Source organism: Oryzias latipes, chromosome 12 (genome assembly GCF_053564925.1).
Source record: "Oryzias latipes strain Hd-rR chromosome 12, Olatipes_Hd-rR_3.1".
NCBI classification, from domain to species: Eukaryota; Metazoa; Chordata; class Actinopteri; order Beloniformes; family Adrianichthyidae; genus Oryzias; species Oryzias latipes.
The window spans coordinates 17571064-17838660 of NC_136248.1; the positions used below are offsets into that span (position 1 = coordinate 17571064).

The 267597-nt window shown below is 37.9% G+C and overlaps 15 protein-coding genes and 1 long non-coding RNA gene across 37 annotated transcripts; 9 read left to right on the plus strand and 7 right to left on the minus strand.

The window, feature by feature from the left end:
* The first annotated feature begins 432 nt into the window (after nt 1-432).
* On the plus strand, nt 433-7458 carry LOC101170285 (programmed cell death 1 ligand 2). 2 transcript variants are annotated; one of them, XM_020707732.3, is made up of 9 exons: nt 433-584; nt 1323-1383; nt 1482-1738; nt 2245-2341; nt 2611-2874; nt 3721-3831; nt 4774-4839; nt 5004-5054; nt 6616-7458. In XM_020707732.3, the coding sequence occupies exons 2-9, from the start codon at nt 1329-1331 to the stop codon at nt 6630-6632; spliced, it is 918 nt and encodes a 305-aa protein (XP_020563391.1). In that variant the 5' UTR covers nt 433-584; nt 1323-1328; the 3' UTR covers nt 6633-7458. The 2 variants fall into 2 exon arrangements, with proteins under 2 accessions (XP_020563391.1, XP_020563390.1); XM_020707731.3 differs by lacking the exon at nt 433-584 and adding an exon at nt 719-855.
* Nucleotides 7459-16183: 8725 nt separating this feature from the next.
* mrrf (mitochondrial ribosome recycling factor) lies at nt 16184-43261 on the minus strand. Of its 2 annotated transcripts, XM_004074828.4 has the most exons (7): nt 43122-43261; nt 36414-36578; nt 36165-36317; nt 28088-28206; nt 22969-23060; nt 20043-20202; nt 16184-19864 (listed from the first exon to the last, which is right to left on the minus strand). In XM_004074828.4, exons 2-7 carry the CDS (start codon nt 36574-36576, stop codon nt 19787-19789), a joined length of 765 nt encoding a protein of 254 aa, XP_004074876.1. In that variant the 5' UTR covers nt 36577-36578; nt 43122-43261; the 3' UTR covers nt 16184-19786. The 2 variants fall into 2 exon arrangements, with proteins under 2 accessions (XP_004074876.1, XP_078811941.1); XM_078955815.1 differs by lacking the exons at nt 16184-19864; nt 20043-20202; nt 22969-23060 and adding an exon at nt 25371-25859.
* On the plus strand, nt 43152-74036 carry rbm18 (RNA binding motif protein 18). Of its 8 annotated transcripts, none has more exons than XM_078955818.1 (7): nt 43152-43376; nt 43481-43550; nt 44924-45037; nt 67159-67285; nt 68091-68171; nt 70853-70953; nt 73392-74036. In XM_078955818.1, the coding sequence occupies exons 3-7, from the start codon at nt 44931-44933 to the stop codon at nt 73576-73578; spliced, it is 603 nt and encodes a 200-aa protein (XP_078811944.1). In that variant the 5' UTR covers nt 43152-43376; nt 43481-43550; nt 44924-44930; the 3' UTR covers nt 73579-74036. The 8 variants fall into 8 exon arrangements, 6 of the variants coding, with proteins under 6 accessions (XP_078811944.1, XP_078811942.1, XP_078811943.1 ...); XM_078955816.1 differs by having other exon boundaries at nt 43160-43376; nt 68091-68177; XR_013659348.1 differs by having other exon boundaries at nt 43202-43376; nt 43481-43565; nt 68091-68177; nt 70484-70953.
* A 1447-nt stretch (nt 74037-75483) lies between these two features.
* On the plus strand, nt 75484-89412 carry lhx6a (LIM homeobox 6a). Of its 4 annotated transcripts, none has more exons than XM_023960644.2 (8): nt 75484-75997; nt 76930-77109; nt 78549-78670; nt 86339-86556; nt 87191-87291; nt 87382-87477; nt 87748-87922; nt 88033-89412. In XM_023960644.2, the coding sequence occupies exons 1-8, from the start codon at nt 75920-75922 to the stop codon at nt 88110-88112; spliced, it is 1050 nt and encodes a 349-aa protein (XP_023816412.1). In that variant the 5' UTR covers nt 75484-75919; the 3' UTR covers nt 88113-89412. The 4 variants fall into 4 exon arrangements, with proteins under 4 accessions (XP_023816412.1, XP_023816411.1, XP_078811940.1 ...); XM_023960643.2 differs by having other exon boundaries at nt 75486-75997; nt 86336-86556; XM_078955813.1 differs by lacking the exon at nt 75484-75997 and adding an exon at nt 76552-76690 and having other exon boundaries at nt 86336-86556.
* Nucleotides 89413-89878: 466 nt separating this feature from the next.
* Nucleotides 89879-121216, minus strand: morn5 (MORN repeat containing 5). Of its 4 annotated transcripts, XM_078955820.1 has the most exons (6): nt 121060-121203; nt 120823-120970; nt 120321-120417; nt 118629-118740; nt 118261-118392; nt 89879-90532 (listed from the first exon to the last, which is right to left on the minus strand). In XM_078955820.1, exons 2-6 carry the CDS (start codon nt 120906-120908, stop codon nt 90420-90422), a joined length of 540 nt encoding a protein of 179 aa, XP_078811946.1. In that variant the 5' UTR covers nt 120909-120970; nt 121060-121203; the 3' UTR covers nt 89879-90419. The 4 variants fall into 4 exon arrangements, with proteins under 4 accessions (XP_078811946.1, XP_023816414.1, XP_023816415.1 ...); XM_023960646.2 differs by lacking the exon at nt 120321-120417 and having other exon boundaries at nt 121060-121216; XM_023960647.2 differs by lacking the exon at nt 120321-120417 and having other exon boundaries at nt 120957-120970; nt 121060-121181.
* LOC105357912 (uncharacterized) lies at nt 97977-102290 on the minus strand. 3 transcript variants are annotated; one of them, XM_078955808.1, is made up of 12 exons: nt 101978-102290; nt 101319-101868; nt 101153-101232; nt 101000-101050; nt 100834-100917; nt 100664-100702; nt 100209-100519; nt 99609-99787; nt 99122-99294; nt 98808-99022; nt 98442-98695; nt 97977-98109 (listed from the first exon to the last, which is right to left on the minus strand). In XM_078955808.1, the coding sequence occupies exons 1-11, from the start codon at nt 102157-102159 to the stop codon at nt 98448-98450; spliced, it is 2112 nt and encodes a 703-aa protein (XP_078811934.1). In that variant the 5' UTR covers nt 102160-102290; the 3' UTR covers nt 97977-98109; nt 98442-98447. The 3 variants fall into 3 exon arrangements, with proteins under 3 accessions (XP_078811934.1, XP_078811935.1, XP_078811933.1); XM_078955809.1 differs by having other exon boundaries at nt 97986-98109; nt 98446-98695; XM_078955807.1 differs by lacking the exon at nt 97977-98109 and having other exon boundaries at nt 98324-98695.
* LOC105357913 (uncharacterized) lies at nt 108104-112597 on the plus strand. 2 transcript variants are annotated; one of them, XM_078955810.1, is made up of 6 exons: nt 108104-108243; nt 110068-110613; nt 110704-110859; nt 110945-111156; nt 111704-112017; nt 112148-112597. In XM_078955810.1, the coding sequence occupies exons 1-6, from the start codon at nt 108236-108238 to the stop codon at nt 112364-112366; spliced, it is 1455 nt and encodes a 484-aa protein (XP_078811936.1). In that variant the 5' UTR covers nt 108104-108235; the 3' UTR covers nt 112367-112597. The 2 variants fall into 2 exon arrangements, with proteins under 2 accessions (XP_078811936.1, XP_023816410.1); XM_023960642.2 differs by lacking the exon at nt 108104-108243 and having other exon boundaries at nt 109906-110613.
* Nucleotides 121217-121219: 3 nt separating the features above from the next.
* ndufa8 (NADH:ubiquinone oxidoreductase subunit A8) lies at nt 121220-131549 on the plus strand. Its single transcript, XM_004074826.4, has 4 exons — nt 121220-121604; nt 122891-123054; nt 129816-129981; nt 131138-131549. Exons 1-4 carry the CDS (start codon nt 121554-121556, stop codon nt 131273-131275), a joined length of 519 nt encoding a protein of 172 aa, XP_004074874.1. The 5' UTR covers nt 121220-121553; the 3' UTR covers nt 131276-131549.
* Nucleotides 131550-139118: 7569 nt separating this feature from the next.
* Nucleotides 139119-145059, plus strand: LOC144996376 (uncharacterized). The gene is made up of 7 exons (XM_078955821.1): nt 139119-139223; nt 140253-140346; nt 140508-140657; nt 140873-140899; nt 141058-141191; nt 144005-144130; nt 144428-145059. Exons 2-7 carry the CDS (start codon nt 140277-140279, stop codon nt 144521-144523), a joined length of 603 nt encoding a protein of 200 aa, XP_078811947.1. The 5' UTR covers nt 139119-139223; nt 140253-140276; the 3' UTR covers nt 144524-145059.
* A 22324-nt stretch (nt 145060-167383) lies between these two features.
* On the plus strand, nt 167384-178136 carry si:ch211-243g18.2 (keratin, type I cytoskeletal 18). The gene is made up of 10 exons (XM_011481869.4): nt 167384-168614; nt 169724-169996; nt 170095-170220; nt 170505-170587; nt 171225-171381; nt 172667-172831; nt 172952-173077; nt 173788-174005; nt 176243-176271; nt 177119-178136. The coding sequence occupies exons 2-10, from the start codon at nt 169733-169735 to the stop codon at nt 177232-177234; spliced, it is 1284 nt and encodes a 427-aa protein (XP_011480171.1). The 5' UTR covers nt 167384-168614; nt 169724-169732; the 3' UTR covers nt 177235-178136.
* A 10383-nt stretch (nt 178137-188519) lies between these two features.
* Nucleotides 188520-190463, minus strand: rbp4l (retinol binding protein 4, like). The gene is made up of 5 exons (XM_004074824.4): nt 190344-190463; nt 189912-190041; nt 189688-189824; nt 189084-189196; nt 188520-189014 (listed from the first exon to the last, which is right to left on the minus strand). The coding sequence occupies exons 2-5, from the start codon at nt 190026-190028 to the stop codon at nt 188791-188793; spliced, it is 591 nt and encodes a 196-aa protein (XP_004074872.1). The 5' UTR covers nt 190029-190041; nt 190344-190463; the 3' UTR covers nt 188520-188790.
* Nucleotides 190464-196072: 5609 nt separating this feature from the next.
* Nucleotides 196073-208131, plus strand: pde6b (phosphodiesterase 6B, cGMP-specific, rod, beta). Its single transcript, XM_004074955.4, has 24 exons — nt 196073-196241; nt 196340-196597; nt 196713-197024; nt 198203-198355; nt 198815-198904; nt 198995-199135; nt 199224-199298; nt 199400-199464; nt 200445-200511; nt 200596-200643; nt 200729-200878; nt 200973-201116; nt 201329-201394; nt 201526-201675; nt 201760-201867; nt 201996-202105; nt 202702-202789; nt 202880-202980; nt 203074-203181; nt 203263-203326; nt 203400-203474; nt 203715-203798; nt 203989-204142; nt 206432-208131. Exons 2-24 carry the CDS (start codon nt 196439-196441, stop codon nt 206482-206484), a joined length of 2565 nt encoding a protein of 854 aa, XP_004075003.2. The 5' UTR covers nt 196073-196241; nt 196340-196438; the 3' UTR covers nt 206485-208131.
* A 376-nt stretch (nt 208132-208507) lies between these two features.
* On the minus strand, nt 208508-210828 carry LOC101155702 (uncharacterized). The gene is made up of 4 exons (XR_909706.4): nt 210696-210828; nt 210001-210055; nt 208734-208832; nt 208508-208601 (listed from the first exon to the last, which is right to left on the minus strand). It is a non-coding gene; the product is annotated as an uncharacterized LOC101155702 (long non-coding RNA).
* Nucleotides 210829-211934: 1106 nt separating this feature from the next.
* On the minus strand, nt 211935-224368 carry fyb1b (FYN binding protein 1 b). Of its 4 annotated transcripts, none has more exons than XM_011481867.4 (19): nt 224184-224368; nt 219567-220545; nt 216972-217095; nt 216803-216870; nt 216527-216549; nt 216184-216233; nt 215578-215698; nt 215331-215490; nt 214993-215113; nt 214892-214911; nt 214727-214802; nt 214494-214580; nt 214021-214061; nt 213600-213678; nt 213399-213498; nt 213154-213316; nt 213023-213053; nt 212895-212929; nt 211935-212822 (listed from the first exon to the last, which is right to left on the minus strand). In XM_011481867.4, exons 1-19 carry the CDS (start codon nt 224184-224186, stop codon nt 212800-212802), a joined length of 2304 nt encoding a protein of 767 aa, XP_011480169.1. In that variant the 5' UTR covers nt 224187-224368; the 3' UTR covers nt 211935-212799. The 4 variants fall into 4 exon arrangements, with proteins under 4 accessions (XP_011480169.1, XP_004075002.2, XP_011480170.1 ...); XM_004074954.5 differs by having other exon boundaries at nt 216803-216867; nt 224184-224349; XM_011481868.4 differs by lacking the exon at nt 214494-214580.
* Nucleotides 224369-226830: 2462 nt separating this feature from the next.
* Nucleotides 226831-233431, minus strand: ccdc80l2 (coiled-coil domain containing 80 like 2). The gene is made up of 12 exons (XM_004074953.5): nt 232791-233431; nt 232614-232702; nt 232263-232436; nt 232002-232153; nt 230219-230527; nt 229886-230117; nt 229634-229790; nt 229139-229275; nt 228345-228496; nt 227745-227848; nt 227430-227510; nt 226831-227242 (listed from the first exon to the last, which is right to left on the minus strand). The coding sequence occupies exons 1-12, from the start codon at nt 233065-233067 to the stop codon at nt 226923-226925; spliced, it is 2184 nt and encodes a 727-aa protein (XP_004075001.2). The 5' UTR covers nt 233068-233431; the 3' UTR covers nt 226831-226922.
* Nucleotides 233432-235802: 2371 nt separating this feature from the next.
* On the plus strand, nt 235803-263159 carry nnt (nicotinamide nucleotide transhydrogenase). The gene is made up of 22 exons (XM_023960424.2): nt 235803-235937; nt 237391-237608; nt 241096-241325; nt 241586-241803; nt 242272-242359; nt 242477-242565; nt 242661-242848; nt 243177-243310; nt 243405-243596; nt 244551-244704; nt 245687-245848; nt 248745-248855; nt 251038-251183; nt 251744-251939; nt 252500-252733; nt 254694-254854; nt 255640-255819; nt 256073-256232; nt 258745-258826; nt 259713-259831; nt 260518-260633; nt 261146-263159. The coding sequence occupies exons 2-22, from the start codon at nt 237455-237457 to the stop codon at nt 261293-261295; spliced, it is 3264 nt and encodes a 1087-aa protein (XP_023816192.1). The 5' UTR covers nt 235803-235937; nt 237391-237454; the 3' UTR covers nt 261296-263159.
* Nucleotides 263160-267597: the final 4438 nt, after the last annotated feature.

A 267597-nucleotide genomic window follows, 5' to 3' on the forward strand; every position in this document is an offset into this window, starting at 1 on the left:
GTATTTTTTATTTTTTGGGGGTAGTCATTTATCCAGAAGCATCACAGTTGCTGCTTTTTGGAGTAGTTTCATTCTAATTCTGGTCCAAAATTGTTCATTTTGGACTTCAGATTTTCAAAGTAAATAAATCCGCACCACAAAGCACAATGAGGTTCTCATGACTTTATTTTCCCCAGCATCCAAACATAGTTACTGTTTAATACAGACAAAGCAAAAAATTAATCCTTATCAATTCAATATAATCAACTCTTTTAAAAATGCGTTGGCTACGGAAGTTTTATCATTGAAAAAAGTTTCAAAAGCTATTTTACAATTTGTCTTTAGGGAAACCATCGCATATAAATGACGTTGGTGATGAAACACAGTGGGAAAAAACAAAGCACAACAATACAAACAAACAGGAAATAAAAGGGCGCATCCGAGGAGTTTCCTGACAGCACGAGAGGGAAGCCCACGCAGAAAGAAAAAACCCGTCAGACCGTGGAAGTAATATAAACACCAGACCATGAATCAGATTCACATAACATCCTCTGAAAACGGTGGAGACTAAGGAGCGCGCAGTCAGAGCCAGTTTCTTTCATACTGTGAGTAAATTGTGATTCTGAAATCGCAACTTTTTATAGTGGGAATTTTTTATTTAAATCCATATCTCTGTGAAAAGAAAAGAGCGTATGTACTGGAATAGTGTATGATATATATAAAAAAAAAGTCCTAGGAGAGGATTTTTTCGAAAGAGGGGTTGGCCCAAATACTTTATAAAGGGAACTCACACCAGCGTGTGATCATAAAGGCTCGAGGAAGGAAGGGAACAACACATACTATACGATTTTAGACCGACTGTTGCACACCTTGCAGGTAGGAAATGTATGGTTTTATGGGCAGCTTATGAATACAGCTAAAACTAAAAAAAAAAAAAAATGAGAACATTTATAGTCACCCACTCTTGATCTGGTTTGGGATCATTTTGTTAAGCAAATTTCTATCTTTTAATATACTGTTGAGAACATACCATGCATTTCTGTACAAGGATGTAGTTTAGATTGTAAATTCTTCCACATCAGTTATTGGAAAACGGATGACTAACATTTGCTTGCCAGCTTGCCCACATTTGAACACCCCTGCAGTATTAAGAATGGAATCTTGCAGGCGTCTTCTAACCAAAATGTTGGTTATGAAAACTCAATCACAGGCTGTGTGTTTTGTTTTCTTTGAAACCAAGTCAGATAACTTGATGTCAGTGTGGGATGAACAGAAAAAGTGGGTGTATTAATTCACTTTCATATTAGGTTGGAGAGGTTTTAAATCTGTTTCTCCTTTTATAGATCTCAATGGATTGGGTCTTTGCTATAATTTTGCAAGTTATGATTCAGCCATCTCTCTCAGGTGGGTGGTAAAACACATGTAAATAAATAACATACATTCTAACTTAAAACTGCAAAAACTCGTTATAAATGGATGCCTGTGGTCTTATCTCTTCACAGTCTTGTTTACTGTGGAGGCTGAGCAAACCATGTACTCATCGGAGTTTGGAGGAGAAGTTGTGATGGGGTGCAGATTCTCTAAAAAGGCAACACAACCTAATTCTGACCTGAAGGTGACCTGGCACTGGACAAGTTCTGGGCTGCACCAGGAGCTGATCCGGTTAGATAACACTGCGGACTATTCAGTTCCTCCAAAGTATCAAGGTCGGGTGAAACTTCTCACCGAAGAGCTGAAGAACGGCTGGGCAAAGTTACAGGTCATTATCTACTCTGATGTGATTTTCCTTTTTTTGCAGGGTCCTGCTAATAAGACAGTTAAAGTTTCACTGCAATAGGCTGTCAATGCTTTCTGTCTGAATTATTGGGTTCCAACTTACTGTTTGATACTGTAACCCAAACCATTTTGCAGGTTTAGGATTGGCTTAAAAAAATCAGCATTTCTGTTTTAAATGTATTCACAAGATTTGGTTTTTAATGTTTCTTTTATTTTTCTGGGATCTATGAGGAAAAATGCATTGCTTTTTCTTTATGTCTTTAAAAAAGATGGAGTGGAAGTTTTAAAAATAGAAATTTTATGAAAAACCTGTGAGTTTGTGAATTCAAATTTAACATTTTATAAAAAAAAAAATTGGCAGAAATAGCAAGTTCTTGTGAAGACGATTGTGAAAAAAAGACCATTAGCGAAGGAAGATGCAGCACAATTTTGATGTTTCCTTTGTCTAAACCTTCATTTGTAAGGATCCGTTTCTCTGTCTGTTTACAGTTGTCAAATCTCAGGATTAATGACTCTGGAACGTATCAGTGTTTGGTTCAAACCACAGATGGAACAGATTACAAAACCATGACTTTATCAGTTAAAGGTAAGAAGCAAATCTGTGACATTACAGAAAGGAACATTTTTTCTTTTTCTTTCAGTTGAATAGCACTTGCGTTCAATTTCTTAGAATGGTGTTGTACAACGGCTCTTGCTCATGATCATTTCTGGGCAGCTCAATTATAAAGTTGGAAGTAAAACTAAGACGAGTATTACTCAATGCAGTAAAAAAAAAAACCCACAAATCCCTTTTTTTATATCATTTACCGTAAGTCTGTAAATGTGGCTAACCTGACCTCCGTCTCTCTCTCTTAGCTCCTTATAAAACAGTGACCAAACGCATTGAGAGGGCTGAACAAAATAAGGTTTTGCTAACCTGCGAGTCTGAAGGTTACCCTAAATCTGAGGTTGTGTGGACGGATGGAAACCTGCAGAACCAACATCCCAACACCAGCTTCGTGTCAACACCAGAGCAGCTTTTTAAAATTACCTCTCAAATATTAGTGAGCTCATCAGAGGAAAACAATTATACCTGCAGCTTCAAGAGTGATAAAAAGTCTACAACGTTTTACATTCCAGGTGAGTGTTTATGTCTTTTAGGAGAACTCTTATTCTGAAGGACGTTTTATTTTGGAAAGCTACTGGATTCTCCCCACCACATCCAACTCATTCTTAAGTGATGACAAGTCTCTTGTCACATGTCAAAAATCCATCCACTAAAGCAGCTGCACCTAAATTGAAATCCCCAAGTTCGCAAAGGTAGCAAAAACAAACGTGTTTGGAAAGTTTTTCACAGAAAAGAGTCAGCCTTCAACTTCAAAATAAAAGAAAACTGCATTTAAGAGACAAAAACCAGGAGTCTTGACTCTAAATATGGATTTGTTGTGACAAACGATTGATTCATCTTTATTAGCATTATTATATTTAGAAAATACAATTTTTTACTTTAATCCGTCACACCTAAAAGTCAGAGGAGGCTGAAATTGGCGTCCAGTTTTTGTGTGTGTATCCTAAATGGAAAAAGTGTATTTTGGATTTATCACTCGAGCCTGGGTCTTGGTATCAATGCTGAAAAACTGAGTCGATTAAATTTCCATGTCTACAATTCCATTAAACATCCATTTAGATTTGACCTTTTCACATAAGGCAAACTTTATTTAGTTACAAAAACTAAACAAAGGTGGAATTTTCACTCTGTCTTTGTGGCAGAACTGGTATTTTAAAGAACATCTGTCTATCCAGCTGTTGTGTGAAACATGAGAAGTTTTTTTACAGACACTTTTTTTCTTCTTCTGACCAAATAAGGGACTTTCCACAGATCTATGTTTTTGGTAATTTTGGTTCTTTCCAAAACCCAAACATGCTAGTTACTCATTATATACCTACCATGTTAACATTAATCTCTCTGTCTTTTCCTGTCTGCAGACGACCTACCAACTCCTCCTGAAAAGAGTGATGCTGTCATCATCGTCGTGTTGACAGTACTCATAATTGTGATCATGGCAGCTGGAGGGATACTCTATTATAAACGAAAAGGTAATCAGTCAGACATTTTGGACAATCCAATAAAGCTCATAACACTGCCAGACAACCACAAACAAGCAAGAGATACTAATTATAGCAAGAAGAAGGAAAACTTTTAACAAGTAAACCTTCAGATTAGATTTAATGCTGCACTGATCTGTGCCAGAAAGTTGTTTTGTTGTCTCAAAGATTTAAACTTTGCTCTCAGAAAAAGTCATTAGTCAGCATTCCTAACCATGTTTTTTGTTTGTCCTATAAGTAAAAAAACACACATTTCCAAATGACGAGTCTAAAAAAACAGTCATGTATCAAGCCACTTTTCAACCAAAAGAGGAAGTGTTTTTCTTTATCCTTTGAACGGGTCTGAATTTACCGGCATGTGACTGGCTGAGTATGTTCCCATGTGAGCGTGACTTGACTTGTTTGGCATTAGATTGTGTCATGATCACTAGATGAATCAGGCTGGAAACACCCAAGTTATGTCTTTTCAGGGGAATTTCCGGTTTCTTTCAAATGAGGAGGGGATGGCCTTTTTTTCCTCTTTCTTTTTTTTAAGAACATACTCAATGCTGTTATCAAAACAAAGATGACTATCATTTCACATTTGAATGTATGAAACTGATCTTTGATCAGTTTTCGGGCTTGGAAACATCTGGAGGGTTTTTTAAACCTGTGCCAGGAAACTGACTCGTCAGTACCCAGAAGTCATCACTTTTAGTAAACAGAAAATATTCGCTATGAGCTGCAATAAAAAGAAAAAGTGTTGAAAATCAATTTGAAAGTTAAATAGAAAAGAAGAAACTACTGTAAAAGTGCAACCTTTTGGGTTTTAATTTAGATCTTACAACATTTTAATGCTAAAAGGTTATCTTTTCATGAATTTTTGTGTTGAAGCAGTTTGCTTTCAGAGTCATGAATCCATCAACTTAAACTGATGTAACTCCTCTATCACAGCATTCCGGACCATCGGTACCACCAAGTGTCTGCCTGTGGATCCGGACTCTTCTGTGTCTGGAGCTTGTGAGTCTACGTTTGTTTTACTTTTAAAATAAATGAATTATGACTGGTGTGCAGCTTTCAGTCCAAACTGTCAAGCATTTCTTCAGATTATACTGAAACATGAAACACTGATCCTGTCCACACTGAATGAAAATCTCTGATAGAGCGCTTTATTTTCCCATCAGGCCTACAAAAAGAGAAAGAAATCAAGAATGTTGAAATAGATATGCCTGAAGGTAAGACACTCTACTGTCATTTAGTTTGTAATTTGGTATTTTTTTGGTGGTTTCTGCATGAAGTCTTTGTAAATTAATTATCACACATTTGTGGATAATAGCCTGGACCAAAGCAGCCTGTAGGCTAATCTGAGGTTGCAGCATCCGAAAGTTTTAGAGTGGTTAAATGTGAGGAAACTTCGTTGTGACAATTCTTAAGAAGAAGCGGCTTTACAGCCTGCAAAGCGATTGGAGGAAGATCACATCTTCCCACTTCTATGATGTCATATCCTAGTTCTGTTGCAGTTTTGGCCCAATTATCATGAAAGGATATAAAAAAGTTCTACTTAGAAACAGGATTCAACTAATGACACTTAACAAATTCGCCCTTTTCTACTAATTCTCACCAGCACAGTCATCATTTTTGTTCTGTGAGCATCCTGCTGCTATGGTAACGAGTTAGAGGTCAGTCTAGATATGTTAGGCCACCACTGACAACCTGAATATAAAAATTAAAAGAAAAGTAAGATGAAGCCTTAAAAATGATCATGCTAGACCCTTTTTTTTTAAAAATGTGTGAATAGTATGTATGTTTACAAAACTATTATGGCTGCAGACACTGAGCATTAAGAACAGAAGTCTGCAGCCTGAGCAGTCCTTTATGTATATATTAGCGTTTACATAGAGCCTATAGAGTATTTGTTTCAAAATTGGATTCTACACAAATGTTGTAATTTTTATATTCCGATAGTAAAAGTAGAAAAAGTATGAAGCCTAAAGTCCATATGGTAAAAATCTCACATGTGATTTAGTTTTCTAGCATTTCTTAATTCAAGTAAATCTACTGCAGCAGGAGAATCTTATTTGACACAGGGTGTATTTTATTTTGAAAAGAACTTCAAAATAAAGGTAAAAGATGATACACTTGTAATATAGAGAAAAATATAGCACTGTTACAAGTCAAGGTATTGTAAATATTTAAAGTACATTTCTAAAATGGTCACAATAATAGAAATAAAGCCTATTTTTGTAACGGATGAAGTGGGCCTTAGTGGATTTTGGAAACTGAACCAAATGGCTCTTTTAGAGTTAAGGGTTGTAGATCCCTGATTTAGACGTCCGGCATAATGGCGGGGGGTAAAGGGGATAGTTTTAAGCCTTCAATAACAGAATCGTTCATACGTGCAGTGGGGACACATGCACTGTTTCTGTCTTCAGTTGTAAAAAGACACCACAAAAAAACAACTGACTCTTGCAAAAAAGACATTCGGTGTTTGTTGTTTGGAAAAAAAAAGTGAGTTGTCAAAAGGGTTTAGAAAAAAAAAACTGTCACATTATTTTCATTCATTCATCTTCTGTACCCTCTAAAAATGAAAAAAAAGAGATTTGATGAGATTTTTCACAGCTGGTTTGCGTTTTACATCGATTGAAATAGACCCATTTCATTTTTCACTAACTTGACTAGAACTGTAAATAATTCTAATAACTGGATCAAACCTTATGAAATCTGTATTGACAGATTGAGCTTCTGCTCTGTGTATTTTCAGCTCACACTCACATATAAACTATTTCTGCTTCACAGATACAGGCCTCTACTAGACCTACTCCCAGAAGCAGCAGAGATGCATTTACTTGAGGGACACCCCCATTCCATCCAGGGAACGGATGGAAATCCTCACCCCACACAGCCCTCATCTCGGACTGATGGACCCAGCTGTGCTTCAGCTCGACATGCTTTCTCGCCGTGTGCTTCAAGAAAGCCGTGGTGGAGAAAGACTTCCTGCAGAAACGAAAAGTGGAAAAAAGCAAGAGGAACCGACGACTTTGCTGTCCAGACCAAGTAAGCTTCTGCTCAGACTGTTATGATTAAGCGACAAGAGTGTTTTGACAGCCTGCCTGGAGCACTTTATCATGTTGAAACGGAGACTGAAGCTTACCGCACTGAAAAAAAAAAAAGGTCACGCAAAGAACTGCAAAACACAAGTGCAAGTAATTCTTGTTACAGTTATTTTTATTTGTTAGAAGGTTTTTTAGCCCAACTATGCTGCAAAATGCATTGAAATCAATGCTTCATGTGAAATACGTGCAATAAAGATGGATTTTTATGTGGGATCGTGAAGATTTTTTCATGTAAATAATATTTGTTCATTTTATAAAGAAATTGTACGATAAGAAAATTCTGTACTTTATGCAGAAAGTGATTTCAACACTTGTGTGCAATTGTTAAAAGTTTCTGTTCACGAGAAAAGGAAATGTCAGGGTCAAGTTCACTTGCTAAACTGCAAGCCCAAGCTTCTTTTTTTATGACTGGGGAAGTTTACTGGCTTTACTGGCAGGAGAAGTACTGTACTCATTCCAGTAACAGAAAAAAGTCATTGTTTTATTTTTGTATCATGTGATCAATAAATATTTATTTTTTTACCTACTTCATTCTCTGATAAGAGTGTGTGTTGAGTCCAGTATTTTCCCACATTTTGTCTATTTTTTTATGATATTTATACAGTGGGGTAAAAAATATTTGTCAGTCCCTGATTATGCAAGTTTTTCTACTTTAAAAGGTGATAGAGGTCTGTAATGTTCATCATTAACAGTCAGAGACAGAATGTTAAAATAAGTTATCATTAAAGAATGTAATTATATAATGATGCAGAAAATAAGTATTTAGCCAATAACAAAAAGTTTCCCTTAACTCTTTGTAGTGTAACTAAAGGTCAAACATTTTCCTGTAGGTCTTCACTAGGTTTGAATATACTGTAGCAGCTATTTTGGTCCATTCTTCCATGCAGATCTCAAAAGCTGTGATGGCTTGTTCTGTCTTTAGAATAAAAAACAAATAAACAGTTAGACTTATTCAGATCTATTTTCTGCAAAGTTTTCACAGATATTTCCAAAAAATGTTCAGCATGGACTGCATGGTGGCGCAGTGGTTAGCGCTCTTGCCTCGCAGTGAGAAGGAGAAGGCCAAGGCTCAAATCCCAGTTGGGACCTCCTCTGCAAAGAGCTTGCATGTTCACCCCATGCATCTGTGGGTTTTCTCCAGGCAAATACAGCTTTCTCCCACCTTCCAAAAAACATGCTTCATAGGTTAAATGGTTACTTGCCAACGTTTTTCCTCATGGGCTACCGCCCCGCTTGTTTTTCAGCAAACTCTGGTTCAGTAGATGCTGATAAACTGGATTGAATCATCCCAGTTTCTATTTGACTGAACACACCTGATCCAGGTGAACAGGCAACCCATGAGGAACAGGGTTGATGACCCACGATAAGTGTCCCTTGGTATGGGTGTGATTGTGTTCCCTGCAACAGACTGGCGACCTGTTCGAGGTGTACTCCACTTTTGCGTAAAAGTAGCTAAGACAAGCTCTGGTGACCTCGTGACCCCCAAAGAGATGCAGCAGGTTGAGAAAATGGATGGATGGATGTTAAGCACTGTTTCACCACATTTTTGCTCCAGACAAGATAAAGACAAAGCAAAAACATTGAACGCAAGCTAAAAGTTAGGTTATGGCATCTGGACTTGAAGTGCTTCATGTTAAAACCACTCAAACCACTCCAAATAACCCTTGTGCTATCTTAGGTGACCCCACCCTTACATTGACGTGTTCTCCCTACCATGACAAAGGTGGATAAAGGTGGACAGATTTCATGTAATCCATGGACACCAGTGAAGATCACAAATCATTGAAGAAAAAAGGTTCAGCGCACTGTCTAGTGGGTCTAGATGACCCAACTCCCAACGGTAAAGTGCCTAGGATAGCACAAGGGTTACAGCAGGGGTGTCAAACTCACTTTCACCGAGGGCCACATCAGCATAGTGGTTGTCCTCAAAGGGCCAGATATAACTTATACATGTAACTAAATGTAATGAAAAATAAACCTAACTACTTCTTAATGTTAAATAACTCATTTTCTATTTACTATAACTTTTTAAAGTGACAATTACAGCTGTATAGAAAACTTTTGTTTACTTGTTACTCTAACATAAATCCTTTTAAATTTGTTTCTGACAGGTTAGGTTATATGGACAGTGTTTAAGTCCTAATGTATAGTTGCCCAATCCAATATTTCAAGTCTGATTCCCCCTAGATATGAATTAAAAACACACCAATTTTTATTTTTTATTTTAAGAAATTAAAAACTTGAATGCTCTTGGGCCTTGAGTTTGACACATGCAAATTAAAGTATAAAGCCAGCTTTTTACCCTTTATCAATAAAAACAAAGATCTCCTGTTTAGATACTGAGTGGTAAAAATCCCCATTGAGGAAAATCTGTTTATGTAAAAAATCCAAATGTTAAAAATTCCGTTATTCCTAAAAGTATGAAGAAAAACCTTGTTTCTTTTCTGTGGCAGTTAATATAAAAAAAAGTCTGCTATATTGATGAAAAAACAGCTTTGTGGTATATTTTTACCAAAAGTAACAGAAGTTGTGGACAAATGAGAAAAATCTTTTGTTGTTTTTTTAAAGAAAAGATGCTTCAAGATTGGGAATCCCAGGACAAAACTTTCTTTGGTCCACATCTGCCAACTACTAAAAGTGTGCTTATAAACTGTATATTTCCAGCTAAGACACCGATTTCGACAGACAAATACATGGCTGCACCTGTGGGCAACCAATAGATGGAGGAAGTGGAGAGCGGAGCGCCAGATTTGTTCCCTTTTCATCATCATCATCATCAACTTTATTGTGTTCCTCTCAGCCACGGAAAATCTCAACTTCCCGACTTTAAGCTGGGGGCATTGAGTAGTTCCCCCACTTGCAAAGAGTTACTCCTTTAGAAGTTACTTCTGTCTGAGGTTGGCAAGCCCCAAGAGAAGTCTGACTCATTCTTAAGTTCTCTGGAGTTGTCCAGGATGAGAGGTGACAGGCAGAAGGGGAAAACATTATGTATTGATATATATATGACTAATTTTTATTATTTATGTTCTGTCATCAAATTCTTATGTGTTTCAGATTCTACAGTTTCTAATGTTTCTTTTTACATCAGTGTTTCTGTTTTATACTAGGATAATGGATGGTATCCCATCATCCACAGTGCTTCACCCCTATATTTTAAGTCCCTATAAACTCTATTAAATAAAATATTTCAACAAATATATCAGAGCTGCTCTGAAGTTTCTAATCAAAGAATAGGCTCTTGTTTTTTATTGTAAAAAAATGCTTACATTTAAACTCCATTGGTAAAAACAGCCCAAGTTGGGTTGTTTTTATCCCAACTGTGAGGTTAAAACACTTTATTCTGGGTTATTTAAACTAAAACGGGTAAAAACCACTATAACCTGTAGAATTACTACTACTCCAAAAAGCAACCCAAAAATACAGTATATCATGATCATATATCAACATAAATAGTCCAAGAATTGGGTTGAAAAAATAACTCAATTGTAAATGAGAAAATAAAAGGTAACTCCTTTTTTTCCATTTGGCACTGCAACGATGTATTTTTTATTCTTAGAAATTTTACATTTACTAGTATGAGTAGCAGTAGGATGATAATCTGAAATATTATAAGCAGCACGCAATGAAAATGCAGATATGAAAGTGCAAAAAATGCCAAATGTAACAAATACTGTAAGCATGTAGAGGATTTTTTTGTATTTTAAACACCACATAAAACACTCACACAAACCTTTCACCTAAAACAGAACGTTCAGTGTGAACGTTCATCTTCACACTTCAGGTTCTGACTAGACGCTTTTAAAAAAATCCTGAGTCAGCAGTCCTCATGGTATTTCCTCTACAGGTCACAGGTTCCTCTATAAATAGCATTGGGAGATTCCAGGTGAAGTCAAAATCTCGGGTTTACAATTGTTTAAAGACTCAAAAGGGAACCACGTTTTATGGATTTTTTTGAAGTTTTATAGTCTTTTTAAATTGTATATCAAAAGATCATAAATATAAATGTTAAAGGTGAAATTTAACCCCTTCGTGCCTGACTTCATTTCCAACTAAAAAATTTTCTTTAATGTTTTTGTCTTTCAAAGTGATGCTAAATCAAGTGAAGTCCTGGCTGCATTTATTGGTATGTTATTAATTCAGGGGGTTAAGAGATCATTGTTCATATGGAATAAAGTTCTGGATTTTACTTATGCATGTATTAACAATTGTCATGTGGCCAAAGCAAACATTGTGTCTAAGTTTTTATGAATTATATATAATCTAAAGGCACAGCTGGAGATGTGCAGGAATAACCCACAGGGGTTTACTAGGTCAAAGTTAGCTTTCTGTGTAGAGTTTGCAAATGGGAGGACTCCAGCGTCCTTCCACAGTCCAGAGATATGCCTCATAGGTTAAATGATGACCCTAAATTGTCCGTGGGTGTAAATGTTACTTGTGTAGTCCTGCAATGGTTTGGCAACCTGTCCAGGGTGTGCCCCGCCTTTGCCAAACTGTAGCTGGGACTCAGCAGCAACCCCATCCAGCTGATTTAGAAGATGGACAGATAAAACTGCAAGCTATCTCAGCATTTTATTTTTTTTTTACTTCTAAATCCATAACAACAAACTCAACTGCTCTTTAGCATAGTCTGTTTGTTTTAATAATATGCCAAATGTGTATAGATCTGGCTTTAGATTGATCTATTGATCCAACAACATCCTTAACAGTTCCACTGTGTTTAAACAATCATGCCTGTCTCTGACAAACTGTTTTGGAGTTGGTTCGAGCTGTAGTGTGAAGTTTGCACAAGTACTTTAATAGCCTAAAAAATCTTTGACGAGGTTCTCACAACAAAGCACAGTGGTGGAAGCATCATGGTGTGGACATGCTTGTCAGAGACAGAAATAAGTTCAGTTCAAAACCTAAAACTTCAAAAAAGAGAGCTGCTTACGAGAGAGCAAAACCTGACAACTGAGCGACTCCTCAACATGTGAGCAGAAGCATCTGTGGTCTCATTCATTCATCAGTGTTTCTTGAAAACGTCATCCTTGTCATCCTAAAACTGACCATCATAGGTCTTAGTGTAAAGTCTTCATTAGGCATGTTTTAGGTAGATTCCAAAGGGATAAAAATGTTCAGAGTAAACAGGATTTGGTGTATCGACAAAAACATTGTCAGGTGAGGGGCCATGAGGCAAGTGACAGGCAGGGGTTCAGGGATCATCACACTGACAAAAAAAATAGTACATTTTACACAAACATGTTAAAAAAATGCAAATAAATAATCAAAGACAGGCACAAAAAACCATAACAATTAGCTCTGACTGCAAATCTTGCTGGGAATTTTCCATACATTTTCTGTGCAAAAACTCAATCTTTTGATAGCAGAAGAACAGAAAATTCTAGGTGGTAAAAGGATAATCAATAAAACGCCAAGTTATAAGTGGACACACAAATCTCAGTCAGCCAAAATCAGCTGGGTCGTTGTCTACTTTGAGGGATTTTAAAGACTTAAACATCCTTGTTGAAAAATTGTTGTGAAAAAATAGATTTTGTGCATGAAATGCATGAAAAACAATTAAAATTAAAAAACTGATTTACATAAGTTCCTTTACTTTATTTTGATGTAAAATCAACAAGGAATCTTATTATAGTTTACCTCCATGGTTCCACTAGATGGCATCATCCTCCTTTACAAACCTTCCCCAACTTGAAAATGATTGTAAAAAAACACATTAAAAAAAATATAATTTTACACTCAACACACACACACATATATATATATATATATATATATATATATATATATATATATATATATATATATATAAATCATAACTTCTCAGTATTATATTTATTAGATGATAGCTGCAGGGAATCTAACTTCATTGCAAACCTGCACAAAATGTAAAATGTTTTTTTACATTTCTGTTTAGCTTAACTTCTCTTTTAAGATCTGATAAGTATAAAAACAATCTTATCATGAAGCCAACCCAGAAAAATGGGTGCTCCTTGAAACTAAACCCTCCCTCCCCTCTAAAAAAAAAAAAAAAAATTAAAAAAACAAGTTTTACCCCCTTTTCCACACTGCCCTCCCTGCTCCCTAAACAAGCCCCAAACCACACACACATCCCAAATGAGAGTTTACCCCCATCACAACTATGATCTCCTACTCATGCGACCCCGATTTCCTCCGTCTATGTCAACCTTTCAGACCAACAAAGTTTCATCAATTGGTAATTAATATTCCAGGGAAGAGAGCAGCATCAGGAAGCAATTATTCAATAATGTATGGATGTAAACGTATGCTGAGCATGCACCCAAAAAAACAAAAAAAACGCAATGCATGCACAGGCACATATACATCACCCTGATCGACTCTTCCTCCCTTCCAAGATCAGGTTACCCTCTTGCATTTGATTCAACACACTTAATGTAACGAGTGTGGCTGACTTAAAAACCTTTACATTTTTGTGTATGAAGGAATGACTTCCTGTGCTTCAGCCAGATTCTGTTTTTGCAACAGCTTTTTACAAACAACAAGGCCGCTCTATTTTTACGACTCCTTGCAGTAAATAAGATATATTCAATTTTAAATGCTGGGTAAGGTGGGTGCTCTGGGAGGCCACACTTACAGCAAGCAGTCTATTCTGCTTCATGCTGGAGTCCATCAACTCCACTCTACATCCATATAACTCTCAGCTGGCATCAGCCCAGTTCGTCTGGTAATTGAGATCAGATGAATGGCAGCAAAAGCGAGGCGACCTGGGTTCTCCAGGACCCACGGTAACCTGGAAGCATTTATTTTATAGAAAAGATGTTTAGTTAAAGGGCAGCGGTGAAGCCTGCAGCCCAGCCCCTCTAATGACCCTCCAAAGTCTTCTGCACAAGCCTGGAGATGGAGCCCTGTGATGGATATGACTGGTGAAACGGACACACACACATTTGCACACACAGGCTTCCATCCCCGCACCCTGTGATGGATACGACTGGTGAAAGCTCTGAACACTACTTCCTGAGCCCTTCACTTCCTTCCTCGCAGGTCTCAGTCAGTCAAGCCGAGCCAGCCAGGTTTCACCAAACTAGAGCTGGATTGGATTGCATATTAACAGGCTTCCTGTCCGCTCGGTTGGCTGCAGTCATCTGCTTTCTTTAAGGTCACTATTATTGATGACCAAGCCTGAACCTTCTGCAGGACAACAAAAGTTTCACCACGGAAGAAACTTGCACTATAGAAAAACAAACAAACAAGAAAAAAACTCATTATAATTATCTATATGCACACATGAACAGGGTACTTTTACATGGTGCAAAAATTGACTGTGAAGGTGTTATTTTAATTGGTAATTTACATAAAAAATTGACAAATATATGCAGTCTTTTAGTAACAAAAAAAGATAAATAATTTAATCTGAAATCTATTAAGTTATCCAACTGCATGCAACTTGTGTTAGTAAAAGGTAGAAACAGCTACATTTTAAAATATTTGTAAAATAACAAACAGCTGAGGCAATGGAGGCACAAAAAAGTAGAAAACAGTCCGAATTATTTAAGAAAAACTGGAATAAAATATTTTTCTATTTTGTTTAGGTGTCTAGCTAATTAAAAAACAAAAACAGGATTTTAACAAATGAAATAAGGTCACAATACTAGAATTTATTATGTTATTAAAAATTAAATGTATATTTGTTTAAACTGAGGGTTGAGCTGAGATACTAAGATGCTTTCCGTCACAGGATTTAGACACGCTTTCTTGTTTTTTCGTACATGGAGAGCTCCACCATCTCATCGCCACTGTCCACCCCAACAGCTCCAGTCCTCCCTCCCTTGCCCTCCCTCCCGCTGGCAGCCCTTGATTACTCTCGTCTCCTGAGGGAAGGTTTTAACTCCTCAAAGATAGCAATATCGAGGGCACTCCCGGGCTAGTCACTCCAGATCAGAGCGGGGGGAGGAAATGGCAATAGACATAAATCTAAATATGTAATTCCTCCCATGCTGGTAATCACGATGTCCAGACGATTTGAAATGACAGTTTAACCACTTTGGACTGAGGGACGCTTTGTTCAGATCGTGTTGGAACGTCTGTGGCATGGTTGGGGTGTGTCACCGTGGGTGTAGAGGCCTTCTAGGAGGCCAGTCTTCCATACATACAATGAGAAGGGGGGGCACAGCACTTGCTCCATTCAGTTGAAATGAGTCACAGACCAGACAGGAGCAATCCTGTGAATGACTGACATGCCGGAAGGAAACGCTCTCTCTGCCCGCTATTAGTTTACCTGATTATTAGGAAATCCAGCTTCCTCTTTTAATGGTTGACCATTTCCCCGTTAAAGGCCCACCTGGATTGGAGGCAGAATCGGGCCCTGTGCTGCACTGTGCCACAATTGCATCTATCAATATTAATAAGCCAATCTGCACAAATTATGCTCCTTCCAGCTGGATGCCCCATCCCAGGAAGGGTCAGAAGTACCAGCATGAACGTCAAATTCACCTAAATTGTACACTCAATTTGCATATGCAGAGATTTCTCCAAACGTTCTCTCAATATACCCCCCCCCCCTCCAACATCATCAATGCAAGGCAAAGTGGGGAGGGCATTTTGAATTTACATGCTGATTGCATCCTTGATGAGATCTTGAGGGCTCAGATGCACTCCGCTCTACAGAGGTGATAAAAGGCAAAGGAAAGGAGGAAGATGAGAGGTGTGTAGGTGGGATCAAACCAGATCCGTCCAACCTGAAGTGTTCGGCTTCATCGTCCACCCAAATGCAACCCTCCCCCCTCAGCTGCAGCAGGGACGCGCAGCTCAGGGTGTAATCAAAGGCATCTTAAAGGTAGGAGAGCTCACCAACACGTACAGTGGCTATACAGTATAAAGTAGCAGCAACCGACCAAACGCGGCGCCATTCTCTTCAAAAGGCATGAATAATGTAGTTCTGAAGTGGAGACATGGGATTAAAATAAAGACACAGAATAGGGACACTTGGATGAAGAGGAACTTGAAGATATTGATTTCAGCATGAATAGAAATGAGTTTGTTAGCTGAGCATCACAACTCAAAGCTTACTTGGATTTAAATATTCTATACCTTTAGTTAAAGTTGAAATATTAAGCTATAAAACCCTGCACACATCATCTCCCCTGTGTAAAACAAACAAAAAAAAAGAATACAATATAAACTAGCAAAAATACAGTTGCTTTAGGTTGTTTTCCCGCCCTTTTAAATGAAGAGATTACACACTAAAAGATATCAAATAGTCCTCAACAAACCAGTTTCAAAAGCAAAAGGAGATTTATTGATGCTGTATTCATTATACATAGAATGCATGAAATGGGTTTACAAAAACGCGGGAAAGCAAAAGAAGCTTTTAAACCTTAAAAAGACAAACGAGAATAAAGAGCAGACCATAAAACAGAAAAATAAAGGCACGAAAAAAGAAAAACAGCAGAGTCTTCAGTTTGGATCTTTTTATTGTTTAAAAGTAGACTAAACTAGCTTGGTTCTTACCCTATTGCTTAATGGTTTTCTATTGATCTCAGAAACCTGACTAGTTTGTATAAAACCAGGCAATGAGAAGTGTACTTCTGCAACTGACAGAGCGATTTAAAAACTAGTGATAGTATTTTAAAATTGATGCTGCGGGTAACTGTTAGGCAGTGCTAAGGTATGAGAACAGGAGTGATGCGGTCGGTTTTCTGGATTCTTGGTAAAACTCTTGTCAGGAACAACTTAACACCTTTAGCACTTCTTCCTATGACAGAGGATGAAAGGATCTTGGTGTGTACACTCCCAGAGAGATAAAGAGAAAAGCAGTGGTCCAATAATCAATCTCTGATTCTTGAAAGAAAGTCTTTCAATCCTACAAACTAATAATTTGTTAACAATATCATGACCCACAGAGTCAAAGGCGGCATTTTGATCAGTGCTGACATGACAGTCATGTCAGTGCAGCCAGTGCTGTATTGCCTTTGTGTTTAGGGTGTTTGGCTTAAAGTAGCTTTTGGAACATATTTTACAAACAAAAAGGGAAATTAATAATCTGGTTGATTTTATTTTAAAGAAAAAAGTGTCAAATCAGCAGGTTATGTCTTTAGGATGCTGACATTTTTAGCACTGCAAAGTTCAAACTTGCATTAGGTTGTACCCATGAGGCTGCAGTTGTGGTCTGGTCGAAATGACTTACATTGAGGAACATACTTGCACTTAGATGTTTTGGATTATCTATCTGAAAATAACTAAATTAAACCAAAGAAGATCTAAAGTGATGGAAATGAAGGTGTTGTGTAAGAAATAGTTAAATACGATGCGTTAATCTGAAACAATATTTAGTGGATGGTCTGCAGATTTTCCCAGATAAAACGAGATGACAAAGAAATGTTAACTTCAGGTATGGAAAGCAGAGCCCCAGTGTTAATCCACTGGGCTGGTCACATGATCAACAAGAAGACGGAAAGAAAAGGAACTTCTGCTAGTATCAGTGTAATCCAATGGAAAAAACCGGCATGTAGATGATTTGGTCAAGGAGGTTTCAAACCTGGAGTGCAGTCTTGTTTGAATGCACCATGCAGATGGTTTGGTTTGGTTAAAGACTATTTGAAAAGATACTGCTTTCAGTCATCCTTTATGACTTTGCGATGATTGGTCAGACGTCTGCCAGTGTCATGCTGCTTCCAATTCCTTACAAAGTAATTTAAACCAGCAACACAGGACTTATCAGAGAGAGAACATTAGGAGGTTTCCTCAATAGATCATCAAAGCTTTACTGGATCTACTCAATTTGAGTTTTTATTGTCTGCATGGTTTGATTGTGGTTACCGTCTAGATGGTAAACTTCATTTTTCTAGTGAAGTTTTGTCTTTTGCCCCTTTTTTTTATACTAAATTGTTCTTGTATGTTTTATGTTGATTTTAAATCTATAAAATAGCTTGTGAAATAAAGGAAGAATGATACAATATTTTTTGAGGTTTAAGAGAGTTTCTAGTTTTAGAAGCTTATGAGAGTCTTACATTCAAAAATATTTGATATGGAATTTTTTTTAAATCATTTTCTTTTCAGCAAAATGAGAGATAAACTGTTGGAGCAACTGTGTTTATATTAAAGTCAGATCACTGATTCAACATAGATAATGTTTTTTCTTTCAAGAAAAATCGACTTTTTTTCTTCTTTTCCTTAATGCACATAAAGGTCTCTCCTTTCAAATCCAACGTTTACTGAACTAATTTCTTCCTGTATATTATTTTGAGGAATCGCCAAAGGACACAACAAAACATCAACTAAGAATAAACCTCTGCTGCGTTCTCACTTGCAGACAAATGCAGTCTGCAACACACGGACACACGCAAACACAAGTACCTAAAAAAAAAGGGCGGTGCTCGTAGTGGTAGTAAACATTTGAAAGGAACAGGGGTAATTCACTTGATAAATGTCAACTGAAATGAAGGTATCAGCTGAAAGCAATTTCCTCCTGCTTGCCTGCGCTCTGCGCCAGAGACTTGGGGAGATTTTCACCCCTCCATCGATCATGAAGCCTCTGTTTTAGGCCAAGATACACAATGCCCTCAAATTGCTGACATATGGACCTAGAATCACCGCGAAAACCTGCCATTTCCACCCCACCCTCCTCTGCCCCAGCCCAGCCACTCCTCCGCTAAACTCTTGTTTATCCAATGACTCCGGCCTCTTTAGGCCATTTAAGCAAAGCCTTTAGAGGAAGTGCTTGTTTGAATGCAACATGCAAGAAGCACGGAAGATCAAATTTGAAAAAAAGAAAGGCTTCCTAAATGGAGTAAAAAAAAATAAAAATAAAAAAAAAACAGACGATTTGGTTTAAACATTCCAAATCAGAGTTTGGGCAAATCGTAACAATGGTACGAACAATGTAACTATAAAAATAATTTTTCAAAAGTACTGCAACTACAGGAGTGTTTGGTGCTCGGCAAGTCTCCAACATTTCTTGGAAGTGACTTGGTTCTGAAACGCTCCTCATGCTGGGATTTTCTTAACTGCGCCTTTAGAAGTGCGTCTATTTAAAGTCAAAGGAGACTAAGTGCACAACATTAAAAGCCCCTTTCCCTAATGGACAACTGTGGCTCCTACAGCCAGGGCAATGAGGTCCGTGCACAGGAAAAGTCCATTATCACTCCAGCTAATGAAGGAGAGGGGGGGACTTCAAAACAGAACTGAATAAAATGAAAGGAAAACATGGCAGTCAAGATGACGCATTAGGCTTCAAAGCAGAGTATCTTTAATGGAGACCATCAATAATGTCACTTTCTTGATTTGATTGTTTCCTAAATAGAGATTTAATCCTAAATCAAGACTAGAAGAGATGTTTTTTCTGCCTCGTGCATCCTTTACAGAATCAATGCGAAACAAATGTTTGCAAACATGCTAACAATATCTGCTCGTGAACTTCCACATCTCTGGGACGAAGACAAACCTGCAGCCAGTTTACATTCAGACGGGTGCGCTTGGGTTCTGTAAACAGACAACCCCTGTGGCAAGGAGTTTGATTAGGAGGAGGCCCGCAAATCCTATTAAAAGTCCATTCGTCCCTTCCTCTGTGTTTGTTTGAAGACGGGAAGAGCAACAAGGGTGGAGGGAAGTGACGGGCGGTCTGTCGTTATTTCCGTGCAAACGTCTGTGGGTGCACTTAACGTGGCTAAATGCAGCGGCATCGAGCACCAACAATGCAGTCGTGAAGAGATGCCATATTCTGAGGAAGTCGCTTCGAGAACCTAGTTTAGGTTTCAGAGTCATTCAGGGCTTGTTTCAAACCGGCACATATAAAAGTTGTCGCTATTGTGTTGTGTCTACTGAGCAATATGGAAATACCAAACTGAAAACCTGCTATTTTTGCTTCTAACATCTGGCTTTTAGCCCAACAGCTCCTTTGTCTTTACTGCGAGCTGCTTGTCGATTTCCGCTGTAACATCATCCGTCATCTGCTGGATCTACAAAGGAAATAGAAGAATTGGTAATCAGAACAATGTCAGGGTGCATCTAGTTGGTTCAGCAAACATATACAAAAAATGTCAACTCTTTAGAGAGTCATCCTGGAGGTGAATCTCTTTTGAAATAATATATATTTAATATAAGTATATATATCATTTTGCGTCCTTGACCTCATACCTGCTTCTCTATGAGTCGCAGAATATCCTCTGAGTGCCCTTCTTTAGATTTTTTCACCTGGGAGACGGCGTTGGAGCGCACCGACCTCAGCGATTCTTTAGCTTTGTTGCTAAGCTGCTTGGCGAGCTTGGCGAGGTTCTCCCTGTGTTCTCGTGACACTCTGCCGGGAAGGAAGAAAAGGAAACATTTAAAGGAAGACAATGTGAGTGGATTAAACAATCCAGCGTTTCCCATGCACAGATTTTCTGTGTTTTTGTCAGACGAATGGAAGACCACTTTGGCGTGTTTTGAATCATGGCGTGCAGTCCTCCTCAAAAGACTTCAGTCCTGTCATGACATGTCACAATCCATTGTTCATGATGGGCATGGCCCATTGGACAGACCCGTCACGTGAGGACTGTGCAGTTTTGTTTTTGCTTTGATCATGTTTTAGGTTGTCCTCTGTCAGTCACTTGAGGTTCATGTAGCTGATCTTCTCCATCTTCCATCTTCATTTCTGTAAATTAGCCTCGGTGTATTTAAGTGTCTAGTTTTCAGATTTTCGTTGTCAGGTCATCTGCTTTTTTCACTGTTTTGGGCTTTGTCATGTTTGAGTTTAATTATTAAATATTTAAGTTTCTGCCACTTGGCCTGGTCTCCTGGATTTTGAGTCCTACACCACTAATTCTTAACATGTCAGGTCTTTCTGAGTGGCCACGCCCCCCTCTGGCTGATTGAGGACCTCTAAAAAAGAAAACATTGTAATTGGGTGGCATTGTTTACGCCCCATCATCTCGGTTTACGGTGTTGCTTCGGCGTTTCTACATTTTCCAAGAATTCTTAAATCTAAAATTCAAACCTCATTCAATGATGCTTCTTGTAGCATCAGTTGAGATGGAAGTAAGAGATGTTATGAAGGTATTCTTGAACTCCTGACGCCAACACAATGCCACATGATTTATCCACCTAAGCTTTCCACCACAAAACTGGCTTTGTTCTATTCAAGTCAAAAGGCAAGAAAGGTCTAAACAAGCCACCAACTTAACCCAGAGAAAACAAGTGTGTTCCCAGTAACATCCATCAATTCAAAAGTGCATTTTACTGGTTTAAAAAGCTGTTTTTCAGACTATATTCCAGCATCCACCCACAGAGGTGCGGTCATGCCAAATTGCCAGTAGTTGCTGTTGCTTTACTCCAGTTTTCTTGCACAATCCCTGTTTGGAAGCCATCACTGACTTTATATGAGAACTGGACCGAGAGAGAGAGAGAGAGAGATTGAGACGTCACCCACAGAATATGACTTCCTTACGGTTCCAACAAAATGAGGTCAATTCAGTTGCCATTTTATTTTAGCAATATGAACGCTGTCGTGTTGGATCCAAATGCCGTCAGTAAGCAGTGACTGGTCCAATTCGGTCTGAGTCAACATTTCTATGGCAACCACTTTCATCAATCAGGGTAAGCTTGTTGGAAGTCCAGACCCCTATAATCACTTGAAAGCAGGGTCGGGAGAAACTGTCAGTCAAACACCTGGAACGATTGATGTAAAACCACATACGTTTATCGAGACACCTGATTGGTCACCACGGAAAAAATATCAATAAAAAAAGTGATTAACAAGAACATGTCTAAAATCAAGCATCAGAGAAAGAAGGGTTATTCTGACAAATAGAATGACTGAGTAATAGCTGTTTATTTCTCTGTAGAAGTCGATGGGATTGTGGCTTCTTTGAACAAGTGGGCACTTCCTGTTTGCAACGTGAGGTGGGAGGAGTCAGTCATTCAGTCCAGTTCTCATATACACTCAATGGATCACTCTTAAAAATAAAAATTGTGCTTGAAAAAGCTTTATTTACTCAAAGAAATTCTACAAACTTAGGGTAGCCGGTAGTGATGGCAATGATACTTTTAATGGTAACCCATTAAAAAAACAATGGGGGAATATGAAATTCTGTCCTCGCTGGAGCGAACATGCTGCTCTTGTTGGAGTGGATTCTAATCCTTTTAGCTCTTCAATCACAGTAACAAACAGCAATCTGGTCACAAGGACTCCAGGCAAACATAAAGCCTGCATCATACCATCAACTTTTACATCCACTTTGCATTTGTTAATATCTCAGAGAAGGACTCTTTCCTGTTTTGTGCTCCTTTTTTTTGTGCCATCAATTAGCTTTTTTCAACTTGTTTTCGCAGTGAAAACTATTTGCAAACAATCCAAGTACAGCCTGTATTTACTGCAAACAATACTGCCTAATTACTGATTCCAGGGCCAATCAAGGAGTGGCTTCTCTTTGCAAATGCAAAAGGAGGCTTGGAGTGTGTCGAGTCTGATTGCAGAAGGGAGGCGGACCGACTCTCGTGTCCGTCCTTTACCAGACAAACACCTGCTGCTTCAAACACACACACACACACACTTGCACATTATAGAGGATGGCATACACACAGACGCAGGCTCATGTGCAAACTGTATATTTAAAAACATATTCACACAGAGCGGCGCGTCGACAGAGTGACGGATTGTTTTATGTCGGGATGTTTGATTTGGCTAAGGGAAAAAAACGGTGCGGCGCAGGAGAGGGCTCGCCAGAAGAGAGACTGACCCAACCTTCACATCAACAAACCCAGGGTCTCTATACATCTACAAGAAAAAGTCAATAAACCTGTCAGTTACAGCAAAGCGCAAAAAGATCAGTGGATTTATTAATGGAGTAAAACGTAAAAATCACTGTCTGGGACATTTAACCATTGTAATTCACATAATAGGCGAATTATTTTAATGAAATAAATTGTTTTTGCTGCATAAAAAACACTAAATATAAAGAAAAAAAGCATTTGAATATGATTTACTTATAAAAACTGATTAAGGAAAACGGCTATCATTACAGAGAAAAGCAAACAATAAAAAGGATTTTAGTCAAAGGTGTGTTTGTGTTTTCGACAAACTCACTTGGGAATGGCCACTTTGATAATCGTCCCGTCCACTTCTGGGTTCAGGTTCATGCTGCACTCTCTCAGGGCACGGGTGGCCGCCGTTACAGCCTAGGGGGGTGCGTAGAAAATAAAAAAAAAAAAAATGTCTTCACTCTCAGCGCCACAACTACAGGTAGTGGCTAAGCTTCAGCTGGTAGTCATTAAGGTGTTGAGTATGCATGTGTGTGTGTTGGACGGTGTGTCTGCGCGCGCGTCGGGGGAATCCCGTGTAGTGTGGAAGTGCCTCGGGCCACTGTCAGCGCTCGGCCTCATGGGAAATGGCTGAAAGGTTCCAGGGCAGAGAGCTGACCCCTGACAGCTCCACGGGAGAGTCTGCTTTAGCTTACGGTGGGTACATGAACACACCGACGAGTTTCACTTAGTGCTCATTTATTCTAATAAAGAGGAAGATTTATATTTGTTGAAATTATCACTTCAACTTTAAAAACTGTTCAATTAAATAATTTTACTCCCATTACTCCCAGGAGATTTTTTCCTTCTACATTATTGGATTATTTGATCTATTTAACAAATGCAAACGAACACACTCTACAGATAAGGAGTCACGTTTCATGGAAGATAACCTTGAAACAGCAAAGACATTTAGATTTTCCTTAAAGTTGTCTTGTTTTCAGACAGTTTGGGGTCAAAGGAAGAAAAATAAAAACTACATTTACCGGTATGCAGTATTAGTAAGATTTAATTCATAGAGAATACGGACAGAAGATTTTTTTTTTATGATGGCTGATTATATATATTGCAACTGTGGTTCAGTCTGTTTTGTATTTCATTTCCACTCTTTTGTACTGTTGTTTTGAATTTAATTCATTTTATATATCTACCTCATCCTTGTAAAAGAACAAAGGACCACTTAGACCCATTAGTTTTTCTAATTTCCTAAAAAAAATAAACGCACAGAAGGAAGATTTACAAAAAAATGTTTGGCTTTCAGAAGTTCTGATATTATCAAGTCCAAATCAAAAAATCCCTTTCTCCATCTTTTGTGTATTTGAGGGAGTCGAAGATGCCGATGTCACTCATCTATTTTTTATACTTTCCAGTAAACTCACATCCACAGATCCACATTTAGAGACATTTATTCACATTAGAGGATTTGTTTTGCCCACTTTCATGCAGATCTTATTAATCTGTGAAAATTTGACTGACTACATTTTGAAAATCACTTATATAAATTCATTACTTTGCTAAATAATAATTTTAAAAAATTGATTAAAAAAGACACAAAAGGGAAAAGAAAAACAGACATAAAAACAAATGGGCTAAAAATCCCTGGTATGTTTAATAACATACAAAACTGCCTCTATGTACAACATAATCCCTCAGGTTCCAAACACTACATTAGCAACAGACAGCAACAGTTTAGAAATATACAATGACGACTTTATACACAGCAAGGGAAAAGCTAAACCCTTCAAATCAATCAAAACAAAGTCACACTTCTGAAACTCTAGGACAATTCTCTGAGAAACTTTAGACAATGAAAATGTGTAATGGAAAAAGTCATACAATTTCCTTTTTTCTTCTTGTTTTTTTAACTTATTCTTCTCTCTTTTCTCGACAGCTCCTTCTGGCTTTATCCACCCGGGAAAAGAAATGGCAGCGAGATTAAAGGAATTTATTTGTGCACATTAAATGAATTCATGGGGGCTCCTTTCCTTTTGTTAAAGTCCTCCAAAAAAAAAACAAAAAAAAAACGGGCCTCCTCTTTCTCTCTTTGGAGAGCAGAGTGATCGATTCATCCCATACCTATGTTTGATTGTTCTCAGCATCAAATTCATCACCATTTCCTCTTTCTGACGACCGCTGTGGTGGTTACCAAAAAAAAAACCCCGACCGGATTTTTTTGAAGAGACTGGCCAGGTTCTGCTTAATATGTTGGAGAGGAAGAGAAATTACACTAAAGTATCACATCAAACACTCGTGCTTCAGTTCAAAGCACGAGGCGAGCAGACAGGAATGTGTGTGGGAGTGTGTGCGCATTCAAAAGAAAAAAAAAACATGAACACAATGTTTGGAAGCCTAAACAAGGAGATACACACAGTGTGTTTCTGAAACATGTTGACACGCAAAATCAAATTGCCCCCGGAATAAAACAACTTTTTCCTTTTTGTGTGTGTGTGAAGTATAAACTGAAACTGACAGCTGAGACGATGAGGTTTCTCCATCTTTATAGAAAAGAAAAAATAAGTTGTAGGGATTGTGTTGCAGTGGCTTCCTACACACACTGTAGTCCTTCATTGAGCCCCTATTGCAACATCTTGTTATGGATCCCAATAAATTAGGGAGGACTGTAAAATAAAAGGAGTGTAAACATTTAGAGGAAGAGCCATATTTCCTTTCCTCGCAAAAACGACACTCTAACCCTTAATCCATCAAGTAGGTAGAAAATTAGCAGCAGGATGCGATGCGCTGTCTTTCCAGAAACAAGTACAAGCATAATTTATAACATTGTTGTATATTTTATTTTTTCACAAATTTCTAAGCTTAATGCTGCTAAAACTGCTCATTCATCGTGAAGCACTTTCAACATTAAACTCCAAAATAAGAGCCTTACTTCCTGTTTCTACCACAGGTGAGAAACTAAGTCCCAATCAATACTTCACACCAAACCCACATAGAAAACAACCAGAAAGATCCCTTTAAGCCAGGTCTTGTTAGCTCCACTTTCCAGGCTATACTCTTAATGAATGAAAAACATTGGTAAAGGCTCTTCAGCGCCTGGTAATGGATAGGCATCATTATAAGCCTATTAGCTGTAAGCGCCGAGGACTCACCTCTATGTGGGACATGGTTAAAGCGGGACCTGACGCAGTAGCGTGTGTGAGTGACTTTCAGAGCGTGTGTGGTCTTTGGTTACATAAAGAAAGAAAGAAAAATGAAAAAAAAATAAAAATAACACTCATGGGAGAAACATGTAGCCTGAACCAGATTCAATCTGGATTTCCAGATCTAGAGGGTTGATAAATACTTTTACTTGTTTTGTTTTTTTTGTTTCTTAATTTTTGAATTGCCTGGTTCTTAGGTGGAGAACAAACAGGCCAAACCACAACCCTCCGGTGAGTCGTTAAGACAATGAAAGGTACCGGAAAATACTTCAGAGAAAAACTGATGTTTAGCATGAACGAAAAAGAAAGGCTTTAGTAAACATCTGCTCCTTATCGCACACGGGTATTGCACATAAATTCCTCTGAAAATGCATCTGTAGGGACATGCAGGTTAACCCAACTCATCTTAAGTGACACTTTTCACACACAAGTGCGAGGCAAAAGAACATCCACAAAAGCAGAGATACGCGTTTACATGGTAAACAGAAAAACGGTTCCGGCTATTCTAATAAAGAAAAGGAAACGGCAGAAAATGACAAAAGTTTCCAGTCTAAAGCATGAGGTGGGAATCCTTTGAGGCGTTTTATTTACAAAGGCTTTAAGGGAGGCCCTGAACCGTGACAAAAAAACAAAAATATCCATCATAAAAGATAAGACAGATTTAATCTATTACTGTTACATGAAAAAGGTGCAATCTTTTACTTAAAAGCTAAGAAAAAACTTAAATAACTTTAGGATCAGTTAACAATAGTACCAGCTTAGTGGCCTAGTGGTAGAGTGTCTACCCTGAGCCTGGGCCGTTGTGGGTTAAAATCTACAGTTGGGGCATACCAAAACACTCAAAAAAAAAAAAAAGAAACCGCTGCTTAACACTTAGGTTGGATTGGGGGTTTTAAACCACCACATGGTTCCCAAGCACGACTTTGACCCCTCCCTCCAGGGGAGAACAAATATCACACACCCAGGTGTGTGACAACTGATGGGACCTCAACTTTTTAAAGCAGGATCACAGAGTGATTAGAGCAATAGCTTTAATCAAAGTTAATCTATAGAAGGATTTTTAACTGCGGGATGACGTGAACGCTAATTGCTCAGAGACCTTGATCCTTTACAGAAATACGAGGAGAAAGAACAAGTGGGAGACTCATCAGGACCTTTTCAAGTTATCTAAAGAGAGCTGGTCTTTGGAAATGTGCACGCGTGTAGTTCAATGCGTCATATCCCCAAAGGCACAAAGAGATGAGGCCTACAAATGCCAAAATACGTTTCTTTGAGGGGGAAAAGAAATGTTGTCCACTCTAATCATCTAGAAGGGATAGATACTGATCTGTTAATGTTGTCTGAAGAAAAATTGTACACTAAATATTATTGAAATGGTACAATATTATTTATTCTAATTAAATTTCTTTTTCAGATATGTTTATACCTTTTGCTAACAGAGCAAATTTTGAATACATTTATAAAAAGGTAAGATGTATTGTTTTTAACCTTAGCAACGAAAATTAAACAAATAAATTCAACATTTCTTATTTGAACTGCTGAACATGTACTTTAATAAAAGTTAGTGTTTAGTACTGTTAAGACGATGAAGAATAAAACTTCCAAACTTTTAGTTTTTTCAAAAATAAATGAGAAAAAGAATGGTCCCAACATCAAACAGAGAAGAAACAAAAATAAAGTCAACATTCTGAAATTCTCTCCACGTACGATTAGGGATAAAGGAAAAATGAAGGAAGAGGGTGGGGGCACTTCAATTTTCTGGACCACCAGTATGGCACCCGCTGCAAAGTTAAAGACAATCTTTGAAGAAAACGAGGGGAAGAAAATGTAAAAAAAAAAAAAAAAAAAAGGAAGAAAAAATAATCCATTTCTTCTTAACCCTGGGGTAAAATGAGGTCACTTCCTATCTGTGACAACTCACATGCAGACACAGCACTGCAGCGCACACAAAACTTCTTTGCTATCTTTCACTCTCAGAACAAAGCACACCGTGAGCGATCAATCAATTAGCATCTGAGACGCAGGGCACAGAGGAAAGCAGTTCAGGTTTCATTTACACAGTGATGTTGGATCTCACTGCTGGTCTGGTTCACTTTTTCATCTGAGAACACCATTTATCTGTCTGTGCTTTGGATTGTTTTACCAAGGCTATTCTGTGTGTGTCCGCACGGAGACAAAAAAAAAACATTTGTGAAGCCTAATTTAGTGGATGTGTGCGTGTGTGTGTGTGCGTGTGTGATTGTGTCTTACTTCAGGAAAGTTGCTCATGTTGACGATGAGGAGGTGAGATGACTTCATGGAGATCTGACCCAACTCGTTGAGGGGAAACTTCCCATCGCAGGTCACCACTATAATGTGATCCAGAGCCCCTGAATGAACACAGGTCAGCATGATCACCTTCCTTATTCCTTCACAGACTATCTCACACATAATAGGCTGCATAACATACGCAGATCTACTCCAGGAAAGCATCACAGGCAACTTTTTTTTGTTAGAACATTCTACTTGATGGTAAAAACACCCAGGGAACAGTATCTATTTACACAAAAAAATTTGGGAAAACTGAATTCTTGCTTTCATGAAAAGAAAAAAAAGTTTTTTAAAAACACACATTTTCTCTTTTTTTTTTTTTTTTTTTTTTTTTTTTTTTTTTTTTTTTTTTTTTTTTTTTTTTTTTTTTTACAATTTTTCATCATATTTTTATTCCAACAATTTTTGAAAAGCTGTTAAATTTGGTGCTATTCTTGTGTGCTTCAATGTTCCAGCGCTGAAATGAAAAACTGCATCAAATCAATTATTTACACATGAAGAAAAACAGATTAAGGTGCAACTGATGCCACAACAGAATTGTGCTCCAGAAACTGAAGAAGTGTCCATGACTTGCTTTCTCTTCATAGTCAATATTGAGAGAAACAGGTAAGTTGGCCAACAAACTTAGACTTCTGTCCTCTCCCTCTCTCCAGCCATCCATCCCTCTCTTCCATCTGGCTAACCTCAGACGCAGTAGTTTCCTTCTTCCCCATTTCTGCCTTACATCACCCCCTCCCCTCTCTTTTACCCCATGGGGGTTGTGCTGGTGTTGTGTGTGGAAAAGTGAGGTGAAGGGGAGGTGAGCCAGTGGTGTAATTTTCTCTATAAGATCAATCTATCATCTGACTTCAAGGGAGGAGGAAAGCAGAAATCGGAGATTAAACGCAGATGCAAAGTATCAAAAATAAAACGGTTGATGTAATAACACGGGTACCAACTGCTTCCCAACATCCCCTACTTTGATTTCAATCGCTGCTTTTGCAAACCATCTATAGCTTTGTTTATGCCCCTTATGCTCCAACAGTGAGAAGGTCTTTTCTTTAACTATCAAGAATCATCAGAAATGCTGCCGTTCATGTGAGGTGTTGAGTTTCTCCTGACATCAGTCTTTTATCAAATCATTTTTGATTTATACATGTCGGAATGATCAAACATTGGGATTTTTGACGTCTCTGTGTGAATGTTTTGTCTTTGGTCTTTTTTCATTCTTGGGTTTGCTTCCGCTCTCTCAAGGATCTTTTATAAAAAATAAGCTTTAGCAATCTTTGAATCATAAATTTAAAACAAATCTTTGTTTTGAAATGCCAAGTATGTTTTTTTTTAAATCTATTATGCAAAGATAGCTAAGATGTTTAGGAAGGGTTTTTGAAAGGAAATGCATCCCGATAGGAAGAAATATGAGAAATAATGCTAAATATCTTTAGCATTTTAGAGCAAACGTAATAATGTTACGAGTTTTAGTTTCACAAATGCCTTTAAATTAAAGCCAAAATAAACCTCCATAAATGTCTGTAGCCCTTGTGTTTCTCGTTTCCTACTTGGCTCAATAATAAAGTGCATTTATGATATTCATTTTTTTTAGGACAACTGTAGAAAGATTGATCATTAAAAGAGTTAATGTTCCTTTTTAGACAATTATTTCCACTTTGCCCATGATGGGGGTTCAATTATTTCTAGAATAGTTTAGAACTTTTTTTTTTTTTTAAACCCCGCCCAGCTTGCCCATTACCTGGATCAGGTGTGTTTTGCCAATAAGAAGCTACAAAGGCAGGTTAGTTGGAAAACATGTGTGATACTGGCCCTCAAGGATTGAAGTTTAACACTGATTTAGAAGAATAAAGTCCTCTGGAAAATGGAAAATCAAATGTTGAATGAAGTTCAGACACTATGAATTAGGGCTGTCAACAATTAGTCGACGACGTCGACTTATCGACTATAAAAGATCGTTAATGCTAATTGGGTACTGTCAACACATTTTATTTGTTTATTATTTTTTGTTGTCATTTTAAATGATTATAATAACCACAAGCCACAAAGTCATTGGGATCCCAAAGTACAACAGGAACTTTTGGAGGCGGTAGAGTCCTTCCCCAACCATAGAAGAAGAAGACAGACACTTAAGTTTCAGGCGGCATTCACATGGAACTTTTATGAACGCACTTTTATGAACGCACATCCAGCCAGTGTTGGACACACCAGGGGGGTATTCCAGGAAGAAGGTTATGCTAGCTCCCACAGTAAGTTTGAGGCTAAGGAAGTTGATAACCTCAGCTTTCGGTTCCAGAAATGGAGGTATGTTTCAGGGTAGGTCAAGTTGCCATGGCAACTCATGCTCTGAACATAACCTGGTCCGGAGCAGGTTTATTTGAAGGTTACTTTGTTTACAGAGAGGAGAAGCAGTATGCCGTGTCCATTTGAAGATGATTTAGTGGATGAAGAAGCTCAGATAATACTTTTTCCACCGTGAGGGGGTGAAAAGACCACATATGGATGTTGGAAAAATAAACTTTTTTACTTTGATCTAACTTAATTATTTGCTTCAGTTAAGATAATTAAAAATCTTTTTTTTGTTAAGTCAGTTTAAAAATAACACGTAGTTTTCAGACAGTTATTTTGCTTTCATTCAAATAAATTCAATTAAGTAGGTGTAACTGTGGTGCTGCTGTTAGATCGCCACCGCAAGGAATTTTGGGATATCATTCCCTTTGCCTGTCTGGACGGATGGATTTGGGTTTAAGTGTGGGTTTTTGACCAAATGTGTTTAGTTGTTTAACTGTTTTACTGTGTTTTGACGAGTTATTTTGTCCTATTTTGCTCAAGTCTCTGCACCATGAGAGTAAAGGAGAGGATGATGAGTTTATATAGCACCCCTACAGTCAAACAATATATTGACAATGTTGGAAAATTCCTAAATGAATGAACGCAATAAGCACATACTGTTTTGTTCTTTTTATTGTCATAAAAATGAGTATCTGCCGGCTCAAACTTAGACATATGAGAGTTCAAGAATTATAATTAATCAAGATGGAAAAAAGATTACTTGAATTGGAGTAATATGACATTTAGTTAAATAAATATGTAAATTTGAGTTGTATTAACAATTGTTGAGTTTTATAGACGTAAGAAATTAGGTTGAATAAATTTAACTCAATTACTTACCAATAGAAGTAATTAATTTAAGTTGGCCAAATTGGATAAGTTATATATATATATTTGCGTCACATGAAAATGGAAATAAGATCAGAAACTCGTGCGTTTACTTTGTCTGTTCTTCTACTACATGCAGAAACTCTTTCTTTTGCGGATGCAGCCGTATTACTTTTTTGATGGACATATAATCTTCATTCGGTGTCATTAATCTCAGACTTCGTCTCACTGAAGTATAAGCACTTTATTTTTTTCTCCACGCGTTTCCATGGTGACTCCGGAAATCGGCGATCTATTGTGAATGTCTTTATGTACTTGACATGCACGTGCATTAACCCAGGGTTACCAAGTCGAGCGTAATTACGGCAACTCATATCCGGTCTTTTGGAACCGACATACCCAGAGTAAGCATGTTCAGGCGGATTTCAGCCAGAGTTCAGGGTTAAAGTCAGGGTAGTTTAAACATGCTTCCTGGAATACCCCCCAGACCAGCGCCACACATCCAGGTAGCAACAGGGAAAAGATTCTTCTTGTTGTTTTGTATTTACTGTTTATTAGCGCTCGTCTGCCATCTACAATAGGAAGATGTGCGCAAAGTCAAAGCAGTGCAAATCCCTCAAATCTTTCTCCACAGTTTACACAGCTCTGTTCCTATAAATGTCAGTTTTGGAGTCATATTAATCCGTCTGGACACAAACAGCAATTATTATTGTCTTGATCATGTTTACAACGGCTTGTACTTCTGTGTTTTGAAGCGGACGTTACTTCCAAATCCGAGTCCCCGATTGGTCACAGTGCTGCGTTGCTGCGATTTAATGTGAAAAAGTTCAACCTGTTGAACTGTCAGTGTATGATCAATGAACGTCCGGTTTGTATGTAGAGCTCGTGACCGGTCTTAAAAATTTGCGTAGCGACGTGCGATCATGGGCGTTACAGTCGCAGAAGCCCAGAATTCTGGTCTACACCCTTGACTGTAGACTGGGGAGGGGCCAGAGACGGCTGAAAACGCTTCCACAGAGCATCCTCAACGTGTTTCTAAAAGGAATGAGATCTCTGTCAATGATTGAAGAGGATGGATTTAAAGAAATGATTGGGCTGCTGCACCCTGGATACCACCTAAGTCACTTTTGCAAACTAACGGAGGAAAATTAATTATAGAATTTTTCACTGTTTACTAATTGCAATACAGTAAAACACATGTTCATAAAAATATTTTTTGCTCACTATTTCTATGGGAAGTTTAGACAATGATTTAGTGCAAGGATCAGGAACCCTATAGCTTGTGAGCCAATTATGTCTTTTTAGTGCTAGCATAAAGCTTATATAGGACCTTAAACTTTTTATATTTAATAAGTTGAAATCTAAATTCGTGAACTATACATGTAAAATTTCCATTTCTGTGAATGCATCATATGCTGAGCATTAGCAGTATACCATACATGACGCGAGGCTCCATGGACTGAGTACCAGCACTGTCACATTTTGTAAAAAAAAAAGAAATTGCACATTATTTTATGTGAACAGTAATCGCTGACCAATCGGCCACTGAAATAATCGTTAGTGACAGCCGTACTATGAATGAAGCCTAAAGTTAATACACAGTCTAAATATATATACAAATCCTGTGTAGAAAAAACTGCTACTTTAATAAATGTACTTTATTTTACTTTATCCAAGTAAAATAGTTGTTTGGAAATTTAGGGGCTCATATTTTATTTTGTTCTCAGGTTGAATGAATTATTTTCTCTTGAATTCAATTAAAAAATAAAAACTTAAACAGTCATATCTAAAAGGCCAGAATTCGACAATCAAATAAAGCCTTTTTAACCATTCGTTTCCATGGTTACCTTGCTGCTTGTTCTCACAGCAGGAGCCCCTCTGACCAAAGGCAATATTTCTTTAGACCCCTTTTCCAAACCTCTTACCAACATATGAGATTAGCACATTTTAGTGGGTACATGCAGATAAGAGCACATTTCTCATAGCACACAACAGTATACTTTTAAATGTGGTCCTATCCACGCAGACAATCTCTCATAGGTTTAATGAGAGCCAGATGAGAGGCTCATGGAACAAACCCGTTCAGATAACTGACCTCATTTCATTCAAACATCTCATCTCTGCTTTGGGCCTTAAGTCCGGCTGCTTTTGCTGGATTACCGTGCAGCTGGACGGAGAAGAGAAAGACGAGCAGGCCATGGGAGCGCCGCGAGGAAGAACGAAAGAATGGAGGGATGAATGCACAAAAATTAGTGGAGAGGAATGGAAGCGAAAAGAAATCCAAAGAAGTGACTTTTGAGATCAATACTGTGAAGAAATGCAACCCAAAGGTTGAGAAAGAAATTCAAAGATAAAATTATGGATGGGGAATGGAGAGTTATTTGTTTCAGAACAAAAGAAAAGGGCATTGGTGGTCTTATCTTTTAAGTGGGACAATAACAGATCAATGACAAAGCACAGGAATGAATTGAAACCCGTACTATCCTCTGCATGTTTAACACCCAGTACAGCAAGGCCAAAGTAAATCAGAAATCACACATGTTAAGAGAAAAAGAACAGACAAAACTCAAGAAAAGTTCAGTCTGAAGTCTGCTTTTGGCTGCAGTCTCCTCCTTTGGGAACTTTATTACACCCTCTTTTGAATCCATCTCCTAGTTGTTAGAATCCAGAGACAAAGGGTCGTGGCCTGGATGTAGTTGGGGAAACAGAGGCCAGAGTGGGGTCGAGGCAGTGTCACAAGGGGATCTCCTCAGATTAAGCCTTTGAGCACTTTACAAGGTAGATGAAAGCACCAAGAAAGTCTTTTATTTTGAAAAAAAAAAAAACCTGATGAATGCGTTTAGAACATCAGAAAAACAGGAGTGATGGCTTAGAGCTGCACTTCACTGTGTGATTTATTTAATACTCTCATTTGTTTAATAAGTCAGTAACATGTTTCACACTGTCACCCTTTTCCTCTCTTTTTTGCTTGTTACGTTTCTTTGTAGAAGTTTTATCTACTCTTAATTGCGTTTCATTTGACAATGGACAAAAATAAGTATTTTACTGCTTTTTAAACCTTGACTTAAGGCAAAGACTTAAACAAGGAATCTTTATAAAGTGTTGTATATCTAAAGATCCCCTCAAAGAATCCTTTGAATCCTCCACTCCAATCCAACCAAAAATAAATCCTCCCACTTGACTTTTGTTTGTCTTCAAACAACTTTTGAATAAACCCATGACTTGTGCTCAGCAAAACATTACCCACATTCAAAGACTTACTTAAAAGCCAAAAACAAACTAAAGTCACTACCGCTTAAACACCATTAAGGGGGTTGACAGGTACGAGTGCTGCATGTTTTGGGTTGTCCAGACCCATGCAGGCATGTGGACAGGAGCGGCTTTGTCTTCAGGGGTGCGCAGATGTGTCTCGGTGTTCCCTTGAAGCTCGTGTGCCCACCTCATAAGACATTGCGTAACCCTTGTGCTATCCTAGACACTTTAACATTGGGAGTTGGGTCATCTAGACCCACTAGACAGTGCGCTATACCTTTTTTCTTCAATGATTTGTGATCTTCACTGGTTTCCATGGATTACATGAAATCTTTCCACCTTTGTCATGGTAGGGAGAACACATCAATGTAAGGTGGGGTCATCTAAGATAGCACAAGGGTTAAATGGAACGTGTGATTGTCGTGTGTGTGGTGAGTGTATTGTGACATGTTTGTAAGGATGGTGTAAGTCACCTGCACTTATGACGTACGGGGGAAGCTGTTGTACGGTGTCCTTAAGCCACACTCGACTGGACAGTTAGGACCGCACACTGGCTCCTTGCTGACCACATGCAAGTGCTGGACGCATGAGGTGTGATCTGCACGTGATGTGACAGTAAGATGCCCACACAAAACTACGCTCCGATTGTCTGATTTCTTCATTTCTAACAGCCAGGTTGCACACATGGAACGTGCACTTATCACTAAAATGGGCCTAATGAGCTCCCTGCACAGCGTGTAGGATTCAGGTGTGTGTGTGTGTGTGTGTGGTCAAATAAAGAAAAATCCATACAATGTGCCATACTGTACAGCTGTTGTTTCAATGTTTGGAACAACGTGTGCTTGTACATTTTTGCTCTGTGGATTCACTGAGCGGTCCAAGACCTTGCAGTTTTCTACAGCCCACCTGTGTGCCCTTTACAGATTTGCCCATTTTTTACCTGCAGACACCCCATATCCACCTGTAAGGGCAGTTGTGACAATGGCACTATAGGGATGCATATGTTCTGGGATTCTGTCCATCAATCAACAGAATTGATTGACATAAAGTTCTGCAATGGTGACTTTCGCAAAATGTAATTGTTGATGGAAGATTTACATATTTTCTTACATTTATATATTCTCCAGCTGTAATTTCTTTTGATGGGATAATTTTGACACACACAAAAAAAACAGACATTTTTTTGCACAAATAGGGGTAGGCCTTTGTTTAGCATTAAAACATAAACTTGAGCTAAATTTTTGCTTTTCTATGGGTAGATTTACATCAAACTGGAATATACATATATGTGTGTGAGAAAAATTCATATTTTAGTCAAACAGTAGAAGTAGGGATATGAATGTACAATCACAAAAGTAAAGAAGGGGGCTTATTAAATTTTAAAATGCTAAGCTGTTAGTTAAACAAGTATTATTATCCATTCATTTTATTTTTTATTTTTTCGCTTTCCCCCTGTAATACCCTCTCTTTTATTACATGCACCTGATATTTGTGTTCAACATCTTATTTAGACACAAATGTATTTATGCACTCTTTAGAGGCTACTGCTGTTAAGAAACTTAAGAGGACAAACAAAAAACAAAAATAAAAGACAGACACTCAGACAGAGGTGGACTACCTGGTGAGGTTCGAATGCTGAGGCTGCGCGTGAAGTCATCTTTGAGCGCATAGACAACAGCCGCCATCTCCTCTTTCAATTCTTCAAGGTCGATGATATCTTCCACCAAAGCAGATTTAATGTTCACTTTAGCCGAGGGACCCTTTGCCTTATCTTTGAAAATAAAGGAAAGGTAAAAGAAAATGAACATCAATCAGAGTTTCTTGCTAACTGAAGTATGCAAGTGCAACCTGTTTCTAGATGACGGACCTTTTTTGGTGCCGTAGAACCTGCATGCAGCAGCAGGGAGATGGACGGTGCCAGTGCAGGCTGAAGGTCTGACATTGACCACGGCGGTGACCACGAGACGAGATCGGGAGATCAGGGAGCGGCACAGGAGAGGCTGCAGCAGCCTCAGATGATTCAACGCCATGTCTGTAAAAACAACATCACAGATATGATTGTCTGAGCTGGCATCTGACTCAAAACTGTACGGCTGTAAAGCTCCGAGATTGCTCGTCCTTTTTACTGCAACGGTAATGTTAGGGTTGGGATGTGAGGGGCTCTAAGCTAGTGGGAGAGCTTGCAAACAGATGGATGATGGGAAGTAGGGGTATGCTTATTTTATGCCAACAGTCCCACCACAACTTTGAGACGAATTTCTAATGAACTCCTGCTGCTCTGCAGAAACTGTCCTCGAAAATGACAAATATCTTTACATAAAAACAGCCTAAACACCATTAAAAGGCCAATGGGAGCACATCTGGGGGATGATCGGAGAAGGAATTTAAATACTAAAAACACTCCCTTTATTGCCTTGGCTCTATACCTGGGAACAGTAACACAACACATGCGGTCTGCAGCAGACCAATATTTAATGAGAATATTGCTGGTGGGAGGAAAGAAGGCCTTGACAAGAAAGTGGTTACAACCTGATGCTCCAACAGTAGATGATTGGTATAAAACAATACATGACATTTATGTTATGGAAAGACTGACTTTTGCAATAAAGATGCAAACAGATAAAGGTTTGAGATGGTGGGCAAAATGGGTCAAATATATTGGACCTCTTAGACCAGACCTTCTTTAATTCTAACAAAAAAAAATACTTCTCTATTACAAGATAACAGATAATGTGGGTTTATTTTATTGACTCATCTTTTTTGGATAAGAGTGTGATTGACAGCTGCTCTGTTTGTTTTTTTTGTTGTTTTTTTGTTTTTTTTCTGTTCATATAAAAAAGAGGGGAAGAGTACAAAATGATCAAAAACGCGCATTCTGATTTACTGACTGAAAATATATTTGATGTAAAATGATGTGCAACTTGGAAACAATGTAACAATGATGTAAAAGTTGATATTCCCTGTCAAAAATATAAATAAAACAGGAATAAGCCCATTTGAAGGGAAAAATAAATAAATAAATAAATAAATACTAAAAACACAAGGACTAATGCAACTTTACTTGATTTTCTAGTTGTCCTAGAGCAACATGTTTCTTTTTCTGTTTCTCCTTATTTAAAAATTAAACCTTAAACTGAATGGAGCAGGAGATCTGAGGGACCAGGATGAGGCAGCCCTGGCCTTATGCTGCTAAGGAGACACCTGCAGAAAGCCTTTTCACCAGTGGTATATAACAGGGTGGTTCAGAAGGGCCACACCGACAAGGATGGCTCATCAAAACCACAGAACAGATTATTCACTCCCCTCTTTAGACAGACATTTACATTCATGACTGCAGGAGGAAGTAACATCAGAGAGACAAACACGTTCCAGTTTGTTCCAACCCAGAAGCTGTTGGAAGCACAGGGCCAAATATCACAACTTTCAAAATAAAGTGGGTTTTTTTCCAGCGGAAAGCGGTGGCTTAGGGCAGTAAAAGTCATTTAAAAAATCTACTTCCCTACACTTTTTCTCTGGGGATAAAGACACAAGCAAACTCTCAAACGTGCAGCCACACTGTTACCATGGTGTTCTTATTCAAAGAGGTTTATTCTCAATATCCTTACGTTTAGGAAGATAATGCCATTTTGATTGATGTTGTTTGACTATTTATCTACATTTAGATTTTTTCGAATTTAAGTCAGTCACACTTTTAGTCTCTTACAAAGTTGATTTGGGAAATTTTGCACTAAGAATTCTAATGTTTCTGTGGATTAAGGTTGCTGGGCAATTGGCCTATTACTTTATTCTACTCCAAACAGTCCTAAAAAGCATTTAAAACAGTTCAGAGCTGCACTCCCATCATTTTTTAAAGGAGGCAATACCTCGTTTGAGCCAGCAAGAGGTACACCTTCTTTTAACTTTTAAAAATATAAGGTCTTCTTTCCACCTTAAGAAAACGGGGAACGTTTGCAGGCTGTTCAATATCATTTTCAAAAGGAAAAAAATATTGGTAGAATCTACAAAGACAACAAGCAGTAGCAGTGCTTGCAGCAAATGAACAACTCCATCTCTAAATATCTTAATGTTGAACTTCATTTTCGTCTCCTTTCAAAACATTCTTTTTTTATTTCTTTAAGGTAAACTTAGATGTACCAGCTCAGCTTTCTGTTCCAAATACTTCTGAAAAAAAGAAAGAAAAAAAATGCAATTTTTATGTACTGTACTTTCAAAAATGCTAACAAAAAGTGAAATCAATAAATATTTGTCTAAAGTTACAAATCTTTCTACAGTCCAGACCAAACGTTTGGACACACCTTCCCATTCATTTGAATGAGAAGGCATGTCCAAACTTTTGGTCTGTACTGTATGTCCACTTGGTTGGTACAAACCAAAACACAGATTGGGTTTTGTGCCCACTTTATCGACTTACATTTTTTGTTTAGCATTTGTTAAACATTTGAAAAACGTGAATTTAGTTTTATAATCATATAAGGCAAAGTAAGAAGAGAAATTCAAATAAAGTGGAGTCAAAAATAATACTAAGAAACAGCATTTCTTTCCAGCTACAAGCTAAAAATACAATATACCGTATTTTCCGGACTATAAGTCACTGCGGAGTATAAGTCGCACCAGCCCAAAAATGCATTATAAAGTAGAAAAAAACCCGGATAAGTCGCACTGGACTATAAGTCGCATTTTGAAGGGAAATTTATTTGACAAAATCAGAGACCAAGAACTAATAACTTGCACAACCTCATATGACACAATCATAGCAGACTGTTTATCTCATAATTTCACAGTAATTCTTTCTCATACTTATTTATTTATTCCTTTCATGAAGTACCATTGGCCAACTAATTCTTGGTTGTCATCCTGTATTTATAGAAACAGTTGTCATTTTTATTGCATTTCTGAATCTATGAAATCATTGGAAAATAGAATATTATGTTTTTAGCCTTCAAGATCTTACTGTAAAAAAAGGTTTGCTGATTCTCTGAGTCACTTAACATCCTCTTAACACTTAACATACCTCATACATCAAATTGACCCAGGAACATCATCTCTGTTCCTCACAAATGAACATAACAGGAGGGTTAACAATGTATTTATTTCAATTTATTTCTAATATAAGTCGCTGCAGAGTATAAATCGCACCCCATGCCAAACTATGAAAAAAAGGGCGACTTATAGTCTGGAAAATACGGCAATTCCTTTTAAAAACACAAACCTATAAACATAAACTTTCGCAGCTGCATTTATTTAATATTTATTTATTTATGTAATACGAATGTCATTTTTGATAATAATTTTCATAATAATTTTTAATAATTTAATACAAATGTCATTTTGTATGTCCTTTTTTTATGTTGAATTATATAGATTATTTCGGAATGTCGTTTTTTGCTGCCACAGATAAATAAAATTTCCCCATAGTGGGATTAATAAAGTCATCTATCTATCTATCTATACATCCATCCATCCATCAAACTGTAAAACAATTTGTGCAATACTCTAACAAAAAGAAACACAAGCACAGTAGCTGATCATGTTTTCCTAGACACTTGATCATATTAACCCTTGTGCTATCTTAGATGACCCCACCCTTACATTGACGTGTTCTCCCTACCATGACAAAGGTGGATAAAGGTGGAAAGATTTCATGTAATCCATGGACACCAGGAGAGAGATCACAAATCATTGAAGAAAAAAGGTTCAGAGCACTGTCTAGTGGATCTAGATGACCCACCTCCCAATGCTAAAGTGCCTAGGACAGCACAAGGGTAAAAGACAGGTAAGATAAATTTCATTTTGAGAAGATCTTATAAATTCCAAATATGAATCTCTTCAAAAAAATCCCTAAAGAATATTTCCCTGGACGTTCTTGCAATACGTGCTTGTGGAGATTTTTTAAAGTTCATTTTAACGAAGATCCTCTAAATAAAAATAATAAAAAATTAAAGAACAACACAACAATGCAAGTTAAGCTACTGTCTTTAGAAAGACCTTCACCATACAAAGTGCTTTTTTTAAATCTCTGTCTTAAAGTTCAAATACTGGAAAAAATAAACAATGATGCCCAACAGTTTGACATGTATAGATAGTCAACCTTTGAAGGAATAAAAATGCACAGTTCTTCACCAATTTCCAAAGTATAGTACTGGAATAATTTCACATTTTCACAATACCTTTGAAAAATATCCAGGAAGTAACTTTCACCGCCCCGCAACAGGCTGGAGACCTGTTCAGGGTGTAAACCACCTTTGCCAAACAATAACTAGGTAGGCTCCGGCAATCCCATGACCCACCCAAAAAAGGGATTTAGCAGGTGTTGAAGATGGATGGATGGTAACTTTCGCTTTTTATTTCAGCTTCTAACATTGCATCATTTCCTTCAAATTCATCAAAAAAGTGCAGAAATGTTCCCCTCAAACATCCACGACACAAAACCTCACCAGCTCTCTACAACTAGCAGGTTTCCTGACAAGACGATCTGATTTGTTGCACTGTTGCAGAGCAGATAGGCAGAGATGGAGTACGGTGACAGATCTCCTTTGAGAGGTATTCATGCAGGAAAGTGTGGCACAGGTGTTCAGTGGGATACTGTTCACTGTTACCCTGTAGACTTTGCAGCAGCTGCAGGCACACTTCTGCTTTATCCAGCACCAGGAGACAGCTGCCGAGCCCACATGATCATTCTGCTTGCTTTAGAAAATAACACAGCATATCTGATGCTGAAGATCTGGCGCTGCTCTAAGGCTCTGCCTTTTTAGAAATACTTCCTTGTTGCAGGGTTTGATGGGAGTCTATAGATTTTTTTTCTCGTGAAGAAAGAAAAGTTAGGAAATTCAACCAAGTAGAGCAACAAGCTAACATGCAATTCCGTTTATTTCTAACTAAGGACAAAAAAAAAATCCCAATATTTGAAACTAGAATTACATGCTAAAATAATATCAGTTATTCGGTTCTATTCTACAAAACTCAACAGACAAGGTCATGCGCATTTTAATCAGAAAAAGAAATATGAGTTTCATTATTTTTTTTCATTTGTAAACGACTGTTCTTAAATTAAAAAGTGCTTTTAAACTAATACATAAAATATTAGACCATAAGGAACATGTCTAATCAATATTTTTTTTCAACTTTAATACTGATTTAAACCTCAAATCTTTTTATTTTTATTCTTTCTAACCCTAATTTTTCTTCAAGCATTTAAACGGATATAAAAATGGATGTAAACAATAATAATTAGCATTATATGTCGGAAATATATATATATTCTTTATGTTCAGTAGGGGTGGGTGGATCGATCTGAGTATCGATAGTATCAATACCAAGGTGAAGTATTGATACTACCATGATGAGATTGATACTTTCAATACTTTCTTGATAGTTTTTCTTTGACAGTAAAGAGCTTGAATACAGTTTTTTCTTTTTGTTACATTGTAGTAGCGGTTTTAAAATGTTTGCACTAGTTACCGTTTCCCTCTTATTATTATTGCATCATGCCATTACTAATATACATGTTCTATATTTGCTGTATGTTCAGTTCAGATTGCTGTGATTAGTTAACAAACATTTGTATTTGCCAAAGTCTCTGTCCTCTGTCCTGTGTTTTATTATACACTTAAAGAACAAAAAATGTGTATTTCCCAAAAAAATGTATCAAACATTTAAAAAAAAAAGTATCGGTATTGGTATCAATATTGGCGATTACTTGGTATTGGGTTGATACCCAAATTCCCAGTATCACCCAGCCACAATATTCACAAACGATTGAGGAGAAACATTCACCTTAAATTCCTGAAAGAAATGATTATCCTAAAGTATATTTATAAATAAACTTTATCCAAGAAAACTCAATAGTTTTTAGATGGGAACATTCCAACAGGAGTCTTAGGTTTAACGTTGCAGCGACATGTTTCAACTCGTGGTGATTTTGCTCATGCGCTGATTTTGCAGAACACGTTTAAATTAGCATTTTGGCAACGTAAAACTTAAACGTTTCGCTGTTTTCCGCTTTCTGCAAACACTTGAGTGATTATTTTACGACTAATTTTGCAACCTGTAGCCTTTTGTTTTCAAAACTATATTTCACTTTCAACAGCTAATAATGTAGCATAAGCATTTTTAAAAACATCCTTCAGAGTTTAAACATATTTGGCACATGCTATTAGGTTTCTATCAACTTAGTAAGTCTTTCCTTTTTACTGATTATTAATGCCAATAGGATACATTCAGCTGTTTTGTACAGCTAAACTACTAACTGTAGCTAGCAGTTAGTAACTGTTGAGCATTTATTGATTTTTATTTTTAGCATCAATCAACTTTATAAAGCTTCCTATGCGTTAGTAACAACGTTCATGTGGCAGTAAAGAGCCATAAGCAGTGTTTGGCGACGCTTCCACAATCAAAACACGCTTTTTTTTTTGCAGGTCTGCTATGCTAAATGGACTCTGCGGCTCGTCTTCCTTACAAAAAACACACACAAAAAAAATAACTCCAACTATTTATTTATTAGGCATTATACAATTTTTAATTACGTAACTACTGCAGAAAACAGAAGACAAAACTTTGTACATCGCATTGTACTTACTTGAATCTCAAAGTCGAAGTAGGGAAGAAGGGTAAATTGACACATATGTCGTCATCAACGCGCGCCTGTGTGGCTTTATCAGTATACGATGCATTTAAGTCACGAGTTACACCGTATGAGCGGAGTTGTGTGTGTAAAACGGACCAGAGCGGAATGGTGGACGCCTAACTTCAAAACATTTGCCTCCAGTGACGTATGCAAGCGCCCATATACCCTAGAACATCATTCTGCGCCTTTGTTGTTTTTATGTAGCAGGTAACATTTTTCTTTAACCTATCTTACTCTACAACAGTTAGCTACGCCAACGTGTACTCGTGAAATGAGTACGATTACTTATTAACGATTGTTTTTCATCCCAGAAGTGGGATTTTTTTTTTATATTGTTGCGCTTTCGGAGTCGCCGCTGAAGAAGAGGAGGTTTACAAAAAGGTAAACGGACGAAAGGCAAGCTAACGCACTTTGGTTTATAAAACGGTTTGTTTTGGACTGATAATTCTCATGAAAAAAGTAAAATAAAAGCACAGCCTGAACCTAAACGTATTTACTATTTATGGATTATCTCCCACCCAGCTGTGATGACATTTTAGTTGACCCATTGTAGTGTACGATATCGTTAGCTTGCAGCAGGAAGTTTATAAAACTGAACGTTGTGGTTTTAATTTCTGAGTCCAAAACGGGGAAGGAGGGTTGATTATGTTGAAAAATTTTCAAACACTGTGTAGTTTTGCTAAGCAGCAGCATTTAAATAAAGTAAAACCAAACTATTCAACAAATGAGGCGCTGAACAGTTATGTACTAGTTTGACCAAATAGTATTGTACGGGAGTGCTAAGAAATGACAGAAAAATGCAGTTAATGCCTGCTATAAGATGAAAAGAAAATGGTTTGCATACATGTTTGAGGAAAGTAAAATTTAGCTTGTAAAACTTCTAGTCATAGAACCTAAAAAAAAAAAAAAAACTTGATTGGAAAATTAAAAGTAAAAGAGCTGCATAACCATACATTCATACACATGTAAATGATAGCCTTATAATTAATCTTAATCATAAATAGACATATTTTTGCTTATACATATAAAACAAAACATTCAATTCATTAATTTTGAAGTTGGTCAAATAAGAATTTATTTAATTGCTGGAAAAGAAGTGGGAGAAAGTGAACATACATACTCCCACGTCCCACCCCCCTTTTGTGCTAAACTCGGGATTAGTCAGGAGATGAGAATTTCTTTTTCGGTCATGTTTTATGTAGAAAAAATACTACAATGTAAAAAGACAGAAAAGGCAGAATTCTATCTTTAAGCCAGTCACGATATAATCTTTTTAAGTAGTATAAGATAAGAAAACTGTTTATTTGTGGCTCAGTGGAGAATCCTCTACGTTGCTGGGTTACCATGTACCACACGTGTAAAGACCAAAAACAATGCACCAGTATTTGATATTTACAAGAAATATAATGCATTATATTTACAAGAAATATAATGCATTATATTTGTCCAAAACATACAGGGAAAAGGTATGGGGTCATTGCACCACAAAAGAAAGATTGCACCATCATAACTCATTTTATAGATGTGTTTACTTCGTTTGCCTTTTATTTAGATCTGAGTGCAGTATCAAAAGTTATATAGGCATCACGTTTTTTTTCTTTCTAATATTTACATCATTATATTGAACACTTTACAGGAACTTCTTTGTGCTTGTTTTACCCAATTCTTACTTGCTGTTTGGTCTCGAGAACCAATAATTTCTTGCTGACATGAAGCGAAAGCTTTTTGTTCTAATTTTGTCTTTTTTCCTACAGAGCACACATGTCATCTGCGGCAGAAACGGTGGAAAATGCCTCTATTATCTCTGAGAACACAGCACATGATGGAAATCGCTTGTGGATAGGGAACATTGATCCCAAAATCACAGAGTGAGTATCTTAGCCAATGGCAGAAAAAAGTTTTTAAAAGGATCATCTCAATTGTGAGTCAATGGTTTCAGCCAGGCTTTTTTTTTTTGTTAGAATTATTGAATAACTCTGTATTTTTTTGTCATCTATTTTACCACACAGCACTAAACATGGGTAGCCTCATTTGGTTTATTCAGTATGTATTGAACTTGGTAGGTGTTCTCTTTCCAGGATTACATTTTAGGAACTGCTAAATCCAGTTATAATTCAGTCTAAAAAATTAATCTTGAACCCTTGATTTTCCATTTTCCAGGCTCTGCCCCTCAGCTACATATTTTTTGTGTATATAAATGATGAATTAAGCCTGTGAGTGTGTGTCTGTGTCATAGGCTGAGACAGAGCAGAGAGGGCTGGGTGTGTGAAAAAGAGGCAGTGAGGCGTGGAGACCTGCTCTGCTAAGGAGCAGACATCATTCCTCACTCACCTGCCCTGTTTACTCTCTGCCTGTGTCAGCCTGGAGCGAGGTGTGTGTTCCTGTGTGTATTTGTGTGTGTGTGTGTGCCGCATGGCTGAAATTTGGGTGGCAAAGGTGCAGGCTTCCACACTGCTGGAGTGTGTAAACGTCATTAGTGCGTCTCACCTGACACAACATTATAATTGCAGGCAAGTGACTTGTGCGATTGTTTTTAAGGGGCGGGGGCACCATTGATAAATGATAAGAACTTCCCTAGATGTGTTGTGATAGGAAAAGTTTTTCCCCTTTTTTTGTTCTGGGTTAGGGGTTTATTTGGGAGCCTGTGGGGGCTGCTGGAGAATGTACGGGCCACAATTCTGGTGGCGTCTAGACAGGCATTTCCTTCCCCAGCTCTGCTCTACTTCTTTTTAAATAGTCCACTGCTGTGCAGTATGGATGGAAAACAAGATAAATACCTGTGGCCCCTGCTGCTGATTAGAAAGATTAATTAGCTCCAGGACAGTGGATGCAGGGCTCTGTTTAAGTGAGGAGGAAAGCAGATCAGGGATGCAAAGCACAGATTTAAAAAAAGCCATATTGCTGCAGGCCACACATTGCTATTCAAACACTTGGACATTTTCTTTATAGGATTTAGATCAATAAATCCATACCAGACCCAAAGGCTGGGTTTAAAATATCAATTTGTCGAGTGAAACTGTATTTCATTTAGAAGATGTCATATCAGTTCATGTATGAAGGCCATCATCGGTTTTCCAATTAATTTTGAGGCAAGCAAACTGCTTTTCTGTTTCATTGTAATGTGAGAATTTATAGTTTTGTGAGAAAAAGTTGCATCTTTTGCTTAATTAAAATCAACTTGTGAAAAGTTTTCTTCACCAAACAAATCTGGTTTGCGCGAAGAAGCTGGAAAATTAATGAATCTTGAATAATTTCTTTTACCTAAACTGATTTAGGAATTTGGCGGTGATATATAGGGCACATAATGGAACCTGATTGTGCTGTATTTAATTCACTTTTATTTTTAAATTTGGTTGTAGAAAGATAACTTCTTTTTTTTTTTAAATCCTTGGTCTAGATTTTGTTGCTGATGCTACAAAGACGTGTTCCTCTTACCTACAAAAGAAAAGGCTCATCTCTTGTTTCCCAGTATTGGAGTGCATCAGGTTATTCCTGATACACTGTACTACATGCATCACTTGTTTAGTCAGTATGAGGAGAATCATGCCGACAGTGTAGCGACCTATTCCCTTAAGCACAGCGTACGGTACCTGCAAGGGCTTTATTTGTGATTGGTTTTGGAACACAGAAAGCCACGTGGCATCAGTAGCATTTTTTTTCTATTATACCTTTGTTTGAAATCTGTGTGCCGTAAGGCTGTCCTTGGCGTCAAAACCTGCGTCACTATGATGCATACGCTTCACACGCTCCATAAATACAGGGGGTTCATATAACCACGCCCACTGAGGCAAGAGGCGGGATCAAACAAGAACAATGGTTTTAGGATCGCCATCTTGGCTAAAGAATGAGATCAACAGATCAAAAATGGGCAAATTGAAAAGGCAAACATACCTGCCGGTTGTTGAAACACATCCAGACAGAGCTGAAGAATTCTAAAGTTAAAAGGCCAGACCTCTGCATTGTGACGTCAGTTATAAAATCAAATGAAATTCTATAAAATGGGAAAAAAAATCCTCATTACTGCTTTCTTAGACATTAAATAAATACATATACCTAAGGAACTTGACTTCAATTTTTGTTATTTTCTGTTGTAAACTTGAGCAGTTTTGCTTTTAGAGTTAAAAGATAATCTAACAAGCCACCTAGTGGTTCCCGGTTGAACTGACTGAACTGGCTCCGGCTCCTTTTGTTTTCAAACCTCTGTCAAACAGGAAGTCAAAATGTCAGCCCATGATTTAAACCTGGTGGGACCGGTCACCATAGGGTTACAATAAACCCCTCTCATGACAAAACCACATTACCTTCTGTCAAACCATCAAAGAAAGTGGAACATTTCAGCTGTTTACTTTTAGTCCAAAAAGGCCTCCGTATTTATGCTTACATTTCTTTTCCCATTTCATTATAGAAGCTTGTAGCTCTATTGTGTCCAATCTAGGTAGGCGATTAGATCGATTAAGCTGTAATGACGTAAGAGGACAGCACTTCCAATTTGTGTAATGCCTCATCCTCCAGACAGATTGCTCTTGGCCTGCGTGAGATGACTGATGACAAGCCTGCTCCCAAGGAAGAAGACGAAATGTTCCTCTCGGGTTCATTTTGTCAATGAAGAGTCTGTATCTGGAAGAAAAAAAAAACTCCATCTTTAGTGTAAAATGTTTCTTTAGGGATTTTCTTTTTTTTTTTTGCTTCGGAGTTTTTGGTACAAATAAGGGATTTTTTTTTCTGCTATAAGTCTTTTTTCCTCTTAAAGACCCACTCTAATCATCTTCTGTTCTATTGTCCCAGTGGTCTTTTATTATAAATCAAAAAGTCTGTCGTTTTCTAGGCCATAGTTTCTGCAGAGCGCCTTTAATTCATTAGAAATTTGCTTCGGAGTTATGGACTGTTGGCACAAACTTTAAGGCCGTCACTATTTCCCATCATCCATTTGTTTACACTCTCTCCTGCTAACTTACAGCCCCTTACAGCCCCAACCTAACAGCACTGGTGCAACAAAATTGGTGCAGTAATCAATCAACCAATCATATAATCTCTTTCAATCAATCACCTTCTTCTTCTTCTTCTTCTGTTTCCATCTATTAGTAAAGTGCTGCACCATGAATTGGTCATGTAAATGATGAATAAACGCAGCATAGTAACACAATAAAAATGCTTTATTTCCCCACTGAATGCACTTTTCCAAACCATAACTCCGGCTTATCTCGGTCATGGTCTGACTCTCCCTTCCGCCCATTTTCCTTCCTTCCGTTTTTTTTATCCATCCAAGCTTTCGTATCTGGCTCACCTGGCGCCCCCCCCCCCCCCCCCCCATCCTTGTCCTCCTGCACCTTTCATCCTCTTGTCAACATCCCTTCACTGAACTTTACTTTGCCTTTGCCCACCTCTTCCTCACTTTCCTCCCCATTCTCTCTGCCTGTTCCTGCTGTGGTTTTTATGGTCCCCTGGAGAAGCCATCCATTGTGGTCCAGCTCGTTCCATTCCAAAAGTGTTCTTGGAGTGTCTGCTCAGTAATCCGTCTTAGAAACACACAAAGTAAAGTGAACTAAAATCTTAGATAAAATCGAGCTGTTTGCAGAGGAACGAACTTTAAAATGTATTCATTTAGGCTGAAATAATATTCTCATTTTATTTAGCCTTTTTTTGTTTTTTAATCATTTGAAGTTGAGCAAATTTTTTCACTTTAGCAGTGCAGAACCATGTGAGTAAATACCTGCATGATAAACCAACTTTTAAAGCTCAATAGATTCATTTTAAAGACCACTTTGCTCTTTGCAGATGATGCTAGATGAGCCACACACACTCAGGACGCCTGCAGGGTGTTGTCTGGGAAAGCAGAAAGTCTCGCTTGCATACAGCTCTCCAGGGAGATGTAGACAGTGGAAGACATTAATGCAACCTGTTGCCTAACTCCCCAGCGCAGCCCCACAATCCAGCATGGAGTTCCGTTTATACACATAAACACAAACCTGTACAGAGTCACGTCGGTATTTATTGTGACGCATTCCAGTGCTCATCCAAGATGCTCGAAGCAGTAAAAAAAACTGGCATTTTAACAATAAAAGACCAGCGGTAATTCATTTAAAACTCTTTTGCAAAAACACGTGCTCCAAATAAAGGACTCTGTAAACTAAGGAATGCAAAGATGTTTATAAGACGTCTTTATCTGCTGTTCCGCAATTCCATATTTACTGGAAGGTGTCTTTATTCCAACAACTGAGAGTTTATGCCAGTTTTTACGTTACAATAATAAATGTGTTCTCATCTGTTCGACACAATTTGACAAATGCAGAAAAACACAACAATTGTGATCACTGCTCTCAGGATCAAGGCCAGATATAGGAAAAGGGGAGCAGTGTCCTCCATAAGGATGTGACTTCCCCCCTTAAAAGTGATGGCCTGCAGAAATCTACAATTAATTGAAGAAATAAAAGTAAGATGTAGCTAAAAGCAAGAAAAAACCCTGGGAAATGCAGAGGATGGTGTCAATGAGAGCATTCAACAAAATATTTATTAGACATATCAAAGAAGAAGATGGATATATGAATAGATGAGCTAATGCGATGATGTTTTCTTAGCATTTTAGGGCTTTGGCGGGATATGGCATCCCAAGCTATGGAGACTGGCTATATCCAGGCCTACTGAGGTGTGCATAGAATGTAGTATTATCTAAAGAAGAATAACTTTCAAGACACAATATTAAGTATTGTCTTCAATCACAACCATCATTATGGGGACTACCGGATCAAAGTCCCTTCTAAAACAAATGTAATTGGCTGCAGTTCATCAAGTAACCATTGGGGGAAAAGTTACAGGTTTGGCAATTCCTATTGATTTTGATGTAAAAAAAAAAAGTCAAAGTTAAAATTCAGCAGGCTATTTGATTGGTTGAAAACTCTTAGATAAACTCTTGATTTCATTATGGCACAAATAAAGGTGTTGCAGTTTGATTGACACACAATTTTCTGCGGCTGAAGTGCAAATCACATCAACAACTCACTTAATGGAAAAACATGTTTAAGATCACAACAAAAAATGAAAAAGCAAAACAATTAATAAAAAACAACAACAGTACATTTTAGAAATCAAAAAACTAATTCCAGAAACCAAAAAAAAGAGAAATCAAATAAAAATTAAAGCCGCAAGCGGCGTTGTATGGCCCGCAGACGCAACCCGCCTTCCACGCCCAATTCTACGCAACACCGCGGCCCTCTCCGCCCTCACCGCCCACAAATTAAAAGCTAGTCAAGGCTGGATTTGCTAATAATGCTAACTATGCTAACTATGCTAATGTGACTAAAAGACCTAGCATAGCGATTAGCATAATCAACTCTCTCAGAAAAAAACATTACCTAAAATGCTAATTATGCTAACTATGCTAGCTATGCTAATATGGCTAAAAGTGCTAGCATTGCGATCAGCATCTTCAACTTACTCAGAAAAAAACATTACCTAAAATGCTAATTATGCTAACTATGCTAGTAATGCTAACATAGCTAAAAGTGCTAGCATAGCGATCAGCATCATTAACTGACTCAGAAAAACACATTACCTAAAATGCTAATTATGCTAACTATGCTAACTATGCTAACATAGCTAAAATTGCTAGCATAGCGATCAGCATCATCAACTGACTCAGAAAAATACATTACCTAAAATGCTAATTATGCTAACTATGCTAGCTATGCTAATGTGGCTAAAAGTGCTAGGATAGCGATCAGCATCATCAACTGACTCAGAAAAACAAATTACCTAAAATGCTAATTATGCTAACTATGCTAGTTATGCTAACATAGCTAAAAGTGCTAGCATAGCGATCAGCGTCATCAACTGACTCAGAAAAACACATTCCTCCATTGGTGAGAGCTATATGTCATAAGTTGATAAAAAAAAACCACTTTTTCCAAAATGGCGGCTTTTTTGTTTATTTTATCTCCATAGCAACCATTTTATGTTTCGTTCCCCTTGAGAAGACGAACAGATTGACGTCAGTTTCGGACAAATCGGTAAAAGTAAACTTTTTGTCGTCCTTAGCAACAGTGGTTTTATGCTAACCACGCCCACATTCCTTATATGTCCAGAACCAGTGTTTTTCAATGTATTCAGTTTCAGGCATGAATGCATGCATTCAATTTTCACTGTATTGTATTGAAAGGCATGGGAGTTATAACAGTGCGCCACTTTGCTAGCTTGCCACGCGCACGCCGTTCAAAATCTACAACTTCTAATTCCAACATTTTTTCCACAGTAGCTTGCCATTGATGCCCAAAAAGTTTCGAGACAATCGATGAAAATTCCAACGACAAGTTTACGTTTGAATCCGGTGGTAAATGTGTTTTTTATAAAAAATTCAAGATGGCCGCCTTTTCCCGAAGTCAAAGGTCGACGAAACTCCAGAGGTGATTGTAGACTTACGCTAGGGACATGCGACTCAAATTTCGTCAAAATCGCTCGAAAAAAAGTTCCTTTTTCCATATTGTGTAAAAACGCGAAAAACTCAAAATGGCAGATTTGGGCACAAAATGGCCGCCAAACCATAGGTCGTGTCGCCATCACGTAATAATTTCAAAACTTTGTTTGGATATACTCTACAAAGTTATCTGGGTTTCGTTAGCCAATTCTTAAAAATAAAATCGAAAAAATTTTTTTTTTGCTGAGTCAGCACTTTTTTTTGCGATCGTTTTTTGTTTACCACGGCCACATTCTTTTCTCGATTTTGTCGTATGTGACATCGTTTTGTTCAGTGTGGGCCAGGGTATCGCATATTTCAGTTTCAGGCTATTCCGATAAAATATGTGCGAGCTAGCTAAAATGGCGACGGTTGCGAATTCGCCACGCGCACGCCTTTCAAATTCTACAACTTCTAATTCCAACATTTTGTCCACAGTAGCTTGCCATTGATGCCCGAGAAGTTTCAAAAAGATCGCTAAAAATCCCTAGGACGAGTTTTCGTTTATATACGTTACTAAAGGTGCTTTTTTAAGAAAATTCAAGATGGCCGCCCCTTCCCAAGGTCAAAGGTCAACGAAACTTCTTTGGTTATAGTAGAATCAGGGTCTTGGCATATGTGTGCAATTTCGTGAAAATCGCTTAAATAAAAGTGTCGTTTTCCCATATTGTCAAAAAACACGAAAATCGCCATTTCTCTGAGTTCGCCACAAAATGGCCGCCAAGCCGTAGGTCGTGTGGCCATCCCATAATGATTTAAAAACTTCTTTGGGATATTTCCAACACGCGTGTTTTGGTTTCATAGCTCTATTTCGAAATATTTTTTTTTGGCCCCATAAAGAGATTTCGGCCCATTCATTTTTTTTACGGGAACGCTCGCTGTGATGTCATCGATTTCGGGGGGGTGACGTTCTCTTTGCCGAAAATTCATTTTCAATTTATCCCAGGTGTGTGCCAATTTTGGTGAGTTTTCGGGTATGTGGCGGGGGTCAAATTTGAGCTCAACGGATCCGTTAGAAATGGGAATAATAATAATAATTAAAGCCGCAAGCGGCGATGTATGGCCCGCAGACGCAACCCGCCTTCCACGCAAAACTCTACTCACCAACGCCTACCTCACCGCCCTAACAGCCCATAAATTAAAAGCTAGTCAAGGCTGCATTTGGTAATTATGCTAACTATGCTAACTCTGCTAATGTGGCTAAAAGTGCTAGCATTGCGATCAGCATCATCAACTGACTCAGAAAAACACATTACCTAAAATGCTAATTATGCTAACTATGCAAGTTATGCTAACATAGCTAAAAGTGCTAACATAGCTAAAAGTGCTAGCATAGCGATCAGCATCATCAACTGACTCAGAAAAACACATTCCTCCATTGCTGACAGCTATATGTCATAAGTTGATAAAAAAAACCCACTTTTTCCAAAATGGCGGCTTTTCTGTTGATTTTATCTCCATAGCAACCATTTTGTGTTTTGGTCCCCTTGAGAGGACGAACAGATTGACGTCAGTTTCGGACAAATCGGTAAAAGTAAAATTTTTGTTGTCCTTAGCAACAGGGGTTTTATGCTAACCACGCCCACATTCCTTATATGTCCATATCCAGTGTTTTTCAATGTATTCAGTTTCAGGCATTAATGCATGCATTCAATTTTCACTGTATTGTATTGAAATGCATGGGAGTTATAACAGTGCGCCACTTTGCTAGCTCGCCACGCGCACGCCGTTCAAAATCTACAACTTCTAATTCCAACATTTTTTCCACAGTAGCTTGCCATTGATGCCCAAAAAGTTTCGAGACAATCGATGAAAATTCCAACGACAAGTTTACGTTTGAATCTGGTGGTAAAGGTGTTTTTTATAGAAAATTCAAGATGGCCACCTTTTCCCGAGGTCAAAGGTCAATGAAACTCCAGAGGTGATTGTAGACTTACGCTACGGACATGCGCGTCAAATTTCGTGAAAATCGCTCGAAAAAAAGTTCATTTTTCCATATTGTGTAAAAACGCGAAAAACTCAAAACGGCAGATTTTGGCACAAAATGGCCGCCAAACCGTAGGTCGGGTCGCCATCACGTAATGATTTCAAAACTTTATTTGGATGTACCCGACAGAGTTATCTGGGTTTCGTTAGCCGATTCTTAAAAATAAAATCCGAAAAAAAATTTTTTTGCCGAGTCAGCACTTTTTTTTGCGACCGTTTTTTGTTTACCACGGCCACATTCCTTTCTTGATTTTGTCGTATGTGACATCGTTTTGTTCAGGGTGGGCCAGGGTATCGCATATTTCAGTTTCAGGCTATTCCGATAAAATATGTGCGAGCTAGCTAAAATGGCGACGGTTGCGAATTCGCCACGCGCACGCCTTTCAAATTCTACAACTTCTAATTCCAACATTTTGTCCACAGTAGCTTGCCATTGATGCCCGAGAAGTTTCAAAAAGATCGATAAAAATCCCTAGGACGAGTTTTCGTTTGTATACGTTACTAAAGGTGCTTTTTTAAAAAAATTCAAGATGGCCGCCCCTTCCCAAGGTCAAAGGTCAACGAAACTTCTTTGGTTATTGTAGAATCAGGGTCTTGGCATATGTGCGCAATTTCGTGAAAATCGCTTAAACAAAAGTGTCGTTTTCCCATATTGTGAAAAAACACGAAAATCGCCATTTCTCTGAGTTCGCCACAAAATGGCCGCCAAGCCGTAGGTCGTGTGGCCATCCCATAATGATTTCAAAACTTCTTTGGGATATCTCCAACACGCGTGTTTTGGTTTCATAGCTCTATTTCGAAATATTTTTTTTTGGCCCCATAAAGAGATTTCGGCCCATTCATTTTTTTTACGGGAACGCTCGCTGTGATGTCATCGATTTCGGGGGGGTGACGTTCTCTTTGCCGAAAATTCATTTTCAATTTATCCCAGGTGTGTGCCAATTTTGGTGAGTTTTCGGGTATGTGGCGGGGGTCAAAATTAAGCTCAAAGACGCCGTTAGAGGACAAGAAGAATAATAATAATTAAAGCCGCAAGCGGCGTTGTATGGCCCGCAGACGCAACCCGCCTTCCACGCCCAACTCTACGCACTACCGCGGCCCTCTCCGCCCTCACCGCCCACAAATTAAAAGCTAATCAAGGCTGGATTTGCTCATAATGCTAACTATGCTAACTATGCTAATGTGACTAAAAGTCCTAGCATAGCGATCAGCATAATCAACTCTCTCAGAAAAACACATTTCCTAAAATGCTAATTATGCTAACCATGCTAGCTATGCTAATGTGCCTAAATGAGCTAGCATTGCGATTAGCATCATCAACTGACTCAAAAAAACACATTTCCTAAAATGCTAATTATGCTAACTATGCTAGCTATGCTAATGTGGCTAAAAGTGCTAGCATAGCGATCAGCATCATCAACTGACTCAGAAAAACATATTACCTAAAATGCTAATTATGCTAACTATGCTAACTATGCTAATGTGGCTAAAAGTGCTAGCATAGCAATCAGCATCTTCAACTGACTCAGAAAAACACATTACCTAAAATGCTAATTATGCTAACTATGCTAGCTATGCTAACATAGCTAAAAGTGCTAGCATAGCGATCAGCATCATCAACTGACTCAAAAAAACACATTTCCTAAAATGCTAATTATGCTAACTATGCTAGCTATGCTAATGTGGCTAAAATTGCTAGCATAGCGATCAGCATCATCAACTGACTCAGAAAAACACATTCCTCCATTGGTGAGAGTTATATGTCATAAGTTGCTAAAAAGCCCACTTTTTCCAAAATGGCGGCTTTTCTGTTGATTTTATCTCCATAGCAACCATTTTATGTTTTGGTCCCCTCGGGAGGACGAACAGATTGACGTCAGTTTCGGACAAATCGGTAAAAGTAAACTTTTTGTCGTCCTTAGCAACAGTGGTTTTATGCTAACCACGCCCACATTCCTTATATGTCCATATCCAGTGTTTTTCAATGTATTCAGTTTCAGGCATGAATGCATGCATTCAATTTTCCCTGTTTAGTATTGAAATGCATGGGAGTTATAACAGTGCGCCACTTTGCTAGCTTGCCACGCGCACGCCGTTCAAAATCTACAACTTCTAATTCCAACATTTTTTACACAGTAGCTTGCCATTGATGCCCAAAAAGTTTTGAGACGATCGAAGAAAATTCCAACGACAAGTTTACGTTTGAATCTGGTGGTTAAGGTGTTTTTTATAGAAAATTCAAGATGGCCGCCTTTTCCCGAGGTCAAAGGTCGACGAAACTCCAAAGGTGATTGTAGACTTACGCTAGGGACATGCGAGTCAAATTTCGTGAAAATCGCTCAAAAAAAAGTTCATTTTTCCATATCGTGTAAAAACGCGAAAAACTCAAAATGGCAGATTTTGGCACAAAATGGCCGCCAAACCGTAGGTCGTGTGGCCATCACGTAATGATTTCAAAACTTTCTTTGGATATACCCGACAAAGTTATCTGGGTTTTGTTAGCCGATTCTTAAAAATAAAATCCGAAAAAATTTTTTTTTGCCGAGTCAGCACTTTTTTTTGCGACGGTTTGTTGCTTACCACGGCCACATTCCTTTATCGATTTTGTCGTATGTGACATCGTTTTGTTCAGTGTGGGCCAGGGTATCGCATATTTCAGTTTCAGGCTATTCCGATAAAATATGTGCGAGCTAGCTAAAATGGCGACGGTTGCGAATTCGCCACGCGCACGCGTTTCAAATTCTACAACTTCTAATTCCAACATTTTGTCCACAGTAGCTTGCCATTGATGCCTGAGAAGTTTCAAAAAGATCGATAAAAATCCCTAGGACGAGTTTTCGTTTGTATACGTTACTAAAGGTGCTTTTTTATGAAAATTCAAGATGGCCGCCCCTTCCCAAGGTCAAAGGTCAACAAAACTTCTTTGGTAGTTGTAGAATCGTGTTTTTGGCATGTGTATGAAATTTCGTGAAAATCGCTTTAACAAAAGTGTAGTTTTCCCATATTGTCAAAAAACACGAAAATCGCCATTTCTCTGAGTTCGCCACAAAATGGCCGCCAAGCCGTAGGTCGTGTGGGCATCCCATAATGATTTCATAACTTCTTTGGGATATCTCCAACACGCGTGTTTTGGTTTCGTAACTGTATTTCAAAATATTTTTTTTTGGCCCCATAAGCGATTTTCGGCCCATTCATTTTTTTTACGGGATCGCTCGCCGTGATGTCATCGACTTCGGGGGGGTGGCGTTCTCTTTGCCAAAAATTCATTTTCAATTTATCCCAGGTGTGTGCCAATTTTGGTGAGTTTTCGGGTATGTGGCGGGGGTCAAAATTAAGCTCAAAGACGCCGTTATAGGACAAGAAGAATAATAATAATAATAATTAAAGCCGCAAGCGGCGTTGTATGGCCCGCAGACGCAACCCGCCTTCCACGCCCAACTCTACGCACCACCGCTGACCTCACCGCCCTCACAGCCCGCAAATTAAAAGCTAGTCAAGGCTGGATTTGCTAATTATGCTAGCAATGCTAACTATGCTAATGTGGCTAAAAGTGCTAGCATTGCGATCAGCATCATCAACTGACTCAGAAAAACACATTATCTAAAATGCTAATTATGCTAACTATGCTAGCTACGCTAATGTGGCTAAAAGTGCTAGCATTGCGATCAGCATCATCAACTGACTCAGAAAAACACATGACCTAAAAAGCTAATTATGCTAACTATGCTAGCTATGCTAATGTGGCTAAAAGTGGTAGCATAGCGATCAGCATCATCAATTGACTCAGAAAAGCACATTACCTAAAATGCTAATTATGCTAACTATGCTAGCTATGCTAACGTCGCTAAAATTGCTAGCATAGCGATCAGCATCATCAACTGACTCAAACACATTACCTGATATGCTAATTATGCTAACTATGCTAGTAATGCTAACATAGCTAAAATTGCTAGCAAAGCGATCTGCATCATCAACTGACTCAGAAAAACACATTCCTCCATTGGTGAGAGCTACATGTCATAAGTTGATAAAAAAAACACTTTTTCCAAAATGGCCGCTTTTCTGTTGATTTTATCTCCATAGCAACCATTTTATGTTTTGGTCCCCTCGGGAGGACGAACAGATTGACGTCAGTTTCGGACAAATCGGTAAAAGTAAACTTTTTGTTGTCCTTAGCAACAGGGGTTTTATGCTAACCACGCCCACATTCCTTATATGTCCATATCCAGTGTTTTTCAATGTATTCTGTTTCAGGCATTAATGCATGCATTCAATTTTCACTGTATTGTATTGAAATGCATGGGAGTTATAACACTGCGCCACTTTGCTAGCTTGCCACGCGCACGCCGTTCAAAATCTACAACTTCTAATTCCACCATTTTTTCCACAGTAGCTTGCCATTGATGCCCAAAAAATTTTGAGACGATTGATGAAAATTCCAACGACAAGTTTACGTTTGAATCCGGTGGTAAAGGTGTTTTTTATAGAAAATTCAAGATGGCCGCCTTTTCCCGAGGTCAAAGGTCGACGAAACTCCAGAGGTGAATGTAAACTTACGCTAGGGACATGCGAGTCAAATTTCGTGAAAATCGCTCGAAAAAAAGTTCATTTTTCCATATTGTGTAAAAACGCGAAAAACTCAAAATGGCAGATTTTGGCACAAAATGGCCGCCAAACCGTAGGTCGTGTCGCCATCACGTAATGATTTCAAAACTTTCTTTGGATATACCCGACAAAGTTATCTGGGTTTCGTTAGCCGATTCTTAAAAATAAAATCCGAAAATTTTTTTTTTTGCCGAGTCAGCACTTTTTTTTGCGATCGTTTTTTGTTTACCACGGCCACATTCCTTTATCGATTTTGTCGTATGTGACATCGTTTTGTTCAGTGTGGGCCAGGGTATCGCATATTTCAGTTTCAGGCTATTCCGATAAAATATGTGCGAGCTAGCTAAAATGGCGACGGTTGCGAATTCGCCACGCGCACGTGTTTCAAATTCTACAACTTCTAATTCCAACATTTTGTCCACAGTAGCTTGCCATTGATGCCCGAGAAGTTTCAAAAAGATCGATAAAAATCCCTAGGACGAGTTTTCGTTTGTATCCGTTACTAAAGGTGCTTTTTTGCGAAAATTCAAGATGGCCGCCCCTTGCCAAGGTCAAAGGTCAACGAAACTTCTTTAGTTATTGTAGAATCAGGGTCTTGGCATATGTGTGCAATTTCGTGAAAATCGCTTAAACAAAAGGGTCGTTTTCCCATTTTGTCAAAAAACATGAAAATCGCCATTTCTCTGTGTTCGCCACAAAATGGCCGCCAAGCCGTAGGTCGTGTGGCCATCCCATAATGATTTCATAACTTCTCTGGGATATATCCAACACGCGTGTTTTGGTTTCGTAACTGTATTTCAAAATATTTTTTTTTGGCCCCATAAGCGATTTTCGGCCCATTCATTTTTTTTACGGGAACGCTCGCTGTGATGTCATCGACTTCGGGGGGGTGACGTTCTCTTTGTCGAAAATTCATTTTCAATTTATCCCAGATGTGTGCCAATTTTGGTGAGTTTTCGGGTATGTGGCGGGGGTCAAAATTAAGCTCAAAGACGCCGTTAGTGTGCAAGAAGAATAATAATAATGAAACGAAGCAGAAACAATATAGAAGTTTTTGCGGTTAGGATTTCCCATGTATTTCAATGCGGCCTGTCTTTTACTATAGGCTGGGCATGTCTTTTTGGCTTTAAACCCGTCTTTTGAGGGCTTTTTTGGGCATTTTTGTGTTTTTGTCGTCATTTTTGCGACTACAATTTTGTCGTTTTTGCGTTGGTGTTGTGCGTGTGTGTGTGTATTTTTGTTGCGTTACACAATTGTCGTGTCGTTGTGTGCTTTGGGCGACTTTTGACCCCATTTTTTGGCGTTTTGACGCGTTTTTTTGACGTTTTGGACCTTTTTGAGTGTTCGACCCTCGTACCAGTTACAATATGGTCCTTGCAGTCTATGACTGCTGCGGGCCATAATAATAATAATGAAACGAAGCAGAAACAATATAGAAGTTTTTGCAGTCAGGTGGCCTATGTATTTCAATGCGGCCTGTCTTTTACTATAGGCTGGGCATGTCTTTTGGGCTTTATACCTGTCTTTTGAGGGCTTTTTGGGGCTTTTTTGTGCTTTTGTCGTCATTTTTGCGACTACAATTTTTACGTTTTTGCGTTGGTGTTGTGCGTGTGTGTGTGTATTTTTGTTGCGTTACACAATTGTCGTGTCGTTGTGTGCTTTGGGCGACTTTTGACCCCATTTTTTGGCGTTTTGACGCGTTTTTTTGACGTTTTGGACCTTTTTGAGTGTTCGACCCTTGTACCAGTTACAATATGGTCCTTGCAGTCTATGACTGCTGCGGGCCATAATTAAAGCCGCAAGCGGCGTTGTATGGCCCGCAGACGCAAACCGCCTTCCACGCCTTCCACGCCCAACTCTACGCACCACCGCCCTCACCGCCCTCACCGCCCTCACCGCCCTCACCGCCCACTTTTGATGAAGGCTAGTCAAAACTGCATATGCTAATTATGCTAACTATGTTAGCTATGCTAATGTGGCTAATAGTGCTAGCATAGCGATCAGCATCATCAACTGACTCAGAAAAACACATTACCTAAAATGCTAATTATGCTAACTATGCTAGCTATGCTAATGTGGCTAATAGTGCTAGCATAGCGATCAGCATCATCAACTGACTCAGAAAAACACATTACCTAAAATGCTAATTATGCTAACTATGCTAACTATGCTAATGTGGCTAAAAGTGCTAGCATAGCGATCAGCATCATCAACTGACTCAGAAAAACACATTACCTAAAATGCTAATTATGCTAACTATGCTAGCTATGCTAATGTGGCTAATAGTGCTAGCATAGCGATCAGCATCATCAACTGACTCAGAAAAACACATTACCTAAAATGCTAATTATGCTAACTATGCTAGCTATGCTAATGTGGCTAAAAGTGCTAGCATAGCGATCAGCATCCTCAACTGACTCAGAAAAACACATCACCTAAAAGGCTAATTATGCTAACTATGCTAGCTATGCTAATGTGGCTAAAACTGCTAGCATAGCGATCAGCATCATAAACTGACTCAGAAAAACACATTACCTAAAATGCTAATTATGCTAACTATGCTAGCTATGCTAACATAGCTAAAAGTGCTAGCAAAGCGATCAGCATCCTCAACTGACTCAGAAAAACACATTTCCTAAAATGCTAATTATGCTAACTATGCCAGCTATGCTAATGTGGCTAAAATTGCTAGCATAGCGATCAGCATCATCAACTGACTCAGAAAAACACATTCCTCCATTGGTGAGAGTTATATGTCATAAAATGCTAAAAAATCCTCTTTTTCCAAAATGGCGGCTTTTTGTTTATTTTATCTCCATAGCAACCATTTTATGTTTTGGTCCCCTTGAGAAGACGAACAGATTGACGTCAGTTTTGGACAAATCGGTAAAAGTAGACTTTTTGTCGTCCTTAGCAACAGTGGTTTTATGCTAACCACGCCCACATTCCTTATATGTCCATATCCAGTGTTTTTCAATGTATTCAGTTTCAGGCATAAATGCATGCATTCAATTTTCCCTGTTTAGTATTGAAATGCATGGGAGTTATAACAGTGCGCCGCTTTGCTAGCTTGCCATGCGCACGCCGTTCAAAATCTACAACTTCTAATTCCAACATTTTTTCCACAGTAGCTTGCCATTGATGCCCAAAAAGTTTCGAAACGATCGATAAAAATTCCAACGACAAGTTTACGTTTGAATCTGGTGGCAAAGGTGTTTTTTATAGAAAATTCAAGATGGCCGCCTTTTCCCGAGGTCAAAGGTCGACGAAACTCCAGAGGTAATTGTAGACTTATGCTACGGACATGCGAGTCAAATTTCGTGAAAATCGCTCGAAAAAAAGGTCCGTTTTCCATATTGTGTAAAAACGCGAAAAACTCAAAATGGCCGATTTTGGCACAAAATGGCCGCCAAACCGTAGGTCGTGTCGCCATCACGTAATGATTTCAAAACTTTGTTTGGATATACCCGACAAAGTTATCTGGGTTTCGCTAGCCGATTCATAAAAAAAAAATCCGAATTTTTTTTTTTTAGCCGAGTCAGCACTTTTTTTTGCGATCGTTTTTTGTTTACCACGGCCACATTCCTTTATCGATTTTGTCGTATCTGACATCGTTTTGTTCAGTGTGGGCCAGGGAATCGTATATTTCATTTTCACGACATTCCGATAAAATATGTGCAAGCTAGCTAAAATGGCGACGGTTGCGAATTCGCCACGCGCACGCGTTTCAAAATCTACAACTTCTAATTCCAACATTTTGTCCACAATTGATTGCCATTGATGCCCAAGAAGTTTCAAAAAGATCGATGAAAATTCCTAGGACGAGTTTTCGTTTGAATACCTTACTAAAGGTGCTTTTTTATGAAAATTCAAGATGGCCGCCCCTTCCCAAGGTCAAAGGTCAACAAAACTTCTTTGGTAGTTGTAGAATCGTGTTTGTGGCATGTGTGTGCAATTTCGTGAAAATCGCTTGAACAAAAGTGTCGTTTTCCCATATTGTGAAAAAACACCAAAATCGCCATTTCTCTGAGTTCGCCACAAAATGGCCGCCAAGCCGTAGGTCGTGTGGCCATCCCATAATGATTTCATAACTTCTTTGGGATATCTCCAACACGCGTGTTTTGGTTTTGTAACTGTATTTCAAAATATTTTTTTTTGGCCCCATAAGCGATTTTCGGCCCATTCATTTTTTTTACGGGAACGCTCGCCGTGATGTCATCGTCGTGGGGGGGGTGACGTTCTCTTTGCCGAAAATTCATTTTCAATTTATCCTAGGTCTGTGCCAATTTTGGTGAGTTTTCGGGTATGTGGCGGGGGTCAAATTTGAGCTCAACGGATCCGTTAGTAGACAAGAAGAATAATAATTAAAGCCGCAAGCGGCGTTGTATGGCCCGCAGACGCAACCCGCCTTCCACGCCCAACTCTACGCACCACCGCCCTCACCGCCCTCACCGCCCTCACCGCCCACTTTTGATGAAGGCTAGTCAAAACTGCATATGCTAATTATGCTAACTATGCTAGCTATGCTAATGTGGCTAAAAGTGCTAGCATAGCGATCAGCATCATCAACTGACTCAGAAAAACACATTACCTAAAATGCTAATTATGCTAACTATGCTAGCTATGCTAACATAGCTAAAAGTGCTAGCATAGCGATCAGCATCATCAACTGACTCAGAAAAATATATTATCTAAAATGCTAATAATGCTAACTATGCTAGCTATGCTAATGTGGCTAAAAGTGCTAGCATTGCGATCAGCATCATCAACTCACTCGGAAAAACATATTACCTAAAATGCTAATTATGCTAACTATGCTAGCTATGCTAATGTGGTTAAAAGTGCTAGCATAGCGATCAGCATCATCAACTGATTCAGAAAAACACATTCCTCCATTGGTGAGAGCTACATGTCATAAGTTGATAAAAAAACCACTTTTTCCAAAATGGCCGCTTTTCTGTTGATTTTATCTCCATAGCAACCATTTTATGTTTTGGTCCCCTCGGGAGGACGAACAGATTGACGTCAGTTTCGGACAAATCGGTAAAAGTAAACTTTTTGTTGTCCTTAGCAACAGGGGTTTTATGCTAACCACGCCCACATTCCTTATATGTCCATATCCAGTGTTTTTCAATGTATTCTGTTTCAGGCATTAATGCATGCATTCAATTTTCACTGTATTGTATTGAAATGCATGGGAGTTATAACACTGCGCCACTTTGCTAGCTTGCCACGCGCACGCCGTTCAAAATCTACAACTTCTAATTCCAACATTTTTTCCACAGTAGCTTGCCGTTGATGCCCAAAAAGTTTCGAGACAATCGATGAAAATTCCAACGACAAGTTTACGTTTGAATCCGGTGGTAAAGGTGTTTTTTATAGAAAATTCAAGATGGCCGCCTTTTCCCGAGGTCAAAGGTCGACGAAACTCCAGAGGTGAATGTAAACTTACGCTAGGGACATGCGAGTCAAATTTCGTGAAAATCGCTCGAAAAAAAGTTCATTTTTCCATATTGTGTAAAAACGCGAAAAACTCAAAATGGCAGATTTTGGCACAAAATGGCCGCCAAACCGTAGGTCGTGTCGCCATCACGTAATGATTTCAAAACTTTCTTTGGATATACCCGACAAAGTTATCTGGGTTTCGTTAGCCGATTCTTAAAAATAAAATCCGAAAAAATTTTTTTTTGCCGAGTCAGCACTTTTTTTTGCGATCGTTTTTTGTTTACCACGGCCACATTCCTTTATCGATTTTGTCGTATGTGACATCGTTTTGTTCAGTGTGGGCCAGGGTATCGCATATTTCAGTTTCAGGCTATTCCGATAAAATATGTGCGAGCTAGCTAAAATGGCGACGGTTGCGAAATCGCCACGCGCACGCGTTTCAAATTCTACAACTTCTAATTCCAACATTTTGTCCACAGTAGCTTGCCATTGATGCCCGAGAAGTTTCAAAAAGATCGATAAAAATCCCTAGGACGAGTTTTCGTTTGTATCCGTTACTAAAGGTGCTTTTTTATGAAAATTTAAGATGGCCGCCCCTTCCCAAGGTCAAAGGTCAACGAAACTTCATTGGTAGTTGTAAAATCATGGTCTTGGCATGTGTGTGCAATTTCGTGAAAATCGCTTAAACAAAAGGGTCGTTTTCCCATTTTGTCAAAAAACAAGAAAATCGCCATTTCTCTGTGTTCGCCACAAAATGGCCGCCAAGCCGTAGGTCGTGTGGCCATCCCATAATGATTTCATAACTTCTCTGGGATATATCCAACACGCGTGTTTTGGTTTCGTAACTGTATTTCAAAATATTTTTTTTTGGCCCCATAAGCGATTTTCGGCCCATTCATTTTTTTTACGGGAACGCTCGCTGTGATGTCATCGACTTCGGGGGGGTGACGTTCTCTTTGTCGAAAATTCATTTTCAATTTATCCCAGATGTGTGCCAATTTTGGTGAGTTTTCGGGTATGTGGCGGGGGTCAAAATTAAGCTCAAAGACGCCGTTAGTGTGCAAGAAGAATTATGGTCCTTGCAGTCTATGACTGCTGCGGGCCATAATAATAATAATGAAACGAAGCAGAAACAATATAGAAGTTTTTGCGGTAAGGATTTCCCATGTATTTCAATGCGGCCTGTCTTTTACTATAGGCTGGGCATGTCGTTTTGGCTTTAAACCCGTCTTTTGAGGGCTTTTTGGGGCTTTTTTGGGTTTTTGTCGTCATTTTTGCGACTACAATTTTGTCGTTTTTGCGATGGTGTTGTGCGTGTGTGTGTGTATTTTTGTTGCGTTACACAATTGTCGTGTTGTTTTGTGCTTTGGGCGATTTTTGACCCCATTTTTTGGCGTTTTGACGCGTTTTTTTGACGTTTTGGACCTTTTTGAGTGTTCGACCCTCGTACCAGTTACAATATGGTCCTTGCACTCTGTGAGTGCTGCGGGCCATAATAATAAACATTCGAAAAACAATATAGAAGTTTTTGCAGTCAGGTGGCCTATGTATTTCAATGCGGCCTGTCTTTTACTATAGGCTGGGCATGTCTTTTTGGCTTTAAACCCGTTCTTTGAGGGCTTTTTGGGGCTTTTTTGGTTTTTTGTCGTCATTTTTGCGACTACAATTTTGACGTTTGTGCGTTGATGTTGTGCGTGTGTGTGTGTATTTTTGTTGTGTTACACAATTGTCGTGTCATTTTGTGCTTTGGGCGACTTTTGACCCCATTTTTTGGCGTTTTGACGCGTTTTTTTGACGTTTTGGACTTTTTGAGTGTTCGACCCTCGTACCAGTTACAATATGGTCCTTGCAGTCTATGACTGCTGCGGGCCATAATAAACATTCGAAAAACAATATAGAAGTTTTTGCGGTTAGGATTTCCTATGTATTTCAATGCGGCCTGTCTTTTACTATAGGCTGGGCATGTCTTTTTGGCTTTAAACCTGTCTTTTGAGGGCTTTTTGGGGCTTTTTCGTGTTTTTGTCGTCATTTTTGCGACTACAATTTTGTCATTTTTGCGTTGGCGTTGTGCGTGTGTGTGTGTATTTTTGTTGCGTTACACAATTGTCGTGTCGTTTTGTTTGTTTTGACTTTTGACCCCATTTTTTGGCGTTTTGACGCGTTTTTTTGACGTTTTGGACCTTTTTGAGTGTTCGACCCTCGTACCAGTTACAATATGGTCCTTGCACTCTGTGAGTGCTGCGGGCCATAATGAAACGTTTTGTGAGACAAAAGTAATTTCCAGAAATGAAAATGTCATGTGCTTTATTGATATTTTAGGATTCTTAATTCTGTCTGATAAAAGCTAGGAACCGGATAATGATAAATCATGTAATAAAATGGTAACAGTATAACAGGGGTGGGATTCTATAAGTTTGCTTCCTTCCACTCCATTTCAAGCAATATTTATTAATATGTCTAATTATCCTAAGTTTGATAGGTCATTGTATGAATGTATAACTGATGATTGTATTGTTTTTGTGTTTTATTCTTATTTGATTGCTTGAAATAAACAATTTCAAATCCCAAATAAAATATATATTAATAAACGTTTTTTGATTAATATGGAGCATCTCCAGTATTGCCTCGTGCCTCAATTTTGGTTAAAATGATGGACAAATGTCATCAGTCATTAGTTTTAAATTTGAAAGTTAATTTTAGTTATGAACTACAATATTTCTTTCCCTTGGTTGTAACGTTGTAGTGCCTTTATAGATTATAAATGGACAGGATCTTGATTTCTTTTCTATTCCTCAATTTGTATTTTTGCTGCTTTCAGTGTAAACAACATTTAGTTTCATGAGTATTTGTTTACAATAAAATACATTGTTTTCGATATTTAAAATCTAAAATAGTCTGAATGAATTTGCCGTTCTGCTACATACTGAAGAATTGTGTGAAATACTTTGTCTATGTGGCCTTGACCCTGTTGCTTTACTGTCAGAAAAATATTTCTTCTCTATGACGACCAGTGGTCAGTTCTGCACACAAACACTGCGTGGCTCCTCAGTGACCACATGTGTCCTCGCCGCTTCTCCAACAATTCCCTTTGCAGCTCTACGCTGTTGGTGGAGGTTGTTTATGCAGAACTCGCCGCTCAGCGGGGATTTAAGGCTTCCTCTGTTTTATTCCCTCATTGTCCTGCTACTGTATCCTCAGCATTGTCTCAATAAAAGATTTACTGTCAATGGCCTGTCACACCTGCTGGCCTGCTGCTAAAAAGGTGCCAAAACGAGAGAGCTGTCCTTCTCATTAGCCCCATTCACTTGACAAATAACACAGTGGAAGTGATCCAAGTGACGATTTCACAGGCCTGTCCTGAATTTGAAACCATTCTGGGAATGTGCATCCTTAAATAGGAATCTAAGCTTCTATTTTTGTCAAATCTGAATGCTTTTTAACGGCATCTTTAAAGTCTTTTTGTCCCTAAAACGTGTCTCCTCTCTTGAATAATTCCTGTCTTGACAGATATCACCTAATAAAGTTATTGGAGAGGTTTGGCCAAGTTAAGCAGTTTGACTTCCTGTTTCATAAGTCTGGGCCTTTGGAGGGGCAGCCGCGGGGCTACTGCTTTGTCAACTTCAGCACCAGAGAGGTATGTGAAAAAGGGCACATCCCTCCTAACAGTTTCTTTTTTTTTCTGTTGCTGTTCAACATCTGTGACCTGAAAGTGTTGTGTCAGTCTGATATGTTATTGAGAAAAAGAAATCTCACTGACTCCGGTCTAACTTTGAATCTTTTTTGCACATGCTCCGAGCATGACAGCGGTTTTCCTTTTTGCATGCAGACAGGCAGACGTCGTGCATCAGATCAAACGAGCTCCTCGCCGTTAACTGTCACGGTCCTCCGCGCGGTTTCAATTGTCAGAAAACCCGTGAGTCATCCTCAGGCCGTAAAAAATCTCATTGTGCTTCTGGCTGGAGTGGAACATATTCCTAAAACAAAAACGGACTTGAAAGGAGCGCGTTCACAGCTTCGGCGGGCCGTATTTGTTTTGGAGTGTGCCTGAGCATCATGATAAGCATTTAGTTTCACAGCTAGGATCTATCAGTGGGATATGAATCCCTCCCTACAGGATTATACAGCGGAAGCCAGTGTTTATCTTCCACACTTTGACACAATTGCATTGGAGACACAGTTAGATAAAGAACTCTTAGTGATGTAATTTAGCATAAAACTACTTACTTGTTTGATTAGATGAAGCTGCATTTTGTTTTCTGCCACAAACAGCTCAGGCCTCAAGCTGGCAGGGATGCATCTATCATTTTTTTCCCCCCTTCATTATCATGACTAGTAATGATTTAATAACACAGTTGCAATCACCTGTGCTGATATATATGTATATATTTTTTTTTAACTTTTGCTTTTAAAGGCGATCTTTTGTTTGTGTCTGTCCGCAGGAGGCAGAGAGAGCGATCCAGTGCTTAAACGGAAAACTCGCCTTGTCCAAAAAGCTTGTTGTTCGCTGGGCACACGCTCAGGTGAGGGTAAGTATCCAGCCCAGCCCCACCTCTACAAAACAAAACTATTTATATGTTGTGTTTTATTAATCTGGAGTAAAAATATGAAAGTAAGGAATGCCTACTGACAGTAAAAACAAACTTTGTTAAATGTTAGACGATCTTTTTAAAAAGAAAAATCCTTCTTTTGAACGCCTACAATTGATCTGTGTTAAAGTAAAAGCTCATTTTTGTGATTTCCGATCCGTTTTTACGTTTGCGTATCGCCGCAGGAGCCGCTTCAGCGAGTCCTCAGAGATCCCTACTGCAAACTATGCCTGTCTCTTAACAATAGGCAGCTTACCGACGAAGGATGAAGGGATATCCTGTATAGAGACGAAACACGCCCAACACACACACAGAGACACACTGGAGGGAGGTGAAGGTTAACCCCACTCCCTCATGAACAACAGGCCGTCAGATAAATCTGCTCTCGGCTTCAATAGAAGGGAGCTCGGTGTATCACAGCATGGAAACAGCAACACGATTTTGCGATGTTTATTGTATTTTTTAGATGTTTTAATTTCGGATGCATTGGACACATTCTAGTGTTGGGTAAACAAGTTTCAAACGGTCAGCTCACAGTAGGAGCCTGCTCTCTGTATTGTTCCTGCTACTGGTCCTTATGGGAGATCTATATAAACAGGAATATTTGATTTTCTTTTAGCCTTTTGAGGCCTTTTTAAAGCCAGATCTTTGCATTGTTTTTCCCCTAATAAAATTCTAATTCCTTTGTTACTTTACAGCATTTTTGTAAATGTTTTAAGGTAAATCTGAAGCTAAGAGATAATCTAAAATAATCTATAAAATGCAAGAAACTAAACAAACAGTTTACAATCACCCTAAGTTATTTGTTTTTCCATTAACAAAGCTTACAGCAAGTACTTATTTAGTAGGGATGTAAAGAACAGCAGATACTTATCAAAAAATTGATATAAGAGTCACAGCACTCTTGGGTCAAAACCACAGATACAAATATGATTAAGCTTCTAAAAATGTATAAAGTGAAATGTCAAGTACCGTATATCATCGATTGTTGCCAAACTTTGTTTCTCTTGCTGTGTCTCTACTGTTTTTGCCTTTTTATGTACATATGATGCAAGCAAAAAGACGTCCAATCACAAGCTTGCTTCTACCAAGTGTAGTCAGTTACAATTGGCTGATGGTGAAGCATAAACTATATGACCCACTTTTATTTTAACTGCAAAGAGCAAAACCTTCTAAAAGACCTAAAATGCGAAGGTTTTATGGTTAAAGCTGTTATTTCAAAGACATTTTGTTTTTGTTGCGTGAAATAAAAAGTGCCACTAAGAAAAGAAAAAGTGTATATGTTAAAAGACCTTTTCATTTATAGTTTTAAATACCAAATCAATTCTAAATGTCTACATTATTTACATTTAGAAAAAAAAAGTGACTGTATTGTATCGCCACCAAGTTAGTTGAATCCTTTATGCATTGCTTTGTGGATTATATATCGAGATGCGGCTGGAATTGTCCCCCTGAATTGGTTCAGCTGAGCAGGAAGTTGGTTTAGTCCACTTTCACACTGCACTTCTGAGAGCAGGTTAAAGACTTCAGTGGACAAAACTGCTTGGAAACATCGTGCAGTTGCAGTGGCTGCTTGTTTGAAGGGTTATTGCCTGGAAAAAAAAACAACCCAAATAACGGCCCTTGTGGGAAAACTCTCTATATGCATGAATGAGAATCAAGAGAACATTAAAGAGGCCTAATATATATGGATTATTTACCTTCTGCTTACATTTCCACGTCTGTTACCGTGCAGTTACGAGGACATTAAGACTATTTACAACATTCATTTATTGTGTTGACCTTTCTCCCGTGGAATAACAAATAGTTCTTGAATGTAAAAACACAGACACAGCCAGATGTCCAGGAGCATTATGTCTTGAATTTTCCGTCATGCGGGCCTCGGGTTGTTTGCAAACTCATTACGGACTTATTGGCTCCATACAGTTCTCTATGCATCCACATGCCTTAGGGGAATGGGTGGAAGGGAAGGGTCGCAGATGACGGAATAGTCATTGTTTTACACTCCTTCTCCACCATGTATGCCGTTCATGTCATGGGAACCTATGTAAAAATGTCTTTGTTTGCACTTTTGTCTGTTTATGGAACTTCACCTGGCTTTGTGTTTGTGTTTCACCAACTACAGCTTTGTCTAGTTATTCCCCGAGATATATGTTCATTCCACCAAGCATAGAAGATAATTGTACCCATCGTATGATCCATACTTAGTTTAGTTTGTTTTTTAATTCCTTCTGTTCTCTCCACAGGTTGCAGGGTCTCTGTGTTGGCTGGTGGAGATGTTGGGAAGGTGGTTTTTGAGAGGAATGAGTGCAGATGTTGATTGTTGCTCGTCAGGTTGTCCAATTCTTTTCAGTTGTCTTTCATCCATTCACATGATTGTGTCCTGTTCATGTCCTGATATAAATAAGAGGCATACATAAGCTGAATGACAATCATGCTGCAAGTATTAACTTTGCTCGGATCTACTGCTTCCTTTGTACTAAAGTAAGACTAGGGAAGTTTGTCCCTCCTTGCTTCTGTCATGTCTCGATCATTTCTGGCTTTGCTTGTTATTTCACTGCTTTTGTTTGTCTCCCTCCATCTGCACCTTTTCCCCGACTTTGTAATGTTTACAGAAGTTTGAAGGTTTCCGTAATGACAAGACGATGCCTTCGAGCCTGGAACCGTCCAGCAGTGGTTCAACAGAGGCAGGATCCATAACCACCAACTACCTCAGGTTAGTATCAAAAGCATCCAAACATGTTCAGCATCCTTTTTTTCCCCCTTCCAGCCATGTCTGCACAACAACCAACACTTTTTATATCCACAAGCCTCAAAAAGCAGACTTGTATTGTACTTGAAAACATTGGTGTCACATTTTAGGGTCAAACTGAAGTTTCATTTTGTTTACTTAACGTAATATAGATAAAATATTACCCTGGAATAGTCCCCTCAGCTGTTGAGCTACGTTCACACCGCCCTCGGCAACGTGCGTTTAAGAGACCACTTTCAATGAAAAGTCTATGTAAATGCACGTATAGGGGTGTTTCGGGCTTCGAAAAGGAAATTATGTTTTTGGTTGTTTCGCTATTTGTTCTTATACCGCATGTTATATCACCATAGCAATATTGATCACTAATATCTCATATAGCGAGTTTTCAGCATATTGTGCAGCCCTAGCTAATAAGTAAAAATTCAAAATGGTTCATCATGTTATTTTGTTGTTTTTTTTTATGACGGAGGACATGTATTAAGAAAATTAAGCTTTAAATTGCATGTTTCCTGCAAGTTTCCTGCTCCGTTGTATTCTGATGCATCCCGTCCAAAACTCTAGCGTTCACACATAGCTACGCTCATTTTTAAGACCATTTTCGTGCTCCACACACTAAGCGTATTGCTATGGAACGCACTTTGAAAGTTAAACCATGCTGAACTTTGACCATTTTGGGACTCTGATTTGATAGTGACGTATGGCTGACGTCCCCTTTAATGCACAGAAGTGGCAATCGTCTGAAAATTGATCATGAAGGAGAAATTAATAATTGCAATTTGAACCTGACTGGAAGTATGACACCAAGTCTTTCATTTTTCAAAATAGAACTGTGAAAGTAAAAGTCTGAAGTAGGGCTGCACGATATGAGGAAAACCTGTGATAATAGTATTCAATATTGCGATGACGATATAACTTGCAAAATATGAACAAATAGTAAAACAACCAAAAACATAATTTTCATTTCACTGCAGTTTGATTTAAATAGGAGTCAACAAACCTTAAATTATACTCCAAATGAAACTAGTCTGCATGGGAGGTGAGCGTCTAACATAAAAGGGTTTCATGCTTCAAGCTGTCATAATATTGTTTTAGCATATTTAAAGAAACCAATTGTTGTGATTTTCGCCATGCATACTGCACAGCTTGATATCGTAATAACGCTAAATTTGCGATTTATTGTGTAGGCCTAGTCTGAAACAAGATTTGAGCAATTTGCACCACTTCGGCATTTTGCACCAAGTCTCTTTCAACTGTAGGTGGCGGACGTGCGCTAGTAAACAGTAGAAAAGAACAAGAAGAAGAAGAAGCCGCTCCCTGCTTGTCCAGTGTGAACACTGTGGGCTCCACGCCCGGTGTGAATATAGCTTAAAAGATTACTACAACTCTGCAGCCCAAATCAACTTCTCAATACATTCATTCAAAACAACAACAAAGTTTGAGTACAATTGAAAGAGACTTTTGTTTTCTTAAGTTTGGTTGAGCAATTCATTTCTGAGTTCCCAGGTTCCTGCCTGGAGCAGACAATACTCACAACTCTCCCTGTCTGAAGATTTAGATACTCAGAACAGAACTGGCACCATGAAAAAAAAAAAAAATAAGACTTACACAATCTAAAACAACTCCAACCTCAAACACGCCATTGTGGTTGAGGATTAAATTTAGTGTTACCACCGTTCTTACCCCCCTTTTTTTCTTTAGCAGAGGAGCTTCCATGTTCTTGCACTAGAGCTTTGTGTCCAATTTAATTGGAATTTTAAACCAATTTTCCAGAAACTGACTAAATTGTATTTGAAGCTTCTATACAAGAGCCTCCACTCAGGAAGCACTTCTTGTAAGCAACAACACTGTAGCTTTTATGATCAGTCTGCCTGCATTTATCGGTATAATTTAAAGGAATTGAACCTGTATAGAGCTAATTTAGTTATTTATGTGCATCCGCATTTAAATTCTCATTTTCTGATTTGAGAACTGCAAACTTGTTTGCGTGGGTCTTTTTATATCAGATGGTTAAAGCCGGCCGTGTGAATGTTTGTTCAGCGAGTGCTAGTTAGCTTAATTGGTGGGCTGCCACTGGACTCATGATGAATCTTTGCTGGTTAAAGCTAGACACCTTAAGATTAAATGTTTCCCTCCAAACTCAAACATCACAATCACAGCTACAAACTTTGTTTTTTTTTGCGACTCAAGCGTTCTACTTTCTCTCTCCACCTTAGTAGCCACTTTTCGTTCCTCCTTTCCTTCTGTCTCAGGAGCATTTCTGATCTTTCCCTGCAGCGTTCACCGTATTTCGTTTCAGCATTAAAATGCACGCGTTCCTCTCCTTTTTGTGCTTCACAACTGCATTTTAGGGTCTTCCTCAGCTTCTCTTGACCCGTTTATCCCAATTTCTTTTTCCTCCCCAGCACAAGTGCTAAGATACGTGCCATCGAGGCCAAGCTGCAGATGATGGAGCAGAACCCAGACGACACCAGTTTTTCAGGCCCGCCTGCTTACATTTACAACAAGCCGCCCGAGAAGAAGCGCTGGGAGCCCTACTCCAAATCCCACCACAGTCACCAGGGCCGGCCCTTCCGCAGATTTAGGAGATGACCCGTCCTCTCCCCGATTCTGGAGTCCTCCCTGCCTCCCAGTCTGTACTCCTCGGCTTCCCCATAGACTGTCATGGTTCTAGACCCCACACGACCTCCTTCTGGAAGACTTTAGCATCTGAGCAAAACTGTGATGGCGGCGAAGCACAGATCAGCTGGTTTCAGTTGAACGCGGGACCCATGCTGGACTGCTATAAGGGTGTCAGTCTTCTTTGTATGCAAGTTATTTATGTACGTATGAGCCAAACCATACACATCTGGAAGATTTGATGTTCAGGTCATGTTAATAAATTAAAAATAGATGTGTGTGATTTTTGAGGCTTTGATTTTTTTTTTCCTTCTATAGTTTCAAGATGTCACTTCTTTTTATTAGTACAGTTTAGGTTTAAAAAAAAACGGAAGCCACTTAGTGTCACTTTTTTGTGGTTACATTAAAGTGTACTTGTGTGTGTCTTTGGATTCCTGACTTTTTTTTTTTATATTTTCTTGGATTCAGATTTAAGTAACTGTACAGAATGGTGTATATATTTTTGTTTCCTTCGACTTTTCAATTTTTTGCTGAAATAATTAAATAACTGCATCTTTGTTTATTGTTTTTTACAACTGCTGTAATCCAACAAAAGTATTAACATATTATTTTTGGTTGATTTTTTTTTTTTTTTTTTTTTTTTTTTTTTTTGTGTAATACCTGAGACTTCTTTTCTATAAGCAGGTTCAATTGGGCAATTAGATTATGCTGCTCATCAGTCCGATGCATAAAAAAACAAAAAAGTGGCTTGAAATAAAACATTTAAAAACTAGTTTTTTCCTTTTTTTTTCCTTTAAACTCTTTGTAGAAAAAAATATATACTGTGTGCCATCCAAAAATGATAATAATTAAGCCTTTGCTTTGGTCCCACATTTTCTTTTTAAAACGTGTTAAAGATCTCTTTTCTGAAAGGTTATCCACCAGCTTCAACTTAAGTCCTGCAGCGTTTTAGATGGAAATGAGCTGATTTATTATTCAGAACGGAAGGGAACTATATTTTTCCATGTGCAGCCAACAAGCTAAAGCCTACCTCTTGACATCAGCTAGCGCCTTATTAAACACTTCAGCCGTCAAAGCCCAAAATTTACTTTATATTCGACATTTAAGCAGAAGACTAAATATATTTCATGTTTTTTTCTTTAAGCATGATGCCATCATTTTTTTCTTTTTACAATTAATGCAAACGTTTTGAAGGGGATCATTTAGTAGGAGCAATATAACAATTAGGAGTATTTTTTAAAATGTTTGCGGGTTGCCAGATGCAGATATATCCTGTAATTATGAAGCATGTTTAGGATAAACCCGCAACAACTGGAGCGTTTCGTTTTTCTCTGCAAAGAGCGCTCAATTTAGACCATATTAAAAAAAATTAACATATTTTTTATTTTAATGTAAATAAATGTTTGGCCCTGTGTTTTTTATTTTCTGAAAATCTGGGTTTATGATCACCCGTTTAATGATTTTTATTCTAATTAATCAAATCAATTAGCTACAAAAGATGATTTTTCAAATAATTGGTTAATGATTATATAGCCTCATCTTTAAAGTCTGTATTATGAAAGTTTACTAAATGTTTCTAGCTTTTTGGGTCAACTCTTTAGTTTTAAAAAAAGAGTCATTTGTGTGCGTAAAAATGAAGCTGTTCCATCATTTCATATTTCCAGTGGCAAACAGAGGACAATAATGTAAGCAATCATGGTTTACAGGTTATTTATTTGCTCCGTGGCGGCCGCTGAATGTCTGAGACATCAACCAGCTGCAGAGCTTCGGTAAGTTTGTATCACAACCGATCCAAAGTGCGTCCAGCCTTCTCACGCACATGAAAGTCTTACCTCGCCCTCCCCCTTCTTTTTACTATAAGGCAGGCCAGCGAGCCGCGCAAACTTTCACTACCCACAGCTCTGCAAAGACACCTCGCCCGTGCGTTCCTGCTGCGCTCTGGTTCCGCCAGCTTCTCTCTGGAGCCGTGGAATTAAATAGAAAGTCGCTGCAGACAGACTTTACAGCTCAAAAGTGGAGTGAAGAGAAGTAAAGGACGAGATCTTCCCGGTCTCGATTGGGCTATTTGAGGGAGCGACAACCTAGTCACGCTCCGTCTCTGCATTTTTTCCATTTCTGTTGCGCAGATCGTTGCACTTTGTTGCATCTAAAAGGACAATCTTTTTTTTTTTTTTTTTTTCAAAGAGAAAAGTGGCTTTCGGTTACATTTACGCATGGTACGGATGGTGAAAGACCCGACGCCGTGCGCCGATTCCTCTCCTGATTCTAGGCACCGGGTTTGGACACATCTCCCGCTGTGAGGCTCCAGGGGTTCATGTACTGGAAAAATGAAGTTTTGTCCCCTCTTTCAGAGGGAAATAAGATTCTATCTGAAGGAATCCCCACCAAGCAGGTACTTATAACAGCTTTGTGCGTAAAAGGCTCCGACTGCAGTGTTTTAGGCCTAAACTGTGTGATGACATGCTTTCCTGAGAAATCTTCACCCTAAAGGAAATAGTTTAGTGCATCTTGTATCTGCAGTCTCGCGTCCAGTGGGTTTTGCTCCGTGACAATAATCGCTGCTCACCTGTGAAAAGAATTACAGATTTTAATTGCAGCCATTAAGAATCAAATTTGCAATTCTTCTGGTGACCTCTTGCTTTCCTCTGATTGACAGTTGAAATTGACACTCCGGGTCCCTCTTATCCACGGCGATCCAGGCTATTTGTAATTACAGGTAGTTGTGTGTGCTGACACCCTCCCCAGCTTCCCTCCAACCCCCCAATCACTACCCCTCTGGTGTCCTGGGTTGCATGAAAAAGAAAAAAAAACGATTACACTGAAAGGCATGGGTTAAGGGGGTGAAAGGAAAAATCAATCCAAATTGAAATAGCTTCATTAAAACGGGCATTTAGCAGGGTCCATTTAAACAAGTCCACGGGTATTTTTTTGTCGGGGCCACTTTATATAAAGCCCAGGAGCAGCTCTGTGGCTCCTCTGCGAATGTCACCTGACAGTTCTTCGTTTGAAGAAGAGGCTTGGAAAGTGATTTAGTCGCTGATCTGACCACCGGCGCCGCAGCGTGCCATCCACACGCGCACCCACGGTGAGAGCTGCAGTCCCTGTTTGCACGTTTGGTAATTCTTCAATCAGGCAGTGACCAAATGCGCACGCCACACAGCTGCTCGCCTGGCCCGCGCGCAGCCATGTGGTTGGAGTCAGCGGATGAAGTTCGAATGCGTCAATCAACAAATAAAAATGGCGACATCTCCAAGCGCGGATGGCGCAGCCCTGGAGAAGCTTGTTTTGTGTGTTTGCTGAGCTGTGCTGATGCGCTTTTTGCAGTCTCACTCGGAAGGAGAATCCCAGCGGTCCAACATGGAGCGGGAGGAGACCCGCTCGTCTCCCAGCACTCCGTCCACCCCCTCCTGCTCGCCAACCTCCACCGCCAGCTCTGTGCCGTCAACCGGGAAGAACCTGTGCGCCAGCTGCGGTCTGGAGATCCTGGACAGATACTTGCTCAAGGTGAGAGTATGACAAGAAAGGAACTTTCATGTTTACTTTATCTTAAATGCTTGTATCAAGACGCACGAGCAGTGGTTCGTCTTCTCCAAACAAACTGGAGAGTTTCATGTTGACTTTGGTATATTTTTGGATTAGACATGTTTGCTCTTCTGTTCTGGAATGCAAAGAAAGTCTTGACTTAATGCGCTCTGATGTTAAACAAGATTTAAACAAATTGCACAAGGCAAATCTCGAATTTTTAGTGGCAATTCCGACTTTTTTCTTGAGAATTAGATTCGAAATTAGGATTATTCAGGGAATTGTCCTTAATCTGTACAACCTCTGGACAGGCGGCACCTGTTTAAATCTACCTGAGGTTATCTACACAAAATGTGAGAGAAAAGGGGCTCTGAGTGTTTGGGGAGACCGCAGACACAACAAGGAAGTTTGGGTTTTACTGTTTTACAGCCTGTCTCGTGGCGCGCGCGAGCGCGCGTGTTTTCCATGAAAAGCACGTTTTTGAGGAAGTGTTAAAATTGTCGGTCCATTATCTGACAACACTTTGTTCTCAGTCTGTCATGATGATAAGACGGAAAGAAAAGGAAGACAACAACTGATGCAGGCGGGAATTTGAGGGCCACTTAAATTCTATTTTTTAGACTAAAGACATGAAGATTCGATTTAAAAAAAATAAAACGGTAAAATATGACAACTTTTTGGGGGCTTTTTATTTAAGCCAAAAAATAACAATGGTACTTTTTCATAATATTTAATATCATACGTTTCTTTTTGTAACAAAAACTAAAGCACCTCATTACTAAGTGTTCACCTGTATTTATTTCATTAATGGTGTTAGTTTAGAATATATTTTATCTGACTAAAATTACTAAATAAAATTCATGTAATTGGCTTGATTAAAAAAGAAGTGACAGCTTCATGTTTATGCGGTAATAACAACTTTCAAAAAATACATTGCATGTTTTTACACGTTTAAAATACAATGTTTACATTTCTTAAAGAATTCCAATTAAAGGAAATCCCTTTATGTTGGTAGATGATTAAGTTTAACAGTCGCTTTGGTTTGACTAATTTTTTTAGGAGCAGCCAAACCTATTCTAACTTTACATAAACGGTATTTTAGCTTAAATAACAAAATACTTTTTTTTTCTGTTTTACAAATGAAAAGAAAACAAATAATCACTAAAAACCACTAAGAATTTAGGGGTTACTGAATGTAAAGGAATTGAAAAAAGTTGTCCAACTATGGATGCAAATTGATTTAATTGTGTGGTATTTATTTATGTTGGACAATAATAACGTTTAGACCAAAAAAGACAGAAAAGAAACACTTAATTGAAATTATAATTATGTCTTGAATATTAAAAATAATCTCTTAATTTTTTCTGAGAAAAAAAATCCTGATGTCATGCTAGTTTTGATTCACCCTTTTTTTTCTGCAGGTGAACAATCTGATTTGGCACGTGCGCTGTCTGGAGTGCTCGGTGTGCAGAACGTCATTACGTCAGCACAGCAGCTGCTACATTAAAAACAAGGAGATCTTCTGCAAAATGGATTATTTCAGGTAGGGTAAGTTTATGGTCGCGTTTTCAAACTACCCCCCCCCCCCCTCTCTCTCTCTCTCATGCACCTTTCTGTCAGTGTCTCTGTTTCCGTTAGACACAACCGCCCAGTATGTCCTTCGGGAGGGATGAGGGCCGCTTCAATCAAATATAGAAAGGCCTTTTCAAAAAAATCCTCGTGCGTGTCAAAATAAAAGCCTCCGCTCCTTACGATGACTTGAAAGATGCGACATTTTGTTATGTCTAAATCCAAAAACGCACAATTCTCAATGGAAACAAAAAGCAAAGCCTTGGAGTGTTAGAAAAAAAACGGATTTTGTTTCTTAATGTTTAGAGGTGACGTTCGCCCTGAAAAGCGCAGGATCTACGTCAAACCAGAAATTAATTATCTTCCAACTCGCCTAATCTGTGCGTGTTTCTGGTCGGCCGCAGGTGAGAGATTCCCCCACTAATGATTGCATTAAACAGCAGCAGTTAACGCTCTTTAACATATTAGCTCGCGTGCCACGCGGGTGCGCGCCTTGGCCGCTTTATCACCTGTGAGGCACTTGAGTCAAACGGAAATCACCGGAAATACCAGTTTGAGTGCGCAGGCCTAGTTATCTGACTTTAGTAGGTTTCCCAAAGGAAAACAAAGTGTCAATTGCAAAATGTTACTATTTTATTTTATTTTATTTTATTTTATTTTATTTTATTTTATTTTATTTTATTTTATTCTATTCTATTCTATTCTATTCTATTCTATTCTATTCTATTCTATTCTATTCTATTCTATTCCTTTGAGATCTGTTCAATTCTAGTTCAAAATGTTGAATTTAATTTAGTTTTATTCCTTTTTCCTATATTCGATTCTATTCTATTCCCGATATGCTGTGTTTCTTTAATTGCCATGGACAATAATTAAAATGTTGAAATTACTACAAAATAAAACCATAGTAATTGTAGTCATAATAATTTTTGCAACGTGAAAAACAATTATAGCTATAATTAATTGTCTAAACTATATATGTTTAAACTATATATATATATATATATATATATATATATATATATATATATTTCAGATTATATTTGTCTATCAAATGCTTATCTTTAGGGGTTTTATGGCAGTGCAAGTGCTTTGAAAAGAGAATGAAAGGAAAGAATGTTGAATGTTTATATGATCGTGGTATGAGGCTAACCATCCTCACACCAGTTAAAGTTTGTCAGGCTTATTTTTATCAGCCTGAAGGGGATGAACAGAAACATGTATCCTATGTGTGAGCTGTGAAAGAACGTTGCTGTTTGTCTGATAAAAACCTGGCACCAAGCCACCAGTGAGGTTTATAATTACCATCAATTAGTTCTTCTCTATCCCAGACCCTTGGGCCTCCAGACCAGCAATTACACCGCCCCGAGAGTCTGGTCAACATGTTTCTAATCTGAATGTTACTTCTTTCTAAACTTAAAGCAAGAGAGAAAAAGTCACACTCTTAGAGCTATAAAGACGGAAATCATTTTAAGAGGATTCACTGAAATGTCAATTATTTTTGTCATGAACACACATCCGTGCTCTCAACACAAGACATACATTCGCTGACCCATTTCTGTTTATTGATACACGTCTGTCAGCTGCCAATCATTTCACAATTTTTCCTGTCAGATTGAGAGATTTTAGTGTTTGCTTTCCCAAACCATAGACATATTTCTAACTGACCTGCATCCTTAAAAAAAAAAATCACAGAATTCCTCTGTTCTGCCTGTAATCTTCAATCTGAACTGTGTATCACGTAGACTGAGCCACACAGACACATTAAAGTATCAATTCATGTCAATTTTTTGAAAGCGTGTTTAAATATATTTATCTAAAATCCATGCAATAAATTAAATCCTTGATAACTGTTTAGGGTTTAAAAGAATAACATTGGGACCTTATTGTTCTTGAAAAAAAAAAAAAGTTTCTTCTTTGTGAGGTGATGAGGTAAAAGTGTGAGCCAAAATTAGATAATGCAATGTTCGTTTTAACTCTGACTGAAGAGATAATATCATAACTGTGTGTAGTGAAGTGAGGAACACCAGTGGATTCTGGGAATTATATTTATCTTTATACGAACCTTCAATAGATTTTCATTGTGCGTTAGGCCTTAAAGTAAATTAGGTCACTTTAAATTCTCAAGATTACTGGAAATGTATCTTATTTCGGGAGCAAATAAACAAGAAAACTAAAGAAAATGGCTCATTGAATATAAATTAAAGCTGTATTTGGGATTATATAATTTTCCTAATACCTATTATGTGGAATATATCCAATACAAAGTGCAAAAATGTAACAGAATTGTTTTTTTTTTTGCTTTGATGGCTTTATGAGTTCCATGTCTTCATTTTTTATATCAAAAGTGATGTTCTTATAGGACCGCTGCCCTCACAGACTTGTAAATATAAACTGCAACCAGCGATCTGGTCAGATTTAAAGTCGACTAAACACCGGTGAAAGTCCAGATCCTCTGGGCTTCTTTCAAACCTCTGGAGATGTTTCCTCATCTGTGTCAGCCTCTCATCTGGCTCAGGACTGACAGCTGCTTTAATAGGGTGTAATAGCAGGAAATCAGAGTGGGTTTCCCTCTGTGTGCATGTGTATGCCTGTGCAGGAGTGGGGCTGGGATTATGTGAGCCTTCATGGTGGAGGGGCAGGTGGGGGTGAACAGGATAGGGCCCCCGCTGTGCCTCTCAAAGCCATGTCAGGGTTTGGGGGTTTGATCTCAGATACATACATGGGGTGAAATGTTTCTTTATCAGCCTCCTCCTCCCTCCTTTTACCCCGTTTGCTTGGAAACCTCATCCATGTCCTCGAGCTGCAGGCCACACAGGAAGTTACACTAATCAGGCGTTCCCCGGGAAACCCACACTGTAACCAGAGTCCGCGAATATGTAATGAACTCTGTGGGTGAGATGTGCACACATTTAGACCCCGATCTTGTTGTATATAACTTTGTTACTTTTGCTTCAAAATCATCAACCACCCACCTCTGATGAACTGGTGACATCTCCATAGCAACAAAGGCAATAGGGCAGAGAGAGAGAGCAGTTGGAGTTGTAAGAAGTCAATGGATTCAAATTATAATAAGACATCTGTCACACAGTTCAACACATTTAAATAAAAACTGCTTGGTTTGAGCATTGAAACAGATTATTCATGTTGAAAAACAAAGAAAAGTGCCTGCAGTCTCAATTCAGAGAGGGAAAATGTCACAGCTTCTCTTTTGGAGGGGGTGAATTGGTGAAAGCCAGGGGAAAAAATTGATAAGCTGTTTAAAAATAATTTGAGATAATACTTCCTTTGACCCACATCTTACATTTAAATGCATACATTAGCTGTACAACTCAAAGCCACATAACCAGATAATTATTTTAATAAATAATAAATAACGACTTTGAACAAATTATTTTTTACAGCACATCAGAAACTATTTTTAAAAAATGCCCTCCAGCTACTCTGTCAGCAGGTGAATTAGTGTTTAACAAAATCAAATGAAAGTTAGGTGAAAGAAGGGCTGCAAAAGGAGTTCTGAAGGAAGAATAGAGCTCTGTGAGCCTGCGAGGACTGCTCCAACATAAACACCAGGATTTTGGTACATGTGTTCAAAAAATCTGAGGTTAAAGGAAAGGATATGAAGATAGAGGAGGAAGTTAAAACATGGGACGATTTGCAGCTTTTCTGTGTTCTGTCTGGGAGCATGGAACTGACAAGCTGTCACGTCAGATTAGCTCTAATGTTTCACAATGCCTCCTTCCTTACAGTAGAGGCAGGCAGCAATCCTCTGAAAAAGGGTTGAGTTGAAAGACTGTTCTGCAGCACTCAAGGTTGTTTTGAGTTCTCTTGGCATTGTTTCTAGGGCAGCTTAAAGACCAATGAAAATTTTGTCTTTGGTGTTTTTAACATGTTCTTGTAGCATTTTTCTCATGATGAAGATCATATATGACGAAATTTGAGATTAAAACTGTGTTTCTGAGTATTTCTTTATTCAAACCGTGGTGAATCAGGGTCAGACAAAACTCAAAACTGTATGGCTGGATGGCTCCGATATTGTTTCGCATTTTTGTTACATCATTGATGTTAGGTTGGGGTTGTGAGGGGCTGTAAGCTAGTCAGAGAGAGAGGGTGTAAACAAAGGGATTATGGGAAGTGACTCTGCGCCAACAGTGTCGTCCAAAAATCAGAGGCAAATTTTTAATGAACCCCTGCTGCTCTGCAGAAACTATGTCCCAGAAAAAGACATAGTTCATCATGATTTTGCCTAAAAAGCAGCATAATCATAAGGAAAAGACCACTGGAAATGCTTTTACAATAGATCGAAAGTTGATTCGAGTGGGACTTGGTTGGAAAGTCTTAGGAATTGGTTGTGATAAAAACTAGGAAGGAATGCAGATGCAGGAAGCTGCATGCAGATTTTTCCTGGTAGCTGACTTATCCTCCTCTAAACTACATGCATGAAAATGAAGCTTCTGGGTTCTGACACGTGAGGTGGGTTATGAGCTTGTGAGATGTCAGGATTGTAGTGCGCTTTTATCCCAGACAGAGTGGGCTTGAGTTCACTGAAACACTGCCAAACCCACTTACTTGGCAACGCACCCCCTCCGTCCTCCTGCCCCTTCTCTCGTCTGCCATTGACGTCCTTCACATAGCTGCTTTTCTCAACACTACAGCCCTGCCTCAGTCACTTAAGCTCTCCTTCTGCGCTCCTGCTCCGCTCACATTTCCCTGAATATGGCTCGTGTTTGCGCTCCAGAAGTCAACCCTTTGCCCTTGATATCCGAGCCTGCTGATGAAAATGTCTCCACTTTTAGCAAGCATGAATTAGAAATCTGGTCATACAGTTGAATAAAAGGTGCCTGTTTATGCCCCTTCCCCCCATTTCCCGCTTTCAGACTACTTACAGATCTATCCTCCTTCTCCAGACTTGGCAGCTGCAGACCCCAACAATGACTCTTAGCCTGACTGTATCCATCTCAATGCAAACACCCATTCAATCCCATAATGCGTTCGCTAAATGTGGAGCTTAATCTCTTTTTTTTTCTAGTGTAAAAAAGGCAGCTTGTATAACATTAAAGTTGTACAAAGGTGGGATTTTATTTGCAGAATTCCCCAAATAGTGCACAGTATTTTCTGCGTGTAAATATTTCTGTTAATTTAACTCTGTAAAGCCCACTAAATCAAAGATTTGACAGAAAATTCCAAATTTAAGAATTAAGATGTTTTTTAAACCCTTTTGCTGAAATTCACAAAAAGAAAAAATTGCAGTCAAATTTTTTTTTAACGAAATATAGATAGTATCAATTATGACACGTTGGGGGATTTGGTACGTTTTTGCTCACAACAATATTAATTAAGATGCAAAATATTGTCATGAGTGTTTAGGAAAAAATCTCGTTATTTATCCACTGTCTCAAATTTAATACACACATTTTTAATGTGGTGCAACTTTAGTAGACTTAATTATTAACACATTTTGTATTCATTCAATCAAGCATGTAGTCATAAGAAAAACTATAGATGAGTTATTCTCACTATAAAGTTTTGAAAACCAGCAAAACTTTTCCTGTCAAAAGTGTTTTTGAGATTTCATGGAAGCCGCTATTTTAAAATGAGCAGGGAAAGCCCTTCTACTGCCCCTGGTGGAATGCTGTTGAACCATAGTGACGAAAACATGGACCAAATTATATCCAATGGGTTTTTAAGGAAAGTTTAGATCATGCTAATGAGATAGGGGTCTCAGAAATGCCTGTAATAAATATGATACAAATGGGTTTAAAAACACACAAGCTAGTTCTAGTTCACCTATGTCTTACTTCAGAGACACTTTGTTGCCTAGTGCAGGGGTCGGCAACCCAAAATGTTGAAAGAGCCATTTTGGACCAAAAAAAACAAATATGTCTGGAGCCGCAAAATATTAAAAGCCCTATTTAAGCCTTATAATAAAGGCAATGCATGCAATATGAATCTATATTAGCTATATTAGCCTGCTATCAAAATGACTAAGTTGCTACAAATACATTATGAGCATTAACAATTAAATGTTTATTTACTGCAGTGCATTCTGCGGAGAACGATGCGTCACGTGACTGCTCTGTTGTGCAAGTTTAACTTCATTACAATATTAATAAATTATGTTTCATTGCTTTCATAAAATTAAAGAAATGAAATAAAGAAATCCAATTTTTTATGTCATTTTTATTTTGAGGATTCGAACAAAAAACAATAAAATGGAACGTGCGTGACGTGCCCCTCTCTGGGAACTAAACAGAGTGCAATAAAACGCAGCCTGCGTTTATAAAAAAGAAAACAACAGCCTTTTGAAAAGGTAATGTATATAAAATGAAATTAATACAGTTAAGTTTGATTTCTGTGCAAATGCCAAGCAGGTCAGTGCAAAAGAGGGTAAAACGCAGCAGCATCCTCTTCTCTTCTTCGCTGTACATCTCTGCAAAGACAGTCAGCTTGCGCTCGAATGACAGAACAGCTTCAGACATTTGCGGCGCAGTGTTTTCCCGCCCCTGGAGACTTTCATTCAGCTCGTTTAGGTGGCTTGATTTGTCACAGTCATATCCACCAAAACGTGCAGCTTTTCGAGCCAACCAGTATCTTGCAGTTGCGGGTAGTTCAGGTCTTTGCTTTTAATGAATGTCTTCACGTGTTCTAAACAGACGACAAAGTGACGCAAAACGTCACCCCTGGACAGCCATCGGACTGTGTTGTGTAGCAGGAGATCGGAATATTCGCTTTCAACTTCATCAAGCAATGCACGGAACCGACGGTGGTTCGATTTACATCAGCCACCTGCCTAGCGGTCCGCCGCCCTGCTGGTAGAAACGTGTGTCGCAGACTATGACGCAAATATTCGTTGACAGAAATGTTGAAATTTAATATTTATTCTACACATTCTTACAGCATTGGAAAACGTTAAGAATGTTTGTGTCATGTTTTTCCTCCTAAAGAAACCATATTAAAACATAAAATATATTTCTCTCCCCCATCTTTTTACATTTTCAAACATTTTTGAAAATGCGCATGCGGCTCCTGAGCCGCGTTTTGCCGACCCCTGGCCTAGTGTGTATTAGTCCAGCCCTCCAGTGAGGACTCGGAGTCCGACAGTTTAGGTTTGACTGCACACAGCATTATTGTTGCTATCAGTTACAATATGGTGATCTGGAATTATGTTATCTGAGCATTTCCTCATCTTCCACTGTGCTTAAACCCCCCCCAACTTAAGTCAGGGCAGATTTGCTCCCCTGTGTATGAGTATATTTGTGTGTGTCAGGGCCTTCATGAATCAGGCAGGAAATTGCAGGTGTTGGTTTGTTTGCATTCAAGGCTCAGCTTGCAGCCGCAATCTGGACTCTTTTCTAAAAGGCCATATCCTCCTCCAAGGTTTCTTCTTTAAAGTCTTTGAGAAATACCAGAAGTTCAACCTTTAAAAACACTTTTTTTTTTCTTCAGATACTGTAGGGATGTAAGTGCATGCTTCCTGTTTTATTTTTTTGTACTTGGGAACTACTATTTGCTAAACAGAGACATGATCTCAGGTCTTCTGGGAAAATTTTGACCTGCAAATGTTGTGTTCAAGATCCCATTTCTTATCGTGCTTCACTTCTTCCCCTCGGCCTTTGTTTTCCTCTTCTTTCTCTCACAGTAGGTTTGGTACTAAGTGTGCCCGATGCGGGAGGCAGATATATGCCAGTGACTGGGTGAGACGCGCGAGGGGGAATGCATACCACTTGGCCTGTTTTGCATGCTACTCCTGCAAGAGGCAGCTGTCCACGGGAGAGGAGTTCGGCCTGGTGGAGGAGAAGGTCTTGTGTCGGATCCACTACGACACCATGGTGGAAAACCTCAAACGAGCAGCTGAGAGTGGTACGTTTGAAATGCTTGAGTTACTTCACAAAAAATGATTTAATCCAATAACCATTTCAAACACATTTAAATGCAAATATTATAGGAAAATGTGGCATACTTCTTTCTGATTTAGGTCACTTATTTACAATTTTATGAGGTTTGGCAGTACTTCACTTTAAAGAGCTGAAGGTTTGTGAATTAGACGAGTTTATAAACGTCTTTGTGGTTTAGATACATTTCTTTGCATCCAGACAAAAAGTTTTCTCCTTTAGGTGATAAAAATTCTGAAATAGGCTAAATTTGACATAATTTAAAATACAATTTAAATACAAAAAATGGCTACTGTGAAAAGGAAATGTCAGCTAGAATCAACTCGCATCATTCCCCATGTCCTAAAATCAATTCACGTAATCTTAATTTAAAAATAAAAGTTGTTAAATGTTTTGCGAATACTGATTCTCGCTTTTTATCCTTTTTTTTAGTTTGCGTACTTTTATTTATCTTATAAAATCTTTCTTTTAAGTGTTTTTTTTAACCTAAAATAAAAAGATTTAGGTAGCGAAATTGAAATAGTTTTTGTTTCTGTTGTGCTGTGGTGTTGCAACAGAAAACTTTTAGTGCCGTAAGGGGAATTTTTTTGGTGCTATTTTAGGAAATGGCATCACATTGGAGGGAGCAGTTCCGACAGAACAAGACAGTCAGCCCAAACCGGCCAAAAGAGCACGGACGTCCTTCACTGCAGAGCAGCTCCAGGTGAAATTATTGGCCTCCTCATTCCAAAAGCGCTCTGGCTTTGTGGCTGACTTGAGGCAGGTTTTTAACCGCATGCTTTCTCATATTCAGATCATGCAAGCCCAGTTTGCTCAGGATAATAACCCAGATGCCCAGACGCTCCAGAAACTGGCAGACATGACGGGCCTCAGCAGGAGAGTCATACAGGTCAGTACTGATTCAGATTTATGCTTTTCAGACTTCTCTTCTAAATGTATTCATTTTGAATATACTAGTGCTGATTTTTATGTTTTCATGAATTTTTGTTGTTGTGCTTTTATTTTGTGCAGCACTTTGCCAAGGTGGTGTGTTAAAATGTTGCAGCTCACTGTGGGTTTCTGTAATGTTACAGTTCTGAGGATTAGCATTTTCCCACACACCCCGGCCTGTCCACTGCTTTTAGTTGCATTATTGTTTTGATCTGTTGCATCTTCATAGGTGTGGTTTCAAAACTGCAGAGCAAGACATAAAAAGCACACACCCCAGCACAGCGGGGCTCCGCAGGGTCATCCGCAGTCCAGGATACCCTCATCACTACCCGACGAGCTGCATTACTCCCCTTTCGGCAGTCCTGAGCGCGCGCGCATGGTGGCGCTTCATGGCTACATCGACAGTGAGTTGGGCTTTGTTCAGAAACCTGTCAGATTTATTTCTAAGTGTTTTCTTTTTTGTAAAAAAAAAAAGCTCATAAAGTTTTTTTTCCTTTTAACTTTTTTTTACCAGGTCACCCCTTCTCCGTCCTGACCTCTCAGACACTCCCTCACCAGGCCATGGCACTCCCTCAGCTCCCACTCAGTCGCTAGCTTGCCCCCCTGACCTCTGACTTCTGGATCCATACCCGCAATCTCCTATCACCGCCCTGAACTCACTCAAAGATTGCGCAGGAGTCAAAAGCCGCCGGGAGCCCTGTCAGCACGTAAACAAGGAAATTAACTTGAGAGACAAACCTCAAAATGTTCTCATTTTTATATGGACACTGATCCAGTTGCCAACCCATCAGAGGCGATATAAAGACGTTGATAATTAGCAGGAAGTCACTCACTACATTTTCCTCCACCCGAGGGACCGATTCTGCTTTGTACAGTATTTTCCATTCGATTCATCCAGCTTCTCAGCTGAAGATAAAGGGACTTCTAAAGGAATGAAACTGATAAAGGAAACTGGACTGAAGCTTCCTGAGTGCTGTCTGAAAGCTGTTCATCAATTTACAGTAAAGGGGATGTGCCGGAGGGGCAGGGCAGAGAGGTAAGACCCCTATGTTTTCTTGCTCAGCAACCGTGAAGGAAACCCAGATTTTAACAGAAAGTTGTTTACTTTTAAAATGACCATTAATGTAGGGACTTTAAAAAAAACAGAAGGAAAATTCCATAAATTTCTTTGGGGGTGATTTTTTTTTTTTTTTTACTAAATGAGGTTGAGAATGTGCCTTATCTAAAAACTCTGTTGATTCCTAGAAATATTTTTTTTGTAGACAAATAATGAAGGCATTAATAACACTTTTTACCATCTTGATAGAAAACTAAAGGAAAAAAGTATTTTGTTTAACAGCTGATAAAAAATGGAATAAAGCACAAGATTGGGCCTTGTGTATTATTAAAGTATGATGGTTGTTGTGATAAAAGCAAACCTGAGTTTATCATTTCAGTTATCTATTTCTCTTAAACTGGATTTGTTACATAAGCACCCCGAATGTTTAATATCACCAGTTTATAATTTATGATGTTCTTGCTTCATTGTTTCCACACAATGAGGGACTGTGTATTGGTACAATATGGGCAGTAGAAAGCTGATTAAGTTTGTACATAGTAAGCTGAGTGCTGATGATGGTGTGTGTGTGTGTAAGCGTGCGTGTTTCTGTGTGCACTGACAAGTGTGCGTCTGTGTTTTTGTGACATGGCCATTGTGTGAAGAACAGGATCCACCAAAACCTCAAATCCTTTGTATTTATTGAGTTGGTAAATCCCTGTAAAGCACTTTTCCCCTCTCAAAGATGAGTTTTTTTGACAAAAAAAAGTGAAAAAAAAGGTTGACAAAAAGGTTTACTGATAGACTGTGCTTCATAAATGTTTTGTGTCATACAATGCAATAAAATAGAATGTTAAATCTTTTGTGTGTTTTTGAATTATTTATGTGGAACGTTTGCCTCTCCATTCTTTTGAAACATCAGTGTTTGAAAATGTTGCATTTGTATTTTTTTTTGCAAAGTTAATAAATTAATCAGTGGTTCAACACATTTATTTAACAATAAAATCGTAAAAAATATATTTTTTTCACAGTGAAGCCACATAATTATATATAACAAGGTTTTTTTTAAATAATTTACTGCATTTATGACAAAATATGATATTACTAACTACTTTCCTACATTATTTGAATGTGCGTTTGAGTGTAGTTACTTGTGAAAAACAGACACCATAATGTCATTAAGGATTAAAATTGCTTATTGTCTGAACCCCTTTGTCAACATGAAAACATGTTTATTTGTTCTAAAACCAAAGTAAAAAAAAGCTCCAAATAAATAATTATTAAGCACCAGCAAAAGAAGAAAAAATGTACTAAACATCAGCTACCTGTAATGGTTTCTGTTTAATCCAATTTTGTTAAAAATCTTTTTTTAGCCCGAACAACTAAGATATGTTGCTGTCTTACAGTCTTTCTCCTCTTCATTCTATGAACCTATTATTTACATTTGTGTGTCTGAGCCTTCAAACTCTCTTGTACGAGGTAATTCCAGCTCCTGGACTCAACTAAACATCTGGGGGATGACACACAGCTAAAACTGCATGTGTGCAGCTGGAACAAACAGGAATTTAGATCTTTGACAAAAAAACACACAACCTCTTTTTACAGGAGTAGCAAACAAATAATTAACAGTTGAATTAAAATCTGGTGCAACTCCACACAGTAACGAAGGAAAGTGAACGAATCTCTAATTATTTCACACTCCAAAAGCAAACTGTACACACATACAACTAAAGATGTAGCATATGTGGGTAAAAGGAAAACACGTTTTGACTAAATCCAAAAGACCATTTCTTCTTTTCCTCATATTCTTGTTTTGGATGTTGCTCCACAGAGGACGGCTGAATTTGAAGTAATCAAACAGGTTGTCACATGATGTTGCTTTTCTGCTCCACTTTGACTGAAACGAGCTTCTCAGGACCACCACCGTCACCCCAAGCCTTGCGACAGGTCCGCACAATCCACTCATGTTCAGAGTCATCTGTAACAGAGACATATAAAAAAGAACAGCTAATGCAATTGCTGCTTTTGACATTATAATTTCATATCTAAACAGAAAACATTCACATGTAAAAATGCTGCAGAACATGAAGGTTGTTCGTAATTGGAATAAAAAAAATGTAATATTGAAGTTATCAAAGTACATTTTCATAAACACTTACAAAAACCTCAGATTATCTAAAATATGAAAATCAATGCAATAAAGGCAAAAACAAAATTACAAACAATGTAAAAGAAATAATAAGGTAGAAGAACAATAAAATATTGAGAATGTAAAAAGTAAAGGGCTCTGTTTGAATGGTGCAAAGGAGGGTGTTCTCCAAGATGGTAGCAGAGCCGCCATCAGTGTGTGAATGTGTGAGTGGGACTGTGACTGTAAAGCGTTTTGGGCATTTGAGGAAGGTAGAAAAGTGCTATACAAGTAAGGGCAATTTAAAACCAGAAAGAACTTTAGGAGGAAGCATTGTTACCCATGGATTTGGCGTGAAACCTTCAGGAGGGGCTTTATGGGTTCAGGGCAGGGTTTGATTATCATCTGGGGATGCTCAGCCCCCCATATGATTTTGGGAAAGAGATGAAGCCGTTCATAGAGATATTTTCTATACATATTTCAAACTTTTAAAGCAAGTTTAAAAAAATGTCAATACCTTATTAACAACTGGACAATAAAACAGGATATAACAATTCATTTACCAAGTAAAGTCATATCAAAATAATCTGAATTTATTTTAGATAACTGATCTGTATGTTGTATGTTATTATACAAAATAGTCATAACTACTTTTACATAAGTATGAAGTAATTCATCATTGTCATGTGATTTATTGATACTTAAGCACGTAATGACATAAAACTGTGTTGGTAAGGCATTGATATCAGATGAAAGGTTATTAACCGGATAATGATAAATCAAATAGTAAAATGGTTACGGTAGAACAGGGGTGGGATTATATAAATTTGCTTCCTTCCACTCCCTTTCAAGCAATCTTTGTTTTAATATCTATCCTAAGTTTGATACGTCTTTGAATGAATGTATGAACGCTTATTGTATCGTTTTGTGCATTATTCTGTGATTGCTTGAAATAAACCATTTCAAATCTAAAAAAAAAAAATATTAATTTGTGGTTGCCGATGTATTGGTTCATTTTGAACAATCCGATTCACTAACCCAAAAATTGATCCATATGATCCAGGACATCTTTAGCCAAAAATTGTTTTCCTTGCAAGAAAATCAAGTGCAAATTAAATATACGTACAAACGAACAAGTACACAAAAATCAACATTTTAGTTTCATAAAGTTCAGCCAACTGTAATTTTTTCCACAAAAACAAAACAAAAACAAAACAGAAACAGATCATTATTAGAACATTCTAGCACACTGTGGTCACATCTTTGCAAAATTCAGTATTTCCATACACTGGACTGTAAAAGCGGTTTGATCATTTTATGCTGCCGTCAGGCATGTGTTGTCTACTGTGATGCCCACTTGGTGGTTTTTACGTTTTAGTAAAATAAACCGTCCATAATTCAATTCAAATGGTATTTTCCAATTTTGATTGTCTCTACTTGAAACTATATTATAGTTCAATTTGATTAACTTGCCTCAGACAGATCGATATGGTTGGATCACTTCATCCATTAAGTCAATTAATCTTTACACCCCTAATAAAAAGCTTGAACCAGCTTCTGGTTGCTTCATCCTTTTATGTTCCTGCGTACATTAGGAATGTGCTATTGATTTTAATAACATTAAAAAGGAAGACTATTACACCATGAAACAACTTTGTGAAAAGAAAAGAAAATACTTCTAACATCTGTCTGAGAGAAAGACAGCTCTTACTAATGGTCTTAAAGGACCAAGTATTGACTTTTTCACTTGCTTTCTGTTTTATTTATTTTTTCTCTACCTCTCCATCCTCCTCTCTCCATTTTTATATTGACAATTATGAGAAAAGGCAAATTTACCATAGCAAAAAACAAAGTCTGTTTCTCAGGATGTTCCTAATTTTGCTTTTGTCTATATTATAATAAAAGTGCATATTTCAGAATATTATAATATTGTACAGCAGGCTGATTTACTGGGATCTGGACTGAGAATTATGGTTATTTCAGCCCCTATAATAAGATGCTGCATAAAGGTGCAGCAATTCTGACAAATACAATAGAGCTAAAACATTAGGGGCTATACAGAAAAAAAAAAGGTAATAAAATCTTTAAAAGGTTCCTATAAGCAGGAAGCACAAAGACGGTGTGGTTATGTCGTCTTCTTGCAGTCAACATAAGTGTCAGAAGTGGCATTTTAAAGTCTCCGTTAAATCGGTCAAAGCGGACAATTAGCAGAAAATAACTTCTTAGCGCCACTTGAGACACCAACAAATAACCCCTAAAAATGGACGTCGAAAAAAAAAAACCAAACGAGCGCCAGAGGAGCTGATAATAAACCTTGTTAAAAAACTAAAACGAGCAGCTAATTGCAGGGGAAGTGAGCTTTCTCTGGAGCGCGCGCAGCTGCACGCACTTGAGCCGCTCGCGGGCCTCACCCCCTCCAGGTTCCACGGCGCGCGCGGGGACTCGCGGGCTGATTGTGTGTAATTGCCAGCGTTGTGGGTGGTGGTGGTGGGGGCTGCCTCCTCAAGTGCATGACGCCTCCTCCTCCTCCTCTTTCTCTGCCGTCTCTACCTGCTCTGATCGCAGGTCGGAGCGGCCACCCAACAGCTGCGCCGAGAAGCCTTCCAGCAGCCCTTTGTGACACATGTGGACGCGGGACAATCACGGCTACCAAGAGACTGACCTCAATTAGGCGAAAGCCACAACTTAATGATAAGACATTTTCATATTTGCTGTAATTCCGCCCTCTTCAGCTTGTATAGAAGCGTTTATCTCAGGATTTAAGTGGGTTGTTCCTTAAACCGTCTGGGGGCACAGGTGGCTGGTCCTGTATGAGGTTCCATTTGTGCCAAAAATATCAAAATGTGTTTTTGCGTCTACTGTTATGTCTTTGGTCCATTGTCTATGTCCACTGATCGTGTTTTTGCGTCCACTGTCTATGCTTTGGGCTCATTGTCTATGTCTATTGAACGAGTTCATTTTACATTGGTTCATGTCTATGTATTACTAAGCAATATCTTCTGCATGCCCATGATTCTTTGATTATTACTTTGTATTAACTTTGTGATGTATATGCTTGCTTTATCCTTAAACTTTATCTTTGTCATTGTCCTTATCCCATGTCGTCTAACTACGGCGTCAGGAAGATCCTTAGCAACCGTTGCTAGTGTCGTTTGCTACGTCGTCTCGCCATGTCGTCAGGAAGATCCTTAGCAACCGTTGCTAGTGTCGTCTGCTACGTCGTTTCACGTGTCGTCAGGAAGATCCTTAGCAACCGTTGCTAGTGTCGTTTGCTACGTTCTTTCACCATGTCGTGTCCTTAGATCTTGCTGTATTTCAAATTTTGCAAAGGTCGTCAGAGAAGTCTTTTGTACGGTCGATAAATTGTTTCCCGTATTATCACGGAACAAAACACTTTAAAAAAAAAAAAACCTTTATTGACAATCCTGCAAACGCGCACTGCCAGAAAGGGGGGGGGGTGCAGCGTACAACGGTTTCACGTTCCCGTTTAAAGTTATTTAGAGTATGGCTTTAATTTAATCTTGTGATGAAACTATTATTTCAAATTATTTTGAAAAATGACTGATCTTTATAAAATATGTTGTTACAAATCTGATGGATAAACGAGGATCAGACGGGCTAATAAGAGCCTTATGTGGTCCCGAGTGCGCCATCTCATGGTCACATAAATAGATTAAAAAGAAAAGCTCAAAAACCAGTCAGTTTTTGACTGTTATATTCATAATTAGTGACTCGACCCACTAAAATTTGAGAAGGTAACTCATCAAAGATATTTTAAAGGCCTCCTTGCAAGGCCCCCGTAAATCGTTCAGCGGCAAAAAAATAAATATTGCCATGGACTAATGACTTGAGGGTTTATTTCTGAACAAATACATTAAATCAACACCAATGTGTTTGTAATTTTATTATTAATAAATCAACCACGTTTTTCATGATCAGAACACAGCACATTCATAAATAGTCTTCGTAAAATGTTCATATTTATTATGTGTCATTCTCCGCGTTAAATAGAAGTAGTTCGCCTCCAGATCAGGTGGTGGCGGTAATGCGCCACTTTGTTTTCGTTTCAAGCGTTGTATGCAAGCCCCCCCCCCCCCCTTTCTGGCAATACGCGTTTGAGGGAATATCAAAATAAAGTTCATCTTAAAAACGTGTTGTCATGGTTAACCCTGACGTCTGCTTTGATAAACATTTCTTTTTCGTTCCGTGGTAGTAAAGGAAAAAATTTACCGGCCTTACAAAGGACTTTTCTGACGACTTTGGCAAAATTTGAAAAACGAGAACATCTAACGACAAAACACGGGGAAACGTCGTAGCTAACGACAGCAGCAAACACCCTAGCTAACGACAGTAGCTAACGACAATAGCTATCGACAGTAGCTATCGACAGTAGCTATCGACAGTAGCAACGGTTGCTAAGTCCTGACGACAAAGTGGGACGACCAAAGACATAGACAGTGGACACAAAAACAGATTTTTGGCACAAATGGAACCTCATAGTCCTGTGGAGCGAGGGGACCAGGACAAAATCTATGAGGTTCCATTTGTGCCAAAAATCTGTTTTTGTGTCCACTGTCTATGTCTTTGGTCGTCTCACTTTGTCGTCAGGACTTAGCAACCGTTGCTACTGTCGATAGCTCCGGTCGTTAGCTACTGTCGACAGCTACGGTGTTTGCTACTGTCGTTAGCTACTGTCGTTAGCTGCTGTCGATAGCTACTGTCGTTAGCTGCTGTCGATAGCTACTGTCATTAGCTACTGTCGATAGCTACTGCCGTTAGCTGCTGTCGATAGCTGCTGTCGTTAGCTACTGTCGATAGCTACTGTCGTTAGCTACGACGTTTCCCCGTGTTTTGTCGTTAGATGTTCTCGTTTTTCAAATTTTGCCAAAGTCGTCAGAAAAGTCCTTTGTACGGCCGGTAAATTTTTTCCTGTACTACCACGGAACGAAAAAGAAATGTTTATCAAAGCAGACGTCAGGGTTAACCATGACAACACGTTTTTAAGATGAACTTTATTTTGATATTCCCTCAAACGCGTATTGCCAGAAAGGGTGGGGGTGGGGGTGGGGGGGCATGCATACAACGCTTGACACGAAAACAAAGTGGCGCATTACCGCCACCATCTGATCTGGAGGCGAACTACTTCTATTTAACGCGGAGAATGACATAATAAATATGAACATTTTACGAAGACTATTTATAAATGTGCTGTGTTCTGATCATGAAAAACGTGGCTGATTTATTAATAATAAAATTACAAGAACATTGGTGTTGATTTAATGTATTTCTTCAGAAATAAACCCTCAAGTCATTAGTCCATGGCAATATTTATTTTTTTGTCGCTGAACGATTTACGGGGCCTTGCAAGGAGGCATTTCTTTTCATTAGTTTTCTCTTCTACTTTACTGAAATATAGCTTTGAATATGAATCTGTCCATGTTCCTGTTGGCAATAATTCAACCGTTTTTCGTGAGATCAAACCGAAAACGAGCAGATATGCAGCATCACAGGGCGGCAAGGAGAAGCAGACGTCTCAGAAGATTTCCTCTGTATGCCCAGGCCAGACATGAACAACTTGCGAGTTAAACGTAAAAAACATTTTTTTTAAACTTAAGCATTTGTCACTAATTGTGCTCAAGGTTACACAATCTGCTGGGTAAGTTTAACATTCTTTTTTAAAATTGGATTATGAGTTGTATAGTGTAACTACATGAAACACTTGTGAGTTCAAAGTTTAGTATTTTTTATTCAGAGTCAAATCATATCACTTGTTTAAAACAAAAATACTTTCATTTTTTAAATAATTTCATTCTTCACCCATAATAAAAACACGAGATTTTTCAGCATTTAAAAATACTTCATAAACTAAAATGTAAGACATCAAAAATAAATAGAAACATTCAAAAAATGATATTTAATTTTCTAAATGAAATATATTAATGTTCCATTTTACAGGGTCTTCAACGTCTCGACTGCTTAGCAAACATAAAGGCGTCTGTCCTGGCCCTTTACGCTAACGGTCAATCCGACACAAGACCGGATTTTCGGTTGACCCGCAGGACCATCGAGCATCTGATGGAGCAGCTTCGGGTTCCTCACACTCTGGGGGGGACAAGAGGCTGAGATGTTGGTGTTTCTTTTCTGGGTGGCGTGTGGCACATCTTACGTTGTGGTAGCCAGGACCTTTGACATGCCACGGTCCACTGTGAGTGACATTGTCCACAGGACGACAGACCTTATCCTCCAGCTGATGAGCAGGGTCATCCAGCTTCCCAGTGGGAATGAACTGCCATTAGTCACCTCTGGTTTTATAGCAGCTCGCTTGGTCTTCCATATTCCAAAAGGTCGTGGGGAGCATCGATGGCTGCCAAATAAGAATAAAGGCCCCAAAGAAAATTCAGCTTATTTTAACAGGAAGCTTTTTTATTCCATTCAAATGCAGGCTGTATGTGACTGTAATGTCAAATTTATAGATATTTTTGTTGGGAATCAAAGATCAATCCATGATTCACTATATATACGTAAAAGCCCAATTTATGTATATAAAACATTACCCACCTGAAGGATCCTTTTGGGCGATGGTGGGCATCTCTGCATTGCACATCCCATCACGCTGCTGACATCCTACAAGGACCCCATGAGGAATGTGGCCCGTCACAACCAGGACACACTCTGTGGTGGAGAGAGCATTTGGCATGATAAAGATGAGGAGAGCAATATTTCTGGGGGCACTGGGAGTAAAACCAAAGTCTGGGAAATTTCTAGTGCACAAGATTTTTAAACTGTATATTCGGAAAACCCTACAAAATGGCGACCGCGCTATATATGGGTTAGGGTGATAATTCATACACAAGGTATGGCTTCAATTAAATATGGAGATGAAACTATTATTTAAGTCTTTAAAAATAACAGAAATTTATCAAACATGTCACAAATCGGGTGGATAAACGAGGATCAGACGGGCTAAAAAGAGCACAACACTGGTCCTGGGAGCGCCATTTTGTGGTCAAATGAATGCATAACAGATTACAAAGAAAATATTAAAATCCAGTCCAAGATTTGCATTATTTCCATTAATGTTAGTTACTCGAACCACTAAAATTTGAGAAGGTAAGTCATCTATGACATTTTGTCAGAAGCTTTAAAGAGAGATAAGCAATCATTAAACTAATACCAAAGTTTCATACCAAACACCTTCCTCCGCTCGTCCAGGACCGGGTCGTGGGGCCGCACTCCAGTTCCCAAACAACTCAGTTGATTCAATAAATTGCACTAAATGCTAAGGCCTTTGAAAATTGGAAATGAAGAGACAAATGCTATTGATTTAATTAAACAATAAAAAAATTTATTAACAGAATTCAACAAAACTTGCAATTTGTCTTTAACATGAAAGAAAATATTCCCTCAGGATTTGCAATTCTGGAAAGCTGAAAAGAGAGAGAGAAAGATTAGTTTTTTCTCCCCCGGTACTCTCATTATAATTCAGATTTAATTTGATCATTTAATTTGATTTTGTAATAGTGAGATGCAATTTGATCGTTATGCCTCTTTTACTGTAGTATTATTTTAACTGCTATACACATTCACATAATTCAGAAGATAATTCATTTTCAAAATTGTTTGTATAAACTAAAAGAATAACTGCCAGGACTCCCTAGGAAAATAGGTTTTTAATCTCAATGGGACTTTCCTGGTTAAATAAAGGTTAAATAAATAAAAAAAAACTCATAAAAAGAATAAAGAAACTTCGTTGCGCTACCTACAACTAGGCAAAGCCGAAAGTGGGGGACTGGATTATCCCCGACTCCATGTGCTCCACAAAAGCCGAGTAGCTGGAGTGCAATGGCAGCCGTAAGGTTACATCACATGTGTTTGCTTCAGGAAAAATTCTTGGAACCCCTTCCCAATGTAAAAAAACAAGTTTTGGGCGAGTGGGAAATCCCAGTGGTGGAATGGTGTCAGTCCCTGAAGCAAACACAAGAATCTGCCCTAGAGTCACTGGCCTGCTTCCCTCTGAAATGAAAAACACAAATGTAATATGTATTTGCACTGCAGGCAATTAAAAACTCTAATCAAAAGGCTGACAATTTTAAAAGATTTTGACAATTTAAATAAATCACATTACCGTCCACCTCCAGCAGCCAGTCCTTCCAAAATATGAAAGCAGTGTTTTCCAACTGCCTCCTGTTGCTTCCTGGAGCAGAAAAAGACACATTGAAGAGCTCGAGGAGCTCTTCCAACTGAACCTGTTTTTGGCCCCCAACAAACAAAGCTTTCAGAGTCCCAGGATTACTTCGCACTGCTTCCGCAACACCCAGGGTTTCCAAGCCTTCAACAAGCCTGTAAAATATTCATACTTGAATTAAAATTTTGGTCAATACATTTTATAATACAGAAACAGCGGGAATAATTGGCTGCGAAGAAATCCTAAATACTTACTGTGTTCTGGCACCTTGTGTGCGCCCCACAACAAAAGCCCTGGCTGCCTCTTTCACAAGGGTGAGTCTTTGCTCAAAGGTTGATAAAAATGATGCACAACCCAGCAAAGACAGGAACCCGCAGGCCTCTGCCACAGCATCCTGTGCCTCCTCCAAGGATGTTGCATCCATTATCTACAAAAAAGCATAATTCATTACATGACCATCTATTACAGCAAGTAAGGGGCAAATTCTTATTTTGTCCCTTTCATTAGCATACAAAGCAACACAGACCTGTGTACTCAATTTGAGAAAATAATTTGTTTCCTGATGTTTTTTCTTTTTTAATGTACATATGGCAATTACAACTTCAACTTCTTGTGGGCAGTATATCTGATTGATTGAAAATGGAATCATTACACTGATGTGAGTCAGGAAGTGCATGGATATGCTGGCTTACACATTAAACTGCTAACCGCCAGAAGATGGTAAAACTTTATAGAAAATACCCTTTGAAGTTTGCCTTTTACGTCCCAGTCATCCACTTCCTCCAAGGTCACATCTGATGTGTCTTGCCCAGATATTTCTGTATACAATCTTTCTGAGAAAAATGATGGCTTTGTGCCTCCATGAATGAGGGCAAGCGCAATCATTTTCCCCACCAATTTATATTCCCCAGAAGCCAGAGCTGAAAGACAAATAAGTTAAATCAATGGTATGAATTGAAATGTTCAAAACATTTGAACATTTCACACATCACTGATTCAAACCGCAGAAATGACTTCATCTAGCTACTGGTTGCAATCAAAAATCTTATTAATGATCGTTTAGAGACTATTTATGACTCTGCAGTGTTCTGATGATGAAAAATGTTGATGGTTTATTAAAACATTACATTGGAACACATTTTTTTTCTCAAAAGTTGTGGTCTATATTTGCCGATGTAGAGATAATCACTGCACACTGGTTTTTCAAAAAGATTTCTATAAAATTAGAAGGTTTGTGTTCAATTTTGGAATTGTTAGATTCGGACAGCACTACAAAATGGCCTTTGAATCAAGATACTAGAAAGACTACTAGTATTATAAATGGCATTACAGTTTACATACCCCGAGATACCAGTGTTAAGTTCTTGCCGTCTTCGCTCCCACTAAAGAAAATGCTGTCTTTAATGGCAACAACTAACAGCCTGAAAAATTCCCTGGTCGGCCCTCCGTCATCAACAGCACCCTCAGATTGTCCAGCGCCGTCAATAAAAACGATGTCAATCCGATGGCGAGGATTAAAGCGCTGTCTTCTGAGTGCCCTGAAGGCGCTGTCCAAAACAGAATCCCTTGTCACATGGATGCAGTTATGAGGGGGGGCAGGTCCCTCATCCACCTGGCTTTGGAGGTCCTTCAAAATAGACGCCAAATCTTTTCTGTAAAAAAAAAAAAACAATTTTTCTTAGCCCACACTTTGCAATTTAGAAAACAATGTCTTCGAAATATTACACTTTTAGCATATTTAATGTTGATTAAATGACAGAAGGTAGGAAATAAAATGAAACTAAAGTGTCACTTACTCTTGTTCACCTTGCTCAATATCAAGAACAATAGGCGGCCTGCAAAAAAAGTGTGAAATTTCATGACTTTTCCAAAACTTTGCTGAAGATTTAATTTTCCACAAACTTTCAAGGACCCAGCTTTTTCATGACCATACATATGCTGTTTGAAGCATTGAATGTTAACTTACTCTTCAATTTGGACTACCACATCTGCCTGGAGTGACTCGAAAATTGCAGCAGCAAGGTCTGCATCTTCATCTTCATTGTCTGTTCTGTAAAAAAATAAAAAAAAGTATATTCCATCATTGCTAAATAAATTTAAAACATGTGCAAAAATCAACATTAATTCACTACCTTTCATCCGACAACAACTGTGCTTCTTCAGCTCTTTCCTGTGTTTGGGCACTTTGAAGTTGCATAAAAAAAATTAATTATTTTCACTGTTACTTCAGTTTGGCATTTCCTTTATAATAATTGATAAATATTTTTAATGATTTTTTTACTTACCATGTTTTTATGTGTTGTGCAAGCCCACACAGTGGTACATTCACCTGGCATGATAGGCACCTCTCCATCACAGCAGTGGTCTGCAATCATATGAAACAAATTATATTTTATCTGAATTACACTGGTGTATTACAAGAGAAAGCAAATTTGTGGGCTACACTTTTACCTCGATGTGTGGTGGCTGTAATGTCAATGCTCTTTGGAGGGGAATAATGTAGAGTGGAGCCCTTTTTATTTCCACTCTACATCGAAGGTATTCTAAGGAATATCCACTTGCTGGAATAGGAAGCAGACTTAACTGCTTCCTCCTGTCACTTTTCGCCAGAGAAAACCCCCCAGCCTCTGTCAAAAGGGGAAATGCAGAGTAAAGATGTTCCGACAAGAAACTGTGATCTCCTGTATTTCTGGCAAATGTGACTAGTTTCTTCCCAATTCCGCATTCCTCGTAATAAAGGGCCTCCTCCTTGGTAGGGACAGACACTGTCTCAGGTTCTGGCAGACAAAAAAAAAAGTGTGACCATGGCACTTCTTTTTTTCTTCTTTGTGCAGGACCTCTTCCACTGCAACTCAGAGTATTGTAGGGTCGAAATAAGCGAGCCAGGTCTCTTTGGACATTATCATCCCTGGAGGAAGAAGGTATACTTGGGGTGTGTAAAAGCTGAGATGCCATCATTGGGGTGCAATGCAGTTGTGGTACTGGTGCAGACATGGTGTATCTGGATGTCATCGAGGAAGAAAAAGTAAACACATTAAGTCTTTTTACAATACACTTTCAGTCATGAAAAAATATCTCAATGAAAAACAGTGTCACCACTGAGAGAGCACCTTGCAGCTACCACAGATCCACTTGACTCAGCAGAAACACTCGGGCTAGAGGAATTGCTGGCACCATCTGACACAGGAGACCCTGCATTTTCCAGCCTCTGGGCAATGAGGGCTGTGCTCCTCCTCATTTGCTCAAGTAGCATTCTCACGTCATCGGACCTGACAATGAGTTTGAAAATCATCCAGGCACTTTATTAAATTATTTGCTGTTGCCAGTGAACTAAACTATTTTTACATTGTCAGAACTATGTAATGCTGGACTCTAACTAAGAACAGTTTAGTAAACTGGATTTGAACCTATAATACATCAGTCTGAAACAATATAAATACTTTGGATTTAAAACACTAGTTATATCTGAGAACTGGAGCGAGTGTACGTCACCACCAGAAAAACTACCATCTCCAACCTAACTAAGTCGCCCTTTTTTAGACAAACACAAGTTGCCATGTAGCCAGACAATATCAGTAAGCAGTGATTGTTGTGAGGGGTTTCAACCCTTCTGCTATCCTGTGACCCCCCCCCCCCCCCCCACCCCTCCAAAACCTTTACATTGATGTGTTCTCCCTACCACGACAAAGGTGGATAAAGGTGGAAAGTAGGCCTGCACAATATACCGCAAATTTATCGTTATCGCAATATCCAGCTCTGCAATATGCATATCGCAAAAGACGGCGAATATCGCAATAAATCGCAAAGCCAAAATGTGTTAACACAATTTTCTAGCAGCTTGAAGCATTTAACGAATCAAATAAATCCCTTTATACTTTGACCAATCAGATGTAGGCCTATTATGCTAGATGTTTGTCCCCCATGTCGATGAGGGTCATTTAAAGTATAATTTTTAAACTGTTGCAATGAAATGGGAATGATTTTTTAAAAAAAAAATTATTTGTTTATTTATTTACCGCAAATTTATCGTTATCGCAATATTGATCACTAATATCGCATATTGCAAGTTTTCCTCATATCGTGAAGCCCTAGTGGAAAGATTTCATGTAATCCATGGACACCAGTGAAGATCACAAATCATTGAAGAAAAAAGGTTCAGAGCACTGTCTAGTGGGTCTAGATGACCCAACTCCCAATGTTAGAGTGCCTATGATAGCACAAGGGTTACGGAGTCAACGTTTTTATTCATAAAAATTAGCTGACGTAAAATGATCGTATTGATTAGGCTTTAACTTGCTCCACTAGCAACGAACAGTTCGCTATTTTAATGTAAAAATAAAAAACGACCAACAACCCAAAAGCCCACCCAAATATTTCCAATTCGACTAAAGTCATTTGTATCCGCAAATTACGAACCGAAACCGCCAATTTGGTCCAAACTCGCAACACTGTATGCTCATAATAAACTGCAGAAGCTATAATTAAAATTGTGGGGGGAAAAATGCACGCCACAGCTACACTGCTGGCATTTGGCGGGTGCTTCCAAGGACGGTGCTTACCGTGCGCCCATATATACATTTGCAAGCAGCATCATGTGATGGAAAAAAAGAACATTGTTTAATACCTGCATATAACTATCTATTTAAAAAAATGTTTATGTGTAATAACAGTCACTGACCTAGATTGAAACCGTAAAAAGTACTGTGAGCTTGATATTAAGCTAAAGTTAACATTTGAACAACAATACACACATGCATGTACACTATAACATGAAAATAACTTACAAAGGATTGGTGTGGTACTGGTTTTCCATCCCAATAATCGTTTCTCCAACGTTTTCAAAAATGCGTGTTTAACAATCGGAAGCGATGTGTCTTGCAGCAGGCTGAAAGAGAATGAACGTGTTTGCCGCTCTTTAATTTATAGCTCAGTTAGATGTGGGCGAAGCTTTCAAATGTGAGTGACATTGGTTTGACCAATTAAACAACAGTTCCAAATATCTTTGTCAAACCGAAATTTGTCAACCAGAAGACCCTACCTCTCCCTATCTTTTTATTTCATTGAATTTATTTATTTATGTATTTTGGGTGGTGGTGATCAGATATTTTTTCTTAACATAATAGCTATCTATGTTATTAATTAATACTTCCTATTTATTTATTAGTTACAAAAATGACACATGAAACCTCACGCTCTGAGCAATGTGTGCATCTTGGCTGCACATGTGGCCAACGTGAATTGTCTCATTTTTGTGCTTTTGAAAAGTTTTTCGGTCAGAATTGGAGTTTTTTCAAGTTTATCGATATGATGTTTTTTTCCCAAACTTTATTGAAATTAAAAATTCAATACAAAACAATGTTAAACAGCAACAACGAAGGAACAAGCCAGGGGGTTATTATTACATTTTACGCAGATATATTGAAACTGACACACAGATCAAATTTTTTGATGGCTTTCTTATCGTCTGAGTTTCTTATTGTGTTAATGTATTGTTGTAACTCATGGACAAAGATTGAGAAATGAGGGGTATGATTCGTTAATTTTCATTTATGAATGTTCCATTTGCATAAAAACAATAAAAGGTCAATGATGTACAACTGTTCTTTTTTATGAGATGGACAGTGGGTGTGGCCAAACATGACATTTTCTAAGTACAGGCGAAAGTCAGGGTCAATGTGGGCGAAAATGAAATGACAAACTTTAGACCAGAGAGTGGTGGAAAAGGGACACGACCAGAATAAATGTACCGCATCTTCACGGTGTTCTTGACAAAAAGAGCAGGCAAAATAAATATCTTCTTTGAACCTTTGCAGTTATAGTTTGGATGGATAGAATCTATGGATTAGTTTAAATTAGATTTCTTTCACTTTATTGTTTAAAAAGTATTTTGCAGGTAAATTCCAGATCTTTTTCCATTCTAAATGATAAACTAAATTATTCCAATAAGAAACTACGTAGGGAATGGAAACAACATCCTTCTGGAAGAGTGAGCGTATACGGCGATTTGTGTTTCATTAAAAAAGAAAAATTTTTTGGCCTATTTCTATTTTAGTTGGATCAATTGGTAATACAGTTGGACTCTGCAATAATGAGCATTTGAATAACGTAATAATACATTTAGGAATTGCTTTCAAAACAAAGTTAAACTCATTTTTTGGTATTTTGATGGAGTATTTGAAGCAGAATTCTTCATGTGACATTAAAGATCTGTTTGAATTAAACAGCTGATGGATCAAAAGGATGTTTTGATTAAACCAAGATGGATAAAAAAAATATTTATGTCTATAAGTAATGACTTTATGGTTCCATATGTTGTATATATGTGTAGAAAAATTGTGTTTGTGAACAAGTAACCAGGAAAGTAACATTTGTTTATGGAAGCAAGAAAGCTTAATTGGGATCTTTTATACATTATAGTTACAGAATCAAATAAATTTTATGCCTCCTAATTTGGAGAAAATGTAATTAGGTATGAAATTCAAGATTGAAGTTGCAGTCTTAATAAAATGTCTTAGCCAATTTCTTTTAAAGGTATTATTTAATGTACAAAAGTCTATAAAGTTATAGACCACCCTTATCGTAAGTGTTAATTACAACAGTTTTTTTAATATAATGGTTTTTGTTCCTCCAAAGAAAGTTAAATGGCATTTTGTCAATGGATTTCAGAACTTTTTTGTCAACATTGAGGGATAAAGTTGCGTACGTTAGGCGGGCGATTCCCTCAGCTTTAGTTGGCAAAACTCTGGCTCATCCTGATAAATCTCTCTGGAGCCACTGGTTCAGCTTTTTCTGTGTTTTATTAATAGTAGGGTTAAAATTTAATTGGCATCTGGCTTTTTTGTCTTTAGAGAAGGTAATTCCTAGGTAGGTGATGGACTCTTTCACTGGAATATTACAGATAGAGAGGACGTCACAGTGTTTAAGAAAAATAATACACATGTTTTTATGTTTCAACAGAGTCCAGATGCAGTGGAAAAAGTATTGATCAGATTAATACCTATAAGGTACCTGAGAATGATCTTTTAGAAACAGGGTGGTATCATCAGCTAGTTGGCTGATAGTGACTGTGTGGTCTGCTATTGAAATACATTTTAGTGAGTGAGCTTTATAGAGTCAGTGAGGAGCTGGGTACAGAGGAGGAATAAATAAGGGTAAATAGGGCATCCCTGCCTGACTCCTCTTTTTAGTAAAAATCGAGGAGAAGTCCCAGCATGAAGTTTGATAGAACAATTTCCTCCTGCATAAATGGTTTTAACAGCTGCTCTAAAAAAAGGACCAAAACCAAATTTTTCTATCGCCTGGAGTATGAAGTTGTGTTCAATTGTGACAAAAGCTATGTAAAAATCGAGAAAAAGGATAAAACGTTCGTCGGGGAAATAATCTGAATAATTAATTAAATCAAGTACTAATCTGATATTATTTGATATGTCTATTTTGAATGAAGCCAGAATGAGTCTCATCTATAATGTAATCCAATACCTTTTTGATTATTTCAGCAGAGGTTGAGGCAAGTATTTTATAATCATTGTTAAGCAGGCTATAGATATGATTTTTTTTATTGAACTTTAAACATACACCTAGTAACAACACACAAAAAAGAGAGAGAAAAAGAAAAAATAAATAAAACAAAATATATAGAATTGTAGTTTACAATACTAGGGATTGTGATACAGCATGTGATCTTCAATGAAAACACAAAGTTTTATTGCATTTTTGTTTTTCATCCATGTCAGAGATTTAAAAAAATATAAACTGATTTCTTTAAGAAATGTATTGAATAATGGTTTGGTTTTTGAGAATCTGCACTTGTGAATGAAAAATTTCCCAGATATTAACAAGGTGTTGAATGTCAAATCAAATAGATTATCGCCAGAAACTACTCCAAATAATATAATGTGCTTTTGTAATAGAAATAGGAAAGGGAAACTTTGAAGAGCACCAAAAAAAGAAAGACACCCAAAAACTGTAAACATATATACATTCAAAAAACAAATGATCAAGTGTTTCAATATTTATATCACAAAAAGAACAGTTATTTTCAAGAAAACCATAACGCATGTGTAATGGTTCTTTGCACGGATAGACTGCATTCATTATTTTAAAATGGATTTCTTTGTATTTTTGGAAAATTGGATATTTAATAAACTGAGATCTTAACTTGCATATTTCCTCGCTTGTGTAATGCTGTGACATAAAATGATTTTTGTCAAATGTTGGAAACAGTTCTCTAACAAATAAAGATCGTATAAATGAGTTTGGAAGTTTTGAATTAACCGGTCGACCATCAAACAACAGAGATGGAAGCTGAATTTGAACATTATGAACCAAACTGGAGGACATTTGGATCAAAGTCTGAGGGATTGCTTTGATCACATTGTTGTATTGTTTTCTATCATTTAATTTAAACTTACTGGAAAAAGTTTCTAATGAGATAATGTTTCCATTGTCGTTCATAATAGGTATTTATGACCACATGCCGTTATCAATCCAATTTTTGTAAAATAAAGATTTGTTTCTACATAAAACATACCGACAGTTTCATATGGGAATATTGTGTGGACTAAAGTTATGTTTGTAGATGAGTTTCCAGTACAGTAACACCTGCTGATGATAAGTAGAAAGTTTAATAGGAAGTTTTCTGTAATCAAAGTCACATTTTAGAAGCAACTCAATGCCCCCTAGATGAGAAAAGATGTTTGAGGGAATATGAAACCAAATATTTCTTTCATTTTGCACAAAAGACCTAAGTCAATTAATTTTAATCATACCATCCAAACGTTCAAAGTCTATGGCTTTAAGTCCACCTGCACTGTAATCCTTAATTATTGTTCCTTTTTTTATGTAATGGGTTTTGTTTTTCCAGATGAAGTTGAAATTGGCCTGGTTTATTGCTTTCCTTGCAGACTTAGGAATTGGGAGTGAATATGCTGGATAAATGAATCTGGATAAACATTCTAATTTAGTTAAAAACACTCTGCCCAGAATAGAAATGTCTCGCTGTGACCACATGTTTAAATTGACTTTACATTATTCTAAAGTTTTCAATAAGTTCATTTCCTCCATTGTTTTACTGTCTTTGGTGATATGACCACCAAGATATTTCACAACAGTCCTAACAGGTATGTTATGAAGAACTGAGGCTTTAGATATGATGTGATAATGGAACGACTTATTTCCTGAGACAACAATATTACACCCAAACACCAGGGGGCGATAGTGGGTAACAAACGCTGAAAACTAAGGGCTTCAGACTCGTCTGTTTTACTTCCCGCAACTTTCGTTGCTTCACAGCTTGCTTAGGTTGCACCTAACCCGAGAAAAGATTCTAAAAAAAAGACGCCAGCGTTTTGTGAAAAATATTCTTCTTCATGGACCGGTAAGTCTCATTTTCTATATCAGTCTTTGTTTGTCTTGTTCAACTTCAAGCTCTGATGGAATTTCCCCACAAATTTTACGAGTGACTAGCAGTACCAGTAGCACTAGAAGTGAGTATCGGAGAGGGAGGCAAGATGGCGGAATGAACGAACGTACTTTGCGGGCCCTGCCTGGTGTAATAGTTTTTTTCTGTCCTTGTTTGTGTGTTTTTATGCATTCTATAACCAAGAACACTGCAAGCTTTTTCATTTTTTATTTAAAGTTTGTGATAGGAATAGCGGACTACCGTAGACTTATTTTTTCTTCCTTTTTGAAAATCTAAAGTCAGCTAAGTAACCGAATGCAAATGGCCGAGCACGACTATTCACAGTCCAATATTCACGAGATCATGAGTGAGGAAGCTGTTGAAGTCACTACAGGGGATGGAGAAAGTTCAAAAGAAAAGTTAGTGAACCTTGCACACACTCCAGTCAAAGCGCCTCATCCTAAAAAGCAAAAGAAAGGGAGCGGGCAGAATTTGCAGGATGAAAGTATGTTTGATAGAATTATGGAAGCCGTGACCGCCCTGACGGAGAAAATCGACATGCAAACGACTAGGCAGCGTGCTGGGGGGGGGGGGGGGGTGTCTTTTCCCCCACGTCTGTGGCAGTAAACCCAGACCAGTTCCAAACAACAGATGAATTTATTCCTTTTTTAGGGAACAAACTTCCCATAGTCACCGGTAGCCATGCAGTCGCTAGCTGCTTCGTGTTTCGATTGTCGCGTGCCGCCGCGTGAAAGTAATGCTACGGAAGCTCTGGGGAGCCAAAAATACGCCATTACACAAAAACTTCATTTAGTTATTTTTGAAATCACCCGTAACAAAAAATTCGAATTTAATCGATTTATCGCCCAGGCCTAACTTCTTATTCCTTTTATAGCTTCGGAGTTGGCATCAAATTCTTTCATCAAACATTTTCAGTAGGCCTGTCTGCTCATCCATTTTGCAAGCCCATCAGAGTTAAAGGCTCTCACGCGCACTCGCGTGGCACGCGCTCAGTCCTCTCACACACAGACACACACTCACTCATTCTACAACGCCTGAGAAGACGGGGTTTCTTAATTAATTTAAAACCTTAGAGCCCAGATATGAGCTGTATTGTTAATCCTTTAGAAAATGATGCTACTGTCAAGGTGAATGTTTGTCTCCTTTAGTCTAGACTACAAAGTGTGACTTAAAACACAGCTGGGACTTTAAGTAAAGAAGTAACCTTTTTATTTTGGACAAGTGAAAACAAGTGTAGAATAACGAAATTAGACAAAAACAAGAAAAAATTATTTAGACACAAGTCCAAAAAGGGAGGAAGAAGAAAAGTCTTATACTTAACTTTGATTCCTAGAGCGTGTTCATTTATTTTTTCATACCAGAAATGGGTGTTACATTTGTCGTGGATTTGATTAAATGAAAGCAACATTTGCTTTAACTTGTCTGCCGTTTGTACTTAGTGCTTTCCTTAAGTAGGGTGTGGGGGGGTGTGGGGGGTCGGAACTCGAATTAATAAAAACAAAATCGGTGTCTTTTTATTTTATGGCCACATGTCGCCCAACCCTAACATAGACTAAAATGTACAGATTTGTAAATCTGTTACACTGAAGCTTTAGCTCCAGTGTTTAATCCATCCTAAGGCGCCATGTTGTTGTCTGTAGCCAGGTCCTTGAGATTTCTATTGCACTGGTAATGATAGGTTGCGGTTGTGAGTGTCTGAAAGCTAGTTGGAGAGACTGTAAACAATGGCACGATGAAATAATATAATAATATGACAACTTTTATGTCTTTTCAATGCAGTTTTGATGAAGAACCACTCTGCCGTGAGCTACTGGAATTCATCTTTAGAGAGTCCCAGCAGCTTTGTGACCAACTGGAATCCCAAGGCTCTGTAATGGATTTGGATTTCCTTTATTCTCGCTATGAAGAATTCCATCGAATACTTCTAATATGTGCAGACAGGGGACTTTTACAAGATGTGGACAACATCATAGAAAATTTACAAAAAGTGCTGCAATTACTAAACGCTCATTATGAACCTTCTTTGGGATTCAGGCCTTCTTTGCTGATGACTGGAAACAGAGGACGCCCCTCTTGGGAAATTTCCAGTGAACAATTGCAGTACCTTCTTGACTTTCATTTTACAGTGAGGGAAATTGCGCGGCTTTTTGGTGTCAGTTACAGGACCATACGCCGAAGAATGTCTGAATATGGTTTATCTGTAAGGATGTCTTACAGTGACCTACCAGATCCGGATCTTAGAGAAATAATCAGCCATTTCATTGGCCAATTTCCCAATTCTGGGATTAAAACTGTCTCTGGATATCTCAACAGCATTGGATTACGGTATGTGTAACCAAAAATATTAATAATTATGAATTTGAAATGCCAACTGTACAAGTAATGATATTGATTCTGTGTTTTTTGACCTTTTAGAATCCAGAGATCTCGGATAATGGAAACACTAAGACTTGTGGATCCAGTTGGAACCTTTTTTCGTGGTCTAAGCATCAATATTATTCCAAGAAGAGTCTACTCAGTACCAGCACCCATGGCTCTCTGGCACATTGATGGGAATCATAAATTGATACGGTACACATTCTTTGCGTATTTTTTTTTGTCCAATTTTGGAACAGTACTTTAATAGTACCGGTAATTTTCTACTTTTGCTGTGCAGATGGAGGATCGTCATTCATGGGGGAATCGATGGTTACAGCAGAAAAATTATGTACCTCCAGGCTGCTGACAACAATAGAGCATCCACTGTTTTTTCAGCCTTTCTTGAGGCCATTCAGCAGTTTGGAGTTCCAACACGTGTCCGCAGTGATAAAGGGGGTGAAAATGTTGAGGTGGCTCGCTTTATGCTCGAGCATCCGCTACGTGGACCAGGTATTTTATTAATTTTTTGTTAAAATTGTTTCTTGCACAAAGATCCCAGATGTGACTGATAAGACTTTTATGGATGCATGCATTTGATATTCAGTATACATGCAGATTTAGTAAAAAAAATTCTTTTTTCAGTTTTTTAAAAGTAACTAGATTGATAGATACTAACCTAATATATTGTCACTGTGCGAGTGGGGGGGTGGGGTTTAGGGGGGGGGGGGGGGGGGTCAGGGGGGCTCGCGAAACATTTTCTTTTTCCTAGGGGGGGCCTGGCAAAAAATAATTGAGAAGCACTGATGTTGAACATGTAAAGTGACATTTAAGGAATCCAAAAATTGATTTCTGTTCCGACTTTATTTTACAAAACTATAATTTCAACATTTATAGCAACCCACCCTGAACAGAGCTTTGCAAATAACAGAAACTTACCTATAGACTTTAAGAAAAAAATCTTTTTCCCTCATTTTGATTTATAAAAACAGCCAGGCGAAATTCCCTAGACATAAAATTGTTGTATTTTTGGACTGAAATTTGTATTTTTTTTACACAGAGAGAAGACCTTTCATTACAGGCCGAAGTGTCCACAATCAGCGGATTGAGAGGTTATGGAGAGATGTTTGGCGGGCTGTTACTGTCAATTACTATCATGCTCTCCAACACTTGGTTCATACGAATGCCTTAAACCCCGACAATGAGCTCGACATGATCTGCCTGCATTATGTGATGCTTCCACGCATCAACAGACATTTGATGCTTTTTAAACAAGCTTGGGATCGCCACTCCCTTTCCACTGAACAAGGCAGATCACCTCAACAACTGTGGATTGAAGGCCAGTTGCGAAACAGTACTACAATCTCTGAACCTGTAAGTAACTGGTAACCTGTAACTAAGTCAGTTGCTGTTATTGCACATTATTTCACTTGAGTTTGATAATCAATACTTGGATTTTTTATTTACAAGTTTTTATTAATTAACACATGCTACTCTTATACAGGCAACAATAGAAGATTATGGAGTTGACTGGGAAGGACCAACACCTACAGACACCGATGGGACTGTTAATGTTCCAGAGGCACCACTGCTTTTAAAAGACATTGTTCTGCAGTTCCTCCAAGGGAGAATTGTTCCACTAGGCGACAGCACTTGCTTTGGAGTAGACATTCTTCTTCAGACTTTACAAATTGTCAGAGAACATTTTGATACATCCAGTTAAAGATGGGAGGGGATTTTAAATTATATCGAGTTTAACATATAAACATTTTTAAGGTGTGAATGACTCCAGCCAGGATCATACTTTCCTGGAATGTTGCAACACTTCATCAATAAATTTTCTCTTTAACCCACTCCTTTTAAAGCACACTGTATTGTTATGTGTCTTTTTCAAACAACTGTGTTGACTTTTTCATTTGTGTTTGAAAAAAATAAACTGAAACTGAAACAATCATTTTTTGGTCCATCTGTGCCCACAGAGATTCTTCAATTCCATTTGAAGAATAAATGGCAATGCGTGCCATGAAGATCCAGGAGAGCTTTTTTGTGTGTCATACAGGTTTAGGAGTATGCTGTTAATGAAAGTGTTGTTTAATGAATACAATTGCATTTATCTATTCCTTTTTAGTGTTCAAAGCCTTTAAAATATCTTCGATGAGTTACCTTCTCAAATTTTAGTGGGTCGAGTCACTAATTATGAATATAACAGTCGAAAACTGACTGGTTTTTGAGCTTTTCTTTTTAATCTATGTGACCATGAGATGGCGCACTCGGGACCAGTATAAGGCTCTTATTAGCCCGTCTGATCCTCGTTTATCCATCAGATATGTAACAACATATTTTATAAAGATCAGTCATTTTTCAAAATAATTTGAAATAATAGTTTCATCACAAGATTAAATTAAAGCCATACTACGTGAAACCGTTGTACGCATGCACCCCCCCCCTTTCTGGCAGTGCGCGTTTGCAGGATTGTCAATAAAGTTTTTTTTTTTTTAAGTGTTTTGTTCCGTGATAATACGGGAAACAATTTATCGACCGTACAAAAGACTTCTCTGACGACCTTTGCAAAATTTGAAATACAACAAGATCTAAGGACACGACATGGAGAGAGAACGTAGCAAACGACACTAGCAACGGTTGCTAATGATCTTCCTGACGACATGGTGAGACGACGTAGCAAACGACACTAGCAACGGTTGCTAAGGATCTTCCTGACGACATGGTGAGACGACGTAGCAAACGACACTAGCAACGGTTGCTAAGGATCTTCCTGACGACACGTGAAACGACATAGCAAACGACACTAGCAACGGTTGCTAAGGATCTTCCTGACGACACGTGAAACGACATGGGATAAGGACAATTACAAAGATAAAGTTTAAGGATAAAGCAAGCATATACATCACAAAGTTAATACAAAGTAATAATCAAAGAATCATGGGCATGCAGAAGATATTGCTTAGTAGTACATAGACATGAACCGATGTAAAATGAACTCGTTCAATAGACATAGACAATGAGCCCAAAGCATAGACAGTGGACGCAAAAACACGATCAGTAGACATAGACAATGAGCCCAAAGCATAGACAGTGGACGCAAAAACACGATCAGTAGACATAGACAATGGACCAAAGACATAGCAGTGGACGCAAAAACACATTTTGATATTTTTGGCACAAATGGAACCTCATACTGGTGTGGATGTAAACTTTTAAAAGACAAACTAATTAAATGCAGCAGACAACAGGTGGGTCTTTAACCTGCATTTAAATAAACTGAGTGTTTCAGCTAATCCAAGGCTTTCTGGAAGTCTATTCCAGATCGTTGAAGCATAGACGCAGAATGCAGCTTCTCCATGTTTGATTTGACTCCAGGAAATGAGAAAAGTCCAGATCCAGATGACCGGAGAGGTCTGATTAGGTGGGTCAGGAGGTCAGTCATGTATTTTGGTGCTAAACCGTCTCAAATCTTTACAAACCAGCCGCAGAACTTGAAAGTCTATCCTCTGACGGACAGGGAGGCACTGTAAAGACCTCAGAACTGGACAGGTGTGGTCTACTTTTTTGGTCCTTGTAAGAACCTGAGCAGCAGAGTTCTGAATAAGCTGTATATTCCTGATGGATGTGGACTACTTCTTACCGCCTTAACTTTTTAACAGGTGAAATTCCTAAGGATACCTTCAGGTATTTTTGGGTATCAGAACGTTTAGGTTTTGAAAGTAGATTCTTGTCTGTGTTTTCTCTCAGATGACTGCTTAATTAAGGAGACCTGTTAATCCTCCACTGATTTCCTATTGGATTGATTTTGGGAAATCATCAATTCCATTCAATTTTACTTATAAAGTGCCAGGTCAATCGTATAAATTAGAATTGGTTTAATCTATTTACAGAGTAAGCAAAATTGGATATAACCAATTTAGCATTTTTGCGCTTTTTTTGCATGGCATTTATTTAGGGCGGTTATAGGAGATTTACGAAAAAAAACAAAAAAAACAAAACAAGGTAAAGTATGGTATGTATTTAAAACAAGAATGAGAAGATAAAACTGTCAAAATCCAACAAAAAAAGTGCTGGACTTTGTAGATAGGAATATATATGCTCAACAAATTCCTGCTATTTATGTTCAATTTGACCACATTTTGATTTAGAAAGTAAAATATATGTATAACTAAAGACTTTTAAAGAAGGAAAATTTACTGTACCATGAACTGTCACTACTTTATGAATAGGGTTGGAAATTTGGACAAAGTTTTAATTTGAAGGACTTAAATGTCAAGAAAACATTTTTACTTCTTCTTTTATTTATTTCAGATTGAAAGAATAACCTGAATGTGCTTTAAAATTCCCTCCAGGAATACATGGAAATCACTGTAGAACAGATTGCATGCACACACAAGAGTTAACATTTTTGTCTTTGACATTTTCAGTACATATCTACACCATCCCTTATCTTAGCTCAATGCAAACAAGAGCAGGAGCGTGTGGAAGTGATATGAGCTCTCTGCTAAAGTCTGTTTATCTTAGTCCTCAGAAAACACTCTGAGGTAGAAGTGTTTCCTTCCAATCTAACAGCAGAGTTCACCACATTACACAAACACAAAGACACACAAGCAAGCATACAGATCAAACGACAAAGACAAAATCAGTTTTCTTTACTTAAGGGGATTTGCAAGAGTACTGATGGAGTTCTTCCAGATTTGTTGGTATTACTGAGGTGGAGACAGGAATATACTTTTACTTCAGCAGGAGTATAGTCTGTGTGTACTCTGAGTCATCTCATTTTGCATTTTCCTAAGTTGATCCCACCACTGTACAATTAAACAGCCACTGTACAGGTCATCTGTCTGTCAACACATACACCTGTGGGTTTTTTAAATGTTAAATCCATGAAGTGAAAAACATTCCGTTTCCTTTTCTTTTTTTTTTAAAGAACAGCAGCACAAGGAAGCTATGTTCCACTCTCCAGGCTGATTTAATCTGTCTGTGAAACACCTCCACTATCTGGGGACAAAGAAGGCAGGCCACGGTCTGCCCACCCGAGGTGTTTTCCTTGGCAGTGGAATGTTTTCAGTGCGGAGCTTGTTCTGTGTACAGTTTCAAATGGGAGGGGTTATTCCAGAAACAGGAAAGTGCTGCGAATAATGGCATCTTATGGCCCCTTCGGAAATGGTCCATTGCCGAGCAAGAACAAAGTGTAGACACTTAACGTGGAGCGTGTTTGTTTGTCACAAGAGAGGCAATTTAATCAGCTTGTTATTGAGATTGAATTGTACAAATGCATGCAGAGCTTCAGATTAAAATTCACCTTTTAAATATTGGTTTTTGTTTTGATTATTTAATGGACCAAACATTATTTATTCATTAATGCTATACAGTGTTTTAAGTTTAAAAGTAGAATTTAGGTCAAATGAGTTGATTTGAGGGTTAATTGAGCTGAGCTTATATTATATAAAGAAAATGTGGTTTGCTCTGTCAAATCCATCAACCATCACTCTTCAATACTTTTACTCATGCATTTCTTCCTGTTTTTGATGTAAAAGCTTCTCATAATAGTTAAGCTGACACCAGAATTTCCAGTGAAATATGGAGGATCACAGCAGGAAAATGGGTCTTGACAGTTATTATAACCAAAGTTGACTTTTGTTGAGATGCTTTCCCATCGCTCTTCCATCAGTCATAGCTCACTTCTTCTTCTTGATACACCAGCTTTTTACAACTGTTGCTTAACTCTGGTTGATAAAAAAGGAGAGAACTTCTACTCCAAAAATAACCCAAACTCACTTGGAGAACATCAGCAGCAATTCTTTTGTTTTGCTGCCTGGCACTAATCCAAAATAGAATGTTTGTTACTAGGTTAGCAACAGTAACTAAGGAAGGCAATAAAAAAGGAAATTTTGGCTATTTTGAAGTGAGGGTGTAATACTTTGAAGTAACTATATGTATTTTCTTCCATATAAAATATAATATAGTTAGTATTTTTTTCTCATCTTCTGTAAACACAAACGTTCACTGGCCTAGTTGTTCCACATCCACAGCTACGGGGGGGGGGGGGGGGGTTGGTCTCCTTCCTTTTTCTTGAAAGGAGCAAACACCCCCACTGGGAGGGTGGATCTTCCCTGTGACCCATCATCATCATCGCGGACCTCATCCTGGACGGAAGCCACCAAGCAATAAATTCAGTCTTCACACCCACTCTGACAAATGTGCGGATGGCTCGCAGGGTTAAAAAATAAGTCCATACAGGATACAGGAGCATTCCTCTCAAGGATCGGAGGACACAAGGGAAAGCACACGAGAGCAAAAATGTCAAAGGATATGTCACACTAAAGTCATGGAAATGACAAACATTAGAAAAGAAATAGAAGGAAGTCTTTCCTTTCATTTTAACTCTGAATAAAAGTATTGGGTTGTCTCATCCATTTTTACATTGATCCATACTAGAACCTTAATATTAATATATCATATTTAAGAAGGAAATACTGTAATTGATTCTGAAAAACTGGGATGCCATTTGATGACGAGGTGAATTCTCTTAGTATTTTGTCTTCAGATCTGAAATCTTTTGCCATCTGTTTATTTTATGTGTCAATTACCTAAACAGGATAGAAATTTTAACCACTAACATCAATAACACTGATGGTTGATTTTTTTTTTTTGGTAGCATGTCCTAACTTATGATTTGACATATGACGGTGTTTGCTATGAAAAGATACATTTATTCCAAAAGAACCAAATTTGAGGGATATTAAATAGATGAGACTTAAAGCAGCAGCTGTTTACTGGTTTTGTACACGATGTTGTGCATGATTTCACATTTCAACATCTGCATATTCACAGGAAAATCCATTAAAAAAACCTGCAGAGGCTTTGGCAGCTTTGTTATGCTGAAATTTACAGTACAGACCAAAAGTTTGGACACACCTTCCCATTCATTTAAATGAGAAGGTGTGTCCAAACCTTTGGTCTGTACTGTATGTCCAAGAGAAAAGTAAGATTATTAAAACTTAACGGTAAATGCAATACAATAAAATGTACAATGTACAATCAAAAATATCAATCTAAATATTTATGCAAAAAACAACAGGGTTTAATTAGTTTATTTATGAAACACTAATTCACTACCAGGATTTAAAACGGTGGAAAAAGCTGGAAACCAAAATAAAGCAAGCTAAAGTAAATGTGAGTAGTACACTTTTATTTAAATCTCCCAAAATCCAGATTGGTATAATTCTATTCATCCCAGATCGTTCAAATAAAACCATTTATATTCATATTATATTATATTATTATTATTTATATTATATTTTAACAATAGAGTATGAAACAGACTCTATTACAGGTTTTTGTTGTAATTCCTTGTGCTGAACGAGCAACAAGTGTCTGTTTTAAGCATATTAACTTCACCTAATTCCTAAAATACATGCTGAGGTTCCCCTTTTTCTAACAGCCTGCAATATTTCATTTCCAGCTTTATTTTGAAAATGCCATTTTCTCCTGGATGTTCCTGGATGTTCCTGTCTAGCGTAACACAAGCCCTCCTATCCCAGTTTTTCGGAGAATGTGACCACTCCTTTACTGTTCCTTGGTGTGAGCATCGTGCATTTTGTGTTTCACCTGCGCTCCTGACAAATCCGCCGCTGTAAGAGGTGATGACTCTGGTAACAGGGTCATAGAAACCATCTGCACAGTCATAGCAGCCTGCAGGAATAGGTCTAGGTGGGTGCAGATATGTCATTTGAGATTCTCCTGGAAACACAGAAAGGGTGTGTTTTTCTTTTCTTTTTAAAATAATTGTTTATATGAGTAGTAAAACCATGATATTTATGCTAATACCAGGCTACTAATATGGAAACAAAGATTTCAGCTTCTATTTTACAAAAGGTACAGATTCATTAAAAAATTGCATAGCTTTTTGAAAAAAAAAAAAAAAAAAAGCCTTTGGTGGAGGACACAACAGCTCCAAGCCAAATAAACATTCTAACCTGCAGGTCTTATCCCATTGCACCTCTCGCTGTAAAAACGCCTGTCGTTCCCATCACAGTAGTCCCAGTTGTTTTCCTGATATTGCAAACCGTCCACAAAAGTAAACGACCCCTTTTGATGAAGCACATAAAAATAGATCCATTCAGTTCAATTTAAACAATACTCTTATTATTTTTCTCTAGGATTTTGACAGGAAACCTTTATGAAAAAGGACTTTAATAAAAAGGCTGTTAGTTTGTAAAATAGAATAAGTTTCAGTGGGACTCAGAGTCGAAAAAAAGAAAAAAGAAGGCTACATTCACATCTGCACACTGAGGTGCAGCTGTGATCCTACAAGTGTAACACAGATTTGGTTTAAGCAAACACATATTTAAGTAGCGCAGTAGCTACAAAAGGCTCATTATTTTTCCCCAATTAATTTTAGTCAGCAGTTTTGCAAAAATATCAAAAGAAATACAACAAACACAAATTTTAAAATTTATATAAAACATAAACTATGATAATTTGAATTAAACAAAACATTAGAAATAGCTACCATTTGAACTATGATTTGGTCGAATATATCCTTGTACAAGAGAGAAATAATCCCTCCATCCACTCTTGTCTGCTCTTGAATCTTAGAATAACTAACGCACAAGACGTAACAAAAAGTAGTTTACAGTCTTCTCCATTTCCAAAATAACATTTTACAAGCCTGGAAATGCTAATTAACCAACAATGGACTCTGGAGCTGCTAAAGTCATTCATTATCAGGAGAAACATTGCTCTCGCTTAAATCTGTGCTTTAGCTTCCAAAAGAAATCTCGATGGCCTTTGAGCAGATTTGGTAATTTTTTTTTAGAAATTTGACCTTTCTTAAGAATAGAGGAACTATTCATTTAAATAAAAATGATTGTTTACAATTAAAACATACGTCTGATCTGCAAAATCATGCATAAGTTATTCACAATCTCAAGTTTTGAAACTTTCTTGTAATTATGGTGGTCCTCCTATATGACCTGGATTTATTTGTTCCAAATAAAGGCAGATGAATAAGAAATGTGTAAATTTGGGACTTTTCATACACAGTCTGAGTCACATTCACCCAAAAGGCTTTAATACAATATAATAAGAAGATAATTTCAGGACACAAGTTCACAAAGGAAAATATACTTTTACACTATATTTGAAATCCATTTAAATTGAACAGGTTTTGTTTAGCTGGCACAAAATGCAGGTTTGCAGTAGTGTTTTTGAGCCAAACTTTGGCATAGTTCAGTGTTGTTATAAGCAGGGATCTACAAAATGTGGCTCCGGAGCCAAATGTAGCTCTTTAACCCCTCCTGTACCTCCTGTATGGCTCTCTGGTTGAAGAATAATAAAGTGTTTTATAATTTTGGAAAGTAACATATTTTTTTGACTATAAATGCATAAAATAAAACAAAAAGGTCAAATTTTATGCCACTAATTTAAGCAAACATCACTCCACCTCGGGTCCTGAGTACAGTACCCATAAGGCTCCAACATTACATCTCGTGCTACGGCTTCATAGTTTACCAAAGTTGAACATTTTGGTATATATATTTTTTGAAAAAAAAGATTCTTTAAAGATATTGTTTTTATTCAAATGCATATCACTGACTGTCTTATTTTTCCAATGGGGGAACTATGATTTGTGGCTCCTACTGGGCTGCAGTCAGTAAGAAACTGACCAAAAAAGCCTCTTTAAATGCTGAAGTTGTCAGACCCCTGGTATAAGGCATAGACATAACCACAATAACGACAACCACGGGAATAGCAGAACATCTCCTAGAAAAGAAAAGACAGCAATTATTAAATATGTATTTTAAAAAGGTAATTACCACTCATCATGATGTTGAGAAAGATATAAAAAAATCGTGTTGGGCTTTCTTGCTGAAATAATAAATTAAATTGAAATATTATTCATAGTTTGATTTAATTTAGTGCCAAAAGTGATTCAATAAAATGTTAATTGATATAATTTTTTTTCAAATCAAGTCAAATCAGTCAACAGCCACCAAAATCAAATTTGGTGGCTGATGACTGACTTGACTTGCGTAAAACAGAAAAACGAATACATAGCTATATAGTTATTTTTTTGTGAATACAATAATCTAAAGGAAAAATTGATCAATACATTTTAGACAAAGCTCTCTGAAACAATGTAAAAACCATGCATGGGTTGGCACTCACTTGTTTAGATATGCCGTCTTCCCAGATAGACTCATATTTAATCCCATTTGGAAAGAGAAGCATTCCTTTTCCATGAAACATTCCATCCTTCATCTCTCCAACATACTTGGTGTTTGTGGGAAAGGTGTACTCACCTTCTCCGTGCATCCTGAGGCAGAGCATTACAAACAACGCCAATTCAGTTATTTATTTATTTTTAATGAATTTGATCCAGGTCACAAAAAGAAAACATTGTACCTGTCATTTTCTGTGCACCCTTTGTAACTTCTTCCAATAAACTGCATAAGTTCGCTGACCTTGTTGTCCTCCATCTGTTTTTACAAAGAAATAAGCAAGGTTAAAATGTCAGCGGCGGTACTGATAAAACGATACCATGGCAACAGAGCAACAAGCAGCCGACAGTACGGGCTGGCTTTAACTTGCGGAGAAAAAAAATTAAAAATAGAAGAAAAAAACTTTACTTTGAACACATTTATTATTTTACATTTTAAAATATTTTAATAATTATATAAATCAAAATATTTCGATCTGTTCTAAATTTCTTTCATGTTCGAGCTTGCGCATGTGGATACGTCATCAATAAGCGCCGTAAAGCGACGGGACCAGGGAGAGAAAACTGACCTTCTCCTTTGCTTCGTCGCTTGACCTAAGTCAAGCAAGGAGCACCTTGATGGTTTTTGCCTGCTACGTTTGATTTTTCCACAGCTGCTGTCTTGTACTGCCCCTGAACCATGCCCAGGACGAGGGATATCCCCACACTGCAGGAGCTGAAGGTGGACGAGGTGAGCAGCGGTTATCCTTAGCTGACATGCTAACCGGCTAGCGTGTGTGTTGACGATGGCTTATGCCTTACTGCTATCAGTTTCCCCCACTTTTAAGTTCATTAGGCAAAGCCACATCTGGAAAGATTTTCATTACTTTTTGGCACTTTAAAAGCAAACCAACTTTTAAGGAAATCTACTTTTATTGGACTATTTGTATCTGATATTTCCAAATTTTCGCAGGCATGCGCGCATATCCTAGCTTAGCCACCAGATCTCTCTCTGCGAGACTAGCTGTCTTCAATGTTCTCTTTTTACTCTCCACACTACTATGTGGCAGCATTCCGAGGCAACACCAAAACATTCCTCTTCTTCTTTTTTAGAGCCAGATTAAGTCCAAAACTGAAAGCAGACAAAATATAAAATGTAAATATTCAGGTGGCAGACATAATTTTCATTAAAAAGTTAAAACAGAAGTCAGAAAAGAAAAAGGAAAAATGTCTACAAAGTTTGCAAAATATTAAACTAAAGGGGAAAAAAGTTTTTTTTTTTTTTTTTTCATTAAATAAAACGATAATAAAACAGTTATAGGGCTACACAGCGCTCCTGCCTCACAGCAAGAAGGCCCCCGGTTCAAGTCCCTGGGGGAACTTAAACAAAACACCAACGGGGGACCTTTCTGTGTGGAGTTTGCATGTTCTCCCTGTGCATGTGTGGGTTTTCTCCGGGGACTCCTGCTCCCTCCCACCGTCCAAAAACATGCTTCATAGGTTAATTGGTTACTCTAAATTGTCCCTAAGTGTGAATGTCCAGGATGTCCCCTGCCTTCGCCCACAAGTGGCCGGGATAGGCTCCTGCAGCCCCATGACCGCGAAAGCGACAAAACGGGTTTAGAAGATGAATGAATAAAACAGATATTTTATTAAAAATACCACATCCTGTAAGTATTTCATTATATATTTAGTTCTTGCATAGTGCCACATATGGAGAAAAAGTATAAATAATTTTACATAGTTTAATATTACAAGGAAATTATATCCGGTCCCAATAACATTTAATTTAGAGCTAAGATGAGATTCAATGGTGTGTTTAAAATATCCTAAATTTTCCAGCTTTTTGACCATCTTACCTTACTCCAATCCTTTCTCTTTCTGGAGCAATGCAAGAAACACAATTTTGTTACATCCACATCTGTAATGTAACGTTGTCAAAACGACCCAACAATTCATTTAAGAGAATTTTTTAAAGTTCTTTGTTTGATTATTATTTTTGCTTTGTTGAATCTTGTGTTTTTCTTGTCCCTGCAGATCGCTGTGTCATCTGCAGTGCTAAAAGCTGCTGCCCACCATTATGGCTCCCAGTGTGACAAAGCCAACAAGGAGTTCATGTTGTGCCGCTGGGAAGAGAAAGACCCCAGGAAGTGTCTAGAAGAAGGGAGGAAGGTCAATGAGTGTGCACTCAACTTCTTCAGGTAACTCTGGGGTTTCTACTTCTTATGTGATCACATTTTTTAGATTTGTTAGTTCATCAGCTGCAGTGGATGTTAGGAATGTGTGGAGTCAATGGAGTAATTGCATAAGTTGGAAAAGATGCATGGCAGAGATCAAACGATGAAAGCAGTTCCTGCTATGCTTGCTTACTACATAAAACATGAGACTAACTCTGTGACATTGTAGTAGACAGGAGAAAAAATAAATTTCAGGAAAACTATTAGATTATTGTGACTAAAAAATGTTTTATGAAAAAATGAACACAGTAAGTAGTTTGTGGGAACTTTTTAAATACGGCTAGAAAAAAAGCTAAAACAACAATAAAAGCAAATATCTTCATGAGAACCACAAATGAGAAAAGGGTTAAGATTTTGCTGTAGTATGAAAGCAAACCTCCCTGCATCCCACTTGAACAAATGAACTATCAATAGAAAAGCCAGAATCTCTTTAGGGTAGCTTAAAAGGTTCAAATATATGTCCACCATGGAGAACATGATTAAACTGGCTGGTTTTCTGGAAGAAGTAATGATTTTGATTTAAAGAAGGAATGACTTTCTCTAGAACAGGTAGCTCAGAACATTAACAATTGAATGTATTGACCATTTAATCAGTTGGTCATATAACATATGATGGTGCTCCTAAGGTATTTTTATAATATAAAGTTTCGTGCTCACCAGAGTTTATTTCCTTAAAAATTCTGCTTCATTGAGCAAGTGTGAGAACTCATTTGAACTCTGGTGTCGACTAAACAACCCGTCTGCCTAAAAACAACGGCTCACTCTAAAATGAACTTCGGTGTAAATGCAGATGGACCAAAAGAGAAAAGAAGCACAGAAAGTAAATATGGAAGAAAGATTAAAATAGTTCAAATGTTGTTTATCTTTCAGCATATCCCATCAGAGGTCGATGGCTCACAGTGCTTATTCCTAAAAGATTAGGTTTTTGAAAACATTCAGCCGTTATTAAAGACCCACTCCAAAAAACAAACATGTTTTTATGTTCTTATAGCATTTTTCTCATGATGGAGGACATTTCTAAAGAAAATAAATTTTAAAATTGTATTTATGCGTATGATTGAACTTGTGATGGATCAGGAGCAGATAAAAACCCGTTGTTTGAAAAAGCTCTGTTGTGACGCACCAACTGAAATGGGCTGGCCAAAGATTCTATGCTTCGCTCCATTCTGATGCATCCACTTGCAGACAGACAGATCCTATACTTCTAAATTTTCCTTGTCTGAGCTGGCATCTGGCTCATAACTGGATAGCTCCAATATTGCTCACCATTTCTGTTGCACCGCTAATGATGGCATGGGGTTGTGAGGGGCTGTAAGCTAGCAGGAGTGAGTGAAAACAAAGCGATGATGGGAATATCAGTGGGGGGGGGTTACTTCCGTACCAACAGCCCCGCCCACAACTCATAGGTGAATTTCTAATGAACCCATGCTGCTCTGCAGAAACTCTTTAAAAAAAAAAGACACTTTTTTTTTTTTTTGGCCAAAAACTGCAATGGAAAGGAATATAGGTTGAGTGGGACTTTAAAGCTTTCAGATTTCAACATCGTCTTGGATTAGAGTTCTTGCTCCCATATAATTCAGTATCTAGATTGATTCCTAAACTCGTGTTACCTTGGAGACAGACTTATTTTTAAACTGCTACTATTTTTTATCAGGTCTTACAGTAATTATAAAAATATCCCCACGTCTTTAGTACAACCGCTTCTGTCTTGCTAGTTTAAGTGTTAAAATAAAAGGGGAACATTTCAACAAACTTTTAAAACGCACCTTTTTCATACATAAGGCGCATCAGATAATAAGACACTTAAAATAAAAGTCCCCTGTAATAAATTGTTATATGACTACACTACCCAGAATGCCTAGAGGCGTCAAGAGGCATGCAATTGGTCAGAGGGGTTGATGGGAAATTTTAGTTAGTGTTGCAGCTTTCAGATGTACTTAAGACATTTTGACAGATGCACAAAGTGCATTCATTATCCCGCTTATACCATGGTCATTTACCAAAGATTCTATCAGTTTTTACTACATTATTCTTGTTATTTTTTTTTGGTTTAGATCGCTTTTTTCTCCAAAAGCGGCTATTTGTTACGTGGTGCGGCGTGTTGTCACGGTACATGACCACGACCTCGACTGCAGTGGCAAAGGAAAGCGATATACAGTAAACCCTTGTTTTTCGCGGGGGTTACGTTCCAAAAAGAACCCGTGAAAGGCAAAATCCGTGAAGTAGAAACCTCTATTTTTTTTTAACAATTATTATACAGTTAAATACTCTGTTGTAAATTGAAAAGACAGAACAAACAATTTTACAGGCTCAAGCATTTGTTTCACAAATAAAAGGACTTTAGAAACGTATTTTTCAACAAATAACTTCTGTACTGTACTGTCAAATAATAATTTGAATCATAGATGTGAACAGAAGGCTTCAAATCGCCCCGCCCACTGGGACCTGAAGAATTTGATTAAACGGGAGAAAATATAAAATGATTATGAAAAAAATACAAAGTACAGTTGTACAAATAGTGTATTTCACTGCTCTTCAGACTGAGCTGCTGCATCCTGACTCCACTCTGCAGTGTTTTCTTCTTTTGAAGCCCGCGGTGCAGGTGTGTTTGTTCAGGAGAAGAACAGTGAAAGGCAGTTGTTGTCGCTCTTTTTTCTATGGGTTTTAGAGAAACTCGAAATTGCAAGAGAATTTGCACGTACGTAATGTAAATTTGGCGAGTTGTTTTACGTACTTGTACATATTAAACCGCAATGTCAATGACGCACAGGTAGAGAAGAAGCGGAGTGACTTTTTAGCCAATTAGAATGCAGAACACAATGCACGATGCAAATCCGTGAAGTAGCGAAACCGTGAAAAGTAAACCGTGTTATAGCGAGGGATCACTGTATATGCTGATCGTCATGATAAAGCATCAGTTCAGAGAGGAAGTTCACCTCTTCCCACTTGTTTTTGTCCAGATGAATACGATATCATCGTCCATCGTGATGGGTGACTGACATCCCGATGGAGAGACCACCATCGTGATGCCACGCCCCCGCCACGTTGCGCGTCGACACCATAAGCCGCGGTTACATGTACAAAATATCTTGATGGGATCAATGGTCGGATTAGAATCCAACCGTGTACATGGGCCCAGAAAAATGTTTTCAGAATATAAAAACGTTCACTAAGGTCACAATTTCGGTCGGAATAAATCATTGGCACATGCGCAGTATTCGCACATGCGCAGTTTGAAAACCGGAAGGGGATACAACTTCCGCCGAGCGGCTTTTTTTCCAAACTTTATTGAATGTAACAATTCAATACAAAACGATAACAGCACCGAACGGCTATATATATTGACATGTCAGCTCGGTAAAATACGAGATGATCTTCTAAACGTGCTTTTAATAATGTTACGGTTATTATCAAACACCTGTTCGCTCATCATTTGAATTTTAATCCGTGTGGTCAGTGCTTTTTCTGAACGGAGCCAGGATTAGCAGTATGCTAACACGGGCTAACAACATTAGCTTTGGGTGGCGCTGCACGTAAACGTGTAAGAATAACATCAGCTTTTATTTAGTCGGGACACGACTGGAAACACAAATCCACGTGATTGTTTGAATGTTTTCTAAGGACTGAGCGACATTTCTGCTTTGAAGCTCAAACCGCTGTGTGTGCTGACGATCCGAGCTGTGCTCAGACACACGTTTAGACCCGGTTCTGAGTTCGGTTGCTTGTACCCCTATAGAGCTGCGGGACGGATCGCAGCCTGAAATCTCCCACACATACCGCTCATGTACCCCCCCCTTTTCCCATCAAACACAAAGCTGTAAATCCGCGCTCCGCCGGTCCACTTCACTAATTAAGTGCGGGAGCGACTACACTTCTTTTCTATCTTGCTTGTTACTTTTTCTGTTAAAGTCACTTCCCTCAGTTTATACTGGATCATTGCGGATTAACCATTAGTTGGGAAATAAAATGAAAAAAGCAAAATAACGAATAGCAGTTATATAAGAACGAAAAATGTAAAAATACCCCCCCCCCCCCCCCCCCCCCCCCGACGATGTCATCGTCCATCCCGATGGTTGACAGCAAACATCGTCAACGGCCAAATTAGGGGACATCGCCCAACCCTAGATGAAGCAAAAGTTTGTTTTAAATTGTTGTTCAGTCTTTTTAAACTATAAGCAGAAAAACTAAACCAACAGTGACATTTTTGGGAAGTTTGCTGCGTTTCCAGGTGATGGAATTGGGATCTCCGACATGGTGGAATACCAACCCTTTTTTGGTGTGTGCTGGAAGAATATTATCCTCCCCCTTTTGCATTGGCCTAAAGGGAACATCTTTTTTCTAATGTTTGATGGAAAAGGTGATATTTGATTGGGCAGAAAAATCCCATTTTCAAAGCCTGGTCTGCTACGCTGGTGTCATCTACAAAACCAAACAGCGTTCCTGTGGTTGGAGCGTGATTAAAGATGTGGCTTTAAGAATTCATGTGAAACACGGGTCAGACAAAGTTTGCGGTTGGGGGTCTTTCATTTCTTACATGGTGATTGACATAAGGGTAAAAGAAAAAATGTGGTCTGAGGCTGCAAATGCTGCTGATGGACAGTTCTTTTAGAGTTTGAAGTTGCTAAGTATACATAGCAGATTTCAGAAGTTTCCTGCTCTGTGGTATGTCCCACTATTAGGCTCTTCAGCTGAAAATCGGTTGTAAAGTTCAACTGTAAGGCTGACATCTTAAAACATGGATTTGTGCTCATTCTGGGATTGGGTTCAGCAACCATATTTCATAAAAAAAGTTGAGTGAAGCTAATGATGATTTAAAAACTCATGTTCAAACTACAGGCAGACTTTAATGACACTCATGGGCTTCCATACTCTGTTAATTCTGAAGGATTTGAAACACCGTTATAAGCATATTTTTAGGTGAAATAAAACAGTTGCCGTTGGTTACATATCTCATAAATTCAGGTCAAAACTGCTTTTGGATCCATTTTGGCTAAAAAAACCCTCAAGAATGTTCTGGTAGAAAGCGATTTCTTTTTGCATTTCGTTTCCAAGTTTATCAACAGAGTTTTATCTTCTTTTTTTTATCTAATCATCATCTGGAAAAAATGTAAAAGTTCTCACTAGAAACAAAAGCAGAACTTTTTACTGAGCTGCTTGTTAAAGCAAGACTTGGCAGTAACTTATCTTTTGATTCTAGTTCCACATTAGATATGTGGTGTGTGTTGTGAAGGCGAGTTTTCATTTTGCTCCCACAATAAATGCAATGCTTCATTGCATTTATTTGTAGGAGCTTATAGTTTTATGGCTCTTAGAAATGTGGAATTATGTTTTTAATACACTCTTAAGAAGAACTTTTTGGTAACAAAACACTGGCAGGTGTCAAAGAGAATTTGTCTTTTGCATTTACTGTACACTATTAAATTATTTTTTTAAAGTCTCTCCACGCGCTATTGATTGACAGCATTTACTAGTTTTTTTCTGTAGCAAAAACAGATTATTCATTTTTGTGTGCGAGTGATTTAATGGTAGTTAAGCCCTGGAAGGCGGGTTCTGTCATTGGCTGCAAACAGGACACATTTGAAGCAGTGATGGAGAGGAGGTCACTGAACAGACTCCTTTCAATCATGGACAACCCAGAGCATCCTCTCCACCCTGTTCTAGACAAACAGCGGAGCTCCTTCTCTAGGAGGCTCAGACAGCTCCGCTCCAAAACTGCCTGGTACCAAAAGTCATTCATACCCAACGCAATAACCCTGTACAACAACACACTATGCAAAAGATAACCTTTGCACATTTTTATTATCTATTTATTTAGTTTTTTTCCATTTTGCACATTTCTTTTGCACATCCTTTTACCTGCACTGTTCTGTAAATAGCTTTTTAAATTATACTACTTACTTTGATGTTTGCATTTATGCTACATTTTCTTTGTTCTTGTTGTTTTGTTTTTTATTCATTTCATTCTAAGTCTTTTTTCCCCTCTGCTGTCAGTTGCTATGGTGACAAACAAATTTCCCACGTGTGGGATCAATAAAGTATTTCTGATTCTGATTTTTTTTCTTTTTTCTTCAATTTCACTACTGTCGCTGGAAAAGTTCTTTCTCTTTTCAGAAATGTTCATCACATAGGGAGCGCTGGGAGGAACCTACCTTTTCAGAAAATACGCAAAATGTTTCAGATTGTTTTGACATTGATTAGCTAATTTTTTTTTTTTTTTTTAGGATCACACATAGGAGTTTAGCACAACTCCTATGTAGAAAATCTACGTTACACTTTTATTAAACAGTTAAAAGCAGCTCCTTCTGTCATGCAATCACAAGGACGATCCAGGGCTTTTGTTTTTCCTGTCCCAAGTCTGGGTAAATGTGGAAGGGCATTCAACTGACCTCCAAATCAGTCAGGGAAATCACAAACAGAACTGCTTATGAATGAGCAATTTGAATATTTTTAAATGTGACATGACAGAGATCTTTGAGGAGCATCAACCATAAATCTCACTAAATGGGACTGAGTTATGCATCCCGGGATTTGTCTCTTTTAACTGCTGCATCATGTCTTTACTGACCACTGAACACAGCTTTGCACTCATGTAACACTAAACTAGCTCCGTTGTTTAAAATAAAATAAAGTTGACAGACGTACCGCTAATTATTAAGAGATTTCAATAAAATAGTTAAACCCATTTTATTTATTAATGCGTGTCTGTCTGCCCTGTGCTTCTTTAGGCAAATCAAGGGGAACTGCGCGGAGTCCTTTACAGAGTACTGGACCTGTCTGGATTACACCAACCTGGCAGAACTGCGTCACTGCCGCAAACAGCAGCAAGCATTCGACAGCTGCGTCCTCGACAAACTTGGTTGGGAGAGACCTGAACTGGGAGATCTATCAAAAGTGAGACTCGTAACTCTTTGTGAATTTGTGCACAGCACTGCTGATGGCGTCTATTCTTGCTGATTGTGGGCTATGCAAGAAGCCCTGATTGCATTTGTGCAGTTCTCTCACTCAGTAACCGTTGTGAGCAGGGAAATTATGTGTTTTTGTGTTGCTTTGGATTTTTTTTAAGTAGCTTTTCTTATGCTAGCAAGCATCATTGGGGTTTATGCAATCAAATCTGTGCCAAAAGTTAATCATGAGAGCAGTTTTTTGTCATTTAAACAAAGTCTTAAGCTTTAATCTTTTTTTTGTTACTTTTGCTTAAAAAAACAAAACAAATAGCATCAGTATTTTATGAAAGAAATCTGATTGTCAATCCTTTTGGTTGCAAATAAAGAAACAATATATTCACCTATCTTATGGATAATGAACTGTTACATTTTCTGACATTTATTTCTTTAGTTCACCTGCAACCAGTTTGTCAAAAACACAAATTTCTTTTTTTAAACTAAGATTTTGCACATTTTTTGTTCTCTTTAAACTATATCTGTAAATTGAGCCTTTAAATGCCTTTTAGGTAGCTTTAATATTGTATCAAATTTAGATGTATTGCTGTCCAAGATATGTTAAGTCATAACAAATCAGAAAAAGTATGTAAAGTCTGAGTTCAAGAACAATTTTTTTCCCACGGAAATGGGAGTTTAAAGCGGTACAATCATCCCTAAACTGGTTTTTCTTTAATACATCACATGTTGCAGATTATTTCTATATTTAATGGTCACATTCTTATAATTAGGGCTACAAAAAATGTTTTTATTTTTTTAAATTAGCACAAGCAGAAAATTCTTAAATAGGGAAAATCCCAAGACAAAAGGAAGATGGAGGAAAAGACTTTGGTTTCAAATAGTTTTTCTTTTCTTTTCTTTAAACAGGGTTCATGTAAACCTGAAGGCTAAAACACTGTATTCATTTCACACAATGCAAAAATATGTACAAATTCCTCGTTTTTTGAATATCATTTCTTCATTTATTTGTCTTGCATCATTGAGCTTTATTTTTTTTATGTCAACATCTTGGTTGTTTATAGCACATTTTAAAGGTTGTAGTAATAGATTTGAAATCCTTTAATTTACCGTCAATGTAAATTTACCTTTTTTTTAAAATTTCTTCACAGGTGACCAAAGTGTCGACTGCTAGACCCTTACCAGAAAACCCCTACCACTCTAGACCTCGTCCTGAGCCGAACCCAGTCATCGAGGGGAAGCTGGAGCCTGCCAAATACGGCAGCAGGCTATTCTTTTGGAGCTGGTGATTAAAGCTCGCTAGAGAAAAGTCTGAATAAGACCCTATAGAGCCATGAGTTTTGTCTAAAAACAGCCGAACCACTTCTGAGCATTGATGGATTCACAATACTCGAAAGAGTGAAATGGTTTTTGTTCAAACACAAGTATCGAAATTCTGGCTGTGGTTCTTTTTCTTTGGACAGCACTCATGTCTGATTGTTGGAAAATGATATTTTGTCTTTTCTGGCCACTTCTGTAAATTATTGTTGTCAGAAAATAAAAATACAAATTTTACCTCTGGAATGTTTTGCTTTTTTCCACAATATGGTCAATGTTTGAAACTGTTTTTTAACCTTAGAAACGCGTAGCCATGCCTAGGCGTCTGTGTTTTGTCAGTCTGTATTGTCAGACTGATGCAGGTTGAGGTTGAAGGTCAAGGCTGAGGGTCATTACCTGCAGCCAGCAAGAGCTGCTTTTGCTTCCTCCTTTTCTCTCAGCTCACTTCCTGCCTGTGACCTGCAGTGGAAGAAGACCAGAAGGGTAGTGTTCAGGGATTCACGGCGGAGTGTGTTATTGCTGCCGGCACGTGCACGCTCATGCAGACGTGGCTTCTTGACCCGGGACGGAAGCAGATACGAAGCCAAGTCAAAGACGGCACTGACTTGTGGAACATCCACTCAGTCAACACTCGGGTGGTGTCGGGCCTCTGTCCAACTTCTAAGATTATCTGCTTTCAGGAGGAACACAGCTCACTGTTAAAGGTCTTTGACAGCACTCGTCCAAATCTTTTAGAAATAGTAATAGATAATTTAATCTCTTTCACAATAATTTGATCAGATGAGTTTATTACACTTAAAAAAAGACATGGACTTTATATTTTGTGCACGTTTAGAATGTCTTTAGTCCTAATTTGTTCAGTTTATGTAAAATCACAAAATTGTTGCTTATTGAAGACATTTTTACATATAATGTAAAAAACAAAAAAAAATTTCCTGGTACTTTTCACTATATTTCCATCAATTTTCCTTTTTTATCCAAAAGAAGAAAGTTACGGCATATTTTTGAGCATGTTTGGATGGTTTTTACGGGGTGTGAATAATCTTGGATTCAGAAATCCCCTCACAAGGTGTGGTCTCCATCCACGGCTTGCACAGGAAATGTCTGACCAAGCCTCTTCTGACCTGGACAGGCAGACAAAGAGATGGAGGAAGAAAGGATGGAAAGAGGAAAGGAGGTGTGGACGGAGGGAAACATGAAGGAGGTGGGAGAAGGTGAGAAGCACTGGCAAGAAAACAAGATGGAAGAGGGAGAAACGAAAGAATTAAGCAAGATATGACACTGAGGGGGACGGCAAAAAGCGAAGCCTCAAAAAAATATTTAGAAGTGAGTAGTTCATCTGATAAGGAGTGGGGGACCTTGAGGATTTCAGTGGCTGACAGAGAGGCCCTGGGGCTCGTGTCAGGGCCCATCTCCATGCGACTTACAGGAAACAGAGGGTCATCATTGTTTGACACAGCGCCTCCACAGGAAACGGGCTCTGGCACAGGAAAGAAATACAATACCAGGCTTTTATAAAGTTACAGCCCACCTGGGAGACCGATGCGTTAAAATACTCCAACAATTTATCCTGCTAATAGCACACCACTGTCAATATTTACAATGGACCACAACTGTTTGAAGCAGAAATTTGAGTTCAATGAGCCTAAAAGAAAAACAATCCAAAACTACAGCTAAATGTATTTTATTCTTTGATATTTGGCAAAAACGATCAATCGATCAAAGAGTTTTGTTAAAAAAAGGTTACCTCTTGCAAATGCAAATGTTCTTCAAGAAATTGTTCCACGTCTCTGCCGTGTGGGTGCACTTGACTGGGCAAACTCCCCAAAATGTAGGTTTTGTTTGATTTGTTTATGCTGGCACTCATTTCCTTACTGTCAGGCTCTGATCTTTTAGATGGCACACACTGTCGAGTGTTGCTTTCATGTATCCCATCAGCCCCCACCGCACGCCGCACGAGTCGGCTTTGAACCCACATGCGGGTTTGGGTGGACAACAGACGCCCACAAACCCACAAGTGCCCCCACAAAATCCCTAACCTGAGGTTTCCTGGTCTGAGAGCTTCAGAAGGTAGAGCTTTAGGGAAACACTCAACATTTGTGCACATGTGTGCATCTCCCATTCTTTCTGGATGAAGAGCTGCAGGTGTCTTCATGGGAAACAGATGGTGTCACCCAAAAGGCTTGTTAGGACTCAGCAGAATTCAAATAATGAACATTTTCACTTTTATCTTTTGTGCATTATTTTGTGAATATGGATTTGTTTAGAACTGAATTCAAATTTAAATGTTGTCATATGTTGTAAATATTTCTCAAAGCTATTCAAAAGTTTGCCTTTACTCTTGAACTTTTGGTTTGGTGAATTCTCAGTGTCTGTAGAGGATTAGCATCTGCTCCCAAAGACCCTTATGGTGCCGACATGCAGCTACACCGAGTCTGCCTGTCTCTCATGAACATATGATTTCCAATCTAAACATTGCAGTTTTTCTGGAACAACACGTGTTGTGAGAGGCCTTCTTGATAATATCCTGTGCTTCAAGCAAGAATGTATGCTGTTGATGAATCTCACTACTTTTGTAGAGTGGAGCTCTTTGAGCCACATATAGTGGGGAAAGAAATCAGCACTTCTTCTTGGGATATATGGCAAATTTTGGTGTAATTTTGGTGTCAGTGCATTCATCTTTCTCTTCATACATTCTGCAGATGTTTGCTGCTGTGTGTAACCAGGAACTAATGTTTGTTCTGGCTGATCTTGAACAAATGTTTTGATGGAAATTTTAGAGAACAATCACTCAAATTGCCATGTGAGCGACCTTGGGGCAGGCAACTCAGGCAGGCTTTTCCTTAGGCCACTCCCCTAGGGTGGGTCAGTTAATCAACTCACCTGTGCAGCATCCTATTTAAGTCCAGGTGTGTAAGTTGTTCATCCTTCTTTACTGCAGCACTGCTTTCTTTGCCCCACCCTCCTCCCCGGCTTCCACCTGTGAGCTCCGTTAGGGCTAGTTATTACCCAAAAGTTTATGGAAATTTGTCTCTTGGAATTGCACGGAGTTTTATGCCAAACTAAAGGAAAGTGAAATGCAAAGTTAAAGTAAAGTGAAATGCTAACTTGAAGGAAAGTGAAATGCTAACTTGAAGGAATGGGAAATGCTAACTTGAAGGAATGGGAAATGCTAACTTGAAGGAATGGGAAATGCTAACTTGGAGGAATGCAAAATGCTTACTCGGAGGAAAGTGAATGCTATTTTAAAGGAAAGTGAATGTCAAAGAATGTGAAAGCAACAAAGTATGTGAAAGCAAACTAAAAGATGTGAAAAATAAATATTATTACTACTGCATGAGTTGTCTGACTGAAATATTTTTTCCTACAGGACACTGGTTAGTTGAACAACCAATACTATTAGCTTTGCAGGCTTGATCCCATGTAAAGTTCATCAGTTGCAGAAAGAGCCCATTACCTTTATATCTTTTTGGAGCAAGTTATTTAAAGACAAACCTTTTTTTGTAAGATCTCTACTAGTGTTCATTTTTGTCTAGCCCATCGATAACTCCAGATATTAGCCAACCAGGGAATTATAATTCTATTTTCATACTTCATTGATGAATAAATAATTGTTTAGACCAGCTCCAAGTTGTTCATTAATGAGAAGTTCTCTCAACTTCTATTAGTATTAGTAAACCCTACATTACCACGGTCTGTTGTGTTTTGTTATACTTGATTCCTACATGGCGTCTTATAATTTTCAGGTATCTGATGACGCCGCTCTCGCTGCTCACATGGAAGCCGCCCTTTAGCGACTCATCAATCTCTTTGCAGAGGCCTGCACAGAGTTTGGCCTCACTATCAGCCTTAAGAAGACCAACATCATGGGCCACGATGTCAGCACCACTCCCTCAATTACCATCGGCGATCACACCCTGGAAGTGGTGGACAAGTTTACATACCTCGGCTCCACAAGCTCCAGCAACCTATCCTTGGACCCCAAGCTCAATGTGAGGATAGGCAAAGCAGCAACTGCTATGGCCCGCCTAGCAAAGCGTGTTTGGGACAATCCCATGCTGACCGTCAAAACAAAGATGCAGGTGTATCAAGCATGCGTGCTGAGTACACCCTTCTGTATGGCAGTTAGGCCTGGACCCTGTACATGCACCAAGAGTGAAGACTGAATGCCTTCCACATGCGCAACCTCAGACGACTTCTTGGCATTATCTGGCCGGATCGCAATCCAAAATGCTGATGTTTTGGCCCAGGCAGGCATGTCAAGCACTTTTGACATCCTCTCTCAGAGGGGCCTGCGCTGGCTCGGACATGTGTGCAGGATGGACGCATCCCAAAGGACATCCTCTATGGTGAGCTTACCACTGGAACACGGCCAACTAGACGACCTGCCCTGGGTTACAAGGATGTTTGCAAGAGGGATCTGAAGTCATGCAACATCAACCCAGCAGATTTTGAAATGGCATCTTCCGACCGCTCTAGCTGGCGTGCCAACATCATAACCTGCAGCAAGCTGGCTGAGAAGAAGAGAGAGATCCAGTGCGAGGAAAGGAAGAGCTGCAAACATCAGAGAACCCAGCCCAACACCGCCATCGTACCCCCCATGGACCACACTTGCAGCAAATGCGGCTCCCGCATTGGCTTACTCAGCCACAGTCGCCACTGCTGCCCGACGACAAACAAACTAAAAAAGTGCATCGACATGAAAGCAAAAACATTAGTGACTTACATATATCTATCAATGTATCTATCTATATATGTCTATTTTTATATATATATCTATATATAGATATATATATAGATATATATGCATGTCTGCATGTTAGCATCAATAGGTGTCAAGAGGTTAGAATGAAAGCTTTAATGTCGTCTAATGTTTTCGTCTTCAGTTTGATCTCCATCACCCCTTCCAATGTATAACACTAGCTCCCTCCTCGGGATGGGTACCGTGCCCCGGTATTGAACCAGCGCCGGGGCCGCATTCTTCAAGACCGCAGTATCGTTAAGATCTGACCTGAACGGTTCTGCTATCGGTACTGGAGAAGTTACTTTTTCTTTTTTTTTGTGTCCCACAAAATATAAGCGTTATCTGTCATATTTAACTCACCAAGTCAGTCAATTTTCCGTTAATTAATGATTATATTAATTTCGGTATTCTCGTTGAAGAGGAGAGCTCTGTCTGTCTATTTGTGTGCACGGGGGGCGGGGCTGTTGTTCAGACAGCACGCGCCGCGCGCGCGCGCACACAAGACAAGGCAGCGCACACACAGTAAGTGGCGATCTTGTAGGGGACACGTGAGCGCCCTAGACTAAGAACTAACGTTTCTGCGTAAAAATTATTAAGTTTGCCTACCATGCTGTCACTTTGCTACTACGATGACCGTATGTTGCGCTGTTTGTGCGGAACAGGCTGGGCAGCGGGAGGGGGGGTGGGGGGGGGGGGGGCGTTGCACGCGGAGCATACAAAAAACAGGTAGAGAGGCGGGGCTTAGACTCACCGCTTATGATTCCAGACCCGCGACAAACCATCAGCTGCTTCCTAATACTTAATAATAATTAATAACTAATGATAGTTGTCATCCGTAAAATTAATATCATTTATTGGGTTTACTGGATTTAAAGAAAAATAAATGGAGTTGGCAAAATAGAAAGGAATCTGCATCAAAGTGAATTTGTTTCCATCATTTAACTTAACTTAACTTAACTTAACTCTTGTGTTTGACAGACAGAAAAGTCTATTCAAGGTTGTGGAAAATGGACAAAAGATCAAAGGAAAGATCACACTCATAAATAATAAAAACAATTAGATTAAATAATTAAATAAATATCCTGTCTGGAACATTCTCATGTATAAAGTAAAATGTTTTGTTAAAAAAAACAATGTTGTTGCATAGTGAGGAAATAAAACACTTTATGTTCTTAATTTGTTATTTATTTATTTTTTTTCGTCCTCAAAAAGTATCGATAAGAGTACCGATAAGAGTACCGGATCGATAAGCAGTATCGATAAGAGTAGTAGTATCGTTAAAACCTTAACGATACCCATCCCTACTCCCTCCTGCTAACATTCATCCATAATGATGTCATTTTTATCTACTCTACTACTGCTACTACTCTACAACTTCTGCTTTTTACCACTGGCTCCCACTTTTCAAAGTCCACTACTTCTGACAGGGTTGATTTGTCTTGTTGCTGTTTCCATGACAACATATTTTAAAAGAGTGGGTGATGTGTTCAACCCACTGACTGTATATTAGAACTGGACCAACTGAGTGTGACGTCAGCATAGAAAATGATTGGCTTCTGGCTCCAGCCAAATGATTTTTTTGCGATACTGACGTTGCCATGTTGGAGCCAGATGATGACGGTCAGAGGTCAGAGATTGGTCTGAGTCAACATTTATATGGCGACTGCTCTAGTCGAGGTCCACATCCCTTCTACTTGAAAGTGGGTAAATCTATGAACCGAACGTTTATTTTTATTGAGGCATCTGATTGGCCAGTTTATAACTTGAATAACTTGTGCTACAGAAGGAAATCATACAAAAAAAAATCAGGATTAGCAAGAACATGTAAAAAAAAAAGAAAAGGTAGCAGAGCAAGAACAGTTATTCTGAGAAATATAATGACTGAGTAATAGCTGTTTATTTTTCTATTAAAGTCTATAGGATTTTGCCTTCTTGGAGCCAGGGGTACTTCATGTTTGGAAAGCCAGGGGGGAGGAGTCATTCAGTCCAGTTTTCCCTATACAATGCACGGTTCAACCTCCAGCTTGGCAACCTTTTCTTTTCACCTTTATCCTTCCGCCTGCCCAGCATTTTAACCAAAAGCAGCAATTTTTGGCGTCTGATTTGAAGCTCTTAAAAATTAAGCAGGGTGCAGTTTATCAAGCCATCACTGGGGCTTAATTTGAAGTCAAAGTGTGAGTGTTCGTTGAATTAAGAGTTACTGGGGTGGTTTTCTTTACCATAGATTCTTTGACTGCAAGGACACTTCTCCTGAGTGGAATGACACAGCCTCCTCTTGAAAGTCCTCTTATGATCTGCTACACTGTCAGAAAAAAGGGTACGGTTGGGGTACGTTTGTGAACACTTAGGGTACAAATGGTGAATTTGTACCCTAAGTGAGTCATAATTACACCTTAGGGTACTCATATGTACCATTTAAGGATAAAAAAGGTACAAATATGTTTCCAACCATCAGAGGGCCCATATTTGGACCCTTTATTCCACTAACAAAGGTACAATCACTTATGTGACAAAAGTAATAATTCAAAGTACATGAAACGTCACCCTAAATAATTTAATACGTTGTTGGTTATTTGGAAAAGATGCACAAAATAACCAAATATATTTAAGAGACCACACATCTTTTATGACTAGTTCTGAACAGTACACAAGCACATTATATTTTATTGATTGTGCAGAGCATCAAGATAATAACTTTTAAACATGTATTAGTGCCAGCCTGTTTTTTTTTTTACTTATATAAGAGCTGTTTTAAGTTTTGCCTTTAATTTAGAGCAAAAGCACAATGTAGACAAAATTATTTGATGTTTTTAACCTTATATGGTGTACTTTAACTTGGCCTAAATTCAATTTAAATTTCTAGTCTTTGAGCTGTTAATTTAAGTTATTTTCTTTCTAATCATACATTCTCATAAAAAAGCAAATTTCTCTGTTACTACGTTACATTAAGTGTACATATTAGTACCTTTTAGCTTTTGTACCTACACAGGAAAAATGAGAGAGTACTTTTTTCGGAGGTACCATCAGTAATTATTATTTAAGTAGGTGTAAAAACGTAGAGGAACTATGTTGGAGTAAACCAGCGAGACCACGCCCACTCTACTTTCTTAAGTTTCGTTTCTTCCGCCATTTTGTTATCCCGCAGCGGCCGGAGGAAGATAGAGGCTGTGACTGAGGTAAGTCTGCTAATTGCTCAAAAATAAGTTGGAAACTTGTTTTAAGCGGGTTCGGTTATTTTATCTGTAAGGAATAACTTTTGTGTAGTGGAATGCTGCTATTCCACCGTGTATGTGCCTGTGAGGAGATTGAAAACTACGAGCAGGAGTTTGCTAACGGTTAGCCTCAGCCGTTTGAAGTTCAGCTAAATGCAGCCATTAAATAAATTAAGCTGTTGTTTTTATTGGTGTTGTACCGCGTTCCGTTAAATACATGTAAATATATACATTTTTTCACTAGATAATTCTGTCGCCGTTTTACCGATGTATGCTGGCGTTGATGCACCGTTGTTGTTGCCTACCCCCCCCCCTTTTTTTTCTTTTTTCTTTCTGTCTTTCTTAGTAAGGAAGCCAGCTACTTTTGAAACGACCAGCTCCATAATTCCTACTGATATTTCAGGTCCGTCGAATTCAATGCGTTAATCATTTTAATCTGTAATGTGTAGGAGTCCAATAACGTTTTATTTTTATTTTTTTTACACCGCAGTATGGCGGTCCTTCCCATTTATGTCAGCCTGCCTTAACTGCTGTGCGCGCGCAGCCACCATTTCTCGAATGCAAGACAGTGACAGACTGTTTAGGTTGTCATGATCATGATCGCTCATCACACTGTGTTGTTGATTTTGATCATTCTCCTGCAGAGTTTTTTTTTTTAAATGGAGGTCCGTGATTCCAGATACTCGTCACGATTTCCCAAACCAAAAACTCATCTATAAAGCAGGAAAAAAATAATTTTTTTAAATGAACTTCCAAGAAATTAATCTGTAGGCCCTTAGAAGCCAGTGCATTGTTGTCAGTGTTGTTTTTTTTAGCAGTTCTGCAAATTCTGCAACATTGCTGTGGCAGCTAGTGTGAACTGTATATTTGCCATTACTATTTTAAAATGTATTAATTTATTTGGAACAGGGCTTAGATCTGAATAAATGCTGTGTTGGTACCTTTTGGTGTTGTAATGTTTTTTCTTTTTTGTAATTATTTTTTTCCCACCAGGAAAGATGCAAGCTGTGCGTGAACATGTCGAACGCCAAAAAAAAAAAAAAATGTTTTGAAGTTCAGCTGACCTTCAAATCCTTTTGGGAATGCGGTGAGTGGAAACATCACAATTTCCAGCATTTTTCTTTACAGGAATCAGTCAACTTTGTGGAAAAACTGTCAGCTGTGATGCAAACAGATTTTTTTAATTGCTTTTTAATTTAAAGATAATTTCTGTGCTGTATTCTAAACATAATTTTGCTGTGTTCACAGCTGCCAAAAAGTTGAACATCCCAACCTTGGACTTGAAAGTGTTTGATGACTCAAAGACAGAAGTTGATGAGCAGGTTTTTGATCTCCTGTTGAAAAACCCAAACCTTGGTGTGTTGGAAATTTGTCTGGCCGAAGATACAAATCCAGAAGGTGAAGTTCTTCTTTTAAATTGTAATTTATCTATTCTGTTTTGAATGGTTTTGGGTAAATTCCCCTTTGATGCCTGAATTTATTTCCAAGGGAAATAATCTGTGTTTTTGCTTTCAAGTACATGCTAAATTAAGAACATTTTTGAGCTGAAGAGTTTTGATTGTATATTTGCATCAATAGGAGTCAAAGGGTTAATGATTTATTTGACAGGACAGTGTGGGGAACAAAACACGGGCAAATAAGTGAGTTTTTTTATCCTATTGCTGTCTTAGACAAGATAATAAATCTGCTAAACTGTTAAGTCGGTCAGTATTTAAAAATCTTTGTTTTTACTTTTTTTGTTTTTGCTATCATACTAATTTAAATATTACAGTAACTGAAAGTTTTAATACTTTGACAGATCAGCCGAGTTGTCCTGCAAAGAGCTGCAATACCAGTTCAAGTGGAGATACTGAAGTGGACTCAGATGACACCATAATATTACAACACAGTCCTACAACAAGACGAAGACTTGAAGACACCTCTCTTGCCAAAGTAAGTAAATAATTTTTTCACAAAGTCATTTCAAGCATTCAAAGTCAGGCTGTCTTTCCAATTCAGTTTAGTTGTCAAACAGTGCAGTATGGCAGATCATCCAAACTAGTTTAAAGTTTTCTAGGGAAACAGCAGATTGCACCGAGTAAGTCACAACACATTGAATACATTCTGGAATACTGTCCTCATCATACAAACATATAATTCTTCTGTATTTCCTTCAACAAAGCTCTGCATAATTAACAAGATATTGACTATACGGGCGACAGTGGCTCAGGTGGTTGAGCGGGTCGTCCAATGACCGAAGGGTTGGCGGTTCTATCCCCGCTCCCACCAGCCAAAATGTCGTTGTGTCCTTGGGCCAGACACTCCACCCTCCTTGCCTCCAGTGTGGCTCCACTGGTGTGTGTGAATGTGCATGAATGATCCCGGTGATGGTCAGAGGGGCCGTAGGCGCGATGTGGCAGCCACGCCTCTGTCAGTCTGCCACAGGGCAGCTGTGGCTACAACAGTAGCTTACCGTCACCAAGTGTGAATGAATAATGGACACACTGTAAGCGCTTTGAGTGTCTTGAAAAGCGCAGTTAAATCCAATCCATTATTATTATACAAAGACAGACATTGATTATGCAGTTTTTGAGAGGGAAAAATGTTTTCTGGGACATGGTTTCTGCAGTTCAATTGGAATTCACCTTCAAGTTCTTGACAGGACTGTTTTGCAGAGTTAACCGGCCTTAATTTCCCATCATGCCATTGTTTACGCTCCCATTACCTTACAGTCCCTCACAACCCCCAAGCAACAGAATTGGCGTGCAATATTGGAGCTATCCAGCCTTATAGATGTAAGCCAGATGCCAACTCAGACGAGGAGAATGAAGACAAGCGCTCCGCTTGTGGCCTGCCAAATGTAGCTAGCTTTCTCAAATTACATCTTTTCATCTGCTCCTGATTCATCCCAATTTGAGAAAATAAATATTGACAAACAGTTTTATTCTTAAATCTTATAACGATGTCATCTAGGGTTGTGCCGATGGACGATACCATCGTCCATCGTGATGGGTGAGTGACATCACGATGGAAAGACACCATCGTGATGCCACGCCCCCGCCACGTTGCGAGTCGACACCATAAGCCGCGGTTACATGTACAAAATATCTCGATGGGATCAATGGTCGGATTAGAATCCAACCGTGTACATGGGCCCAGAAAAATGTTTTCAGAATATAAAAACGTTCACTAAGGTCACACTTTCCGTCGGAATAAATCATTCGCACATGCGCAGTAGGGTTTGAAAACCGGAAGAATATAAATTCCGCCGAGCGGCTTTTTTTTTTCAAACTTTATTGAATGTAACAATTCAATACAAAACAATGTTAAACAGCGCCGAGCGGCTATATACATTGACATGTCAGCTCGGTAAAATACGAGATGATCTTCTAAACGTGCTTTTAATAATGATACGGTTATTATGAAACACCTGTTCGCTCATCATTTGAATTTTAATCCGTGTGGTCAGTGCTTTTTCTGAACGAAGCCAGGATTAGCAGTATGCTAACACGGGCTAACAACATTAGCTTTGGGTGGTGCTGCTTGCTGGCTGCACGTAAACATGTAAGAATAACATCAGCCTTCATTTAGTCGGGACACGACTGGAAACACAAATCCGCGTGATTGTTTGAATGTTTTCTAAGGACTGAGCGACATTTCTGCTTTGAAGCTCAAACCGCTGTGTGTGTGTGCTGACGATCCGAGCTGTGCTCACACACACACTTTTAGACCCGGTTCTGAGTTCGGTTGTTTGTACCCCTAGAGCTGCGGGACGGATCGCAGTCTTAAATCTCCCACACATAGCGCTCATGTAACAAAGCACCCCCCCCCCCCCCCCTTCCCCTCAAACACAAAGCTGTAAGTCCGCGCTCCGCCGGTCCACTTCACTAGTGAAGTGCGGGAGCGGACTACTTCTTTTCTATTTTGTTTGTTACTTTTTTTGTTAAAGTCACTTCCCTCAGTTTATACTGGATCATCGTGGATTAGTCATTAGTTGGGAAATAAAATGAAAAAAGCAAAAAAACGAATAGCAGTTATATAAGAATGAAAAATGTAAAAAATCCCCCCCCCCCCCCCCCCCCCCGACGATTTCATCGTCCATCCCGATGGTTGACAGCAAACATCGTCAACGGCCAATTTAAGGGACATCGCCCAACCCTAATGTCATCATAATAATGCCACATTTTAAAAAATAACTTTCATTGGAGTGGGTCCCCAATTTTTAACATGTCGCAGTATTTTTCTCATGAGCACGTTTAAAACTGCACATCTGAGTATTCACTCAAATTGGGATGAATCAGGAACAGACAAAATACATGCAGTTTGAGGAAGGTCTCTATTGTGACGCACCACATGAAATGAAGTGGGTCCGAGTCCCTCTGCTCTGCTCTATTCTGATGCGTCCACTTGCAGACAAACAGATCCATTAACATCTTCATCATACTTGTCTGAGCTTGATCTAAACTATGGCCGGAAAGCTTCAATATTGCTCACCATTTTGGTTTCACCACTAATGTTAGTTTTAGGTTGGAAGGACTGTACGCTAGAGGGAGAGGGCGTAAACAAAGGGATGATCGGACATCAGCAGAGGGTAACCACTGTGTCAATAGCCCCGCCTACAACTCAGAAGTTAATTTCTGATCAACTCCAAACCACTCTGCACAAACTGTCTTTAAACATCATCTCAAAGTGCTTTAACCCCAGTAATCAGTGATTGCAGTTGTATTTTTTATTATTAATATGGACTTTTAAATTTGATCCAATAGGTGGTTGCTGTCATTGGTGAGGATGCATCATCCGTTGAAGGTCATGTGAATGTCCTGCATATCCAGTACAGCAAGGTGCGAGAGGATATACTAAAGAAGTACCCTTTCTTGAAGACAACCTCAGGGGTCAGTGACATTTTAAATCAGTTCTCAGCTTAAAATGCATTTTGAATGTCAATATAAGCTGAGACATCTGCTAAAATGACCATTAACAGCTTTAATTCAATTGTAAAAACATTGTAATTTTCTAAACCCATATATAAATATATAGTCATTCAAGCCAAGTAATATTTATACAATGAGATCACTAAAGGGAAATGGCAACGAAAGAGGCAACAAAGAATATTAGAATGTTTTATTTCTTTTGTTTGTTTTAGTTAAAGTGAATGATTGATTAATTTTCTAATTTTTTTTAATTTTCAGTTGTTTGATGAAGTTGACCGAATGCATCCATCACCTGTCAGTTTAAGCCAGCGCTTCAAGGACGGCGTTTACCAGTATTGTGCCAAAGGTGCTTGAGCTTGTTCAAAGAAAAGCTCCATTAGCCAAAGTCTCCAAAGAATCAAGAGAAGAGAAGCTTGCAGAGGATCTACTAGGTATTGACATAAATGTAAGCCTTGGTAATCTTTAGCGTGTTTTATAGTTCTTCTTTTTAGAATTCGTATCAATATTATTTGATCACATTTATGCATTTTATTATTTAAATTATGCATTTAAACTTGGTTATAAGTTTACTTTTATATTTATTTTTAGAAAATGTCGAATGCAGTAGAAAGATGTACTTAAAATGAGGTCTAGTGCTTCTTTTGTTAATGTCACAAGTTTTATTTCATGGTTTAAAAATGGTAACTGAAGTGCTATGTGCTGTTTACAATTGATCAAATGTTAAGGTTATGGTTACAATGAATGCAATGTGAACTGAAGGAAAAATATAGATTTTTCATTATTGTAAAATTGCTAATTGTAAATATATGCATCCTGTTGTGACACTGTAAATACTGTGAAATGTCAGAATTGTAATTTTTTTGAATGTTTAATAAATGTGATAAACATTATACTGGACTTTTAATGTGCTGTATCTGGTACAAATTTGCCATCAAAGGGTACAAAAGGCTTGTCACTGGGGCAGTACCCTTAAAAGAACAAATTTGTACCTTTTTTAAAGGTACATTATGGTACCATAGCACTATAAGGTACAATTTAGTCCACAGAGGTACATATTTGCCTTTGAAAGGTACATACTGAAAGGGTACAGATGCGCACCTATATGAAAGGGTACAACATTTGTACCCTTGAGGGTACTGCCCCAGTGACAAGCCATTGTACCTCTAAAGGTACAAATTTTGCACATTTTTTCTGACAGTGTAGGGGTTTGATCTCAGACTGATAAAGCCTCTGAGTAGGCTAAGGAGCATAAATGACAGGTGACCATGGTTCTTCACTTCTAGAGGATGATCAGACCCATGGAGGAAAAAAAATCAGTCTAATTTTAACTGACATTTTAAAAATGTGGTCAATGAGGTCATGCGTTCACGCCTGTGGTCCATCTCTACTTATTTTGGCCTTTTTACTGTGTGTAAAATGTGTTCATCTGGTTAACATGCTGTGTGGAACAGCTAAAAAACCTGAAAACCTTTGATCAGAGCGTTTAAAGGTCAGAATGTTTAGAGTTTTTATGTTTGAGAGACTATTAATGAGCTCAGCAAACCGGTTTGAGTGCCATGCTTGAAGGAAATGGACGTAAAACGTTGAAAGTGAGGCAGACACAGATTTGAGCTTCTCACCGTGTAATGAACATGGTGACAGAGCCATGAGTGCGACTTGTTTGCATTCCAGCTTGGCATGCTTCAGTGCCCCTCTTTCATGCCCGTTTTTTTTTTTTTTTTACTTTGAATGCCATGCTTAAGATAATATTTGGAAAATGTTAAGGTTTCGGTCAAGGTGTTTTAACCGCCGAAGACAAGATGGAGCAGGAGAGCCCTCGCTTCACAGCACACTAATGAAGCTCAGTGCAGACACGCTGACCCTATCCCAAAACCCTTTTGAAGAAACACTCCCACAACAGACATGCACGCACAGTACAACTGCTACGACAAATCCATCCTCGCCACGCACGACTGCGTCTGCAGCACATGGCCGACTTTTCCAGCTCTTAGAATTTATGATAATTGCGTTTGAATTTTCAAATGACTCTGCCAAAACATTGGCGGGATTTCCTGAGGGCTATCTCTTTGACTGTTTATGCCACGTGTTTAAAAATAAAACTCTAACCATTTCTTTTCTCCTGGTGTTTATTCGGCTGTATCTGAGAAAATGGACTAATGTGGTATGTGATGAAAAGAGATGTCAAAATGACAGGCCGGCCTGTTGTCACACAGCTTAACACTCAAGAAGCTGTGGTTGGTAAGCCATATATTACAATGCTGTTTATTTTTCTGCAGGTGTGCATGCATGAGTGTGTTTGGGTACATGTAGTGTATGACAGATATTAAGTGCTTGTGTTCTTGAGTGTTTGAGTATTTGTATGTGCTGGGAAGTTCATAAATGTGTGTGTGTGTGTTGCTGCAGTACCTTCCAGGCTGGTGTGTGTTTACCTTGGCCTGATCCCAGACCTTCATCGCTTCTCTGCTGATAGCTTCAATCCTCCATCCCTTCATCCCTCCAGCTATTTACAAGTCTGCTGGAGACTGCCTCTCCCTTTCTGCCAACATCCAATCCGTTTTTTCTCTCTCATCTCATTCAAAAAGGAAGAAAAAAAAACAACTTTCCTTGACTTGCTCTTTTACTCCACCAAACAGATTCAATTATCACCAAATGTATATCCACCAGTTAGTCATTTATTCCTTTTTGCGATATCGGTCTTCTTATGACTGTTATGATCATCCTCCAGTGTATGGAAACAAACATTTTTGGAAAGCTGTTTTCTGGGGTTTGTGTGGACAAAGACATAAACAGATTCTGCGTAGCTTTCACACAAATTGAGTTCAAGACAGATTTTCCAAGACCCTCGAACATGTTTGTCATCTAAAAAACTGTTGCTAATTTCAACATGTGGAAGTAAAGTTTGAGCAGTTTTTGCACAAACTAAAATAACAACTAAAATACTGCAAAAGACTCAATTACAGAGGGAAAGTCCTTGTCAGCTGTCCACCTCCTCTCAGGACAAGAAACAATCCAGGAAGATGGATGAAAGAATCTAAAGTTAAACGGGAGGAATGAAATTAACCGGTTACATTTGCCAAAGGGACAACACTTTTTACACTTGACGTCTTGTTTCTAGAGGTAGATAAGAGGACAAGAGGACAATTCAAATGAAGAAGTGAGACAAATGTCCCCATCTAACTAGTTATGATCAAAAAAAACAAAAAACTATTGTTTATCTGGTATCCTTGATGTTCGACATGCAAAGCTTTTTAAATTCAGAATACATTTTTACTAATGTTACTGCTCTGCCAGCATTCCGAGCCTGCTGTTGGGACAGAGTAAAAGACCTTTATGTTTCTCTTCAATTATTCACGTATTTTATGTTATTTTTTTTTGGTAACAAATATTTTGCCATAAAGGAAAGAAGTACTGGTTTAAATTTTAAATAAGTGAATGTGCAGAAAAATGTTTTATGAATATGTTCTTGCAGGTTTTGTCTCAGTGAACGCATTGATCTCAAAGTTCCTACACTGAATCAGAACTCTTTTTCCCTGTGCTTCTACGACTGTCCTTTGATGTTTTTTTATGTATAACCTATATTCAGAAATTAATAGTTTCCTGTGATCTGTTTAGCTGCTTAGTTGTTTGACTTTGTTGAGCTGAATCAGGCATTGTAGTAAAATGTTTTCGCATTGAATTAAAGCCCTTTATTTAGGCGCATTATTGTTTGTCGACAGCATTACATACTGCTCTTCTCTCGTGGAATAGCACTCAGAACTCTCTGCGAGTGCAGGAACACGTTTCCCTAAGTTGCTTTAAAAAAAAAGCTTTCTGAGTGTGTGACCGAAGAGTGTACAGGTATATTTTAATCTTGAGCTGATTTTAAATGTGTTTTATTTTCATGTTTTTATGTTTACTTGTTTTTGTGTGTGTGTGTGTGTGTGTATGTGCCAATGCCCCTTGGACTTGAGATTTTATCTCAAGTCACTTCCTGATAAAATAAAGGTAAAAAATAAAAATAAAAATAAACATCCATAAATGACTTGCTTTTTAGCAGTGAAGAAGGAGCCTTTTTTCTATTTTTTTTTCTAGTAAATACTAGTAAACTTTTTAAGTAATGATTAACTGTTTTTAATTGTGAGTTTTTATTTGTTGCATTTTTATTTATTGCTTATTACCCTGCCTGAAGAACTTAATTTTGTACGTTTTACATTTGTTGCCATTTGCAAATGTTTAAAAGTTAAACGGAAGAGCTATTTGTATTTAAAAAGAATTGTGATTATGGAATGTTAGAGTATTTTACTTTCCTATTTCAGCTGACTGCAGTTAAATTGACATCTTTATGAAAACTGTCAATATTTTAACTGATCAACCTTAGCTCCCACATTTTTAAATGTGGGCGGCGGTGGCTCAGGTGGTTGAGCAGGTTGTCCAATGATCGAAGGGTCAGCGATTCGACCCCCCCCCACCACCACCACCAGTCAACTGGGGGCAAGACACTTCACCATCCTTCCCTCCAGTGTGGCTCCGGTGATGCTAACAAAGAAATCTAACATCTCACACTTTTATCGCCTTTTGCTCCGTTTTATTACTGCCATATAATAGGGTTTTCATCCATCCATTCTTTTATTTTTTACCCGCTGTATCCCTATTGGGGTCATGGGGCTGCCTGAGCCTAAGGCGGGGTACAGCCAGGACAGGTCATAAGGTTTACATTATTTTGCAATTTTTTGTAGGAGAGAACATCTTTGGCATCTTTTTAGGCTTGTTCATTTCCAATTCGAGTCATCAAGAAGAGCCATGAAGCAGCTCTGACACAACAGAGATGGGTTGTTATACTGCACAAACACTAAAGGTGACACTTTTCAGCTTTTCTTTTTTACACATAGCTGTAAACTCTATTTATTTGTTTGAATGTCGATTGTACTTTTGTGGAATCTGGCCTAAAATACTTAATTGGGCTCAATTAAGTATTATATTCAAACAAACATCTGTGATTGTGAAACAGCGAAATACCACTTCAGTTTTGAGAGACAACAGAAAAAACGATTGAAAGGTATCAATACTAAAACCAAAGGTAAGAAAAGATGTAAGAAACATCAGAAAACATTTAGACGTCAAAACTTTTGCTACAAACTGGCTGTATTGCAAAGGTGGGAATTGCTCAAACAGAACTCCATGGTGTTGCAATGTTGTCTCTCAGGTTGAAATAATAATGTTTTTGTCTGTAAATTATTCTTGCATATTTTAATTTAATTGGTATTAGGATAATTTGAATTTTTCTGCATGATCGTAAACAATACATTCATACGGCAGTGAATTTGTTAAAACATTTGTTGTGATCTATGACAGCTGATCTGATAAATAATCAGTTTAACGTTGTCATAGTGTAAAGTCTACTTTATCTTTTACATTCTAAAAAGTATGTGCTTTAAGTCACAGAGTCAGTAAAGTCTGTTTGCAGTGAGATCCAAATCAAGGCTAAAGTCTTCGGTTTACCTTTCTTGACTATGGCATGATCCAAATCTATTTCTTTAATGACCTTTACATTCATCTCAGAAGAGGCATGATCAGCTTTGATTTGATGGAGTACAACAGTTGATCAAATCCTGATGGGTTGTCGCATGAACTTTCCCTAATTTCATATTTCAGCATGTCTTCTGCCACACACTCAAACACAACATGGACTGAAACCTCCCTGGGGACAGTTTTCCTTGTCAAATCTGGTTATTGAGTGTTTGCTGACAGTATCATGGCATCAAAGCCAGTGTACTCAGACAGTCAGAGATACACATCAGCCGCTTTTATTTCAGCTTGAAGCCAGACTTGTTTTATTCCCATGGAATTCCCTGGGAGGTTGACGTGGCCCTAATTCTGTTGTGCTTGCGGTTTCTGCAAGGTATACGGCAGCATTCCTCCACGGTGTGTTCATATAAACAGAGCTAGTTAAAGAGGACACACAGCGGCCTGTGGAGGGGCTCCTCTGGGTGGTTCCTGTGTGACACAGGGCGCAGAAAGTTTTGGGTTTCCAGCTTGTGTCAGGGTAAGTTAGCTGTTCCGAGCGCGGCTTGCCCTGAGACCCTGGTGGGCTTTCACTCACAGTGCTTTGTAACCCAGCTCCATGTTCGTGTCTGTGACGCACGGGCCATCTTCTGGCCACCAACCCCATGTCTATGTCAGGTTTTTACCCTCTCCCACTTCAGGCTCCTTTTTCGACCTGACAGCACTTCATTCTTGCTCTCAGTTTTTCCCTCAGCTCTCATTGTGTCACCAAACACTACTCATGCGTCACCTTTAATTTGAGCATTCTTGGTGCTCCCTGATTGTCTGGGAAAAGCCGTATTGAGAGCTGCCATCATCCTATTCGCCTTATGGATCTCATCCTTCTTAAGATTTCTGCACATTTGAATCAAAACTTTGCCAAAGAAAACTCCCAGATACTCCATTTTTTTAAACTTGCATCACTGTCTTTGGTGTAGGATGCAAAAAGCATCCCAAGCTAAACAAGCAGTTAATACGCTGTTGCCTAATTGTGAATGCAGGCAGTTTGTGAGTCAAAACTAAAATAACGTTATGCAAAAGGAAAATAAACTGACAGGGATCTTTCCTGAGAGGAAGCCTTCAGTTTACTATATGACATGTTTCTTAATAGTGCTAAAGTGTTCAGTGTTCTTTAAATAAACAATGTGGAGTTTTGCATAGTGGGGCATGAAAGAATGCAGGAGTCTCACTGCCCCGCTCACACATGTCAGCAATTTGGCCGCCTTGTGTATTTTGGATGTTGAAAAAAAGAGAACCGTTTCAAAGTAAACGAAAGAAGGAAAGTCTTATCCGCCTGGCAGCTGCGCTCCGGACCCAAATTGCTTTCAGCTGATGCGCTGCAGCTCCAACTTGCTTGGGTAATGTCAAGTGATGCATTGCGATCCTGAGAAAACAACACAGACAAAAATAAATAAGTAATAAGAGAAAGAAAATTCTGAAAAGTTTTAAAGCTTATTCAGACAAAGAACCCTGCAAACATTTCATCAGTTCCTTTTGTTCCTTTTTTCTTTGGATTGCAAATCCAGCATTATTATTAGTAGCATCGCTTGGTGCTTTTATGCATTAAGGAAATGCAAACATTTTAAAGTGTCTATGTTTAACTGCACTCCAACAAAAATAAAGGAATTACAAAGTCTCCTCTGGAGTGAGATCACTAATCTTTAAACGTAATCTGCTTGAATCTGATGCTACTTGGCAAACACAATCATTTTACTAAAAAAACAAACACACAGGCAAAGAAATTAGGCGTCACAGAGAATCTGTTCTCTGAGTTGTGCAAATGTGTTAAAAAAACACATAAAAATACTAAATTTTCAAGCACCTCAACCAAAACACCAGTTTATACACAAGGAAAAAAAAGATTTCACGTTTTTTTTTAACAACTGAAGATGATTACATTTTCCGTGTAAAGGTGACTGGGTTGGTGTGAAGCAGACTTTGAACGTTTTATTTGAGAAACAACACTAAAATTTGTATGTACAAAAGATTTAATTGTATTTTTGGAATGATCGTGTCACTAAAGTTTCCAGTTCTGTTCCATAAGCTGCTCAGTGCACCTTTTACGACCTGCAATCATTTCCAATAGCTTTAATATGCTCCTCTGGGAGACGTGGATGGTAGAAGAAATCTCCACCAGAAATTATCCTTTGGCCAGTTTACAGTGAGTATTACCCTCTTTATAATACAGTATACTGTATAGATGTATATCTGTTTGGTACACAGACTGAAATGTTGCAGATAAAGAATAAAATTGCTTCTTTGCCCTTTTAGCTTTGCTACAGTAATCCCTGCTGTGCTTGTAATGAGACTAAATTACATTTTTCCAAAGTAGAATTCCAAATTACTTTGGAATTTCTTCATTTCAATGTTGTTATATTTGTCTTTACTAAATATTAACAAAACCTTTTAATTAAGACATTTTTTAGTTACCCTTAATTACTTAATTTTAAAATTAAGAGCTTGGATATCAATTAAACTTTATGCATAAAAATTAAAGTTTCCATCTAAAGAAAAATAAATGTTCTTTTTCATGTTGATTAAAAAGCACTCAATCATGCCAATTCTTGATTTGGCACATTTTATTAATTTTCTGTCATAACAAAAATGGCTACCACCTAATCTAAAGTAAATAACTTTCCTACTTTGTCATGATTACCTTTAAATTATTGTAATGTGCTTACTGTGCTTCACATATTTCATTTGTATTAAAGCAAAACAAACTTAATGTAAGATGTTATGAACTGTGAAGGTTAAACGTTTAATATTTCAATGATTGGTTTCTATTCTTTGTTGTTGTAAGACATGTTTTAAGCTGTGTTCTGATGTGCATTACAAATAAAGGTGCAAAGGTGAACTTCCACCATAAATTTCAACATTTTTGGTTTAGAAAGAATTGACTGAAATTCAGATATTATCTGGCTTGCTATTTACATTCTTTATTGATACCAGACTAATAAAAAAGTTGCTTCTCTTAAAGGAACATGCAACCCTAGAATCTTGGCATTTCGTATTTTAAACATGAAAAAATAACAGACACAAAATAAAAATTAACTGAAACCTGTCACGTGTTACAAGGTAAGTTATGACAAAACACTTCCTTATTGACCCTTTTCAAGCATTTATTTGATACAGACATTTCTGAGAGCCCCACTGTAATAACATAATCCAAACTTTCCTTAGTAACCCATCGCATATATTTTGATACGTGTTTTCTCCCCTGTAGTTCATTATTCCTATGGTGAGAATACCTCATCTATTGTTATAAATGTTTTAAATTACTACTTTTTGTATTGAGTGGAAATTTTATTGAAAACTAATTCTTTATAATACAGTTAAACCATGTTAAAAAATAAGGGGATCAAATTTGAGACAGTGGGTTTATGCTTTTTTTCCCTGAACACTTGCGCTAATATTTTTTGCACCTTAAACTAACGTTGTTGTGAGAAAAGACTCAATAAATCACCCAACATAACCGGATTGATACTATCAATGGTACATCTCATAAAAAATTGATATTGCAAATGTGTTTTAAAGAATTAAAAACAAATCTTTGGTGTTGTGGGCTTTACACCTTTTCTATGTTTAAAAAAAAAAACTTCTGAAAAAAAAGAAGGAAAATTTGATCCCCCCCCCCCCTAAAAAAAGACAAAAACTGAAACAACAAAAACAAAAACAAGCAAAGCAGACTAGTGCTCTTTTGTGTAAAAGAAGAAAACTAGTTCATTTGCTCTTCTGACAGTCTCTCAGCTGGTTGTGGGGTCTGGAGTTGTGTTGCCTGTTCTTCACTCACTGGGAACTATCATCCATTTCATATTTTAAACTATTTTGATATCATTTCTGTGGAGAGCTGCAGTTTCCCTGAGAACATGACCGGCCTTTGGGCTCTGGGGCCTTTTTCCACACCACCAAAAGGATAAACAGAGGGAGGAGAAGACAGGGGGGGGGTGGCAAAAACACACAACAGGATGGGAAGAGACTGAGAGGAACATGGACCAATGCAGAAAAATCTGAAGCAAAAAAGGCATGTTCATAAAAATGTATGGACAAAGTGGTCAAAGAGTGACAAAGAACATTTCTGACACGAGTTATTGAATGGAAAAAGCAGAGACAGTCGACATAGAGAAGAACAGAGACTGAATTTGATAAACAGTGAACTTGAAGCAGTGGTTTTCTGGTGAGCAGCACACTTTTACTCTGAGGTTAAAGGTGCTGAAATTAGAGGGGAAACGTTCAGCCTGTGTTAAAAGTGAGTACTTATGTTTCACCCTGCCCTTTCACTGCCTGAAGCTGTGTGCTTATGCATATGAGCAGACTTGAAAAACAAAAAAAGCCTTCACAATCCCATAATGCTGCACTGCAAAAAAGGTTTCAGATCAGAGATTAACATGGATTTTATCCACAAATGAATACTTTATTTACCTGGAAGTACATGTTTTGGATAAAAATGTTAATGCTAAGCGAAAAAATATAACCACCAAGTATGTTATCTATAATAACATGTCTTACACGTTTTGATGGATTATGTTTTTTTTAATAAATTGTTTTTTTTTTAATAAAAAAAATGTGTTTAACATTTTAATGTTCTAATTTGCAACAATATGTTTTAAATGGCACGTAAGTAGAAGAAAAAATCATTAAGGAAATATTATATCTGAGTAAAAACTATGTCAAACAATAACTAGTTTAGGATGCATCTTCCAATATTTATTTCCACGAATTAGTAAAAAACTATATTGTAACTGAAAGGTGGTTGTTTTGTTTGTTTGTCTCCATCTTAGAGTCCTACTCCCTTTACAGTGTTACACTTTTTAAACTTTACGGTAATTACAAAAAGGGGTTGAATAATGGTAAACAATGATTTTAGAGTAATTGTGATACCTGTAACTCTAATTTTGAGGGTAACCTTGCTAATTGCACTTGCAACGCATTGCTTGCTGCCCTCATCGGTTCGGTTGTTGTCACGGTGACCATAAACAAAACAACAAATACCCCAAGTCGTTGGTTCATAAAAGAAAATGTGCTTGAGAATGCATTTGATTTTTTCTGAATGAAAGCACTTAAAGCAAGCTTGTTGCCAATCAACAGGCCCAGCTTCCCAGCTTCAGGTTTGAATGACCTATTAGCCAAATGTGTTTATTCAGTGTTTAGTCACTATTACCCTCAGTATGATCCCTGCACTAAAGGGCTAATGGCTGAACATTTTCGCCCCAAACCCCATTTTGCCGTAAAATAATTGATCGCATGTGAGAGCGTGCGGCACGTGTTCCGTCTTGTTTTCTAAAGAGGTGATATCATGCGGTCAGGCTGCTTGTTCTTCACCAAGATAGCATGATTGCTTCCGGTCCTGGAGAAAAGGAAAGGAGAGATGGATGAGGGGGCAAAGAAGTTCTCAGTAAGGAACTGCGGCAGTAAATCACACACCAAATCATGTGGCATAATTGCTCAAAAGCCTGCGATCACACACAAGAAAAAATAGAATTCTTCTTGGAGTGAAGCCACAGTCAGGACCATGATTGGTTTTGGGTCTGTGTTTCAGGAATTAGTCTTTTATCAAAAGCTAAACTAGTCATCTTAGATAATGGCCTTTACGTAAAAGAGAAAAAAAAAACCTGCAAGATGTATTTCCTTTCAGTTTTTCCTGGTTATCTTTGTTTCTTGATCATCTTCTTCTTTGTTGTTTAAAATTTAAAATTGCTCCTGCTTTTGCTTTCTTTTCCATATATTCTTGAAGAAACAGGTAGTCCTGTTATTGTTATAAACTCATAATTCATAAAAAATCCATATAAAAAATATGCATTGCATTTCATGAAACACTAATCAAACATTCCAACTTAGTTTAATTTAATTGTTGATGCTGTGTATCTATTTGCAGTTATTCGTTCATGCAAACAAGCAAGTGCTGTGTGCCCTGTGTGAGAAAAGGAGCATGCATGATTGTGTTCTTCTTGCATGTGTGAGTTTGCAAGTGTCTCCCTATATATATATATATATAGTAACATTCACCTAAACTGCTGCTGTCTCACCCTTCCACTTTTAATTGTGACGAATCTGTGATTCCAGGAAGTCTGTGAGGTCAGCACAGCACATGTTACTTTTGTTCGTGATACCTTAATTATTCTTTTTTGCACAACTTAAGAGGACTCAAAAATACATCAGTGCATGTTAAAAAAAAAACAGTTTATATATAGACAAAAAAACAAAATCAAAATCAATTTAACTGCAACTGAAAATGCACTCTTGCTTTGCTTGTCATATTCCATAATGTAACTACCAGATTAAAACATTGCAGACAGTAATACACGAAAGCAGACACACAGTTATTTTGGTCAAAGTTGACCACTCCACTTTTATATTTTTAATCCCGTCACTTTCTATTCTCAGTCCTGTGAATCTCTCTGCTCAAAGCCACTTTCATGACCAAACATGGCCCCATCAGCACAGCTACTCATAAACTGACCCACTCTAACATTTTGATTCTGGAAGGAGATGTGTGACTGCAACGAGAGAAGCCAGACATTGAGAATATCTTGGTGAGGAAAGTAGTTGCTGGGGTTTGGTTTGGTCTAAACCCATAAGAACCAGGCTTCACAGCCAGTTCTCAGAGCAAAACCAACAAAACCCTCTTATAAAAAAGCCAGAGCTGCAGCTCACAGATCTCTGACTCAGAGTGTTCTGGAGTTCCCTCGAGCCCGCTGTGTCTTTTTCACATTTAAGACTTAAAGACAATTAGAAAAATAAAACAGAATAAGGAAAATTTTGTTGTGCCTAAAAAAAAAAAAAAAAAAAAAAAAACCCTCAATGAAATATAAGAAAAAAAAGAAAAAAGTAGGACAAAAAATAGTAATTGTAATTTGTATGTATAAAGTCATTTAACTAAGTAATTAATTGACAAAATACGTAATACATTGCTTGTAAGTAAATAAAACAATATATTAATTAAATCATTCACGGAAATCTGATTATGATGAGGATTTTTTTGAGGTGTTTCTTTGGTTACAATTAGATCAAGAGAAACATTGCACTTCTACATGTTTTGCATTTTAATTAGTCTTTTGCAATTTAGAAAAGGCTTAAATTGTCTCTACATGTTGCAACACACCTTATGTTTGTTCTTAGAATGTTATAAAAAGCAAAACAAAACCAGAGAGACAATCATGAATTAAATGAAAATGCATCATTGTGGCTCTAAAATGTCACCATGCCTGAATGAAACTGACACTTAAAATAATTGTAGAATTTGTCACCCTGTAATTGTGCATGGTGTCCTCCCCCCCTGCTTTTCCCCAAACCCTCAGTGATTTCATTAGTTAATTATTCATAATTTAACCAAATTAATAAAAGCTGGAAATGTGAAAAACAAAAATATGGTTTTAGACTGTCTTACATTGAGAATTTGCTGTAATAAAAAGAGGATCTACTTGCTTGTGTCTCCAATCGATTGGGGTTAATTTGAGGGTACTAGCAAGATGAACTCAGGAAACATGTAATTTCACAGTTTAGAGGAAAAGGAGGAGGAAGATGAGACTAAAAAGAGACTTAAAAGAAACAAATGTTGAAATAAATGAATGCAGAGCGGAAGAAAGAGAACTGTTAGCTTGATTAAGAAATGAGGAGGGTACCATACATTTGACAAAGATAGTAACTCAGTCATTTAATTCTTTAATTGGGCATCCACAGTCCATGAACTTCATTTTTTAAAGTAAATCAAACAGTATATAATGAAATTATTTATTCAAAAATGATTATTTTAATGAAAAATGTTATAAATATTCTTTATTATTAGTTCAAAGCATATAAATTGATATTTAGTTGTCACAAGAGAAGTCTGAACTCACCGAAACCTGAAATCTGACCACAATATGGGCGAACAGCCCTGAAAAATGCATGGACTGCATATTCACTAAACTCTGGGAAAGAGTGTTCGGCTCAAAAATGATCATATTTACAAGAAAGTGCTTGTTTGTACTAAGGAAATCCATCTGAAAGCCGAAACTCCTCAGAGCAAAAACAATAACATTACTAATTTGAGGATTTTCTCTTTCAAAATATTACAAGTTTACCTTAATGTTTTTTTTTAAGGAAACCCTTTAATTAATGTGTTTGTCTCTTTGTTCATTTCGGCTCATCTACTATAAAAACAGTGATTGACGTTATCCACTTCTTTAATGGGAACTGTGGCTCATAATAACTTCTTTCTTTTAAATAGATAACCTGACTTTTCTACTTGTTTTAGGTCTATTTTTTGTTGCCTTTTTTTGCCACTGCAGTTTGGGATGTGTGGTGAGATGTTAAGACTTCAAGGTGCTTTCTTGCAGGCTATGGCCTGCGTGTTAACAGGACAGACGTGTTAGAGCAGTAAGGACCACCCAACTGTCGCTTCCCCCAACAAAATTCAACCAGATGTGTAATGAAGGCCGGCGTGAGCAATGTGTGTGTATGTATTTCCATGTAATCATTCTCATCTGCCTTTGCAGGGGTCAAAAGATGCAACCCAAGGGCACCATGCTGGCTGAGAGCAAGACGTCGCCATGCGTCTCCCAGTGTCCCCATACATCTTTCTTTCTTCTAGTCAGCAGATCTCCTCCTTCTTTTTGATTTTGTCCAACATTTTCTATTTGGAGTTCAGGTTTCCTTCCACCCCAGGGCTTACATGCGGAATTAATTTTAGTATTCCACTTCCCTTCTCCCAAATCCTTCTAAACTGAGTACCTCCTTCCACCTCTGTGTTCCACCCCCCCCCCCCCCCCCCTTCCTCTCACCCTTACCTTACAGCTGTTGTTTTGGATTAGTCAAATAGCTCCTGTCAGATCCAGTGATCCCTCTCCTTTGCCACCCACGGAGCTGCAGCACACTCTCTGCTGCTTTGCCTTCCTCATCAGCCTGTCTGCGTCTCGTGCACGTGCAGACATTGTTTGCCTCTCGGGCAGGTGCGTGTCAAGGTGTCTCCAAACGCAGGACCTTGAGGTTGCTATAGTTTCACAGACCTGCCCAAACCCTCCTTCTTTTCAGGATCACGGAGGCGCGACAGTGTTGGCACACCACTCACACCTCTCAAGAATTAAATAAAAACAAAACAAGGAATTTGTTGTTCTAAACTGGACAATGAGGTTTTGAAATATATAATCCCAGCATGCATCTACCCTGGAATTCAGTTTACTTTTTCATCACTCCTCTAGAACAGTGTCCAGAGGAGCCTTTTCTGTGACCAACTCCACTGTTTGCATTTTTTGGGTAATTTTGACAGCTGCAAATTTGGTCATCCATGCTGTTTGCAATAGAATGACACAAAAATGAGCTTTTGACATGAGAATGGCAAGAGTAATAGTGTTATTCTAGTCATTTGGATGGAGGGAGTTAACCATGAGTGCAGCGTCCAGTTGCAAAATCAGTGAAGCAGAAATGGGAGAGGTGCTACATGATCATCTGACAGAGACTTGTCAAATCCCTTGTGTTGTTTCACTGAATGCAGAGGAAAAAAAGAATAGCTGCTTTCGGTTTAGCCCAGCGGTTAGATATAGAGATAAAAAAAATATTCAGAACATTGTTATGACTATAGAGCATGAATTGCTGGGACCATAAAGTATTTGAAAATGATGGTGGTGCTGAAAAGGTGTGACAGGATGTTTTTGTGCTTGTGTGTGACATTTTGTCAAGTGACTCACAAAATAATCCAAAAGGTTGAAGTTAGCCTATTGATCAAAACACAAACACTAATAAACTAATTATTTACATGAATTAAGTGTATTCTAAATATTTAGAGACTATTTTTACAAAGTATACAGACGAGCCTTTTTACTTTCTTCAATGAGAGTTAGCTAATGTTACAGACGAAAATTTAAATTAATGTAAATAAATCAATATTTTACGTTATTCAAACAACTGTAATTAAAATGCAAGATGCTTTTATATGTGCCATGTTGAGTTTTTGTAACATTTTAGCATTTATAAAACGTTTTAAATAGTGCCAAGACACACATGCAGTCAAGCAATGACTACCAGCTCACTTTTTCTTGAACTAAAGAAAACCCAAAACTTGAATTAAGTAGTGTAAAAAAAAGCAAGGATCATTAAAAATAAAAAAATAAAAAATAAAAATATACATGTGAGTGCTCACCTTAAGCTCAAACATTGAAAGAATATTGATTATCCATCAGACAAATTTAGATTTATCAGTTCAAATGCCATTGTTCAAGTAAATATAAGAGATGATTTCAAGTGACCATTAAAAAAAAACTAGATTAAAGCTAGAATTATGTTTTTGTTCCATGAAGGTTAAGGGGGTCATTCTTTTCTTATGTTTCTGACTAAGACTAACCTTCTCGCTGAGCTCTTGAGCCACTTTTCTTGTTTTTGACCAGTTACTGCTTTGCAGGTTTGTGTAGAAAACAAGAATACATAGGGGTGGAAAGAAAACATTTCTGCATAGATGTAGAAATTAAATTGATGCACAAAAATCAACAAACTAACCAGTGACTGAAATAAACAAAGAGGGATAAACATAATCATGTTTTTTCCCTCCATAATGAATTAAAGTGCTCTAAAAGCATATATTATTCTTTGAATTAAACCAGTGTTTCTTTTATCAGACAGCAACCATCATGTATGGTAACTCTTAGCTCTTTATGTCGATATAATTCATATATCAATCTTTTTTAGGTTTACACTGAAAGATTGATGTGGTGGCTTTAATCAGTTGAGTGGCTCTACGCCAGCGCTGTTAAGCAGACACTATTATAATGCCATCAGAATCGTGCACACTTTATGTGATATCTACAGCATGTGTTTGAAAGACAGACTGCAGAGTTCTAAGGTTTTTTTCAGAATTATCTGTGAGGATTCTGCTTTTATTTTTAGCAGAGAGCTTTCAAGTCCTATATAAACTTTGGTAGTATTTTAACGGACTGATTTATTGTTGCCTCTTTTAGATAGATTTCAGCTAATTTCTCGCCAGATCCCACAAATTCACTCCCAGTGAAGGTCCCCTGCTTTAACCTGTTGCCATACCCTGTTTTTTGTTGTTGTTGTTGTTCTGCAGCAATAGTTATACCTGCTTTTTTTTGTTATTTTTTTCCCTTCTTTTTTGGTTATTTGTTCCTTCTTTTAAAAAATCTAGTGATTCTGGTCGTCTCCCATGCTGTCCGGCTAAGCACAAATTCCTGTCAAACTCTACAAGACAACGAACATCTTCAAACTGCAAATTTTAAGGATATGCTTTCACATCTGTGCATTCCTGGGTGGAGATTTCACGAGAAAGAAGCATAGGTTTTCTATAGGTTTTTGTGAGTTGTAGATTTATTATGCCGGAAGTAGCATCTGTGTCACTGTAAAACAATAGAAGATTCACCGTAGTACTGCGGACACACGTCCAGTGTTTTGTCACTTACTTATCCTCCGCAACTTCCAAAATGGACTGGCTTCCTGCTGCTGTGAGAAACGTTCTTCCCCTTTGATCCTCGAGTCGTGAATCAGGCGACAGGACAGGATGAGGTTTAAGTGAGGGGTGTCCTTGTGTGTCACATGAAAAATGTCATGAATTTGTGGGGGCAAATTCTTCATCTAGACACATTTAATGTAAATATCTTTTATTCATAGTTCAGAGTCCACTCTGTGAACAAGAAAACTTCTGTAAATGTTAGCGTTCATGTGATCCTTCCCTGCAGACAGGAAAGATAAAAAAAAGTCATTGTGAATCCAAGCGGCCTTGCAGTGATAAAGGTGACAGAAAAAACACAGCGGATCATCCTCCTTTCATTCAGCTCCTTCTCCAGCTCCTCTCTCACAAAGCAACAACAATCAGTCACCTGCATTGAACAGCCTTTAATACAAGGTTTAGGACTTGTTACACTGCTGCACGCAGCTATGGCTTATAATTGAAACTTTTCCATCCTGTTTATTTTTTTTCAAATGCTTTGGCTGCTAGGGTAAGATTGGCAGTTCTGAGTGGCCAGCAGATGAAGCGGCTGGCGCTGTAATGAATAGACGGCTGATTGCAGGATCCCCAAGATGCAAATTACTATGCCCGCCACCCCTGACGACCGGCAATTACTGGGCCGCGGTGGCAGACGCCTTGTGCATATTCATCGCACCCGCTGGGCATATTGATCAACAACTTACTTCAAGAAAGAGACAGTGAACTGTATCGTGTCAGTGCTAAAAGAAACACTCTATACTTTTTTTTGTTGTCAAAACTGACAGTAGTAGGATAAGCCCTTTAAACGTGAAGAAGGGTCTGTTTTCATTAGACTCAGAAATGTGCTAATTGTTTATAGATTTAGTTATTTTTAACCAATTTAAAAAAGGTAAATTATTTAATTTGAGTGATTTTAGTATTTATTTGAGCTTTTTTCTTTAACTAATTAACCTTGTTTGAACCAATTTCCACCCAAAAAGAGAGAGTTAGCTTCCACCTCAACAAACACCATCGTATCATTATAGTCACATCATATTTCATGTAATTATATCTACAATTTTTTACAGACAGAATTGATCTTTTTTTTTTTACAATTGGATTCTAAGCCATCTACTTTGTCCCAAAAAATACTTTTTTATGAAATAATTTGGATAGGACCACGTGCAAGCAGAGCACAGGCTTCAAAACATGCCACATGAATATGAAAGGGATTCTTTCAACATCGGAAAAACATGAGTTCTGCCAGCAGTTAATGGGACCAAATGAAGGAAAGCTGAGCAACATGGGCTTTAGAGCTCCCTCCCTCAAAACAAACATCCAATGATCGCATTAGCGATGGATAACATTGAGATGTCATTACTGTCTTGTGGACCGGGCGAGCCTGGAGCTCAATTATTTTCAGTCCTAAAAAAAAAAAGAAATTTGGGAAAGTTTGAGCTGATATCACTTGCAGGTGTTGCAGTATCTTTTTTTTTGCATGCGTGTAAAGTAGTGCAGGATTTTTTTCTTATTGGGCTTCTTTTTTTTTAAAGACATGCAATTTTAGATTTTTTGGGGGATTCTTCATCCGTCAGTGTGTTTTCATGTCAACAACGAGAAATGTGTTCTTCACAAAACTTACAAAGATCTCCACATTGTTTTTTTCTCACACCTAAAGGTGGAAAAAAAGTGCTGCAAGTGGCATCGTGTCCTGACAACACTGTTATGGCGCTGTGCACCGACAACAAACTAAAACAGAAACTAAAAAAACATACCTTCACGATAAACACAAAAACAAAAACTGAAAGAGACACGAAAAGACAAAGCGGTTGTCTTAGCACATTTCAATCAAACTGGAGCTACACTGATCATATCACCAAAAAGAATTGCATGAGCGCAAATGAAGCTCCCAAGCAAAATGTTTCTTTGGCACTGAGATTTTTCTCATGTGAAATTTAGATGTCTTGTCAAAATTGAGGTGAATCATTGTTCTGTCTTCCTTGTGTTTATTACATCACTGTGTGTATGTTCAGGTTAACCACACAATTAACAATTAAACTACAACAGGGGTCTGCATCCTGAGGCTCCAGAGCCAACTTTTCTATCCCTCCCTTAGGGTTCTTTGGCTTTAAAGAAAAGTTCTACCAATTTGAATAAATATAATTAGTTAAGTACATATTCTCATGTTCTGCTGCACAATAGTGTCTAGTTGTTGCTCACAGCCAAAGTTCTTTGAGTGTATGATTGCATTTACATGTATGGATTTAAGAGAAATCTGGATTCTACTCAAATGTTGTCCTGTTTATTTTTGATGGTAAAAAAGGAAAAAGAATGAAGAAAAATCAAAGTCACAATGATGGAAAATACCATGTTTGACTTTCTTGCATTTTTAATTCAAGTAAACCGACTGCAACAGGAGGATCTTATTTGTTGTACTTTATTTTGAAAGGAACTCGAATGTTCTGGTGTTAAAAGTAAAGAAGTTAAAGTTATTTATGGAAAAATACAACACTTTTATGATTCAATTATTGTAAATATTTAAAACTTCATAAATGAATGGCTTCATGGCCATAAAAACCTATTAGTGTGTTTTTCTAAACGCTGAGGTAAGACTTTATAGTTCTCGCTGGGTTTTGGTTGATAAGTAACTGGACCAAATGGCTCTTTTAGCGCTAAAATTATATTTACACAGAATTTTAATGTGTAAAGAAAAAAATGATAGAAACTGATAAACAAATGTTTTCTGAAGTTAACCTACCAAAACTGGTACATTTGATTTTGATTTAATAAGCCAGGTCGTGAAAATTATTTCATTTTGCTTTAATCTTGGCACTTTATATAAAAAACAATCCTTGGAAATAAAGCTTGTCAAATGTCTGAAACAAACAATTTTCTTGTTCCTGGTTGCGATCCAAGCCCAGCTGCACACTGACTAATGTTCGATTTCATTATTTGACCCCTTTTTATGTTTCTTGAGCAACATGCTTGGTAGATGACGTGTAATAGTAGCATGTTAGAGTACAGTAATTTCTGGCCTCAAAAACATGGCAGTGGGCTTTGAGAAAAGGTCTTTGTGCCTCCCAGCAAGCTCGATTTGTGTAACTTCAATGATTCGGCTGCCATGCTTGTTTCTACAGATAGAATGGATGACTGCTTCGAGCATCCAGGAACATAGAACAGCTGAAATATATCAGTAAACAGGCGGGAAAAAGAGGCTGCATCTGCATCTGTAACACCAAGACTCTCTCATGGGTGTTGCCCCCACACCCACCTTATGCTACCCCCTTAGGTCATGTCCACATATCCAGGATAATGCTGTGCTTTTAGCCAAGTTTCCCTTCCAGAATAACACACAAGCAAACACACTCTTGGTTCCCTTTCAAGTTTTCATGTAGTCTTCAGCTCCGTAAATAGATCTGTATCTTAAATATTACCAACCCCACTGATAGTGATCTCCACAAAAAGCTGAGTGGTCTGACGTGTTTCCATCAGACAAAAGGAACCTGCACTTAGGAAGAGGTGCTGGTGGAGGGGAAAAAACAGAGTTAGAGAACAGAAAGAAAGCATGTGCAGGTGCTGACCTCCAGAGCTGCTCACATATGTGGTTATCTGCATGTAGTTTCTTTGCTCCTGATCCCTATCTTCTTATCGTTGGGGGACTGCTGGACACAAGTCCGCCTTCCTAACATGGGTTCAGGGCACAGAATGCATAAATCTGGAAAAAGTAAGAAAGCAGTGCTTTGATGTCCTTGAGGGGTTGAAATATCCAATGTGACGTCAGTGTTTGAGAAACATAAAAAAGCAATAAAGAGGTTAAAATATAAAAATGAAAAGATTCTTAGTCTACAGACGGATCACCCTTGTGGGATCACATTACTGACTTTCTGTCCCTCATCGTTAACACACGTTAGAATTGTTGTTACCTTTTGATCACCACCTACGGACGCAGATAGACATGCTCCTTCAGCCGTTTTGCACACAACAGTAGCTAAAATGGCAGAAAAAAAGATGTACGCCCACTTCTTCACAAAGAGAAGGTGCCATTGTATCAGCTCAACCAATCAAAAGATATGCTGAATTCCTGCCCAGTGAAATCTATAAATACCTCAATCCCCTTATCTCTGCAAACACTTTTAACTATGACACTCAATTTGGAGGAATTCTAATTTTGTAGTCCTGTTTGTGGAAGTTATTGTCATAATGTATTGGTGCTTTTTATATGCGACCCTTTGGTCACATGATCACATGTGACAGGGGTCAGAAGGATCAAGTGGGGTCATAAGTAGTATCCTGACATCCTGCCGCTCTAATCACCTGTTTATTTGTTTAGCGGTGAAGCTTAGCTCCACGCCGAGTGAAGGAGAGACAAAGTGAAAGTGTAAGCAGAGGAGGGATTGATTAAAGGTTCAGCTTGACCTTGATTGCAATGAGTATCTGATATCTATACATCTTTGACTTAGTGTTTGGGACGTATAAAGCATAAAAAACATACAAACAGGTCTGAGAAACACTTTCTCTCAAGGTAATGATGAATAGAGACCTAAAATTGTACCACGAAAATGTATGTCAGATTTGAGATAATTTTAAGACGTTAAACTCAGAAACTGGAAACTAAACATTTTATCTTTCAGTTGCACAAAAGACATTTGGTTGGGATCCAACACAGTTGCAGCTTGTTGCTGCCCTCTTTTGGAGAAGTTTAGTTTTTGTGAACATGATGCTTGTGTTTACTAAAGCTCACCACACAGTGGTGTGCTGAGATTGCACGACAAAGCAGTGAGTTCAATCCTGACTAGAGTCGAATATTTTTAATAATTTATATTTATATTTGATCAGTCATATTATTAAACTTTGACCTGCCTGTTTCCTAATTTTGCTCTGCTGATGCGGTTATGTCTATTTTTATGCCTCTTACGTCCTTAGGCAATGTTCTCGAACATGCAGGTTTTTAGGGCAACAAAAACCTTAAGAAATGTACTCGTCTAAAATGCAACACATTAACTCAAGCAATTTAAGTTAAGTTAGGTTTAGGGGTTAGTGCTCTTACCTCACAGCTGTGGCTAAAATTCCAAATGGGATTTATCTATGTGGAGTTTGCATTTTCTTTCCTGCTACTCCGGCTTCCCACAGTCCAAAAACGTGCTTCACAGGTTATTTGGTGACTCTAATTGTCCCTAGGTCTGACTGTGAGTGTGTATTATTGTGTGGCCCTGCAACAGAATGTCCAGGGTGTATCCTGTCTTCGCCCAAGTCAGAAAAGGATCCAGTGACTCTGAGAGGAATACAGCAGGTTAAGGAAATGGCTGGACACCTCCTGTACATGAATTAATCATAGTTTAATATATTATAGTTTTATGATGTGCAGGTAAGAAAGCATTTAAATCCTTCATATAACCCCCATCAGAAAGTAGCATATATGCACGTAAAATATTAAAGTTGTAATAACAATGGAAAAAGAAAATAGAAATTCAATAAAAAACAATGTGGTATTGATGTGAATGCTGCACAGAACATCAAAGTCTTCCGATGAAAGTAAAAAAAGAACCAATTTTCCCTTTACCTCTTGTTTATGTAGAATTTCCTGGAATAAAGTGAGGAATAGTGCAAAAAATGTAAATAGAGGCACTTCTTGGCTTTGTTTAAATGTAACCTTATCTGTTGACTGCAAGCAGCAGCTGAACATTTCTGACACGACAGGCCCTTCTGTGACATTTTGCATGAACAAAGTTCACTCCAGCCGTTCTATCTCTGCTCCTCTGCAGGAACTGTGACGTGATCGTGAACATGAGAGCACACCAACAGAGTTTGTCCATGTGATGTGATCAAAAGAATCTAAATTACTGTTTAACTTCTGTGAATGGGAGTGATAATTTTGTCATTGCTTGTTGGAACAGAGCAGCTTAGACCAGCAGGATAACTTTCCTCCTGTTAATTTTTTATCAGGAGGTTCAGCTTACAGACACGCTGAGACACTGCAGAACAGGGGGGCTCCAGAGAACATCAAGCTTGAAACACCCTGATTTAAAAAAAAGACATCAAAATTGACATAGAAGGGCATTAAGGTTTTCTATTTTTAAGGGAAATGACAGTAAAATGAATAGAATTTCAATGCTTTCATTTACTTAATCAGTGAGCGACACACAATAATTATCTATTAGTAATGAGCACAATGTGACATGTAACATATCACCCAATTAATTCAATTGAACTTAAAAATGATAGACAGAGATGCTCTACTTTTTTCTTGGGTTGGCAGAAAATGTTTGTGGATTTCTAGAGCTGGAATTAACTAAATTGAAGCAAGTCTGAGCGCTAAATTGTCTTCAAATGTTCATTTTTACAGAGCAACAGAAGCATTCAATAAATTAAAAACATTAGATTTAAAAGGAAACCAGATTATTACATATTGGGATAGAAAAAGAATACTATGAGAGAACGATCATTGGGATTTTGTAGTTAAGTCAAATGTTTAACAAGTCATTTTCTCTCTTTGGATTTCCAACTTTGGTGGGGCCATTTTATTTTCTCTATGGTCATTATTTTTGTGTTGAACAGCAAATTGATCGCTATTTTGTCTTTCTATTTGTCATTAAAAAGTAAAACGTTTGACAGGTTTTGTTGAAATGAGTTCAGACTTAACTGTTTTTGGTCTGACAGGTTTGGGATCAAATAATTCAAATTTATTTCCATGTAAATGTTTGCATACACTTAAACTCAAACTCATGAACAACTTTCCTTTTAGGTCAGAACTAAAAGTTCTCATCTTTGATCCTTTTATTCATTTTGTGCTCTTTCTGAGTCATAGAAAGTGAGTAAATAAGACTTTAGGACAGTTTTGAGACTAGATTGAGGCACCTGTGATCCATTACTTAAAACTTACAAATGCTTTCCACAATCAAAAGCCAGCAGTTGCAGTTTGGTGTTAACCAACACTAACTCCCGTCTTTGAAAAATGTTCTACTTATTTCGATCTATATAGGAGCAAAAAATTTTTTTTAAAAATGAATGAATGAGTATAGGAGCAGGTAAACAAACGTATCCGACAAAAACCTTAAAATCCCATTTTTCATTCATTCTGTTGCTCACATAACTGCAACATCATCTTTTTTTCCCATTTTTTTAGATCACAATTTAGTCACAAGACCTAACTCAGCTAAAGTCATATTTAACTCTCGATTCTTATGCAAAAATTAAGCAAAGCAAAAAAGAAGTCGCAACGAAAAGAATTTCACACGGTAACAGAGATGGATCCTTCATTGTAACAGTGGTTAGGCAAGCACCCCCATTTAGGAACCACTGAGGAATCCTTAAGCCAGCAGTGCATCATATTTCCTCACAGTGGCACAGGTTAAGTGGAAAGGTGTGTTATTTTCATGAGCAGTCTTGTTTTTCCTCATTTAAACAGAGCAGAACACCTCACAGAGAGTGGCTCCTCCCACTTCCGGCTCACCTGAATATAAGCACACCTGCAGCATCAGTAGCCAGTTACTTCCCTTCTTCTGGATCTCAGTTTGACTCGACCTAAAGAATCCCCTGGTAAGAAAATCTCACTTTTTTCAAAATCTTTTCAGCTAGAACACATCTGGTTATTGACTAATAGTAACAAATAGATGTAAATCTAAATTATGATTGAAAACTGAAGTTACCTAAACTTTCTTATATTTAATCCTGTTTTACCCTGCTTTGAGTCATTTTTCACCTGTTACAGCAAGAAAAGATAAAGAAAAAAGTAAAATGACAGCCCATTTCCTGCTGAACAAAGTGACTCCTTGTGCCTCTGAAATTCCCTCAGAATATTTTCTAGATCATTTTCCCAAGCTCTATCTTTCATGTGAACAAGGACTGCCTGTCTGCTGCTGACTCCGTCTTTGTAGTGTTGTGGGAAACAGTGTTGGGAGGATCAAGTGACAGCGACACAGAGAGGTTCCCTTGACTCCTAATCTGCCACTGAAAGGCTGCACACCAAGACACACTTGCACGCAACACACAGACTCACAAACAAAGCACAAACTGACTCACATTGTGTCTGACCTCCAAACAAGCAATAATTCTGCTTGCCGTCTAGGATTGTGAAAGAAACAGTTTGAGGATGAAATGTGTTCACATAAACTGGATTGCAGTGAAATAATGAGCATGGTAAAATAATAAAAATTAAGGAGTCCGGTTTTTTCCCCTCCTATATTTTGGGAGTGATTAAATTTAATGGCATCTTCATGATAGTGGTAGAAGATGGAGGTAAAAGATGATAAAAGTGTTTCCATTTTCACTGAGAGGCTCTCTTCTTAGCTGCAACTCTCCTCATTTACATTTTCATGTGGGCTGAAGTTTAATTTGCAAAGAATGACACACACTGGTCCTATCTATGAAGCGGAGAATGATTTGAATGTCCACTTGCTGACTGTACTTGTGCTGGCGGAGAGGAAGCAGAAACTTAAGTTAAGCCTGTTTCATGAGGCTGAGGAAATTCAAGAAGGAAACCTATTTGCATGAGAGCCACAGGAAAGCTGTACTCTTGTTATTTAATGTCTATAAAAGCCCTGTCATTTTAGGTTTATTGTTTTTAAAAAAAATTTTGTGAAAGTTTTCTTTTTTTGTAGCTGATCATCTGAAATTGCCTGTGTTTTGTTCTCCATCTCTTCTAACAGGCACCCATCATGGCATCCAGCATCTCAGTGAGAAGCTACTCTGTGAACCGACAGCCCTCTTTTTCCACTCGTTCCCTAATGGACACCAACCGAAGCCGCTCGCGCGCCTCAGTATCCTTCGCCACCGCCAGCCCGCTGAGTCGTTCAGCCTCCATCGGCCAGGATCTCAACGGGCCAAACAGCCTCCAACTTAATGGACTGCATGGCAACAGCACCAACGAAAAGGAGGCCATGCAGAGTCTGAATACCCGTTTGGCCAACTACCTGGATAAGGTCAGGCTGCAAGACTCTTACTAAAGATCAACAGTACAAAATAAAGTATCACAAAAGGCTGTAACCTGAAGCAATTCCTTACTCTTTGCTTCCTTCAGGTGCGCTCACTGGAACGTTCCAACGCTGACCTGGAAGCGAAAATTAAGCAGCTGATGATCGAGCGCATTCCCAAAGGCCATGATCTCGACTCCATGATGGCCCAAGCCCATGCTGTGGAGCAGGAGGTGGGACGGAGAGCCTGAGTGAATCTGACCTGTCCACAGTCTTTTAATTAACAAATGCCCAAGCCAAGATAATGTTAATCATTATTTCACCCTTTTAAAACAACGTTTTAAAAGTCTTCTGTTGCCATCACCAGCTCCTCCATGCAGTATTATCTTACTACATGTATACACAAACTCTATAAATGTCAAGGTTGAGCAATGAGGCAATCATCCCTGAAGCATCACATGCAGAAAGAAGCTTGAGTTTGCAGACACGCCTATCACAAATGTTAATGTTTCTCCAGGTGAGGAAGAGGACCTTGGAAAATGCTCGTCTCATGCTGGAGATCGATAATGCTAAGTTGGCTGCTGATGACTTCAGAATAAAGTGAGTACTTAATGATTACAGTAAAACTATCAAACACTGTCCTTGTGTGATAAAACTGGCAAATGCCATTTATTTTGATGAGAAGTGGGACTTTAACCCTTTTTGGCCCATTTATCAAATCTGAACAAGCAGGTTTTTAGGACCAACACAGGACTGCAGTCTGGAGCAGCAATGTTGACACATTATGACACATAATTGTCTCATCCATTGGAATAAATCCTTAGAACTTTGAGTGGAGCTTTGCCTGCTTTTTAGATATTTTTCACATGGTTTCAACCTAGTTTTTGCTTTGTTTGTGGATTTATGCATCTTTATTTTGTTTCTACATGTGTGATCTTTTGCTATAAAATTTTAAAAACAATTTGATCTCAATTTTTGTAAGTCTCCACTCAAAATTGAGTATTTGGACAGTTTCAGGTTGATTGTTGAATTATTGTGTATTACAATTGAAAATATATTTGTAAAAATAAGCTAGGGTTGTACTATTAAGATTGATATCAAGCATAGTCACAAAAAACCAAAAAGATAAGTTAATGGAGCAAATTGTAAAGTAGTAAAAAAGGCTCAAATGCTGCTATTAATAAACATCACTTTGCATTAAAGCTTGTTTCATTATCTCATTTCTGAACTTCATAAGGTGGGAGACGGAGATGGTGATGTGTCAGTCTGTGGAGCGAGACTGCATTGCCCTGAAAAAGGCCAAGACTGACCACGAACAGATCATTGCCTCTCTGAGGGGAGACTTGGACAGCCTCAAAGAGGAGCTTTATTTCCTCAAGAAAAACCATGAGGAGGTGGGTCTGTTTATCATCTCCCTCCAGGTTGATCCCTTTTCTTTCCACATACCCCCTCGATTACATGATCTGAAGCTCTTTCACCTCTGTGTTTAACAGCACTCAGTCCCAGGCAGGCATTTGTGCCGTCTCGCTTTCCCTTTGGCTCACTTCCTTTCCACAAACAGCACGTTGTTTGACACTAGTGCCCCAAAATAACAGTATAAAGGCCATTTTCTTGTGCAGAAAAGTGAAACTTTGTTTACAGACCTAAAAGGCAGGTAGATCTGGTTGCTTAAAAAATGCACTTCACACACAATCCGCTAATTCAGAGTGGCCCCTGAGTGAAAGATAAATAAAGATGAACTTATCATGTTGCAGTTAATGATGTACTTTTCTCTCTCAATGAAGTAATCAAACAGATCCAATCAGGTGATCATTGCAGTAAATGACAATGATGCAATGTTTGAGCTCTGTGATGTTCTCTAAGTGATCCCTTCCCATTCCATTGACCCTGCAGAATGTCAACCACTCCAACCCTGCAACATTTTCTCCTATTTGACTATTGTGGGATGTTTTTAACAGCTGTGCAGAAAGCAGTGACCTTTTCTTTACCTATGTGTGACTTTTCTATGCATCTTTTTCATTAGATTGCTTTTTTTCCCTCCATTTCTGTTGTACTCAAAGTTTAGGTACAATCAATTTTCTAACAAAGATGAACTCTTTTTTTTTTAAAGTATGAGTTGTAGCAGCTATTATAGACAATATAATGCTGTTTAAGAATGAGGCAAAAATGCAATATCACCGTTGTGAGGCAGTGAAAGGGATCAGTTGTAGACCTTGGCAGCAGTGGGTGGGTTAGAGCTAAAAGGCCATATGTAAGGTGAGCTAGGTCCCATCAAAGATGTATAAAGCCTGCCTAAATAATGAAAATGCTGCCACATCCTTTATGTAGTAGTGTGGTGTATGTTTCACAAAACTGCTCCTTCCTTTTGGTTCCTTTAGTGGCTTGTTTGAGCCGATGTTTTCGTGTTACCTGACATTATTGATACCTCTGGCAAATGTTGACTTTCATTTAGAAATAATCTTCATGATTGGAAGTGACCGGAAAGTAACAGGAGGTTGTACAAGAGGAAAAGCAAGTTCCCAACTTTTTTTTACATTTGAAAAATAATTTTGGGCAGCACTCTTGATGTGGTAAAAAATAAAATAAAACAGACTTTGGAGACACAAAGCAGCTGCTAAAGAAAAAGGTTTGATAAAAAGATTTTTCATCTATGAAAACTAACATTTGTCTGCTTTTCAGGAACTTGAGCAGGTAAGGTCTCGCATCGCCAGGGATGAAGTGAACGTGGAGGTGGACTCGGCCACTGGGCCAGAACTGGGCACCATTCTGTCAGAGCTGCGCTCCCAGTATGAAGGGATTGTCAGGAAGAACAAGGAGCAGACCGAGCAGTGGTATCGCAAGAAGGTGTGGGATTGCTCCAGTGTTTTGCAATCATTTTTCTGTGGAGTTATGCCCCCCCCCCCAAAAAAATATAAATAAAAAGCAAAATAACATATTTTATGGTAATTTTGGTTTTGTCTTTAGTTGGAGACAGTGCAGAATGAGGTAAGAGAGAGCAATGAAGCACTAAGAGGAGCTCAGGGAGAGCTGACTGAGAGGCAGCGCTTCCTGCAGACCCTGGAAGTGGAGCTGGACAGCCTTCACAAGCAGGTGAGCTGATGCAACTGAAACGCAGACATTAGGTGAAGTTGCATGCTAAGATATCATTAAAGGGTTTAATGAAGTGTCCCTTTTCACAGAAAAAGTTGTAATCCACGTCTGTGCGGTTCCCCTTTCTGAATGCTGAAACCTGACATGCTGAGCTCCACTCTTAGAGCTGCACAATGTATAAATTATACACTTTAAGCTGAGCAAACACTGCGGTTGTGCTTCAAAAATAGTTCAAAGTATTCACTTTTGAGAAAGCCCAACTCATTTATGTTATTTTATGAAAGACAGACAGACATAGAAAATCCTTTAAATAGTTTTCAATAACAGTTTCATGCTTTTCTGTACATTTCCCCAGTTTGTTAAGTCTGGGAATTTCTTTTTGCTTTTTTTTTGCAAATCCTTTGTTGACAGTGAGCATGTTCTCCCACATTGTTAAGACGTGCAAGGGCGTAGGGGATTCAGGTGCTTTGTAGCATGGGGTGGCTTAGTAGAAGGATGTGGGTGTTTTCTCTGGGTGCTATTTTCGTTGGTTGCCTGATCGGCAGACACTGTAATGAGGACAATAACAGAATCTGACCATAGTCTCTGTCTATGATTGGCTTTGAGTTATTACAGACAAACTTTAACTTCAATATTTAAAAAAAAAACATTGCAAATTGAATTCATTTAGTAGACTTTTGTTTGTAAAACTGTGGTGTTGTCCCTCTCAGATAGCAGCTCTGGAAGGAAATCTGGCCGAGACCGGCCAGAAATATTCTACTGAAATGGAGCGCCTGCAGGTCACCCTGAGCCAGCTGGAGGATGACCTCTCCCAGCTCAGGCTGGACATGCAGCGCACCAAAACTGACTATGAGCAGCTTCTCCGCATCAAACAGAACCTGGAGATGGAGATCGCCACGTACAGGCGCCTGCTAGAAGGAGAAGAAGCGTGAGTGTTGGTGTTTGTTTTTAAAGTCTTATGTTTACATTTCTATGGTTCAGGACATCAGGAGTTGTGGCATCTTTACCTGTCTATTTATTACAACAAAATTAAGAAGACATAAAAAAAGGGCCTTATCTTAAAGATCACAAAAAGTCACAAAAGTAAACAAGTCATCAAACTTTGTTGATTAAACGCTTTCAGGGATGGGACTAACTAAACTCATCCGTACAAACACTTTTGTAAGTTAACATGTAAGTTCAACAGCATGAAGAGGTTTGTAGAAAGCCAAACGGCATGACAAAATAATCCCATCACACCTTCATCAACATAGAGCTCCATTTGTGGGAATTCTCTTCTGGAAACATTATTTTGCTTGGTTGTCTGCATTAAAATTTGAACTTTTTCAAAATCTTTTTTAGGCGAGTTAAAGATATTATTACATTGCTAACACATTGTACCATGTTTTAACTGATCAACATGTATTCTTTGGTTAAAAACTAAAGAACACATTTAAAACCCCTGTTTGGAACAACGAAACAAAAAAACTGTGCAACCTGATTAAAAATGACACCGTATGACTCAGTGTGTCCACAAAAGCAAACATGATGTTGGCAGTAAAAACAGTTTGTCTTTGAAAAGGCCATCTAGCTCAGGTGTATGATTCTTTTAGTTAAGCTATATAAACTTTATATAAACAAAAAATGGACAAGAAAAAAAAATTCCGGTTGTTGCTATAGTGGCGTTTATAGTAATGCTTTTGGTCATTCTGACTCTTCCTAAAGGAGTCAGCTTGCAGCTACTAGCAACTTTGCCCCTACACTAATAATATCTTTATTAGCGTATAAGTATCTCTTCTATTGTTTTTATTGTCTGAGAAATGTATTAATTTCTAAATATTATGAAAGAAGAATTACAATCAGAAAAAGTTCCATAATGAGTCCCCTCCAAGTTGGTAGTTGCTTAGATTCTTTGGCTCCAAGATATTTTTTATTTCCACATGTTAAAGCATTTACTATTTATCAATTCCTGATGCGCACGCTTTATACAATATTTTTATTATATATAACTAAGGATTCTGAATGTAGAATTCTCTGATTATGAAGCACGTCTGTTGAGATATCATTGGGCCAAAGTACTTTGAACAATATTGGTGTAAAAAAGTAGAAATATACCAGAACACGATTGGATTTATATATCAAAGTATGGGTATCAAATTAAGTCTTTCAACATTTTTCACAATTTTTTAGTTACATGAACGCAAATGAGGCTTCTTCTGTAAGACACAAAAGGAAAATTTAAAGATATCCATCTATCAATCTTCTTCCACTCGGGACCAGGTTGCATGAGGGCAGCAGCTCATGCAAAGATGCCCAGATTCCTTCTCCGTGGCCACTTCCCTCAGCTACTCTGGGGGAACCCTGAGCGATCCCAGGCCTGCCAAGACATGTAGTCTCTCCAAATGTCTTCCCTGGGGCCTCTGCCAAGTGGGACATGCCCGGAACACCTCCCCAGGGAGGCGTCCTGGAGGCATCTGGACCAGGCACCCAAGCCACCTCAACTGGCTGAAGTGGCTTGGGCCACCTTGTATAAAGATTAGCCTATTTGTTGATCCAAATGGGAAAACTCACCGAAAGCGAAAATGCTATGGATTGAACCCCAAACCACCGCTTAGCAACATTCCCTAATATGAAGTTTAGGCAGTTTCAAATCTAAACTACCATCCATCTACCACCTATTTTATGTTTAAGAGAAAAAACTAAAAAAATGAGTAATACACATTATACAAGAATCATTATGTCATACATTGCATCTTAACATTTATGGTTTAAAAATGAATTTATATATTTTTTTAATTATATTTTTGTCAATTTTGAGGAGAAAAAGCATGAAAGAGTTACAACTTAAAGTATAATGACCATCATTTTTAATCAGCCTAGAGGAGGTTCAGTTACTGTAAAAAGGGATTTCAAAAATCTAACTTTTTTTGCAAATAAACCAATTTAGAGGATAAAGGTACAATTTACTTTTGTTTGGATAAAAAAATAAAGTGGTAAAGTCAGAAAAAATGAACAATACAGAGATCTGTTGTGTTTATTTAGAACAAGTGGAGGAGTTTGAATCTTTGTTTTGCACTAGCAGATTGGTATACTGGAAGAAATTAGATATAAAATTTCATATTTATGTGGTTGTTTATTATGAATACCATTCTAACTGGTTTTCTTTCTGCCTTTCTTTCTTTTCAGAGCCAAAGAGGTTCCTCCCCCACCTAAAAGTACGTTTTTTTTAACAGTCTTTTTGATAAAGATACCAGAATTGTCATCTTTTTCCATTTTCTTTCATTCGTCTGTATTTTTGTTAGCCAGACAGACAGAATCATCCTAAATGCTGTGACACGTCCAAAACATCCAGCAATAATCACAGCTCAGTTCCTATGGCAACGACCGCAGGTGTGACAGCACTCACTACATAGGGATGACTGCTGTCACACCTGCGCTCCTGTGACTAAGACCGCAGGTGTGACAGCTGTTATCCCTACGTAGTAACTGTGTTTGAACCCACGTGACTCGTGGTGACGAGTTAGCAAACAGGAGGCTGCTTTGAAAATGTTCAGCTTTTGAATCACAAGAAAAACAGAGAAAGAGAGCAGCATTGTCTGCAAAGAAAGTTAAATATGTAGAGCTTTTAATCAAACCCCAGAGTCATTCATTTCAGTGTTTCTATTCATGTCCCTTTGACAACAGCTTCTTCTTCTTTCTTTAAGCCACTCGCTCCACTCTTCAAACATTCAGATCAGAAACGTCTCATTAACTCTGACTAATGTGCCATGTTTTAAATGATCTGTGTCTAAATTACATCCTTTGTTATCCTTTATTTTGTCTTGCTTTCTTTACAATTTCACTTATCTTTCAGCTCATCCTATACCACCATATATGGTTGAACTTTATGAAGTCTTACTTTAGCTGTGTTTTGAGGGGAGATTTACTGTATATTGTAGGTTTGCTGTTGAGATTTCAGGGCAGCAAGGTGACATTTTTCTCTGATCTGTAACTTTATCAGTTGCCTTCAGATGTGTTTGCATCTTTCCACTTTTAATCCTCCTGTCTGTCTTGGGTTTGCAGGAGAACCTGATGTCCGCACCAGGAAGATTGTGAAAGTGGTGACTCAGACTATGGTGAATGGCAAAGTGGTGGATGAGTCCAGCGAGGTGGAGCAAATTGAAGAGTCAAAGAAATAGAAGTGGAGACACAACTGAGGCTGAAAGAGATGTTCTTCTTTTTACATAGCAATAAAAGGCAATGTATTTTAGGAGCTCAAGGGTAAAGGAAAAAAATGTTGACAGAAATATACATGGAGCATTAGCATTCCATTCTATTGAAAACTGTCTTTCACCTGGGTCTGTTGATGTGTTGCTGTATTTTTCAGACTATAAGTTCCTCTGGAGTATAAGTCACAGATGGCAAAAAATGCATAGTAAAGAAGAAAAAAATCATATGACGCACTTTTGGGAAAAATTTATTTGACAAAACATGGGAACAAGAACGGACATTTCATCTTGAAAGACAAATAGATAACAATAATAGACTGAATATATGCACGCTTTACTACCGAAACTCTATGTAGTTTATGAAACACAGAAGGAACTGAATAAGTCTCTAGTCGCGTAATATATAAACAATTATTAAGATAAGAATGAAGAACATATAACAAATCAACCAAACTCTTTATATCACTTTAAATTACTAAGTTAATTGAATTCTTCATCATTTGTGTTGTTTTGGACCAACTCCACTTAGGCCGGCGCTTCTTCAGCAATGCAAAAAAATGACACGCACCTACAATGCCCTGTAGAGGTTGTTGTTGGGAAACTAATGAACACATGAGACTTTTCTTTTTTACACACATATAAGTCGCACCCTCAGCCAAACTATGCAAAAATCCACAGCTTATTCTCCAATAAATACAGTAGTTTGTCATTATCACTGACGCTTTTGTAGCCGTGCATGTGTTTGTTTTGGTTGGATGTAGGTCTCTAGTAGGAGTGAACAGAGTGTACTGATAAATACCTGTGTGTGTAGAACATTTAGAATCCTTATTCCTGTAATTTTGTCTTCACTATATAAAACCTTTTATTTCCCACTATGTGTCTTTGTTTAATATTGGAAACCGTGTGGCATTCATAAAAAACGTCCAGACATGTCAAAGGAAGAACTCAGGAATAGTGAGTAATTGTACCTTACAAAACACCTTTGGTCAAAATAGATTGGTCTTGACACTCCTTCAGACTACTGAAATCTGTCTGTAATATTTGCAAATGGTGGAATTAGGTCTGTGGTAAATTGTTATAAACACAAAACGTACTTTTGTAAGTATTCCCCACTTACAACATTTCAACATTCTATTAAAAAAGCACATTGCAACAGGATGGCCTATAGGGGAAGTCCAGAGGTAAGTTTCTTCATTGTAATAATTACAACAAGACGATGACTTATCTGCAAACTACTGCAGAGTTGTTGCATCACTTCAGCATTCTTACCTACAGTTCACATTTACAGAAAACCATTCTCCAGGTAGTCCTGTATATTCTTTGAAGGTCCCACTAACACTCTCACATGAAAGGGTTTAGTGGATTCCTGCCTTATTTGTGGATTAACAGTGGTACTTTCTGTTGTGTGCTAACATCTCACTAATGGGCCTGCACTGACTGTTTAGAGAGTATTTTGAAATGCCTTTTTACCAGCTAACTCATAGCTTTCCCAAAGTGACCCATTTTTCACATAACGATATCACAGAACATGAAACATCCATCCACTGCTTTTTGTTTATTTGATGCAATTGCTTAACCCTTGTGCTATCCTAGGCACTTCACCATTGGGAGTTGGGTCATCTAGACCCACTAGACAGTGCGCTGAACCTTTTTTCTTCAATGATTTCTGATCTTCACTGGTGTCCATGGATTACATACACAATCTTTTCACCTTTATCCACTTTTGTCATGGTAGGGAGAACACGTCAATGTAAGGGTGGGGTCATCTAAGATAGCACAAGGGTTAAAAACAATCAGTGTTAATTTACACTAAGATTTAGAACACTTTCCACAGAATTACTTTAATGTTACTTGTAGTTTCCAATTGACTGCACTTCATAAAATGCAAAAGAACACAGAAAAGTAAAATCTACTAACTATTTCATTGTTTCAATGATTTGAAGTGAAAATATTGCTTTTATCTTTGTTTAATTGTGACATATGACTTTAAAAAAATGCTTGTGGGAAATCAGATTGGCAATCTTGTTTCAACTAGCTGTGATTTTCGCATATTGTGGATACATTGCTAGAAGTAGCCACAAGCTTTAATGCTTTATTGTTTACATATAAAAATCCCACTAATATATGGCTTGCATAGTCTTTAAAGTCCCACTTCAATCATCTTTTGATCTATTGCAAAAGTGTTTCCAGAGATATTTTCAATATGCTGTTTTTAGCCAAAGTAAAAAATAAATTGTGGTGTTTTCTAGGTCATAGATTCTGCGGCCTCTGAGTTGTCGGGCTGTTGGTGTGGAGTAAGCCCACCCCTAATTCCCATCCTCCCTTTGTTTACACGCTCTCCCACTAGCTTATAGCCCCTCAGAACCCCAACTCAACATTACTGGTGCAACAAAAATGGCGAGCAGAACTAGAGCTATACAGCCCTACAGTTTTGAGCCAGTTTAGACGAGGAACATGAAGATGTACATGAATTTATTTGTCTGAATTGAAATTTTAAGCTTAATTTTCTATATAAATATATAAATATATATATATATGCTTTTTGGCTTTTTTGACAGCTGATGATGTACTTGTCCATGCGTGTGTTTCTGTGCAAAGAAAAATTTGGATTCATAATAGGTGTTTATTCTCTTATTTTAATTCATGCAAAATAAATAATTAGTGCATTAAAATTGAATGCAACTTTAGCACAATCAGACAATTGCGCATTGAAATGTGGCCCATTGGGAAGGAAGAAATCCAATGTTTAATTCAGCTGTTTTATCGTTGATTAGATTAAGACATAAACGTTGGTTTTAATTCCTGTTTCCAACACCTGTATTGCAATATCTATACCTGTAACTTCATTAAACCCTACGGCAAACATACTGAGTTTCTTTCCCCGTCGGCTATTTGTTTTTATGTGTTTCGTATTTGTTTTTTTCTTTTTTTTTCTGCAGAGTTCGGTCTGCGGCTCCTCCCAGATGACCTCACCCACTCACCTTAAGTTTTCAGTAGGCCAGCAGCTGCCTGCATTCAAAGGATTAGTAGCCTATTTTAGTAGCCCTGTCTGAGTCTTCAGTGTTGGTGTGTTCTGCGAGCTCTCCAGGTGTTCTGTTTGCTTTTTCGTGCTGCATTCAAGTCCTGAAAGTATTTGCTTTTGTCTCCTGTGTTTGCTTGGTTCTTAGTTTTCAAGTTTTTTCAAGTTTGTGTAATTTTCACTTGTAAATGTTTGTGTTAGTTGCAATTCTCCCACTCTGTAGTGATGTGTTTCATCCTTTTATTATTAAAAAGATCTGATTATTTTTATTCCTAAATCTGAGTCAGTCCCTGCAAATGGATCTCTGGGATACCAAACAGTTTTTAGAATGAACTGTTTTGGTCACATGAACACACTGACCATTTATTCTGCAGGTTACCACAGAAACTCCAAAACAAATTATTCACAGTCACCTAATTAACTTTATTTTTTATTTTTAGTGTTGTTACAACTGTATAGTGGTTGACAGTGTCTCATAATCAATGTTAAAGCTACTGTACCTGAATAATTTTTTTTTAAACAAGGCAAATTTCTTATAGTTATTGGTTTAAATAAAATAAAAATTAAGCACAAAAAATATCCTGACTATAGCTTTAGAGACATTTAATTATTATTTTGTCGTTATATTTGTAAAGCTGTCAGTGAGTTTATTTTTGTACAATATTTAATCGTATTCTCTGCAACTGTAAATCTCAACAGTGTACCTGTCATGGCAAGCTAGGCGAGGCAGACCCAGATGCTGGAACTCGGAAGGAAAACACAGGTTAGTTATGTGGTGAGTAATAAAGTTTATTTTTATCCGACTTGGCTTGGAGTTGTGGCGGAGGAGGAAGCTGGATGATGGCTCGTGGCGTGACTGGAGGTCTGGCAATGGTTCGTGGCGTGACTGGAGGTTCAGCAATGGTTCATGGCGAGACTGGAGGTCTGGCAATGGCTCGTGGCGAGACAGGATGAAGCTTTTGCTGAGGAAGCTGGGAAACTCAGGTGACCACTCCTGGGTAGTAAGTCCTGATGACAAGGCATAAAACTATGTTAGGCGAGAGAAAAACACGTGGACAAGAATAACTTGGTGACCAGGCTAAGCACCATTAGGGGCAACAAACTGGCGATGAATACTGGAACTGGATCTCCTTTTGAAGGCTGGCAGGTGATGAGGTGAATGGTCACAGCTGAGTCGAATTAGTAACCAAGCAGAGATGGGAGGGGGGAGGAGAGCTGACAGAGGCACCATGATAGTACCATATGTTACATAGCATTTATCATTTTAAAACCTATTTAGTAAGTCCAGAAAAATGAAAGTAAGTGAATGGATTTACAGATAGGATGAATTTGAACAACAATTAATTCACACAGAAGCCAGTTGGCAAAACCACACTTTGTAAGTTATGTTCCAAATTCTAGAATAGTGCCAACTTGTTGAATTAGGTCAAGCTAATGTTTTTTTCCATGTGCCAATTATTTTCAGTTTAGTTCTAAGAGAAAATAAAAAGAGACGTAAACACTGATTTGGAGCCAGTGTAAATGTATTCAATTTAGTCAATTACTGGAGAAATACCTATAATCCCAGCTGAACAGAAAAGACACTTAGCCAAAGACTTTTTTTTTTATTTGATTTGATTTATTTCAAGCATTGGAGTCAAAGCAATAAAGAAATAACACATATTTATCAAACTCATTACAGAAATGTTGAAATGCATAGTTTAAAAAGACAAAAAAATAAAACAAAACAAAAAAGTCACTTAAATCACATTTGCTTAATTAAATACAGAGATAATTAACTAAAGTTAAGTAGAGCTTAAATTCTTGCTTGAAAAGGAGTGGGAAGAAGCAAGTTTATATAATCCCACCCGTACTGAGTTCATTCATTTGATAGTTTTACAGTTTTTGAAATCTGGTTCTGATCAAATAAGATTCTCTTCAAGTAACTAAATCCAGTGGTTATTGATGATTGATTATCTTCAGAAAACATTCTTTTACAATTTCAGTAAACAGTAACGGTACCGATATGAAATAATCATTGATTATCATTAGAACACATGATCACATTAAACCATTAATTATTGCTACACATTGCAGATCAAGTAAACAAAATTGATAGCTTATTGATTGTGATTCAAACCTTTCAGTAATAATTAATGGACATTACTATGTAATCATTGGTTGTAATTAAAAGGGCTTAGATTATTTCACCACAATAAAGTTCACACATGCATTTGGAATTATTCAAACATCTGTTAATCCTTAAATCCTCTCATCTTCATATCCTGAAATCAGGGTGTCTTTATACATCTTCTTGAATATTTGCATATTTGAACATTGTTTGAGCTCATTACTTAACCCGTTCCAAAGTTTAATGCCACACACCGACACACAGAAACTTTTCTTTTTGGTTCTTATCAATTTGATCTTGAAGTTCCTACATCCCCCCAGTTTGTAGCCGCCTTCATTTTCTAAGAACTGTTTTTGGATATTGAATGGTAAAGATTTCCCACTAGCTCTGTATAAAAGTTGCGCAGTGTAATAATCCACAAGATAGCTAGTTTTATGTACAATTCTATAATTCGTTTTTGAAGTAAAAAGATAGGATGTGGTGAGCTCTTATAATTATTAGCCCAAATTTCTATACAGTAGGTGAAATATGGTAGTATTAAAGAACAGTATACAGTAAATATCTACCGTTATATTCTAATATATGTTTAGTTTTATTGAAATACTTTTTGAGACTTTAGTTTGTATGTGTCTGATGTGTGGCTTCCAACTTAGTTTGTCATCGATAAAAACCCCCAAGAATTTGATTTCTGTAACACTTTCAATTAGGATATTATTTATTTCAATTAAGAGCTCTTTATTGGTGTTGTAGTTACCAAAAAACATCAGTTTGGTTTTATCTAGGTTCAAAGATAATTTGTTATAATCTATCCATAATTTTATTTTGTTTAACTCTGTGTTTACCACATTGATAAGTTCCCTATGATTATCTGTACAATAGAATATGTTTGAGTCATCAGCAAATAATATGAGTTTCATAAGCTTTGAAACATTGAATATATCATTTATGTAAATATTGAATAGTAGCGGGCCCAGGATTGATCCTTGTGGGACACCACAACTTGTCTCTTTGGTTCTCTCATGTAAATTAATCAATCTTGACAAATGGTTTTCTTCCTGTTAAAAAGCTTTTGACCCAAGTTAGCGCTAATACTCTTATCCCATACACTTCCAGTTTGTCAAGTAGGATGTCATGATTGAGAGTGTCAAATGCTTTTTTAAGTCAATGAAAATCCCAGCTGGATTTTTCTTTTTGTCCAGAGCATTTGTGATTTCCTCCACAGCATCAATGATAGCCAATGAGGTTGATCTGTTTTCTCTAAAACCATATTGGTTTTCATTTATAATTTTATATTTCTCAATAAATGTAATCAATTTATCATTGAATACTTTTTCTAAATTTTTTTGAGAATTGTGGAAGAAGAGACTCTGACCTTCTTAGGAGACTGAGCATGTCTGGCAAACAAAACAGAAAATCTTGGAATGCTGTTAAAAAATACTGTGGTCATATTACTGTTTTACTTAAAGAACAGGCAAACAAGTGTAGAGTTTCTACACAGTTTTATGATAGAAGGATCAGAGACAGTGGCAAATGGAAGGCAGGTAACAGGATCGAACTCAATGATGTAAAGAAACTATAAACTGATAAAGACTGGCTTTGTCTGCAATTTCTATAACATAACCTCCCCGTGACTTATTGATCAACCAACTCAATGTCTTCATGTGGGTTAAGACCTCTTAAGTCCACTGTAACAGTTATTGCAATGAAAGAAGACGTCCAGGAAATATAACCTTAAATGATCTGCAGTATTTTTACTGACTTTATTTTTGAATCTATGTATTTTCCACTATTGAAGGCCCTGGCTCAAATCTGGATGAGACTCTTCCATGTGGAGTTTGTATGTTCTCCCCATTTGGGTTATGTATGGGTTTCCTCTGGACGGCTTCCTCCCTTAGTCCAAAAATATGTTTCATGGGTTGATTGGGGGGACTCTAAATTACCCCCCGGTGTGAATGTGAGTGATTGCGTTGCCCTGCGACAGACTGGCCAACACTGTCCACCCAACAGTAGCCAGAACAGGTTTTGGCAGCCCTGTCACCCCAAAAGGAATAAAGCAGGTTAAGAAAATGGATGGATGGATGAATTTTTGCACAAACCTTGAAAAAAAATTATTTTAGTACTTTTAGCTTTTAGTACAATAAAAATCATATAGACTTTAAATGATAGACTATATTTTAGGACTAATAAACTTCCATGTTAAAAGCAAAAATATTGCGTCACAAAAGCTCCAGCAAAGTTGTAAAGATTTACTGAGATCAGTACTTCCAGTGCCGAAGATCTCACCTCAAATCAAAGATGTGATAAAGGCAGACAGGCGTTTCACAGACTGGTGCCACCTGATGTTCAATCAATACTAACATCATGTGTCCCTGCAAACCTGTCACACATTGTAAGTCACTGATAACTAATATATTTTGACGGCAAATGGAAATACCCCTGACAGTCTACTATAAACCTTGACTAAAAAAAAAAAGATCATTTGATAGGGCATGTGTGGTTTAACTAACACTTTGTTTGACAGCATTCACTTTTGGACTTTCAAAAAAATCCTTTTTGTTACAGTCTTACAAATCATATGACATCTTAGATAAAAAATGCTAATCCCTTGTGTTCAGAAACAGATCAGTTTTACATGAAGCTAACACCTAGCTTCTATTTGTGTGTTTCTTTAGAGGGCAATAAAAGTGAGAATTGACTGAGCCATATTTGGTAACCTAAGTATACATACAAATCTACTATTTAGAGTACTGCAGGCATAACAGTCATTATGTGATGCAACTGTGCACTAACAGAAGAATTCACGGTTGAATGTCAATTTACCTGAAGAAAACAGTTAACAAATGTGTTGACCTACATGATGAGCTGTCGCCTCTTGTTCTTTACACATGTCAGTGCCTGCAGGTCCCACCCCCTTTAACAAAAAGCACTGCCATCGTGTGTTTATGTTTTTCAAATTTATGATAGCAACTATGGCCTCCTTACGTGGCTTTCTCTTTATTGTGATGACAGCTGGAGTAGACAAATGGCTGTGGTCATTTCTTTACTCTTTTTGTCCTCTACAGGCTTCAAGGACAAAACTCTATATAGGAAAAATGTGACATACAAGAAGAAATAAAACATGGAAATCCTGGGATTAAGCGACAATCAGCAACAAGCAGACTTTTTATGTGAAAAACACCATTCAGAAAACCTAGATTGTATTAAGGAGGTGAAACGACGGAACTGTGTTCATCATTGATTTAACCACAGAACTATACAGTGGCTTGTCAAATAGAAAGAAGTAAGATTACCCTTTTTATTATTACACAATCTGTTCTACCTGGGCACATTGGAGCAGATTGCGGGGGCAGTGCGACACTGCACAAAACGCTGTTGCGGTTTGTCTTCATAAGAATTACAAATGACCTGGTTTAGTTTTAAGTCAAACAACTGATCCTAAAGAAGTTGTGTTTGTTTACAAGCTTGCTGATGTTGCTTCCAACCTATTTTTAGATGCCTTTCATACACTGTCTTATTCCTGATTTTTTCAAATTTCAAAGCAACAAAGTGAGAATTCATTCGTTTTCAAAATATTCTCTTTAAAATGTGTTGCTTAACCTCAGCTAAAGCTGTATGGACCAGAAAATCTGTCAACTTTCCACCCTTTAACTAAATACGATGGTAAAATCCCCCATGGTTTCAAACACCCTTAACATGTGTACTAAAAAAAAACTTAGTAGTGAAGCAAGGTTTAGTTTTTTTTTCTTCTGGTTTGCTGTCCAAACATAGAAAAATTCTCATCTGATTCAAACCCTTTGCAACCTTAATGACCTTCCAGCAGAGTTGGTACTGTATAATTCGACTAAGAACTGCTAAACCTCAGAACACCAATAAGCCCATTACTGCTGTGTTTGTACTGGCTTCATTTCCTTGAGCTAAGAACGGATAACAGACTTGAACGGTCAAAGTACAGCAGTTAGCAAGATTTCCAGTGTGAGCTTTGAACATGTACCCTTTGTTTATTTCTAGCAATTTGTTTAGCTTAACATACCAACAAATTAAAAAAAAAATGCATCTAAATGAATTTGGAGTGAAACCAATTTTGCATCCTTCACGTTAAAAAGGCATTCCTCATGGACATTGTTGTGGCCCACTACTTTTTCTTTTCTTTTACAGGTGATTTTTTAAAAACATTGAAAAATACAGCATTTACTGTAACCAAATATGAAAAAAATTGTGAATAAGTCGAACATAACAGATTTATATCAAACAAACTAAAGCAGTAAGATTTCAAATTAGTCTTTAGATTTTTTGTCACAATAGTTACATAATTAGCTTTTTTATGTAAAAAAAAGAAGAAGCAAATCTAGATTAAAGCATATTTTAACAAATTACACTTGTTTGAAATTGATGAGGTTTTTGACTGAGTATGTGTGCTGTGAGGTTTGGTTTTGCAAAAATAAAACCTTTTACACTCTGTGTATCTTAGTTAACCGAGGGGAAATCTATTTCATTGGAAAAATAAAAAATTGCTTTGTTAAACTTTCAGTCTACCCCTGTTAAAATAATCAATAACTCATACTTTTAGACATTGAAATATAAAAAAGCTTTTGTCTAATGTATAAAAACAAGTTGTTTTGAATGGTTTTCGTTTATCTTCTAACCTCGTTTTGTCCCTTTCGGGGTCACGGGGTCACGGGGCTGCCGGAGCCTATCCTGGCCACTTGTTGGTGAGGGCATGGGACACCATTTACAAGTCGCCAGTCTGTCGTGGGGCCACAATTCAAACACCCATGCACACTCACATTCACAGCTAATTAACCTCTGAAGATCCCACCTCCACACAGAGAGAGAACATGCAACTCCACTCAGAAAAGCCCCCATCGCTGTTCTGTTTCGGGTGGCCTTCTTGCTGTGAGGCAAGAGCGCTTACCACTGCGCTACCGTGCCGGCCTGTTTTGAATAGTAATCTATTTAGTTAGCTTACAGTTCTCACAGTCACTGGGACATTTCTTATAGAATATCTTTTGTAATAGCTTTGAGTTAGGAGAAGTGAAGTAGATACTTGGCAAAGATGAAAACAGAACTTTTTTCTGGAGTTTGAGGTTTCTTGCAACCTTGTGGTGCCTATAAGTTTAGCTTGCTTTGTTTTAGTCAGTTTTTCTAAATTCAACTTATGTCTTACTTTTCTCTCACCCTGTTAGTGCTAACCATCCACAGCTGTCATCCTCAGTATTGTTTTCTTTTCTGCTTATCTCAGTTAGTTTATCTCATCTATTGGCGTCATTTTTGTTTCTCCCCTTGTATGATAGTTGTGTTACATTTATGTTATCCATTAAAGTTGATGTTTTTGCCATCAAGCCCAGACTCTTGCATTTTGGGCTCACTATCCTCTTATGACTGACCAAAGTGGTGGAGCTGATGAGAAATGCTACCCAATGGAAGCCCCAAAACCAGTGATATTATCAAAAAATGTTAAGTCTCCTCTGGCTAACGCTTCAAACACTACATCCAGGGTAAAACATGACAGAAAGTCATAGATTCCACAGTCAAGAGAGATATGGGCTTTTTTATTAACGCAACATAATTCAAGTATTTGTTTTAAAACATCAGAGGGTAGCAACCCTGCATGAATATATGTGTGACTTGTTGTGACCATAAAGTGCTTTGGGCCTTAAAGAAGGCTAAATTTAATTACTAAGTAGATGTAATTTACCCTTTACTTGTGTGTTTTAAATGTGATTGTCTTTCCTTAAATCCAGTTTAAAAAAACCTGTAGGGCCTACACCTATGGAGGTGTAGGCCCTACAGGCCCTACAAGACCCATTGCTCAGGGTGTAGGCCCTGAGTAATGGGTAAGCATAATTGGAGAGAAATTCTGACTGCATCCTTAGTTTACTGTTTGTTATTAACCTCACAGACACCAGACCAGTGAATGGGAACACGATTTGGTTTGGTTTATCAAGGCTATGGTGAGTTTAGGACATCCCTAAGATGTTCAGCACGCAAATTCTATGAGGAGAGAACTGTAAAAACTTGAACAGCTCTTATAAGCACAGAGATTTGACCTAATTTCAACAAATTTGCTTATTTGGAGGTAAAATACACGACGGATGAAAAGCAGCAGAAATGACATGACGTCAGGTGTGTGTGTTTAGAAAAAAACAAGTTTATTTCAATTTTTCACATTCAACCAAAGTTCCACTGCAACAGCAACAATTTTCTTTGAGATAAATCACACAGCTGAATGAAACACGAGGGTATTTCAATAATTTGGTTTTGTTTACTTTACTAATATCCATCTTGTGTTTGCACCATCTCAACTTTCACATTCACTCTCTCCTTTATATTACAAAGTCACCCATGCTGTAGCTTTCAGGCACACACTTCCACTTTTAAGTTCCCTCTCCTTTGCTTGTTAGCAGGCTCCAGACTGCAGCACAGGCTGGAACTGCCCGGCCATGCAGATATCATCCTGCTTCTGACGGACGATGCGCTGGATGGCGGGAGGGAGGCCACGGGGGTTCCTGGAGAAGACAAGGGAATAACCGTCCTCACAGCTCCCATCATCCTTTTGGGTGCGGCAGGCATAGGTGATGGCATAGTTGTCATAGTCGGTGTCAATGACCCAGTAGTTGTCACCTGGTAAGAAGGAAAAGTAAGCGTCCGAAAATTGCCACAGATGTGTTTGATATTTGAACAACAACCAACCTCCGCTGGAGAGGTAGCTGGCCAGACCCTGGTAGTTCATGAACATTTTTCCAGGGGTGCCAGGGTCGGGAACAGAGTACTGAGCAGCCATGTCAGCGCACACAACCCAGAAGCTGGAAAACAAAGACACAAACATACAGTTTTATCAAAATCCCTTGGAAAAAAATGAAACAAATATAACACATTTTTTTAGAAAATGAAATAGAAATCTGTCCTTTTAAATGTTGCAACACAGAAATTCACAATAACTGAATTCAGATGAAAATTTCCTGATCATTTGCAAAATTGCACATCAAGCCACTATTACAAAGTATAACTTTTCTTTCTTGCCAATCCTTTATGATCCAGGATAACCTGAGTAAAAACTGCTCAGAATGTTCACAACATAACAATTAAGCCTGTTCTCAAATCTCTAAGTGGATCACAAACAGATCCTAAGCACCACTCTAACATTCTGTCCCAGAACAGAGAGATCCTTCCAGCTCCTCTCATCTGTGAGTCTAATCAACTCTGTTTTGTCTGAAGAGACTCTCATCCATTCACAGGGCTTGCAAGCCAGCACTATAATTGCACCTGTTGTTGGAGACTGGCAGGCATCACTTACCCAAAAAGAGTGACACGTCCCTTGGAGGAGGCAGTCATGGAGCCATCATCGTCAATGGTGTACTCAGCCGAGATGTTGTCCTGCAGGAACAGCCCCTCCGGGTCCTTCTTCTGCAGAGCGTACCACTTTCCTGCATACTAGAAGGAAGAAAAAAAAAGTAACTCAGAGGTAGCTGGATATTTTCTCTCCAGCATGTTGCACCTGGGTATTTTGAATTTACTCACCCTCTTAGGGTCAAAGTCTTCCTTGACTGAGAAGCTGTCAACGACACAAGACCCACACAGACCACGCTCCACACAGTACAAAATGACCAGCAGCAGGGCGAGTTTGGAGGATTCCATCCTGTGTCTGCAACTGTTGGATAAAGTATGCGTTAGGGCCTACATTTCATAAAAGCGCCTAAAACTTTTTACTCAGACATGCTAAGAAAACACAAACAGACGCATCTTTTTAATATTAAATGAAGCCCAGTAAAAATTAAACATCAAGTGAGCAAAATACATATAGAAAATCTGACACAAAGTTGCACTTCACGCCACTTCATGTTTAAAAAATAGAGAAAATATCACTGGTAAAAGCTTTAAAGCTGTGTAATAACACCTAAAATTTAAATTATTTATCAACTAGTTACTTGAATTTCAAAGTAAAATTCTCACCTGTTTCTTTTCAAAGTGCTTAAAATCAAAGTTCAGGTTGCAGTTATTCTCCAGAGTGGTTCCTGTGTCACTTGCTGCCTTTATATATCAGCCCAACAGACAAGCTTATGGCTGATTTTCATTGCTTGGAACTAAATAAGGTCCTTAAATCTAGAGGTAATCCTGTTGGGCTGAAATCCTTACCGTAATCTGGCTTCTATGTTCAAACCCAGACAGGACTTACTATAAAACAATTAGCACTTTATGTAACTAACTGGAAGACTATTCAAACAAGAACATGCATAACATTTGCACAGTCAACACTTTCTTGGCTTTATTAACTTGCTTTTTTAGTTGCTTTTTTTTCTTGTTTAGTTGCTGGTGATGATATAATCAAAAGACTGCCAAATTAAGCAAAGATAAAAAAGCAACAACACAAAAGGTGATCCAAACCTACTACCAGAGTCTGCAACGATATATTTTGAAGTATCTAACATTCTGTGTACAATGAAGGCCTATCATGAACTAACTGATCCAGAAAAGTTCAAAGTCTCTATAAATGTATTTTTCGTCTGATTTGGTCTCAGAAACAGCTCTGTGTGGTGAAAAGTGTGAACACCACTGCATACACATTTCAATTCAAACCACACACTGGCAGCTTTTTTTTTTAAACATAGACATAAAAAGTTACTTATTTACTGAAACAAAATCAAAATTAAACAGATCATATGTTATTATTTTCAGTATTAAGATGTAGAAAACAAACCTTTTTGAAGCCCAGAATTTAACATTTGTCACGGCCTGAATCACCTTTAAAAGTTGGACATTCATCACATCTATGATGCATTTAGCAACAAGCCAAATGTCATTACGTCTGTTTTTCAGCAGGAAAGTATGCAATCTAAAAAAAACATTAAACTACAGCTGCATTCATTCTATAATTTGGGTTTTAAAATATTCCCTATTTTCCAGTTTAAAGCCACAAAATTAGTTCAAAAACCAAATTACCTAATGAAGGCCTCAGTACCCTTTTAAGTGAACTCTGGCGTGGTTCACTAGAGTGAATGCAAATGGATTTTCTCGTAGGCTAGACCAAAGACAGAGCTCACAGTAAAACTCCAAAAAAAGGAAAAAATACAGAGGTGTGAAAATGTCTCATTTGTTGTTGAAGTGTAAAGAGGAAGAGAAGGTGCGTTCAGCACATGAAAGTCATTGTTCTAGAGGGACGAATTGAGTTTTTTCTTCCTTTACGGTGTGTGCTTACTAAAATGTTGCACATGTAACATGTTACAATAACAACAAAACCTATTCCTATTCCTAATCTCCTAATCTAATACAATTATCACATTTAGTTTGCATTTATCAGTGTGCCATGTTCATTTTTACTTTTGTGGGCAAAAAACGCCTTAGTTATGCAATTCAATTTTCTTAATTTAACATATGACCAGGAAAAAAAAATCATAAACTGTTTTTTTTCCTTTTCGCTTGTGAAATGCTTCTGAGTGGTTGGCTAAATTCCCTCTTGCCTTGGTTTCTATTAATAAAATGTCTAAACCTCTAGCCATGAATCTATCAGATAGAATTTTACTTCACTTTAACAGTAGCTTTAAACACAATGGATCGCTCATTGCATTACAAGATCTTTTCACAATAAAACACAGTTTATGAGATCTCATCAAAAAGAAAACAAGAAATAAAAAAAAACAAAATGCTTAAATAGGCTTATAAATGTGTTAATACATAAAGCAAGAGCTAGAAAGAAAACGTTACATCGGGAATCCACAACACTAAAAAGCTTGACTTTAATTCTCACATAACTGCATTTTACAGTTGGTACTTACTGAGCCCTCTCATTTGAACTCAGATCCTTAAAAAAATCTGACTGTATATTAATTTCCAAAAAAATAGGTATTTTCCCCATTTAGACTGTAGTTTGTAGCATTTCAAGAATGTTGACACCTCTCAATTTGATTTTGAATGATTACTTCTATGAGGACAAGTTGGGGTCAGTTACCGAACTAACTCATAATACAGAGATGTAAGAGCAGAGTTCAGTTTGAGGATATGCGTACATCCCTATCAGTTAGAAGAGTAAATACAATTAGATCACATATTAATCCTGTCCTTTGATTGAGCAACTGCAGTGTAATCCTCTAAGAAGAAGTCTTTAAACACATCCAAATAATGCAGTTAGATAATTAGGTTGATGAAACTATTTCTGATGAGTACTGAGTGAGTAAAAATGTCTTTACTCTACAGCACATATGTAAGATCTTTTATTTTGGGGTTTCTTTGATCAATTTGGTATTTTTACTAAAATACTACATGATGTAATTAACAAAATGAGCCATCCTCTTTTTAGACTTCTAACTATTCCTGTTTCTGGTTTTGTATTTTCTTGTCCAAAGACGCCATGTGCAGTAGGCTTAGCTCACACAGATTGTAAACAGTCTGGTCTGTGAGGGCAGGAGGAGGCATCTCAGGTGAAGCAACTGATCTATTTTTTTTCCCACTGAGGATACTGTGGGACTTTAAGCTGCTTGTAAGACCCAAATTAGATCAATGGCAAAATAGAGAGAAAAATGTAACCTCTTCCTTATTTAAAAAGAATTTCCACAACTAGAAAAGATCATCAAACATACATTTATGTTTTGGCTGCTGTAAAATGCTACGCATAAATTTACTGAGACCATAAGAAAAACCATAAAACTGAAAGAAGGATTCATTTTTGATGAAATTGAAATTGAATAATTATTTTTATATTTTTAAAAAAAGAAAAAAAAAAGATTTAACACATGTTCATGCAAATAAAAATAATAATAAAAAAACAATAAAAAAAACATTGAACTTCTATCAAACCAAACATTGCAAATATTAGATGTCAACTTAGGATAAAATTTATTAAGATCATAGCAAATTGTTAGATCATATAAAATCATAATTGTCTATGATGTGTCATGCTGACATGAATGCATATTGTCATCGTAGCAGTGTATACAGCCACACTAATAAGATAAAGATAACAGTTTTGGCCATCTAATGAAGACCAGCAATCACCTGTCTCAAGTAATCTATTATTATGGAATATTTGCCATCATCTGTTAATTCTGTATCTATCTGTCTACTTCTAAAAGTCATCCAGTGTTACCAGTGACGTTGTTTGGAGACTAACATTGACTGCATAATGCAGTCAATGTTGGTCCCTAAACAACGTCAATTTTGGTTCTTCTGCCCCCTGCTGGGCAGTATTAATATGACACCAATGAAGAAAAACCTTGATAAATGGCAAAAGAATTTGGAAAACTAATGTTGCAAAAATATGGAGCCACAGTTGAAATTTTAGTACAAATTCAATTAATGACCTTTGAGATTTTTATTATTATTTCTTACCACTGATATATTTTTGTCACTGAATTCTACATATGAGAAAACACAAACACAGTTAGGTCTCAAATGATACAACACATTTCTAGCACTAAAAAAGACATCAGGGTCTTGATTGTGTTATATTTAGTACAGAGGGACTTTGTTTTGGCAAAGCTTCCTGTCTGTGGAACATCAGTTGTGGACAAATTTGTTCAGTTTAGAAAAAAACAAAAACATTGTTCACTCAAATAATCCAATTTACTTACTAAATAACTAAAACTAAACACTAAAACTAATAAAAAGAATCATATTTTATCTGTAAATCAATAAGGAACAAAAAAAATAAAATCAATAAGTAAAAGGTGGCGCAGTGGTTAGCGCTCTTGCCTCACAGCAAGAAGGCCCTATGGTACAAGTCCCAGCTGAGGGACCTGAACCAGAATATCACTGGGAGACCTTTCTGTGAGGAGTTTGCATGTTCTCCCCGTGCATGTGTGGGTTTTATTATCCAGCTTCCTTCCACTGTCCAAAAACATGCTTCATAGGTTAACTTGTCAATCTAAAATTGTCCCTAGGTGTGAATGTGAGAGGGTGTGTGATTGTGGACACTCTACCCTGCAACAGACTGGTGACCGGTCCAGGGTGCCCACAAGTGGCCGGGATAGGCTCCAGCAGCCCCGTGAACCCGAAAGGGAACAAACGGAAGAAGATGAATCAACTAGTAACATTTCTCCTTATTGTTTAGTGTTTGCTCATAAAAAAGAGAAACATGCCTTGAAAAAAATCAGATACCCATAGAAAATGTATTTTATTATTTTTATATTAAATTCATTTTGACCATGAAGACATACAGCATTAATCTAAGATATTTTTTTTAAATTAGCATCACAAATGATGTGTAATCATTCAGTCTGTCTATTTGAAGTGTTACAAGTGGCAGCTCCTATTTGAATTTGTTTATAACTGAACGTGAACAACAGGAAGATAATGGGAGTGTTTCCCTGGATATTAAAACTAAAACAATAGTCAAGAATGTTAAAGGAAAGAGTCCAAAAGGTTTGATGTCCTCTGACTTCACCTGCATACATTATTCCAAGTTTTGGGCTGTAAGAAGAAAACTGAGGACACATTGAAGAGACCCCTGCAACAGACGGGCTTCCTGTCCAGGGTGTACCCCGCCTTCGCCCAACAGTGGCTGGGTTACGCTCTGGCAACCCCGTGACCCTGTTATGGATAAAACACGTTCAGATGGATGGACATTGAAAAGAAGGGTGGTAAAAAGTGTTACCAATACAATCCCTGAAGACACACACACAAAAAGTCCAAACAAAGGTGAAGAGTGTCTGATCTCATCATCTGCAGCTACTTGAGCCGAACTTTAAAAGGGTTATTTCAGAAAAAAAGGTTAAAAAGAAAGAACAAACCAATGTTTGTCTTATTTGCTAATATACGGAGGTAAAACATAACTACAAATTTCTAAACTAAATAGGCAATCTGAATAAAATATGGACAGATTATCATTCAAGGATATAGTCATGAAATTGCCATTTTTATAGAATGTCAGAGGGAAATGATGTGTCCACATCATGTATTACAGTTGGGCCTAACTCTGGCACATGTCTGGAAGCGGCTGTAATCTATTATAGTGGAAGCAGATTATCTATCTGACCTTTTGTTTAAGGTGTTTATGGAGCCTTATAATAGACAGGGCCTCCATGCTCTGAATGAAAGGATTAATTCTCCTTTACAAAGGCAAAACACACCTTTTTTAACCATACAATCAGACAGCAAGACCAGTGCAGAGATTATAAACTACTGGCATTTGAATACATTTGTCTTACACCAGAATTGATCCAGGAATTGTATTTTTTGTCAAATTTTTAAGGACTACACAGGTTAGGAAAATATTAACTAAAGTTATCCATTTTTTAAATTTTACAGTGTTTCTGTGTGTTTTGTTAATTTCCAAGCAATTTTAATTGAATTTCATTTTTTAAACATGTAGTGTAAGTACATGATGAGGAACTCGATTCCATTCTTGTCGAATAAAACACTAAGTCCACATCGCTTTGCCACTTTTCTCTATTTTTCAAACATCTGTATTTATTTATTTTAACTTTTGATGATTGTTAGGATTAGTTTTAAATTTGAAATTTAGCTGGACTTCTTATTACAGCATGACGTTGTTTTTGGTGTGGCTTTTTCTTGTGTTCATAATTTTCACACATTATTTTAACGATAACATTAAGATCCAACCAAAAGAAAACGAGTGTCTCGAGTGGTCACTCAGCGCACTGATGCTATGTGAGGATCCTTTAGCCCATATATGAATTGCTACTAGATCAGCTGATTAGTTTAGCATGGGCAGATCCCTGCTAACCTTCAGCACTATCTGCTGATGACAGAGGGATTGTTTGGATTCAGCCCTCTGCCTTCTCAGGGTTCTCCCTCTTGCAGTCGACTCATCCTACTAACAGGGGGATTATTTTTTGAAGTAATTTAACCAGAATTTGAATGTGTCCATCTATAATTCCCCCCTTTTGTGATATCTGGGTAAGACATTTTCTTTTTTTTTTCTTTTTATGGGTATATGTGGATGAAAATTTGCCCTCTGCTTATATTTGTCCCTCTTATTTTTTATGTTGGAAAAGTTGGACGTATTGGAACTTTGGGCCCAGGAGGAGCAACATCACTGAGCTACAGAGGGAGAAGACACTTACAACGAGGAGAAAAGAAGGAAAGCAGAAATCATGGGTGTGGGAAAGGAAGATGTGGAAAAATTTCTTCTGGAGAACCCTGCATTTGCAAAAACCTATTTTGCCAAGAAACTGAGCCCTTCGTCCATATCCAAGGTGTCAGGACTCCCAGAGAAACAAATTGACTTCAGCCAGTTTCAGGAGCTCAGTCAGGTAAATTACAAACGTTCAAATAGAAACCAAATGACTACACACTTTCTTTGAGACTTCCAGATACAATTCTTTAATAACCTGCTTAAGACCTGTTTATTTTTCTCTTGAATCCAAGATTGAGGAAAGCCGACTGATGTATGACGTGATCAAAGACATGCAGGAAAATGTCAACATGGAAAAAGTAGTCTTCAAGATCCTGAAGAGAATCAGCTCTCTGATCCATGCAGACCGCTGCAGCCTTTTCATGTACAGGCAGCGCAATGGCATTGGAGAGCTGGCCACCAGGCTCTTCAACGTCAGCATGGATTCTGTGCTGGAGGACTGTGTGGTGCAGCCAGACTCTGAGATCGTCTACCCACTGGACTTGGGAATTGTTGGCAATGTGGCGCTGACAAAGAAGAACGTCAATGTGAAAAATGTCAAAGAGGTAAAAATGTGTGTGTGCACGTCGTACCAGTGAATGGAGCTGTCAGGTTTAGATGATAGATACTTGATGGAGCTGCAGACTTTCTGTCATTCCTGGTAATCAATTCAGCTGGAACAACTACTTAAGGGACTCCAAGTACTACCTTTAAACTTTAGTTTAGGATCTTTATCACTATTCATTGTGTTATTAAATATAAAGCATAATTATGAGGATGTATTTCTAGAAATATATTTTTTCTCTAACTAATGAAACGATCAATGAGCTGATCAAGACTTAAAACTGCATGAAACCAAAATGAATAGTAGTGATACATTTAAAAACATTAGTATATTGTCACTCTAGAAGTGTTTACTGCCACACTAATTAAATAAAAATTACATTTCTGACCATCTAATGAAGACAAACCATCACCTATCTCAAGTAATCTATGAACAGTTTTTCAAACATTTCACATCAAAACCACATCTTGTTATATTCTTCCACAAAAGTTACAATAATTACATGAACTGCAAATGGTCAAACAATTTGGTTAAAATATTGGTTTGACTAACTATGAATAAAAGTCTAGTTAAAATAGTAGCTTGCAATCTATATTTCAGCTTCAAAATCCCAAATCAAATCTTCCATTCCTGCTTTCAAAAGTCACTTTATGATTTCATATCTTGACCAAAGCCTTTTGGTTGTAGGCAGACAGAAAATAAGGGTCAGTCTCTCATAGACGCTGCATTAACAAAGGAAGGTGCAAATCCCCTTATCAGACATAATCCATTTAGATTCAGATTCCTGCAGCCCTCGCTCTAGCTGTGGATTACAGCAGGCCTCCGACATTTAGTTGCACGTCAGCAATAACATGAAACCGATCATATTGAGCTTGCTTTAGTTTTGTACAGCAAGCACATAAGTGTTGTTTGGATAGATGACATGGAGAATAACGTATTTGGAATTGCATATTACGCGCTTGGGTTTTTCATTCATTTGAGTGAATTCCCCTATGCATCTTTATCTATAAAAGAAATACCTAAAAACTAAAATAAACAATATAATAAACCAAAATCAAACATTTTGTTAAAAAGGAAACAAGAATCCTCACTTTACTTCACAAAATAAAAGCCTTTTGTGTATAAAAATGCTTTCCTGTGACAGCACATTTTTTCTGGCATGATTTTCTCCTTATTCAGAGCCAGCACTTCAGCTCATTTGTAGATGAACTCACAGACTACGAGACCAGGAACGTTCTTGCTGCGCCCATCCTCAACGGCAAAGACATGGTGGCAGTGATCATGGCTCTGAACAAGACCACGGGACCGCATTTCACTGCTGAGGATGAGGACGTGAGGCCTGAGCAGACACACAACAATACACACGCACAAACCAGCTAACAGAAAATCTTTTCCTGTCTGTGAGCTAAGAAACTGAACAGCTGACTGAACAGCTGCTACAACGACTAAATCACACCACAGAGCTAATTATTGTCTTGTTTGAGTGGTTTTTGAAACTATTTTTTGTTGCAACTCATTGACAATTCATCTCTAAATGTATAACAAAAGGAAATGAGCTATTTTAGAAACACTGTTTGTAATAAAAGCATACATTTGTCATAAACTGGAGAGAAATTCTCCTTCAGCAGGACTAAAACCATATGCTGCAGTGAGCAATGTGCAGGATAAAAGACAAAAACCAAAGCACATATAAAGTAGAGCAAAGTTCATTTGTTCACATTCAATTCTATATAGTAGATACCTGACACCCCATACCGTGTGATCATGTTTTATTTCTCATGTCTTGTGCAGCTCTTTTTGAAGTACCTGAAAATTGCTTCGTTGAACCTAAAGATCTTCCACCTGAGTTACCTTCACAACTGTGAGACGCGTAAAGGCCAGGTACTAGGCTGACTGACTGTTCATTCCATGTATATGAAAAAAGTAAATGTTTATAAAGCTGGGATCCCTTTTTTGCATCATATTTGTTAGCTTCTGCTGTGGTCTGCCAACAAAGTGTTTGAGGAGCTGACTGACATCGAGCGACAGTTTCACAAAGCCTTGTACACGGTCCGAGCCTACCTCAACTGCGACCGCTACTCTGTTGGCTTGTTAGACATGACAAAGGAAAAGGTAGAGCCTTTCCTGACATTTTGGCCACAATTCTTTCCTGTTGTTTTACAGTACACTACTTCATAGTGTTGTCTTCTTGTCTTTTCAGGAATTCTTTGACATCTGGCCTGTGTTGATGGGGGAGCAAGCACCATACGCTGGCCCTGTGACTCCGGATGGAAGGGTGGATTCTTTCATTTAGTTTTTCTACCATAACCACCATCTTCTGCTATACTTGGATCCAGCTTTTAACCTTTTCTAATCTATTCTTTAATCTTCTTGTAGGAAGTAATATTCTACAAGGTGATTGATTATATCTTGCATGGAAAAGAAGACATCAAAGTCATACCGTAAGCGTGACCTTTCGTTTGCAATGTTGGTTTGACTTTATTTTAAAGAGCTACCCCTTAAAAATTAAGGAACAATGGGCGACACTTCCAATTCCTGTTTGAGACTAGTTTAAAAAACAAAAGTAACTGGAGCCGTGCAAGTTGCTTCAAAATAAATAAATATACTTAAAAGTCTAGCTACACAACTTTGTTTGATTCTGTGGTTACTTTTTCATTTATCTAAGACATTCATTCTGGGTTATTTTATTGTCTTAGTGTATTTTCAGAGTTAAAGCTCCCCTGGAGGAATGGTCAAAATGACAGAATCAAATATTTAGTCAAAGAACAGCTTATGGGTGAATTCCAACAATAATTCCAACAATTGCTCATGTTTTTTTGCAATGTCATAATTTGATCAGATGAATGCAGAACTGGTGATCACAATATGCAATACGATCACAAACAAGAGCAACGCAAAAACAGCCCCTTTGGAAATAAGTCAAAATTCTTACCCAATTGGCAGATTTGATTTAAATAAGCAAAAACAATCTGCCAGTGAGATAAGAAAAAATAGTTCTACCAAAAACTTTTATTTAAAAAAAATGTATAGTTGCTAAGACATTATTACTCAAACTATTTTGCTATTGAAAGACTGTGTGATAAAATTATTTTTCTTGCAATACAAAAGAAAAACATTATTTCTTGAAACAAGAGTCTTTTTACTTTCTTAAGATAGTCACTGTTTTTGCAGTGTTGGAACTGCTACATTTATTTAAAAATTGTTCCAATTTCTTGTTAAAAGTGTTTTTTATTAATATCAAAGCAGTATTCAAAAATACAGCAAATCTTAAGGACACAGAAATGGGTTATTTTATAAATTCAAATTTTTAATTTACTTTAATAAGGTATTTGCACTAGTTTTAAAAAAAAAAACATAGCGTCAGAGTATAGTTCGGAGATTGTTTTGAGGAGCTCTGCTAACTGGCTCATCTCTCCCACAGCAATCCAACTCCAGACCACTGGGCCTTGCAAAGTGGCCTTCCCACCTATGTGGCAGAGAGTGGTTTTGTGAGTTTTCCTGAAATGCATCACAATAAACTAATTACTGACTTCAGAACAAAACTGATCAGGTTTTATTGTCATTCTTCTCAGATCTGTAATATCATGAACGCTGGAGCTGACGAGACTTTTAAATTTCAAGTGAGAAACTTTTATAAGATCCCATCATTAAAGAAATGTTGTGGAGGCTGTTTTTAGAATAACTTTTGCTCCCTTGTTGTGGCAGACTGAGGCGCTGGACGACAGTGGCTGGACCATTAAAAATGTCCTCTCGCTTCCAATTGTCAACAAGAAGGAAGAGATTGTTGGCGTGGCAACGTTTTACAACAGAAAAGATGGAAAGCCTTTTGACGATCATGATGAGCAGCTTATGGAGGTAAAACCAACCTAACCGCTCAGAGTTGACATCCAAATATGCCCTTTTATGTTCAAATGGAAGTTCTGCAATATGAATGTCTCAATTTCCCAAGGCTTTGACTCAGTTCCTGGGCTGGTCAGCTCTGAACACGGACACTTATGACAAGATGAATAAACTGGAGAACCGGAAAGACATCGCTCAGGACATGGTGCTCTACCACGTCAAATGCCGTAATGATGAGATCCAGAATGTCCTGGTCAGTCACTTTAAACACAGAAAGATTTGGTTGAATCTATCTGTTAAAAAGAAGCTCCCTTTCACCTCTCAAAGGAGTCTACGTGTGGATGAAATAATTTCCATTTATGAACCTCAAATACTATTAAAAAATATTTAAAAATTACTTTTCCTTTGAACAATATTTGCTTCTGTTTTGAATGCATGACTTTATGGTTTTCTGACCTCTTCCAGAACACCAGAGAAGTCTACGGCTGTGAACCTGCTGAGTGTGAAGAAGAGGATCTTTTAGATATTCTGGTAATACTCAAAGTACCTAAACACTTTGACTACTCACATGTCAGTTATACCCAGAGGGACAAGAACATTTGACCTAAAAATTCATAACGAGCCAGTACCACAAACTGACTGTTTTCCATTTTTCTGCTTAGAAAAAAGAGCTTCCTCCTCTGATCAAGAAGTTTGAAATCTATGAGTTTCGGTTTTCGGATTTTAACTGCACAGAACTGGATCTGGTGAAGTGCGGGATCCAGATGTACTATGAAGTGGGGGTGGTGAAAAAGTTCCAGATCCCTCAAGAGGTGACGTGGACACAGATCCATAAACAATTGGAAGTTTCATTCACAACTCTGTATGAGACAATTCTTGGTCTGGTGTGCTCTCAGGTGCTGGTTCGCTTCATGTACTCAGTCAGTAAGGGATACAGAAAAATCACCTACCACAACTGGCGACACGGCTTCAACGTGGGACAGACCATGTTTACTCTACTGACGGTAGTCACAACCAAAAATAAAAAAATTGAAATAATGTAGTGCCAGTATTTAGTGGAAAAATGAAATGTGGGCGATTATCTTAACATTTCTGAGCTTGTTAAGTTATGGCATGTTTTTTTTGTGCTCAGACGGGGGCCCTAAAGCGATATTATACTGACCTGGAGGTGATGGCCATGATTACTGCAGGATTCCTGCATGATATTGACCACAGAGGGACAAACAACTTATATCAGGTCAAGTAAGTGTCATGAGAACTTCTGCATTTCTGATCAAACAAAGGAAAAGTGCAAGCTAAAAAGGCATGCTGGGAAAGTCATTCTTCTTTTAAGGCACCTTTAAATTAGATTTTAGCTTGATTTTTAATTGTATTTAATTTCTTTTAAAGAAAGAAACAGACAAAAATCTTCATTTACATTTGCCCAAAGTAATGAAATGTATTCTTCATAGGAATAACTAATTATAGTTTCTGCCTTTTTTAGCAAAAATTAAATTGTTATAAGAATTAAACCATTTACTACAAAACACGCCTAAACAAAGTCTGAACATATTTTAATTGTTTTCATGCTAAACATAGATTTTTATCATAGCATCCATCTTTTTAGGCCCAAATCTCGTTTATTTAAAAGGACAGTCTTGTGGGTTAACTCCTACATTTATAACAAAAAATGTCTCACAGAAGACTGATCAAAAGGGAAAAAACTCACTTTCTTTTAACACTGTGTGAAAGACTGCAGGACCAAGACTTGCAAGTAATAATTAGCCATCATTGGCTAAGCGGTGATGCTTCAGTCATGCTCACGCCAACTGAGATCATGACCTGTTGTTCTCTTTCAGATCTGGCAACCCTCTGGCCAAGCTGCATGGCTCCTCCATCCTAGAGCGACACCACCTAGAGTTTGGAAAGTTCCTTCTATCGGACGAGGTGAAAAAAAGGAATATGTATATAAAAACATCCAAATTATAACACACAGTAACAGTCAAATGACATAACAATGCTTCATCTTCTCTGCAGTCTTTAAATATCTACCAAAACCTGAACAGGCGACAAGTCGATCATGTGATTCATCTCACAGACATAGCTATCATTGCCACCGACCTGGCTCTTTATTTCAAGTTGGTGCAGTCTCTTGTTTGTTTTTCCTCCTAATTATATACTTGAAAATGTTAGAAATAAACAATCAAAGGTTTATTTTTGCATCCTCCCAGGAAGAGAACCATGTTCCAAAAGATTGTGGACCTTTCAAAAACATATGAGGAAGAGAAGAAGTGGGTGGACTTTATGTCTCTGGAAACGACACGAAAAGAGATTGTCATGTGAGAACAGAAGGAGCACTCTGTGGTTTTTTCCTGGAAATCCTGAAACAATTCTCTAAATCTACAAAGCTGTCATTTCAGGGCAATGATGATGACTGCATGTGACTTGTCAGCCATCACAAAGCCCTGGGAAGTACAAAGCAAGGTGAGTAGCACAAAACCAGACAGATGAGCAAAGATTTCCTGTCTTGCGTCCTCTCACTCTGTGTGTCTGTCAGGTTGCTTTATCTGTGGCGGCAGAGTTTTGGGAGCAGGGTGACTTGGAGAGGACAGTGCTGGAACAACAACCCATTGTGAGTTTGAGGCCTCTATGTCAGTGCCCGAGGATCATGTTTGCCAACAAATTTCTCATGTCGACTCCAGGAGATTTCTTATTGACAGAAATGGCGGAAATGTTCCAATAATTGGCAGTTCTCAGGACAATAAAGCACCAGAAAAAAGGGCCAGTTTGGTTTGGGGAATCCACCTATCAGGAAGACAACCTAATCTTGCTCAATTTTAAGGACATATTGATGTTTTGTTTTCCCCACCAGCCCATGATGGACAGGAACAAAGCAGCAGAGCTTCCAAAACTCCAGTGTGGTTTCATCGACTTTGTCTGTACATTTGTCTACAAGGTAATTAATAGTTTCCCACTCATAACCTGTTTACGGCTTGTTATTGTTTATGAAGCTTTTAGTGTAAAATCCAACTTCAAAACCACCTGTTGGACTCTACTTTTCACTTGTTTTGATCCTCTTCCCTGCAGCATCATCTGGTGTGACTCTCTGCTCTAATTTTAGCTTTCGGGCTTTCTTCTGTCCTCAGGAGTTTTCTCGCTTTCATCCACAAATCCAGCCGATGCTTGACGGCATCCTCAACAACAGGAAGGAGTGGAACGCCAGAAAAGAAGAGTATGAGGCGAAACTCAAAGCTATAGAAGAGGAGATGGCTGCAAAGGAGGCAGCTAAAGCAGCCAAAGGTTAGTGTTTCTGTAATATTGACACAACTTGTTATTACAGTATTTTTTTTAATATAATTTTAAAGGAAAAAAAGGACAAAAAAAATTCTGCTTAAAGCAGACATGTAAAAGAGGACTTCTCCAATCTGGTAAAGACTTTTTTTAAGTGTTTTTTTTTTTTTTAAATTAGGCTTCTGCTGTATATTACCACTAGTCTGAAATTTGCAAATGAATTTACAAGTAAACAAAATCTAACAAATGATACAAGACAAAAAACACAAGTTGAAGGATTTCAGTCAGGACCATAAATATTTGGACAGAGACACATTCTTTCTAATTTTGTTTCTGTACATTACCACAGTGAATTTAAAAAAAAAACAGCTCAGATGCCATTGAAGTGCAGACTTTCAGCTTTTATTCCATGGGATGAACAAAAAGATTGCATAAAAATGTGAAAAACTAAAGCATTTCTTAAACACAATCCCTTCATTTCATAGGCTGGTAAGTAATTGGACAATTAACTTCCATGCTATTGCATGGGCAGGTGTGGGCAATTCCCTTGTTATGTCATTTTGAGTGAAGCAGATAAAAGGCCTGGAGTTGATCAGAGGACTCGTGCTTGCATTTTGAAGATTTTGCTGTGAACAGACAACATGCGGTCAAAGAAGCTCTCCATGAAAGGAGCCATCGTTAAACTGAGAAGCAGAAAAAAAAACATGCCAGAAATTGCTACAGTATTAGGAGTGGCAAAATCAACAGTGTGGTACATCCTGAGAAAGAAAGAAAGCACTGGTGAACTCGGCAACGCAAAAAGACCTGGACGTCCACAGAAGACAACAGTGGTGAATAGGAACCCGTTCACAACAGCCAACCAAGTGAACAACACTCTCCAGGAGGTAGGCGTATCAATATCCAAGTCTACCATAAAAAGAAAGTAGACACAGAGGGTACACTGCAAGATGCAAGCCACTCATAAGCCTCAAGAATAGGAAGGCTAGGTTGGACTTTGCTAAAAAGCATCTAAAAAAGCAGCACAGTTCTGGAAAAACATTCTTTGGACAGATGAAACCAAAATCAACCTCTACCAGAATGATGGCAAGAGAAAAGTATGGAGAAGGCGTGGAGAAGCTCATGATCCAAAGCACACTACATCATCAGTAAAACACGGTGGAGGCAGTGTGATGGTCTGGGCGTGCATGGTTGCTAGTGGCACTGGGACACTAGTGTTTATTGATGACGTGACACAGGACAGAAGCAGCCCAATGAATCCTGAGGTGTTCAGATACATACTGTCTGCACAGATCCAGGTGAATGCAGCCAAACTGATTAGGCGGCGTTTCATAATACAGATGGACAACAACCCAAAACATAAAGCCAAAGCAACTCAGGAGTTTATTAAAGCAAAGAAGTGGAATATTCTTGAATGGCCAAGTCAGTCACCTGATCTAAACTCAATTGAGCAGCATTTCACTTGTTGAAGACTAAACTTCCGACAGAAAGGCCCACAAACAAACAGCAACTGAAAGCCGCTGCAGTGAAGGCCTGGCAGAGCATTCAGAAGAAGAAAACCCAGCATCTGGTGATGTCCATGAGTTCAAGACTTCAGGCTGTCATTGCCAACAAAGAGTTTTCAACCAAATATTAGTAATGACCATTTTGTTTTCAGTTATTACATTTGTCCAATTACTTACCAGCCCATGAAATGAAGGGATTGTGTTTAAAAAATGCTTTAGTTTTTTACATTTTTATGCAATCTTTTTGTTCAACCCATGGAATAAAAGCTGAAAGTCTGCACTTCAATGGCATCTGAGTTGTTTTATTTAAAATTCACTGTGGTAATGTACAGAAACTAAATTAGTAAAGAATGTGTCTCTGTCCAAATATTTATGGTCCTGACTGTAGGTTTCAGAAGTATATGAAACATCCAAAATAAAAATAAAAAAGCTATAAACTGTATCTTTAAGTATTCCAAAACTATATTTAGTCAAAACGATAATTAAAGCTGGTTATGGAATAGATTAACATAGAGGTTTGGGAAAGATGCCATAAAGCCCTAAACTCAGATCCTTACAAAAACTGTGGCTTTGCTTTTGTAACCAACGCCTTAGATTTTCAGGAAAAAAAATAATTGATCAAAAGCCATTCCTGAAGCTTCTTTATGGAAACCAAACATGTTTAGTAAACGTGTAAATGACAAGTGTTCATTAAACAGGATATGAAGACACTTTTTTAAAGTGATGCGTTCAAATGCCCAATATTTTACTTTGATTTTTGCTGATTTTTTTTTTTAACATATCATTTGTCCTACAGCTGCTCAAAACAATTCCAGTGGTGGAGGTTCCAAGACATGCTCCGTGTGCTAAATAAAGCCCAAAGAAACCTGGGCATGCTATGTGATTGGAAGCAAACCTTCACAATAATATAAACCGAAAATTACCCGGACAACGTCAACCAACACACCAAGTCAATGCCCAGAGATACAAGTGATCATGTTGGAAAGACGGATCTGGGACATCAGAGCCATGTGGTTCAGGTCAGAAAAGATAAAACCCAGAGAAAGTGAGATCATATCATAGTTTATACGTTTCAGTTTTATGTAAAAAAAAAAAAAGACAGATGAACTGAGATTATATACTGCATTTGGACCAACAAAGGAAATCCCACATGCTGGTTTGACAACACTGAAGAACAGAAGAAGGTGAGAAAACCACAGGATCACAAAAGAGGCACATTTGTCTTTCCCTGGATCGAAGTTTACATGAACAAATATTTAAATATATATTTTCCTTTTGGAGACTAAAGTTTATTAAACTGGATGTATGTATTCTCTGACTGTAAAAAGAAAGTACACAATCATTTCTGTTGAATTCTCCTGGTTCATTTTCTGCTTTGTAAAGCTTGTAATTAAATTCCATCGATAGGTCAAAACTGTAAATATTTAACGTAGCCAAAGATCCTCTTGTACAGTTTGTGCCAGGAGTGACTGCTTAGTTACTTTATTTTTGTCTATATGAAATGTTTGTGGAGTTCTGCTTCGCCACAAACATTACATTCATGGGAAAATTCTATTAGAACCCACAGAAAAAACATGTAGTCGTGTTATGTAAGATGAACTTTCTCTCGCTAAAGGTTTACTTTTTCCAGTAACTCACCATTTTTCCGTTGAGTTTGTTTACCTTGACAGCAAAGCGGTTAGCTTATGAACATACCAGTGACGTCTTATTTGAAGTGTTTATACAATGTCATAGATTTTTAATACCAGAAAGTCTGTAGATGCTAACTGGTGACGCCTTTATTCTATTTATACTGTTTGTCAGAGTAAGAAGCGGACACACAGAGCGTTTTCTGACACGTCTGCAGGTATAAGATCCAGGAAACCAGGCACTTTCTGGTTCAGCTTTGGACATAGGTCAACTTTATTCAATCACCCTGATTTTTGAACTGAGGGACAGACTTGAACGTACGTTTTCCAATTGGGACCAAAAATGACATTATTTTGATCCCAGGGGTCAACTTAAAAAAACCCATGAAATTATGTTCTACAAAAGAAATTTAATGTGAGAGGATACTTTTTAAAGAACAGTCTAGTTCTACATTCAGAGGATCAAGTCAGAGACTTGAACCCAAGACTGTGCTTCTGCGTGGCGGCAGCTCATACCACAGATAGGAAGAAAAAAAACAAAAACAAACAAACCCTGAGGTGTTGAGCTGTTTGAGACAGCAGAGAGGAGAACTTTGTACATACTTCCTCACTTCCTGTACATATCAAACATTTTTCAAGTTGGATTAGAGATGCTTATTTTTCATGTAGTGGTGTATCTGCACTTAATGAGCTTGCCTTAGTGTACAGATTGAAAAAAAATATACCACTAATGGAAATAATGAGGAGAAACAAGTTTAATATTTGGAATTAACTTGAATGCACTGTGGACAAAATCGGGTTTAGACTTCAGTGCTTGAAGCTTACGTGTACACACTGATTCAAATAAAGCAAGTGTTATTTTTAATAAGGTTTTTCTCTGAATTAATTTCTGTGATGCCGTTGATTCTGGTTTTACACACTTGTATAAATACAAAAAACTTCCAATAACAACACCCAGCTATTTTGATGTCGTCTACAAAGCGGGGTCCATTATGAAGGGTAAAATATTACACAACACACATGGAAGGATAACTTCTGTCCACACTGCACTTTCTACTACTGGTCCCTGACCCTAATCCTAGGATTACTGCTATACTAGGCTGGGATTACAACAATGCTGTTCTCCGGGCTCATCTCCAACTGAAGGACAGGTGTAAAAAAAAAAAACACACACTCTCTCCCACTCTAGACGCAAAAAGTTTCAGTGTAAATGTTGTGGTACCAAATGAACTCACAGGCACACATTTGTAAATGAAAAATGTTGAAGTTTTTATTCATCTGAGAACATCTCAGCACAGGTTACAGATTTGCTTCATTTCAGGATGGTGTCAGAATTTGCTGTGAAAAAGCAGAAAAGAAAAAAACCGGTTGTGTTAAAGCTTATTGTTTGGTCAGAAAATGTGGTTTTAGTGGTGAAAAACCTTATAAAGAAACAGACAAACTGTGCAAATGTGTGTGTTCCTGTGGCACCTTCTGCTAGCTGTTTGTTGATGCGTTCCTGCTCCTCTCTGGCCTTCTTCTCGGCTTCCTCAACCTTTCGCTCTTCTTCAGCGATCGGCTTCAGGTAATCTAAACAAGAAAAACACAACCAGTTCCAAATTTTTAATCTACTGGCAAATGTATTTTGATTGCTAAATAAACATTTTTTTTTTAAATTCACCTTGTTTGTAAACATTTTGGACATTTTATGTTTATAGAAATACAAATATTTGAACATCAATTAAAAATTTAACTAAATAAGCAACTCAATTCAAACATTCTATTTTTCAAAGTCATAACTATTAGAAATTATCTATATAAACATAATCTTATAGGACTTTTCCAATAGGATAGAATATGTTAAACTAAATAAATACTTGTACTTAACAGACTTAAATGATACATTTCATAACAGAGTGCTCATAAGCAATGACAGCAACTCTTCAATAAAGGAGGACTTTATTCTGAAGTAATTTCAATCCAAGAACTGATGTTCTTCACAACTTTAAGGAAAAACAGTGACTGTTTCCCCTGCACAGCTGGTCATTGCACACTAAAACGTCTACTAAGATGCTACTCACTACCTGTTTTGCTCTGCTGAGAGAAGATGCTGCAGTTGATGAGGAGTCAGAAACTCATTTATTATGAGCTTAACTCGACAAAAAAAAAGTATGCATATTTAGGCCTTTCAACATTTTTACTGGAATTCTTGTGATATAATATAAAGATCTGAGGCAGGCAACTAATGTCACACACTGTTTTCACAGCATAAAAAAGCCTAATTCTACAGATTTGTTTTTTATGTGAACGAATTAATGATTGAATGAATGACTGAATGGCTGGTTGGACAAAAAAAAGTAAACTTAAAAAAACATTGGAAAATATTTTAGTTTTGAATATTACACCCCTATTTTAGGTCAGGCAAATAAAAAAAAAAGATAAAAAATCAATGTATGTATTTTGACCAATCGGATGGAGATCTTATATGTTAGATGTTCGCCTCATAAGTAGACGAGGGTCATTTGGAGTCCAAGTTATGTTGACTCTTATTTAAATTAAACTGTTCCAGGCAAATGGAAATTATGTTTTTGGTTGTTTTGCTTTTTGTCCATGTATCGTAAGTTATGTTGTCATCTCAATATTGATCACTAATATCGCAAATCGTGAGTTTTCCTCAAATCCTGCAGCCCTACTGTACGGTACTTCGACTGTGATCAGTCAGTGGCATGAACAATCCCAGACGCATGCGCACACTTACTAAACCTCTGCTTTCCATAGATCACCCCAATCAGCAGAGCGGACCACCTGGCCGTCTAGAAATAAAACAAAACAACTTAATATACCCAGACTTGTAAAACTAAAAAAATAAACAAACATTTTACTTATAAGGCTATATGCGGTTTTAACATGCAACAAAACTGGCCCGGACGTACGTAGAAAGCTGCAATTCATCAACAGTAATGCGTTTTCTAAACAACAAAAGGTCATAGAACTAGATTACAACGTTTCTCCTTATTCCGATTTATAAGGTAACTCAGATGGGTCGACAATTAATGAAGAAAGACATAGAAAAAGAAGAGGCAACGAATCTGTCCAGTTAGTTATCATGACCTTTCGTTCGTTCGTAGATAGACTATATATTAACATTTACTAGTTATTGAAAAAATAAATTACGTCACAGTAAAAGGATAAGAAAGATGAAAGAAAATGTTGACACCTTTAATATAAATCTTAAATTGTTCTTATTTGAGGGGGAAAACGTCTAATCTGTGTCTCAATGTCATTGCTAGCGCACATCCAGCACTAGCTTGCTGCTAATAGAATAATTGCGGTGGAACAGAAAGTTCGTAACATTTGTATGTGCAGAGACATAATCGAGTTTATTTAAACTTCTTCACCGTTCAATTCTCTATCAACATACTTTCTAATAACAACAATAACACGCGTTAATACCTTTATAAGCGGTGACACTGCAACAGGAGGAACCATGATGGAAGATTTCTTGCCTGATCAATACTTCCGGTAGGAGCGGAAGTACGTAAATTATGTGGGATTTTTTTTCCTTCAAAATCCTACTGACTTTTATTTTGAAAGGAAGCCTTGTAAACCTCTGTCAAAAGTTATCAACCATTTAATGTTTCGGGGGAAGGGGGGTATCTTTATGTTTATGTTTTGTTTATGCTATAAAAACAACAAAAAAACAAACAAACAAAAAACATTTTATTTACATTGATCATAATAGTAACAGCAACATAGTTCAGTGTCTTATTTTTCTAAGGGGTGAAATCAGATTTTGTGGTCAATGAGAAATCAACCTAAATGTCTCTCTTAAGTGTTGAACGTTGAAAATCCTTGTGCTAGTGTTTTCTCAAATAAATATGCTCATACAGTCTTTATGGCAATATTTTTAGTTTCTCATATTATTTCCTCTAGAAATTATTATTTAACACAACTTTCCTCTGTTCTTTATCCACCATGTTGGTGTTAGGTTGGCTCACTCTTACCATCCTGTCAGTCTGTATCTGAAAGTCCCCACAGGGTCTTTGCTCTCTCAGGGGACCAGAATGCACAGCCTACGGTGTTGTCTGGTGTGGTAGATCTGGACCTACCACTCCTGTGCAGTCAGAATAAGTGCTTATGTGGTGTCCTGTAGGCCAGCCTTTTCTTGGCATTGGAAGAAATTTTTGATATCAACCACTTCCATCATGGGGCATTCATTAAGGTAGGTGTTTTGTGCTTGATGTACTCATGGATCTTAAATGTTTCATCCCAGTGGCTTTCAGACTCACCATGCTAACGCACACACTACTCCACACTACCAGGAACTATTTCAGTGATAATACATTTACTGCTTACATTTATTTTTTGCACTTTATGTATTAATAGCTTCTTTTGCTTTTTTCTAATCCATGCATTCACATTTTTTTTGGAAAACGCAATGGAAAAAATGATAACTTTCATTTAAAGCATTAAAGTTTCAGTCCACATATTTTTCTCTGAAAATTCAAAAATGCTACAATGAAATGATAGGATTACAATTTCCAACTGAAAGTATAACAAACTTTTTAGACTACGTATATATTAGATACTTAAAACTGTGAGCCAGTTTAGTTAGGAATTTTTTTTACAATAGTTTTTACTGTCAATCACTAAGAATGCTATCACTAAAAGAGGAAAAAATCACATGAAAAATGAATAGGACAGCTTTAATGGCAGTTATTTATACATTTAGCAATGTTACAAAATACAAATAAAAATTGTGATATTTTTACAAAAGCACTTCTTCACAATCTTAAAACTTTACTTACAAACTGGTTCGATTAAATCTGACATAAACTCTTCCTTTTTCCATGATTATTTCAGTTTTGAAATTATGTTCTGAGTATATATTATCTGTTTGGAAAGTAATGATGTGAATAGTATTCTGCGATGGTGTGGACTCTTACTGGAGTGTTGAAAGTGTCAATAATCTTCATCTTTGCATATTTTCTTATGTCTCAGGTGTGTCTTGTATGCTTTTAAGCTTGACAAAGATTTAAAAATACAAACAACGAAAAGCATTTAATAAAAAGGTTCCATAATGCAAAAGCAGAAGTCTCTTTTAAATCTTCTTCCTACTAAATTTGGATCGAAAATTAGCATTTCATTGTCCCACTCTTAGATGTGCTCTTATTTTGAAAACTTGACAAACTCAAATAGGGGAAAAATGTTGAAAGTTTAAATGTTAGCAATTGTAATAAACTTGAAAGATAAAGAAAATAAAGAAATATTTAAATACTGTTGCCCCAACAAGTGTTTTCCCTTGGTTAAGATGCTGCATGTATCCAATTTAATTCATTTCTTTATGTAAACAAACTCAAAATCTGTTGTTCCAAGGAATTTGTTAGGCTGTCTACAATCTCAGGTTGATATATGTCTTTGAAATGGTAACTGATTGACTGTGATCATCAGGCTAATATACAGTACCGTAATTCCTAGTGTACACATTTTAATTACACACAATAAATAACACATGAATGAACTGTTTTGAAAAAAATGTGCCAGAGCAGAATGCCTCTCAGTCGTTGTCATAGATGCAATCTGAAAAATAAATGCAACAAATAAAAAAAACATACTAGTTCGACTATTTCTTTAAAGGTTACATGAACATACCCTCTCCTCCAATGTCGTCATATATTTCTCCATCACTGTTGACAAATGAAACCCGTTAGTTTAGACATACATACATTGGATACTGATGTGTGTGTTTCTTTCAAGGCGTGTGTGATTGTGGCACTTACTCCATAATGTGAGCGGTTGAAACGTAACCAACTGTAAAATACAGATTTAAGACTTGAAATTATTCAGAAGCGCAAAGGATTTGAAATCATTGTATATATGCTCATCAATTGTGACTTTCATGGATGCTCACATTTCCCATCTTCATTCCGACAGATCAGTTTGTCATCCACCGCTTTGACAATGACGTCCAGTTTCTCCCCGGGCTTTAATGATAACTCTTTTCCTCCCCACTTCTTGTTTGTAAGTGTGGCCGCCACACTCACCTGGTACAGCACGTTTATCTCGCCCTCATACTGAGAAAACATTGAAGACAGCATTTTCACTCCAGCTTCATTTAAAGTGAAATGTTTGGTTAAAAGGGTTAAAACAACAAACTTTGAACTTTTTCCTGAACTCCTTCTCCTCTTTCTCGAATTTTTTCTGTTTCTTTGGATCCACGTCTTCAATTTTGCCTCTTCCTTTGAGACCTGGAAGGCTAGATAGGTGAACAGACATACATGAAAAAAAATAAAAATACTCAGATTTACTGAAATTGAGCAGATTCTCAACTACTTAACTGGAAATGTCCGTATTTACCTGACAAGGGGAGGAGGCGCTGGTGCAGTATGAGAGTCCACATCATCATATATCTCTTCATCAATTGCCCCTGGTTTTTCTGTGTTACAAGGGGTAACAAACATAAGTTTGCAACATGACTTACATCCAGTTTTGTTGCATTTGAAGTCAAATTCAACAAAAAGGGTTAGCAAACATTTGTGGTAAATGGAATGTACTTATATAGCAACCTTTTTTGAAGGCCTAAAGCACTTTGCAGTCACTGTCATTGACTCATGCACACGTACACACACTGATGGCAGCTGTGCTGCCTAACACTGGCGCCAGCTCACAACCACCAGGAGCAACGTGGGGTTCAGTGTCTTGCCCCTTGACACGTGGGGCGGGCGGTTAAGCCAGGAACTGAACCTCCAAAATACTGAATCATGAATAAGACAGTTACCTGAATTCCGCTCTGTTAAAAACTGGCTGGGTGGAGGCAGTCTGGTAGGACAGAAGGAAAAGAACGACGTTTTAGAGTTACGGTTGTAACAGCAATTAAGAAAATGTTCCGAAAATCTTTGATTTTGAAGGAGCCAGAGTTATAATCTAAATTTCCAAATCTGATCATGCTTTTTATTGTAGTTTTTTTATTTGTTAGACAACTGTTAATCCCTTTGTGTTTGCAGAAATGATCCTGTGAAGATTAGTGAAATCATACATTCAAACAGAGACCAAAAGAGTTAGTTTTTGCAGCAATTTTTGATTTTTCTGCGTGGTTTAGATAAAGAGTTGGAGAAATCACCCGATGAACACAAATCCAAAGGTTTTATAATGTGAGCCTTCAAATAAAGAATAAGGGCCAGATGATTAGGGATGAACAAAGGAGGGACAGAGGATTTGCTGTCAGTCTTACAACAGAGGTTTTGTTTTTACACTTTCATGCTGGAAAATCGTCTGTTTCGGTCAAACATCCGCAGAAAACCTTGTAGCTTCAGGGCAGCAGCCTTGGAATCGATTGAACTGGAAAGCCAACCGAGCATGAGCGTTTCATTTTTGGATTAAGTTTGACTCCTTGAGGTCGATCTTCCAAGGATGAGCACTTAACAGAGTTAAAGTAAATGTAGTCCAAAATGAATTTTCCTGTGAAATGTTGTCACAGTTCCTACCTAATGTCCAGGTTTGGATCGGCCACATCATCGTATATTTCTCCTCCTTCGTCTCCCGGTAGTGGAGGTAAGACAACTACAAATTAAAAAAGATGATTGAAGATTCAATATTTTTATGAATGATGAAATTAAAAGCTGATGAAGCTATTAAAATGTTACTTTTACCTCCTGCTTTTTTGTTCCCTCTGGATAAAAACAGGATAAACATGATGAATAAAAATGTGTAAAATTTGACAATAATTTATAAACTTAGTATGTGGGATTACCCAGTTTCAGGTGAAATCACATCAATGTCATCATAGACTTCTGGATCAAACCCTGGTGGAGCTTGAATATTCTTCAGGACGTCAAAGTCTATTTTAACCGAGGTGGTCTTTACATAACCAACTGAAAAAAGAAGATAAAGTTCAGCTTGTGTCTTCTGTGAACTTCCTCTCACTGACTGCTGCTGTGTAAAGGACCTGTTAACTAACAATGAACAGTACCTGAACTTTTTTTCAATCAAAACCTCAGTTTGTGATGTACTTAAAAGCTACTCGCTGAATATTATGGCTACCTCAGAAGAAATGAGGAAAGAGAAGGCAAAAGTGTGCTTTGAGCATACTTGACCCATCCGATGTCCGCCCCAACCATTTTCCCTCTGGGTTTCCCATGACACGAATAATGTCCAGATGCTGGTCCTTCTTCAGGGCCAGGTCGGTCTTACTGCCTTTGCAGTCCACAAGTGCGTTTCCTTCATGGATGACCTCTATGTCTCCCGAAATCTGACGTACACAGTACAAGGCATCAAAACACAAGAACCATATGTCAAACTCTTTCTGTCACACTCTTTTTTAAACATTTTTTTTTACCTTGAACTTCTTCCTGGCATCTTGTTCCTTCTTCTGACGCTCCTTCTTCTCCTTCTTCTCTGCCTCCAATTTCTTTTTTTCTTCCTTGTCATCTTTTTTCTTGTCTTGACTGTTTTCATCCCTATAAGATTAAAATATGTTAATTCCAGCTTCACATATGTACCAGTAAGCTCTCTATATAGTTTGTTTTAAGTCGAAGGGGTAAGCCATTTAAAAATAAATGTTTTTTTTACTGAAAAAGACTGGATACAAATTTATAAATTTGTTTATAGGTGAATTAGTAACGAGGTAAGAGGTCTATTAGATAAAATACGAATCAAAATTTTAAAACTAATTTTACTTATTTGTTTTTAAATTATTTTCAAAAAAGAAAAAAACAACAACAACAAAGGATTAAAGTTTAAAGATAAAGGGATTCAGTTGGTGTAGTGCTGTAAACCTACCACCAGGGTGCAGTAAGGTAAAACATTTCTTAATATAAACATTACACTTCTTTGAACCCACACACAAAAGTATAAATGAATCGAGTGCATTTATGATGAAAAACTAAACACAGAGTTTCAGTACTTAATGATCTTGACATAAACTGTCTGATGGTTTACTGACCATCGTTGATCCAGATCTTCATACATTTCTCCTTCCTCGTCGTCACTCTCCTGGGCACAAATGATGCAAAATTAGGTAAATAAATAAAAACCTTAGCATAAAAAACTTTCATTTTTTCTTACATAAAAAACAGATTATAGATTGATGCTAATGATTATCACAGAAACATAATATTAACTTATAATCTTTGACAGTTTTTAAACATCTTATATATTTCCTACTATTTTGTGGCACTATAATAATCATTTCAATAACTAAAAAATATTTGAAGGCCGACTTTGTGCTTTTTATGTGTGCGTTACTGAAATTGAATGCTTTCTATTGTTGTTGCTGCATGTCTCACCTTTGCCCTCAGACTTGGGTGATCTGAGGAGCGAAAACAAGACAGTGAAATTACAAGACAATAACCATAATTGAAGAACATTCATATTGCCTGGATGTATGGCAAATGTGTTTTTACATACATGGAATGGTGAACACAATTAATTTTAATGAATTATTATTAATTAACTCTAATTTTCAAGAACTGACTTTAAAATTGAAACATGGTGGCAGCCTTCGTCTTCATATGTAAATATCTCATCATCATGTGGAGGTAAATCATAAATATTAGAAAAACCTGTTGATGGTGGCAGAGGTGGAGGACCGCCATCAACATCATCATAGATGTCATCTTGCTGGATCCTACTGAAAAAAATTACATTTAACTTCTTTTTACTGTAGTTTTGTTTAAATAAAATCAGTACAAACAGGAGTTAATGGTATGCTTGTGCTTGTGTGCAGCTCACGTGGGTTCAGGAGGTCTCGGGGGCAGATTGGGCAATGGAGGTGGAGGTAGAACTGCAGGGCTGATTGGGTTTGTGAGAGGAGATGGCACAGGAGGTGGCACGACAGGTTTCTTAAAATCAGAGACTGAAAAAAAAAAAAAAAAACACAAAAAGCACTGGTTTTAAATTGCTGTCCATTTGTTCCACTGACTTCTGTATGTAAAGGTTTTTAGGAGATAGTAAAATCCTGCTCCAAAACTGGGAATAAAGACAGATTCATACTCTGCTGAATTAGGTTTTTATCGCATACATGAGAACAAAAACAGCTGTCCTTTCTGACCAGAACATTTTATATAAGCATTTGAAAGGTGAGAACACAGCAGAAATTACTTCTTTTGGGTGGAATAAAGGGGAGGAGCCAAAATTGCAGTAGAGGAAGATTTGTTGCTAAGACCTGTTGAGTAAGATAAAGAAAGAGGGAACATCCACATCCCTTTATTGCACCAACCATTTGCTTTTAATATACATAGCAATGCACTTTCTGCGCAAAGTTCCCTCAAATAAAAAAAAGAGTGCTTCCTATTACCCACATTGTGGCAGGGTGGGTGAGACAACGCTTGACTACAGTAATGTTTCTGACACAAGATTTAAGCACGCCATATGAAGAGATGCATATGGCGTCACTTCTGTCTGCCATTTCGAGACAATTCAAAGGATTTTCTTACTAATTCAAATATAATTATGGAAAGCGAGTGTTTGGTTTAATTGTTAAATTGTGGTACTTGTGTTTTTTTGTTTTTTATATGCCTCAATGCACCTCATTCCATTTGGCTAGAGGAAGATGTCTCCAGCAGCATGATCAGCATGAGAAGTTGGGTCATATCTCAGCATCTTGTAATAAAGATGAGAGGAAGTATGATAGAAAACTTCTTTCTCAGGTGAATAAAAGTTTGGAACATTGGAGATCAAATTTTTCCTTTCACAGGTCAGGTTCATCGGCAATGACTAACTTCCTTTTAGGTACTTCTGTAGGCCCAAGCTAGCATAAGAAGCAGCACATGGACTCTGTCTCAAGTATTTAGCTGTTGTTGCTACACTTCTGCATTTCCTGCCGGCTAAAGTGGAAAAACAACATTGCAAATTTGAAAAAAAAAAAAATTAAACGTTGATAAGTGGGCAAAAACATCAAAAGTGCTGCCATGTCAGCCATCTGAAATATGCATCTGTTTTATTTGGAAAAAAAAATGTGTTTTTTAATCTAAAATGGTTTCTGTTTGCTGGAACTCACTTCCCTATGAGGTTAAAAAAGCTGGACGGGGAACTTAGTCAAAGCAAATAGAGGAAGCAAGCGTGTCTCTGCCACTTCTGTGTTTTATCTGATTCCCTGACTAGCTGTGTCTCTGATGAGTCTCAAACAGACGCACTCTAAACTCACAGCACCAACACTAAAACTTAATGCTGCATTCTTGCTTGATCTGAACATCTAAACTATGATTAGGGGTTGCCACTAAACTTAGACTGAACAGCACTAAACACTGTTGTCGCTTCTCAAATGCACCAACTGCACAGTACAAGTCTGTGCAGCATCAGAGGAACTAACCTTGAGACAGCACATTTAGAGGAGCATGTTCCTCATTGAGAGTCAGGAAACTCAAGTCCTTTTTTAATCAGCTCTACAAAAAAGTAGCTAAAGTTAGACCTCAAAAACTGTGCAAAATCTGGACCGAAAGCTGAGATATTCCTGCCTCTGCGACCTCATGTGTCTCCCAGGTGGCTGCCAGAACTCTGACTTGAGGAATCCTCTCTAACCCTTTGTTTTCCAGCTGCTTTGCCTTTTAGGGAGTAAATCTTTTGTCCAGAACTTTCTCATTAATACAGCCAGGAGGAAAGTAATGCAGAAAGGCAAATAATTGAAAAAAAAATGCTTTTACATACATGTATTTCAGTTGATAATTGTGCTCCCTGCATATATTTCTTTGTGGGTTAATATGGTTACCGTATTCTGAGTTCTGACATCTTGCTTTTAAAATCACAAGGGGAAAGGTACCATTATCCTTGCAAAAAAAGGCACATTTTTAGACTTTTTTTTTTTGCACTTGAGTTACAGTTTTTCAATGAAACTGAATACTTTTCAATTTCTTTTCTGGTGCAAGCAAAGCTGAATCACAATATCAGTTCTCTCATTTGTTCATTTTTCAAAATAAATGACATTTTATATATAAACTTGCCTTTTCCTTTCTTAATTGCAAGAATATACTGAAGTTGATTGGATATCATGCTTTCTATTGTCTATTAAGTTGAATTGCTGTAAAAAAATAAGAATAAAAAGTCTGTTGAAATTTAGCCTGTTATAATGAAAGAAAGAAATTTCTGTCAGAAAGTCTTAAATGTCTCGACATTAAGATATAAAAAGGACCAGCTGCACTTTCTCAAGTCTTTGCTTTCAGAAGTAACTTCAGCCAAACATGGGTGTGAACCTGTGATCACACATTTGAGTATTTTTAAAAGAAAGGTGGAAAAAAAACTATAACAGACAAAAACCCCTCTAAAGTCAGTGGTTTTAACCGTCGATATATCTGGGTGAAAAGGGTTTGTGCTTCTTATTCGCTCACTTACCTTTTTCAGAACTTTTAGCACCCTGTTCAAATGGCTCCAAGTTGACTTTGGGAGGTCGGTTAGGTTTGGCAGGGGCTGCACCCAAAGCTAAAGAGTTTGGGAGGGGGTTTATTTTGGGGCCTGTTGTACCATCTCCGTTGACCTGGGAGGGGTTCAATGACCTCTTAAAGCTAGGCTTTTTTGTGGTGGGAAGTTTTGGTTGAAGATTGGAGTTAGTGCCGGTACCCAGGGATTTGTTTGCTGCCCCATTGTCTGTCTGCTCAGATGCATCTTTCTCCTTGTTGAAGAGGCTGTGGGCAGCCTTGAAGTTGGTCATGGGTTTCGGAGTCGTGCTTAGAGCGGGAGAGGGTTTATTTGCAGTTTCTGTGTTTGTTCCTGTTGAATCCTCATTCTGCTGCCGTAATTTTCCAATGCTGCTCAAGGGTTTTTGCTGCACACCGGGTAACTTGTGTGCTGTGGGGCTTGTGTTTGTTGGTGTACTCTCAACGCTATCTTCTTTCACCCAGCTAGGCTTGGAGGTAGCTAACACAGAGGGTTTTGGAAAAGAAAGTTTGGGTTCAGACAGCACGGAGATGACAGGGGGCTTGGAGAAGGGAACCTTCTGTGTAGGACTTTTCATTTCAGCAGAATTTACAGCAGCTGGCTTCCCAAATGTGGGTTTGAGAACAGTTAAAGGCTTGCTGGTGGGTGAGGTTTCATCCTGGGTGTTGGAAAACTTGCTTAAGGTAGTTTTGGGTCTGCTCGTGTCACGTGTATCAGAATCATTTTCACTGGGTGCAGTGTTTCTCAGAAAAGGGGGTTTGGAAGAACCAGTGTTTGAGGGGGTCTCAAAAAGTGATTTCTTCTGCACAAGTGGACCAGAGGAGGGGGTGGAGTGCAGAGGCTGTTTGCTAGTTCCAGCTGATGTGGAAGACGTATCGTCAAAGCTTGTCCCTCCTTGAAAGCGAGCCATGATGGCCTTGACATCAGCCTTTTGATTCTGAAAGAACGAAAAAAAAGGGACTATTGAAAAGACAAAAAGCCCAGAAAGCATTATTGTATAAAGAATTACTCATTCATTCATTCAATGTATATGAGAAATGTAAACTAAATTGTAATGTGAGGAAACAGAACCAAACTGACTTTCAGTTTTAAACGAGTCTTATTATTCTTTTTTTTGGTAGTTTAAAAAACACAGATTGGGATATTTTTTATTTATTTTATAAACTAAAATTATTTTTACTCTCTTTTTCCAATGTAGAGTCTCATCAGTCTGTAACACTCACCCCTGCAGCCAACTTGTAACTGCACTTCCAAAGGTTGATCTTAAAATAGTGACGCAAACTTTGCTCAAAGAGACCCAGGCATCCAGGATTTAAACTAGGACCCCTCTCTTCACTGTACAGTATAATGCCTTAGAGAAAATCTATCAGTGAAAATGTTTTCAGTGCTCATATAAACAAGAAAATAAAATCAATAAACGAGATTCTTTTGGTGATACCAATGAATGACATCACGTTTTGATGAGTTGAATAAAACAAAACATATGGCAGGTTTAGATTTTAAAACCAACTCTTTTTGAATTATCTCATACTATTTTATTAGTCTCACATTCTTTGAGCTGAAAACAGCAGAAAGATTAATAGTCAGCTCGCACAAATCAATAATGCTTTGCAGGGGAAGTTGTTTTCAGAGTTGTGTCAGTAAATTTTCACCCTGTTCTTTGCAAACTACAGGGTTGTGCAGTTCCCCTCAGAGGGGAGATCAAATAAGGCTTTTTATATAGTGTCACATCAAAATATGGAAGTGTTCACTGCAGACTTGTTTGCACTGACAAATACACATATCATGCTATAGCTTACCTCACACAAACACTTCTCTAACGTGTAAGGACCAACTTCCTGGCTAGTCTTTTTCAGTTGACAAAAATATTCCAGTGTTGTTTAAACCGCATTTACATATTGCAGGTATTTTAAACGTCTTTTAGTGATACGTAAAACTTGCCTGATTTAAAAAAAGGATGGATGCCTTCATCTTTTTTTTTTATTTAAACTCTTATGTACAGTACTTTGTCAGTCTTTAAACATAAAAAAAGGAAACAAAAGTGATGGAACCATTTGGAAAACAAAGGAGGGCTGGGAAATTATTTTTTAAATATTCTAAAATCCAATCATTTCCATGTAAAAATGTAGCATTGACAGCTGGAATTATTGAAACAGAGGGAAAATTTCGACTGTCTCAGTGCTGAAGCCTTCACAAAATTTCCCAATGGATAAACTGAGCAGCAGCCACACCTATTTTAATCAGACTGGTTTGACTGGTTAGAGTCAGTCAGCAAACCAGGAAGTGGAGATAAGACAGTTGTTGTCTCTCCACAGCCCAGAAGTAAAAGTGAGGGAACACTACAACATTTCAAATGCAAATGTGAAGCTTTTGGTAGAATGGAAAGGCTTACATGTAAACTAAAGCCTGACATATTTAGACAGTCAACATTAAAAGAAAGTCACTCAGTTACCAATAAGGTAAAGATGTTAATGTACAACTCAAGAGTTTGCATTTCGACGCAACATTTTCAGGTTTTCCAATCAGAGTAAGTCAAATATCCAGTTGGAGATGTGCTTGACTAAACCTCTTCCATGATTTTACATCAGGGATTTGCAATATGGCAACATATGGCTCATTCATCCCTCTATTGTGGCTCTTTGGCAGAAAAATGCTTCAGTGGATTAAAGGATTTGTAGTTACTTTCTTTTAGTTACTTTCTTTTTTGTCATTTATATCAAGAATTTTAAAATGTCAGATAACAGAAAATAATAATGGTACGAGTGGTTTATAAATTAAAATAATCTTAAAGTATAGATTAATTTAAAAAATTGGGCTCTCCATCAGTGTTGTCAGTTTTATTTTTTGAATGCAAAAAAAGAAAAAGGTTGACGGCACATCAAAATCGTAAAGATAGAAAATGCCATGTATGATTAGATTTTTGACTGAAGTAAATCAATTCCAACACGAGGATTTTAATTTGACTTGGAGTATTTTATTTTGAAGGAAACGTTATGCTGTCAAAACGTAAAAAAAAGAAATTTTTAATAATTCAATAATATTGAAAGGGTATATTTTATAAAATAAATGGCCCAATGGTCTCAAAAATATACAAAAAGTGTAATTTTCTGAACAGTGACTGTGTGGTTTTGGTCAGTGAGAAACTGGACCAAAAGGGGCTTTTGGTATTGGAGGTTGCAGAACCCGTATACCGGTATTCATTAAATAGCTTTTACTTTGTTTCAGAGGAAGTGTTCTGCTTTTAGATCATTCTCACGTTTTGGCAGTTCTTCAGACTGTGTCATGTTGAGGCTAAAGATTGTTGGAAAAGATTGAATTTAAATATTGAGAAGAAAAGGGTCATTATGCATTTTAGATCCAATCTTAGTTGATGTTGGTCTTAAATGTACCCTCTATTTGTGACACAGTAGATACTTAACAAAAAACTGAAATAAAAACTGTAACAAATAATTTCACAAAGTAAAAGCCTTTTTTGGCTACTCCTCCCTGGACTGTACTGGATGAACTATTTAGCTAATTATAGATGACTTTTCCCTGAGATCTTCAGAAAACTTCAAGTTGTGACTTTGAAAGTACTAGATATTGTCAGTTTTTTCCTGAGTATGAGGTTTTTTAACTATGTACAACTCCACACTAATTATTCCAGGGATTTTTTTTTGTTTAAGATTACACAACAATAAATTCTTACATTAAACACCTGTTTCTTCATCACAGTGCACTATAAATTACTTAACCGGTTTTCTGGGTTTGCAGCTTCTACTTCTCCAAATATGCAGGCACAAAAGTTTTTGAAATTTTTGAATAACCAACAAAGTCGTTTATGGAAAATAATTTCCAAAGGCAAAACAGTGTAGAAACTGCTTTACCACCAGCCAAATTTACATATACGCATATACTTATATGACCTGCTCAGTTTTGACTAAGTGAAGCTCAGGCGAGTTTGATGCATGGGTTCAAGTTTAAATCTGCAGCAAAACTGGTGACTTTTTGCTGCAAATACAAACATGAAAGCTTACAGGAAGCAGTTCAAACCACATCAATGTTGAAACAACTGAGAAGAATGACGGCGCTGGCCAACAGAAACGTCCCTGTTGTTTTTTTTTCTTCTGGTGATTATAAAAGAAGTCAACGAAGACCTCTAAAATCCTTAAACATTCTGCGAATCAAGATATGTATATATATATATATATATATATATATATATATATATATATATATATATATATATATATATATATATATATACATATATATATAAAAAAATCATGTTGACATAAAAAAGTGATCCACCAACACCCTCATTAGAAATCTACTTTAAAAGAAAAACTACAATTTTTAGATTAACCATCAGTAACTAAAAACAAAAACGCCATTATCACTCTAACTAAACCTACTGTGACCTAAGTAAATGCTAGAATCAACATTATTTATAAAACACATGCCATGTCCCTGTTGTTAACACCAAAGATTGGATTTTTTTTAAACAAATGAGATCAGAAGAGAAATTCAAACATTATCCCACGAGCTTCATCAGAGACTCAACACACTTTCCGTGTATTGTGAAGATGTACTCACCATCTTTGGGAAACAAAATACCTCTGTTGAGCCTCAATGGTTGATTGATGAAGTGGTGGACTGTTTGTTCAGTCCCTCTGTGTGAGTTTCTGTTGATGTCACGGCGAGTGAAGCACTGACAGACTGAGAGAGAGAACTGGGCGACAGAGAAAACCCTGAGTGTGTCAGTCTGCGTGTGCTACCCTGGAGGGGATGTCAACTTCAGCTCGAGCTGTGACATTAGCATATGTCTACAAATGACCACTTCCTCTCTTGCCGGTGTGTGCGTTTTTTTCTGGATGTAGGTGCCACCGTGTATGTTATCTGTGAGTTCTGATCTCCCACATTTGCCTATCCCAGGCAAACTCCCAGCTAGTTTCCCCTTTCATAACTGAAGATCATTCAGTTAGTGGTTGGTCAAGAAAAAACAAAAACAAAACACAGTGACATTATATTCCTGGTAACGACAGTGTACACTGAAAGGAAAATATGTTTCTTTCATTATGAAACGTGAAGAAAATATGCAGGATTCTACATAATCTTCGAAGCCTTTTAAGTGTAAAGCAATAGAGAGTCGGAAGTCTAAAAAGCCACAAAATTTGGTCAGGTATGATAAGGCTAGCCTCAAAAGAAAAAAACAATTTATTGCATAAGAAAGACCACACTTAAAGAATAAAACTTTTACTTGGTGCTTCCCTTTTTTCTCCTTTTCTAATTCTTTTTTCCCTTTTACTCATCATTTCCTGCAGCACTTGTTAGATTGTTCAGCAGTGCATTGGTAGGGTGTTCAAAACCTCACAATAACATGAATCCTTTTTATTTGTAATTCGAAAATATTTCAGACTCACAAAATCACAATTTTATTTCATATGTTTTTCCCCAAATAATAAAACATTTAAGACTAACAGAACCATTGTTTTAAACTGAATTGCATTATTGAAAAAATGATTTCCTGAAACGGATTCAATGAAAAATCTGTAGATATTTTATAAACATGAAACCAATTTCAATCTTAAAAACGTTAATTTTTAAGATGAGTCTTATCTTTTTTGGATCAACTAGCCCTAGTTGGATCAACTAGGGCTGCGTTCACACTGCAGGCTAAAACGACCCAATTCCGATTTTTTTGCCCCTATGCGACCTGTGTCTGATCTTTTCATGACAGTCTGAGTGACACAGATCTGATCTTTTTTAAATATGACCCAGGCCACTTGGGTATGTTGTCCTGAATCTGATACGTATCCGATCTTTTGAAGTGCGACCGCCGTCTGAAAGGCCAGGCCACATGGATCTGACCCGTATGTCATAAACATCAACCAATGCGGACGATGCTGCTGAGACCAGTCAGTGGAAGGGAAGCGAGGTCACCGATTGGATTCGTATTTGTGGTGACAGCTCTATTCAGGCCAAACTCGAGGGCTCTTATCGCAACCGGGTGGTTTTTGAAAACATTTCCAGCGAAATGGCCGAGCGTGATGTTAAAACCTTTCCAGGGATTACTTTTTTTTCCCCTTTCCGACTGTGGTCAGAAGCGTGGGGGAGACCTTCTCCAGGGCGGAAGGCGGATCCTCCTTGGGGGTTCACTTCCCCGTTCGGACCCTCAGATTCTCCAAGGCGGGTTAATAAAGAGTCAACAGCATTTATTCTGGGGGAAGCCTTCTTTTATTATTTATCTCCTTCCACTGTAACACACAACACGAATGCGTGCACCCGACACACTTCCGCTGCCCCCTCCCCCCACTCCCCCCAGCGCTGCACGTGCTCAAACATCTCTCAACACACACGCGCGCGGGGCCCCAGCACATTCACATCCCCATTCCACTACAGTGGGTATAGACGATCCTGGCTCCAATGCCTTTTTAAAATGAGAAGATTGTAATTGTGCTGGCTCCTTTGTGAAAATGAATTTAATAAAGAAAAAAGAGCTCTGCTGTTGACAACACTGTTGTTGACATCCATTGTTCACGTTAGCTACTTCTGCAAACAACGAGTGACGTCGTTCACTGTTGAATACTCTTCTGCGCATGCGGGTCAATTCTGGGTCATTTCACGCTCACACCGGAGATCACAAAAGTTCACATTTAATTGAAAATGTGGACGGCCTTGCAAAAAATTCAGATTTTTTTCAAAAAATCGGAATTGAGCATTAGGCCCTGCAGTGTAGGTCTCCCTGTGCAGGTCCCCAGCCCGGATAAAATATAAAAGGAGGGTCAAAGGGCAGGGACACCCAGTTAAGCTAAGTATTTAGTTTCGTTTAGAAATTATATATTGAATTTTATGACTAATTTCCTGTTCTTGTACAACTACTGCATGCCCATGCATTGAGATATACTGATGTAATATTGGGCCGTAAAATTGAATTGTATCAGGAAGGGTATCAGGTGTAAAAATCTCTCTCAAACCACCTGTGTAGATCAGTGAAAGCTGATTCGCTGTTGCGACCCCTGAAGGGCTGAGCCGAAAGGTGAACAATAACAACTATTAGGATAAACTCCTACGTTCCAAAGTCAAAAAGTCTTTACCTCACTTTAATGAATGTTGTTTTCATTACTGATGAGTCTGCAGCCTTCAGCCAAATGAGAAAATTAAAATTTCAAACATTTAACTAAAACTCTGAAGTAAAAATGTTTTTCTTCTCTTTTGCACACATACACAAACAAGCAACTCCTTGTTGTGCTTTCCAACATTTGCACCTTTTTATTTATTTATTACACAATTAGTATACTTGCTTAAGTTCATTGTGTTGTTTTCGTGATACTTTCATTTCTGGTATAAGTGTGTCTCCTCCTCTTCACTATATCCAGGGTAGCGCCCCCTTTCGCTGCCTCTAGTACCTCCTTCCTCAGTGCAGTGGATCCCCAGACTCCTCTGGAGCTTCTCCTCTTGAAGACGAAGCTCCATAGAGTCCACCAGGTCGTAGATGCTGTCCAGGGACCACATTGGCGACGTGAACCAGGCTTTAACATCGCCATCTTTCCCCACAACCAGCATACTGAAATAGTCTTTGCTTATTTTCAGCTGCTCCCTCAGATTTTTAACCGTGTCGGAGGAAAGGGGCTCGACTTCGCTCTGACTGTGACCTATAAATGCAGCGAAAGGTCAGTGCTGCACTGAAAACATTACTGTGAAAATACAGAGTTTTAATCTGTCAAGAAGTTTTTTTTTTTTTATCACAGTAACAGTCTGAACTAAAGTTTTTAATTAAAGTAATATTTATAAAGCTGAAGTCTAAATTAAATTGTAAGAATTTTTTTTAAATTTAATTACCATTCAGGGGAAATAGCTCCACAGTTCCTGTAGCTTTTTCTCCATTTCCAAAAAGCTTTAGCAGGGCAAAGTGGCGAATACCTATGGAAAGAAGCAGTGCTTCATCAGGAGGAGCTGCAGAGGCTGTTGTGGGTATTCTTCCTCGTTTAGAGGCTTTTTAAGCACGGGTTGACATCACAATAGATTTTTATGACTACTTAGTTATGTGTTTTCATAATTCTGCAGTAGTAATAATAAGACAATAATAAGATGTGTTTCCATTTTTAACACTGATGCCTGCAAAAGGCACATTGCAAGGATTGTGAAGCTACTCACCAAGGTGACACTCCTGTCCAATGAAAGCGGAGCGCTGTTGCTGGAAAGAATAGTCATCTTCAGAGGGAGCTGAGATCAGCAGAAGTCTTCTCTTGGACATAAACCTTAAAGGTCCAAAAAAATATATATATTTATTTTTTAGCAACATCCATCAGTAGCAGTTGCAGGTACTCAGCATCCTCCTTCGTTGTTTTTTAGTTTTAATAAGCCTACTGCCTTCCAAATTCAAATGCTTTACATTTGAAAAACATATTCGTTGTAATATTCCCTTTAAAAAAAACAAAAGATGAAAAAGCACACGCATGCAGATGACACTGAAGTAAACATTTGCGCCAAGCTTAATACAATTTTACTGTTAGACTCCAAGTACGAAATGCAGAAAATATCATAATTAATTTTTTTGCTAGGAAACATTTGAAACAAAGAATATAAATTAAAATAGGATACACAATGAAAAAAATGTTGGATGGAATTTATGTGCTTAAAGGAAATATGGATGCATTGTTTTGCAAATTGTTATCCAGAAGCAGAATTTTTATGTATTTATTTAGAATTTTTTCTTTGTAAAATTACGCTTCAGTGTTTAGAGGTGAACTCTACCTGAGAAGTGAATTCTGAACAGCAGGTGCTGGCACGTCTTCAGAACAGACAGGATGACTTGTTTTTTCTTTCTCTTTCTCAGAGTGTCTTGAAGGAAAGTTGTCTATGTACTCAAACAACGCTAAGCTTGATGGAGGAGCCTCAAAGACAGTCTGCAGGAAAGAGTAGATATTAGATTAAAAGAAAAGAAAACAACACAAAAGGCAGAAAGTTTTTTTTTTCAGACTGGATCATTGAAGAGCACTTCCACATCCGTTTGTTTGGTCTGGTGAGAGTCTGTCTCCTTTGCACATAAGCTTAGTTTGGTCAGTGTGAAAGTTCATCTGAACTCAGACATTCTCCCTTTCAAGTGGAGCAGGGTTTACAAGGCTTAAGTGAGCTTTCGCACTTGACAGATGATGTAGATGATCAAGGAAAAAGAACCCACATTGGACTAAACCTACAAATGAATGTGCCCAAAATAACTTGAAAGTTACACTTGATAACCCAAAGGACCAAAATAAGCCAAAACGTAAGGAGCATAAACTTAAAAAAAAAATAGAACATAGTTTAAATCTGAAGAAGTGCTAGCCAGAAAAGACTCCAAATTGTCTCATAGGTAGGCTTTTTTTTTGTCACCAAGCAAAAAGTTCTGTAACTGTGTGATGCTTCCAAATGATTTTGCTCAAACAGAGTGAAGATCTGAAATTGAATTTCCTTTTCTGACCAAAACTGTGGAACTATACTTGAGAAAAAATGCCTGAAATGCAAACAGAAGACATCCAAATACTAAGGAAGTTCAGACACTCTCTTACTTTGGGCTTGATGTCATAATCAGTGACGGTCATTGAAAAGAGATCAGCAGACGACATGCCGAGCTCCTGTCTCAACAAAGAGACCAGACCTGCATCGGAAAGCTCCTTCGGTTGGTAACTAAGGGGGGGCTCAGACTCTGAAAGAAAACAGAACATTTCATGGATTTGAGCCAGGAACGTGATCAATAGTTGGCCCCGACAGCAGGGCAAAACACTTGAACCCACATCTGAACCCTTAAACAGTCATTAAGGGGCTTATACTTTATATCTTGGTTTCATCAGTGATTGTTCATCATGTTACTTTTGTAGATTATGTTTTAATTGATTCTGTGATGCATGGAAATGGCACATTTCTTTGTAGTAATGCTTGATGACAAAGAAAAAAAATCCTGTCTTCTTTTCAAGTTCTCCACAAATCTTTTAAATATCTATCATCACTGTAAACATCACAGATAGAAATGTTCAAATACAAAACTTTACACATTCAATACTCACTGAGCTGATGGTGCTGCAGTGTGAGGGTGGCTTCACGTCCTTCGCCCACTACAGTTGCCACGGTGATCTTCCTGATAGCAAGTTCACACTTTTGCCTCTCGTTTTCTTCACTCTGCTGTACATACAGCGTCGCATCTTTGCTAGGTGTTGAGATCAGCTTATAGATAAAAACAAAAGCGTGTTCATTTATGAGGTTTGTGCATCTAAGAAAGGAGATCCTCAGATGGAGATAAAAGGTACAGACACACTCACCAACAGGCGTCTGGACCCTCTTAGACTCTCCAGAAGCTTTTTCAGAGCTGCTTTGTCTTCCTCACTTGCCTCCTTGCTGGACTTCTTTCCTCTTCCTTTCCCTTTCTTTCCTTTCTTCTTTTTGTTTTTTTTCTTTGAGATTTGTTTGTCCTGAATGTCAGCCTTCACCCCTGGCTCGACTTTTTCTTGTGTGTTTCGATTTTTCTTCATGTTTTCCACAGTGGAGGGGGGCCTAAAGAAATGACAGATGCTTATCCAGCTCTGACATGAAACCTTCATTTCTATCAGAACATTAACACCACTCGATTTTTAAGGAAAACTCAAAGAAGGCACCTGTCTTTTACCACCTCCTTGCTTCTCCTTGGACCTGCTGTGGGACTAAGCACTTGAGAAGTGGGCCAGTCATTGTTGCTCGATTCTTTTCCTTTTGTAGATTCGTCAGGCTCCTTCCTAATAACAAACCTGGAACGACCGTTCAGTATGTCCTGGATCTTATGCTTCAGAGCGGCTTTTTTGTCCACAGGGCCTTTCCTTTGCAACGTCACCACAGACGTAATGTTACCTCGTGTATGAGGTAACATTACAATCTTTTTCCTCATCTTTTTCCTTTTCACCACAAGTTTCTTCTTTATACTTTTGCACCTAAAACAGACAAAAAAATTTAAATATTTTCTCCACACTGTGTCTTTGATACAGAAAAGTCATTGAAAGTAAAGTTTGGAGTTATGTTCTTATAAGAGACCTAAAAACTTTTTTCAAATATTAAAATTCAGCAAAGAAAAAAAGTAAAAGAAATTATTTTGCCCATACGTAGATATTAAATATTCACTGGCCAGGATTTAGATCTCCATGCAAACTATTTATCATCGCTAAATGTAACTCAAAATCCTTAATGCTGATGATTGAAAGTTTAATCAAATATTTAAGTCATTATGTAATCATCTATTTTATTGAAAAGGTATAACAAACATGTCAATTGAATGGTTTAGCCAAAGTCCAGCGATGGGCCAAATGTGGCCTGCATTCAAATTTCTACCGGCCCGCATAAAATCAATAATATGCAGCCCCCAGCCATTTCTAAGAACTGTGTGTACACTTTCTTGAAAATATAAAATTTCATATAAACTCAGATTTAATGTTGACAAAAGTTTTTCATTTTCAGACAGACATTTTCTTTATTTTATTTCTGGTCCTCAAATCAGAAATACACTGTAATTTTGGTTTGAATGTCTTTAGATATATTTCTGTTCCAGGAGAAGAAATTGAATTTGCAAAAAAAGAAATTTAATTAAATAAGTCACTTGGATTCTGTGCTATGTAACAATTCGACCAAATGTTAGTCCTGCACACATTTTTACCGCTCCAAATCTGGTCCTCTATGCAAAAAGATATAGTTAATCCTCATTAATCATTAATATGTTGTTTGTTTAAGGAAAGATGTGCGGTTTGGCCCATTATGTTTTCTATCCTCATTTACTCATTGTTATAAGTAAAGCTGTGTAATCCTATTTAAATACCTTAAACTTAACCTTAAGACAAGGTTATGGTTGTGTCCAAATGTCCTTGCTACTCATTACTTGGTGCACTATGCAGGGCATTTGCCAAGTTGTAGGGGTGTCTGAATCTACAATTCTAAAATCCAGAATCTTAGAAGTCACTGGAAAAAACTGGGCTCGCTAGATTGGTGAACATAGACCTCAATGCATTGTGTTTTAAGAGTTTTTCATTGGAAAAACAAATTATTTAAATCTGTTTCTTTTTATAAATCATCAAAGGTTTCATTATCAAAACTTGGTGGGTTCATAGTCTTCCTAAAATATTGATATTTGTCAGGTTTTTACTTCAGCAAACAGGCGAAGTCATATTTGGTATATGGAATTTAAAAAGTAAGTTGCAAGCTTGTGTCTGAATTACATTAAAATCCAGGGCACTGGAAAGTCCCGCACTATAAAGTCTTTTAGGGGTTAGGAAAGTGGTGAGGCAATTCGGACATAAACTAGAAGCTATACTTCCTCATTTGAAAAGAGTAAATGTCAAATCTGGTCGTAATAGGGAAAACATGATGACCTTTAACAAGAATGAATATGCACAAAAGTAAAGTTTTGCAGTGCTTAACCTTAAGTTAGATCCTTTTCTGGTAATCTTTTCCAGTTTCCTCAATGGAAAATGATCGATGAGTTCCAAAACTGCCTCAACGCGGACCGGGTAGGGAAAACGTTCACTAACTCGGAGATTCTTCTTGATGACCAACATGGTAAAAGTCTGATCCTGAAATGGTTGATGTTTAGTAGAAGTCAGAATCAACAACAGAATCCAATAAAACATTTTTACACCTAAAAATCAGTATAAAGAATGTTGATCTAGGCAAAATGTTTACTTGGTTGGCAAGCTCCAGGTAGTGCAGCAGTCTGGAAACTGTGTCAGGGTCCAGGTTCTCCACTGTGGCATCCCCCTGAAGAGTGGTTTTTTGGATGCGTCCTTCCATCATGGCATTCTGGATGATGGTTATGATGAAAGTATCTCTTTCTGCTAGACGGCAGTTCAGCCCTTTCTGAGAGAGATGAGTGGAGAATCAACAGATAAAGGAAAACAGAGTGAGACTTGCATTCTTTTTTCCACCCCTATAAGAGGTGAACTATTGAAATTTCCATTGCTGAAAAAACTTGTTTACTTATCTATAAAAAAAAGCATAGACGCAACAACTGAGTAATAAATTTTAGGACATGACCTGGTCCATATCTTCTAACTGTTTTTCCATCATTCGGAGGTAGTGGTCGTTGTGTGATGGAGCTGTTATCACCCACAGCCTCTTTTTACCTGCCATGACACAGCGGAGTTGCACTAAATGTAAACATATGGGCTCATAAACACAATCCACTGGCTGAATGAGTTTGAGTCTTCTTGCCTGCAAAGTCAGCCAGAAAATCCAGCTCTTGAGCCAAGTTTGTTGACCCTGCAGCTCCCCTGCTGTCTCCCTCTTCTCTGTCTTCCTCCAATCGTAGTCCATGCTCAACTCCTGGAGGGAGGTCTGAATAGTCCCCCCAGTCTCTTACATTGGGGTCCAACTGGTCCTTTGGCTTGCTTCCAATGACGCCTGTCCATGCACTCAGTGATCCAAGGCAGGCAAGGCTCCACAGAGCGGTAAACAACATCAGATAGTGTGAAGTACAAAAATGAACCATCCTTATTGATGCAGCAGAAGAACTCCTCTAACTGACAAAATACACGTCTGGACTTTTTTTTTACTACTACTTGCTCTTCTACAGCAGAGTAGCTCGATGTTTAAAAGCTATCTGAGAGAACACAAGATGAAGTTTTCATTTTTCAAATGAAAGTATCTTTTGTAGTTTCAGATTTTTTCTCAAATAGTAATAAAAAAAAAGATCAAATCTGGAAATCAGAAATGTAAAGCAGCCGCTGCAATGTTAAAAACCTTCTCAGCAGCAGAGAGACTGACTGCAGAGACGCTCTTCTCCTCACTAACACATGCACATTCCTGGGTCACATTATAGCCTGGGCTTGTTCACAGGAAACTCCTGGATTTTTCTGCAGCTTCAAAGCACTTTTTTTTCTCCCCTCTCTGGCGTTCTCTCTCAAACACACACAGAAACACAGAGATCAAGTATGAGATGCAGCTTTTTCCATTATCAACCAAACAATAATAAGTCATGCATATGCAACACACCGGCAAAGGCAACTGAGTCCAAACTAATGATTACATTCGTGCTCATCCACATGTCAAAACGTGCTCATTGTTGCGCAACGTTATCAGCATGTCAGTGTCAGGGTAACTGTTTTTCAGAAGTGAGTTTCTGTACAAAGAATCCTCCTGTAGGGGTCAGTAAAATGTTTATTAACCTAAGTCGCAGCTGTAAAGCTTGAATTTACACAGATAAATTACGAAATGAATGTAAAAGAGAACTGAAACTTCTGCAAAACACGTGCAAATGGAAAACGGATGAGTTCGTATTTAAAAATGTAAGGGAGTTCTTTTGTTCAGTGTGGGAGCAGGAAGTTCAGCATCAGAAAATCCGTAAATAACACTCAGTGGGCAGTGCACGCAAAGGTCCTGGAAAGTTCAAACAAGGTCAAAGTTGTAAACCTGGGGAACAAAAAACTAAAAGCCCATAGCATGAGATCAACAATTCCTGTTCAGATGCAAACAACTGCTTAAAACGTTTTTCCTGTAATTACAAGGATTTAAAACCTCACCATGTGAATATGTATGTTCACAAGTAATCAAGATGAAAAGTTGATGAAATGACGTGACAAAGACTGCAAAGAATTTTAAAAGCATCCAATTTCATGTGAAAAAGCACAAATATATCCACATACTCAGGTAACACACATACACACTTACGTTACAGACAGACACACAACACACACATGCACCATCATGTACACAAACACATGCCCACACACATGCACTCCCACTCAGGCTACAGACACATCCGGGTAATACACACACAGGTCACAGATACACCCACACAATAAAACAAAATAGGGAAAAAAAGGTTTACTCTATGTAAGTACAGTAAGTGTGTGAACTCTCTTGCAGAATGGTACTTTGTTTATAGTCATTTTGTGAGCTGTTTAGTGATTAGATAGCTTAAGGTGTGAATGGCAGTTCTGTATTGCATATGGATATATTTTTTTATTCACTGTATTTCTTTTTTTGGTATGTCATGTATGTATGTAATGTAATGTATTTTTTCAGGGATGTTTTTTGTGACATTATTTCAAAAGTTAAACGAGCATGAAATAAACCCAATGACAGGTAAAAAACAACAGCAGCCACACAGAAGAGCTGCCTGTGGCTTAAAAGTTGCAGAGAGAGCCAGATGTAGTTACAAAACATTCCACACAGAGTTCTGAAAAGAATAGCATATTTTAATTAAAGCTAAGACAACAATAATTCCCACTGTCAACACGAGAACACTGCTATACTCTTTAAATAAGTGACTGAACAAATAAAAAACTCCTATTTTGGTTTGTGATGTTAAAAAATGTATCTGACTGATATTTTGATCTTCAGAAATTATTTTTATGGGTGAGTTTTAACGGCTGCATTAGAGTAGTATCATTTAAATGTTCAATTTCAACATCAAACCTAATTAATAATCGTTATAGGTGTCATGGCTTATTCTCAGTGTATTTTCTCTTTTTTTCTGCCATTCGTAGTGCTTTCTCTATATTTTCCCCTTATATTTGGACTTTTTAGGATGCAGGAAAACATAGCGATGATGTAGTGAATTATTATATCGTAGAATTATTTATTTATTTAAGTATTCTATTATAATCTATTTACAGGGTGTGTTTGAGCGCCCTCTTGTGGAGACATAAAAACAAATCAATAGACAAATAAATCTTCCCGTTCAGAATGCCATTATTGTTAACCTATTTTTGAAGATACGCAGTGGATATAAATAAATTCAATTTTTGTTTAACAATAATTATCTGTGAATCTGCATGACCTAGTAATTTTTAGACAGAAAAATATTGGTAGAAAAAGAAAAGAATTTCGTCTCAATTGTGTTTTAGCGGGTAATAAACATAGTAACATAACATAATAAGTTAACATAATAAGTTAAATAAGTAAGTAAATCTTTAAAACAATTCAAACGTTTCGTGAGGTATTTGGGGAATAAAGTGGATTTCCACGATTTCCATGACATTTTACAGTTTTTAAAAAAATAATTGAGTCAATATTTAGTTTGACCTCAACCGGAAAAAAAAAAGAAAACTTTGGAATTTTGTTAGAAAATTTGCACTTGTGGATGTTTAATTTAGCAAGTAAAATGTATAAAGTTATTAACATTTATGGCATATTTGTACACTGATGGAAGAAAATGATACATTTCAAGATATTTCAAAGTAGATAAAGCAAACTTTGACAAAATAAACTACAGAAATTAAATTTGACGAAAGGATTGAAGGGGCAATTCTAAATGAATAATGTGCATTACGGGCCGTAATTTACGGCTGCAGTGAACAACTTCCGGGTCAGCGGAAAGTTCGCCTGTGCCGCACAGAGCCCAAACTGTCTGCAAAGGTCAGTCGAGTTATTCGTCATCCACCCAACTAGTAGCGTTTTCTGTCACATTTTTGTTTCGGTCTGCAATTTTGTTACAGTGCAGGTTTTTTTCCCCCGGCTCAAACATGGCCCGTGTCAATGACATTGCAGCGAAGCGTTTTAATGCGCGGCAGCTAGCTAGCTAATGCTAGCTTCCAGCCTCATCCTCGGCTTAGGCTGCAGAGAGCGGGTGACAAAAAAGAACTTTGAATGAGAGAACATCTTTATCGCAAAGAAACGATTGCGGCGCCGTCAGAAACACATAAAATACTCAGACTCTTCGAGTATAAACTCTTTCACAGACAAGTGCTAATTTGTTGTTTTTTCTGTTATGCAGAAGCGTTAGCCGAGGCTTTGTTTGTGAAATTCTTGACCCCACGTCATGATTTTAGCCCATTCAGCACGACGCTGCCATGAATACAGCGAGACGACCGTTAGCTCTCACTGAGACAGTCATGGTTTTGATCACGTGGCAGCAAAAGCTTAACTCACAACTTCACTATCCCCACTGCTTAGCCTGTCTGGTCCATCCAAAGCTAATGTGTTTGCCAAAACTTCATCCATCCAACGTTTATATAAGGAGATAGTTCATTTTATCACGGATGTGAATCCAAACAGAACATTATTTGCAACATTTATATAGAAGGTACAAGAAGAAAAAGAAAAGTTTAATATATTTTAGAAGCGTAATCAATGTGAAAAAAAAACAACTCTAGACTCTAGTGCTCAATAAAGTCATAACAATGTTGATCTCTTGTGTTGTGAAAATTCAAAATAATCTTTAGGTTTTCATTTTTATTTTTTTTTTGGTTGAAGTTTTCCTTTTTACGTTTAACACTAGAATATTAGAAAACATCTGACTATACAATGGGGTATGAACCTGATCTGCCATGCTCTTTAATTACTATTAATTGTAATGATTAGCAGAGAAACTGGTGTGTATTTTTGACCTTATCATTAACTCTTCTCTTTAACTTGGCCGCACATTGTCAGAGGAGCTTATAGCCAGCCAGTTCTAGTTCAAACATTTCTACACCAGTCACCAATCCTTGTTTGTTCCAGTTTCACTTTTAGGATTTGAAGTAAACCTGTTTATCCTGAAGTTTCATAGTCTGTTGTAGAGCTGAGCTTTATGGGAAATGTTCAGTTTTGCTTAAATGAAAACACCTGTAGCGTGCTTATTTCCTTTCCAAAACCTTAAAACATTTTGTTTAAAAAAAGATAGTAACACAGGCATATGACAGCTGGTGGGAATGTAACCTGTTGCATAATCCAAGGTCCGACGTGTTTGTTTTAAGAGGGACACATGTTTCTATTCCTTAACAAGTCTGCAGACAGCTGATAATCTTTCAAAAACATATTGGCCTTTTTCTCCCCTACTTTATCACCTCATTCTCTGATTTATTGGAACATCTCCAACACTTTTCCTCAGGAGGGCAGCTGTCTGTCCTGTTGAGCTCCTCCTGCAGTGGAAGTGTCAGGTGTGTGTGGGCACCATGGCGAGCCTCCTGCGTGTTGTGGCGGTCAGCTGCTCGGGCTCTGTGTTCAGTGGAGTTTCCTGTGTGAAGGTGCAGGGCGGCCGTCTTATCAAACCGTCCTCCGTGCGCGGTTTTAGGACCCACCAGTCTCTCTGGCGAAGTGCTACTCCAGGTAAGATGCTTTAGAAATTGTGCATGGACATATTTCAAAACAGACTCTGCTGCCAAAACAAATACTAAATCCAAGTAAATTTTTAAAAGAATAAAGCAGTTTTTCTTTCTTTTTCTTTTTTTCTCTCCCTATAAATAAAGCAGTTTTTCCATGTTGTGAAATGTAGAGTAAAAAACAACTACTTTTTTTTTTCTTTTTTTATATTGATTGCTATAGATTACATCGTCTTTGCTGCTTCACAAGTCTGACAACTGTCAGAAAATGTTTAAAAATCTAATAATTACTACCGGTATATCAACTTTATATAGAAAATAAAAATTCATTTATCGTATCTTTGAATTATTTACCTTTAAAATATGTATACCGGTATATATATTTAAAAAAAAAACATAAACTGCTTTCTGTTTTTGTGCTCTTTTTGGTTTACATCACTAGTTATGTAAAGTCATCTAATTGAACTTTGGATTTTTGCAGAGAAACTGAATTTATTTTGTATTTAGGTCAAGATGCCCTGCCCAAAAATGTAATTTCTTAGAATCTTTTTAAATTAAAATAGTTCTGTAACAAAATGAGAGAGTCATGAGCATTATTTCAAAGTTTATGGGACATGATTCTTCCTTTTTAATGAACTATCCAGAGTTCACTGCAAAATGTAGTTTGTTTTTGTGTTTATTTGCAGATTGTTTAGCCGTGACTAAACCTCATTGCATTTAAGAGCATTTATGCACCATGTGTGGCTCACTTGCTGCTTTGAGCAAATAAGAGTTTCAGTGTGGAATTTCCCTAAAATAAAGTTACAGACTCCTACAGACGTTTTGGCTGACTTTATAAAATCTATAAAGCTAACATGTGCCAGTTCCAAGATGGAACATTATTACAAGATTGAGACATCTCCAAGTTAGTTCTGTGGAGCGCCTAATTATGCCGTCAGGCTTTACAACGTGGTTTAAAGGAGAAGTCGTAGTCCTAAAGTGAATTAGATCATAAAAGTTAAGCTTCAGTCTTGGATCGTGAGGTGGTATTTCTCTGTAGTGTAACTCATTTTTCTGCACATCTGCTGAGGTTTATAGATATTTTAACTGCTGATAACCACATGAAAGCAGCACCACCTGCTGCGTCTCTGTTTGTTTCTCATGAACTTTTTGCATCAGATGCAAAACCCTTTAGCGTTAACGTGGCATAAAAACAGAAGAATAATGACAGAAGACATCGCAATGGCACTCATGCATTATACTCCCCTGAATGCATTGCTGTGGTGTGATTATACTGTAAACTGTTGCTCAGTAATTATCTGTCTGTAGAGCTGTAAGGTCGAGAATATTTTTGTTATAATAACCTTCTGTTGTTCTGAAACAAAATAGAGGACTTTTCTTTAACTTCACTCAGCAAGTTTATTGAAATGGTTTCCAGTGTTTCTACCTGCATTATCTGAGGCGCTTCAAAGCCACATTAGAGGTACAGAAGCTCTGTGACCTTTAAATCTAAATACAGTGATGAGTCTGCAGGGCTGAGTTTGTGTGTGCTGTGCAGCCGGTACCAGCTGGTTGCAGGAGCTTTAGTCCGTCTTTCTGGTTCAGGATAACAGAAGTCGGGATTCCTGCCAGCTGTCAGGAACGTCTACTCTGAACAGCATCTGTCTTGTGTTGTGAGAAAGCTCTGAACTTGGAGAGGAGGTTGTGGAATTACAGTATAGATGGAATAAAAAAAAAAACCCAGAACGGATATGAATTTGTTCTTAATGAACAGTGATGTGGTGGCATTCCTAAATGTTCCTCTTTACAAGCTGAATTTTCTTTGTTTGTATGGCTTCAAATCCACTATAACAGAATTTAGATCTCATTCGTTGATATTACGTTCGTAAAAGATGTAGTTATAGTAGAAATAAGCATAAGCACTGTTCAGTAACCAGGTATTTACATCTGAGTCACTCTGGTTGAATTTTTGACTAAAAATGTGCTGGATTGATGTGAGATCAGTCAATCAGATCATTCAAAATGAACAAATATCAGCTATGAATCGGATCAGCAGCCACAAATTATGATATCAATTTGAATTGTTGAGATGAATTGTTACACTGTTAAAGCTACCTCATTTCTGCTGAAAAGTTTATTATCACAATAAGCCTGGAAATGCAAGTACAACAAGAAAAGTGTGACATTCATGGCAAAACAGTTTTTTTCTTGTTTTCAAGGCTTTAACACTTATTTGCTGCATTGAGAATAGATATGAATGATTAAAGCCTGATGAAGCTGGCCTAAATCTGAAAAAGACAGATTCATGTTTTTTGACTTAAAAAATACGGGTTAACTGGTAAACTGCTGTAACTAAGACGTGACTCCTGCCGGTTAATTACAAAATGACTTGTTGGTTGACTTTAAAGATAAAAAAAAAAAAGTAGTCTTTTATGTGTTCTGTTGTTGTCAGCTCCTGGATCTAGTATTGCCACAACCCCCTGGTCTACAGGTCTGAATGCATTCAGTGAAGTTTCCAGAATCGGCTCATTTAACTGAATTATCTTTACGCCAAATATGTTTACAAGGAGTTTGGGAAACCTGCAGGAAATACAAGTGCAAAGGAAAGCCTGTGGTGCATTCAAGGTCATCGTTGCAACCACTGAATCACTTAAACTAAAAACAGGAACCACCGTTGTTACAACAAAGGAAAATCCCTGCAAACAGTAAATGAATTGTTTCCTTGTGTGCTAAGTGCTAAAGTTTTGGTAAAGTCATGGGGGTTAGACTATAGGACCACCAGCAGTGATGCTGACTGATCTTAGGTCTGGAGATACTACTCAGGTCAACAGAATTCTTGCTGCATTTAGTTGTGAAAGGCACCGTTTTAGAGGACAGGTCACTGCAGCAGATCAAGCTGAAGGACACGACCCAGCTTTATGTGTTTATGTGTAACTTAATAAAGGAAGGGCAGTGGAATTTTCCATTCATGTGACCTGTTTGTCTTTAGTAGACCTGAAAAGAAATGCTAGAAAGATTTATAAGTCTTACTATTTTCAGCAAGATTGTTATCTTTTTCATAATGATAATTTTTATATATATATATTTGTTAACTTCTAATTTTTTACCAGTATGAATTGTAGTAAAGTTAATAAATTTGATACTGGAGGGATTTGATTTTTGATAAAGGGTCGATTTTTTAACATGCTTTTATCATTTTAGCAGTGATTCTTGAAGTTGCTCTGTTTTGTGCAGCAGTTTCTCCACATCTGGAATGTCATTTTGTCTTGAAGCAGGATATGAAATCCTCTGCTACATTAATCTTTCATAGAATCAAAACTTACAGATTTATTTTTAATTTAATATCCAATGTGGTCTAACCACTGTCTGCCTTTTCTAAGTCATTGTACTTAAGATGACAAAGACCTGCCGGTAAATTAATAAAAAAAACAAAAAAAGTCAAAGTTCACTTTTATTACTCCTACATAACAATTGAATTTTTTTCCCTCACTGATTCTCTTTCTTTCTGTCCTAAGGTATTCCATACAAACAGCTGACAGTTGGCGTTCCCAAAGAAATCTTCCAGAATGAGCGCCGTGTGGCGCTGTCTCCCGCTGGCGTCCAGGCTCTCATCAAGCAGGGCTTCAATGTGGTGGTGGAATCTGGAGCTGGAGAGCCTTCCAAATTCCCAGATGAACTGTACACTCAGGCCGGAGCAACAATTAAAGACGTAAAAGATGTCCTGTCCTCTGATTTATTGGTTAAGGTAGGTTTGAAGAAAGAGGAGAAGTTTAGAAGTGCTTAGAGAAGAAAGGGGAAGTAGGAGATACAGAAGGAAGCTAGATTAAAATTCTGTAAGCATGTAAAAATGGTTAAAAAAAACCGCCTTGTTTTGGAGGAAGTTTTAAGACGATTTATTGATGATATGAGATTGCTAAACAATAGAAAATGAGGCTTTAATGTCTATGGAGAAAGGCATGACTGTAGACGCTGTGCAGGCATTTATTATTATATTTTTCATTCCAGGTCCGCGCTCCAACGTTTAACCCTGTGCTGGGCCTTCACGAGGTGGAGATGATGAAGGATGCAGCCACTTTGGTCAGCTTCGTCTATCCGGCCCAAAACCCAGAACTGATGAACATGTTGTCCCAGAAGCAAGCCACCGTTGTAGCCATGGACCAGGTGCCCAGGGTGACCATCGCACAGGGCTATGATGCACTGAGCTCCATGGCTAACATTGCAGGGTGTGTATGTAAATAAAAACACTTTAGGCAGATGTTAAAACGCCTTCCAGATACCACACTCAGACAGCAGCATACATTTATCCCTTGTGCTATCTTATGGGGTCCAGATGACCCCACCCTTACATTGACGTGTTATCCTTACCATGACAAAGGTGGATAAAGGTGGGAGAGATTTCATGTAATCCATGGACACCAGTGAAGATCACAAATCATTGAAGAAAAAAGGTTCTGCGCACTGTCTAGTGGGTCTAGATGACCCAACTCCCAATGTTAAAGTGCCTTGTGCTATCTTATGGGGTCATCTGGACCCCACAAGATAGCACAAGGGATATTTAGGGTGTTCTACATTATTGTTAATAAAGCTTAGAGAAGAAATATACTCTTTATCTTCAGTGCATTTGATTGATTTCAGGTTTTTCTTTGCACAATAACTATTATCTGTAAACACTGCGATGTTTGTCATTTTAGGTACAAGGCAGTTTTACTGGCGGCTAACAACTTTGGGCGTTTTTTCACGGGTCAGATCACCGCAGCTGGAAAAGTCCCACCCGCCAAGGTGTTTATCATTGTTTATGTGTTTCTGTAACTGATATTACTTTAATTTAGTTCTAATGTAACCCAGCATATGCTAGTTTCGTTATATATGTACGTATTGTTTGTGTGTTTGTGACAGGTGTTGATTATTGGAGGAGGTGTGGCTGGGTTGGCGGCAGCTGGTACTGCCAGAGCCATGGGGGCCATTGTCAGAGGATTTGACACAAGGTTTGCTTTTCAAATCAGGCGCGTTTAAATTCCTCTGATTGAAACAGAAATGAAAAAACTGTAACTTTGTGTTTTTCCTCCACCCTCTTATCCAGAGCTGCAGCTTTGGAGCAGTTTAAATCTTTGGGTGCAGAGCCGCTGGAGGTGAACATCAAGGAGTCTGGGGAAGGCCAGGGAGGGTATGCCAAGGAAATGTCAAAGGAGTTTATAGAGGAAGAAATGAAGCTGTTTGCCAGGCAGTGTCAGGATGTGGACATTGTTATCAGCACTGCTCTGATCCCAGGTATGTTCATCGCACACACTTGGAGATTTCCCAGATTTCATTCACACTTATGCAGCAGGGTTCGTTCCTTTTTGATAGTATTTTTTCTTTAGGAAAATGTTGATGCATAAATAGAAACACAGCAATATATTAGACTATGACACAATGCAAATGCTTTTTTTGTTGTTTTCATTTTTAAATAAATATTTGTGATATTTTTAATTTAATTTAGGCATGACTGTAATTTAAGGCATCGCTTACTTTTATTGCAACAAAAGGCAGGTTTAGTTTAGTGTTGTAGTTTACCAGTGATTCCATTCAGCCATCCTCTTTGACTTAAATATTGTAGGTAGGAGGGCTCCCATTCTGATCACTAAACCGATGGTGGAGAGCATGAAGGACGGCTCAGTTGTTGTGGACTTGGCTGCTGAGGCTGGTGGAAACATAGAGACCACCATCCCTGGAGAACTATCAGTACACAAGGTTTGTGCTCATTTGGTTTAAGCTCAGAACAAAAAAGGCTTCAGTTTCTTAAAAAAGTTTTTCCTATTTTTCCCTTCCGATGCTGCATCTGCAGGGGGTGACCCACATTGGTTACACAGACCTGCCCAGCCGTTTGCCAACGCAGTCCAGCACGCTGTATTCTAACAACATTACCAAACTGCTGCGTGCGATCAGCCCCGACAAGGACAACTTTTACTTGGATGTCAAAGATGTGTTTGATTATGGAACCATGGATCATGTTGTCAGAGGATCCACTGTCATGCAGGTAGGCTAGAATATCTCAATTCATAGTGATGTCTTAAGAGGCACACATTCTTTCCTCTATTATATCAAATATTAATCATATATACCTTTACACCAGAGGTCAAATTTGCTTAAAAAAACTGTACTTAATACTGTATTTTGAGTTATTGGAAAAGTTGTAGGTAGTTCCTTTAGCCACTAGATGTCGCCCTTGTTTCATTTTATACAAATATGGTTTTGCAACTACATCACAGGCCCATCAATACACTTTTCACTGTGGTGGATTTTGACAAAAGAAACCAAAAACTTCATTTTTTGATTTGCTTTTTTAAAATCGCTTTTCAATGTTTTCACACTTTGTTATTGTAGTAAAATAAAGTGGGGATCATTTAAGAAAGAAAGTATTTTAAAGGTAATCAGTTTAGCTTTGCTAAATAATTAAAATAATCATATTCAATTGAGTTTATATATTATCTGAGGTTTGTAAGCACCAAAATTCAAATTCACTATCTTAGTTTTAAGGATATTCAAAAAATTTAGAGTAGGGAAACTGGTCAAGGGGAAAAAAGTTTCTAGTTGCTCTGAAATGCAATATTTGCAGTGAAATAAGAAGATAAATACACCCGTATGTCACTGGCACACATGTTTTGTGTTAAGATAAATGAACCTGATAATCAGAACCATAAGAGAACAGATTCTGTTGTGTAACTTGACCAGCATTTGATCTCTCTAATGATCTTAAAACTGATGTAGATAAATCTTGCTGCTTTGACTAATCCCTAGTGGGTTACTTGATCTAGACAATGTAGTGTAATGTGCCTTATACAGTACCTCTAAATACAACAGAGGTTATTGATGACTTGGGAATAGGATGTTACACATTCTTTTTTTTTTTTTTTTAAATGATGCCTGCTCTGAAACATGCATCTTTTCCTTCAACCGACCCTTCTAATCCGTCTCACCCTTTTCTTTCCAGCATGGGAAGAACCTGTTCCCCGCTCCTCAGCCCAACAACGTGCCGTCAGCAGCTCCTCCAAAACCCAAGTCCGTTCAGGAACTGCAGGCGGAAAAGGCTGCACAAATCTCTCCCTTCAGAGCTACACTTAACACTGCTGGCATGTACACTGGAGGTTAGTTGTGACTTAATTATCCATGTGAAGATCAATAAAACGATGTGTTATGAAGCACTCATAAGCCCACTTGTAATAATGGTACTAAGAGTTTTGTACCATAGGATGGGTTAACAGGCCACCTTTTATGCCACTGTTGGAATGTGAGCGGGAGGCTTGAAGTGACAGAGGCACATTACAAAGGCGTGCACATTCACAAGGCACCCTGTTAGTGTCAGGAAGTGTGCATTGTAAAACCATCGTCATGCTGGGCATTTGTTTGAAGTCGGGCTATAGTGAGGGGTTCCCATGGAGCTGCACAGTTCTCCGTGTAACATGTAGTTAATTCGCCTCACACATTGTCTACATGTTCAAGTAGTTTCCTTCCTAATACCACAATGTAGCCACTAATGGTAGCTAGGCGGCCAAACACTTGATTAGTTCTGGTTTCAGTTAAACTTTCGTTTAATGAAAAAAATCCCAATTTTCTGCACATCTATTTAGAAAGTAGAAAAACTGGTTCAGCTGAACCATAAAAGGAAACTAGGCATCATGGGTGGTCAATTTCACAGCATTGCTACTTTTTTCTGTTTAAACTGTTTTTTTAAAGTAACGTTACACATTAAATACATTTAAAAAAAAGTATTTGACGGAAAAATATTGTTTGGTGAATTTCTAGGAAAGAATAAGTGGTTTATTGTTTAAAAAAAGTTGTGTTGGTTTTATTTGATTTTAATATTTTACAATTTTTCCTTATTATAAACTTTTGAGCCAGTAAATGTCTTTGTTCTTAGTTTTGAGTTGTCATCCATAACAATTTAATAGCTGCAAATTTGTTTTAAGTTAATGAAAAATTTACTGCAACCACATTTTGTGTGTTTTTTGTTTTTTAATGGAAGTTTAAAAGATTAATTTATATTAATCAGGATGTTATTTGTTAATTTTTCACAGATTCACGTTCCTCTTGCGTTAACCAGCTGTTCATCTCCTTGCTCTGCTTCAGGTGCTGCCACCATCATGGCGTTGGGCCTGTCGGCTCCTAATGCTGCCTTCACTCAGATGGTCACCACTTTTGGTCTTGCTGGCATTGTGGGATACCACACAGTATGGGGGGTCACTCCTGCCCTGCATTCCCCTCTCATGTCTGTCACTAATGCCATCTCAGGTTAGTTCTATTCTGGAGCTTTCACACAACATTCATAAATGAAAACATGGGGATTTTTTGTTTAAAGAATTTAAATAGTATCTTAATATTTTGATATTATAACCAGCTGTAGTTAAAGATTCATTCTTGAAGTTTCAACAACATTTAGACATTTTTTAATTGGCATAGTTTGACTATATGCTGCCTTAAGTAGGGATGGATATTAAAACTTGGTGCCAGCTTGGCATCAGGACAGACGTAAACTGTACGACTGGTACGTTATAGAAACGTTGATTTTGATGCTTCATCTCTATGCTCCGTTTCGGTCATGTCAAGCCCTTTTATTCTGTTCAGTGTTGCTGAACAATTCTAGCCAATCAATAAACCTTTCCAGTTATTGTGGGCGGGCTCTAATAAGAACAATTGAGGTTGTGAGGGCTTGTAGCTTCAGTCAAAATGCTGAAGGCGAAGCGAGTGAAAGATTAGCTGTAATTTAGCATAACTCTGGAAAAAAAGACTCTCATTGGCGATAAGCATTGAAATTTAACGTGTGAAAACGACAGACATGCACAGCTGAAGTGTAGACTGTCAGAAAAAATGAAATGGAGCATCTAGGGCACATTTATCTGCTCTATTTTACCATGGGATGCTGCTTTGTTCCACTTAAATGTTTTTGGGGAAAATCCGCATGTTTATTTTACTTTGAAGTGGATAAAATCCAATCGGTACCCTTCCCTTGTCCTTAGCCATGACTGGCTGAATTTGTAACATGTCGGCTCTTTGTCGTATCCGTTGCTCTTAAGCTGTTTAGTCTGAACAGAAATGGGAGCTTGTGTTCTTATTGTTGGCTGCAGCTTTAAGCCAGAGGGGTTACGAGGTTAAAGGGGTAAAAGGATATTTGTGATGGTTTGCCTTTGATGATGTCGAAGCCCCTTACTGGGTTAGGAAGTAACACACTGTCAGTGAACTTTAAGGGTCATTGGAGTCTTCTGCTGGTGTACTTGTGTACAGAGCTGAACATCAGCATTTAAGCCTGAAGTCCTGCAGAACAACAACTGAAAGATGACTTTTACTTTCTTTCAAATTTCCTTGGTGTCACCCAATGCCCTGTTGACATAACCGACCTTATACTGTCCTCCACTAGTTTTTGTCTTCTCTTTTCTGAATCGGAGCTTGAAGTTATCAAGTTGATTCACTTTTTCTGCCCCAGCTCCTCCCCTCTGTATATTTCCCTCATGTCCAGGTTTCTTTCCAGTCTTTTTTGGCGCATCTTCCTTACTTTGTGTCATTAACTGCAGCCATGGAAACAATGACATCATGTTGATGGGCTAGGCATCTTTAGTAAAATAGAATTCAGAGTCATGGTGAGGCCGAGTTGTGCTCTTCATCTTAGGTTAAAAGCAGCATATTGACTCTCGTCAAAGATCATTAAAATCCAATTCTTATCCAGGAGCGTGGTGACAGATGGTTGCTCTTTACAGACCCACTCAAATGAAAATTGGGTTTTTGATGATTTTAACATGTTCTTGTAGCATTTTTCTTACAATTGTGGGCATATTTAAAATAATTTAAGCTTACAAATGCGTTTCTGAGTCCAGTAAATCAGGAACAGATGACAACACTACCTTTGAAAAAGCTCTCAGTTGTGACGCAGCAACTGAAACGGGCAGAACAAAGTCTCCCTGCTCCGCTCCATTCTGATGCGAAATGGAAATTTACTACTTTAAATCTCGTAATTTTACTTTTTTATTTTAATTTTTTTATGGTGGCCCTAAAACTCTGTCGTAGTTATGCCAAATGCCAGTCTCCACAAAAATAAATAAAGAAGCAAAATGTAAAAAAATAGAACTAGAAGGTAGATTTAGCACACCAGTTAAGACCAGTTAAACAACCCAGCTTAGCCAGTATTTCATTAATATACTGCAAACAGCCAGACATCCGTCCTTTACCCAACAACTCATCAAAACCAAGAGCAGTTAATACACAAAACCTTTAACTGTAAAGGAAAACTAAAAATGCTTTAAACACCAATTATTTTCATTTAGTTAATGAATTTGTTGATCTTTCTCTTTAATTCAAATAAGCTATATTTTAATCCCATCCTAATTGCTACGTTATGCATAAATGGAAAGCATTACAGTTTTGAAATGTGACGCTTTCAGGTGTTTTTACCCCAAACCACATGTCTGAAGATGTTTAAGAAACCCATTGTTCTAGGAGATTGTGCCTTAATCTTTCCAATTAGTTTCCATTTTTCCTCCCAATTCTTTCTCTACAAATTTTAAATTGGCTCGTAGTTATATATTGAGGTTGAAAAATTGTGTTTGTCAGCATTTGAGCCCTTGTATAGGCGTTGATGTATACACACCATTTTAAAGCTGGCTTTTGGCAAAGAAAACAAGATCAAATTAAGGTTTGTTTTTTTTGTTTTTTTTGCTTTTCTGTTTTATTAAAAGTCCAATCTAGCATTGTGGACTTCCAGCATAAACACGCATGCACGCTCGTACACATACACCTGTTTGTCAGCTCACAAGTCTGTGTGAATGCAGGCCTTCACTGTGCTTTGTTTTGCATTTTACTGCCTGTAAATCATTACAGAACTGATGTTATCAACGTTTCCTTTTAGCATCTAAGTTAAATCACAGACAGACTTTTGTTTTTTCTTCTTTAAACTTGTATCGCTATATCTTCTCATTTCTTATTTTTCCAATCTGTCCGGCCAAACTTTACAGTAGGCTGAAAGTCTGTAGATGCTTTGATTAAGACGGCATATCTAATAAATATTAATTTAATGATGATTATTTAATTGTTGTTTTGAGTTCTGGGAGTGTTCTTGTCATTCTTTCCAAAGTTGTTGCCCTGTTATTGTGGATTATGTAATTTCTTCAATCAGGGCTGACATAAAAGTGTTCTGCAGGTCTGACCGCTGTGGGTGGTCTGTCCTTGATGGGAGGCGGCTACTTGCCAACTTCTACCGCCGAGACACTGGCCGTGCTCGCCGCATTTATCTCTTCGGTCAACATTGCGGGTAAGTCGCGGTTGCAGCAACTATCATATCATAAATTAACCCGAGCTCTGATGATTGCGGTGCTTTGTATTGATTGTAATAACATCAGCTCGATCCAGCAGCTGCCCTGTTTTACTCATCTGCTAGGATGAGAGTCACCGACTTTGGGTTGGACCACACACATCTTAGCCCACTATTACTGTTAATAATTCCCATTAAAATGATAAAGTATTTCTTAAGTCATTACGATACTCATCACTCTGTAATGGTCCTGGGAAATTGTGTTCTTCCAGCCATGAACTTCTTCTAAATTTAGCTCGCGCTTAGGCATCAGGGGAGCTTCTGAAACAAGGAAATGGAAGGTTGACTGCCATAATGGACCAGCTTGTTTGGGGGGAAAATGCCCCAAAGACTGATTATTTTGTTTAACAGCTGTAGGTTCATGCTTTCAGTCTTTTTGTCTGATTCAACAACAAAGATCATAAACGAGGCAACTGAAGTTATAAAGTGCATTCAACGCACAGAGGTGATTTGAAGTCTTCTGCTATAATACAAAAAAATATTTACTGAAGAGAAACAAATGAATAATGCTTGAATGAAATGATTTAATGCAAGACAAAACATAAAAATGCAACTAATGGAATGCTTAAAAAGTGAATTCAACAATCAGAGTGGTGCAGCATAGTGTATTAACATGTTTAAAAGTAAACATTTAATATTATTTCCTATCAAGAGTAACTAATAATTAGTAATATTACTTTTCATTTATTGGCAAACATGGGAAAGCTGTTAGTGTCATATTGACCAATCTAAGGCTGAAGTCAACCAGATTTCCTTTCTGTAGTGGATAAACCATTATTAATGGTTCTTTTCTTTATGGAAAATTCATTTTTATTTTCAAAACATTGGACTAATAAGGACCTAGAACTCATTCTTACCTTCATTGATGCTGCCTGTTCCTAATATTTAACTGAAGGAGCAGTAGTTGTTCAAACTTAACATTTCTAGCTATAATACATCCTCAACCAGCCTATGAAGTTATCAACTCTTGATTATATATATATATTTTGAAAAAAACATAAAAACTGTTTTGGATGTTACAGAAAGTCCTTACGTTCGCAGTAAGGCTACTCACATTTTGAGCAAACCTTTGTACTCGGTGCACATTCAGGAAAGATCATAAACAGTTTGGAAGAAAACCCTGATTCTTTTATGAAAGTGACTGTGATGACGATTAAAACATGTAATTTTATTCATGTTCGTTGTTAAATGCTTGGTTGGAAGTTGCTAAAGACATTAAGGAGCAAAGCTAATGGATGGACAAATCAGCACATGAACTGTCCTACATGTGTTTGTTGTTGTATCTTTGGCTACTCTAAGCAACTGTTTTGCAGATGTTTGCGCAGCACCATGCAAAATATAAAGAAGCTTTAATAATAAACTAATATTAGTGCTCGATAACTTCTCTGTAATGATTAAAATACTTCTTCCTCTGCCTTGTATTCCATGAGTTGCTGGTAATAGGTATTCTTAAGAAAAATAAAACAAAACAAAAATGAGGTATTCTGGCATAAAAACAAACTATCCAAAAAGTAGTGCTGCCTGCTTTTATGCTGTTTAAATATACCAACATTTCTCTTGATAAAACATTGATTCTGACAGGTTTGCGGTAATGGTTCTGAATGTACTGGTCATTGCTTTAAATAGGGCATTCTATAGTTAGGATTACATGTACTGGAAGGAAACTGATGCTAGCCTCTGATTCACCATCATAAGTTGGGGTTGCATGCACGTCTGTGTGCGTGGTCGCCATCACGCCAGAAGGGAAACTTCCACACAGTAATGTGATCTTCTCCCGTAAAGCAGTGAGACCGTGTCTGGTCCCGGTTTGACACTTCGGAGGTTTTCTTCTTGAAATATTTACACTGACATAAAGTAGACTCATTACCTTCCTGACACTGGTTGTTGAGATTGGCAACAATTTCATGCTGTTGGCTTTGCAACACCTGCTTGACCTATTTCAGGTGCTTTGACTGCACGCTTCAACAGCCCCTTTTTTTCCCTTTCCACATCTTGCACTCATTAATAAGCATACATAAAACACCTTTTTTTTTCTGCCATTATCTTTCCTCTTAAAAAATAACTTTTAAACTTTACAACTCTAAGTGTACAAACTGTTTGGTGTTGGTTGTCTTTCTCACAGGTGGGTTCTTGGTGACCCAGAGAATGCTGGACATGTTCAAGCGTCCCACGGATCCTCCTGAGTACAATTACCTGTACCTGCTTCCGGCGGGTGTTTTTATCGGGGGCTACGCTGGTGCTCTGCAGTCAGGATACAACATTGAACAGGTGCTACAAGTTGTTTACTCCGTCTTTTATTTGTTAATGTTTAGTATTGTTCCCTAAAAAGTCTTGTTACGCAGATTGCAAATTCTCATCTGATGTGTTTGTTTTTTTAAAGATTACTCTGATTGGATGGTTTTTTAATGAGCTAAATGTTTACATGGGAAAGAATTGATATGTTTTTTGACTAAGCTGACTGTAACTTACTCCAACAACTCCTCGCACTGTCCAAAAACATGCTTCATAGGTTATTTGGTTACTCTAAATTGTCTATAGGTGTGAGTATCCATGGGTGTGTGATGTGTTCCTGCGACAGACTGGTGACCTGTCCAGGGTATCACCTGCCTTGGCCCACAAGTGGCCGGTCTAGGCTCCGCCGGCAGCCCTGTGACCCAAAAAGGGAAAAAAACGAGTTTAGAAGATAAAGACAAAAGTCATCCAAAACCTCTAAACACATCCTTTATTTGTCAAGATGTTGTACAGAATGTTCCAACTAAAATCTTTATTTCCATCCTGCAGTCCCTCCATACATTTTCCTCACTCTCTGTCCCTTTTTTATTTGCCAGATGATGTATTTGGGCTCAGGTCTGTGCTGTGTCGGTGCCTTGGCCGGCCTTTCCAATCAGAGAACAGCCCGGCTGGGAAACGCCCTCGGTATTATTGGGGTCGCTGGGGGCCTGGTTGCCACTTTGGGGGCCCTGAAGCCCAGCCCTGAGCTCCTGGCTCAGATGAGCGCAGCCATGGCTGTGGGCGGTACTGCTGGTAAGTATTTGCATCAAACCATTCATTTCAGAGTCCCAGTTTCATTGTAGCTGTAGCAGATGTACATGAGTTTGTGCATGTGAGCGTTAAGTCCAAGCTCAGACTAATTAAGAAGCAGGTGTGCGGAGAACGCAGTCTGTGATGTTTACATCAAACACAACATGAGTAACTCCTGCCAGACGCAGGAGGTCTGACAGCGTTCAGTATTACTCACTCTCCCCCTGTTGCAAGATGGCTTGATCATGTAAATCTTAATTGTTCCAGTAACAAGGCTGAAAACCAGACTAAACTATCCACACAGATAATGATGTTCTTTTTTTCTCTCTCCTGAACAGTGCTGCAAACATTCCTGCTGAACATGTGTGCACACAAACACACACACAAAAATGGCATTTCTTCTAACAGGCCTCATCAGCAACACCTGCTTCCTTAAATGTTCATTTCCCAGCAGTCCTTTGAGTTTGGCAATTTGTGTTCTTGTGATTTGTAGGGTATTTGTCTCAGAGACTTTAAAAGAGAACTTCATTAACCGTCTTGTTCTTGTTTTGTTTTTTTTGAAGGCTTGACCATTGCTAAGAAGATCCAGATCTCTGACCTGCCTCAGCTTGTGGCTGCTTTTCACAGCTTGGTCGGGCTGGCTGCCGTACTCACCTGTGTGGCGGAATATATGATTGAGTACCCCCACTTTGCCACTGACCCAGCAGCCAACCTAACCAAAATAGTTGCTTACCTTGGAACCTACATCGGTGGAATCACTTTCAGTGGCTCTCTGGTGGCTTACGGCAAACTTCAAGGTGAGATCGTTGTAAAACCACCACAGTCACCATGTTATACTGTTGTACTGAGTTTGACTCTTTAGTTGAAGCGCATATAATTGGTTTGATGAGTAACTTAGTGAGTCAGACTTGTCTGATACCAACACCTTTGATCCTTTAGCCACAGGAGGTTCCTGCTCAGTTTTATTGGTAAAATGTCTTTTCTTAAGGGTCTGTGCATGTGCCATGGATGCTTTCAGGCTAAACATTGTATTTCTCTTGTTTCTAAGGATGCTTTCAGACAAGGACACAACCAAAAAAGTCAAGATTGATTAGTTTATTTTGATCTTAAATTACAATTTGACAGGTTTTAAGAGCTGGTGACAACTTGATATAGTTGTTTGCAGATCTCAAAAGCAATCTTCAATGCAAGCACCTGCATTTTACCATTGTTCCTGATCTGTGCCATCAGATCATTTATAGCTCTTTTTGTACTTTTTAGAAAAACCTTGTGGGATTTTTTTTTTCCTTCCATTACAGATCCACCATGTGTATATCACATATTTCCTGTGTTGCTTCCTCCCTTTTGTTTGTGTGGCAAGTCCATCAATATTTAAACTGTAGTGAACCGCACCAAGATTCACCTGCAAGCAAACAGACTCTTATTAGGATTAGGGTTTGTTTTAGATACCTGCACCAAAGTTTTTAAACTGTAGAGACTTGGAGGAAAAAAAGTCTGGCCTGGACCAACCATTCTCAATATGAATGCCTGTTAAGTTTCTTTCAGTATTCCCCCCTTATTCACAGGGGTTAGGGACCAGAGATGCCCGCGGAAATCCGAACCACACCCGCAGCCAAAGAATGTCCGTCACTGATCATTACTCAGGAAAAACCCTTTTAAAACATTTCTGATGCTTTGTAAAAAATTATTAAAGAACGTTGGAATATTGCTCAATGCATAGAGTTTTTATTTATCCAGAGCAATTGACTGTAGCGTAACATACTTTATAACGCACTCTTTATTTCCCCTTCTCCCCAGCAGCGCCTCCTTCAGAAGCAAAAAATCTTTTTTGTGATGAACCGTGACTGAAAAAAAATCTGCAAATAATGAAACATGAAAAAGTGGGGGAGCACTATTATAATTATAATGCCTAATTAAATGTTACCTCCAGGAATCAATGCAAAGTTTCCCATAAGATAGTTTAACTAAATGACTGCTTATATTTAATGCTAATACATTCATGTTCTGAGGATGGAAAGCTGCACTCAGTCTACAAAATGCCTCAATTTTTACAACCATAGATTCTTTAAAAAAAAATCAGTTGAGTGAATGTTCTGGCGTCATTCATTCGACTTATTGTAACCAAAATGTTACTCTTGATTAAAGAAATTCTTTATGTGAGTCACATCGTTGTCCAATGATTACTGCCTTCCGGTAATGTTGGTGCTTTTAGAAACTTCATTGATGTCATGACTGTCCCTTCAGACGTCACTACTTACAGCCAGTAAGGTTGATGTGGATGGTACTTGTCAAGGTATGAATCACATGATTTAGGACGTCCCAGCAGAACATTGTACTGTAACGCGATGATTGCTTTTGTTCATTACACCTGTCAAATGTGTTAATACTGTGGCTCAGTGGTGTGTGCTCAATTTAACCTCAGATGTAAACATTTATTCTTCTTCCACGCTGATGTACAGACCTGGCTGCTGGTGCTGTTATTTGTAAAAGAAAAGAACGGCATTCATTATATTGTTGATAACCTTGGCGCCAAATTTCTGCTGTACTGAGTTCTTTATCTGTGTTTTTATTACAAACCACATACAGCTGGGAGAGCAGGTCATCTCTTTGTAGAGACAGGAAATTAACCAAAAATGTCTTTGGTTGAAGTTATCCATCAGCTCACATGTGTCCTAATCGATCTTCAAGCATAGAAATATACTCCTTTTGCTGTCACCTTTCTGCAGTCCCCTGACCTTTCTTCTCATGTTCTTATAGGTCTTCTGAACAGCAGTCCTCTGATGCTTCCTGGGCGCCATGCCCTCAACGCCTCCCTCATGGCAGGCAGTGTTGGTGGAATGATTCCATACATGCTGGATCCAAGTTTCACCACAGGCATCACCTGTCTGGGATCTGTGTCTGCTCTTTCTGCTGTCATGGTATCCTGTCAGTTAACTCTGTTAGTCTTTTTAAATGTAATGGAGATTTAGATATCTTAATCCACTACAGTTTTTTCCTCATTTATCACGTAATGTGTGATAGATGAAATGCGTGATTACAGATGTTTTAAGGCTGTAAAAGTCCTCACTACACACTTTATACACTTTTCTCAGACAGACATTCATATTTTCATACTTTTCTCTCTTAATTAATTAAAGGAGAAATACTATAAAAAAGATGGATGAAACCAGAATGTAGAATGTAAGCAAATAGATGACATAAAAGCTTTTCTGAAGAAAAGAAAAATTTGATAATTTAAGCCTATTAAAAAGTTTATTCATTCAATTCATTGGTTCATCAAAAAAATATGTATAGTTAATGTATTTTCCGACAATTCACATCAGAATTAAGCAAACTTTTTGGTCAAATAGAGGAACAAGTGAAGTGATTGTAGGAGTTTAGTTTTGAAACACAGTAAACCGTTTATCTCAGTTGTGTGTCAATTCAGAAAAATCTAAAATAGACAGAAACGGGCAGAAGTATACATTTTTTCCTGAAAAGTCAAGACATTTTGTTTTAATGCTTTTGCATTTGTTGCTTGAGAAACAGCAGCTGGAGCAAGGTTACAAAACAAAAAAGTAGTTTTAGAAGCATATTGTAAACCTTTTTTTTTTTTCCTTATTATTGAAACGTTTTGATTTGCCTCCTGAATATGAAAGAATAAATTTGAGCTCTAATGTTTCTGTGACTTAAGGTTCTGCTTACCCTAAATTCTCTTTTTCAGGGTGTAACCCTGACGGCAGCTATCGGAGGAGCTGACATGCCGGTGGTCATCACTGTTCTGAACAGCTACTCTGGCTGGGCCCTGTGTGCCGAAGGCTTCCTGCTCAATAACAATCTGCTGACCATCGTCGGGGCTCTGATTGGATCATCGGGAGCCATCCTGTCGTACATCATGTGTGTGGTAAGTGGAATGCAGTCTGGCTTAAAAAAAAACCACACACATGGAAACAATTCAAATACCTACCGGTAAATGAAATATTTAGAGAGATTGTTGTTCCCCTCCCTACCACCAGGAGGGACTCTATCATCTAAGTTAGATTGTGAAGTCTGACCCTGTCATATTTTTGCAAACACACTTGATAAAAGCCTTTTTCACTGAAACAAAAAAAAAATGCTGAGTGTCTTCTTTTTTTTTTCCTTTGCCTCTCCCTCAGGCTATGAATCGTTCACTGGCCAACGTGATCCTGGGAGGTTATGGCACATCCTCCACCGGCACAGGAAAGCCCATGGAGATCACAGGGACCCACACAGAGGTCAACGTGGATCAGACTGTCGACATGATTAAAGAGGCCCAGAACATAATCATCACTCCAGGTGAAACACACGGAAAATTCTGGCGCACACACGCCACTCAGGCTTGTGAGTGGAAAAACACAGCACTTTGACTTTTCCCGTCAACTTTTCTTTCCAGCGTTAGCTAAGTGTGTTGTGTTTATTTAACCTTTTTTCGACCCGTGTTACATCATCATTTTGCCAGGCTAATTGGAGATTTGTGGCACACACACACACACACACACACACACACTCACTCTTGCATGGTTTGTGTGTGGTCGTCAGTCCCACATGAATAGATGTACTCCACCGTTTATATGGAAGGTCAAGGGGAAATTGAATGAAATGAGGGTATGCAGGGTGATGTTGACAACTCAAATACCATTTTCCAGTTGGCTTGTACTCAATTATTCAGAGATGAAGTTTGAGGGTCTTAACTTTTCTTGCAGGATTTTTTTTTTTGTTGCTGCTCCTTTAACTTCACGATAGTGTGACCTAGTTCCACTTTAGCCCCCCCCACACCCCAGATTGTTGTCAAGCATTCACTTGCAAAAAATTGTTGTTTTGCTCACTTGGGTACTTGTAAACACAGACTTAAATCCTGCAAATTGGTGATTCCAGTCACAGTGCTGACTGCCTGTTTACAAAAAACAAAATCTTCAGAGGAAACCACTGTGATTTACAAGAATTGGAGACCTAAGGCTGTCACGTGCTGCAATCAAGAAGAAGTGAAGGATCCGATAAAGGTCAGGTTTAGGGAAACGTAGAGCAGCACATCTCAACTCATACCAGAAATGAGCTGCATAACGAAAAGAAGTGTTGGAACTGAACTGAAATAATGGAAGTGGAAACTCCTACTTTCCTTTGCCGTTTCTCCAAATTGATCCATAAACAAACCCCTTCTGAGACGAGAGGAATAATAAAATACCAGACATTTCTCTGCAAGTTTGGAGAGCACCACAGTTTAGTTTTAAATCAAGTGAAATGGGATGAATAAAAGACTAAAACTTGATATTCTTGTGGTTTAAGTCAAATAAAAAAGGCAGAGCTAATTTCTGGGAAATTTTATTCTAAAAAACAAAGAAGAATTTTCTAAAACTTTGGGTAAAAATTAAAATTCACACTTAATACAATACAATGAGAAACATAGAAGGTTGTATCATCCACATCATGAGTATAGAACCTTAAAACACAAGTGTGTCATTGTGTAATATTGTTACTTAGGGCTGGCTCTCATAAGTGCCCTTGTTTCCATTTTAACCTTCCTTCTTAATTGGAGCCGTCACTGTCACTTTGTCTGATTGACGTCAGTGAAAACAGTGAAGGCTTTGCTGCATAAACCGGCTCCATCTGGACCATCTCTGCAGGGTCAACTTGTTTTTCTTCATGTGAAACTCACGGGAATATTGGCAGACTAACTTTTTCAAGATATATGATGGAGGAGAAGCAAAAGGAAAGTCTTTTGCTCACTTACATTTGCAGACAACAGTGTTTTTTTGTTTTGTTTTTTCTATACATTTGCTTACCGGTACTCGAGTCCGGAATGTAGGATCGTCTGCTTCTGATTGATTTGACAAAGCATTTCGACTCGGTCAAACCATGCGTTTTTGTGTCAGTGGGATAAAATCAAGTCCCATACATCAGCAACATGGCAGACATCTTTATTTAACAAATATTTCGTTTAAGTTCACCAAGTAAAGTTGAAGTCATATTACCCATCATCCTCTGCGATGGGTGTTTTTCTTAAGCCTGCACAGCTGTTTAGCCCCAGAACCTGGAGTTTTCTGTACACAGTGGGTGTGAGGACACTCACTCTTGAATGTTTTAACGCTTCCACAGGCCCAACTGTCCAATTTGTTTAGTTAGATTTCACCAGCAGTTAATGTGATTGAATTTCTTTGTACAACGTGTCCAACAACAGTTATTCTTTGAAGATAATGGCTGCGCTCCACCATTTCTGCCTTTAGTCACGCTAATTTAGGCTGAGTAATGTCTTCAGTTGTTCGCTCAGTGCGCACCAATCATTTAACAATTTGTGAAACATCATGAGGAAACCACAGGACTGCACCAGTTCGTCCCTACAGAGCTCTGACGGGAAAGGAGACAGTTTTGTTTGCTTTGTTCAATCATGGGGAATCCTCTTAGTTTGGGTCGGTTCGTTTTTAAGACATTTAGTACGTTTTTTGATTTTTTTTTTAGTTACCAGTTTTACTTAAAGTATTTGACTACGAAAGAATCTCTGCAGGAGATGAGTTTTAGCAGCTGGTGGTGCTGCATGGTTAGAGAGTACAGGACATAGCAAAAAGTGCTGCAGAAATCAGTATTTTGTTTGCAGATATACCCATTCTGTCCATTAGGACAGTTATCTGGACACATGAGCAGTATTTGAATGTTGGAAAGCACCAACTGTTAGCATCAAATGCTAAGTTTCCATTTAGCATGGATCACTCTTCAGTTGAAACGCAAAGGTCCCGCTTGAAAAAGACAGCGATGTAGCTGAAAATTATTAAAGTGTATCGTTATTAAAGTTATATCGTTTGAAAACCTCTTTCAGGTTATGGACTCTGTGCAGCAAAGGCTCAGTACCCCATAGCCGAGCTGGTGAAGATGCTCAAAGATGCTGGCAAGCATGTCAGGTAAGATAAAAAAAAACAACATGTCATCCATTTTTTTTAAAAAGGCGGAAAATAAGAAAGTTAATAGTTTTTTCTTAAGAGAAGATGTGGTGGTACAGGTTGTGTGTGGTTCAATGCTTAAGAGTGGAGGGGAGGTAAAGGTACAGAGGAAACTTGTGTAATTGCCCTGCCTCTGCTTTTTGATCCCGGCTGCTGCAGCTGCTGCTGCTTAAGGCATTTGTGCATGATTAGAGGAAAGTGGGTGGCCAGAGAGAAATCACGAAGGGGGGGACTGAAAGAAAGGGGAACTCCTTTGCTTAGATTTTGTTTTTTTTCTCTGTTCTGTTTCTAGATTTGTCCTCCTCCTCCTAACAACTTTTGTGTGATTGTCCCCTTTATCTTGTTTGCACCAAAACAGCCATTCTAGAGCAGTGTTGCTCTTTACTGTGCATGTAAACACGTGACATAGGCCTGTAGTTCAGTTGTCCCCGGCTCTCTGCATCCTCCACAAATTGCCAAACACATCAAAACGGATCTCCACTTGGTGGTCGCTCACGTGGCCATAACGTTTAAACAGTAAATAAAGACAGAAAGACCACAAATGAGTAGCTGGTGTTAATTTCTCAACTTGATTACATGACCTAGTCAATTGCACACAAAAGCATGGTTTTACACAGAAGTGCTCAAGGTCCTGAAACCACCGGCGGAGCTCAGTGGGAGCCCAGAGTAAGCAGACCATTATCGCAAAAAGTCTTTCAATTCTATTTGTCCAAAAACTCAATCATATTGACTCCTCCTCTGCCAAGCTTACTGTTTTTTTGATCACTCCTATGACATCTATGCTGTTTCCTGTTTGTGTTTGGAAAGGCTGCAAGTATTTACTTAAATCAGCCTTTGCGCCTCTCAGGTTTGGTATTCACCCCGTGGCCGGCCGCATGCCTGGTCAGCTCAACGTGCTTCTGGCTGAAGCAGGCGTCCCCTATGACATTGTGCTGGAAATGGAGGAGATTAATGAGGACTTCCCCGGTAAGACTTGGTGCTTTCTGTCTTTTGCAGACCTGACCTGCTAGAATTGGTTTTGTGGCCTTTTGTGAGTTGCTTTATGGATGCTTTTCAAAGAGAGGAGGCACAGAGGAGGGTGAGATTTGACTGGAAGAGAGAAATGCAGCCCTAAGACCGGTTTCTCTGGATCTATTTTTTTTTTTTTGGATTTACATATAGATGCTACTCGACCTTCTTTTAACTCAACAAATATAATAATAAAAATACATTAAGACGAAAAGAAAAAGAAACAGTTTTTATATTTTTATTTTCTATTGGCCTATGATTTTTGCCAAACTTTTAGTCATTTTTTTTTTTAGACTTGATGATGACAAATACATTTGTCTAATCTTATAATTCAATTAACATTTTTTTTAGCTCGTATGTTTGCTATTCCTTCTTATAAAAATGAGTTCCCTCAGGACATTTTCTGTATGCTTTTTATCTATATTCCCATGAAAACAGATTTTTTCCCCCACTTATGTTTGATAATATTGTTCTTTTTATTCGACTTGGTTGCATTAATTGATAAGTAACACTATTTCCAAAATCTTTATTTAATTTGCAACTAAAGATTATTTCTATTTTAATAACTACCAAAAACAAACCATTCGCATTCTGAAAATAGAAAACATGGCATTCTGGGTTCACTTCTGGGTTTCCACTAACAGAGACGGATCTGGTTCTGGTGATCGGTGCCAACGACACGGTGAACTCCGCCGCCCAGGAAGACCCCAACTCCATCATTGCTGGCATGCCGGTGTTGGAGGTCTGGAAGGCTAAGCAGGTGAGACATCTGGAGTCTGCATGAGAATAAGATCTGCCCCGAAGAGCTGAGAACAAATGAAAGCATTTATGGCTGCTGAACTGTCCACACCTGCTGTAGCGCATCCATTAGAAGAATCGCCGCAGCCTTCAGACATGTTGGCCCAAGCTGATGTTAACACATTCTGCAGATGCAGAGTGTTAGAGCTCCAGGTGGCGTCCCGATCCGGTCAGCTCTGAACTGTGTCCATGTGTAATGACAACATCAGAGCATCCCACTGGCGGTCTCTAAGATGATGAGGATTTATGTTGTGTTCTTTCTACATGCTGTTTTCTAAAGAGATAAAATAACTTTATGTAACCAAATAAAGAAAACAGACATGCTTTTAAATGTATACAAGGCAAGAACTTAAATGGCAAAATAGCTTCAGTTTATTTCTCAAAAAAGTCTTTCCAAAGGTTACCGTTTTTGTGTTCTCTCATAATTACGAGCTCATCTGATCTGTATGTTTGACTGAAATCTCGCCCATCTAGGTGATTGTGATGAAACGGTCTCTGGGTGTTGGATACGCGGCTGTCGACAACCCTATTTTCTACAAGCCCAACACCGCCATGTTGCTCGGCGATGCCAAGAAGACGTGCGACGCCCTGCAAGCCAAGGTCCGCGAAACTCAGAGCCAGTAGGGCGAGCGCTCAGAGGGATGAGTCAGCGGCGAGCAAAGCACCCCGAAGAGAGACAACCTTTCCCCCCCTCAAACTACTCCAGTGTGAACATCATTTCTGCCCACTTGTGAACGGATTAGAAGATTATGAGCGAGACAAAAAGGCTGCAGGTGAACCCTTCCTGTGATCTAAAAATAAAAGGAGTTTTGTGCAGTAGGAGCCAAACTGTGCAGGTTTGTAGATTTATTTCTCACTGGAGCAACGCATGTAGATACAGTTGTTTTCTTCTTCAAACTTCTTTTATTTTAAGGTCAGTGAGGAAGGGTTGTTGTGATGTGGGGTGCTGCTCCAATGTTCAATATGGTATATTTATGTAAAAAGCATTAGGACTGTTAGATATCTTAAATTTCACAGTCAAAATGTTGTAGAAAAGTAGATGAATTGGAGATTTGTTAAAGTGATCGTTCAGTCACCAGAGGAACTGACTTTAAGTCGAAGCATCCACATCCGTCTTCACTGTAAACAGTTTCTACAGAGTTTCATTTAAGTCTCTAGTGTTATTGCAGCTCCCTGTTTTTACCTTGCTAACATGAACAAAAAAAAGCAAACTAGTGTGAACTTTTATAGCGTTCCTTCAGTTCCAGTTTTGTTTGACCTCAAATTTACTGTAAGCACAGAAAATGCCAATATCTTAGTGATGCTATATGCTTTATTTCCCCGCTTGGAGGTTCTTATGACCTCCACTGATGTCTGACGTCCAGCAAAAATCCAAAAGTAAAAAAAAAAAAAAAAAAAAAGACCAATTCAAACAAGCTCTGTTGAGCTTCAAGAAACTAAGCCGAGCTTTGAGATCATGACTGTGGCCCTTGTCCTGAAAACTGAACCAACTTTATACTTTTAAAGCAGATGTGGTCCACCATCCTCAGTGGTTGACTGTGAGATGAAAGCTTTTTGCCTTAAAGGTAAAAACAAGTTTCTGTTGTTGTTTTTATGTGACTCATCCACTCCAGTATGTGTCCTCAATCAAATGAAGGATCACTGTAAAATAGGACCATGTACGAATGGAAGTGCAGCTATCTAGAAATCCTCAGCACATGTTTGACAGTAACTTGTTGGTTAATTTCCTTTCTTTAGCATTTCCTATAGGTGAAATGTTGTGCCAGGCTTTTTCTGTGCACAAAAACAAACTTTGACCCCTGCACAAATATTGCTATAATTGAAACTTGGTTTGCTTTTTCATAATAAGCTCAACATAATCGTGAAAACTTGTGTTTGTACATGTCTTAGAGAAACAATGGCTAATGAGGTAGCATGTTTGACGGCTCTACAAATACTTTGAGAAGATAGGGATTACACTTCCATAGTGATATCTGGTTCATTGACCATAGCGACCACCACGCCAGAAAGACCAATATGTTTTCTCCATCCGACCAGTCAGCTTAGTTGCATCTGCAGTGTGATCCGACGGCGTTCTTCCATCCACTTACCTCATCCAGTCGGCTCTTAAGTTTGCAAAATCAGGACCAATCAAATCACTTTGCTTTTTTTTCTTCATTTTAATTCGTCTATTCAGTTTTGAGTTGAACTTGCGTCGGAATTATTTTTGAGTTAGACAAGTAAGCAGTCAGAGATTTAGTTTGTTTTACTCAATATTTTTTTTGTGAAGTAATAATGAAAGCAAATGTAAAGACAATAGAAAAACATTTCCCCCTTTGTGTTAATTCTTATCTTAATTTGATTTAAAGGCCTCACAGCAACAGGGGTTTGAAGCTGAATGTGTAAAAGCACCACGTTAGGAAGATGAAATGTACTGTGAATTAGTTTTCCCCCCAATGTTTTGTTTATCATGGAACATTTTCCTCCTAATAAATCTGTATTTACACCAGGGTTTTGCCCGAGTGTTGTTTCTCCCCATGACTCTCTCTTTAATGTGAAAGGTGCAATTGAATTCCTCAATAGTAAACACATTGATGTGCAAAGTTTCCCTTGAGGTCTACCGCAGCTCTGAGGTTAATGTTACCGGGCCAGTTTAGTGTGGCACGGTTAAGAAGTTAAATATTTGCTGCAATTACCTGGATGAGGAATTTCATCCACACATCCTTCATCCTCCCTGCACATCTTTGGAAGAGGAGCTTAAAGAGCCTCAGCTGTAACACATTTTGAAATGTTTTGAGTTCTGAAACCCCATCAAGGAAAACAAGGTCTGGAAATTACAGGTTTGTTTGTTTAAGAAATATGAAAAAAATGTAGGTAGGAGGTGAAAATATTCCACAATCCATAATTGTAGCCTTTCCCTCAAAAGGGTTGCATGAGTTTTGGATCAGGGCTCTCACAATAGGTGAAATGTAAAGATCATTTTATGTTCCATTTTCACCTACAAGCAACACTTGATTGCTTTTTATCATCTCACCGGGAGCTGAAGGTACTTGGAAAAGGAGTGGCACCTAAAGCGATAGTAGATAAGTGTGCTGATAGATTTATACTCACTGGAATTACATGAATTCTAAATATGAGGGTGGTTTCATCCTGCAACAAGTAGCACTCAAAACGGCCAGATATCTGCACAAAAGCTAAGGAGATCAGAGAAAAGCGTGTCACAAAAGTGAAGATTACAATAAACCTCCATATCTGATGTACAAGGGCAGAAAAAATGGAGCAAACAACCGATCCTTGATTGTTATTTAAGGAATGTTAAGTAACATCCCTAGCATAAAAACAAACCGTAACATTGAATCAAAATTTGATTTGTGGCATTTTTTTCAGCAATTTGTTCTTAACAACCCATAAAAATACATTTAAATACCACATGCACATAATTAAAAATAAATGTAATGCCTTAATAAGAAAAGAAATTAATTTTTAAAGCTGTCAGTTGGAGGTAAAAAGAAACCAGGAGAAAATGATAGAAAAACTGTAAACATGGCAAAGTATAAGCAAACTAATTATTGAGAATATAAAACTATTAAGTATTACTACAAACAAAGCACAAGACTAAAAAATAAATGTCAGACTTTACAAAAATTAATCAAAATCTTAAAAATATTTCAAACAAAATTTCCAACAAATGTAAGATGACTAAGCAGGATCTCAAGGCTAGAAAGAGGTCTCTCTCTGGATTTTTATTCGGACTCTTGGAACTGTAAGCAGACCTGCAGCTAAAGATCTGTTGCCTATTTAATGTTCAAATGGTAAACAATTCAGGTAAAAGTGAAGGCCCAAGATCAATAAAACTTTCTAAACCACTGAGAGAAACTTAAAATGGACCCTAGAGCTGACGAGACAAAACTGATGTTTGACATGCCAAAACAAAAACTGGAATCCATCATGGAGAATCCTCTTCATCATAATCGTCTGCATGAGACTATGGGTCTCCTTTAGTCAGAGACTTGAACGCCTCGCTACAGGAAGGAGCGCTTTTGCAGATCTTTCTTCCTGTCAACCATTAGACTCTACAGCAGGGTGTCAAACTCATTTTCACTGAGCGCCACATCAGCATAGCGGCTGTCCTCAAAGGGCCAGATCTAATTTATACATGTAATAAAAAATAAATGTGACTACTTCTTCATGTTGAATAACTCATTATTTATTTATTATAACTCTTCAAAGTGACAATTACAGTTGCATAGAAAACATATGTTTGCTTGTTACTCTAGCATATATTTTTTTAAATTTGATTCTGACAGGTTAGGTTATATGGACAGTGTTTAAGTCCTAGTCTATAGTTGCCCAATCCCATATTTCAAGTCCGAGTCCTAGATATCAATAAATATACACTATTTTTTATTCCAAAAAATAACAAACTTTATTGCTCTCGCGGGCCACATAAAATGACATGGAGGGCCACATTTGGCCCACGGGCCTGGAGTTTGACACGTGCTCTACAGCATCTCATTGACACTGAACACTAATTATTGTTCTTATTAATTTTTCAGGTATATTTTTAGAGTTATTTATTCCCTATCTACTGTTTTTAATAGATCTATGGTAACAAGGTAATTTCCCTTTTGTGGGATCAATAAAGTTCTGTTCTATTCTATTCTATTCTATTCTATTCTATTCTATTCTATTCTATTCTATAGGCTTATTCACCTGGGCAGTTGTTCCAAACAGCTGCAATACTTGTATTCTTGAATACGGTTTGATTTTTTGTTTTAGCATATTTGAATTAAGAAAGGAGTTTGTCTCACTTTAAAATAGTTCCTGTTTGTGTTATTTTACAAAAGTGTGTGCCAAAAACTTCAACGCTAGAATAAAAAATAGTGTCAAATCATTAGAAGTCTCTGCATTAATTTGATTCGCTTTTTAAATTTCTTGTATTGTGTTTTCAAGTACCCAGCTCCAGTTCAAAGACATACAGTCAGACCAAAAGTTTGGACACACCTTCGCATTCATGTGAATGAGAAGGTGTATCTGTACGGTATGTCAAAATCTGCCAATGTGGGTTTACTTCCACATCAATTTTTATTCGTAAAGTTTTAAAAGTGTCATTGAATACACAAACACATATTTATTGTGGAAATGTTTTAATTTTCTTTCATATTGTGCATATTTTCCCAACTTTAACCACCTGCAGAACACTCAATTTTATAAGTCGAATGCAAATCTAGACAAGGTGCACAAATAACATATTACCTAACTCGGTAACTGAAAGAATAACAAACATTACAGTCGTTTATGGACAGGGAAAACCATTATTTGACAGTTCCCAAAAAACATTACAAATTGATTTTTTGAAATGTCCCTCTTACCCAGAATCCTTTGCTACCTGGAACCCTGTTTCCATCCTGTGCTCTGCAACCAGGAGGTCACCATATTACTTTTTTTCTTTTTTTTATCTTACCAAAGATATGTGTGCATGTGCGTGTGTGTTTCTACATTGATTTGGATGCTTTGTCTTATTTTGTTTCTGTTCTGTTGGTAAACTGATTGCGTGTGATTGGTGGAGATGTCCGGAGTCTTTCAGCCTTTATCCCTGACATGTTCCCTTTCCTAATGCTGAACCTGCTCATTCCAACCGTTTGTTTAGAGAAGCTCAAGACCAGGTCTCCCAGACTACATTGTCTCATCCGCTCACACACAAGCAGCATGTCTACTTCAGACTACACTGAAGCTGTTTCAGTTACGACAACCAGAAATCCATGTAGACACACAAGTCTGGCCAGTGACCAAACAGACAGACTTTTTAGTCTTCTTTTGATAGCTGTGCAGGCCTGGTTAACATAAACAATGTGGGAGTGAGTCCTTTTAAGCTGCTTTTATTGTCCAGCTGCTTCTGAATCTCTGGATCTAAATGGCTGTCATGGAAAGGTGAGAGGAGAGGGGACAAGAGTGCAGTGAATGGAGGTAAACCTTCTTCATGTCAAAATTATTGAACGACAGTTAAAAAGGGAATGTGTTCAAACTTTTCCAGTTCTTTAATTATATACATGTACAATGCTGAGAAATTATGAATCCTAATAAAACATTTTCTCCAATTGCTAAGGTTTATTGTGTTATTGTCTTGGAAGTAGATGTTGACAAGAAAATATGAATAGAAAATTAAAATACAATGAAAAGTGAAAAAGGACAAATGTACCACATAAATATAAAAAATGTAAAAATATGGACATGTAAACTGTTCTTTTTGGTTTGTTTCTAGAATTAAAAAAACTTGGATTGTTTAGAGAGCATATTCATGCAGGTGGAGGGAGTGTTATGATTTGGGCTTGCTTTACCCACTTGACTGCAAGAGAGCTGGGTGAATACCAACCACTGATGTGAAGCCAGATGTTCTTTAGTTTCAGCATCCTTTTTTCTGTTTTAGAAAATAGAAAATAATGTTGTGGTTTAATAAAATTCAAGATTGATATGGTTGAAAATAGATTCATACACTAAGGTCAGACAGAAAACACAATTGCCATCAAATATGCCCTCCAACCATTTCATGAACTGTTCTAATGATCTTATTTTTAGTCCTCTTTTCTACATGCTGCAAAACCTTGACATTCCTTAAAGTGCTTCGAATTGCCTCCATGAATGAAAGGTGCATCACAGTCTGGGTTTCACATTATTTCAACAAATACAGTGAGTGACTTTCATAAAGACCAGATTTTTCTGTGAATCTCACCTTTTCTTCTAATAAAAAAAACATTGCAAAGGAATTCCAGCCTGATGTGAATGATTTAAACTTCATTGACCCATCAGAAAACAGGGATATTGTAATATGAACCATTTGTTCATTTATTTTTTAAACTTTGTATTTTAATATTATAATCTTTTAGGTATTTCAGTGGGATTTTACACATAATTTGAAGAGTTGTGTAAATAACTTTTAAAAACTGTTT

What these genes read in the sequence shown, in the direction of transcription:
- LOC101170285 (XM_020707732.3), top strand. Translation starts at nt 1,329, where the DNA reads ATGGATTGGGTCTTTGCTATAATTTTGCAAGTTATGATTCAGCCATCT. An exon ending in CATGACTTTATCAGTTAAAG is followed by an intron (nt 2,342 to 2,610) that starts GTAAGAAGCAAA and finishes TCTCTCTCTTAG; the next exon opens with CTCCTTATAAAACAGTGACC. An exon ending in CTCTTCTGTGTCTGGAGCTT is followed by an intron (nt 4,840 to 5,003) that starts GTGAGTCTACGT and finishes TTTTCCCATCAG; the next exon opens with GCCTACAAAAAGAGAAAGAA.
- mrrf (XM_004074828.4), bottom strand. Translation starts at nt 36,576, where the DNA reads ATGGCGTTGAATCATCTGAGGCTGCTGCAGCCTCTCCTGTGCCGCTCC. An exon ending in GTTCTACGGCACCAAAAAAG is followed by an intron (nt 36,318 to 36,413) that starts GTCCGTCATCTA and finishes TTATTTTCAAAG; the next exon opens with ATAAGGCAAAGGGTCCCTCG. An exon ending in CAGCATTCGAACCTCACCAG is followed by an intron (nt 28,207 to 36,164) that starts GTAGTCCACCTC and finishes GTGTTCATTCAG; the next exon opens with GGGCTCTGGATCACATTATA.
- rbm18 (XM_078955816.1), top strand. Translation starts at nt 44,931, where the DNA reads ATGTCATCTGCGGCAGAAACGGTGGAAAATGCCTCTATTATCTCTGAG. An exon ending in ATTGATCCCAAAATCACAGA is followed by an intron (nt 45,038 to 67,158) that starts GTGAGTATCTTA and finishes CTGTCTTGACAG; the next exon opens with ATATCACCTAATAAAGTTAT. An exon ending in ATAACCACCAACTACCTCAG is followed by an intron (nt 70,954 to 73,391) that starts GTTAGTATCAAA and finishes TTTCCTCCCCAG; the next exon opens with CACAAGTGCTAAGATACGTG.
- lhx6a (XM_023960643.2), top strand. Translation starts at nt 75,920, where the DNA reads ATGTACTGGAAAAATGAAGTTTTGTCCCCTCTTTCAGAGGGAAATAAG. An exon ending in TGGACAGATACTTGCTCAAG is followed by an intron (nt 77,110 to 78,548) that starts GTGAGAGTATGA and finishes TTTTTTCTGCAG; the next exon opens with GTGAACAATCTGATTTGGCA. An exon ending in TCACTGCAGAGCAGCTCCAG is followed by an intron (nt 87,292 to 87,381) that starts GTGAAATTATTG and finishes TCTCATATTCAG; the next exon opens with ATCATGCAAGCCCAGTTTGC.
- LOC105357912 (XM_078955808.1), bottom strand. Translation starts at nt 102,159, where the DNA reads ATGATTTTCAAACTCATTGTCAGGTCCGATGACGTGAGAATGCTACTT. An exon ending in TACAGCCACCACACATCGAG is followed by an intron (nt 101,233 to 101,318) that starts GTAAAAGTGTAG and finishes ATATGATTGCAG; the next exon opens with ACCACTGCTGTGATGGAGAG. An exon ending in CTTAACACTGGTATCTCGGG is followed by an intron (nt 99,788 to 100,208) that starts GTATGTAAACTG and finishes TTTGTCTTTCAG; the next exon opens with CTCTGGCTTCTGGGGAATAT.
- LOC105357913 (XM_023960642.2), top strand. Translation starts at nt 110,039, where the DNA reads ATGACAACTTTTATGTCTTTTCAATGCAGTTTTGATGAAGAACCACTC. An exon ending in GGGAATCATAAATTGATACG is followed by an intron (nt 110,860 to 110,944) that starts GTACACATTCTT and finishes TTTGCTGTGCAG; the next exon opens with ATGGAGGATCGTCATTCATG. An exon ending in GTACTACAATCTCTGAACCT is followed by an intron (nt 112,018 to 112,147) that starts GTAAGTAACTGG and finishes ACTCTTATACAG; the next exon opens with GCAACAATAGAAGATTATGG.
- morn5 (XM_023960646.2), bottom strand. Translation starts at nt 121,133, where the DNA reads ATGGAGGACAACAAGGTCAGCGAACTTATGCAGTTTATTGGAAGAAGT. An exon ending in GGGTGCACAGAAAATGACAG is followed by an intron (nt 120,971 to 121,059) that starts GTACAATGTTTT and finishes GCTCTGCCTCAG; the next exon opens with GATGCACGGAGAAGGTGAGT. An exon ending in CAATGGGATAAGACCTGCAG is followed by an intron (nt 118,393 to 118,628) that starts GTTAGAATGTTT and finishes CTGTGTTTCCAG; the next exon opens with GAGAATCTCAAATGACATAT.
- ndufa8 (XM_004074826.4), top strand. Translation starts at nt 121,554, where the DNA reads ATGCCCAGGACGAGGGATATCCCCACACTGCAGGAGCTGAAGGTGGAC. An exon ending in TGTGCACTCAACTTCTTCAG is followed by an intron (nt 123,055 to 129,815) that starts GTAACTCTGGGG and finishes GTGCTTCTTTAG; the next exon opens with GCAAATCAAGGGGAACTGCG. An exon ending in AACTGGGAGATCTATCAAAA is followed by an intron (nt 129,982 to 131,137) that starts GTGAGACTCGTA and finishes ATTTCTTCACAG; the next exon opens with GTGACCAAAGTGTCGACTGC.
- LOC144996376 (XM_078955821.1), top strand. Translation starts at nt 140,277, where the DNA reads ATGTCGAACGCCAAAAAAAAAAAAAAATGTTTTGAAGTTCAGCTGACC. An exon ending in CAAATCCTTTTGGGAATGCG is followed by an intron (nt 140,347 to 140,507) that starts GTGAGTGGAAAC and finishes CTGTGTTCACAG; the next exon opens with CTGCCAAAAAGTTGAACATC. An exon ending in AAGACACCTCTCTTGCCAAA is followed by an intron (nt 141,192 to 144,004) that starts GTAAGTAAATAA and finishes TTGATCCAATAG; the next exon opens with GTGGTTGCTGTCATTGGTGA.
- si:ch211-243g18.2 (XM_011481869.4), top strand. Translation starts at nt 169,733, where the DNA reads ATGGCATCCAGCATCTCAGTGAGAAGCTACTCTGTGAACCGACAGCCC. An exon ending in AGCAGTGGTATCGCAAGAAG is followed by an intron (nt 172,832 to 172,951) that starts GTGTGGGATTGC and finishes TTTTGTCTTTAG; the next exon opens with TTGGAGACAGTGCAGAATGA. An exon ending in TGGACAGCCTTCACAAGCAG is followed by an intron (nt 173,078 to 173,787) that starts GTGAGCTGATGC and finishes TGTCCCTCTCAG; the next exon opens with ATAGCAGCTCTGGAAGGAAA.
- rbp4l (XM_004074824.4), bottom strand. Translation starts at nt 190,028, where the DNA reads ATGGAATCCTCCAAACTCGCCCTGCTGCTGGTCATTTTGTACTGTGTG. An exon ending in AAGACTTTGACCCTAAGAGG is followed by an intron (nt 189,825 to 189,911) that starts GTGAGTAAATTC and finishes TCTTCCTTCTAG; the next exon opens with TATGCAGGAAAGTGGTACGC. An exon ending in GGACGTGTCACTCTTTTTGG is followed by an intron (nt 189,197 to 189,687) that starts GTAAGTGATGCC and finishes TTTGTTTTCCAG; the next exon opens with CTTCTGGGTTGTGTGCGCTG.
- pde6b (XM_004074955.4), top strand. Translation starts at nt 196,439, where the DNA reads ATGGGTGTGGGAAAGGAAGATGTGGAAAAATTTCTTCTGGAGAACCCT. An exon ending in AGTTTCAGGAGCTCAGTCAG is followed by an intron (nt 196,598 to 196,712) that starts GTAAATTACAAA and finishes CTTGAATCCAAG; the next exon opens with ATTGAGGAAAGCCGACTGAT. An exon ending in TCACTGCTGAGGATGAGGAC is followed by an intron (nt 198,356 to 198,814) that starts GTGAGGCCTGAG and finishes TGTCTTGTGCAG; the next exon opens with CTCTTTTTGAAGTACCTGAA.
- fyb1b (XM_011481867.4), bottom strand. An exon ending in GCGGACATCGGATGGGTCAA is followed by an intron (nt 215,114 to 215,330) that starts GTATGCTCAAAG and finishes TTCTTTTTTCAG; the next exon opens with TTGGTTATGTAAAGACCACC. An exon ending in TGACGACATTGGAGGAGAGG is followed by an intron (nt 212,823 to 212,894) that starts GTATGTTCATGT and finishes TTTATTTTTCAG; the next exon opens with ATTGCATCTATGACAACGAC.
- ccdc80l2 (XM_004074953.5), bottom strand. Translation starts at nt 233,067, where the DNA reads ATGGTTCATTTTTGTACTTCACACTATCTGATGTTGTTTACCGCTCTG. An exon ending in ACTGCAGCACCATCAGCTCA is followed by an intron (nt 229,276 to 229,633) that starts GTGAGTATTGAA and finishes GTTTTCTTTCAG; the next exon opens with AGTCTGAGCCCCCCCTTAGT. An exon ending in GTTCAGAATTCACTTCTCAG is followed by an intron (nt 227,849 to 228,344) that starts GTAGAGTTCACC and finishes TGGACCTTTAAG; the next exon opens with GTTTATGTCCAAGAGAAGAC.
- nnt (XM_023960424.2), top strand. Translation starts at nt 237,455, where the DNA reads ATGGCGAGCCTCCTGCGTGTTGTGGCGGTCAGCTGCTCGGGCTCTGTG. An exon ending in CCTCTGATTTATTGGTTAAG is followed by an intron (nt 241,326 to 241,585) that starts GTAGGTTTGAAG and finishes TTTTCATTCCAG; the next exon opens with GTCCGCGCTCCAACGTTTAA. An exon ending in TGCTGGCATGTACACTGGAG is followed by an intron (nt 244,705 to 245,686) that starts GTTAGTTGTGAC and finishes GCTCTGCTTCAG; the next exon opens with GTGCTGCCACCATCATGGCG.